At 41.1% G+C, this 207,636-nt stretch overlaps 3 protein-coding genes across 9 annotated transcripts; 1 reads left to right on the forward strand and 2 right to left on the reverse strand.

The window, feature by feature from the left end:
- Window positions 1–2,554: 2,554 nt before the first annotated feature.
- padi2 (peptidyl arginine deiminase, type II) lies at window positions 2,555–45,104 on the reverse strand. Of its 3 annotated transcripts, none has more exons than XM_060852176.1 (17): window positions 45,042–45,104; window positions 44,166–44,273; window positions 37,829–38,009; window positions 36,611–36,683; window positions 35,155–35,216; window positions 34,228–34,342; window positions 33,864–33,992; window positions 32,750–32,907; window positions 27,174–27,277; window positions 25,388–25,499; window positions 17,404–17,511; window positions 13,971–14,116; window positions 10,668–10,815; window positions 5,736–5,829; window positions 3,749–3,825; window positions 3,524–3,655; window positions 2,555–3,073 (listed from the first exon to the last, which is right to left on the reverse strand). In XM_060852176.1, the coding sequence occupies exons 2-17, from the start codon at window positions 44,255–44,257 to the stop codon at window positions 2,840–2,842; spliced, it is 1,965 nt and encodes a 654-aa protein (XP_060708159.1). In that variant the 5' UTR covers window positions 44,258–44,273; window positions 45,042–45,104; the 3' UTR covers window positions 2,555–2,839. The 3 variants fall into 3 exon arrangements, with proteins under 3 accessions (XP_060708159.1, XP_060708160.1, XP_060708158.1); XM_060852177.1 differs by lacking the exon at window positions 45,042–45,104 and adding an exon at window positions 44,813–44,980; XM_060852175.1 differs by lacking the exon at window positions 45,042–45,104 and adding an exon at window positions 44,802–44,980.
- Window positions 45,105–73,380: 28,276 nt separating this feature from the next.
- Window positions 73,381–88,674, forward strand: sdhb (succinate dehydrogenase complex, subunit B, iron sulfur (Ip)). Its single transcript, XM_060852335.1, has 8 exons — window positions 73,381–73,663; window positions 80,550–80,695; window positions 81,543–81,628; window positions 82,615–82,751; window positions 84,286–84,402; window positions 84,906–85,007; window positions 86,524–86,646; window positions 88,501–88,674. The coding sequence occupies exons 1-8, from the start codon at window positions 73,601–73,603 to the stop codon at window positions 88,576–88,578; spliced, it is 852 nt and encodes a 283-aa protein (XP_060708318.1). The 5' UTR covers window positions 73,381–73,600; the 3' UTR covers window positions 88,579–88,674.
- Window positions 88,675–89,278: 604 nt separating this feature from the next.
- Window positions 89,279–190,275, reverse strand: atp13a2 (ATPase cation transporting 13A2). Of its 5 annotated transcripts, none has more exons than XM_060852331.1 (29): window positions 190,202–190,275; window positions 155,951–156,024; window positions 154,667–154,834; window positions 149,092–149,150; window positions 147,849–147,957; window positions 146,132–146,211; window positions 143,577–143,654; window positions 142,169–142,238; window positions 137,880–138,014; window positions 134,623–134,689; window positions 133,970–134,101; window positions 131,159–131,317; window positions 123,278–123,388; window positions 121,199–121,245; window positions 119,260–119,448; window positions 118,944–119,147; window positions 117,543–117,647; window positions 117,086–117,242; window positions 113,342–113,462; window positions 111,443–111,567; window positions 108,601–108,764; window positions 107,273–107,377; window positions 106,508–106,587; window positions 102,646–102,798; window positions 102,241–102,337; window positions 101,282–101,505; window positions 98,121–98,266; window positions 94,395–94,567; window positions 89,279–91,287 (listed from the first exon to the last, which is right to left on the reverse strand). In XM_060852331.1, exons 1-29 carry the CDS (start codon window positions 190,209–190,211, stop codon window positions 91,117–91,119), a joined length of 3,513 nt encoding a protein of 1,170 aa, XP_060708314.1. In that variant the 5' UTR covers window positions 190,212–190,275; the 3' UTR covers window positions 89,279–91,116. The 5 variants fall into 5 exon arrangements, with proteins under 5 accessions (XP_060708314.1, XP_060708313.1, XP_060708315.1 ...); XM_060852330.1 differs by having other exon boundaries at window positions 108,589–108,764; XM_060852332.1 differs by lacking the exon at window positions 190,202–190,275 and adding an exon at window positions 189,685–190,006 and having other exon boundaries at window positions 108,589–108,764.
- Window positions 190,276–207,636: the final 17,361 nt, after the last annotated feature.

Below are 207,636 nucleotides of genomic sequence, written 5' to 3' on the forward strand. Positions count from 1 at the left end.
TCAAGAATTTATCAATCTCTGCCTTGAAGACATTTAGCGTCCCGGCCTCCACTGCACTCTGCGGCAATGAATTACATAGGCCCACCACTCTCTGGCTGAAGAAACGTCTCCGCATTTCTGTTCTGAATTTACCCCCTCTAATTCTAAGGCTGTGTCCAGGGGTCCTAGTCTCCTCACCTAACGGAAACAATTTCCTAACGTCTACCCTTTCCAAGCCATGTATTATCTTGTAAGTTTCTATTAGATCTCCCCTTAACCTTCTAAACTCCAATGAATACAATCCCAGGATCCTCAGCCGTTCCTCGTATGTTAGATCTACCATTCTAGGGATCATCCGTGTGAATCTCTGCTGGACATGCTCCAGTGCCAGTATGTCCTTCCTGAGGTGTGGGGACCAAAACTGGACACAGTACTCCAAATGGGGCCTAGCCAGAGCTTTATAAAGTCTCAGTAGCACAACCGTGCTTTTATATTTCAACCCTCTTGAGATAAAATGCAGTATAGGGAGAGAACTGAAGAATGAATTTGAGATAGAAGGAGCAGCCATGATCATGTTGAATGGACTGCTCCTATTTTCTATGTTTCTAAGTTCATTCTTAGCATGTGGTACTTGGAATGCACTTCAATAAAATTAGAAAAGTATCATGGCGAACTAAAACAAAATCATGGACTGGCAATACCATTAGGTATTTTTAAAAAACAAAATCAACCCACATGGACTAGCTGACTATTCAGAATAACAAACGTATTTCAGAAGGCAAAACACATCTATTCAATTAAGAAAACTGAGAGAGACGAAAATGATTCCTAATTGAATTCCTTGCTTGTGCTTGATTAACTGTTTTTGACTAAGGCAGCAGTTAAACATACTCAGGTTTCAGCAACAACTTCCAATTATTTAGTATCTTTAACGTAGTAAACTGTTCCAACTGTTCACATGAGTCAAGCAAAGTTGAACACCAAATTAGATAAGGAGCTGGTGGGCTAGCTGATGGGTCAAAGGAGTAAGGTGTTAAACATGTCTTAAAGACAAAAATCACACAATGGCGGGTTATAGTCCAACAGATTTATTTGAAACCGCAAGCTTTTGGAACCCCCACTCATTCCTCAGGCAGCGAGTGAAAGAGAATACTTCTGACACAGAATTTATAAGTAAAAGATCAAAGAGTCACACAACTTATGCAAATGTATTGAATAAACCTCGGTGGGTATTAAGTCTTTAAATCAGTTAGAATGGAGGTGCAGGTTTCAATGGATTAATATGAAAATCCCAGAATTTCTTTCAAGTCACTGCCCCAAAATAACTTCAGGTTTTATCAGGGTAAAGGTGACTCCTCTGCTCAGACAATGTATTTTAGGTGTGAGACCATGTTTCAAGTCTGTTTGTATCTGTCAGACTGGTTTTATTTCTAAAGTAGGAATAATAGAATGCCACATTGACCGACTATTTACAGATTATGTGCTTTTTGAACAAAATAGAATGTATCTGTAAATACAAATTCACCAACACACTCTCTCTCACACATGCGTGCGCACGCACACATACATACTTTCCCTCACACACATATAAATCTATGGGGTGAATTTGCATTTGCAGATACATTCTATTTTGTTCAAAAAGCATATAGTCTGTAGACAGTCAGGTCAATGTGGCATTCTATAATTTCTACTTTGAAAATAAAACCAGTCTGACAGATACAAACAGATTTGAAACATGGTCTCACACCTAAAATACATTGTCTGAGCAGATGTGTCACCTTTACCCTGATAAAACCTGAAGTTATTTTGGGGCAGTGACTTGAAAGAAATTCTGGGATTTTCATATTAATTCACTGAAACCTGCACCCTCCATTCTAACTGACTAAAGACTTAATACCCACCTAAATTTGTTCAATACATTCACATAAGTTGTATGACTCTTTGATCTTTTACTTATAAATTCTGTGTCTAAAGTATTTTCTCTCTGTAGCTGCCTGAGGAATGAGCATTGGTTTTGAATGCTTGTACTTCCAAATAAATCTGTTAGACTATAATCCAGTGCCGTGTGATTTTTGACTTTGTCCACCCCAGTCCAACACTGGCACATCCACGTCAAAGAGAGCGCGAGTGAAACAAAGTGGGAATTCCAGCACTTAGAGATCTGAAGGCACAGCCACCACTGGTCAAGTGGTTTAAAAACTCAAGTCTTCAAGAGGCCAGAGCCGAAGGAGCGCTGGAGTGTGGGGGAATGATGAGAATTAAGGAGAGGTGAGGCCTTGGAAGGATTTGCAAACAAGGATGAAGATTGTTAAACCAAAGTGGTGTCCACCTGGAAACTGTGTATAGGATGTGTGAGTTGAAACCAAGATCAGGTTCAGCCATGATGTCAAATTTTTTTTTTAAATACATTTTCAAGTCAAATTTTTAATTAACCATTCAAGCTTTCAAGATGGTGAAAGCAGTTGTCAATATCTAAGGAACACAAAGGAACTAGCTTGCAATCTGTGTCATTACAACTTTTTATTGTCGTAGTTCCAGTGAAATACTATTAAACAATACTAAATGTTACATTAATGCAAGTTTCTGTTATTACTTCGCCTGAATTAAAATTAATCTCATTTGCAAACAACACAAGTTGCAAAAACCCATAACTAAAAACAGAAGGCTCTACTTACCCTAAAAATTCAACTAATTCTTAAGAGAAACCAACTGAGCATAGATTTTGACATTCAATTACAGCACCTGAAGTCCTTCAATAGCATAATTTGAATGCCAATATCCAGGTAGCATTTTGTCAGCACAAAACAAATTCAAAAGGTAGAAAAAATGCATTGTTATTTTTAATAATTGTAAATGCCAATTACATCTCCATATTCCACCACTTAAAAGAAAATGGTTTCCGGCATACATTTGAACCACAGTGAACATCACCTTTATTCAGGTGATAGGGAGCAAAGTCATCAATAAAGTTACAATCCAGGCCAAGGGGTTCCAGTGCTGAGCGCACCGCAGATTCCAGTGGACATTTTCCATTGATCAGAGGCCCAAATGGTTTTGGAATGCCCAGGTATTTCCCGAGGATGATCATGTTCACCTAGAAAATCACAAAGTGAGCAAATGAGTTAATTAGTTGTGTCCAACTGTTGGAATGGTAAAAATAATTGTGAGGTAACAAAAAGGGTCAGAGAAAAAGAAAGTAAGTAGGAAGAGTAAGACAGAGTAAGTGAGGGGATAAAAGACTGAAAGACAAAGATGAGGATAAAGGTTAAGGAATTATGAAAAGAATAAATGATAAGTGGAAAATTAAATAAAATGGAGAAGCAGGAGGCAATAACGCAAATATCTATTCTGACAATTAGTGGAGATATAAAACATATCTTATTTTACATTTATGATTCATCTGACAAAGACTTGACTCATGCTAAGCTGCTTAGCAGAGACCATGCATCTCCGGTGGGGATGAATTCTAAAGGCTGCTCTTATGTGTCTCTCAGTTACCCTCAAGCAGATACAGGGCCATCCACCCTTGTCAGTTATAACTTACCATATCTGGAAAAAAAGCTGTTGCTTGGTTGAATTTCTTGTGTAGCAGAAACAACCCAGGAATATCAATAATATCTTGCTCATCCAGTCCCAATTCCTTCTTTAAGACATCTCGATTCCAATCAATACATTGCTGAGTGGAAGATGGAGAAAATTTGAAAAAGTTATGCAATCATTTTTGCACAAGAACACATTAATTGTTCACTGTTATATCATATTGACCCACCTGCACAAAAGCATTATAGTCCAATAGGTTTTGATTACCTAGGATTTCATTAATTTTGATTGGTTTTGTATCGAGATCTAGGAAAGAAATATAAAAACAATATTAAAATAAAACAAAGAACTGCAAGTACTAGAGATCTGAAACAAACATGAAGCAAAATTTGCAGGTTTGGAAGAAAGTAAAGCTAATGTTTCAAGTTCCAACAGTTTCTTTTTACTGTTGCTGCCAGCCCTGTGGAGTTTATCCAGCTATTTCTTGTATATGTTAAAGCCAACATCGCTGTTTCTTATTCAGCTGGTTCTTTGAATAACTCTTTATTAAATTACATTGAGGTTTGTGCAACTAAATGTTCCACCCATTAATGATTTGTTGTCTGTTTCTTATTCCTGACACCAATTTGTAGACATAGAGTTATACAGCATGGAAACAGACCTTTCAGTCCAACCAGGCTATGCTGAACATGATCCCAAACTAAACTAGGCCTAAGTGCCTGCGCTTGGCCCATATCCCTCCAAACTTATCTTATTCAGGTATCTAAATGTCTTTTATATGTTGTAATTGTACCTGTATCCACCACTTCCACAGGAAGTTCATTCCACACACAAACCATTATCTGTGTAAAAAAAAAAGGCCTCTCATGTCGTTTTTAAATCTCTCTCTTCTCACCTTAAAAATGCTCCTTAGTCTTGAAATCCCCCATCCGAAGGAATCGACACCTAACATTAACTCTCTCTATACCTCTCATTAATTTATTAGCTTCTGTTAGGCTGCCTCTCAACCTCGTATGCTTCAGTGAAAAAAGTCCCAGCCTATCCAGCCTTTCTTTATAACCCAAACCTTCCATACCCGGCAACATCTTGGTAAACCTCTTCTGAACCCTCTCCAGCTTAATGATATCCTTTCTGTAACTGGGTGACCAGAACCGGACACAGTACTCCAGAAGAGACCTCACCAATGTCCTGCATAACCTCAACATGACTTCCCATCTCTGTTTATTAGTTATATTAATGAAGGAAAATCTTAGCACACATTGGTTCATGACGGATGTTTGGAAAAGAAAGAGTCATCAACAGGAAAGCTCCTGGTCTCCACTCTGCATGACCTATATTTGATTAACATGAAGACCTGTCGGAAGGATGTTGTGAAACTTGGAAGGGTTCAGAAATGATTTACAAGGATGCTGCCAGGGTTGGAGGGTTTGAGCTATAGGGAGAGGCTGAATAAGCTGGGGCTGTTTTCCCTGGAACATTGGAAGTTGAGGGGTAACCTTACAGAGGTTTATGAAATCATGAGGGACATGGATAGGGTAAATAGACAAGGTATTTTCCCTGGGATGGGGAGTCCAGAACTAGAGTGCATACATTTAGGGTAAGAAAGGAAAAATTTAAAAGGGACCTAAGGGGCATGTTTTTTCAAGCAGAGGGTGGTACGTGTATGGAATGAGTTGCCAGATGAAATGGTGGTGGCTGGTGTACAATTACAACATTTAAGAGGAATCTGGATGGGTAAATGAAGAGGAAGGGTTTAGACAGATATGGGCCAAGTGCTGACAAATGGGACTATATTAGTTTAGGATATCTGGTCAGCATGTACAAGTTGGGCCGAAAGGGCCATTTCTGTGCTGTACATCTCTGTGACTCTATAACTTATCCAAGCAATCAAAGCTGCAAAGTCTCCTGGATTTCTTATTTTTGGGGTCTCCCTTTGTCAATGTTAAATGAATATGTATAAAAATGACAATCATTGCTTGTTATTTTTATAGTCATAGTGTCATTATGGCACAGGAAGGAGTCATTCATCTGATCAAGTCCATGCTGGATGTGATGTATTAAATAGGAACATATTCAGGGGTGAGCTAGATACATTTTACCTAGTCCTACGTCAGCAGCAAGCACCTTTGCAGGATAGGCAGTTTAGGCTCAGGGCAAAAGAGGGATTGGGTTGTATATGTTTACTTTTGAATTATTACAACGAGTTAGAAACTCACTTTCAAACATTTGAGTTTCACCATGCCCTTCCTTCTGGAGCTTCTTGAACAACTTACAGCAGTCATCAGGACTTACCAGGAGAAGGCGGAAGCCCTGTAGAAACATAGGCAAGATGTGGATATTCAAACACTGATGTGCTCTCAGCAGGGCATCCTGACTAACCTATCCCACTCTGTCTCTTTGTCTTTTTTCTCCCTAAAATACACATGAAGTAGTGGAGGAGTGTGCTGTTATAGTGGTCAACTTCCCTCCCAACCAAGGGTTGGTCACCATAATTGCTTCCTAATGACTTTGTCTTGACCACAGCCTTTATACAATTGAGTACAGCATTCCTCTTCAAAATTTGCCATTGTCCAACTTGCTGGGACTGCCTTGATTGTTTCCAATTTTATGTTTCCAACAGGATCCAGACCAAATCTACCAACAGTTTCTCTTCCAACCGCCTAGTTCAGGGATTTCCCAATAAATCTGAACGTGGTTTTGATGATCCAATGACCAACATGATTTGCATGATGATGTCACATGCCTCCAGCAATTTGCATCTATCCTCGAGCACTGTCCCTGTCCACTCGTGCTCCTTCCAAATGACCATTGGTGCTTCATCTACAGAAGAATCCACAAACTCAACAAACAGTTCTTCCTAGCCATATCAGAGATTAAAGACAGTAAGTACCAAAAACTTTCATGTACTTACCCCCACACTCGTGGCTCCTCAACTATTCCAGAATCTTCTATAGACCTGTCGGACGCCATTACACATGTGGCCTCCACAGCGCCCGCGGCACCAAAGGCCGCCGCCGACCGTAACGTCACTTCCGCCCCCACCGACCTCGGAGCCCCCGCGATCGCCGCCCCAACAACTGCCCCGGTGACCACCACACACACAACCGCTTCCACGATCGCCGACGGACCCGCGACCCACGCGGCCACCGGGAATGACCACCACTCCTCCGTCGCCGCAACCATTTCCGCCCCTCCGGTTGCCGTCGGCGCAGCCACTTCTGCCCCCACTGACATCACTAACCTGCAGGAGCACAAATCCTCAGGTTTCCCCGCCCCCACGCCGTCTTTCGTCACTACGCGTAACCCCGCCCCCACGCAAACCTTCGTCACCACACATAACCCCGCCCCCACGCCGTCTTTTGTCACTTCACGTAACCCCGCCCCCCACGCTTATTTCCATCACGACGCATGACCCCGCCCCCACATCGAGCAACGTCACCACGTCTAACTCCGCCCCTACTTCGATCTCTGTCCCCGCCCCTAACCCCGCCCCCAGCCCCAGCTCCAGTCCCACACCTAGCTCCCAGCCTTGCCAGATTTTCACCATCCCTCCAGATCTCCCCCTCTCTGAGGATAAAAGATCAGTCCTCAGCAGGGGCCTCACCTTCATTCCCCTACGCCCTCGGATTAATGAGTTCAACACGCGGCGAGATATTGAACAATTCTTCCGCCGCCTTCGCCTCCGTGCCTACTTTCACAACCAAGACTCCCGCCCACCCTCTGACGACCCCTTCTCCCGCCTCCTACACACCCCATCCACCTGGACACCCCGTGCTGGCCTCCTACCCGCCCTCGACCTCTTTATAGCCAACTGCCGCTGTGACATTAACCGACTCAACCTGTCCACCCCTCTCACTCACTCCAACCTCTCACCCTTAGAACGTGCAGCCCTCCACTCCCTCCGCTCCAATCCCAACCTCACCATCAAACCCGCAGACAAGGGAGGCGCGGTGGTAGTTTGGCGCACTGACCTGTATACCGCTGAAGCCAAACGCCAGCTCGCGGACGCCTCCTCTTATCGCCCCCTTGACCACGACCCCACCTCCCACCACCAAACCATCACCTCCCAGGCCATCCAGGACCTCATCACCTCAGGGGATCTCCCATCCACCGCCTCCAACCTCAAAGTCCCACAACCCCGCACCGCCCGTTTCTACCTCCTGCCCAAAATCCACAAACCTGCCTGCCCCGGCCGACCCATTGTCTCAGCATGCTCCTGCCCCACCGAACTCATCTCCCAATACCTCGACACGGTCCTGTCCCCTTTAGTCCAAGAACTCCCCACCTACGTTCGGGACACCACCCACGCCCTCCACCTCCTCCAGGATTTTCGCTTCCCCGGTCCCCAACGCCTTATTTTCACTATGGACATCCAGTCCCTGTACACCTCCATCCCCCATCACGAAGGACTCAAAGCCCTCCGCTTCTTCCTTTCCCGCCGCACCAACCAGTACCCTTCCACTGACACCCTCCTTCGACTGACTGAACTGGTCCTCACCCTGAATAACTTCTCTTTTCAATCCTCCCACTTCCTCCAAACTAAAGGAGTTGCCATCGGCACCCGCATGGGCCCCAGCTATGCCTGCCTCTTCGTAGGATATGTGGAACAGTCCATCTTCCGCAACTACACTGGCACCACCCCCCACCTTTTCCTCCGCTACATCGATGACTGTATCGGCGCTGCCTCGTGCTCCCACGAGGAGGTTGAACAGTTCATCAACTTTACTAACACCTTCCATCCCGACCTGAAATTCACCTGGACTGTCTCAGACTCCTCCCTCCCCTTCCTAGACCTTTCCATTTCTATCTCGGGCGACCGACTCAACACAGACATCTATTATAAACCGACTGACTCCCACAGCTACCTGGACTACACCTCCTCCCACCCTGCCCCCTGTAAAAACGCCATCCCATATTCCCAATTCCTTCGTCTCCGCCGCATCTGCTCCCAGGAGGACCAGTTCCAACACCGCACAGCCCAGATGGCCTCCTTCTTCAAGGACCGCAGATTCCCCCCAGACGTGATCGACGATGCCCTCCACCGCATCTCCTCCACTTCCCGCTCCTCCGCCCTTGAGCCCCGCTCCTCCAACCGCCACCAAGACAGAACCCCACTGGTTCTCACCTACCACCCCACCAACCTGCGCATACAACGTATCATCCGCCGCCATTTCCGCCACCTCCAAACGGACCCCACCACCAAGGATATATTTCCCTCCCCTCCCCTATCAGCGTTCCGCAAGGACCACTCCCTTCGTGACTCCCTCGTCAGATCCACACCCCCCACCAACCCAACCTCCACCCCCGGCACCTTCCCCTGCAACCGCAGGAAATGTAAAACTTGCGCCCACACCTCCACACTCACTTCCCTCCAAGGCCCCAAGGGATCCTTCCATATCTGCCACAAGTTCACCTGTACCTCCACACACATCATCTATTGCATCCGCTGCACCCGATGTGGCCTCCTCTATATTGGTGAGACAGGCCGCTTACTTGCGGAACGCTTCAGAGAACACCTCCGGGCCGCCCGAACCAACCAACCCAATCACCCCGTGGCTCAACACTTTAACTCTCCCTCCCACTCCACCGAGGACATGCAGGTCCTTGGACTCCTCCACCGGCAGAACACAACAACACGACGGCTGGAGGAGGAGCGCCTCATCTTCCGCCTGGGAACCCTCCAACCACAAGGTATGAATTCAGATTTCTCCAGTTTCCTCATTTCCCCTCCCCCCACCTTGTCTCAGTCGGTTCCCTCAACTCAGCACCACCCTCCTAACCTGCAATCCTCTTCCTGACCTCTCCGCCCCCACCCCACTCCGGCCTATCACCCTCACCTTGACCTCCTTCCACCTATCCCACCTCCATCGCCCCTCCCCCTAGTCCCTCCTCCCTACCTTTTATCTTAGCCTGCTTGGCTCTCTCTCTTATTCCTGATGAAGGGCTTATGCTCGAAACGTCGAATTCTCTATTCCTGAGATGCTGCCTGGCCTGCTGTGCTTTGACCAGCAACACATTTGCAGCCCATGCCATGACTCAACTTCCTTCCATAACAATAGAAGGAAATGCATTTCTCCAGGGAATGTACAGTACAAAATCGAAGAGAATGCAGTGAATGAGAAAGAGAATGCAAATAAGCAGACAAAGAAACCTGGGTTGAGAGAGGGAGATAAGCCTTCCATGTACATTTTGATTGATTTTGATTGGCAATCCTATAGGTAGGACCTTGAGACAGCACTTGGTTCTGATGCAGTTCCACTTTGCCTTAAATCAACTGTAAATTGGGAGGACAGAAGATAGAATCCAATGGAAATCCTTGCAGTCTACCTTACAATTGCTCTGTTGAACTCAGGTTGCTGTATCAAGTGGATCTGTTTATAATTGTTCACACATTGCCTGTGTGAGGAAAAGAATTGTAAACGTTCTTTCTGCAAAAATCACAAGGCTCAGTGTGGGCTATCAGGGGAGGTGGGTGTCGGTTAAGTAAGATATGCCTGTACAAACAGTTACAAGCATCTGTTTCCCAGTTCTGCAAAAACAAAAAATAAGACCACCAACAAGAGGTCATAAGGCTCAGTGTAAATAAAGAATAAAAGGAAATATTGCTTTGGCTAGCACGGAAACAGATGGCAGTGAAGAAGAATATATAACAATAAGACCACAGAGGGAGGTGGTCGAACGGCCTTGTGAGGCCAGAGATAAACAGTTTGTCACGGACAAGGCCGGATGAGTTCAGAGATAAACAGCCGGGTTTCGAGTAGTGACAGATGTAAATGGGAAGGAGCAATGGGAGAAGGGAAGAGAAATGAATTACATAAATATTGTGGACTCGTTAAACTCGGTGTGTATGTGCCTGCCTTGTAGACAGTAGACACCACACCCCTCTTGCAAGAGCGTAATCAACGGTACTACTGCTTCAGATCTTGTCTCGGACTGAAATTATTGAAGTGAGTGAGCTTTGTTTCTCACACCTGTCTGATTGTTAATTGCCTTACAATTTCACTCAATTGTCCAGCATACCCTTTAAGACTTGTGAAACTCTTGGGGAAATCACATAAGTGCTGTTTCCACATGTCTTGAGGCAAAGTTGACTAAAACAATCCCCTGTAAATCCCTCACTGTTCACTTGGTAGAACTAAAATGGTTACCTTTCTGTCAGGGGCTGGAACAAAGGTCATGAACTCATCCACATGACCTATGAACAACCAGTCGGAGAAGAGTTCAATCGGAGACTGTACCTTCTGAGCATACAGAAAGTCTCGAACAACCTTTGCCATGTTTCGCCCATCAGAAGTACTAGAAAAATAATTTTTAAAAATATAAATTCTACTTTTCTATATCAAGAACACCAGTTTTATGAATCCTTGATTGTTTCTATTTCGCATTTTGAGCCAAAAGATCTAGAAAAGAGCACAACTCTGGCTAGAGAATGTCAAACTTGCTAGAACTCTAATGATTGCTGTAATGGCTAATGGTCATCTATGTTCTTTACGAGTTTCCTATCAGATTCATAAACTTTGCCAGTCTTCTATTAGGACCTTTGATCTAACAGCAGATCCTCAGCAAATACCAGGGCAGATTTGAGGCACAAGTTAAAAGTGCCTGAGAGATCAATAATGTGAAAGGTACAGCACACGATCACAGTGTCACAGGTGTTACCCCTAGCTGGGCTAATCTCACTCTATAAAGCAATGTCAGCTTGCTTGCATAATTTATTGGTTTTGAGGATTTATTTCATGATATTTTAGGAATATCAGGTCACATTTTTGAGTGCCAGCAATAGTAAAGGACTGTTACCTGCACATTATAATGCTGAACACTTTCTTTATGTGTAGATCAAGGGCAAGATGGGCAGGTGTAGGAAGGCAGTGCAGAAGATTTGTGTGTCCTTTTCAAATCTGGGCACTTAGAATCATAGAGGTATACAGCACGGAAACAGATCCTTAGGACCAACTCATCCAAGCCGACCAGATATCCTAAATTAATCTAGTCCCAGATTCCTCTAAAGCCTTCCTATTCATATACCCATCCAGATGCCTCTTTAATGTGTTGTAATTGTACCAGCCTCCACCACTTCCACTGGTAGCTCATTCCATACACGCACCATCCTCTGCACAAAAATATTGCTCCTTAGGACCCTTTTAAATCTTACCCCTCTTACCTTAAACCTATACCCTCAAGTTTTGGGCTCCACCCCCACCACAAGGAAAAGACCCTTGCCCCTCATGATTTTATAAATCTCCATAAGGTCACCCCTCAGCCTCTGACACCAGGGAAAATAGCCCTCAGCCTCTTCCTGTACCTCAAACAGTTCAACCCTGGCAACAGCCTTGTAAATCTTTCTTGAACCCTTTCAAGTTTCACAACATCCTTCCTATAGCAGAGAGACCTGAACTGCACGCAGTATTCCAAAAGTGGCCTAACCATTGTCTGCGCAGCTGCAACAACCTCCCAACTCCTATACTCAATGCACTGGCCAATAAAGGAAAGCATACCAAACCACTATCCTATCTACCTGCAATTCCACTTTCAAGGAACTATGAACCTGCACTCCAAGATCTCCTTGTTCAGCAACACTCCCCAGGACCTTACTACAAGTCCTGCCCTGATTTGCCTTTCCAAAATGCAGCACCTCATATTTATCTAAATTATACTCCATCTGTCACTTCTTGGCCAAATTGACCCATCTGATCAAGATCCCCATTGTACACTGAGGTAACCTTCTTTGCTGTCCACTACACTTCCAATTTTGATGTCACCTGCAAACTTACTAACTATATCTCCTATGTTCACATCCAAACCATTTATATATATGATTGGACCCAGCACCAATCCTTTTGGCACACCAATAGTCACTGGCCTCCAGTCTGAAAAGCAACCCTCCATCACCACCCTCTGTCTTCTACCTTTGAGCCAATTCTGTTGGCGTCCAAATGGTTAGTTCTCCCTGTATTCCATGTGATCTAATCTTACTAACCAGTCTACCATGATAACCTTGTTGAACACCTTACTGAAGTCCACATAGATCACATCCACCATTCTGTCCACATCAATCCTCTTGGTTACTTCTTCAAAAAACCCAATCAAGTTAGTGAGACATGATTTCCCACGCTCAAAGCCATGTTGACTATACTAATCAGTCCTTGCCTATCCAAATACATGTAAATCCTGTCCCTCAGGGTTCAGTCCAACAATCTGCCCACCACCAATGTCAGGCTCACCCATTTCTCGTTTCCTGGCTTTTCCTTACCATCTTTCTTAAATAGTGGCACCATGTTATCCAACTCCTAGTCTTCCAGCACCTCACCTGTGGCTATTGATGATACAAATATCTCAGTACAGGGTTCAGCAATAATTCCCCGAGGTTTTCACTTAATTTGTTAATGGATTTTTCAAGTCTTCTACAGAACTCAGTGGGGGCCAAGCAAACTTCGGCCCAACAAGTCCACACCGACCCTCCGAAAAGTAACCCACCCAGACCCATTTCCCTCTGACTAATGCACCTAATACTATGACCAATTCACTTAACCTGCATGTCTTTGGGCTATAGGAGGAATTCGGTGCACCCGGAGGAAACCCACGCTGACACCGGGAGAATGTGCAATCCCCACACAGTCACCCAAGGCTGGAATTGAACCTGGGTCCTTGGCGCTGTGAGGCAGCAGTGCTAACCACTGAGCCACCATGCCGTATGTTTTTTTGGGGTTGTTTCCTCATTTCTAGTGAAGTTCAGTTCTACTGTCTACATCTTAATTCAAATAACAGGCAAGGAGAAGAACTCACTAAAGGTGAAAGTCCCCACTTTTGCACAGTTTAAACTTGGTATTTGAGTAGTGACTGGAAGATGTGTGGAGATATACAGTCCTCTGTGAAGTCACCTGGTTGGCTATAGGCTACATAAGTGTCTCGAACCACCAAAACATTGAACTTTTAAAGAACAATTAAATTAATAGCCATCCCCTGTATATTTCCAGAAAGTTCTGTTTTTATTCTGAGTGCTCAGACAGTGAATTAATAACCTTTAGGGTGAAAGACACTTATGCGTCAGTGTTGACCCAACTGCTGTCCATCACATTACAAAAGGCACTTTCTCAAAAACAATACAGTATGTATCACAGGAAAGGTGGTATCAATTTGAAAAATGTACATATTAAGAATTGGGATTCTATGTATGATTTAAAGGCTAATTGAACTTGAGGCTTGTCCAATTAAAAGTAAAATCAAATGTTTGATGTAAAATGCTTGATTTTAGAAAAGGACAGAATAGACAGAAATGGCTAACTCTTGAGCCAATCAATGAGTCAATGGTGTTTCACTAACTACACTTACAGAGGAAGCAGGGTTACTTGGTCAAGATATTGGAGAATGATTGTCACCTGCGCAATATACACAAGGGGCAAGAACTCTTCACCTTGGTTTCCCTTCCCCAAAAATCAATGAAATAACTTTACGTAGGAAAAGCACTTCCGATGATAATCCTTCCCATTGGATATTCTTTTCCATTCACTGTTACTGGAGGGCTGACCTCGAGATTCCCAAAGGAGTCCAGGCTGTTGATAAAATTAGATTGTCTGCTTACCTGTCCAAAATCCGGGCCCTAGACAAATACATAACCAGAGACAAGATGGAATTCAAATTTGTGTAAAAATAAGCTCACTTTTGTTAGAGTTTTATATCAGAATGAAGTTGATGGTTAAAGACTGGCAGTTGCTAAGAATGTTGCTTGCTGAACTATATGGCCATTGGCCTCAGTGCAGTCTATCCCTTAATCTGTCTGCACAAATGGTAAAGTTAAGAAACAGGTCATCAAATTTCAATGGACACAAAGATTCATCATTACTGGAGATACTGGAAACAATATTTTCCAATCTTTTTACACTTATTGACAGCAAACTCAAATTACATATGACACGGAGTACAAACACAGCAAAGCACTATTCCTTAGTTAGCATTTGCAAAATATAGTCAACATGGGTTCATTGCAGGGTGGATCTCTTCCCACTCTTCCATTAAACACTTTGGATGATTGTCCAGTGAAGCACTCTGGGCATTTGAAAATAAGATGGGAAGGCTCTGAACTATCAAGCAATTAATATAAATCTCCTTAAATCTGCTTCAGGAAATCCAGGAGCCCAACACTAGGGGTGTTAAATAAAACGCATAATTTCCAATTTCTTCAGATGTTTCCATTTATTAGTTTGAAAAATTACAGATCAAGAGAAACATGTTAATCAGTTAATTCAGAATCTGCTCACTTTCTAATCATGTTGCAAGAATAGATGTGTTAGGCACCAAAATGTAGAAGCACAGGGGCCGGAGCTTATGTGGTGAAACTTCAATAGTCTAGGGATGAACAATCTAACCATTTTATTACTTTTAGATAGCTTGTAGACTTTTATTATATCAAAGTAACAAAAAAAAACAACTTAAATCAATCCTAATCTTATCCTATTAAAGGAGGAGTCATTGGATTTCAGGCCTGCCATCAGATATCACATCCAGGCACTCTAAAGGTATCTGCCAGGTTTTGGCTTCAGTGGGGGCCAAGAACCACCAAATACTGTTATCAATGGGTGTACAAATGATAATAATTAGACACCAGCCACTACCTGGCAGGTAGTTGATGCCAGACAGATTCCAGCTCCAGCAAGATCACTCAATGATGGCAACTCTTTGGAGTTATATTTCCTAATTTTGCTCCCACTCACACCTCCAAACCAGTCTCTGCAGGATGCTACTTATTATGAGTGTCTGGGTGGCCATTGAACAACAACACAAAGATATTTAGTGCTGCAAACCATATTTGGAGTCTGATTTTCATGGCGGTGGTTGGAAAGTCAAGTTGACCCAGTAAGTATGCTTTCTTTAAAAAGGGTTGCTAGCCACCATATTTTCGTTCTGAAATACAGGGATGAAATGGTTGCAACAAGGTGGCAATGCTCAGATGGTAAGCCTGGCATGATATAATCCTGCCTCCATTTATTGGGACATCAGCTCAATTTAAATGATACATTTCAGGCCTTCAAACTTCTATCCCTCACTTCCATCATGCACTATCCCCGTGCACTTTTCCTGTTCTCTCTTATACCCCATTGCCCCTCAAAATGCTAATGCAGTACTCTCTGCCATGTGAGATAAGTGGTGCTATACACAGTCAAGCATTGACACTTAACTCAGTTATAATAAAACCTGAAAATTGTAAAAAATTAAGTCATTTGAAACTGAAAACCATAATTCTATTTTCTTCATGTAAGCTATTTCGGATATTCCGGTAAATCAAAACCACCCAAAAAAGTGGCAAGTGCATTTTTAATTTTGAAAAGGTCTCTGGCCATTTAACTCATCTCAGACTAGATATCCCAATCACTGCAGCAAAAACACACCCAGTTTATAATATAACGTAACTATTGAAGCTGAAAGAACATTTATTTGTGCATTTAAAATAATGTCATTAAATAATTCCAGGCGTGAGTGACTGGTGTTTTTTCAGTTCCTCATGTGTGATTGAGATGCCCCCATAGTTCACTTTCTCTGGAAGAAATACCTAATCAGCGAAGGGCCTGAATCCACTAAAATTGTAGGGTGGCAAGTGTGTTGTGTATGGGTTACCAGACCCTTATTCCATGTCCATAAAAATGGTCAGAAACAGCAATGGAGCTGGAACCTTGAAATTGGGCTCTGCCATTTTTTAAGGACCCCTAAATCATAGTCATAGAATCATAGAGACATACAGCATGGAAACAGGCCCTTCGGTACAACTCATCCATGCTGACCAGATATCCTAAACTAATTTACTCCCATTTGCCAGCACTTGGCCCATATCCTGCTAAACCTATTGAGAAATCCATCCAGATGCCTTTTAATTATACCAGCCTCCACCACTTCCTCTGGCAGCTCATTCCATACATGCACCACCCTGTATGTGAAAAAGTTGCCCCTTTGGTCACTTTTATGTCTTTCTCCTCTCATTCTAAACCTATGCCCTCTACTGCTGGACTCCCACACCCCAGGAAAAGACCATGGCCCTCATGATTTTATAAACTTCTATAAGGTCACCCCTCAGCCTCCGACACTTCAGGGAAAACAGCCCCAGCCTATTCAGCTTCTCCCTATAGCTCAAATCCTCCAACCCTGGCAACATCCTTGTAAATCATTTCTGAACCCTTTCAAGTTTCACAACATCCTTCCAATAGAAAGGAGATCAAATTGCATGCAATATTCCAAAAGTGGCCTAACCAATGTCCTGTACAGACACAACTTGACCTCCTAACTCCTATACACAATGCTCTGACCAATAAAGGGAAGCATACCAAATGCCTTGTTCACTATCCTATCTAAGTGCTACTGTACTTTCAAGGAACTATGAACCTGCATTCCAAGGTGTCTTTGTTCAGCAACACTCCCCAGGACCTTACCATTAAGTGTATAAATCCTCTCCTGATTTCCAAAATGCAGCACCTCACATTTATCTAAATTAAACTCCATCTGCCACTCCACAGCCCTTTGGCCCATCTGATCACAATCCTGTTGTAATCTGAGGTAACCTTCTTTGCTGTCCAGTACACCTCCAATTTTGGTGTCATCTACAAACTTACTAATTTGTGACCTCAACAAAGATCCTAGCTTTGGAATCTGATTCAAACTGTCTTACAACAGGAATACGTTCAGACTTGACAATCCTGTCAACTTAGTATTCAAACAGTTAAGTTTGTTCTAACCTTTTGCTGTATAGAGGTTTTTTTATTGTACACTGTCGAAGGTCACAAATGAGTACTTAGAATAAGGTAAGTTACAAAAGAAATACATGATCCCCAAAATACGTGAGTAAACTGAAGTGATTTTAAACATTCTAAAATTATACTCCAAAGAAACGTTGTGCCTTACCAGGAGTTTTTTGTACGGAAACATCATTAGACCAGCATTCCGAGGAGAATCCAACACAACAGGGAAGGATTTGTGAGGAGCTTGTGTGTAACCAAATTCAATTTCATCCTGGAAGAGAAAGATCAGCATGACAATCCCTCAGAAAGGCAAGGTGCAAAAAGACAAAAGAAACATAAATTTAGGCAAATAAAAGATCAATAGCACTGGAAAAGCCTGGGAGAGAGGAGAAAAAACAAAACGCACAGGCAGGGAGACTATGTCCAAAGATAGAACAGATAAAAATTAAGAGAAGGAGGCAGTTATTTGGTCCTTGAACCTATTCAGGCATTCACTGAGATCATGGCTGTTCTAATTAATCCACATTCCAAGCCTCACTTCAATAACCTTTCACTCGCTTGTTTCGAATTATCGAATCCCTGTAGTGTGGGAACAGGCCATTCAGCCCAACAAGTCCACACTGATCCTCCAAAGAGTAACCCACCCAGACTCATTCTCCTACCCTATTACTTTACATTTCCCATAACTAATGCATCTAACCTACACATCTCTGAACACTATGGGCAATTTAGACAATAGGTGCAGGAGTAGGCCATTCAGCCCTTCATGCCAGCACCATAGCTGATCATCCGCAATCAGTATCCTGTTCCTGTCTTAACCCCAGTGTCCCCATAACCCTTAATTCAACTATCTTTAAGAGCTCTATCCATCTCTTTCTTGAAAGTATCCAGAGACTTGGCCTCCATTTCATTCTGAGGCAGAGCATTCCATATATACACCACTCTCTGGGTGAAGGGGTTTCTCCTCAATTCTGTTCTAAATGGCCTACCCTTTATTTTTAAATTGTGTCCTCTGGTTCTGGACTCACCCATCAGCGGAAACATGCTTCCTGCCTCCAGAGTGTCCAATCCTTTAATAATCTTATATGTCTCAATCAGATCTCCTCTCATCCTTCTAAAGTCATGTATACAAGCCTGGTCGCTCCAATCTTTCAATGCATAATAGTCCCACCATTCTGGGAATTGACTTTGTGAACCTATGCTGTACTCCCTCAATAGCCAGCATGTCTTTCCTCAAATTTGGAGACCAAAACTGCACACAATACTCCAGCTGCAGTTTCACCAGGGCCCTGTACAGCTGTAGAAGGAACTCTGCTCCTTGATCAATTCCTCTTGTTATGAAGGCCAGTATGCCATTAGCTTTCTTCACTGCCTGCTGTACCTGCATGCTTGCTTTCATTGACTGATGTACAAGAACACCTAGATCTCGTTGTACTTTCCCTTTACCTAACTTGACTCCACTTAGAAAGTAATCTGCCTTCCTGTTCTTGCCATCAGAGTGGATAACCACACATTTATCCACATTAAACTGCATCTGTTATGCATCCGTCCACTCACCTAGCCTGTACAAGTCACCCCGTATTCTCCTCACATTTTAGCCTGCCACCCAGCTTTGTGTCATCAGCAAATTTGCTAATATTACTTTTAATACCTTCATCTACATCATTAATGTATATTGTAAACAACTGCAGTCCCAGCACCAAACCTTGTGGTACCTCAATGGTCACCTCCTGCCATTCCAAAAGGGACCCATTTATCAGCACTCTTTCCTTCCTGTCAGCCAGTCAATTTTCAGTCCAAGTCAGTATTTTGCCCCCAATACAATGTGCCCTAATTTTGCTCACTAATCTCCTATGTGGGACTTTCTGAAAGTCCAAGTACATAAAATCCATTGGCTGTCCCTTGTCCATCTTCATAGTTACATCCTCAAAAAATTCCAGAAGTTAGTCAAGTATGATTTCCTCTTCGTAAATCCATGCTGACTCTGACCTATCCTGTTACTGTTATCCAAATGAGTCTTAACTTCATCTTTTATAATTGACTTTAGCATCTTTCCCACCACTGATGTCAGGCTAACCTGTCTATAATTCCCTGCTTTCTCTCCCTCCGTTTTTGAAAAGTGGGACACATCAGCCACCCTCCAATCCGCAAGAACTGATCCTGAATCGACAGAACATTGGAAAATGATTACCAATGCATCCACGATTTCTAGAGTCACCTCCTTAAGTACCCTGGGATGCAGACCATCAGGGTCCAAGGACTTATCAGCCTCCAGACCTAACAGTTTTTCCAATACCATTTCCTGCCAAATATAAATTCCCTTCAATTCATCCATTACCCTATGTCCTTCAGCCACTATTACATCTGCTTGTGTCTTCCCCAGTGAACACAGATCCAAAGTACCTATTCAACTCTTCTGCCATTTCCTTGTTCCCCATAATAAATTCACCCGTTTCTGTTTCAAGGGCGGAATTTTAGTCTGAACCATTTTTTTTTCTTTTCACATACCTAAAAAAGCTTTTACTATCCTCCTTTAGTTTTTTGGCCAGTTTGTCTTTGTATCTCATTTTTTTCTCTGCGTATTGCCTTTTTAGTTATCCTCTGTTACTTTTTAAAAGTTTCCCAGTCCTCCAGCTTCCCACTCATCTTTGCTATGTTATACTTCTAATTATTCAGCATGGCCAATTCACCTAACCTGTACATCTTTGGACTGTGGGAGGAAACCCACGCAGACATGAGGAGAATGTGCAAACTCCACACAGGCGATCACCCAGGTCTGGAATCGAACCCGGGTCCCTGGCACCATGAGGTAGCGGTGCTAGCCACTGAGACACCATGTTTACTCAGAATCTATTTTTATCTTAAAAATATTCAAGCACTTACTTCCACGGTCTTTTGGAAAACAGAGTTCCAAAGACTCGTGGCATTCTCTGACAAAACGAATCCTCCGCATCTCTGCCTCATTATTTTAAAATGGTGACCCCGAGATCTATAATCTTCCACAAAATAATTTGCTTCTACATCCAAACTGTCAAAAGATTTCTGGATCTTATGTGATACAATCAAGTCACTGCTTTTATCCTAAACTCCCACAGATACAAGCTTAGCCTGCCCAACCTTTCCTCATAAGACAAGCCACACATTCTACATTAGTCTGGTAAATCTTCTATGTACTGCTTCCAGTGCATTTACATCCTTCCTTGAATAAGGAAACCAAAACTGTGCATTGTACAGCAAATGTGGTCTCACCAATGCCCTATATAACTGAAGTATAACCTTTGATTTCAATTACTTTTGCATAACTGATAACATTCTATTAATTTTCCTAATTACCTACATCATCTGCATGCTAAACTTTTCTTCATTTGTGCACAGTTCCATCTGCATCTCCGAGCTCTGCAATATTTTATTTAGTCACTATGCTTCTTTTATTTTCTTCCTGTCAAAATGAATCAGCTTACATTTTTTTCATATAACACTTCTGGATCTTTGCCACTGATGTGACATATCCATATTCCTTTGTAGCCCACTTATCTCCTCTTCACATCTCATTTTCTTATCCATCTTTGTGTCATCAGCTAATTTATATTTCGTCTGTCCACTTGGGGCACGCCTGCCATTTCGAAGCTGGTAGCTTGGGTAATCTCATGTTGGTCATGTGGATGACATGCCCAGCCCACCACAGCAAACAAGGGTGGTCAGTGCATCGATGCAGGGGATGTTGGCCTGGTTGTGGATGCTGGCGGTGGTGCACCTTTCTTCCCAGCACATTCATAGGATCTTTTGCAGATAGCATTGGTGGTACTGCTCCAGCACCTTGAGATATCTGCTTTAGACTATCCACATCTCAGAGCCATATAGGAGGGCAGGAACCACCACAGCTCTGTACACCATGAGCTTGGTGTTCAATCTGATGTTGTTGTGCTTGAACACCCTTTCCTTCAGGAGGCCAAAGGCTGTGCTAGCACACTGGAGGTGGTGCTGGATCTCTTCATAAATATATGCGTTGGTCAACAGGACACTCCTGTGGGTTTGGAGGGAGCCAATATTCTCTAAAGCCACCCCATTTCAATGCACCACAAGCAAATTCAATGTCACAATTGTTCTGTGACAAACATTCCTCTAATTGTTGCCAAAATAAAGATGTGCTAGTCCTCCTTATAAATTTGGTATTATTGGACTGTGCAGGTGAGAAAATAGTTTCACTGAACTTTGACCGACAGTGGCTGTTTGGCTGACTGGTTTTATGCAAAGACTGATTGCCTTTAGGCTAAATTTTATTAACACAAAACAAAATTGCTCTGCATTGATCAACTGACACCTAAACCCTTTCACTAATCACCCCTGTATTCACTGGCCAACATGACCTTCTAGATTGTTAGGCCTTGATCTTGAAAGAGAATATTCATATTTATATCCTTCCATATTTTTGTCCCTGACTACTTCTGTAACCTTGTCTGGCTCTCCAATTCTTCGAAATCTCAGTTTTCCAATTGTAATGCTATGTGCAATCCTAATCTTCTTCATTCCATTGTAAATGGAAGGTCGGGAAGTAGATCCCTAAACCTCTTCACCTCTCTCTAAGACATCCGCACAAGCTTTTGCTTATCTGTCTTCAATATCTATTTAGGCCCTATTTAGAATACTGTGTCCAGTTTTGGTCCCCACACCTCAGGAAGGACATACTGGTACTGGAACGTGTCCAGCGGAGATTCACACGGATGATCCCCGGAATGGTTGGTCTAACATACAAGGAACGGCTGAGGATCCTGGAATTGTATTCACTGGAGTTTCGAAGATTAAGGGGAGACTTAATAGAAACTTACAAGATAATACATGGCTTGGAAAGGGTAGACGCTAGGAAAGTTTTTCCGTTAGGCGAGGAGACTAGGACCCGTGGACACACAGCCTTAAAATTAGAGGGGGTCAATTCAGAACAGAAATGCGGAGACATTTCTTCAGCCAGAGAGTGGTGGGCCTGTGGAATTCATTGCCGCAGAGTGCAGTGGAGGCTGGGACGCTAAATGTCTTCAAGGCAGAGATTGATAGATTCTTGATGTCACGAGGAATTAAGGGCTACGGGGAGAATGCGGGTAAGTGGAATTGAAATGCCCATCAGCCATGATTGAATGGCGGAGTGGACTCGATGGGCCGAATGGCCTTACTTCCACTCCTATGTCTTATGGTCTTATGTGACTTGGTGTCAAACAACTAAATTTTACGATGTTGGTTGAGGAATGAATATTCATCAGGAATTTGGGGACAATATTCCTGGTCTTCTTTGAAATTGTGCTAATAATATTTTACACTAACCTGAGATGAGAAGACCTTGATATAAAAACTCGGGCAAGAGAGCACATTAGTCATAGATATATTGTCTCAGTACTGCATCTGGTTTGTTGTCCTACATTATGGGTTCAAATTTATTTTATTGCAAGGCAAATTGAAAATAAAAGTAGAGAAATTTTGCTACAGTTGTACAGGCTGTTAGCGAGACTTCATCTGAAGTAGTGTGTATACTTTTAATCATCTCACGTACAAAATTATTTAATTATATTAGAAGTAGTGCAGAAAAGATCCATTAGCTGTTTATAAGAACCAAAGAATTCAATATGCTAATTTTTCTTCTCTCTCCATTGATGCTGCCTGATCTGATGCATTTTCACCAATTTCTGTTTTTGTTTTAGAATACCAGCATCTGAAGTACTTGATTTATTCGCTTAACCGATTTCTGGGATGTTGGGAGGAAGGCCATTTATTGTAGGAGGATGGGTTACACAGATTGGGCTTTTATCCATTGGAGTTTAGAAAGTGTGATTATACTTCTGAAACATGTACAATCCTGAGGAGACAGGGCAGGGCAGATGATGATCGAATGTGGGACTGGAACTGAGTGACATGTTTCAACTCTAGCGGGTTCAAGAGACCACTGAGAGCATGCAATATTGGGTAAGAAAATCAAATTTTTATTGTGTACAAAACTAATACAGTTATCTAAGGATATTAAAGGTAGTGAGAGTGGAAGGTGCAAGTGCATTTCAGGCGTCTCTAGTCACAGGGGAGGTGCCAGAAGAAAGGAGATCATTCACTCGCTCTTAAAACGACAATTTTATATTGTACTATACAAACAAAACTGAATAACTGCTGATGCTAGAAACTAGGAACAAAAACACAAGTTGATGGGAAAATTCAGCAAGCCTGGCAGCATTTGTGAAGAGAAAGCAGAGTTAACATTTTGGATTCAGTGGCCCTTCTTCAGAACTGATTGTTGCTAGGTGATCCCTGTATCCATGGGTCTGATTTCCACAGTTTCAGTTACCCGTGGTTTACCATGGCTTGTACACATTATAGGGAACGTTCCAACACCAGGGACCAGGAAACTGCTGGGAAGGTAAGTTTCCCACTTAAATGAATGGGTTCGCCCCTATCCGCGGTTTCGGGCTTCTTCAGTAGGTCTTGGAATGTAACCTCGGTGGGAATGGAGGGACTACTGTATCTGAAGATAAGGCGGGGGAGGGAGGGACAGTTAAAAATGGAGCTGGAGCCGAAATAGCAAGAGTGAGAACAACAGTTAGGCAGACAAAGGAATGGGTATATGTCAACCTGAAATAATCAGTAGCTGCTAAGGGAGACCATTAGTAGCTGACAATTGAATAGTTGTGTTAGCAGCCCATGTGTTGACAAAACCTATGTTGGAGTAAGTACATGATAGAAGGTACTCAGGCCATAATATTATTGAGTTTGATTTGAGTATTGAAGGCTGCAGGGTCCATTTTGCAGAAAATGAAATGGTGTTCACAAGTGGCAAGCTAAAGTTTCTAAATGGGAAACATGTTTAACTAATCAGCTGGTGTTTTTTGACGAGGCAACAGGTATGAGAGAGGGTGTGCATGGGCGTGTGAGTATGTAGGTGTGTGTGTGAGAGAGTGGGTCACCTCATTGCTGAGTTATGTTGAGAATGTAATTTAAAATAAATTCTGGGATTTACATGTCAAAGAACAGAAACCAGCATATCCCATTCTAAAAAGATGAAAGATTTGATCTAAAATTGTTTAATTTATCACATCTCCATGACACTGGACTCCTTCAGCTATAAATTCTGTGATCATGATCCTATTCTCCACAATCACCTGAAGATGGAGCGGCACTCCAAAAGCTAGTGCTTCCAAATAAATCTGTTGGACTATAATCTGGTGTTGTGTGATTTTTAGCTAAATTAACTTCATAACTGCTTGATACAAGGCCAATTTTTAAGTGACTTGCACCATCTAAGACCCTAAAAAAATTCCCTTTTTGATTTACAATTCTTACAAATTTTAGTAAATATAGATATTAAGTAATATCATCAATATTCTTCTAGATAAAAGTTAAAAACAAGGGAATAGTGAGGACTGCAGATGTTGGAGAGTCAAGGTCAATAAAGTGTGGTACTGGAAAAAGCATAGCAGTCAGGCAGCATCCGAGAGCAGGAGAATCAACATTTCAAGCAGGGCCCCTTCATCAGGACTGACATAACAAGAGACCCATGTTTGTCTGTACTAGTTTTGTCGATTGTGTTAACATCCCAAATGTAAACTGCATTATCGATGTTTTCAATGTGCTTATGTATTTGTACTGTGAAAATTCAGCTTAAGATCTGGAATTACCAATATTACATTCTAATTTGAAAACATAAATTTCTAGCGAATTAGTACCATTAATTGCTTTTTTTATTTAATTAAAATATCAAACCATACAAACTATTTTTGCAATTTATTTGTTGAAGATCTGGGATATTCAACCCTTGATCAACAAAATTTGACAGCCAGGTGAAGCAAGTGAAGACAGTACTCTGCCCAGGTAGACTGAGATCTTGTCCAGTTAGTTAGCATTCTTTGATGTAAAAGAAGAGGAAGGAGATAGAGATTTGGCTGTATTTGAGCAAATTGAGGGGGGTATCAAGGAGCTCTTTTCTGCACCTATTGCAACTAAATTTCATTTAGAGATTCTATTACCCCAAAGATGTTTTCTGGTCTTCATGGCCTCATTGGAGACCATCTTTTAGTACTACACGTGCTGTTCCTGGATGTGAAGGTTACTGCAGCACTTACCTTTTACATGTGTTCACTCTTCCTGCAAACTGGAATTTTAGGAACTCAATATTTTACCTGTATCCAGCGATCATGGCGATTCATTTCTTCAGGACAAACTGTCAGCTTGCACTCTGCCTTCTCCACCAGAGCACTGAATTCCTTAAGGAATTTTGCATTATTGCTTACACTAGACAAAAAAGAAATAAGATTCTATTGAAGAGAACAGCTGGACTAGATCAACACTTAATTGTCCATACTCCTAGGTTAATTCTTTAAAATCTCTTTTCATAATTTAACCTTTTCAGCCCTGGAATGTATGCTTTATCCCCTCGAAAGTCACTATATCCTTCCTAGAACTCATTTTAGAAAAGTTTTATTTAATTGAAGCACAAAATTTCAACTATTTGCATTTAACTGTTAAGACTGAGACTAACAGTCCTTAAACCTTTTCAATGTTTTTACAACTTTCCAGTACCTTTCTGTGGTTTCTGTACACGGACCTCCAAAATCCTTGTTTCATAATTCCTACCCCTCTCCATTTCTTTGGTTCAAGGTGGAATACTGCATACTTCACCACATTGTCCACACATTGAATTCCACAGGTCACAGTTTTGCCCAATTTTCTTTTCTACTCCCATTTATGCTTACTCTGTCAGTTAAATTATGGTTGTTAGCAAATTTAACTTTAGATTACTTACAGTGTGGAAACAGGCCCTTCGGCCCAACAAGCCCACACCAACCCGCTGAAGCGCAACCCACCCATACCCCTACATTTGCCCCTTACCTAACACTACAGGCAATTTAGCATGGCCAATTCACCTGACCCACACATCTTTGTGACTGTGGGAGGAAACCGGAGCACCCGGAGGAAACCCACGCAGAAAATGTGCAAACTCCACACAGTCAATCGCCTGAGGCGGGAATCGAACCCGGATCTCTGGCACTGTGAGGCAGCAGTGGTAACCACCGTGCCGATCACATCTACTGCTCTGCCCTCATCAATCTTCTTTGTTACTCCCGCGCAGACACGGGGAGAACGTGCAAACAGTCAGTCGCCTGAGGCAGGAATTGAACCCGGGTCTCTGGCGCTGTGAGGCACCAGTGCTAACCACTGTGCCACCGTGCCGCCCACGGCTTGCTACTCCTTCTTTCAAGTCATTGATAAATATGTTGAAAACCTGACATCCAGATCAGATCCTTGAAGGGCGTCATTAGTCACTTCCAGCCGACTGGAGTACTTGCTATAGTTTGACTGTCTTCTACTTCCTGACCAATTCTATTGACATATGAATCAGTTCCCTTCAATTCCATGGACAACATTTTGCTAATAATTTTCTGTTTAGATCTATGTCTTCTGGAAAACCATATAAATAACACCTTTACACATTTCATGATTTAGCATGTTAAAACCCTCCTCTAACAATTCATTTAGTTTAGTTAGATGGAGGTTGACTAGTCTATTGTATTATGCAAATGATCACTCTCATTATTAACAGGTTATAATAATAACTCCATGACAGACATTAGTTTAAGAGGTCTATAGTTACAGAGAAAACTAGAAAAAGAAATAATCAGTTTGATAAACTTGCTGGAGAGTCAGTCATTATATTGAGATATTTGGTATATCAGGTCTCTCTGGTAAAGATTATACAAAATCACATATTGCTCCATAACTGCCCTAATGGCAATCCAAACTTAGCCAACTGAAAGCAAACTCAATGATTAAATTTGACCAAACTGCAGCTGGCAACTTCAGTGACTATTTACAAGGTTGATCTTGAGAACTATTGCATGTACTAAAGAAAGTTGATGCTCAATCCATGATGAAAACCAGTTGCTTCTTTATAAGACAGTCTCATACCTGCACACAAACACTTCCTGAGGAGCCAGAGTAATAGGCAACATTATCCATGGAGCTAAACGGAATATGACGTGTTCAGTGAAAATGGGAGCATGTCCTTCAATCTAGAAAAAAAAATGCATTCAAATATCATTCATTTACAGAAACTTGTGTTGACATTTCACTTTCCAGCAGTACATATTCCCCTTCACCTCATATAATGCAACTTCGTCAATTAAAACCTTATACTTCCTGGACTAAGTTTCCCGGCTTGTCTAATAACATGCGTAATCCTGCTTAGGAGCCAGTAGGAAGAGGCTCACCTTTGTAGTGAATTCATAACTGATGGATTTTCACTGCATTTTACTCTTACTTTTATCTCGAAATTCATATCAACTGGGGGAGTATTCTGTACATCCCCTTGCATCCAGTAAGAATTACTGGAGACACAAATGTAATTATTACCCTAATGTTTTAGTTACTATGACAAATCTGCATTAAATTTATAGTTTTAATCCCAAATAAAGTCCCACTAGCTGAGAATTAGCTTGAGCTCAGCTTTGTAAATGCTGCTGAATTTCTTTCCAGATCTTTAGAAAGGCCAGCAAGTAACAGAAAATTACAGTGACCCTTTCAATTCTCTAATGTCTCTACAGGAATGGCAAGGTGCCACCACAACTTTCCAATGGCCCAACACCCCTCACCCCCGAAATTATTTGGGAAATGTCAACCGCAGGCTAACACCCTAGAAAATTAATCCAAAACTAACCCAAAAAAGAGATACAGTTATCTAGTTCTTTAGATAATTAAGATTCCCACAGATGGAAAGATTTATTGACTGAATACACATGCCACTCAAAGCACCAAATGATAATGACCCCTACTTTCTCAATTTGATGAATAGCAAGGCTTTCATCATCATTAACTCACAACGAGCACTCACTGCCAATTTCCTTGTTTTTCATGTGAATGTCAAATACAAGGAAGCTGCCTTGATAAGGGCTGTCTACAGTGATGATTTCTCAATTAATTAAGGTTCTCCAAATAGAAGAATCTATACATTCATGATGCTTGCACTGTATGAACTGGAAATGCAGTGGAGGAGACAAATGAATATCTTTCAAGTCCACTCTAGTTTCCTGTATAAAACTCTGTTGTACAAGCCTGTGAGAGCTCAATGATTATTATAGCATGATGCATACATTACAATGTCCTGACAATGTGCAAGACTTTTGGAAGCTGAAAGACAATGATTATAAAGAATATGGAAGGACATTATTTCTCACAGCATAATGAAGTTGCAGAGGAAGGAGTGTGTGCAACAACATCCAGTGACAGGAGGATATAATGGTCAGCTCAGTCCCTTCAATAAAGAGCAGTTAAAGTCATTTCACACCTGCCTGTTATGGCCCCACACCATTACAATTCCCCACAATGTCAAAGAATTCTGCTAACTCCTTTTATAGGACAGAAGTTTATATTTCAATGTTATTGTTCAAAATCTTCAAAAGTTGCAAGAATGCACAAGAATGGAACTCCACATAGCAAGAAAGTACTTGCATCGATACAAGTGCCATTTACAATCCTGTGATGTCCTGCATCACCTTATAGCAAATTATGATCTTTTAAAAAAGTTGTAATGTAGATAAAAAGCATCCACTAATCTTTGCACAGTTCAGTCCTACAAAGACATGATTTGACCAAATTATTTCACCAAAGATCCTTTGGCAACACCTTTCAATCTCATGACCACTTCTACCTAGAAGGACTAGGGCAGCAGTCACATGGGAACACCACCACCTGCAAATTCCCTTCCATGTTACTCATCATTCTGACTTGGAAATACATCACTGTTGCTGGGTCTAAATCCTGGAATTCCCTCCCTACCTTTTGTGCATCTACCTACAGTACTGGACTTCAGCTGTTCAACAAAGCAGCTAACCACTATCTTCTCAAGAGCAAAGTGGCTTATGAGTACACAACATTGATTCCAGACCCTCTGAAGTCTCATGGCTTCAGGTTGAATATGGACAAGAAAACCTCCTGCTGATTACCATGAACTGTCTTCCCTCGATTGATAAATCAGTGCTCCACGTTGAACAAAACTTAGAGGAAGCACAGAAAATGGCAAGGGTACAAAATGTACTGTGGTTTGGGATTTCAACGTCCACCACCAAGAGGGGCTTGGCAGGAGCAATACTGATCCAGTTGGTCAAGTCCTCAAGAACATAGCTGCTAGACTGACTCTGAGACATGTGGTGAGGAAACCAAGAGAGATGGACTTACTTAATCTCATCTTTATCAAGCTGCCGGCAGCAGATGCATCTGTCTATGACAGTATTGAATAAGAATGACTACTACACAGTCCTTGGGTAGATAAAATCCCACCTTTACAATGAGAATACCCGATGTCAAGTCATGTGTCACTGTCATTATGCTAAATAGAACTGACAACGAACAGACCTAGCAACTCAAGACTGGGCATCTATATGGTGTTGTAGGGTAAAAAATGAGGTCTGCAGATGCTGGAGATCACAGCTGAAAATGTGTTGCTGATTAAAGCACAGCAGGTTAGGCAGCATCCAAGGAATAGGAAATTCGACGTTTCGGGCATAAGCCCTTCATCAGGAAGGGCTTATGCCCGAAACGTCGAATTTCCTATTCCTCGGATGCTGCCTAACCTGCTGTGCTTTAACCAGCAACACATTTTCAGCTCGTTCATGGTGTTGTAGGGCACCAACAGGAGCAGAATTGTACTCCAGCAAAATATGCAACCTCTTGGTTTAGCATATTCCTCACTCAACCATTAACATCAAGTCAGGGAATAAACCTTGGTTCAGCAGAGAGTATAGTTGCAACAAGGTCAGCCAGGTAGACCACACAGAACATGAATTCCCTGATTGGACCAAATTAATAGCCTCAATCAGGGAGCCCTGGCTGACAGATAAAAATAAGAGTGTCAGACATCCTGTTCACTCTGACAGTGGCTCCGAGGGAACTGGATCAGTGTCAAGGACTCTGTGTGTAAATAAAGTGTGATTTGATGTTGGGATAGTGGCCTCTGTTGTTATTTCAGAGAGTGCAGGAGGGCATGCTAGAAGCAGCATGAGATATACCTAAAAATGAGGTGTCTACCTGGTAAAGCTACCAAACAGGTAGCATAAGCAAGTTAGAGACAGCGCTAAATGATCCTACTATCAATAGATCAAATCAAAGCTCTGCAGTTCTGCCTTAACCAGCTGTGAACAGTGGTGGAGAATTAAACAACTCACTGGAAGGGAAGGTCCATGATATACCCATTCTCAACGATGGGGTAGCCCAGCACATCAGTGCAAAAGATAAGGCTGAAGCATTCACAGAGTGGATGATTCATCTCAGCCTGCTCCAGTGCTACCCAGCATCACAGATACCAGTCTTCAACCAATTCAATTCACTCCATATGATATCAAGAAACGGTTGGAGGCAATTGGTACTGCAAACGCTATGGACTCTGACAACAGACCTGCAACAGTACTGAAGATTTGTGTTTTAGAACTTGCCACTCTCTGAGCAAAGCTCTTTCAGAATATTTACAACCCTGGAGCCTACCCAACAAATGTGGAAAATTGTCCTGAATATCCTGTCCACAAAAAGCAGGACAAATCCAACCTGGCCAATCACTACCTCATTGGTCTACTCAAAATCATTAGCAAACTGATGGAAGGTGTCATCAACAGTGCTATCATGCAGCACATGCTCAGCTATAAACTGCTCTGTGACACCCAGTTTGGATTCCACAAGGGCCACACAGCTCCTGACCTCATTACAGCCTTGGTTCAAACATAGTGAAAAGAGCTGAATTTCAGAGATGAGGTAAGAGTGACAGTCCTTGATATTAAGCCACTGTGATATCAACGAACCAAAGCAAAACTGGAATCAGTGGGTAAAAACAAGGTAAAAACAAGGGCTGCAGATGCTGGAAACCAGATTCTAAATTAGAGCTCTATTCCTGATAACGGGTTTTTGCCCGAAACGTTGATTTTCCTGCTCCTCGGATGCTGCCTGAACTGCTGTGCTTTTTCAGCACCACTCCAATCTAGAATCTGGAATCAGTGGATATCGGGGGCAAATACCCCTCTGGTTTGAGTCATACCTGGCACGTAAGAAGATGGTTGTGCCTGATGGAAGTCAATCATCTCAATTCCAGTGCATTTCTGCAGGACTTCCTCAGGGTAGTGTCCTCGCCCCAATCATCTTCAGCTACTTCATCAATGACTTTCGGTCCATTATAAGGTCAGAAATGGGGTGCTCACTGATGCTTGCATAGTGTTCCACACAATTCTCAACTCCTCACATACTGAAGTAGTCCATGTTCAAATGCAACAAGATCTGGTCAATATCCAGGCCTGGGCTGCCATGTGGCTAGTAATATTCATGCTAGACAAATGGCAGGCAATGATCATCTTCAATAGGAGACCATCTAACCACTGCCCCTTAACATTCAATGGTGTTACCATCACTGAAGCCCCAATATCAACAAACATTTTTTGAGGTTATCATTGATCAGAAACTCACTGGACTAGCCACATAACACAATGGCTACAAGAAGGCAGGGACTAGCAATCCCCAAAGTCGGTCCACCATCTACAGGACACAAGTCAGGAGTGTGATGATATACTCAACACTTGTCTGGATGGGTACAGCTCCAAGAACATGCAAGAAACTTGACACTATCCAAGACCAAAGCAGCTTGCTTGAATGGCACCGCATTCACAAGCATCCACTTCCTTCACCACCTTGGAGTGCAGGTTCATAGCTCCTTGAAAGTGGAGTCGCAGGTAGATAGGTTAGTGAAGAAGGCATTTGGTATGCTTCCCTTTATTGGTCAGAGTATATTTACAGGAGTTGGGAGGTCATGTTGCGGCTGTATAGGACATTGGTTAGGCCACTGTTGGAATATTGCATGCAATTCTGGTCTCCTTCCTATCGGAAAGATGTTGCAAAACTTGAAAGGGTTCAGAAAAGACTTACAAGGATGTTGCCAGGGTTGGAGGATCTGAGCTACAGGGAGAGGCTGAACAGGCTGGGGCTGTTTTCCCTGGAGCATCGGAGGCTAAGGGGTGACCGTATAGAGGTTTACAAAATTATGAGGAGCATGGATAGGATAAATAGACAAAGTCTGTTCCCTGGGGTCGGGGAGTCCAGAACTAGAGGGCATAGGTTTAGGGTGAGAGGGGAAAGATATAAAAGAGACCTAAGGGGCAACTTTTTCACACAGAGGGTAGTACGTGTATGGAATGAGCTGCCAGAGGAAGTGGTGGAGGCTGGTACAATTACAACATTTAAAAGGCATTTGGATGGGTATATGAATAGGAAGGGTTTGGAGGGATATGGGCCGGGTGCTGGCAGGTGAGACTAGATTGGATTGGGATATCTGGTCGGCATGGATGGGTTGGACCAAAGGGTCTGTCTCCATGCTGTACATCTCTATGATTCTATGACTCTATGACAAAGAAGCTAGAATCTTACAGTCTGCATTGGATACAATGGCTTTAACCCACATATGCATCCAACCCCACCATTCACAGAATACACCGTAAACTGGGTACAAATTTTACCATTGGTTCAAGCAGGCTGAGGTTGAAGGTGACCAAGCTTCTAATCTTCTCATCTGGAAACATGAGCCCCTCGACAAAGAAATGATATTCATTGTTTCCTTTAGTATAATCCATAACAATGGACAGTTTCTTTCTACCCAGTACATTCGTCATTTTTGCTGTAGTGTGCAAAACAAAATACAAAAAACAATTGAACAAGGTCGTGCATTAGAACCTTTGTAAACCAGGGTGAGAACATGAAACATATGGAAAGTTGATAATAACATTCAAAGATTTCCTTGTTTTATTTTATTTGAGAAAATTGAAAAACCAGAATGTGTGCCCTAAGTCCACAATTCAGAGCTGCACTAAGCTTGTAAGCAAATAGTAGATTAAACAAATCAGGAGGCAAGAATGATGTGTTATAAAAATTGGGTATTTAAAACCTGGAAATTAATAGAGAGAGAAAGGTAATGGCATTCAAGAAAATCTAACATTCTAAAGAATATCAAACAAATAGCTTGGGATTTTCAATTGCTGGTAAGATTGGGTGGGTGTGTTGAAATCATTTGAAAAATTTTTCAACTGGATAGCATTGCATCTTGCAGAATGCAACACAATTTTTAAAAGGGAAGGTGGAGATTATGTAACAGGAACACGATCACCTCCAGTTAAAAGCTTTGAGGGACTACGAGCTCTGGAAGGGCAGTAGAGGCATTTACAATGTCCAACCCTCAACATTCAGGTGCACAGTAGTTGGGTACAAAATGGGCAGGAATTACATGTGCTCTAGTTCCTAAAAATGTCAGAAGCTGGGGGATCTTGCACTGAATCTTGCGCTTTATGTGCAATTTTGCCTTTGGCCACTTTTGTGCTCATTGAGGTTGCTGGCCCTCTGAGATGCTACCTATTGCCTTCTGCAGGGCAATGGCAGGGGCTATCATGGCTGCCTTTGGCATGCTTTACAGGCAATTCCATGGTTACACTTGGTGCCTCTAATCGAGCAGTTAGCTTGCCTCTTGCCCAGTTAGGGCATTCACATTTCAACAAGTGACAGTGTTGAAGCAAGGGATTAGGACCTGGAAATAACCCAGGAATCACAATCCCAGTGTGAAAATCACAGCCACCAACTCACATATATCATGACGAAAGACATGTACTTTATCTTTATCAGAAGCTGAAATGTACAGCTGAAGTTTATAGCCAGGCGGCAGAGAGTCAGGTCCTTCAGTTCTTAGGATCATATGAGACATATCTCCAAGGTCTGAAAGAAAAATCATCCAAATATGACAGTAAATAATGGGAGCAGTTACATTCTCAGGATGTTCAATGAGCAAACAGGCCAGAAATCTCTACATTTCTTGGTATATTTTTATCACCTCACCAGAAAGTGATCATTTATTACTTTTGCAGTTATATTTCAACCTTATGCACCCACAAAAATTCATTTCTGAGTGCACTTGACTCAGCCAGTGGTATGTCAACACATGTCCCATCACCTTCAAATACTGGCACTATATCATCATATCTGTCGGATCCAGCAGATCCAATCTCCTTGTCACAGTTCACAAGAAGAATTGCTCCATGTCCGTTAGGACCCCACTTCCAAGAACCCTGAGAAAGAGAAATCAGAAAAGCTTACATTTATATAGTGCCTTTAACATAGAAGAGAAATATCTTGAGTCTCTTCACAAAATCAAGCAGAAAACAAACATTAAGATAAAAGGAGGAGAAATTAGGAGAGGTAATCAAAAGCTTATTCAAAGTGATGCAGTTAAAAAATATCCTGAAGGATCCCTAAATAAAATGCAATGTAAGATAATGAGAGAGTGCCTCTCTCGCATTTTTGTTCGGGGGGGGGGCTGCTTATAAGTCTAACCTGAAGGTCACTATGCTTCAGGCAAGGGTGAAGTTGAGAACATGAGACCTTTTTGGCAACATCAGTTGGATTGGGAATTGAAACTGTGCAGTTAGCATCACTCTGCATCACAAAGAAACCATCCTGACAAGTGAGCTGACCACATACCTTTCTATTTTTGTTTCGTCACCCAGTCCTCCAAGGCTTCGATATCTCGATATTCCTCCAATTGTGGCTACATACACTTCACCAGAACCTTTCCTTCCGTTATTAACAACTGTGCCTTCAACTGTCCATGCTATAACTTCTCGAACCTTGCCTCCTTGACCAAGATTTTAGGCATATATCCTAATATCGCTTTGTATCTTAGTGTTACATTTTGACTGAGAATGTTGTGAACCCTGAGGGATGATTTACTACACTAAAAGGCAAAATGTACAAATTATTCTTCTTGTTTTCTGGTGTTCTCTAGTTCTTCCACCAACATTGCTGTAAACAAAGGGGAGACTTTTCATCTCTATGACTAAATACATTATGGAGCATAAAGTGCAGGTTTTTGTTCATTTACCTTATTGGGATTATTCTTCTCAACTTTGCCATCACGATCTGCATCCACATCCAGAGATATGACTATTAAAGAAGGGACACAGAGAATAATCACCAACTGGGGACAGTGGATTGATTGTCAAGGGAAAATTAAACTTGGAGGAATTGCTCTGTCAAAACGGAGGCAATTGTTCTCGTCTTGCGCATGTAAGTCATTGCAGTTAAGGGCTATGGGAAGTCATAAAGCAAAAGACAAAGTTAAAGACCACCAAAAAACGGGGTGCACTGTGAATGGTTATATATGTGAATACTACGCAAAGAGAAAAAAACTCAGTAAAAACATCAATATCTAGAAATGAAGGTATTGCTCACATTAATTCTCTGTTCTGAAGTAAACAGGATGTGTCAGACCAGTTATGTCTCATTCACCAGTTCGGTTTACTGGGTTTTTCCTTCTGGGTAGTGATCAGCGTGCCCAGCGCAGAAAAAGGAGAATGGCTGGTGTGTTATTCTGTCACTAGTCATTAAATGTTTTTTGCAGCTTTTGTCTGCAGGCTTTGGGGGAGAGGAGTTGACATTCAATTCCAGTAATAACTGCCTCCCAGTGGTTCAAAGATCATTTTGATAAAGACAATCAGTCAAAACTCTCTGCCTCCCTGGGGATACGCTGGCATAGCAGTTATGTTACCAGATTAGTAATGCTAAGACCCAAGATAATGACTCAGAGAACTGAATTCAAATCTCACTGTAGGAACTGAGGAATTTTAAAAATCAGTTTGAAATAAAAGCTGCAATAAAGGCCAAGAATGTCTCTTAAACAGCATCTGGAATGATGACAAACTACTGAATTGTTGTAATGACTTGGCAAGTTCACTCAAGTCCTTAAGGGAAGGAAATCTACTGTCTTTACCAGTTGGTCTACATGTGACTTCAAACATGCAGAAATATGATTAATCCTTAACTTTCCTCAAATATTTTCAATAGCAAATGGGGGTGAGTAATAAATACTGGTCGTGCCATCAATGTCTACACTCTAAGAACAACCAAATGAAAATTTGGAATTTTCAAACTGTGGAAAGTCCATCATCACCTTTGTGATATGTACCTGTCCCAACTTTGGCTTCTTCATTCTGGGTTACCCTGCATTCTTGCAACATGATCCAGTCTCAAAATATTCAGGTAATCTGGATGCCATTCATGTGACCACATGTATAGCTCTTTAGCTGCAAAGCTTTCAGCCAGAATTGGCTTTTTAAAAAGATTGTGCTGTAATTTTCATGCACCCCAGCTCAATATTCCTACAGCTAACTCAGGTTTACACAAATCACCATCCCACTTAACAATCCATCCCACAACATTTTGTGTAAATATCTCTGTAGCACCTCAGCAAAACAAAATTCATTCCCCATTGACATAAACAGTGCATCTCATATCTTGGAATTGCAAGACCTGTTTAGCTAAAGTGTTTAGTTACTTACAGATAGCTGTGAGCTCGAAAACTATCTTGTCAACTGGTTTATCCAACTTGTCTCCATAAAAGATAACAGTAACCTACAGGAAGAGTTCAGACATCAGATTGGGAATATTTTGGATCGGCCAGTCATTACACACTGTGCCCAAACTCCCTTGCTATTGATAATAAAAACAAAGAACTGTGGATGCTAGAAATCTGAAACAAAAAGCGAAGTGCTGGGGAAACTTGGCAGAACTGGAAGCATTTGTAGAGAGAATGCAGGGTCAACATTTCGAGTCCAGGGACTCTTCATCAGAACAGTTCTAAACATTGACTGTTTTTCTCTCTACTGATGCTGTCTGACCTGCTGAATTGCTTCAGCACGTTTTTGATTTTGTTCCCTTCCTACTGAAGTCAATTGAAGAATAGGGAACAATCATCAAATTATAAGTCAGTTAGTCTTACTGCTGTTGTGGCTGAACTTCCAGAACCATAAATTTAGATGAAATTAGTGAACATTTATAAGAATTGTTATGAAAATTAAAGCATAGACTAAAAGGAGTCCGGTTTAATGAGTCATGGTTAATGATATTTTCCAATTTCTCTGAAATGTAATGTTACGTTCCAGGAGAAGACAGTGAAGCAGTGGCAGGACTTACTGTCAGGCTGAGTAACAGTCTGATACGCTGCAGCGAATATGTTCCTTCAAGGCCATATCTAGCTTTTTACCTGCTACTAGTGTAATTAGCTCCAAACGATGGGCTTTAAGGGGCTCCCACACAGGATCAGGGTGGGGGTTGTAGAAGCATGGCAAGTGTGGGTGTCACTGCCATGACACCCCAAATCAATCCAAGTGGGAACATTCATGGGAGGTCTTCTTGTCCCTGTGCCAGTAGGGGCTCTTGGTAGATAATTAATCCCCATGTAAGGACCTCATTGATTGATATTCACTCACCAGTGCTGCATGAAAAGCCTATATAGCATATCATACTGGGTTAGATGGCTGTCACTAGTGTCAACCTGTACTTTTTTTTAAACTTCCAAACTGCTTCCTCAAATGACCTGGCTCAACCCTATCTGTCACATGTTCTGTGCAACGGAAATGTGTATAACTTCTCATTATGCTACCCATTGACAGGAAAGATAATGTACTTTTTAAAAATAAAGTATTTACATAGCATAATATTTCTATCTAAATTTTTGTTCTGCAGAAAGCACGCCTGGAGAGGTATAGCAATCTTACCTTGTTATCGTTGACATGTTTGCTTATTTTTTCCATTGTGATCACAAGCAAGGTTCCATTGTTGAGGGTCCACCTTGTCGCCTGATCAGCTGCAACAGTCACATTATGTACATCTAAAATGGAACACTTGACACCAGAACTGGAGTGCACTTCAAAGAACCGGGATCCTAGAGGTGCCGGCCTGGACAAAGATAACATTTAAGTCCAGATAGCTACTCATTTAATTCAAAACAAATGTTTTTTTTTCAAAACAGGGTTTAAACTGACAATGAGTCCACATACTAACTCAGTTCAAGGAATCTTTAATCTCTTCCTTGTGGGAATCATCCACATTTTACAAATATTCCAAATCACCACAAGATGGGCAACATTTTTGATTAGACACCTAAAGGGTAAATATTCACTGGCTATGTCTTAACTTATGGAAATACAACACTGGACTGAGTTCCTAGCCCAGACTACCCCTGCTCAGAGAATCTTACAGTCAGCAGCAATTGGAATTAAAACTCAGCTCCTCGAACATTACAGCTGATATGTAAAGGCGCTATATGATTGCTGTGGGTAACAACAATTTAGAATTGTACAGAAATTTCAATCTACTTAAAGCCAAGGGCATTACACAGGGATGTAATCAGACAAAAAAAGTTGACAACTCATCAAAAACCAGGCATCAGGACAGATGACCAAACTTTATTAAAAGGAACAGACTGTTCATAATCTTAAAAAGCAGAGAGATGCAAAGAAATTTGAGGAAGGCTTTCTGTACCTTAGGATGTAGATAGTGGTGCTAGGATCTAGGAGATAGACAGTAGTCACAGTTAAACGAATGCAGAATTCTTGAAGGATTGTAGGGTTGATTACAGAGATGGAGGGGGCAAGTCCACAAGATTTGAACATGGGATTTGCATATGGTACTGTGAAAGCACTGCATAGTTCTGTTAAGATGATGCATGAACATGCTTGCACACATCTCAAAGAGCTGTTGCGTTGTCTATTCCTGACTGCTGTATCTTCACAACTTAAGAGGATCATTGCACAGATGTGGAATGTAAAATCAAGCCACACAATAGGCTGGCGGCCAATGTTTGACATGCACGGGAGTGGGTTTTGTGCAAGTAGGATACAGCCAGCAGAGCTCTGAAGGAACTCAAATTTACAACAGCAGCACAACGTTTGTACTTTTTCCAGATGCTGCTTTCGGGTGCTTTAACAAACATGTATTAAGTAGCTGCCAGATCTGCTGCGTACTTCCAAAATTTTCTGTTTTTATTACCCGTCTCCCTGTTGAGCTCCATTCAGCACAGCTTTCACCACTCACTTAAGCTCTGAAATTTCCTGATAACACCTATGATTTCTTGCTAATATGGAGGAATCTACATACCTACATGCACAACTCAATTCCTTTATCTAAATCGCTGATTGTTATAGTGGCAAGTTGAGGCCAGAGCACAGATTCCTACGGAACATCATCTTTTCACACAGCCCTCTCATCAGACTACATTCCCTTAATTTCCATTCCCTATGTCACAACCAATTGCCAATGTATGCCAGAAGGTAACCCAATTTATGTATTTCCATTTGTAAGGTGTTTCTGATTTTCTCATCTAGATGGTTTCCATACATATCTTACTGCTTTTTTTTGTGCAGAAGTATTGCAGCATAATGTCTCAATTTTGCTATCACATATTATCTATCAAAAATTAAAAGGGCATGCACATGTACATGAATTAGGTACTTACACAGCTTACATTGAAAATGTCAACTTAACTCAAATGATGTTGCCAATTTAAATATTTCTATTTCTGCCTGTTAGGTGTTTTTTTCTGGTAATTAGGAAAAGGTGAGGACTGCAGATACTGGACAGTCAGAGTCAAAAGTGTGTTGCTGGAAAAAGCACACCGGTCAGGCAGCATCAAAGAAGCAGGAGAGTCGCCATTTCAGGCATAAGTTTTTCACCAGGAATTCCTTTTGGCTAATTTTTCTGGTAATGCCTATGATATTTTTAATTGGACTTGCCATTAAAATTCTTGAAATACAGAACAGCTGCGTGTTTGCATGCGGTTGCAAATTCTAACCACCAGGTGTCACCATATGGCATTTAGCTCCTAACCTCTGCACTTCTGGAGAATTACAGCCTCCTTTATATTATGATTTGGCGATGCCAGTGTTGGACTGGGGTGTACAAAGTTAAAAATCACACAACACCACGTTATGAAGGAGCAGCGCTCCGAAAGCTAGTATATTTCCGATTAAACCTGTTGGACTATAACCTGGTGTTATGTCCTTTATAGTAAACATTCTAAATTTATACAGTACATATTTTCATGTACAACAGGAGTTATATGCTGTAGCAATTGCAACAAGGTCAGCCAAGTAGACCGCATAACATGAATAAACTGACTGGAGCTGTTAATCTGGTCCAGTGGAGGGAGCCTGGCCAAGAGATACGACTGGGGTGTCAGACATTCTGTTCACTCTGAGACAAAAAGTGTGGCACTGGAAAAGCACAGCAGGTCAGGCAGCATCTGAGGAGCAGGAAAGTTAACATTTTGGGCATAAGTCCTTCATTAGGAATGTTCCTGCTCCTTGGATGTTGCCTGACCTGCTGTGCTTTCCTAGTGCCACAGTTTCCAACTCTGATCTCCAGCATCTGCAGTCCTCACTTTCTCCTGTTCATTCTGAGAGCTGGTTGTGAGGGAGCTGAGGTAAAAACAATGACTGCAGATGCTGGAAACCAGATTCTGGATCAGTGGTGCTAGAAGATCACAGCAGTTCAGGCAGCATCCAAAGTGCAGCAAAATTGATGTTTCGGGCAAAAGCCCTTCATCAGGAAAAGCATCAAGAACTCTCCAAGTATCATTTAAGGGTGTCTTGGTGACGGGATACTGACCTCTATGAAGTTATTTCACGTGCATTTATTTAATATTATTAATGTAGTAAAAAAGTGTCAAGACATCCAAAATGATAAACATCAAAGTGGGTTTTATGAAGCTAGCATTCTTGAGGAGAAGTATATAAATAAACTCATCTACAACCAGAGGTTCATAGTACTACCCTCTTAGAGAGTGAGAGTGTGTGCGTGTGAGAGAGGGAGAATGAGAGAGAGTCATAGAGAGGTACAGCATGGAAGCAGATCCTCCAGTCCAACTCATCCACGTGACCAGATATCCTAAATTAATCTAGTCCCATTTGTCAGCACTTGGCCGATATCCCTCTAAAACCTTCCCATTCATTTACCCATCCAGATGCCTTTTAAATGTCATAATTGCACCAACCATCACAACTTCCTCTGGCAGTTCATCCCATATACGGACCATCCTCTGCGTGAAAAAGTTGCCTCTTAGGTCCCTTTTAAATATTTCCCCTCTCACCTTAAACCTATGCTCTCTACGTTTGGACTCCCTACCTCTGAGTAAAAGATCTTGACTATTCACCCTACCCATGCCACTTGTGATTTTATAAGCTTCTGTAAGGTAACCTCTCAACCTCTAATGCTCTAGGGAAAAATAGCCCCAGCCTATTCAGCCTCTCCCTGTAGCTCAAACTCTCCCACCCTACTAACATCCTTGTAAATCTTTTCTGAACCTTTTCAAGTTTCACAAGATCTTTCCTATAACTGTAGATCAGATTGAATGCAGTATTCCTGTATGAGAATGAATGTGAGATTGAGAGAGAGGATTGGGGTTAAGGTCACCACACATCAGATGGAGGGGCGAGGTTGAGTTGGTGGGCCTTTCATGGAGGCCTCAGCTGATATGGGAATTTAAATTGAACTAAAGGTAGTCTGGAGAGGCTTGACCCCAGGAGGAGGAGATGAGGTTATGTTATAGAGACCAGTGCAGAAGTTTTTTTAAAGTTTAGATCAGAGTGGTGCTGGAAAAGTACAGCAGGTCAGGCAACATCTGAGGAGCAGGAAAATCGACATTTCGGGCAAAAGCCCTTCATCAGGAAACTGCCTTAATAATACTAAATAAATGCATGTGAAATAACTCCACAGAGGTCGGTATCCCGTCACTAAGACACCCTTTAGTGATACTTGGAGAGTCCTTGATGCTGATCCAGCTCCCTCACAGCCAGCTCTCAGAATGAACAGGAGAAAGTGAGGACTGCAGATGCTGGAGATCAGAGTCAAAAAGTGTGTTTTCCTGATGAAGGGCTCCTGCCCGAAACGTTGATTTTCCTGCTCCTCGGATGCCACCTGACCTGCTGAGCCTTTCCAGCACCACTCTGATCTAAACTCTGGTTTCCAGCATCTGCAGTCCTCACTTTTGTCTAGAGGTTTTTTAAAGCCTATTCAGTTAAATTACCCCAACAAAATTTAGCAGATCAGCTGTGTAGCATATTCTTCAGCAATCTGCATGCTGTCTTGTTCTGTATGTGCCTTTCATCTTGTTTGTTAAAACTTCTTATTCTCATCTCTTTGTTCTTTGGCTGTAGCGCTTTTTACAAATATGAGGCCAGATTTTTTTTGCCACTCTGATCCTATTTTTCTTTTTAAAAGAAAGAAGGAAGCTCCACATGTCTGAGAGGACATTTCACTCAGGACTCCCTTAAATGTGGAGTCGTACTTCCATTCCAATAGTTCTCTCATGGTACAGAACTGTCAGAGGAAGACAGACCACCCTCACAATAGGTCTTTAGAACTCTTTCTCAAAGGGCAGTTAAAGGAGAGCCTAAATAATTTTAAGGCAGAAGTAGGTAGATCCTTGTTTAAGTGATTGGGTGAGTGGTTATCAGGAATAGGCAGGAATGTGAAATAATCAGATCAGCTATGACCAAAGAGCTGGGTGCCCCACTAATTCACAAGTTCCTTATATATGTACCTCATTATTGTGCCAATCAGTGTGTATGAAGCTTTTTTAAATCATGCTAATTATAACAATTTATGCATGTGCATATGTAAATGTCTTTCGGACAAGTAAAGCAAGCATTTTGGATTGCAAAAAGAGGGAAATGACTTGTATTTTTTTCAGTGTTTTAATCTCAATATTTGTTAAGACAGATCTCAGAGTGCCAACCTGGCTTGTTAAATCCAAACTTTTTATTAAACTGTACAGGCCAATTGCTAAACACATTCACAAGAGGCTATCAGTGTACTTTCAAAACAAAGAATAAAAGGTTTATTAAACAAAAAGAAAATTATATCACACATCTCAAAAAGGAAGGGTGGAAAGTTTCATTACAAACATTGGAAAGAAAAGACTGCCTGATATTGCACTTATAACCCCAGCAAGATCCTGACAAACAGCCAGAACCTCAGTGACGAGTCACTGTGATTTCCCCCTAAAACCCTTTTCTCAGACTCAGTTTAGGACAGCTTCACTTGGTTTGCTCTGGGCAAATTTTCTCTGCAGTCACGAAAAGCGTTTTCCCTTTCATCTAGTATCTCTGTCTGGGACACTTAAAAACAAATTTCAAACTAAATTTGATATTAGTTTTAGCTTCAGAGTAAACTCACAAGTCCCTGAACTCAGCTGCCCAGTCTCCATTCTGAATGGCCATTTTCTGTGGCTGTAGACCTCTATGACTATTAAACTGCATTGCTGGTGTCACCTATGCAACTGAACTGAGAGATAGAGAGAAATTAAATATCAAGTAAGAAATTGAGGGAAGCAAGGTTACCAAATGTACTCTGCTTGGGTCAGTCAGTGCCAATTTCCAAGCAGCTGAAAGATACCTGTTGTATTTATGTCTCACAGGCAGTATATTTCGAGACATGTTCATTATACAATCATAGCACATGACCTTAAGGCATAAACATGCCATATTCCATCTTACCTCAGATTACTTGAAATAGGACACTCTACTGGAAAATGCTCCTCTGTTGCAAACCACTAGCTTGGTATTGTCAAGGCTTGTGGCTGAGAAATGTAACTTTGTACATAATAATTAGTTGTAATAAACATCTTGGATTCTCCAAAACCATAATATCCCAAAGCCAGTTCTTTGTGTTACAGGAGCTAACAGAAGCATTGTCACATCAGGTAAAACGTTGGAATAGTCATGTCTATTCATGAAGTAATGTTTCAGCAGTATATATAATGATATAATACTTTTACAAAATTAGCAAGAGACACCTGATCCCTGTGTTTCCACAATATTCAGCCTGCACTATGAATCATGTCATTGCAATTCAACCTCATAAGTAGCTGCTCAAAAGCATAGACAAACCAAGTGAAACAAGAAAATGAGACAGCAAGTATGGAGTGGTTACCCTTGCTCAAGTGGCTTAGAGTTCAGAATTCAGAAGCCCAGCATTTACACAATGACATTTGAGGAGAATGTCAAGGATAAATTAATGTAATAAAAGAAAAATCAAATGAGCCTTACAACTTACTTGTAAATGTCAATATTGAGCACAGTTCCCACCACATAAATGACCTGGTTGGGTTTCCCACATTCCAGGCGTACGGTCCTTTGCTTGGACATGATGAAGATTTAAGTTCTACAAAGAAAGAGTCACTATTTCAGCTCATATAGAAGCTTATCTATAGAAATTTCCATACTGTACATTTCTCTGACCCTACGCCTCTCAATCAATGCCCTGCTCACTTAACAGCCAGGTTCACTAATCTCTCTCTTAATCTGTCTTCTGGTGTGAGAAAACTCCATTATTTGAAATAAACAGTTGCTCTCCTCGTCTCCCATTTTTTATACTCATCTGCAAAATAAACAGTGTAGGATTTTATTCTTCAAACAAATCATTTTATCTGGTTATAAGAATAAAGAACACTGTTCCTATAATAGTTACACATCATTTAACCTCTTTGTAGAAAACCTTTTTAAATCATGTGAAAATAAACCAAATATTTCCTACTATTGAAATCCTCTATTAATCATTTAAACACATCAACAGTCAATCTGATTTAATAAAACTATTTCCAATTAAAGAACTTTCTTACAGCACACAGAGTTAGTGAAATTTTCTGATCCTTTTAGATTTTAGACGAAACTCAGTTTTTTAATCTCTTACTTGATACTCACGATGATTATCATTCCAAATTGTCCCAACTTGTTAAAATACAGAGCTGTAACCACTTGAATGAATTCTCACTTTAAAGCAGTTGATTTGAGACTGTTCTTGTGCTCACACTTAACTTTAAGTTCCCGTAATAGAGATTAAAATTCATTGTATCAATCATAGACTTTAACAAGATCCTGACGTTTGTGAATCTGTTGACTAAAATTGATTTAGAGAACAAAACAGATTTACCTCCGTGACTGTGCACAGCTGCGTGTCAGTAAGCATGAAGTTTGCAAATACGAACAAGTCTCAGTTACAAACACATAATTGGCTGACCAGGTATTTGCAGTCATTTCAGAAAAAAAGTTGCAGAACCAGCCCCTTTTTTTTCGAAAATTATTGAAATCACAGGTCAGAGGGCATCTCCGGATTGAACAGCGATGTGAACATTTCAGATGCACAGTCTTTCATCAGAACTTCGTATTTTATGATTTTTTTCGGATTTGCAGCTTTACACTATTTACTGTAATTTAATAGATTAGAAAGATTGTTCTTGGCCAGCACTGGCAAACAATTAAACTATTGAGAATTATTTATTAATTCATAGATGTGGGTGTGACTAGGTAGGTCAGCGCTTTATTGCTCACTTTTAATTGCCTTTGAGAAGGTGAGCAGACCTCATAAACCTGCCTTGCGGAGAATAAATATCCCAACTGTGCAGTCAGGGAGTAGTTCCAGGGCTTTGACCTGGTTACATTAAAAGAACAGCAATGGAATTCCAAATCAGAATAGTGCATGACTTGCAAGAAAAGTTGTAGATGATGGTTCTCCTAATTCACGTGTATGTATGTTACATGATTAATTCTTCTCACATTTAGTGTGAAAACCTGATTTTTTTTTCTGTTTTGATTGTGGACTGAATTGGGAAAAGGATGTTTTATAGCAAAGGACTGAGAAAAGAATTGCTGTACATTGTGGGTTTTAATAAAACACATTGTTACTTTGCAAGTAGTAAAGGAGGATGTAAGTGTAGATGGTATGACACCAGGGTTTATATAAAGTGAGATTCAGCCAGCACTAAGTTGATGATTGATTTATGACCCATTGTGAATGCCAGAGGTCATCAGCCTGACAATAATTCTGGGTTCTAGGTAGTGCAAATAAACTGAGTTTTATGGGATATAATATCATTTATTGTAAATTTAGGTTTCTGATTTTTGATTTTGTAACTTATGGATTTTCTGTGTGTCTGAAGTTAATAATTATAGACTCATACAGCATGAAAACAAACCCTTTAGTCCAACTCATTCATGCTGACCAAGGTTCCAAAATTAAAATAGTGCCATTTGCCTGCATTTGGCCCATATCCCTCATAACCTTTCTTATTCATGTACCAATCCAAATGTCTATTAAATGTTGTAACTGTAACTGCGTCTACCACACATGATCCACTCTGTGTGAAAAAGTTGTCTCTCAGGTCCCTTTTAAATCTTTCTTCTGTTGTCTTAAAAGTATGCCTCCTAGTTTTGAATTCCCCACTCTAAGGAAAGTACCTTTGCTATTCACCTTATCTATGCCTCTAATGATTTTTAAAATGTCTATAAGGTCACTCCTTATACTTCAGGGGAAAAAAGACACAGCATATCCATCCTCTCCAAATAACTCAAACCCTCCAGTACCATGTAAATCTTTTCCTATTTAATAACATCCCTACTGTAGCAGGGTGATCAGAACTGTATGCAGTACTCCAAAAGTGGCCTTGCCAACGTCCTGTACAGCCACAACATGACCTCCCAACTCCTATACTCAATGCTCTCTGTTTGACAACACTCCCCAAGGACCTACCGTTAACTGTATATGTCCTGCTTGGTCTGTCATACGGAAATGCAACACCATCTGCCATTCCTCAGCCCACTGGCAATAAACAAGGGTGCTGTTTTATTATAAGCACACATCTTGTAAATGATGTAAGAGAAAAAATAATTGAAGCTGATACTATGTGATAGGTAAAACAGAAGCAGTGGCTTGGAAAAATGCTGTATGAGTTTTATTATACATCATGAACATTCAAAAGAAGAATTGGTCGAAGACACTTGGATCAATTTTGGCTTGTAAGTAATCCACTGAATTGCACACAGCAGTTTATTTGCAGTGAGTTAGCTGACCACAACTGGGTTTTTAGTAGGGGCATCACAATTGCTCAGTAACTCTAGCTAATGGAGGAAAAGAAGCAGTTTACACAAATGTTTCATAGACATATGACAACAGAAGTAAGCGGACCAGCCAAAGTTGTGCAGTTTTATGCCCACATTCATGTGTGTTTGTTTTAAGACAGACTGATCCAGGAGAAAGAACAGTATTCAGGCTTGATCTTCCTTCTAACACAGTTTATAACATGTTAAGACTGAATATTACAATGGTACTTAGAGATTTACGAGGTTCTAATCTTACTGCTACATTATCAAAAAGCTATTCTATAAATAGGTGGCATGGTGGCTCAGTGGTTAGCACTACTGCCTCACAGTACCAGGGTCTGAGGTTCAATTCCAGCCTCAGGCAACTGTCTGTGCGGAGTTTGCATATTCTCCTCGTGTCTGTGTGGGTTTCCTCCCACAGTCCAAAGATGTGCAGGTCAGATAAATTGCCCATAGTGTTAGGTGCATTAGACAAATGGAAACATGTCTGGGTGGGTTATTCTTTGGAGGGTCGGTGTGGACTTGTTTGGCCAAAGGGCCTGTTTCCACACTGTAGGGAATCTAATCTAATTTTCAAAAAAATCTAAACTTTGCCAATTGTTCTGCTTCTCTGTACATATTTCTCTCCTTTTAACACTGCCCACATTCTGCCAGTGAGATGCATCTTCGTGACACCATTGTAAAGTTGCTCCAGGGTCCTAAAACCCTTACAGAATACATTATATGAAGATGGATTTAAATTCAAAATCACAGTTGCTGTTTTATCAAAATGTTAGCATTAAATTGGTAGTGAGGGGAGCTGGTAAAATAAAGATTAAGATAGGAAATAATCAATTTACAAAGTTTCATACTCCATTGTTATTTTTCATATTTTACATATTTCTTCATGGCAAACCAGTCCCACCGGTCACTAATACATGACAGCAGCCCAAGTCAGCTTATCTTCAGTACTCCTTTCATTTGGAGGACACTTTCGATTGTATCAGATTATACATTTTAATCTACAATCCTTATTGAAAATGAAAATGTTGTTTCCAGTGTTTATATCTCACATCCCAAGAAGCAAAGATGCGTTCATAACTGTATTATATATATTTGAAAGTAATGAATTGACCGTGAAGCATTTTGGGGCATCTTGTGACATGGAAACATTGAATAAATGCAAGTTCTTTCTATACTTGCAGAGCTGTCTTGCTCAAGGTTCTAGAAGTACAACAGCAATTTGTATTTAATTAGCATCTTTGATTAAAGGAGGGGAGAGCAATTTGAGGACACAGGAAGTGTTCTGTTGGGAAACAAAGGTGAATAAATCAATAAGAAAAGATAATTAACTCATGTACAGTAAAAGAGCTATTAACCATCTGAAATACACAGTTCCAAATGTAATTAGTTCAATGTTTTTAGATCGCTAGTTTATATAAAGCTTGACAAGGCCTCCTGGGGCTTCTGCACACCAATTGTGCCTTCCCATGAAACATCTACCATGTTTCTATCAATTGTACACCTGATAATGTATGGTCCAAGAGAAGAGTGATGAAGTTTTACGAATTTGTTTTTTGTTGCAAAATTAAATCCATTCCTAGGAGGAATGTTCTAAACATAGATATAGATTTAAACTAATTTTAATACTTGATTTGATTGTTACCAGTTACACATCACTATTTCAGTATTATTAGGCATTAGTCTTTTGTCAGAAAATGCATGTGGTCAAGGCTGCACACAAAAACAAATCAAAACAAAAGCAATGTTTTGTTACTTATAGAAATTGTAACTGGCAATTATTCCATCACTTAAAATTAAATAGTTTCTGATGTATATTATGACTGCAGTAAACTTTACCTTTGTTCAGGTGATGGGCAGTAAAATCAAAGATAAAGTTTACAAAGTTAAGCCTCACCTACTAAGTATATCCAGCATTTTGCATTATTAGTACCACTTTCAGCAGGCACAGTATTTTGCTTTTGTAACATAGTGAATCTCTGCTAACCAAATGTTCAATGATAACATTTCTTCAGCCATGAAAACAGGTGCTTCAGAGTGATGAAGAAGTTCCCTTCACTGAACTAAATATGATAAATTAGAGAAAGTCATGGCACTCTCAGGCATGTCAGACGATAAAACAAATAAGCACAGAGCCAGGGCTATCAGCCTCTCATTTATCCCAGATTCCAGGAATTATTTATTAGAGTTAACAGTGATGACACAAAGTGTGCCTGAGGCACTGACACTAGATTCATTGGATTCTTCTTGATTATGGTAATATTCTCAAAGGATGAAAGCTAATAAGTCAAACAGTCTCCTTCATTCATAATTCAATTCAGTTCAATATTCAACACACAAAATACTTATATAGTTTTCTTATGTTTCATGTTTTATTGTTACCATTTGACTTTTATACTATTTAACATGCACTGGATCTAACTGAATGAGGTGAAGTGCGTCATAAATGGAAGTAGCACCTTGAAATTAGAATTCTTGATCACGTTGGCTAAGTTAAAGATATTTGTAATGAATAATGAGTATTATTTAAAAGGATAAAAATTGCAGGAGGTTGCGACAGACATTCGAGGTGCACGAAACACAGAAAGGTAGTAAACAAGTGCAGCAGGTAATCAGGGAGCCTAATATAATGTTGGCCCTGGTTTCAAAGGGGCTGGTGTCATGAGTAGGGAAATTTTAATGCAACTGGACAAGGTGCTGGTGAGACCACATCTGGAATACTGTGAGCTGTTTTGGTCCTCTTATTTAAGGAAAGATATTATTTTATTGGAGGCAGTTCAGAAAGTTTTGTTAGGATGATCCCGATATGGAGGGATTGGCTTTTGATCAAAGATTAGACAGATAGGGACTCTACTCACTGGAAGTTAGAAGAATGAGGGATAATCTCATTGAGACATATAGGATTCCTAAGGGGCTTGGCAAGGTAAATGCTGAGAAGATACGTCCCCTCATGGGAGAGTCTAAGACCAGAGGGGATAATCTCGGGATAATCTCAGGATAATGAAACATCAATTTAAGACTGACATGAGGAGGAATTTCTTCTCTCAGAGAGCTGCGATCTTTCAAACTCATTGCACAAAGAACTATGAGGGCAAAGTCTTTGTGTGTATATAAGACTGAGATAGATGGAGTCATGGGGAATAAAGGGAATGGAAAAGGGCAAGGAAATGATCGTGAGGAACATCAAACTAGCTACGATCCAATTGAATGGTATAGCAAGCCCGAGGGGCTGAATGGCCTACTCTTGTTCCTATTTCTTGTTATCTTAATATGCAAGACAATCCAGCCTGTGTGCTCCAGTCTCTCCTGTTTGATGCTGTGGCAAAGCTTTTCAGTTTTTGAGGCTCCTGTACCTACAAACAGAATATTCTCAGCCCCAAAACAATCTGGACAATGGCGAGAAAGTTTGGGGAATCTTATGAAATTGATTCCGATAAGGGGATTCCAGCATTGAAAGCAAAAGTCCCATTTTTCAACCAAATGCTGAACAGCCAGATGAGATTCTCACTGGTGAGAAGAGAGACCTATTTGCATGCATCCTCAACATGACATAATCTTGCCTCATTGATATGCACTCTCTTGTTCACCCAGCTGCCAGATAGAAACAATTCCTGACATGAAATTCATAGAGTAACCGAGTGACTCTATCTCGCATTTGGTCCTTCTGACCTCTGTCTTTGACAACAGACATAAACGTCAGGGCATGCACAATGGACAGTGACTGCAATGCACTGCCACCATAACCTCCAGGGTGAGAATTTCCCTCTGTCTGAAAGGTGTTGGACAACTGAAATGAGTCAGACAGGGCAGCTGCTGACTCCCAGCACTTGATCAGATACACGGGTGGGCTTTAAAGATGGCATCAAGGCTAAGAATCCTGGGAGGTTTGGTAATGGCCAGTACTCCACCTGTGGTGAGTGAAAAAATACAATGAATGGGGAATACAATAAGTGAGGCACCAGAGGGGTGTGGTGCACAATGAGGTGAATTTGAAAATGTAGTGCAAGAGAGAAACCCTGCATTAAACTTGCAAAAAAAATTATGCTTAACTAAATGTTGGCAAAATTCAGTCCTGTATTTTTTTCATTCTGTCCCATCAAGTCCTGAAAGCTGTGATAAAAATTATGCCTAGCCAGTGGGTCTTTCAAGAGCAAGCACAGTGTCACCACAACGTAAACAATACAATGTGCACTTAGCAAGTTTAGTGGGTCAGTGTCAAGTTTCACCATGGTAAGTGAGATATTAAAGAGTTCATTTGCTCTACTGACCTACAAGGAATTGACTGCCCTGGGGGTAAGGTGGTGTGTGTTTGCCTTATAGGTGGAATGTGGGAGGTTTAATGGCCACTTACTTGCCATCAAGGGATGATTTACATTTTCATCCAGAAATCAATAAGAACATTACAGTTGGAATTTGACTACTCCCCTATAGTTACAAAAAATGATTTGCAACAGATTTGACCATTGAGGGATGATTTGCATAACATTGTTTCTGGAGGTGGGGTGGTCACTGCGTTGTATCTTGAGTAGCATGTGACTATGAGGGTTGTTTTGTGGGCATTACTACTGTGATGTAAAGATTTTTGTATAAAGGAAGGACTGTTTCCTTTGTTCAGAGAGAACTTTTGTCATGACCCCGTAAGCCCTGCGAGGTGTGTGTTAAAGGTTCCCCCAGAGAGATCCCTGGACATGACTTGCAAGCATGGCAAACAGTGTTCAGGGTTTCTCCAAAGCTATGCCTAATAGAATTTGGCTGCTTGTTCACAGAAATCGATGTGTTGCAGTTGCATCAAGTGTGCAAGAATCTCGAGAGTAAAAGAACTTAACATCAACATTTTTTTAAAAACAAGGTAATGGGCTATGTTAAGTTCTGGCAAGATCGGCATTTATTGTCCAATCATAAAGATAGTGGTTTACTTAACAAAATTCAAAAAACAAGAGTTGGCTGATGTAGGCAACAGTAACCAGACAATCTGATTCAGGAAATTAATCCAGTACCCATAAGGAAATCAATCCCAGCAACTTCCATGCAGACAAACATTTGCTGAGGAGCTAGGGTATTAGAAGTCATAATCCATGCAGTAATGAGGAATAGGACTGTCTATGAAAATAGAACTCAGTCCAACAGTGTGGAAGAGAACATGTTAAAGTTAATAAATCAAGGTAAAGTCACTATTTCTCATCAGGCCACAGAGCTTCCTCATTAGAGAGTGAGAGAGCCAACTTGACAGACATCCCTGGTGGTGCTTTAACCTCAGGGTCAACATGCCTCAGATGAGGGGAGAGATTAAGAAGGGGAATCCTTTAAGGTAATCACAGAGCCATGTTATATTGATACACAATTTCCACCAGCAATCTCCTTTGCTACATATATGTTACAACTTAATGTGATTAAATTGAAAGTGGGTCAGTACAATTTATATTAGTGGCATACAAAATAACAGTGCAGAAATAGACCTTTCAGTCCACTATGTTTGTGCGGACTCTCTAATAAACATATGAATTAGACGCATTATTTGTTTGCATCCAATTCCCTTTCAAGCAATAGTAAAATAATATTAGGCCAGATAAATGCATAAAGCAATCAAATCCAGGCTGTGCACCAAGGCAAAAAGTGATACAGTGTAAAATCAGTGGATTTAGTTTTTGATCAAACTGTAAAGCAGTTAGATACTATACTGGATTATGTATCCCGTCCTAGCAACAGCAAAATCCAGCATCGCTTTCAATTAGTTGCCTGAGCAACTAGATGTTGTTCAAGTACTTCGGTTGTATTTTAGAGATATTCTTTAGTGTCCATATTCCCTGAGGCCTCATGTAGTCATGAAATTGCTGAGAGTTGAAAAGTGTGGTGCTGGAAAAACACAGCAGGCCAGGCAGCATCCGAGGAGCAGGAGAATCAATATTTCGGGCATAAGCCCTTCTTCAGGAAATGAAATTGCCTAGACAGAATTTTAAAGAACACACCAAACTATCTATCTTTGTCTCAGTGCTAAGACAAATAAAGCTTTACGATTTTATTGTAACTGCCAATAGGAGGATTAGCACTAACAAAAGGGACATATTTCATTATAAGGACTGAGTATTGACGTAATGCACACCCAGCTCAAATGTTAGGTAACTCTTACAAGGAAACCTGCATTTTGTTGCAACGAAGTGTTTCCACCTCAGGGAGATCCTTTTGCTGCATATTATCATTTCCCATTAACCATCCACATGCCAACTGTTTAAAATGCCAAATTAGGGGCAGCAGGAATTGATTTAAGATTGCATATCTTGTGTCACATCTGGATCATATGGCTTGACAACAGAATAAACTTTAATCCCATTCAAAGGCAGGTCTAGTGGGTTAAACATTCAGTTGCAAGCCTAACCCTGTCACTTGTACAATTGTCTTACATACTATAACAAAGAATTATCAAGAATTTTACCATTGATTCTAGTAAGCTGAAGCTTAAGTTCATCTTATTGTAGAAATACCTGTCTGGAAACTTTAGTCTTTCATCAAAGCAATTATATTAATTGCTTCCTTTCATATAATCCATCACACATGACAATTTCTTTCTTCCCATTAAATGCATCATCTCTGCTGCAGAATTCAGATGAAAGAAATATTATGCAATGTTAAGTAGAGCCCTCCAATTAAATAAGATTTTGTAAAAATGAAGTGAGAGAAGGAGAGAAAGTATGAGAGAGACTTCTAAAAAAAGACAAGAGCAGAGACTTGAGATGCCACTACCCAAAACTAGCACAATATTTTTACTTTAAAAGACTTATTTTCAAGATCGGAGAAGGAGCATTTCTTCTCTTATTGGTCCACAAGAATGACAATAGACAATGATAGACAATAGACAATAGGTGTAGGAGTAGGCCATTCTGTCCTTCGAGCCATTCATTATGATCATGGCTGATCATCCTCAATCAGTATCCTGTTTCTGCCTTATCCCCATTATCCTTGATTCCACTATCCTTAAGAGCTCTATCCAACTCTTTCTTGAAAGTATCCAGAGACTTGGCCTCCACAGCCTTCTGAGGCAGAGCATTCCACACACTCACCACTCTCTGGGTAAAGAAGTTTCTCCTCAACTCTGTTCTAAGTGGCCTACCCCTTATTTTTAAACTGCGTCCTCTGGTTCAGGACTCACCCATCAGGGGAAACATGGTTCCTGCCTCCAGAGGGTCCAATCCTTTAATAATCTTATACGTCTCAATCAGATCCCCTCTCAGCCTTCTAAATTCAAGCGTATACAAGGCCACTCACTCCAATCTTTCAACGTAAGATAGTCCTGCCATTCCAGGAATTGACCTCGTGAACCTACGCTGCACTCCCTCAATAGCCAGAATGGCTTTCCTCAAAATTGGAGACCAAAACTGCGCATAATATTCCAGGTGCGGTCTCACCAGGGCCCTGTACAGCTGCAGAAGGACCTGTTTGCTTCTATACTCAATTCCTCTTGTTATGAAGGCCAGCATGCTATTAGCTTTCTTCACTGCCTGCTGTACCTGCATGCTTGCTGTCATTGACTGATGTACTACTAGAATACCTAGATCTCAGTGTACTTCCCCTTTACCTAACTTGACTCCATTTAGGTAGTAATCTGCCTTCCTGTTCCTGCCACCAAAGTGGATAACCACACATTTATCCACATTAAACTGCATCTGCCATTCATCCGTCCACTCACCTAGCCTGTCTAGGTATTCTGCTAAGATCCTCCTCACATCTTACCCTGCCACCCAGCTTTGTGCCTGTAAAAAAAAACTCTAATTTGCTGAAAACAGCAATTATTGCTTCGATTTTAATGCTGGGTTTCCCCAGCCCTGTTAAATGCAGACAGTGGATATTAAATTTAAATTAAGCCACAATTTCTCCATGTGAGCCCAATTTAAATATAGCATATCGCTTCCAGTTGTGCTGAAAAGAGGCATACCTGCTGTATTACAGTTGATTTTTAATTTTTACTTGCCATCACCCTTTTATGCTCTGAGGTTGTGCCAGCTTACTACACTGTATGAGCTTCTGCTCATGATGAAAATTGCTGCCACTATTGAATGTAACTGTACGAAATTGTTTGGTTTAATGTATTAAAGGAAAACCACTTTCTATCTAACCAGTAGAGTCTCTTCAAGTTAACAAGATATGGTTGATTGTATGTTAGAAAGGTTACAGATTATATTGACAGACATAGTTATAGAGACTTTGAAAAGAAGCAGATGTTAGGTCTCACTTTTTTGAAATCTTCAGCTCTTCTGCTCAAATTTCCATATGACATCATCAAAGTGGCGCTAATGGATTCCTTGGTATGAATCCTTTCAGACCCAGGTACATCTCCCATTCATTGTGGAGTGTGTATATGTATTGGGGAGTGACAGGGAGGGGTCCATATAAAGCTAAAACTGTGCTCTTATATTCAGCATTCATTAACTGTCAAAGAAACTCTGCTACAGTAGAGGAACATAAACATGCCTTGTACAGGAGTTTCTCCAGTCAAGGATTTTGTTTGTAAGTTCTGAAGTCTGGCTGAAAGAGTTAAGGCATATTTTTAAACATCTGAGTGTTATGGGGTGAAGGGAACAGCTGAAGTAAAATATATTCCCATGGTAGAGCCTTACACAAATTGAGAAACAGGATGGGAAAGTTTATGCTGAAAGGTCAGTGCTTTCTCACTGACAGAAATTAAAATGTAACACGGAAGTTTGCAGCCAAGTTGCAGAGATTTGGGATTTCAGTTTTACAAGTCAATTCAAGACAAGTCTGTCAGATCTGTAACAAGGAAGAAACATCCACAGTTCTGTACAATCAAGGAAATATTATAAAGATGTATTATTTAATATTAATTTATAAAACCATTTACTGGACACATATCTGAATATTTTTGGAAAGATCATTTAGTAAAGCAAAAGACATTGGTAGTATCACCGATAGCGTTCTACTTGCAAGGAACAAGCTGCTAGGTTGGAGACGTGAAATCTGCAACATTTTCAGATGTCATATGATCCAGTATATGGATGAAAACAACATCCTAGATTTGAGCACTGAGAGGCTAAGTTACCTTGGGAGCAACAACTTTGTTCTCTCTCTTACTCTGAAAACCCTCTCATCAAATTGTGTAAATTGAAAATCCATATCTCACATGGAGGACTCCGAAAGGAGAATTTGAAATTGACAACACAACGGAACAGGAATGCAACCAGTTATAACTGGTTCAGGAAAACACCCAGTACCAACAGCATGTACATCCCAAATGTCATTTTGCAACGTGTCAAGGTGTGCCATGACATCTCTGAACAGGTTGCTTTAAAAATAAAACTAATCCTTTTCTCTGATTTTAACTGTTACTCAGCCAAAGTATTCTTGAGAGAACAATCTGCAGGGCTTAATGTAGATATTAAGGATTGCAGATGCTGGAAATCAGAGTTGATTAAAAAATGGAGCTGAAAAGGCCCAGCAATTCAGGCAGCATTGAGGAGCAGGGTCCTGATGAAGGGAGCCGACCTGAAAGGTTGACTTTCCTGCTCCTTTGATGCCGCCTGACCTGCTTTGCCTTCCCACCTCCACTTTTTATTGACTCAGCAGGGCTTTAATATCTTTTTTCCATGGACGTGGAGGTTTTGTGTGTGGTTGACAGTTTTCAAGAAGGGTCATTGTATATATTTGCAGAGTTTAAATGTATTTATTGATATCCTTTATCCATTTACTCGAGTAAGGTTTGTCTGCAATAAGTGAGTTCTTTATTTGTTTTATAAGGAACCTAGCAGACTTGTTCTGATACTGAACATACTGATTTTATATAATCAGATGAAACTTAGGCTAATTAGTCCCTTAAATACTTATTCAAGCAAATGAGTTCCTGAAGTAACAGTTAAAGAACTTTTTTATTGCAGACAAAACTTATTCTATTTATATAATTAAAAGTTCTCTTGAGGGTGATTTTCTAAGCCCTGATCACTCGGTGAGCCAACAGAGCTGGAGACTGCAAAGGAAGAGCTACACCAGGGAAACTACCACTACAGCCCAAATGGACTATTCAGAGGGATGTACATGCTTGCTTTCCCCTTCTGATTTTTAATTTTCTCTATCTTGAAGCATCCTCTTAATATCCAAGCTGGTCAGAGGTGCTCATCTCTCCTGGTGGAGCTGTTGAAGTTGAAGAGCTGCCAATCTCCCAATTCAGCCAGCAGCTTTGAGGGCTCACCTACTCTTCTCAATTGATTAAGCAACTTGAAGACTGGCAATATGAATCCACTCCCTCACTGAGTCAGTCAAGTGGCAAGTGCAGGCATGGGACTCCGATTTAGTCCTGAAGCCCATGGTGACGGCCCACTCTCAGGTTGGAATGAAAATTAAAGTTTAAAATTTCACCCCGTGGAATTGAGTGTCAATATAGAGTCATAGAGATGTACAGCATGGAAACAAACCCTTCAGACCAACTCGTCCATGCCGACCAGATATCCCAACACAATCTAGTCCCACATGCCAGCACCTGGCCCATATCCTTCCAAACCCTTCCTATTCATTCACCCATCCAGATGCTTTTTGAATGTTGCAATTGTACCAGCCTTCACCACTTCCACTGGCAGCTCATTCCATACACATACCACCCTCTGTGTGAAAACGTTGCACCTTAGGTCTCTTTTATATCTTCCCCCTCTCACCCTAAACCTATGCCCTCTAATTCTGGACTCCCCCACCCCGGGGAAAAGACTTTGTCTGTTTATTCTATCCATGCCCCTCATAATTTTTTAAACCTCTAGAAGGTCACCCTCAGCCTCCGACGCTCCAGAGAAAACAGCCCTCTCCCTATAGCTCAAATCCTCCAACCCTAGCAACATCCTTGTAAATAATTTCTGAACCCTTTCAAGTTTCACAGCATCTTTCCGATAGGAAGAAGACCAGAATTGCACTCAATATTCTAATAGTGGCCTAACCAATGTCCTGTACAGCTGCAACATGACCTCCCAACTGCTGTATTCAATACTCTGACCAATAAAGAAAAGCATACCAAATTCCTTCTTCACTATCCTATCTACCTGTAACTCCACTTTCAAGAGCTATGAACCTGCACACCAAGGTCTCTTTGTTCAGCAATACTCCTGAGGACCTTACCATTACGTGCATAAGTCCTGAGATTTGCTTTCACAAAATGCAGCACCTCACATTTATCCAAATTAAACTCCATCTGCCACCTCTCAGCCCATCGGCCCGTCTGATCAAGATCCTGTTGTATATATTCAGTAAGTGAAAATTAAAGCATGAATCACATATGATGGAACATTTTAAATTAAAGGGTAATGATCATCCATTGTGCACACCTAATGCTGAATGTGCCAGCGAAGTCAACTGAAAATGCACCACCTTATTGCATTGTAGAAACATGTAGAAAAACTGCAGATACCGCCTCGGGCAACTGTCTGTATGGAGCTTGCACATTCTCCCCGTTTCTGCATGGGTTTCCTCCGAGTGCTCCGGTTTCCTCCCACAGTCTAAAAATGTGCAGGTTAGGTGAATTGGCCATGCTAAATTTCTCATAGTGTTAGGTGAAGGGGTAAATGTAGAGGAATGTGTCTGGGTGGGTTGCTCTTCAGAGGGTTAGTGTGGACTTGTCGGGTTGAAGGGCCTGTTTACACACTGTAAGTAATCTAATCTAAAATTACAGGAGGCATAGTTTTGGGAATTTGACCGGCACAATAATACAATCATAGAGCTATACAGCATGGAAACAGACCCTTCAGGTCCAGCTCATCCATGCTGACCAGATATCCTAACTAAATTTAATCCTATTCATCAGCATTTGGCTCATATCCGTCTAAACCCTTTTTATTCATATATCCATTCGGATACCTTTTAAATATTGTAATTGTACCAACCTCCACCACTTCCTCTGGCAACTCACTGCATATACACACCACCCTCTGCATTAAAAGGTTGCTCCTTAGGTGCGTTTTAAGTCCTTCCCCTCTCACTTTAACCCTATGGCCTCCAGTTTTGGACTTCCCCACCCTGGGAAAAAGTCCTTGCCTATTTATCCTATCCGTGCCCCCCATGATTTTATAAACTTCTATAAGGTCACCCCTCAGCCTCTGATGCTACTGGGAAAATAACCTCAATCTATTCAGCTCCTCCCTATAGCTCAAACCCTCCAACCCTGGCAACATGTTTGTAAATCTTTCTGAACCCTTTCAAGTTTCACAACATCCTATCTACTGTGGGGCGACCAGAATTGCATGCAGTATTCCAAACCAATGTCCTGTACAGCCGCAGTATGAACTCCCAACTCCTCTACTCAATGCACTGACCAATAAAGGCAAACATACCAAATACCTTCTTCATTATTCCATCTACCTGCGACTCCACTTTAAGGAATTATAATCCTGCACTCTAAGGTGTCCTTGTTACTGCTCCTCAGGTGTTGCCTGAACTGCTGTGCTCTTCCAGCACCACTAATCCAGAGTCTCATTTCCAGCATCTGCAGTCATTGTTTTAACCAGCAACACTGTTCAGGACCTTACCTTGAAGTGTATAAGTGCTGCCCTGATTTGCCTTCCCAAAATGCAACACCTCACATTTTTCTGAATTAAACTCCTTGGCCCAATGGCCTATCTGATCAAGATTCCATTGTACTCTGAGGTAACCTTCTTTGCTGTCCACTACATCTCCAATTTTGTGTTATCTGCAAACTTACCAAACATACCTCCTACGTTCACATGCAAATCATTTATATACATGACAAAAAGCAGTGGATCCAGCACTGATCCTTGTGGCACACTGCTGATCACAGGCCTCCAATCTGAAAAGCAACATTCCACCACCACCCTCTGTTTTCTACCTTCCAGCTAGTTCTGTATCCAAATATCTAGTTCTCCTATTAGTCCATGTGATCTAACCTTGCTAACATGAGGAACCTTGTCAAACACCTTACTGAAGTCCAAACAGATCACATCCACTGCACGACCCTCATGAATCCTCTTTGATATTACTTCAAAAAACGCAAGTTCATGAGACATGATTTCCTATGCACAAAGCCATCTTGACCATCCCTAATCAATCCTTGCCTTTCATATATAGTCTTTCAAAGTCAGGAACACCAGTCACCTCCCAATGTTGATTTAAACAATAGACTAACTTAGGAGAACATAACAAAGAAACCTTATATTCTCAATTCATTGCTGAAATCTTGCACAGGTTGCGCAAGCAATCCCCTGTCTTTAAAGAAGGCTGACATGAGATTCACTCATAATTCAATGGAACTGACAGGAAATAACTATCAGCAAAGATGAGTCAGCTTGTTCCGTCTTCTATAGAAAATAAGGTGCAAGCACTGGTGTTGGCCTGAGTTGGACAAGGTTAAAAGTTACACAACACCAGGTTATAATCCAACAGGTTTATTTGGAAGTACTAGCTTTCTCAGCACTGCTCCATCATCAGGTAGTTGTGGAGCAGGATCATAAGACACAGGATTTATAGCAAAAGATCACAATGTCATGCAGCTGAAACAACATGTTGAACAAACCTAGATTGCTGTTAAGTCTTCCATCTTTTAGAATGGGTTGCAGGTTTTGGTTTATTAATATGTAACTCCCAGAACTTCTTTTAAGTCACATTCTCGAGATAACTAAAGTTTTATAAAAAAAAAGTGACATCTCAGCTCAGAGAATGAATTAAAGGTGTGAGGTTAGAGTCTGTATATATCCCAGACTGGTTCTATTTCCAAAGTATGAATTTATAAAATGTTACATGGATTGACTGCTTGCAGATTGTATGCATTTTGAGCAAAATAGAATGTGTCTGCAAATACAATTCTGCAAATGCAAATTCATCCCATAGACTTAGATGTGTGTGCGTGCATGAGAGGGAGAGAGAGAGAGTGTGTGAGTGTGTGCATGTGAGTGTGAGTGCGCATGAGAGAGCGTGTGTTTGCGTGTGTGCATGCTTGGTAGAGTGTGTGTGCGAATGTGATGGGGTATAAGCCTATGAGAGGGTGTGTGTGTGGGTACGAGAGTATGTAAGAGGTGTGTGTGTGAGAATGAGTGAGTGTGTGTGTGTAAGAGAAAGAGAGAGAGAGAGAGAGAATAAGTGAGTGTAGCGGGGTCAATTTTAGTGTCATGGCAACCACTGCAAGAAGTGTCAGAGTGTTGACATTGATACCACCATTACATGTGATGACACCACCCACCACGTATGGGGCAGGTACTCATATGACTCGGCCATCATTGTCAATCTCATATGCTGCAGCCAGGGATGCCCTATGGCATGGTACATTGGCAAGACCAAGCAGACGCTACAATAACGGATGAATGGACACCGCGCAACAATCACCAAACAGCAATGTTCCCTCCCAGTACGGGAACACCTCAGCAGTCAGGGACATTTGGCCTCAAATCTAAGGGTGACCTTAAGTTATTTTGAGAATGTGACTTCAAAGAAGTTCTGGGATTTGCATATTAATGAACCAAAATCTGCAACCCATTCTAAAAGATGAAAGACTTAACATCAATCTATGTTTGTTCAATGTATTGAATTGAATTGATTTGAACTTATTGTCACACATACCGAGGCACAGTGAAAAGCTTTGTCTTGCAAGCAACACAGGTAGATCACAGAGTTCATAATAGGTAAACAGCTGCAAAACAAAAACACAGGTAAGAGTCTGTCAGTCCATTCAGTATTCTAACAACAGTAGGGTCGAAACTGTTTCAAAACCGGCTGGTGCGTGTGTTCAGGCTTCTGTACCTTCTCCCTGGTGGCAGAGGTTATAGAAAAACATTGCCAGGGTGAGATGGATCTTCGAGAATACTGGCAGCCTTTCTTTGACAGCAGGGTTGGTAGATGGATTCTATAGATGGAAGGTTGGCCTTTGTGATTGTCCGGGCTGAGTTCACTGCTCTCTGTAACCGACTCCGATCTTGAATGATAAAGTGGTATATGTTTCAGTTGCATGACACTGTAATCTTTTGCTATAAGTTCTGTGTCTTATGATCCTGCTCTACAGGTGAAGGAGCAGCACTCCAAAAATTAGAGGGATAGACATAGAGAAGATATTTCAAGTGTAGGAAAGACCAGAACCACAGGTTAAAAATATGAATCACTAATAAATTAACAGGAAGTTCAAGACAAGCTTCTGTACTTAACGAGTGGGTTGAATGAGAGGTTCAGTTATGACAGGGCAGAGCTGAAGAGAAATTAAATGTATTCAGATGAAAGTTAGATAAGCAGGAGAATATAAAGATTATTTTAATTCATTCATAGGATGTGGGCTTTGCTAGCTAGGACATTTATTGTCCATCTCTAGTTGCCCTTGAAAAGGTAGTGGTGAGCTGCCTTCTTAAAACAGTGCACTCCATGGAATGTAGGAACACTCAGTGATTTTAGGAATGAAGTTACAAAATTTTAACTCTGTGACTGAAGAAATAGCGATATATTGTAGTTCCAAGCAAAGATGATGTGTGGCTTGGAGGAGATCTTGTAAGTGGTGGCATTCCTATGAATCTGCTGCCTTATTTTTCTGGGAGTAAGAGGGCACAGGTTTGGTGCTGGCAAAGGAGGCTTAGAAAGTTCCTGCAATACATCTTATAAGTGGAGCTGAAAGCTGTCACTGTGTGTCAGTTGATAAGGGAGTACATTTTCAAAATGATGGATGGGGTGCCAAATAAGCATGATACTTTGTCTTGGTAATATTGAGAGTCTTGAGGTTTGTTTGAGTTGCACCTATCCATTCAAGTATTCTTTCACATTCTTGACTTGTGCCTCGATGGTGGTTAGTCAATGAGAGACAAGAGGTGAATTACCCACTGCTTTGAGGCCACGTATGGGTTCAGGAGACACAGAAGGCCTTGAAAATAGATTCCTGACACACACACAGGAAAACTAAGCTCTCTGTTTTTGTTATGCAATTTGCTATTTTCATTTCTACTCAGTACTGCTATATTCTTGTTGACATTGATCTTTGCAAATTCAACAATATTCTTACATTAAAATCAAGGTTTCACAACCACAACTGTTAAAGTCTATGTATCTCTCATGCTGTTATAGAACAATAATATTATTGTTTACTTTTGTATAGTTGTTGAAGTGCTTGAAATAGAATTTCTTTTGGATTTCCCACCATTCTGTATGTGTTGCTGGCATGGAGTTCACAGTGTCTCTGAAGTATTGCCACACTTGTACCCTACATTCACATTATTGGCACTTCTTGCTGCAGCAACGTTGCTATTACACAATTCACAAAGGACATGGAGCATCTGGCCAGTAAACTTGATTTCATTTATTGACTTACTGAACAATTTTAACTAAAAAAAGTATCCATAGAGTCACAGAGTCATACAGCACAGAAACAGACCCTTCGACCCAACCAATCCATGCTGACCATATTCCCAAACTAAACTAGTCCCACCTGCCTGCACTTGGCCAATATCTCTCCAAATCATTTCCATTCATAAACTTATGCAAATGTCTTTTAAACATTGAAACTGCACCTGCATCCACCATTTCTCACTACATAATGATATATTCACACATTAAATGAATTAAATAGTTCATTCACTTCTATAAAATATTAAAGATTCAGTGCCGTGTGTGCATTATATTTCATTCAGATAGTGGAGGTGAATTTTCAGAGATTGCAGGTTTGGAAACCAGCACTCCGTTAGAGTGTGCCATGATTTCAGGTTGTTCAAGAGGCATTTTGTGTAAGATGGCCCTTTTTTTGCCTACTATATATTTCATAGTCATTCCTGTGGTATAAAGGTAGGCTTGCCATTTTAAAAATCTTTAAGATGAATTAGCTCTGAAAATCCCTTCGCCATTAAGAGCAATTCCAGTGCAAATGGATTGGGAGTTCATTGGAGGGCACTGGATTTGGGCAGGATCTGAAAAGGTTTCCATCTTTGCTTTCAGTATCAAATACAGCCTGCAGCAAAAAGTATTTTTAATTACCCAGACTTTGTCCTGATGTCTGAGGCGGTGGGGCTGGGAGATGACTTACCCATGCCCAGATTTCCTTGGCTCATTTAGCCACCTGATCTTCTGAAAACTGGGAAAATAATTTAGTGTCCAGATAGCTTTAGGGGCAGCATTAGAATCCAATAGAATTTCCAAGCCATAACATGGTCTGAAAGGCCAGACATTTTGTCACCGTATTAGTTTAATTGGTTGTATTTCAAAGCAACCTGCTCAAGTGGCCATCCAGCATCGCAATATCCACCAGCAAATATTTGCCAGTTGAAGAAGGCAACTCACCACGACCTTTTCAAGAATAATTAGGTTTGTGTATAGGTTATGTACATCCTGTTGCACAGTGATAGTGCTGCTACCTTTGAGCCACCTGCTCAAGTGGTGTGTCATAATATCTCTGATCAGGTTGATTAGCCATGGTGTGGAGGAGCCGCTGTTGGACTGGGGTGGACAACATTAAAGATCACACAACACCAGGTTATAGTCCAACCGGTTTATTTGGAAGCAAAAGCTTTCTGAACACTGCATCTTTGTCAGGTAGCCTTAAAACAGGATCATAAGGCACAGAATTTATAGCAATCTTTAGCTATAAATTCTGTGTCTTATGGTCCTGCTCCACAGCTACCCAAAAGCTAGTGCTTTCAAATAAACCTGCTGGACTATAACATGGTGCTGTGTGATTTTTAACTTTATCCAGGCTGATTCAAAAGTTGTCCATAAGTATTTAGCAAAGATCAGCCACTAACAAATATACTGACACCTAGGGACTGAAAATCATATCACTTTCATCACAATTAATTAATTTTACAAAATAACATTTAGAAGCTTCCATACTCAGGCAAACTTGTTTCTAACTGATCTGCTCTGAAATACGTTTCATGTCAAATCACCAGGATCAATCATAGCCAGTGTTAATATTTCCATCAAGCTGCAATTTATGTCCTTTATTCTCTTCTCATGTCTAATGGTATGAGGCAGATAAAGTATGTACTTAAGCCTGCTTCCATACCTAGATTTTCTGGAACAGGCCACAAGCCTGTTGCCAGGGAGTATAACTTGAAAGGCACCATTCTGCATCAAGCATGTCTGACCATTAAGTTTAAGTAGGCTTACCATCGGCCATCCCAGAAGGAAAAAACAGTAGAACTGAAAAATGTAATGTATTGGCCCAGTTTGCCTATTATGCATCAAAATGGGGGCCCATTTCCAGATTTTACTGTTTATTCTCTCGGGGATCAATCACATTAGAAAGACACTTTCCATTTAATCCTAGGGTGGGACTTAAACCCAGTGTTTCTGATTCAGAGGCAGAGATGCTAACACTGTGCCACATGTCTTCCATGCAGCCCTATATTATAGATGCTAGAAATCCGAAATTAAAGAAAAATTGCTGGAAAAGGTCAGCAAGTCTGGCAGAACCTGTGGAGAGAGAAACAAGTTTGTTTCTTGACAGGGAATATGGTAGTAAATAAAAAAATAAGCAGCAGGTTAGCATGTGTGCAGGAGGGTTTAAGTTCAAGGCAGACTATGAAAGAAGCTAAAAGGAAGGATAACTCAGGAGATATTTTTAGAAATGTTGGAAATCATGAGGGTAAGAAAGTTGGCATAAAGGCACTTTACCTGAATGCTAGTAGCATTCGTAACAAGGTTGATGAGTTAACAGCACAAATCATCGTGAATGAATATGATTTGGTAGCCATTACAGAGACAGGGTTACAGGATGGTCATGGCTGAAAAAAAATGTTCAAGTTCTATGGTCCTTTTAGGGTCTGTTTCAAAATAAGAATAAAGCTGGACTTGTAAATAGTGTGCATATACATTTAATGATAAGGTCCTAGGGAGTGTTGCTGAACAAAGAGACCTTGGAGTGCAGGTTCATAGCTCCTTGAAAGTGAAGTCACAGGTTGATAGGATAGTGAAGAATGCGTTTGGTATGCTTTCCTTTATTGGTCAGAGTATTGAGTACAGGAGTTGGGAGGTCATGTTGCGGCTGTACAAACATTGGTTAGGCCACTGTTGGAATATTCCGTGCAATTCTGATCTCCTTCCTATCAGAAAGATGTTGTGAAACTTTCAGGGTTCAGAAAAGATTTACAAGGATGGTGTCAGGGTTGGAGGATGTTAGCTATAGGGAGAGGCTGAACAGACTGGGGCTGTGACCTTATAGAGGTTTACAAAATTATGAGGGGTATGGATACGATAAATAGATAAAGTCTTTTACCTGTGATCAGGTAGTCCAGAACTAGAGGGCATAGGTTTAGGGTGAGAGGGGAAAGGTATAAAAGAGACCTAAGAGGCAACTTTTTCACTCAGAGTGTGGTACGTGTATGGAATGAGCTGCCAGAGAAAGTGGTGGAGGCTGGTACAATTGCAACATTTAAGAGGCATTTGGATGGGTATATGAATAGGAAGGGTTTGCAGGGATAAGGGCCAGGTGCTGGCAGGTGGGATTAGATTGGATTGGGATATCTGGTCGGCATGGACAGGTTGGATCAAAGGGTCTGATTCCATGCTGTACATCTCTATGACTCTATCATATATCTGGCCAGTGGGTTGGTAAATATTGTATTGATTTTAAAGTTTGAATGTCATTTGAGTGTCATTTTGTGTAAAACAAAGTTGAATAATAAAAGAGGAATAGGATTAGGAATTCTAAACACAAATTACTGACCTAAAATATTGACCCCTTTTACCTTCTTTAAGTTTTGACCCTTTTGGTCATTTGACCTGTGGGATATAGGTAAAGTAGTGTTACTTCTGCAATTATAATTACTTATGCAAGATAAATGAACTCACACCAGTGTGTAATTGTTTCAACTAAGAGCTGAGTCAACTAGAATGCAAACTGTGGAGGAAATACATAATTGTTTTTGTATTAGCTAAAATTGTATGCAAGAATGAAACGTGACTGCAAAACAATGGTAGATGTTACAGACAAATAGATAAGGTGCTGTGAGGATGTAGGTTGAGCCAGATGTGCTTGCACAAGCAGTAGTTATAAGCATCTGTTTCCCACTTTTACAGAAACACAGGAACAAACCCCAATTAGAAGGTCATAAGGATCAGTCTGGTTGGGGAAAGCACAGATGGAGGGAGTAGAAAATACCTAACAATGGGCCACAGCAGGATGTGGTCAAACAGCCTGGTGAGGCCAGAAATAAGCATTTTGTCACAGACAAGGCCGGATAAGGCAAGAGATAAACAGGAGTAATGGGTGCCTGTCTTAGAGAGGTGGAAGATGTAAATGGGGAGGAGCAATGGGATAAAAAAAAGAATCAAATTACATAAGTATTCGTTGAATTCAGGGTGTGTGTGTCCCTGCCTTGTAGACAGTGGACATCGCACCCTCTTGCAAGGGTAAAATAAATGACACTACTGATTCAGGTCTTGTCTTGGACTGAAATTATTGAAGTGAGTGAGCTTTGTTTCTCACAATTGGGGGCTCGTCCGGGATGTTCGTCCATCGCCGGGGGGAGTGGCAGGCCCTGGACACTGGGAAGACGCGTTCCGTTTCCAATTGAGGAGCAGTCTCGTGTCCCAGTTTGGTCCACTCTCTTGGGCGACTGGTACAAATCCCACAAGAGAGACATCTGAATCAGACAGTGAAAGGTCGATAGAAAATATGGCAAAAAGGGGTCAGGCAACTCTGTGCACAGACCAGAGTAAGAAAATTGACGTTTAAGTACTGCCTTGGTGGCCGGGATTGAGTTTTAGTAGTTAATAAGGGACCAACGAAGGATCTCAATATGGGTTGTGCCGTGGGTAAGGAAAAAGCCTCCGGGAGAACAAAAGAAGAAAAAGGCAATGGAAATGGAGGCGGGGTCCCTTACAACATACCTCCAGAAATTCCGTTGGGCAGAATGTTGTGGAATTGGGAAAATAATACTCGTACAAGGGAAAAAGATGATTAAATATTGTTGCTCTGTATGGACTAAGGAATCCATTCTTCATCCTGCCATCTTCTGGCCAAAGTACAGGTCGGACGAAGACTGGGTTTGTAAATATTTGAATTTATATGTCAATGAAAAACAGCCTTACAGTCGGGAGGAATCAGATTATGCTTCAGGTTGAAGGGCTACTGAGGGTACACTTTGTAACTAAATCATGGCCAGACATCCAGAAAAATACTCAAAAGATAGAGGGCTGAAGCGAGGAGCACCCAGAGGTGTTGTTGCGAGAAGCTCAGAAAGTGTCAGTGAGATATGGTGTGTGTGAGAGAGAGAGAGAACGAAAAGAGCTGTACAGCTAGTAAAGTTTAACCTTTTGTGATTTGGTTTGAATGCACATTTGTTTATTGGTGATTGAATGTTTGCGCTTTATTCCCTGGAGCTTGAGTTCCAGGACTGTTTTGAATCTGATTTTTATTATGGAAACTTAACATGATTTCTTTTAAGGTTAAGGATTCTATCATGATTATGAAAAAAATGATAACTCCTGTTCTTTTTACAGGTCATGACTGCCTTACTATCAGTTTCTAACTAATCTCTTTTATCCTTAATAAAAGTGATTTATGGAGGACAGTTGAAGTTTCAGTTCAACATTAGATTGAAGTAAAAACAAAATCCTATAGTTAATATCTGTGACCTTGGATTCGGCCATTGTTCATACATTAGAAGTTTTGTTTTTAACTTGAATAGGCAAATTCTTTTAAGGCAGCTCTGATTATTTCATGACCTATAGCATTGTAATTGAGCAATGATTGGTCAGGACTACTTCAGAAAACTAATTTTGGATTTAAATTAAGGGACTAAAACTGAATAATTATAGTGGATTTCAAAGTTGGGAATTGTATGCATTTTACATTTTAAATATTAAATACTGAATAAATGAATGTAAATACATAAATATATTTACAAGTTAGGAACAGGCTTTAAAGTTAGTCAAGCATGAATTGATGAATTGGTATTTGAAGTTACAGGGAGCAAGAAATATTGCAATATTTCTTAAAAAAAAATTCTCAAGGTCTAAATAAAACACTGGGTGCCGAAGAACGGCCATTGGGTGGCCCTAAGACTGTTCAGTTGGTTAAATCGGGTCAGCAATTGATCTGGCAACATAACGTGAGAAGTGGAAACAAAAGGCAAAAATAATGATAGCCCACGGTTGATGAGATAATAAAGAAAAGGACAAAACTAAAAGGAGAAAGAAACCGGAATGGTCAGGGAGGAGATGTTAAGGAGTCTGGTGGACAGCAACAAGGATCGAAGTGGAAATCCCCACAGGCGGGATGTTATTACTGTGAAAGGATGGGTCACTTTTAGAGAGTGTCCAGATTTAAAAAGGAAGTAAGGACAGTACCATTTATGAACCTTGATGAAAAGTAGAGGTGTCAGGAGTTCTTGCCCCCGGGCACCCACCAGGAACCCTTGATAAATTTAAAGGTGGGACCTTACAAAGAGGACATAGTTTTCCTAGTCGTTACAGGGGCAGCAAGGTCATCCATAAAATTTAAGCCCAAGGTATGGGGAACGAAAGAGTTAATTGGATTATGGTGACAGTTTTGTGATGAGAGGCATGAAGAATCAGTTTTGTGCTCATGACAAAATACTACCACCAAATTGGGACTGAAGTAACTGCAAATGGTGCTATGAAATCTGTTGAGGTTCTTAAAAATGAATGTGCTCGAGCAAAACACTTACAGAAACAGAATGAGAAAGCACAAGTGACTGGTAAACAAATAGAACTGCACAATTACAATTTTAAAAATGTTTTGGTCATTTGTTGCGTTTCCACCCTGAATTACAGATAATGATTTTTATATTTATATAATATATAATTAATATTTACAATAAATCGATTGTGTTAGCCTGAATCAATATTAATTGACAGGATCCCTTCATGCAGTCTCAGTGACTTGTCATATTGATTCCTGATTAATTTAAAACATGACTGCATTAATTCATTGTTAATTAAAGAATGGAAAGCTAAATTACTGGCCGATGAGGTAACGAAAGAAGCAGCTCTGAATCCACAGGAAGCGGTGGTTTATTCCCTAATACCAGGTCCTCAGGAAGTTCCTATCTCTGGCCACTGCCAATCCCAGAAACTAAAGATTTGTTCTTAAAGAAGTATATACTGGGCTTGTCCTCCTCTTTGTCTTTCCTCAGGAAACAGGCTTTATTGGCACAGACTCCACCCCTTGAATTCGCTGTTCATCCGATTCGACCGGGAGATTGCGTCTTAATAAAATCATGGACAGGGACTAAATTGCAACCGGACTGGGAAGGGCCGTATCAGGCTCTTTTGACCACCGAAACGGCAATAAGGATGGCAGAAAAAGGTTGGACTCACTACACTCAGATCAAATGGCCAGTGGAATCTCCAGTTGAGGAAGAAGTCTGGACAGCCGAATCAACGCAAGAACCACTGAAACTCAGATTAAAGAGACTTTGAGTAACTGATTATACAGTGGCAACGCGAGCGCGGGATTATTTCTGTAGGATTGTATATTAAGTCTTTTTGTGCTTCAGCGTGATTTTTAGAATACTGGGAATGCTTAGAGTTATGATGCTAGCTCTCTTAGTATTAGGATTTTGTCAAATATTATTTTCATATGTATTATTAACGGTTCCTGAGTCTGATAATCTACAAGTAATAGATGCTGATGCATGCAGCTTAGTAAATTGTGGGGATGTAGATAATCAGAGACAGTACCGCAGCTCAGAGATACATCTTAAGTCCTATGGGGATGGCCTTGGGGATGGTACTTTATAATGGTCTCGTCACAGTACACCGGGCCCCCTTCCAACCAGCGATTGTCCCGATAAAAAGTGTAACCCAATACACCTAACGATAAAGAAAACCACATGGCATGAAGCAATTCTGGGGGGGCACCTATGAGATACAATTAGATGAAACATTTGGGATAGAAATGAAAGCAAACGGGAAGGATTTCTCGGGCTGTTGTTTTCAAATTAGTGTAGGACAGGGAAAACGGGTAGAACTACTGGATAATAAGGTACAACCTTTCACCCCTCCCGATGACCCTAAAGTATAAAAATTAAAGAGGTAAAGGACTTGAAACAGACCATCTAAATAGAAACTGGATACGGGGGTGCAAATGCCTGGGTTGAATGGGTAAAGTATACTGTAAAAAGTCTGAACAAGAGCAATTGCTATATATGTGCCTCCAGTAGGCCAGTGGTTCCCTTTCCGCTTGGGTGGAAGTGAGACAGGAAAGGCATGAAATGTATGATAGCCCTGTACCAGGATGAGACTGTGAAACTGCATGAATGATAGGAATTGTACCCCCCATCTCTGATTTTCCCTCCCTTGGAGAAGAAAGATTTAAAAGCCTCCCCCCCCACTACGTTTTCAGCCACAGTTGGAAATCACATGTCGTGTGTGCGTAGATGAGGTACAAATCGGTCTAGAGATTTGGGGGAGCTGAAATTGTGTACAGAGATTAAGAATGTCACCAAAATGGACAAGGGAGGGAACTACTCAGCACTAAAGGTTCCCCGAGCAGATCTGTGGTGGTACTGTGGAGGCAAAATATTGAGACCCACGCTACCTCCGGATTGGAGAGGGATATGTGCAATTGTACAATTGTCAATTCCATTTACCCTGGCATTTGAGAAGGAAAAGATAGTAGGGAAAAAGGGAAGGGGTAAAAGATTACTGTTAGACACTTCTTTCGATGACAGGATTTATCTTGACTCCATAGGAGTCCCGGGGGGGGGGGGGGGGGGGTGCTTGATGAGTTCAAGGCTCGCAACCAGATTGCAGCAGGCTTTGAGTCAGCTCTTTTCTAGTGGGTAACAATTAATAAAAATGTAGATTGGATAAATTACATTTTCTATAATCAACAGTGATTTATAAATTATACAAGAAATGTGATTAAAGGAATAACAGAACAGCTTGACGCAACATGTAGGATGGCCCTTGATATAATTTTAGCAGAAAAAGGGTGTGTGATGTTAGGAAGAAGCTGTTGTATTTGATTTCTAATAATACAGCACCTGATGGTTCAATTACTCGGGCCTTAAGGGGATTGACTACCTTAGCAGAGGAACTGGCTGAGAATTCAGGAGTAGACACATCTCTCACTGGATGCCTTGAATCATGGTTTGGAAAATGGAAGGGGGTGGTGGTTTCCATCCTTACTTCCCTGATAGTAGTAGTCGGGGTATTGGTGGCCATTGGCTGTTGTATCATACCCTGTATACAAGGGCTCACTCAAAGACTGACTGAGACAACCTTAATGAAACAGATGTCCCGAAAAGGGAATCAGGCAGAGGAACTTTATTGACTAAATAATGAGGGGATGAGTGAGACCAAGATGGATGAAATCTCTGGAATGATGCTTGCGAATTTTGGGAGCGATGCTTAAAAGAAAAATGCAGAAGGTAACAAATGGTAATTAAAGAAAAAGGGGAAATTGTGGGATATAGGTAGTGTTACTTCTGCAATTATAATTACTTATGCAAGGTAAATGAACTCACACCAGTGTGTAATTGTTTCAACTAAGAGCTGAGTCAACTAGAATGCAAACTATGTGGAGGAAATACATAATTGTTTTTGTATTAGCTAAAATTGTATGCAAGAATGAAACGTGACTGCAAAACAATGGTAGATGTAACAGACAAATAGATAAGGTGCTGTGAGAATGTAGGTTAAGCCAGATATGCTTGTACAAGCAGTAGTCATAAGCATCTGTTTCCCACTTTTACAGAAACACAGGAACAAACCCCAATTAGAAGGTCATAAGGATCAGTCTGGTTGGGGAAAGCACAGATGGAGGGAGTAGATAATACTTAACAATGGGCCACAGCAGGATGTCGTCAAACAGCCTTGTGAGGCCAGAAATATGCATTTTGTCACAGACAAGGCAAGAGATAAACAGGAGTATGGGTGCCGGTCCTTGAGAAGTGGAAGATGTAAATGGGGAGGAGCAATAGGATAAAGAAAAGGAACCAAATTACATAAATATCATGTGTTCGTTGAATTCAGGGTGTGTGTGTCCCTGCCTTGTAGACAGTGGACATCGCACCCTCTTGCAAGGGTAAAATAAATGACACTACTGATTCAGGTCTTGTCTCGGACTGAAATTATTGAAGTGAGTGAGCTTTGTTTCTCACAGACTCAATGTTCTTAAATGGCTTGACTATGTTTTGTAATGCTGAGAATCACCTTGGAAGTTTCATAATGTTAAGGATATACGCTAATTCTCCACCAGTGCTGACAGACTTGCTGAATATTTCTACCAATGTTTTGCTTATATCAGATTTCCAGCTTTTTCGCTGGGTCAAGGTTGATGATCTTGACAGATGACAATTAATACGGACGTGAATATATTCTAGCTTGCAAACCCGTCGAGATATTTTTATTCAGTCTGTTCAGAGATGTTATTATACATCTTTGGAGGAGATGGAACTTAAACCCGGGTCTCCTGGCTCAGAGTTAGGGACATTACCACCTCGCTTCATTTCTCCCTACAAATGCAGACACCCATGTGGTCACTGCCCCTTTAAGAGTTACGAAACGAAGTGGACGGCGCAGAGTTTTGAGCGTCATTCGGAGGATTTCTTTTATTGACACTCGCCGGCCGCCTTATTTACCGAGAGTGCTATTTTCGTCCTACGGATTGTCTGCTTTCGCCCCGGAGCCGGTTTTATTGCGTCGGCCATAACGAGTCTCTCTCGGGTCGGTCTATTCCCTGTGAAGATGGCGGCGATGTGCCTGAGGCGGAGCGGGGCCTGGGCTCAGTGGCGGGCTCTCCGTCTCCAGGTGAGGAAGGAGGGTGGCGGCGCGAGCGGTGTCCGTTGAGGGAGTGACATTTGACCTTGGTGTCGGGCCCTCGCGCCGTCCGCCCTGGGCCGGGGAGTGGACGGTGCAGCCGCTGTGTTAAGGTCATCGGCGCTGGCCAGCATCGATATCAGGGCAGTCCTGTCAAAGTTAGGGCAGCCGTGGCTGCATCAGTCGTCCCTGAGCCACTAACTCTTGGGTTCAGGTCCCATTCCATGGTCTAAGTACTTGAAACCCAAGGCTGACTCTCCAGTGCCATTTTTTTTGATGATAAGATCCTAGCTTCCTGTTCAAGGAGTCGTGAAAGGTTCCATGGCACTACTCCATGGGTCCAGTCAATCTCTGTTTCTCAATTTTCCTCACAATAATCAAAATATAACCTAGTTATGGGAGATGGAGGAGTAGAATGAGGCCATTCCGCATATCGATTCTGCTCTGCCATTCGATCAGGGCTGGTATGTTTCACAACCTGCCTTCTGCCCTTAACCCTTGATCACCTTATCAATCAAGAACCTATCTACCTATATCTTGAATATCCTCAATGACTTGCCCTCCATTACTCAGTGACCATGACTTTCATAAATTAATCACCCTCTGGTTGAACAAATTCCTCCTCATCTCAGTTCCACCCTTGGGTCGTACTCTCTCTGATTAATAGAAACATTTTCTCCATAACCACTTTATCCAAATCACTCAGTTTTCTGTAAGTTTCAATCAGATCACCCTGCCTCATCCTGCTAAACTTCGAGTACAGGCCCAGCGCCTCGTATGACAAGCCCTTCATCACTGGATCATTCTTGTAAATCTGATTGGACTCCATCTAATGCTTACACAGCCTTCCTTAGAAATATAGGCCCAAAGCTGATCAGAATAGTCGCTGAAAATGTGTTGCTGGTTAAAGCACAGCAGGTTAGGCAGTATCCAAGGAACTTTTTTTTATTTCAAAAATATACTTTATTCATAAAATATTCATAAAATAATTTGATACACTGTACATTTGGTAATGCCATACGTATGTCCACATTAACATACACAGTTTAGAATTTTCCTTTTTACATATAGGTCTGTGCATTTCTCGCTCCTACGCCCATGTATTGAGCTGGGGCATCAGCAGAGCCCAAATGACTGCATGGGCCCCCTGATCTACTTTAGACAGGCAGATGTTACACGGTGGTCTTTCCCCACTGCACCTTGGCGGCAGCTGCCCCAAGCTTCAGCGCGTCCCTCAACACGTAGTCCTAGACCTTGGAATGTGCCAGTCTGCAACACTCAGTCGGGGTCAACTCCTTCAGCTGGAAGATCAACAGGTTTCGGACCACCCAGAGAGCGTCCTTCACCGAGTTGATGATCCTCCAGGCGCAGTTGATATTCGTCTCGGTGTGCGTCCCGGGGAACAGGCCGTAGAGCACGGAGTCCCGCGTCACGGTGCTGCTCGGGACGAACCTCGACAAATACCACTGCATTCCTCTCCAGACTTCCTCTGCATAGGCACATTCCAGAAGGAGGTGTGTGACAGTCTCGTTCCCCCTGCAGCCGCTTCGAGGGCAGCGTGCGGTGCGGCAGAGAGTCCGGGCGTGCATAAATGATCTCACAGGTAGAGCCCTTCTCACCACCAGCCAAGCCATGTCTTGGTGCTTGTTGGAAAGTTCTGGCAATGAGGCATTCTGCCAAATTGCTTTGACAGTCTGCTCAGGGAACCACTCAACAGGATCCGCCCTCTCCTTCTCCCGAAGGGTCTCAAGGATGCTACGTGCTGACCACTTCCTGATGGACTTGTGGTCAAAGGTGTTTTTCTTCACGAAGGACAGGTGGTACAGAACGGTCCAATTACTTGGAGCGTTCCGTGGCAGCGAGGCCAGGCCCATCCTTCGCAACACCGGGGACAGGTAGAACCTCAGTACGTAGTGACACTTGGTGTTTGCTTACCAGGGATCCACGCACAGCTTGATGCAGCCACACACAAAGGTGGCCATCAGGGCGAGGGTGGCATTGGGAGTGTTTTTTCCCCCATTGCACCGGTCTTTGTACATGGTGTCTCTTCGGACCCGGTCCATCTTTGATCTCCACATGAAGTGGAAGATGGCCCAGGTGACTGCGGCAGCACAGGTTCTGGGGATAGGCCAGGCCTGTGCCACATACAACAATACTGAGAGTACCTCGGACCTGATGACCAGGTTTTTTCCAGCGATGGAGAGCAACCATTGCTCCCATCTGCCTAGTTTCTGTCTCATCTTCCTGATCCGCTCCTCCCAGGTCTTGGCGCACGCCCCAGCACCCCCGAACCAAATACCCAGCACCTTCAGGTGGTCAGTCCTGACAGTGAAGGGGATATATGATTGGTCGGCCCAGTTCCCGAAGAGCATGACCTCGCTCTTGCCTCGGTTTACCTTGGCCCCCAAGGCCCGTTCGAACTGGTCGCAGATGCACAGGAGTCTGTGCACGGACAGCGGATCAGATAAGAAAACGGCGACGTCATCCATGTACAGGGAGGCCTTAACCTGTAGGCCCCTGCTGCCAGGAATAGTCACCCCTCTCAGGCTCGCATCCTTCCTGATGGATTTGGCAAATGGCTCTATGCAACACACAAACAAGGCAGGAGAGAGTGGGCAGCCCTGCCTGACTCCAGATCTTACAGGGAAGCTATCTGATTCCCACCCATTGATTGAGACTGCACTGACAATGTTGGTGTAGAGCAGTCTGATCCAATTGCAGATTCCCTCCCCAAAGCCCATTTTGGAGAGGACATCCCTCATATATGTATGCGATATCCTGTCAAAGGCTTTCTCCTGGTCCAGGCTGATGAGGCAGGTGTCCACCCCCCTGTCCTGCACGTAGGCGATCGAACAGGAAATTCGACATTTCGGGCCAGAGCCCTTCATCAGGAATGAGGAGAGTGTGCCAGGCAGGCTAAGATAAAAGGTAGGGAGGAGGGACTTGGGGGAGGGGCGATGGAGATGTGATAGGTGGAAGGAGGTCAAGGTGAGGGTGATAGGCCGGAGTGGGGTGGGGGCGGAGAGGTCAGGAAGAAGATTGCAGGTTAGGAGGGCGGTGCTGAATTCAAGGGAATCGACTGAGACAAGGTGGGGGGAGGGGAAATGAGGAAACTGGAGAAATCTGAGTTCATCCCTTGTGGTTGGAGGGTTCCCAGGCGGAAGATGAGGCGCTGTTCCTCCAAACGTCGTGTTGTTACAGATTTCTGCAGTTTCCTCATTTCCCCTCCCCCCACCTTGTCTCAGTCGATTCCCTCGAACTCAGCACCGCCCTCCTAACCTGCAATCTTCTTCCTGACCTCTCCGCCCCCACCCCACTCCGGCCTATCACCCTCACCTTGACCTCCTTCCACCTATCACATCTCCATCGCCCCTCCCCCAAGTCCCTCCTCCCTACCTTTTATCTTAGCCTGCCTGGCACACTCTCCTCATTCCTGATGAAGGGCTCTGGCCCGAAACGTCACATTTCCTGTTCCTTGGATGTTGCCTAACCTGCTGTGCCTAACCAGCAACACATTTTCAGCTCTGATCTCCAGCATCTGCAGACCTCACTTTTTACTGATCAGAATAGTCCAAATGCTGCATGACCAGAGTCTTCTACAGGCTCAGCAGTATATATTTTTTTGTATTCTGTCTCTCGTGAAATGAATACTACTATTGCATTTGCCTTTCTAACTGCTTGGTGAATCTGCATGTTAATGTTAAGAGACTCCTGAACTAGGACTTTTAAGTTCCTTTGTGTCTCTGATTTTGGAAGCCTTTCCCCATTTTGAAAATAATCTGTGCCTTTATTCTTCCTGTCAAAGTCCATAACCTCACACTTTTGCACATTTGTATTTCATCTGCCACTTTTCTGACCACTTCCTAGTCTGTCCAAGACCTGCAGTCAAAGTGTGGCGCTGGAAAAGCACAGCAGTTCAGGCAGCATCCGAGGAGCAGGAGAATCGACTTTTCAGGCATAAGACCTTCATCAGAAATGTGTTGAGTCCTTCTGCAGCCACCCCATTTCCTTAACATTGCTTGTCTTTCCACTGGCACTGGATGGGGTACAGAGGATGTTCACTAATTGATTCTGGAATTGAGGGGGTTGGCTTAGGAGGAGACAATGAGTAAATTAGGATTATGTTCTTTGGAATTTAGAAGAATGAGGGGGAATCTTTATAGAAAGATATACAATTATGAAGGGAATAGATTAGTTAGAAGTAGTGAGGATGCTTCCACTGGTGGGTGAAACTCGGACAAGAGGGCACAGCCTGAAAATTTGGGGGAGCAGAATTAGGACCGAATTGAGAAGGAACTGCTTCACCCAGAGGGTCGTGAATCTGTGGAATTGCATGCCCAGTGAAATCGTTGAGGCTTCGTCGTTGAATGTTTTTAAAGTTAAAATAGATACTTTTCTGAACAGTAAAGGAATTAAGGGTTATGGTGAGAGGGCAGCTAAGTGGAGGTCAGGCCACAAAAAGATCAGCCATGATCATATTGAATGGTGGAACAGGCTCGAAGGGCCAAATGGCCTAATCCTGCTCCTAGTTCTTTTGTTCTTATCGTTGTGTCATCTGTAAATGTAACAACAATGTCTTCCTTTCCCTCATTCAGACTGTTAATGTATAGCATACTTTGTTTTAACTGGAATCTTATGGACAGACACACTCAATAAAACAGCAAAAATGATCAACTTGAAATATGGGGAGGTTTATTGAATTATGCCTGAATAGTCAGTTGAGGATGTGAGTGATAAAGCTGTCTGCTATTAAGTTTTATTTAAGGCAAAGTTACATTATTATTTAAGTGCTTTATGTTGTGAATAAAGAATAACAGTGGCGTGTATACCCCTTGCATGCAATTCTCTTACTTAGTGTGTGTTTTTATATAGATTTAGAAGAATGAGGGTGGATCTAGGGAATAGATAAGATAAACGTAGAGAGGATGTTTTCACTGGCAGGTGGAGGGAGCGGGTTTCGGACTGAATTGAGAAGGAACTTATATATCCAGAGGATTGTAAATCTAAGGAATTATTTGCCCAGTGAAGAAGCTGGCATTACTTCAGTAAACGCATTTAAAGCTAAGATTTTTGTTTTGAACAATGAAGGAATTAAGGGTTGTAGTGAGAGGGCAGGTGAGTGGAGCTGAGTCTATGGAAAGATCAACCATGATCTTATTGAATGGTGGAGCAGGCTTGAACGGCCAGATGGCCAACTCCTGCTCCTGGTTCTTATGGTCTTATCTCTTGATCAACTAGAATATTTGATCAACTGATGCCGGTTAATAAAAAGCTTGCTGAATAGCGTTGTGGTCCCAACAAGCTCCCTGTAGAACTCTGTTAGTCACCAGTTGACATTCTGAAAAAGACCACTTTATCTGAACTGTCTGCCTTCTGCCAGTCAGCCGGCACTCTGTTTATGTTAGCACCTTACCCCTAACACATGGACTCTTATCGTATTTAGCAGCCTTCTGTAGGGCACCTTATCAAAGGCTTCTGGAAATCCAAATAGATCCAATGGCTCTCTTGTCTAACTTGCTCATTACCACCTCAAAGAATTCTAACAGATTTGTCGGGCATGACCTCCCCTTGACAATGCTATGCTGACTCAACCCTATTTTCCCATGCACTTCCAAGTACTCTGCAATGTCTCCTTTAAAATGGACTCTCAAATCTTCCCAATGGCTGAGATCAGGCTAACCGCCTGTGGTTTCCTGTTGTTTGCCTCTCTTCTTAGAGGGGTAATACATTAGCCATTTTCCAGTCCTTTGGGACTCTCTCTAACTGCAGTGATACCTGAAAGATCTCCACGATCCACTCCACTATCTCCTTCAGAACTCTGGGCTGTAGTCCATCTGTTCAGGGTGATTTATCTACTTCAGACATTGCAGCTTCCCCAGCATTTTCTCCTTGGTGATGGCTACTACACTTACATCTCCCCTGACTCTTGAAGTTTTGGTATGCCACTGGTTTCTTCCCTGGTCAAAACTAATGCAAGGTATTTATTAATTTTCTCCGCCATTTCTTTGTTCCCCATTACTACTGCAGCCTTGTTTTCCAGCTCTCCAGTTTCCACTCTCGCCTCTCTTACTACTTATGTGTTTTAAAAAAAAACACTAACACAAAAGGGAATTGATGGTGTATATGTTGGGAGGATATTTCCCCTCGTGAGCTGGCTAGAACTGAGATTGACAGCCTCAGAGTAAGAAATTGGCTGTTTAGGACTGAGATTATAGAATAAATTATTCACTCCTGGAATGATTATTTTTAACTCTATACTGCAAAGACCTGTGGGTGGTCAGTCACTCTGTATTCAAGACAGACTGATTTATTTTTGGGTATTCTGGGACATGGATGGATAATGCTGGAGAGTAGAGCAAATGATCTTACTGAAGGTAGCACAGACCCCAGTGGCCTCTTGTAACTTACACTTATGTTCTTCAACCAAAAACAATACTTGTGCATCTCCGACCTTGTCTGGCTCCTTGGGCTGAATAGAAAGTGTAACAGACTTTCAGATTACTTTACTTTTGTAGTCTTGGGGTCACTATAGTTACTCTAAGCTATTGGATATACTATGTAATCAAAGTACATGCTACCCATAATAATGGGGTTTAAAAAGCAGCATCAATAAAATTCATTACTCTTACATAAACACGTAGTAGTCTGATACACAAACCACCAGAGATGGGGAGGATTTAATCAACTAGAATAATTTTTGTAGTCCTTGTTCCTGAGATACTAGCCATTGTCATATATGGATTACCCATCTAGAAACATCCTTTTGGATGCTTTTTTTTTGTGAACTTTGACTTGGTGTACACGATGAATTTAGCTGGTTGCGTATTGTTTGAAATCTGATTCATGGATTGATCATTGGCTTTATGTTCCCTTGCAGTGCTCTCGCAGTTCACAGACAGCGGCAGCTACTGCACCTGCAGCACAAGTAGCATCTCGAATTAAAAAGTTTGCAATTTATAGATGGAATCCAGATAAGCCTGGTGACAAGCCTCGGATGCAAACCTATGAAATTGATCTAAATGCGTAAGTGCTTTAGGGGGAAATTCATTTGATTGCACTGGACAGACTTTTACTGATTTATGTTTTATAACACTGTGTGCCCTTTTTATTATCGTATTACTTTCAATAGAGGGATTTTGATTGTCTTCTAGCAAGGTTTAAAATGGTGAAATGCAGTGATGAAATTGGAAAAGGCTTGCGGTCTTTGCCAGGCTGATGCCTCAGTAGTCCATATGCAAACTTTCCCAAGTGCATTTAATCTTGGGAGTAAGATGAATGACCAGAGCGAAAACTATTGAGAAATCTCCAAACTGTCTGGATCACCTGTGCCATTGAGAACATTGAGAAATGGGTCTAACATTGCAGTCTGTGTTCATTTCCTGATTACTTGTATTCTGTAATCTTGATCCTGTTCCAGTAACAAAGGAGTCGCTGTCTTCCTTGTAGTCATTATCTTTCACTTCTGTTTACCTAAGATGGAACAGGCATTTTCTGGAAATGTTTCCAATGTTTGAAACTTTCTCCAGTTCTTCAGCCCTCCACCTCTGGCTTTGTCACCTTCTACTTCCTTCACCAAACAACTGTTGAACATGTTTCTGGCCTTTTGGGATGTAAGTTTTCAAATTCCCCTCCTACAACGTTGTTGATTATGCACCTCTTGCTCCTTTATTTAAGTTGGACTTATCAATGCTTCAAAGAACCAAATTATGTTTTCCTAATGTTTTCTTTGACTCAGGTTTTGCTTTGGTCTATTTAAGCTCCTGTAAAATGGCTTGGGACTTTTTAACTACACGAAAGATCACTTACAAAAGCAAATTGTTTGAGAGAATTGAAACTGATATTTCAACCTGTTGTGACACTACATATGTAGATGTGGTCCGATGGTACTAGATGCTCTTATCAAGATCAAGAATGAAGTGGACTCCACACTGACCTTCCGAAGATCTTGCAGAGAAGGTGAGTGTGTATTGCATATCGGTGATGTGGTGACAGTGACAGATCAATATCTGCATTTCAGATGGAATCACTGTGGTTTTACATATGTGGATAGAAATCAGGCCTTAGGTAAGGTAAGAGTGTATACATCTAGATGTTTGTTAATGCCATTCTTAAAATAGCCGTCATTATAATTAAGTGTGGATAGGTGTGGAGAGTGACAAAACGTTTTCCATTACCTACTTGTAAATCTCAAGACATTTGCAATGCCACTCTAGTGTCATCAGCTGTTTCAGTGTTCCTTTTGAAGGTTGTGGTTTCTTCTTGAAAGTATCCAAGCATGATTTGGTATTTATGACTAGTTTTACTATCACTGCCTATTGTCTCAGGACATGGCTGCATCTGCAAGGCCTGCATGTCCAATGAGTCTTCAACCAAGAACTTATTTTGTAGATTCTTCACTATTAGCCTCTGCTTGGGATCATAATCACTGATTGTGCAACAGAGGGATCTGACCACTTGTAGAATTTGTAAGTAGTTGAGAATTTACAGCAAATATTTATTATAAGCAGAATTTCTGAAAAATTGTAATCTATCATCCAAAAAGATTGACAGTTAAAATCAGATCCAGGCAGCATCTGAGGAGCAGGAAAATGGATGTTTCAGGCCACAGCCCTTTATCAGGATTCCTGATGAAGGGCTTTAGCCCAAAACGTCTACTTTCCTGCTGCTAAAATTTGCTTTCCCAAAAATGCAGCACCTCACATTTATCGGAATTAAACTCCATCTGTCACTTCTCAGCATTATTATAATCTATTTTTCCATTTTCAGTTTCATAGTTTGATTTTCCTTAATGCAAATGCTGATAAACTTTTCTTTTTTTTTGGAGTAAATAGATTGACTGCCTTGTACGTTTATTTATTTTAAACTAAATACTGTGCAGATTAGGAGCTTTGGTGAAAATAATCAAAAAATATGATCAACTGTACATAGATTTCTGTTCTCAGGAATATGTGGTTCCTGTGCCATGAACATCAATGGCAGCAATACGTTGGCCTGCACCTGCAAAATCGATAGCAATCTTGGCAAAGTAACAAAGATCTACCCGCTACCTCACATGTACGTGGTGAAGGATCTTGTTCCAGTGAGTTCCCTCTTCCCCTTTTTTGTTTATTGTCTGTTTCTATGCAGGCTGCATTTGTTTTTTAGTAACAATGCAGGTTACAATTAGGAGCCCACTTTTTAAAAAAAAAGGCTTAAAACATACTGTTTGCCTTTCACAGCATCTGCAGCGTGCATTCAGTAACGTGTACAAGGACACGCAATATCATTATACTACCCCCTTTCCCAATCTGACTGCTGGCTTTTGCTACCAAAGTGGATCGCCTCTCGTTATCCACACTGCATCTGCTGTGTATTTACCCACTTATCAAATCACACCAAAGTTTCTCTGCATCCTCCTGACTGCATACCCACCCACCCAAATTTGTGTCAGCTGCAGATTGAGATATGTTTCCTCATCTAAATTATTAAAATATATTGTGGTTACCTGGGATCCTAGCACTGCTCACTTGAAAAAGTACCTTTTTATTCCTACTGTTTCCTGTCAGCCAACCAGTTTTCAATCCATTTCAGTACGTGATCGCCAATCCTGTCTGCTTTAATTAGGCAGGCTAATCTCTTATGTGGGACCTTTTATCAAATACCTTCTGTAAGCCTAGGTATACCACATCTACAATATCCCCCTTATCAACTCAATTAGTTACATTCTCACATTCCAGCAGCTGTATAAAGCCCGATTTCCCCTTTGTAAAAATCATGCTGTCTTATATTGTCACTATCTTCCAAGTATTTTGCTTTGCATTTCTTATAATAGACTCTAACATTTTTCCCTTACCAATGTCAAGTTAACTGGTCTATAATTCTTGTTCTCTTTGACTTCCTTCTTAAATAGTGTGGTTATATTAATTATCTTCCAATCCATAGGAACTGTTCCAGAGTCTATAGAAGTTTGGAAGAAAACAACCTCCTGCGTACTCTGCCTTTTAGTCCTGGTAGTTTCCTCAATGCCATTTCCCTAGTAACTTTTTTTCAATTTCTCCTTCCTATTTGCATCCTTCCATATTCTTGATGCTATTTTTGTCCTCCTTTGTGAAGACAGCACTGACACATGCCACCTCTTTGTTCCCCAATATACAGGCCTCAATTTAGTTCTGACATTCAGTAAGATCATGGTTGATCTGTAGCCTAACTCCATCTGTCTTTGGCCTATATCCCTGAATACCTTTGCAAACATTAAAAAAACTTAGAACCAGGGGAATTTATAATTTTAAATCTGACAGTTGAGACTGATTTGTCTTTTACTAATTTTTTTGCTTCACATACCAGTACTACTGCAAGCTGACTCTCTACTCTATTTTCCCCTCTTAGCCAATCTGTTTGTCTTCTTTGCTGGAATCTAAACTCTTTCCAATTTTCAGGTCTGCGGCTTTTTGTTTTTTTAACCAATTTGTATGCCTCTTCCTTGGATTTCATACTACGCCTGACTTCCCTTGATAGCCATAGTTTGACCACATTTCCTGCTTGTTTTTATGCAGACAGGGATGAATAACTAATCATAATTTGTCTGTAGTCTTTAAATGTTTGATTGGCTTTGACTATCTTACTTTTTACTGCAGGACCTGAGTAACTTCTACGCTCAGTATAAGTCAATTGAACCATACCTGAAGAGAAAGGATGAATCTCAAGGAGGCAAGGAGCAGTACCTGCAATCAATTGAGGACAGACAGAAACTGGTGAGGCTTGGGATGATTTTACATAAAGCAGTCTGTACAGCACTCTTCCAGAAAGTCGTAAGCTTAAACTGAGAACAGGGAATTTACCCTTCCTGATGGCCAATAAAATTGGCATTAATAGCAATATAGACTGTGAAAGGTTTTACTCTATATTTGGTATTTTTTAAGCATGTGTATGAACACTAATTATAACCTTCAAAGAACATGTTAGTAAAACACTCCATATTAATCTAACAGCATTAAGTTAATTAAATGGTCTTCAGTTTAACTGAGCTTAGTTTTTGACCTGTAATTTAGGAACATGTTTGTATGTTGCAGGTATTTTATGAATTTGCCCATGCTCCAAAAAAGGCTGCATTGCATTAAATGAGCTGCACTAAAATCCATGTTTCTGACTGTTGCATCTTTACTTATTTTTGCATTTTGATACACAAGAGAAAGATATGCAGGAGAATTTTGTTTGCTGGCATTGAATGAAATCTGCTTGATTTTTGTTTTGTCAGGATGGTCTCTATGAGTGCATCCTCTGTGCCTGTTGCAGTACCAGCTGTCCTAGTTACTGGTGGAATGGAGATAAATACTTGGGACCTGCTGTCCTGATGCAGGTAAATGCATTTTCTCTTATTAGAATTTGTACAATGCACGGGGAGTTACAACTGCTGGAGATTGGATGTGTCTGAAATCTAATCCTGCTGCCTGCGTCTTAACTCCCAGCAAGTCCCATGCCAGCAGCAATCTTATTAACATTGACTGACTGGAAGCCAATGTCTCAATTTTAAAACACTCATTCCTGTGGCCTTGCTCTTCCCCATCTCAATCTTTGCTAGCCTCTCTTGGTTTTCTTCATATCTGTGCTTCTTAAATGTGCTGATAATAGGTCTTTAGCTGCCTGGCTCTAATATGCTTACTCCATACCTTTTTCCCTTGAAGACACATTAAAATCTTTCTTCAACCAAGTTTTTAGTAAGCTGATATTTCTGTATGTGGCTTAATGTCATTGTTTAGCACTGCTTTTATGAAGTGCCTTGCAACATTCTACTAATAGTCATTTCTGCTGCACAGACCTCAAGGGGAAATTTAATAAAACCCTTAAATTCATAGTAGAGGTACTATGAATTTAAGGGTTTTATTAAACTTCCCTTTTCTGATCATTCAGCCCCTTACGTCTGCTTGGTTAATCCCACTGGCTCAAAGCCCTGTTTCAAATGGTTTTCACGATCTGTTAAAGTGAAATGTCTGTTTCAAGCACGGTTAATCCTATCACCAGTACTTCAGGTGCAGGAGTGGAACTCTGCCACAAAATTCTCCAAAGGTTTTAAAATCCAGCATGTTAGAAGATACAGTCAACATAAAACTGGAGGATGGTGAAAGAGCGAGACATGCAGCTGCTTTTTGTTTTACAAGTTGGAGGTCTATGAATGGAGAGAGAACAGCTGAACATGAATGAATTCAGGGATGAACACTATTCTGGCAAAAGGGGTTTATTAAGCCAAGTTAGGAAAATAAATTTGTAATGTGCTGAAATAGTTTGGCAATTTAAGAAAATATTCAGTAATGTAAATATTTGAAAAGATGTAACAATAATTTGGTACTTAAAGTATTTAACATAGGACCAGCCAGTTCAAAGTTTGCAAGTGCTGTCTGAAAACATAAGCAGATCTGATTGGTGCAACTCACAAATACTTCAAGTTGTTGAAGGAAGAATATGCTTTTATATAATTGTCTATCCACCTAAAGAAATGAGAACAAGAAGATGAGGCTTCAATCACCAGATGATTCCTGTCAATCCAGCACAAATGATAAATAAACACCTGTGGTTTAATGGAGTAATTAAGTTCTGGAATGTCGTCTTTAACCCCTAAACTTCTGAACTGAATAATACTTTTTCAGTTGATTACTTTATTAAATTATGGGACTGGTGAACTTTGGATCTAATCAGCCCTCAAATATTAACTTTTAAATGAAGTAATGAGCACTGGACACTTGCCAAGCTTAGGCAGACTCCATCTTTGATATTTATGTTTTGAGATTGTTTTACTTCTAGTTTAAGGTACTTAATTCTGTAAATATTTGAATCAAATCTACATTCAATTAGGTTCATCATCTTCCTCAAATTTACAGGCATATCGTTGGATGATTGACTCCAGAGATGAGTTCACAGAAGAGCGGTTAGCTCAACTTCAAGATCCTTTCTCTCTCTATCGCTGCCATACCATTATGAACTGCACAAGGACCTGTCCAAAGGTAAGTGTTTTTACAGCTAGCAGAAGCCTGATACTTTGTAATGCCCAAATTTCATTGCAGGTGAGAGAACTTACAGGAACAATTATTCTTATTCATTTTTAGAATTAGCATCCTGGAAAATGTGCTGAATTGTAAAGTAACTATTTGTACTTACATTTCACAACGTTATCAAAATAAGTTGACACAAGTTTATGCAATAAATTAAATGTAAAAGTGTTTAGAACATGGACAGATGAAGGTGGGGCTGCCAGATGTAGAGATAAAATTAGGAAGAGGCTAGAATTGGAGTGGTTTCATCTTAAGGTCAGGGTTACTGGAATGACAGTGGTTCAAGGAGGAATTTGAAAAAGAGAGCATTCTTAGGAGAGGCAATTCTCTCGGCCTGGAATTCAGTGTAGGTCAGCGAGAATAAGTGATTACAGGGGACAGAAAAATTTTGGATAAGCCCAACATTAAGAGCATTGGGTTTTCCTGGAGATCACTGGTTACCTCTAAACACAACTCATTCAATGCATGGATGAACTTTTCACTCCTTTAGAGTCAGCAATCATTAACCAAGTCGTATGCTTTCTCTACCTAGGAAATTTCATGTCAACTGGTCATGGGTTTTGTGGGCCCTTGCAAGGCTGAGCCAGATTCTACAGCCACATTGCAACTGGAAGTCTGTCAGGCATTTCCAGGAGTGAAAGCAGTCCCTGACCTGAACTGTTGGCATTCCATTTCTCTGATCCCTTTTTTGTATTTCCTCTTATCAATAGGTGCTGTTAAATTGTTCCTCTTTAGAGGGGTTTCCTCCAAATCAGTTCCTTCCGAACAGGGATTTCCCATTGACATGTTGACTTTCTAGAGGGAACCCTTCAGGCTATCAGAGTCCAACCACTCCACACTCTCATTCCCAAGCCCAATTAGTCCCACCTGCTTGCTCCTGGCATATCTCTCAAACTTTCCTATTTACGAACTTATCAGTGTTGTAACTGTACCTGCATCCGCATCCAAATCAATGTACTCTTCTCGTTTGAATCACCCCTTAAGTTGGATGAAGAAGCAGCAGAGTTAGTTTAGGATGATCATGACCTCTATTGGAGATATTAGCTGCTTCAAGCAATTGATGGAAGTATGCCTGTCCTCCCAGCTGATGCAGAGAATACATCTTAAACAGCATTTATAGTATTATCAAGCTCTTAAAGGATGGACTAGAACTTGACCTGGAACTCTGATCTCCAACATCTGCAGTCCTCACTTTCTCCTACTTGATTTTAACCTTGACCTGGTCACCTTGAAGTTGAGGCTGAAGCTAATTCTTTAGTATGTTTCCACAAAGGCATCAAGTAAGGCTTGAAGACTTCAGAGAGCAGAGATGACACTGTCATCTGCATACCAAAGTTCCACAAGCAAGGTCTATGTAGTTTCCTGTCCATACTACTGGAAAGCTTGTTCTTGACAAGAAAAAAGAATGGTGGTGATTTAAGATGAAGACAAGTGCCAGTAAGAGAGGTATGGAGGTCGGCTTGGAGTTGGAGAAATTGAGTCAGAATACCTATCCAACCTTGACAATATTCAGAAATAGTGTTTGTGGTATCCTGAAGGAGAGAGCAAGCCTGCAGAGAAGAGTCTTTATTAGAAATTGATCTCTAATCTGAGATGGAAAAGACAAGATCTGAAAATAATGAATACTAATTTTAAGGAAAGGTTATCTCTTTATTGTGTTTCTGTTCAATTTTGAGGTCTCCAATTTGTGCAAAGCTTTAATTCCAATTTAATCTGTTGTTGCCAATGCAGAACTACCTGTGAAACAACTTTTGTTAGATATGCAGTGTTTACTTGAGTCAAGTGACTGGTTCTCTTGCCTTACAGGGTCTAAATCCAGGTCTAGCAATTGCTGAGATTAAGAAGATGATGGCAACATATAAAGCCAAGGCTGCAACTGCATAGTCAAACATATCTGAATTTATCTATTGTAAAAGTATTGTAAAACCTTGCAGTTTGTTCCAGGTATGGAATACAATAAATCATTTTTTTGCTGTGTAATTCAGACTTATTAAAAAATATGAATAACTCTTCATTGAATGCTATTTCAATCAAGGAAAATATCCTACACTACATGTTGCACATCTATTTTTCTCTTTACACTAAGTGTTACATTAGGGTGAGTGATCAAAAGCTTGATCAAAGATTTATTATGTGAAGGAGGGAAGAATGAAGGCTAGATTGCTAGTTGAAATTTAGTTGAGGTAAGGCTAAAACCACAAATTTGCAGGGCGGCTCAGTGGTTAGCACTGCTGCCTCACAGCACCAAAGGTCCTAGGTTCGATTGCCTTGAGTGAGCGTCTGCGTGGGTTTCCTCCAGGTGCTCCAGTTTCCTCTCTCAGTCCAAAGATGTGCAAGTCAAGTGGATTGGCCATGCTAAATTGCCCATAGTGTTAGGTGCATTAGTCAGTCAGTCAGAGGGAAAATGGGTCTTTCTGGGTGGGTTACTCTTCGGAGGGTTGGTGTGGACTAGTTGAGCTGAAGAGCCTGTTTCCACATTGTAGGGAATCTAACCTAGGTCATGTTAACAAAGATGTGATTTATAACAAGTATAAGAAACATAATGGAAGTGGCCAGATACTATATACCAGCAAGAGGATTTTCAATGACATAGGTGAGGCACAGAAATAAAATCTTTATGTATAATCATGTACAGTTTGACAAAGCATTTACATGGCAAGCATGCTCTTTGTAAAATGTAAGAGCACTTATAAAAATCCTGTAAACTGTACATAATCTCCACCTTGTTTTAAAAAACTAATACAAAATAGTTTTTTGTACAAGTCAAAAAATATTCTACATGTATACACTGGTCAGATGCAGCAGAGTGTGGATCAGGATCATTCCCAAAGTGAAGTACAAAACCTGAAAGAGGAATACCATTTACACACAAGCAGCCAAAGAAGATTAGGCCTTACCTGTTGCAAAACCAGCCCCCAAGTAACAACTACATTGCATATATAGCTAGTGTCAATAATAGCTCTTTGACAGGTAAAATATTCCAGCAGAAAGCCACATTCAATATCTGTGGAGTATGGTTCGCTTTTAAAGTGAAACATTGTTTTTGGAAATCATTAGTTTTCAGGTTTTCTCTTGTGCGCCAGTTAGTGCTGCCAATGGTGATGATCACTTTCCCATTGTGAATGTAACAGACTACAGTGAAAAATGAAGCCTGTGATGCTGCTCACTGCCAAATGAGCCTCATCTAATCAATGTGCTTGAACGTATTCCAGTCCATAACACTATGAATAAAGTTAAATGAATTACAACTTGTTTTCTAGAGCAATGATTACATTTTTGTTGATCATCTTTGCTATGGTGTTTTGCAAAAAGCAGCATTTTAAATCCAGAATTAGAGATCCATTTTTTAAAAATTGGGTATTTCTGTTCAAACCTAATTAAACTACTATGCTATAAATGGGAGCACTTAATTTACATCATAATGCAGTAATCAATGGTTTTAAAAACATAATTTGAGTTGGTATTTATCATCTATTTTACAGTTGAATTCATTCAGCAAGAACCTAGGTGTCTCTACAGTCAGCATACATTATTCACCTAAAAGCTCAAAAAATAAATAATTACTTGGCCCAGGTTTAATCTTTGGTCTGATGTTAGGAAACTAATCAGCCTTAACATCCTGGGCTACAGGAAGTGGGTAAAATCAAGCATTCCAACTGCTTTAAGAATTCTTGGGTAATGGTAGGATCAAGAGAAGAAACATATCCAACCCCCCCCCCCCCCTCTCAGGATACCAAAAAGAAAAAATGTGAAATAGTTACTAATTAAGTGCGAGAAGGCTACAAGCACCTATGGAACAATACTTTTGATGAGACTTCATTTGCAAGATGAAAGGAGAGGAAATATAGATTGGAGATTTTTTTTAAAAGCTTGGAAAACACTCCAAGATTAGCTTCAATCATTCATCCACAAGTTTATGAAGTAATACCCAGATGGATGAGGTTAACCCATCTGGAATTACAATACAACTTTCCAACCAGGCCTTCAGACATTTACCTACCCACCCATACACTACATGTTGGATCCCAAGCTTTATTTTCCCCACCACTTTTTTGGTTAAAAATACTTTTAAAGCATAATATAAATAAATAATGCAATAATTTACTAGAGGCAATTTGAAGAACTGTTTCCCACAATCTGAGGAAACTAGATGCTTTTAAAAAAAAGTCTTTGGGTGTCAAGAAACAGCTGATTTTTCCTGGAGTTGGTACAGTTCCCTATGTCATATAGGGGTATGGTATTCAAAAGGGGAAATTCTGGCTTGGTCCATTCAAAATCTACCATACATTTTTCCTCCCAAGGAATATGGAAAAGGCTATAAAATTTCAGACTTGTTTCCAGATGCATAAATTCATAGCTTTAGTGACTTCTTTTTCTGTTAGAAACTGGCCTTTTTCCCTTTGTCTACGTCTGTAGAATGTGTTATTTAATGTATTCGACTCTTCCTGATTCAGCATATATAACTTCATTGAGAGGAGGCCATGCAGAATTTTGGCAAAGTTCTTTCTCGAGTCTCTTGTATAGTTTTCTGGAGGATTTTTTCTTGCACAACGGCCGTAAGCACTGGTTTAGTAAACCGCTGTCTATAACTCTCTGAAATAAGAAGAAAATTGTTAAATGCTGTTAATCGTTGATTAAATTCACAAACTGATCCATAGTCAAGATTGTGATTTAGCTTTGGTTTCTGATCTGCATCAGTCCAGTAAATAAATCCGAAGGGCATCCTGTGGAACGTGTGGTGGCCAAACTCATAGATGCTGTGCCATAATACCAAAAGAATTAGTTAATTTCATCCCCGATTCTTTTCATTATTGCCTACCCCGAAGCACCCTGGAGGAAGTGATGGTAGACTGCCTTCCTGAACTACTGCAGTCATTGGAATGTAGGGACACTTATAATTTTTGGGAAGGGAGTTCTAGCATTTTGACACATTGACAATTAAGGAAAAACAATTTAGTTCAACATAAAGAATAATGACAGACTTCAAGGTAATTTGCAGGTGGTAATATTCTCATGCATCTGCAGCTTCTGTCCTTCTAGGTAGCACAGATCATAGGTATGGAATGTGCTATCCAAGGAGTCTTATATTGTAGTGCGTCTTGTACACACTGCTACCACTGCATTCACTGCATTGCAGTGAAGGGAATTAATGAAGGAAAAAAACTCGTGACTTTTTAAAACAAATATTCACAATTATTTACAAGTGGATTTCGCAGGACTGCAGAGCTTAGATCCAATCCATTGTTTGTGGGGTCACTTAGCTCTTTCACCTGTTGCTTTGGAGATGAGGATCACATATAGGGTGTCAAAGTTTGTGGAAGACACTAAGATGAGTGGTAGTGCAAAGTGTACAGAGGACTGTGAAACTTTGCAGAGGAACATAAATACTTTGAGTGGGCAAAGGTCTGGTAGATGGAATACAATATTAATAAATGTTAATTCATCCATTTTGGCAGGAATAACAGTGAAAAGGACCATCATTTAAATGGTAAAAAAATTGCAGCATGCTCTATACACAGGAACCTGGGTATACTTGAGCATGAATCACAAAAAGTTGGCCCGCAGGTGCAACAGGTAATTAAAACAGCAAGTGGAATTTTGTCCTTCATTGCTGAAGAGATTTAGTTTAAAAGCAGGGAGGTTATTTTGCAGCTGTACACGGTGCTGGTGAGGCCACACCTGGAGTATGTGTGCAATTTTGGTCTCCTTACTCGAGAAAGGTGTACTGGCACTGGAGGGGGTGTAGAGGATGTTCACTAGATTGATTCCAGAGTTGAGGGAGTTGGCGTAGGAGGAGACGCTGAGTAGACTGGGATTATATTCATTGGAATTTAGAAGAATGAGGGGTATCTTCTAGAAACAAAATTATGAAGGGAATAGTTAAGATGGAAGTAGTGAGGATGTTTCCACTGGCGGGTGAAACTAGGACAAGAGGGCATAGCCTGAAAATTGGAGAGAGCAGATTTAGGACTGATTTGAGAAGGAACTTCTTCACCTAGAGGGTTGTGAATCTGTGGAATTCCCTGCCCAGTGACGTTGTTGAGGCTTCATCATTGAATGGTTTTAAAGCTGTGATAGTTACTTTTTTGAACAGTAAAGGAATTAAGGGTTATGGTGATTGGGTGGGTAAGTGGACCTGAAACCACAAAAAGATCACCCATGATCATATTGAATGGTGGAGCAGGCTCGAAGGGCCAGATGGCTACTCCTGCTCCTAGTTCTTCTACCGTTTGTGTTAGTTGTCATGTGCTGTACCTTCATAGAGTTGACACTCATTTTTATGAATGCTTGTGGTGCCCCTTGCATGCCCTTCTGCACTCTTCATTGAGCCAGAGTTGATTTCCCAGCTTTACGTTAATGTTAGAATCAGGGATATGCTGGGTGATTAGGTGACAAATTGTCAAATATAATTCTATGTTTGGTCTACAGAGCTCGTGGATGCCCAGTTATGAATTGCTAGGTCTGCACCATTTAGCACGCTAACAGTCTCACACAACCAGATGATACTAAGGGACAATAGTGAATTGTGAGGATGACCCAAGTGAATTAGAGGGACATTGATAAGTTGGCCAAATGGGCAAACACCTGACAAATTAGTTTCAATGCAGAGAAAATGAGAGGTAATGTATTTTAGAAGAAGAAACATGGAGAAACAATACACACTCAATGGCATAACTTTGAGGAAAGTATAGGAGCAGACGGGTCTTGGGGTTCAAGTACGTAATTCTCTGAAGATGGTCAGGCAAGTTGAAACAGTTAAGGTGGCTTATAGAATCCTTGGGTTTATAAATAAAGGCATAGAATATATAAACAAGGAAGTATGCTACACTTCTACAAATCATTGGTCAGACCTCATTTGGAATCCTGTGTTCAATTTTGGGCATCTTATTTAAGAAAGAACCTTAAAAACCTCTGGAGAAGGTGCAAAGGAGTTTTATTGAATGATATCAGGAATGAGGAATTTTAGATACAGGCCATTTTGCTGTAATGTGACAATTGTATTCTTCTTTAATATTGTACTATAGAAGATCGTGCTATGGAAAACTCACTATACCCATTCAGCAGAAATTTCGCCTCATGCGAACAACATCCACAATTCAATTACGTTATAGTCAATTCATACTGATTAAGCACACGTTATAGAAGAACTACCTGTAGAATGAAAAGGCTTATTCTCCTTGGAGCATAGAAGATGAGAGGTGACCCTATACAGGTGATCAAAAATATGAATAATTTTGACAGGGTACATAAAGATATTCTATTTCCACTAGTTGGTATGTCAAGATTGTCAGCAATAGATCTGGGAGTGAGATGAGGACAAACTTCATTACTCAAGACCTGTTAAGATTTGGAATGTGCTGCTTAGGAGAGTGATGAAGGCAGATTCTATAGGAAAATTCAAAAGAGAGCCGGATGTACATTTAAAAGTGATTAATTTAGAGGGCTATGGAGATAGGACTAGAGAATGGGACAAATTGGATAACTTTTTTGGGAGCCAGTACTGACACTGGGCATAATGGCCTCCCAAGTACTGTAAAATTCAACATTTCTAATACGATGGAGGCATCTTCAGTGTGAAAACACGACTTTGTCTCCACCATGACTGAGCAGTGGTCACTTCTACAATGTCTTCGTGGAGAGAGGCGGTTAGTTGAGTAGCATAAGGTTTAAAATACTCTAGCTTTAGAGCCGTTTCTTACCTCAAATAGAAGAGAAGTGACAAAGTGTAATGCTGCAAATCCCAACAGCAAAAATTTAAATTTCACATCAGTGATAAGCATCAGCTGCAAAATCTGGCGGATGAATTGGAGTGGATAAAGTGTCAGAAACACCATCAGAGCATAGAGCAGAATCAAAGAAAGCAGGAACAACACTGAAAGAAAATTGCAGAGTGGTGTCAGGCATTTCAGTACAGCACACAATACAACTTGGATTTACACATTACAATAGTAAAACTTCTTAAAAATTACTTATACAACACATTAAAACAAAACTTTACATTTAGTGAATTGATCTACATGGATACAGTATCAGGGAATTAATTTATTCTGAGATGAGAGTGTGTTTTGATTATTCTTGAAACAATAGAAACTAGCCATCCTTTTGAACGTTTGGTAAATCCACATTGCTGTTCCGAAGGGAGTTCAATGATTTTGACTCAGCAACAGCACAGCAATTACTATGTGGTTTACATGACATGATACTCCCATTCATCTGCTGCCCTTGTTCCAGATAATATGGGTCTTGGGTTTGGGAGATTAAATTGAAGGAGACTTGACGAGTTGCTGCAGTGCATCTTGTATGTGGACCACATTGCAGCCACTGTGCATTGGTAGAGGGAATGAATCTTTACAGAGTTAGATATGGTGCTTCTCAGCAGGCTGCTTTGTGTTGAATAGTGCTGAGTGTTATTGGAGCTTCTTATCACACTCCTGACTTAGCCCTTGTAGATGGTAGACAGGCTTTGGGGATAAGGTAGTGAGCTACTGCAGAATTCTGAGACCATGACCTGCTCTTATAGCCAAAGTACGTGTGTGACTGGTCCAGATAAGAGAATACATCCATTGTAATGCAGCTGGTTTACGTAGAACACTTGGATTTAAATATCACATTGAGGCAGGCAATAAGAAAACACTAATGCCTGTAAAAATGGTACAGCAATTATCATAGGGGATTTTAATTTACATGGCAATTGGACAAACCAGGTTGGTCAGGGTAGCCTTGAAGAGGAGTTCATCGAATGTATCCACAATAGTTTTCTTGAACAGTATGTAATAGAACTGACAAGGGAGCAAGCTATCCTAGATCTGGCCTTGTGTAATAAGACAGAAATAATCAATGATCTCGTAGTTTGGGATCCTCTTGGAAGGAGTGATCACAGCATGGTCAAATTTAAAATAAAGATGGAAAGTGAGAGATAAAATCCAATACTAGGGTTCTATGCTTAAACAAAAGAGACTACAATAGGATGAGGGAGGACTTGGCCAAAGTAGACTGAAAGCAAAGGCTTTATGGTGGGACAGTTGACAAACACTTTCAAAGCAGATTTTCAAATGAAAAGCAAGGAATGTAGGAAAAGGGGCAATCTGCCGTGGATGTCTCAGGAAACAAAGGAAGCTATCAAACTGAAACAGAAGGCGTACAAAGTGGCCAAAATAAGCATGAAATTAGAAGATTGGAAAAACTTAAAGGTTAACAGAAAGCCACAAAAAAGCTATAAAGAAAAGAAAGATAGATTATGACAGTAAACCAGCTCAGAATATAAAGACAGACAGGAAAAGTTTGTATAAATATATAAAATGAAAAAACGAGTGGCTACAGTTAGCTTTGGTCATTTGCAGGATAAGAAGGGGGATTCAGTAATGGGATATGAGGAAATGACCAAAGCATTGAACAGGTATTATGTGTCGGTCTTCACAGTGGAGGACACAAGTAAAATGCCAGTCATTGACAAGGAGATGAAGGTAGGTGAGGACGTGGTAACAATCATCATCATGAAACTTGGGCAAGCTCATGAAGCTAAAAGGTAGACAAATCTCCTAATGGAGTGGATCCCATGATATTAAAAGAGATAGTGGGAGAAATTGCAAATGCAATTTTCCAGAATTTGCTAGACTCTGGGGCAGTCCCAGCAGATTGGGAAACAGCAAAGACACCTCTGTTTAAAACAAGGAGATAGTTAAAAGATGAGGAATTATAGACCAGTTAGCTTAACTTCTGTAGTAGGGAAATGTTTGAAATCTAATATCAAGGAAGAAATAGCAAGACATCTAGATAGAAATTGTCTCATTGGGCAGATGCAGCAAAAAAGGCAAGTCATGCTTAACTAATCTACTGGAATTCTGTGAAGACGTTATAGCATGATGGACAATGGGGACCCAGTAGATGTGGTGTATCTAGATTTCCAAAAGGCATTCAACAAGGTGCCGCACAAAAGGTTGCTGCATAAGAAAAAGATGCATGCCAGTATAGGTAATGCATCAGCATGGATGGAAAATTGGTTAATTAACAGGAAGCAAAGAATGAGGGTAAACGAATGCTTTTCTGGTTGGTGATCAGTAACTAGTGATGTACCTCAAGGATCAATGTTCACAATGTACATAGATGATTTGGAGTTGGGGACCATGTGTGATGTGCCAAAGTTTGCGGATGAACTAAAATGAATAGCAAAATGTGCAGAGGACTGCGAAACTTTGCAGAGGGACATTGATACTTTAAGTGAGTGGGCAAAGGTCTGGCAGATGGAATACAATATTAATAAACATGAATTCATCATTTTGGTAGGAATTACAGTAAAAAGGACTATTATTTTAATGGTAAAAAATTGCAGCATGCTGCTAAGCAAAGGGAGCTGGGGTGTTCATGTGCATGAATCACAGGAGGTTGATCTGCAGGTGCAACAGATAATTAAGAAGGCAAATGGAATTTTGTCCTTCGTTGCTAAAGGGATTGAATTTAAAAGCAGGGAGGTTATACAGCAGCTGTATGGGGTGCTGGTGAGGCCACACCTGGAGTATGTGTGCAGTTTTGGTCTCCTTACTTGAGAAAGGGTGTACTGGCACTGGATGGGGTACAGAGGATGTTCACTAAGTTGATTCTGGAATTGAGGGGGTTGGCTTAGGAGGAGACAATGAGTAAATTGGGATTATATTCTTTGGAATTTAGAACAATGGGGGGGATCTTAGAGAAAGATATAAAATTATGAAGGGAATAGATTAGTTAGAAGTAGTGAGGATGCTTCCACTGGTGGGTGAAACTCGGACAAGAGGGCACAGCCTGAAAATTAGGGGGAGCAGAATTAGGACCGAATTGAGAAGGAACTGCTTCACCCAGAGGGTCGTGAATCTGTGGAATTGCATGCCCAGTGAAATCGTTGAGGCTTCGTCATTTAATGTTTTTAAAAGTTAAAATAGATACTTTTCTGAACGGTAAAGGAATTAAGGGTTATGGTGAGAGGGCAGCTAAGTGGAGGTCAGGCCACAAAAAGATCATATTGAATGGTGGAACAGGCTCGAAGGGCCAAATGGCCTACTCCTGCTCCTAGTTCTTATGTTCTTATTTATGTGGACATACCTCACCATTTTTCTATATTGTCAGCTGATGCTAGTGTACCAGCTGTATGAAAACAGCTTTTGCTAAAGTTTATTCCTCTTACAAATTCCTAAACATCAGATTGTCAGTCAGTGGCCAGGCATCATGGAAAGTGGCAGCTTCAATCTGGTCTTGCATATTTTATGGCAGGAAGTGCTATCAGACAAGGGAACCAAACAATTACCTGGACTTTTACTCAATATTATGGTATATATGCAGAAAATATTAAAAACTCTCAAGGTGTAGAATTTACAATGCTTTTAAAATCATAATTTTTACAACCCTATGGGATATAAACTATTTGTAGCTTCAACACTTAGTAAAGAGGCAAGTACCATTAGAATAGAGAGGTTTGCGGAAGGGATGACCCTTGGAAAGTACCGTTGCCAGGATGAGGTACTGGAACCCAGACACACAGAATAAAGCAGTGTTTTCGTAGTTTGGGAGTTTGTTAGAAGTACTGCCATTTACAGGAACAAACCTTAAGAAACAAAAAAAAACAAATCCATGTAACATCATTTGGACAAAGCAATGCAATCTGCTACACTGCAAGGTTTTAGGTGGAATTAGGAATGTGGACCCATGGATCTAACTCTACTTTCACCACTTATGCCAAGACAAGAAATGAATACAAATACCAGAAAACACAGGAATGCCAACAGCTGTTTTTAATAATGTTATTGTACCTCATCTCCAAATGCACTTGTTGATTCTAATCACCACTGAATACTAACCAACTACTCTTACACACAGATTCTAGAGTAACAGAAAAAGACCTTCAAGTCTGTACTGGTCAAAACAAGCACCTAACTATTCTAATCCCATTCCCAGCATTTGGCCCAGTGCACATTTAAACATTTAAGTAGAATTTTGAGGGTTTCTGCTTTTACCATCCTTGCAGGCAGTGAATTCCGAATTCCCACCACCTTCTGGATGAAAGATTTCCTTACATCCCCTCTAAACTTCCTGCTCCTTAACTTAAACCTATGCTGATCATTGATTCTTGCACCAAGAAAGTTACTTCTTGTCTACCTTAACTATGCTCTTCATCATTTTATACATCTCAATCATGTCCCCTTTCAGTCTCCTGTGCCCCAAGTTAAACACTCCAGTCTATCCAATCTCTCTTCATAACTAAAACATGCGAGTAAATCTCTTGTGCACCCTCTTCAGTGTAATCGCATCACTCCTGTAATGTGGATCCCAGTACTGTACACTACACTCAAGCTGTGGCCTAATTAATGTTTTATACAATTTTAGCATATCCTTCCTACACATCAACCATGGCTCAGCTAATAAAGGCACATATACCAAATGCTTTCTTAGCCACTTCATCTACCTGCCCTCCTACCTTATGGGACTGGTGGATATACAAATCAAGGTTCCTCTGAGCTTTCAGGATCCTACCATTCATGAATTTCTTTACCTTGTTAGTTTTGCTCAAGTCCATCACCTCACACTATAGACTGAATTCCATTTGTCTATGACCAGCCCATCTCTATCCTGTAATCTAAGGCTATTCTCCTCAATATTTGTCACCCCACCATTGTTTTTGTCTGTACCTGCTACTCTGGCCTTCCTACATTCATCTAAATCATTCATATATAAAAAGGGACCCAACATTAATCCCTGTGGACATAGGCTTCCAGTCAAAAAAAGTTAGAGTTGATCTGCATTTAATGTGTTTCTTTAAATCATCTTAGAACAGAATTAGAACTTTTAAAATTAATATAATAGCCACAATTGAAACCAAATGATTGAAGAAACTGAACCCCTCTCTTAAAGGAAGAAAAGCTTAAAAACTATGATCGGTGGTCTTTGCTGCACGCTCATCTTGTAGGTCTGGTGTTGCTATATTAACCTTCCTACATTCATCTTAAAGCATTCATATATAAAAAGGGACCCAACATTAATCCCTGTGGCCACAGGCTTCCAATCACAAAAAACCCCTTGACCATCAACTTCTAGTTCCTACTTCTCAGCCAATCCCTGGATCCAGTGAGCCAAATTCTCTTAGATCCACGGGCTCCTTAATATTGGTCCCGCATGCAGGACCATCGCTGAAATCCAAGATGACATCACCTGCATTTTCTGCATCAAAATTCTCACTTCATCAAAAATGTCAATCAAGTTGGTCAGACATAATATCCCTTAACAAAATCAAGTTGACTGTTCTTGATTAATCTCTTTCTATCCATGTGCAGATTAATTTGACCCTCAGCCTGGCTTCCAATAGTCCACCATGGCTCAGTTTAGACTGATTAACCCGCAGTTTCCTGGTTATCCCTTCTTCCCTTATTGAATAACTACTACGTGGCTGTCCTTCAGTTCTCTAGCATCTCTCATGAGGCCAAAGAGGAACTGAAAATTACTGCCAGTGCACCTGCTAATTCCTCTCTTGCCTCACTCAACTGACTGAGTGATATTTTATCCAGCCCTGGAGATTTGTCTACTTTTAAGCTTGCTAGACAACTCAGAACCTCCCCCCCATGTTGATTTCTTCAACTGTATCACCATCCTCTTCTCCCATTTCAATTCTCTCATCATCCTGCTCAGTTGTGAACACCAACATAATTTATGTATTTCACACCCTACTTCCTCTGCTCCTCACACTATCATTGCACTCCTTAAATGGGCCCAACTTTCCCTAATTATTCTTTTACCCTTAAATGTACTTGTAAAACAACTTAGGATTTTCCTGTACCTGTCATTATCCTTTCATGCCCTTATGCTTTCCTAATTTACTTTTTAAGTTCCCCTTGCACATTCTATATTTCCTTTAATGCTGTTTTGAGACCTCAGTACCTACCATAAGCCTCCCTTTTTCTTTTCACTCAATCCTGTATGGCCCTTGATATAGGAGGTTTGCTGGATTTATTTGTTTCACCCTTCACATTTATTGGAACAAATTGGCTTTGTACTCTCTATTTCTTTTTTCAATGTAGATGATGCAGACTTGCCTAAAATGTAACAGTAAGTGCTGGAGAAACTTAGCAAGTCTGGCAGCATATGCAGAGAAGAAAAAAAAAGTTAACTTTTCCAAATCCAGCATGTTGAGGATTTTGCACCTCTATTTATCCTATAGCGCACAAACTTTCAGACTGAAACAATAAGGTTTCTCCCAGTGTTGTTGACCTTGCTAAAGTAAATCAGTGGCACCAGCTACCCTCTGGTATCTCTGAAATCTAACAGTGAAATTATGCCATATCTGGAAAAGTCACAGGACAACTTGTCCTTGCCCTACTTGAAAATTCATACACACCTCCAAAGCAAATACCCAGAAGTGAAAATTTCAGATAAATTCCCCCCCACCAACCTCCTCATTAACCCTGGGATGCCACTGGATCTGTCATTTAAGTGAGTCCCAAACAGAGAAACACAAAACTTTGGAATATTCTTTATGGCTTACTATTTCATTGTGTCAATTTAGTACATTTTAAATGCAATATCTTCAAGAGAATAGCTATAGATCAGGAATTAAAAGTGACAGACTTACCAGCTCTGAGCAGTAGTGACTGTGTAGGTGAGGACCTGAATCAGTATGACCAACAAGGTCTGTAAGAGCAGGCTGCCAAGGATTGAAACATTGATCAGACTTCCCACAGGCCTTTGTGCCACAAGCTCTTTCGCAGGCCCCGTTCGACCCATAAGGACAGCCACAGTTGTAGTGATAACCAGGTCAAAGTACAGGTACTGCCAATCACCCAAGTTAGAGTTGATCTGCATTTAAATTTTTTCTTTAAATCACTTTTGAACAGAATTAGAACTTTTAAAAAAAAGTATAATAGTCACAATTGAAACCAAATGATTGAGGAGACTGAACACCATTATTAAAGAAAGAAAATCTTAAAAACTATGATCAGTATGATTGGTCTTTGCTGCATGCTCATCTTGTAGGTCAGGAGTTGCCACATTGACTGTATGTGGTCAGATGTGGTAAATGTCAGAGCAGAAAATGATCAGACCTGGGAGAATAGTCAACTAGGCAAGGCACTGGGAGACACACCTGACAAACATGAAAGAGAATGAACCAATGTCTTCAGAAACAGACAGGTAAAGCAATTTAGAGGGAACTGTTCCTTGTTTTTAACCTATCTTCTATGGAGTCTCTCCACATCAAATAATTCTTACTAGACTAAACAACGAGTTGTCTGTAGTTTCAAGTTTTCGCTGTTCCATAACTATGTGCAGGTATAAAGGAGTTGTCTGATTTCCTGTTCCCTGGTGTAATGTGTGCACCATCTTCTCACAGTGAAACAGCCATGAGCAGGTGGGCAGTCTTGGGAATAAATCCCATCCCCTCCAACGTACAGGGCCCAGTACTAATCAACCACCTGTACCACCTAGCTTCTTTCTAATTCTCACTGTGGACAATTTGTTCACAAGGAAATAAGCTAAGCAAACCTCTCAGTGTACAGTATACATAAATCCACTATACAGTATTTGTATACTTACTGTGTATAATATTAACACAGAAACAAACTGGATCATGCTGTACATGGCCATGTATTTGAAAACTCCAAAAGATGTGACAAGAGAGGCTCGTCCTTCCCTGAAAAGGATGAAGCAAGCTTGTTTTACACTGGAACTGGAAGAAGGGCATCGTACTTTGAATAGGCAAATATAAAATGATTCAATGTGTGAAGATACGGACAGCTAAGGTCCCAAGAACAGACAGTAACAGTTATTGTGCAGTGACTCCAGGATTGACACAAGCAGTATGGTAACAGTAGTTAGCAGCACTAGTTAGTGCCCTGGCCTATGTTTTGCTCGCACATACTCTTTCAAGATTGGTGATAATTGCAAGCAGAGTGGCACCTCACAATAAATTCCATTAGAGTAAACTATCAAGAAACTCACTGAATGACCATTGGGACACACTCAATGTTATCTATTTTTGAAGTGAACGGGGATGCCACTGAAGCCTCAGCTTCTGAGAGCGAAATTCCTGCATCTGCAGCTTTTAAAGCCCCACAATCATTGGCTCCATCTCCACACATTCCTACATTGTATCTGGAGAAACAGAATGAACATAAAATCAGGAATTTACGATGTTACAAAGAAATACACATAACTGTTTAAGAATCAAACCACAAAGTACAAGATGACATATCTAGAATTTTATAACCAGCTACTTGAACTTCAATCTTCATGAAACCACGTTACAATGTTAACAATTAGTGGTAACATGCTTCATAGATTCTACTGTGGGCCACTACAGTTATACAACACAAAATGAAGCAGTCAAGGAATCGGTTTGGAAATCCCACTGCAACAGTCATTCTCCCCAGAATTTCAAGATGAGAATACTTATTCATCCCACAGCTGCAAACTGTTTCAGAATGGAAAGTTCACAGGATGATCCTCTGGCATGAACAAAGAATACAGCACAGGGGAACAGGCCCTTCAGTCCTCCAAGCCTGCATCGACAGTTTGCTCTTCCATACTAAAACTGTTTTCACTGACAGGATCTATATCCCTCTATTCCCTTCCTATTCATGTAGTTGTCCAAGTGTTTCTTGAATGTTGCTTCCACCATCTCCTCTGGCAGTGGGTTCCAGGCACTCATCACCTTTATGGTGAAAACCTTGCCTCACACATCTTTTAAACTCCGCCTCCACCCCCACCCCCAATTCATAATCTAATAAACTTCTATTAGGTCACTCCTCAACCTCCTGCGTTCCAGTGAAAACAAACCCAGTCTAGCCAACCTTTTCTCACAGCTAAAACCTCCCATACCAGGGAACATTGTGGTAAATCTTTTCTGTATCCTCTCCAAAGCATCCACATCCTTCTAGCAGTGTGGTGACTAGAACTGTAAAACTGCAGGATGTCTTGTTTATCCTTATACGACCCTTTCCAAATAAAGTAAAAGATGCTTACAGCATGCTTACCATCTTATCTACCTGCGCTATCACCTTCAGTGATCTATGGATTTGCACACCCAGATCCCTCTGCATATCAACATTCCTAAGGTTTCTACCATTCACTGTATAATTTCCACCTGTACTTGACCTTCCAAAATGCATCACCTCACATTTGTCTGGATTAACTACATCTAACATTTTTCAGCCTATGCCTCCAACTAGTCTGTATTCCGCTGTATCCTCTAACAATCCTCCTCACTATCCGCAACTCCACCAATTTTTGTATCATCCACAAACTTATTAAATTAGACTAGCTACATTTTCCTCCAAATCATCTATGTAGATCACAGCACTGATCCTCATGGAATATCTCTAGTCACAGATCTCCTTTGTGAAAAGCATCCTTCTAATGCTACCCTCTGTTGCCTGTGACTAAGCCAGTTCTGTATTCATCTTGCCAGCTCACTCTGATACCATGTGACTTCACCTTTTCTATCAGTCTGCCATGAGGGACTTTGTCAAAGGCTTTACTCAAGTCAATATAAATAACATCAATTACTTTTCCCTGGTCAATCATAGTCGTCACCTCCTCAAAAAACTCAATCAAGTTAGAGAGGCACGACCTTCCCCACATAAACCACGCGGTTTATCACTAGTAAGTCCATTTGCTTCTAAATGCAAATAGATCTTGTCCATGAGAATCTTTTCCAATAATTTCCTTACCACCAACATGAGATTCACAGGCCTGTAACTTCCAGGATTATCTCAGCTACACTTCTTAAACAATGGGGCTACACTGGCTATTCTCAAGGCCTCCGGGACCTCACCTGTGACCAAAGAGGATACAAAGGTGTCTGCCAATGCTCCAGCAACTTGTACTCTTGTCACAAAGCTAGTCCCTTTTTTCTCTAGAAGCTGTTCCTTGGCTCAAGAAGACCCTGTCCTTGATTTTGTTCAGACGGGCAGTAAACCAGGCCGGACTCCAATCAGTCTGGTTTGGTACAGAGATGATAAGGATTTTGAGTGGCCTTTTGTTTACATGTAAACAGATGAGACTTCAAGCCAAAGTGGTCATGCTTTAGAAGTGACCTGTATAAAGAGAGGGGAGTGGTCAGCTCTCCAGCTGATCTGAGCAGTTTTAGTTCAGTCTGAACTCAGAAGTTCAACAGGGAGCTTTGTGGAAATACTCTCTTTTCTGCTTTCAACTTCACCTGTAAGCATGTGTTCCATTTATACTGGTTTTTAAAGGGAGTTTGCTTATTGGGACTTGTGTGTATTCAGAACAGCATAATTAAGTCGAGCTGGAGAGGAGTTCTTTATTATGTTCTTTGTGCTTCATTGTGTAATTTTGTGAATAAATTTTTTGTCTGTTCTAAAATCTAGTAGTCAACTTAGCTATCTTACTCCGGGTAATTTTTACCATACACTTAACAAAACAAATTGCAAAGTTAGGCCTAGGGCTGCCTGCTTAAGAATGTTTTGAGTGGTTTGGCCTAATCCATAACACTCTTGCCTCCCTCAGTATTCTGGGATAGATTCCATCAGGAGCAGGGACTTATCCAACTCAACACTTTTTAAGATAACCAAGATCATAGCATCCCTGGTCATCCAAGGTTCATGCAACTTGCCATACCTATCCTTCATTCTCACAAGAGAATGTGCTGCTTCTGAACTCTTATCAACTGCTGGTTGAAATACTCCCACATGTCTGATGTGGATTTACCCTTAAACAGCCACCTCCAATCAAAATTCTCCAGCTCCTGCTGAATATTGCTGTTGCCTTCCTCCAATTTAACACCTTCACCAGAGGATTGCTGTTATCCCTATCCAGGAGTACAGGTAGTTCTCCTATAACACCGTAGGTGCTTTCCAGTGAAACTTTGCTCAATAGAAAATCTCTTAATAGAATTCATGGGGCCTATGGGAAAAGTGGGGTTAGGGGAAGACCAGCAAATAAAATCACTCATGATTGTTAGGCTTTTGGGTGATTTTTGAACAAAGTATAGCACGGCCTGAAAGAAGGTTGAAATCATATTTATTAAGGAAACAAAAGTAAATTAACACATTACATTTAAAAAATATTGTTAATACAAGGACAGAGGATCATCATCACTACCTTCAGGTGCAGTTGTGGTTGCTGAAATGGGTGGCTGCGGTTCATAATTTACAGTATTTTTTTGTTTAAAAACCTCTTCTGCTTAATTTAGATTCAAATCACAGCATTTGAAAACTAGGAGTGACTGAATTTACATCAGTAACTAGCCATTATCTTTTGCTGACTTTGAATGACTCATCAATAACTGAGCTCACAGAATAGCAACACCCATGGTTCCATCTCTGATTTGCGCAATGGCAAGTATGTACACAACTGAAGTCAATCTCAGGTAAGAAGAGGCAAAATTAGCTACAGCCCCTGACTCTTTTCCATACTGGAAAGTGAATTTGTATGAAGATGACATGGTTTGCATAATAACTGTTAAAAATAACTGGCACACAAACACAGGAGATATTCAGCAGGATGCCTGTGGAACTGTACCCCAGGACATCATAACATTTAGAAAGGAGGGATAAAATGTGCTACAAAAGGTATTTTTCCAGGTCCCTGCATTATCTTTAGTAAAAAGATCAGGTGGGTGTCCTGGTTCTTGGAATTTACCATTAATCCTTTCATCAGCTACTCATGGGCAGGAAGACAGTGCACTTGGCACGACCCTCAACTTTAAAACATCTCAAACCACAGCAGTTCAGAATATTAAGTACAGAATATATGCATTACAATCCGCGCTCACCACAAGCACTGGAGTAACCAATACATCTCTTCTACATTTATTATAACCATTCAATTATTAACTTACTCCAACTTCTGTAAACTCTCCACTAGCTGTGTCTTCTGATTAGGGGCCATTCGAGCATACACAGTCCCTCGAATCAGGATCTGGGAACAAGCATTATGAAACAAAACAGACTAAAAGTTCCAACATTAATCCATTATTAAATAGACGCTGCCTTATATTCCAGCTTGTGCTCTAAATACTGGTTTTAAATAGACTGAGCCTTATTATTAAATATATTGCATTGTATTCAACACAGAACTGTTACTAGTTCCCATTAGATGTATATTCCTCAGCTTCACACAGACTGTAATAATAAAAGGTACTTTGCCTAAACTGACAAGTGTCAGAAATATTGCATGTTCCCATTTAAACAGCACTGTCGCCTATTTAAACCCGTTGTATTTTTTAAAATAACATGACTGCTCCTTGATAAATTGTATTTGTTAAGAACATTTACGAAAACACAATGTATGCACATATGCATGGAAAAGAGCAAGCAGGCTAGAGAGAGGCCACAGATTCAATACTGAAGCAGCCTGGTTTTCTAAAGTTAACACTAAGATTCAGAAACTGAAATCCTGGAGTCAGAATTTAATTTAAACTCATTATTACCAAGATCTGTGCCAATCCTTCCCAATAATAGTGTTCTCCTCAGTATTACAAGACTCCGAGCATTTCCTGTTATCATTATTACAACTTAACCTTAGAGCCAGAGAAATAAATAACATGCAATTCTCCTCCCGATTTGCAGTAAATAGATAGTGAAAATCAGGGTCAAATTCTAACCTTTTGTAGCAGATTTGGAAAATAGTCATGAACTACTGCAAAAGACTTTCCATTTAGTGCAAAATGATAGCAATACTGCTCCAAAGAGTGGTTCCCAGGCTGTTCCTGTTAGAACAAAACAAAGATTACTGAAAAAAACCCACCAGTACAGGGAAAGTCAGACCAGAACAGAGGCCATGTACAAATACATGGCAGACATATGGAAAGCCAACCACACCATCTCCACCTGCTTCCTTACCCAGTCAAATTTCAGTATGTTCTTAAATGTATGAGGATATTAGCAACAATAAGGCCAAAAGACAGCAAATGATGAAAATCTGAAGTGTAACATGAAAATGCTGAAAATATTCAACCGGTCTGGTAGAATGTATGGAGAGAAACAGATTTCAACATTTCAAACTGGTGACCTGTAGGCAGACCAGCGGCACCACTTCTAATATCTCTGCTCTCACCATAATACCGCCTTTAAGTTGTCAATATACTGTACTGAATGTTCTTCCTCCTCAGTGCCTCTTGCACCAAGAGTCAACACTGGGATTTCTACTTTTTAAATCAGGATCTCAAAAAAATAGGTAAACCTCATTTTCCATAGGAAGTCATTCAGAGAAGATTCTCCAGGCTGAAGGCACTGTCTTATGACATAGTTGAGCAAGTTAGGCTTTACCTTTTGAAGTTTAAAAGTATGACAAATGATCTTATTAAAACATAAAAGATTTCAGAGAGCTCAGCAGAAAGGTGCTGGGAAGATGTTTCCCTTTGTGGGGAAATCTAGATCTAGGGGCAAGTTTCAAGTGAGTGCTGTTCCATACGACAGAGGTGAGAAGGTATATTTTCTTCTCAGAAGTTCATTGGTCTTTGGAATTCTTCTCTGTGAAAGCATTGGTAAGCAACTTTTTAAATATTTTCAGGCCTATGTTTCGCCTGATTTTTGAATTGCTAGGGAGTGAGCAGCTAAGACAGTGGAATTTAACGCCATAATCAGATCAACCAGTATCTTGTTGAATGGTGGAGCAGGCTCAAAACGGCCAAATGACCTATTCCTGCTTTAACTTCTTATGATTCATAGTTGACTATCATTGTTATCCACATAACACTCTTAAAGCTAATGCCATTTTATCAATCTAACTGGTCTCCTCTCAAGTTTTTCAGCTGGTTTGTTCTTAGATACATATGAAAGGACTGACTCATTTCAACAAGTAATGCTTTAGACAAAGTTCATAGTGACCTCTCACTAGCACTGCCATTATCGATCTATAACATTGTTAATAATTTGCACAATTTTATAACCCAGAGGATAGTGTTTCCTGAAGTTCTACCTGAATACCTACATCCCCTCCATTCTGCTGGCCTGGTGCTGGTTCTGACAGCAGGAATTTCACACAAGCAGGTTTATCACGAATGGGCGGGGAGGCATTGGCAAAAATGACTCTATCGTTCAAACCCACCATCCCACAATTCCTGGCAACATTGAGAGCTGTTAACATGTTGTCTCCTGGAAGAAAAAAAGATTCAACAAAATTACTGATAGCAAGGACCCCAGGGTCAACAATTAGATCCAGAGCACTCAAATGGTCAAAATATTGGTCCTATAAAGGCAAGATGTTGATCCTTCCTAGTTAGCCAAAGCCAATGAATCCCCAGATCTGAAATGATGCATAATAGGGTGAAGAAGTTGAATGATGTTTTTCTTCAACAAATTGAGCTTAGGGATGTGTAAAGAATATACTTTTTGTTGTAATTTGAGTTTTAACTTGGCAGAAATAAAACTGGGATTTTGGAAGGAAAAACTGCCAACTCTAATGTCAATTCTGCAAAGGCAAAAATTGCACGTGATTCTGAAAGATTCTGTGGTTATTTTTAAAGCTATTTTGCTTTGTCACAATCTGTGCTATTTTTGCCCATGTTGGAATTGAAGGGTGGGTTAGAGTTGATGGTCAGAACCCCTTACCCCTCCCCCAATGAGTTGAAATGTCTAAAACTAGGCGGCATGCATTTAAGGTGGGTGGATGAGAGTGAGAGAGAGAAAGTTCAAAAGGAGATGTGAGGGACAATTGTTTTTCACAGTGTGGTAGGAGTGTGGATGTGCTGCCAGGGGCGGTGGTGGAGGCATACAGTAGGAGCATTTAAGATTTCTAGACAAGCACATGAATATGCAACGATTGGAGGGGTATGGACCAAGAACAGCCAGAAGAGATTTGTTTAATTTGGCATCATGTTAAGCCCATTCCTATGCTGTATAGTTCTATGTTCTATGTGGAGAGTACCTCTGTTCCACAGAGGAAATGGTGAATTAACACTTCCATGAACCTATAGGTTTCACATCAAACCAAAATAATACTGCCCATATTGAAATAGCTCCCACCTCATCCAACAGCAGTGTTGTGTCTATTATGTAGGTAAATGTGGCATTAAATCATGCTATAACATCAACATTACCATTAGAGGCAAGATAAATGTCCAGCCAATCAATTTCAGTGACTTTGGAAGGGTATTTAATAACTGGGACTACCTACATTATAAACCAACATAGCTCCAACCACCATGGATTTTATTTACTGTCATGTGTATTTTTTTCATAAAATACAGCAAGTAGAGCTGTCTAGTATCACCACTAGCCATCTTAAAGCATAGAAAAAATAAACCGAAACATAGAATGAAGTGGCAGAAAAATGAAAAAAAAAGTGTTCAACTTTACAGTCGTTCTATTCAGAGTGAGTGCCCGCTGTCACCACTGGATTGAAGTTGTCACTTTTCAACACCATCTTGCCTCAATCAACGCCCTTGCTGAATGACGCCAATGCAGACATCATCGACGCTGCCAGATACTGCACCAGCCTAAACTCAACTCTACCACAACGAGTCGCTTCAGGCCCATCTCATCAATGCAGCTGCTGCTTATGCTGGCAGATCTCATACGGAGCCCAAACTTGCCTCTGCCTCCATGAAGCCGTGCTGGACACAGATGTCATTGCAAATCCAAGCTCACTTCTGCTGCAGCAACCATGAGACAGCTTATTGATGGAGGCACCACCAGGAACTCAAACATGCATAACTCAGCTTTTCAATGAAACAACTCACATCCTCAAACCAAACCTGAAAAGGTGAGCAGCAAGAGCCAATCACACCAGAGTTTGTGAAACTGGGACCAGTTGAGGAAAAGGCTGGTTGGTTGCAGTGCTGAAAAAGAGATGTGCAACAGAAGACTCTTGCTTCTATGTACTGACTCCAGCAGGGGCTGGTAATATCACCGAGTCATGACGTAATTTAAGTTTTCATTTTTAAAAATCTGAAATTCAAAGCCAGTCCCAATAATAGTGACCATGAAACTACCATCAATTGTTGTAAAAACTCATCTCAATCATTCATCCTTTAGAGAAGGTAATCTTACAGCCTCACTTGGTGTGACTCCAGATTTGCAGCTAAGCATTGGACTTTTAAACACATTAGGACGATTAGAAATAGATAACCAATGTCGGCATTTGCCAGAGACTCCCATGAGAATAAAAAGTAAAGTTGCAGAGTTGAGGATTCCCTTGCACAAAACACTACTTCATAACTGTAACCTGGAAGTTGATTCAAAGATAGGATTTGAAGTTTAGTCTTACAAGACATGAGGTTTCCAAGTTCATGATTTAGTCTGGATTCATTTGGATGCTCTCTTCCAGTAGCAATAGTTTTAAAAAAATCAGAGTTAACGGCTTTTCTGGACTAGCAGGGACGTTGGCAAAAACAAAAACTCTATCATTCTGATAATTTTCCAAGGGCTTTTGCAGAGATGGTGATGTCAACTGAGTACAAGTGATGGCCTCTATGATGAAATGTCTGAATTGCACCATTCAGACCGTTAGACACACAACTGCTACCCGGATGAGATACCAAAGAGCTGTTGCCACTTGTGGAACAGTAATCCAATAAGAAATCAACATCTCTGGATATGGTAGAAAATCAAGAGGATGTGCAGCAAAAGACTGAAAATCATAGAGGTAAAATAGAAACAAAATGCAGATCCTGATGACTGCACAGGGAAGTATTAACAACAGAAACCAATAGAGGGCATTCTATGATCAATCAATATAAATATCAGCAAAAGGTAATGCAATACCTGTGGCCTGAAATGTTTGTGCAACTTCGTTACAGCAATATCATCCCACATGACCCCAAGTCCCCTACCTGTCACCATTACAGTACGAAAATTAGCTCGATTCAAGCATTCAATTGTGGGTTTCGTTTCTGGCTTCAAGATATTTCGCATAATGAGGAATCCTAGGAATGTCATTTCACTGTCCACAAAATTCCTGGTAAAGAAAACACAATAATTATTGAAAACTGCAATTCAGCCAGACACCGCAGCTTGCTGTGCAATAGTGTGTAATCTATCGTTTTAGAGGTTACACCCTAGTTTCAATTTATTGAAATGCTGAAATTAGAGAGGGCAGAGCAGTTAAGCTTTTGCATAAATGTTGTATTGTTAGTAAGCAAGAATTGCCCAGACTCATGTTACAGGACGGGAACAGAGTAGTGATTAGTTGAGGCCACATGTGTGACATGGGAAGGAAAAACAAATTTAAACTAAGAGAACTCTGAGGTCCTATGAAAGAAAGAGTAGGAGACAGTGTCCTTAGTTTTAATACAGGTGGAATGAGAGAATTAAGAGTTTGTTAAACTGAGTCTTTAATTTTAAGGAGTGACAAGGACTGAGGAGTGGCAGACGGAAGTTTAGTTTAAGTGTGAGGTGTTACATTTTAGAAAGACAAATCAGGGCAGGACTTGTACACTTAATGGTAAGGTCCTGGGAAATATTGCTGAACAAAAAGAACTTGGAGTGCAGATTCATAGTTCCTTGAAAGTGGAGTCTCCGGTAGACAGGATAGTGAAGAAGGCATTTTGTATGCTTGCCTTTATTGGTCAGCGCACTGAATCTAGGACCAAAGGAGAAAATGCGCAAAAATCTTAGCAAGTCCGGCAGCATCTGTAAGGAGAGAAAACAGCTGACATTTCGAGTCCAACTGACCCTTTGCCAAAGCTTTAAAAAAAAGGGAGAAATAGGGAGGCATTTATGCTGGGCTGAGAAAAGGTGAATCATGGTTCCAGAAGCAAAGGTAGCAATAAAGAGGTGATAATGACAGTGCATAGAGAGATTATAGGGAGATTAGGAGCTGTGAATGACCAAGGCTGAAGCCAGTGCTATGTGACAAAATATGGGGGGGGGGGGGGGGGGGGGGAGAGAATGGGGAGCAAGAGAAAGAGAGACAGAGACAATCAAGAAATGAGGTACAGAACAGTGTAAAAAAATTTTAAAAGGGGTAAATAAAATAAATGCAAAAAATTACGAGGGTCAGTTAGACTCGAAACGCCAGCTCTTTTCTCTCCTTAAAGATGCTGCCAGACATGCTGAGATTTTGCAACATTTTCTCTTTGGTTTCAGATTCCAGCATTCGCAGTAATTTGCTTTTATCCACTGAATCTAGAAGTTGGGAGGTCATGGTACGGCTGTACAGGACATTCATTAGGGTCATTTGGAATACTGCATGCAATTCTGGTCTCCCTGCTATTGAAAGGATGTAGTGAAACTTGAAAAGGTTCAGAAAAGATGGATGTTGCCAGGGCTGGAGGTTTGAGCATGGGGAGAAGCTGAATAGGCAGAGGCTGTTTTTCTTGGAATGCTGGAGGCTGAGGGGTGTCCTCATAGAGACTTATAAAATAATGAGGGGCATGGATAGGGTAAATAGAGGATGCCTTTTCCCTGGGGTTGGGGAGTCCAAGACCAGAGGGCATAGATTTAAAGGTGAGAGGGCAAGTATTTAAAAGGGACCCAAGAGATAACTTTTTCATGCAGAGTGATGAGTGTTATGAAATGAGCTGCCAGAGGAAGTGGTGATACCGAGTACTGTGACAACATTTAAAGAGATATCTGAATAGGGAAGGTTCAGAGGGACATAGGCCAAATGCTGGCAAATGGGACTAGATTAATTTAAGATATTTGGTCGGCATGGAAAAGTTGCTGTAAACCTCTATGACTCTAAGACAGGAAAGCTCAGAACAGTGATGACTATAACAGTAGTTACGCACCTTTCTAGCTTATGTACTGCCTCAAAAGTAATGTCTTGACTTAATATTTTGTATGCAAGCGCCAAAACTCTGTACCCGTCTCTGGCGTAGTACCTTAACATTTCCGAGAAGTCAGCAGGAACTGTAAGGAAAAACAAACAAGTATATAATTAGAAATGGATGGCCTACGTTTGCACCTACGTCATATGGACTTACAGGTTGCAAATATCAGCATCTCCACAGAAGTCTGCTTCTCATTTCAAGTAAAGCATAGGATCCCATGGACCAAACCCCTGCTCATTCCACTGATCTTTATCACAAACCCATTTTGTTAATTTGTTTTTCCACCCAGTTGATGTTGGGCAGCTGGAACTTACTGCCTGAAGGGTGATGGGGCCAGAAGCTCTCATCACATTTACTACACTTGGATATGAACGTGAAGTGCTTTAACCTACAAAGCTACAGATCAAGAGCTGGAAGATGGGATAATATTGGATAGCTGGCACAGAAACAACAGGCCTGATGTCCTTTATCATAATACACCTATTAACTACCAAACATACGATTATGATGCTTCTCCTTGTCCATTGTTTCTTCAAGTTTCTCCATCATATTACATACCAGAGCTACATACCATGTTCTCCTTGGTCCTCAGCTCTGTATCTCCCTACAATATATAGACAGGGCCTTCTGTCCTGTCTATATATTTTCCTTACTTCTGCTCTCATTTCGCCTACAACTAGTTTCCTTTGGCTTCAGCGTAAACCCTAATCAGCCTGAACTGATCACCTGCCACTTCTGTTATCTCAAATACATTCTCTTCCCTCTTCACTTCACTTTTTGATGTGACCATTTCCCCTCGTACATGCAGGTTCACTCTTCTGCCACTCTTGCCAGCTGCTTCTCCAGCAGATGCAGAAGATACAATATGCATTCTGCCCCATCATTGCCCAGGGCCACCAAACATTCCCTTTGAATGAGAAAACTAATTTACTTGCATTTTCTAAAATCTAATATTATTTTATCTGCTATTTCCTAAACATTTAAGAGACCAAATAGGAGTCATTTTGCCAAACCAACTTCAATTCTCAATCCCACTTATGCTGTGCCCTATCCAACTCTGGCTGTCAACATTATTTGAATGGAGCAAGAAATACCTTTCCACTGGGCAATTTATGGTCTCCCTGCATTCAAGAATTCCAACCTCAGTGACAACTGTGTTGTGTGTTAACAGGGAATGCACGTAATGTTAATCACAGCTTTGCTAGGAGCAGGTTGTTGCTTGCAGAGTCTTCTCATTGGCTCACCAAGCTGACAGCGTAGAGTTGGTACGCATTCTTGCGGTTAACTCTTTTAAACAATTAAGCTATTGAGACACTTAAGCTGGTTCAGCTTCCCTTTCTATCTGCCTTCTACCAACTCATTCTGAACACCTCAGCTACTCACAAACTGTCTTGCAAAAGTCTCCAATATCTCTTGTTGCACAGCTACTTATTCTCATTCCAGCCATCAGCCAGGTTCTGCCTTAAGCACTTTACATTCTGCTTCTTCACTGACATCTGTGTATAGGTTCAAGCTTTATTTAATACTATTTCAGACCCAGATCTAACAAAGGATTGACACAAATACCTTGGGTAGCATTTCTATCTCTGATCCAGAAGTTCAGGATGAGATGGCCAATGAAAATGCTTTCACCACCCTGCCAAACAGTTTGGGTGGCCTCCAATGCATTTTCAACAATTCACACTTCCCATTATCACCTATTTCGCATTGAGGTAAAAACAATGACTGCAGATGCTGGAAACCAGATTCTGGATCAGTAGTGCTAGAAGAGCACAGTTTCTGAGAGAGTGTGGCCCTCAGCTGAGGCAGGGCTGACTGTAGATTTCTGAGAGAGTGTGCTCTTCCAGCACCACTGATCCAGAACCTATTTAGCATTTACTACTTCCATTAGCAATCCCTTTGTTTATTTCCCTTTGTTCACCTCTCTGGACACCATTTCCATCTATCCATCTCATTCCTCCAGACTGTCCCCTCCCCCACCCTTCATCATCAGCATAAATACCACCTTTTCAATTCAGTCAGAGGGGCACCAAACTTGAAACATTCATTTTCTTTGCCCCAAAGCGCTGCCAAACCAGCTGACTTTCTCAAGCAACAAAAACAGAAGTTGCCCGAAAAGCTCAGCAGGTCTGGCAGCATCTGTAAAGAAAATCAGAGTTAACATCTTGGGTCTGTTGACCCTTCCCAAAATTGATGGTAGCTAGATAAACGTTAATTTATATGCTGACGGTAGGGTGTGTGGTGGAAGTATGGAATAAACAATAGGTGGGGATAGAGCCCAAAGAGGAACAGAATAGTTGGATAGACAAATGAGTTGATAACGATCTGGCTCGGAGGGTGAATAGCTGTTAATGAGGACTGTTAGTGACTAACAATAGGCAGTGTGTCATGTGATAAAGCCTGGTGTGTAGGGTAGGCAGCTAGGACATGGGAAAAGCTCTAAAGTTATTGAATGCGATATTGAGTCCAGAGGGCTGCAAGGACCCCGAGTGGAAACTGAGGTGTTGTTCTTCCAGTTTGCACTGAGCTTTGCTGGAACACTGCAGCAAGCCTGAGACAGATGTTGGTCAGGGAACAGACTGGTGTGTTAAAGTGGCAGGCAACTGGAAACTCAGCAACTTTTTTTGCAGGCAGAATGTAGATGTTCTGTGAAGCAGTCACCCAGATTATTCTAGCACTTTGATTCTGTTTGAGTATCAACCTGAATGTCCTTCAATGACAAATGGTTACACTGAGAGATTCATGGTCAGTCATGTAATGGTGAGAAAATTGGATTCCTTACCATTAGTAATTACTATCACTCTGGACTACAACATGCATCCAGTCACAGCACTCATCTCAGAGGTTCAGTTGGATGGACAGCTAGAGTGAATTAGGTTAGGGCAAACAGCAAGGATAGGACTACCATTTGAGCGAGAATTTATTCAGAACCTGATCCCCAGCCCTGCTAGTGTGCAGGTTGTGGGGTGAGAGTCAGACCTGTCTTCAGGCAGAGAACTCAGTGAAAAATCATTGTTCATTTTGTAACACCATAATGTCTTACATTAGTAACTAACCTGGAAACCTCAGCACTTGTTCATAAGTGGAAGAATTCTTGCCAAAATACACCAAGTCTGAACTGGCCCTGATTTTAAGTGTCAGATCATATTATTTATTTGAAAAAATTGTGGTGTATTTATTTTAATAATCTGGCTAATTAGGAATGATACATTCATAGCCTGTACCACGTTTAAGACTGGAAGAGTTCTTCGCTGTCTGAAAGATTAGGGCTTCCTCATTCAGTTCCATGGGATGACTTCCACCATTTTGTTCTTTACACTCACCCATTTGAGGTACTTGTACAATTTATCCAGCCAACCAAATAGCTTATTTTCCCGATTCATCTTGTGAGGGTCTTTACATACACAGACCACAGTGAAGTAGATTTCTTCACCACCAAATTATTGTGTCCCTTCTGCCACTTTCGGCTGTATTGATCATATTGTCCCTCCATCCCTAAAGCATGGAAGATCATGAAAACCAAAGTATCTAACAATTCTGGAAAAATCACTTTAACATCTAAACTTTGACTACAGCCTAAGTTGTTGAATAGTAAATCAAAGCTTAAAATGCTAAACATAATAGATTCCAAACATTATTAAATTACTTCATACTCTTGGGATATACAATATTGATCCCAAGTTGAGAGTTTTAGTCAGTTACCGGTTTCCTTTACACAAAGACTCGCAACCATCTCAGGTGCTCCCTTCAAGTATGCTTCTATTGGCAAATTTCCTGGTTTCTTTACGATCACACTCATTCTTTGAAGCGATGAAGCAAAGGGAAAACGACGAAGAATCCCCAAACTCATCTCTTGCTTCTGTTGGAATGGAGAAAACACAAATATGCAGCAAGTTTGTAGATTGGATCTTCTTACTTTTCAGGAGTTTTGCCTTCATTCTGTCTCACCATATTCAGGAAAACAGGACAACCTATTGGTTGACTACCCCACAGCACATTGTTGCTTTGAAGCAGCTAACTTACATATGAAACAAAGCTACAACAATACGTTCAAGTTTGTGTAGATGGAATTTAAATGTGGGGGGGGGGGTTGTGACTTGAGATTGGAACATTTTGGAATACTGTCATAGCAGCTATTAAGTTATTAAGCAATACTTACACTGCCATGAGACTGTTCTTCCAACATTGGAGGCTTCACGATGGCAACAACCTTCATTCCAAATTTTGAAACAATATCTGACTTTGTAATCTCATCTGACAGAATCTGAAAGAATAGACTTTCAATGTAAAGGGAAGTCATTTAGAGAATAACTCAATATAGAGAACACAGCTTACATATACTGTCAGCCAAACAAAGCAAGAAAAACTGCACCAAAATGAACAGATGACATGAACAACTCTGGGTCCAACTCAAAGCTATGACAGTTTTCCTAGTTATATTCTAGTGTTGATACTCCAGGAATCATGCCATAGTGGAACAGGACATGGGCTTTGTCACATGTCGATATCCATCAAGTCGGCATCGGTGTTTATCAATATTGTGGATTGTGGGAAGCTGGGGTGTTTGGATGCAGTGTAACTATCAGTGTGTAACTGAATACCTTTTATCAGGTGACTTCAACTTTGCCATCCTCGAGTGACTGCACAGCACAAAGTGACCTTGGCAAAGAATGAGTGGGGAAAGATGAAATGACAAAAAAAAAGTTTGAAATGATTAACTTTATTTTGCCATCTGCTCTTTTGTTCTGTTAGTTCAGATTAGACCGAGTCAGATCCTGCTTCAGATTTTTCTTTAAGCCACTGTTATAACTGCCTGACTTCATTTTAATTAATGTAAAAAATTTCATGACGTTATTCAAATAAAACAAAAGGCAACTCACTCGGTGGTGCTACCCAATATTACCCTTCAATTACCAATTTTTAAAAAAAACTGATCGCTTGCTCATTCATCTTTCTGCTGCCATTTCTGAGACATCACTGGTACAAAAAAGCTGCAGCTATGTTCCACATAACATTAACTGTACCACAATGCGGAGTTTGCTGTGTAACACTACTATCATAGGGCAAGCCAGACAGAGAACAGCCAGGGAATTCCTAGAGGCATGGCATTCATCCACAAATTCCATCAACAGACACATCGACCTGGACCCAATATACCAATCACTACAGCAGACAGCTGAAACTGACACCTGGAAGCGGCAAGGACAGACCACTATAAATGCCGGAAGCAACATCAAAGAAGCGCTTCGCAGGAGGCTCCACAGCACTGATGATGTCTCCTAGCCAGGGGACGAAACGTTTGCAACTAAAACTTCTAGTTCGGCGAACAGAACCACTACAAATATTTCCATTTGAGAAACTGTTGTGCAATTCCAAACATAATTAGCTCAAACATTTGGGAAACTAAATTTTAATTTTGGGTAACAACCTTGCCTAACGTGGCTCTTGTAAGGGAAGTTGTATTTTATTGAATAACAGAAAGGGTGTACCAACTAATTGAAAACTTCTCCTCCCATCAGAACATAGCACATTTGAAAATCTGGTCTCCCAATCAACCTACCCAACCAGTTGATTCAATCATCTTGAGGTCAAGTGGGTCACCAATTGGCTGATTGTTCAAAAGGGTGACACTATGACAGGTGGCTAGAGCATGGAGCATTGGACCGCTAAAATGCCGGATGTTATGAATAATTGGCTCAAAAGTCTTGTCCACCACAGGTACAACTCCCCAAACATCCAGGCCTTCTTCTGTAAGTGTTCCAGTCTGAGGGAAGGAAAAGTTAATTTTAAGAATGAACTGCTATAGCATTTTAAACGATAATGCATCAGTACTTTCTGAATTCCAATTAATCATTGGCATAAATTATCTACCTTACCTTATCAAAGCAGATGACTTTTAGTTTGCCACAGATATTGATGCGTGGTGGACTAATGCAGAATATCCCATATTTTTTCAATCTGTTCTGGGCATAGATTGTCCCAACAGTCATTGCAGCAGGCAGGGCAGGTGGAACAATAATAGTGATCAGATCTAGGACACGATTCACCAATCGCCCTACTGACACCTGCAGTAAGCAGATTAAGCAGAAAACACTTTAATGAAAACCAAAAGGATGATTTAAAAAAAGTATTTAACAGCTAATTTCGCAAATGCATTCCTGTGCTCAGACTACTGAACACTGGGGTTGGTATGTCATGCTGAGGTCACTTTTAGAGAGTAGTGAGAGTTATAAAGGAGAGGCTGGACAGGTTAAGACTGTTTCCACTGGACACAGAAGGCTGAGGGTGGCCTTATGAAGGTTTACAAATCATGAAGGGCACAGATAAAGTGAATACCCCATTTTCCCTGGGGTAGGGGAATTCAAAACTGGAGGGCATATTTTTAAGGTGAGAGAGGAGAAAGATTTAAAAAGGGACCAAAGGGGCAACTTTTTCTCACAGAGTGATTCATATGTGGAAGAGCTTCCAGAGAAAGTGTTGGATGCAGGTACAGTTACAACATTTAAAAGCCATTTGGACAGGTACATGAAAAGGTTTAAAGGGAAATAGACCAAATGCAAGCAAGCAGAAATAGTTTAGTTTGGGATAATTGGTCAGTATGGAGGCATTGGACCAAAGGATCTAATTCCATACAATATGACACCATATGAAATCGCACCACTTGCAATACAAATTGGAAGGCATTACATAATCACTAGAATTCCTCATTATACAGTCCGTGAAGGGAAGATCCAAGCTGGCAATAAGCATCGAAAAAGAACTGACCATGCCAGTTTCCAATGCAATAACCAGTCCCCTAAAAATATAAATAGTGAATCTTTTCTGTTGGAAACTTGGCAATAAGAGACAACTGATTTTCTCAATGAAATCACAACCTGAACCACTCACTGCAAAAATTCACTTGTAAATGACCACTGAAGTTCAATTTTTAAACTACTCTTAAAGCATACTTGCTCAACTAATGACAGTCAGTAGTTATTACTAAAGTGCTGCAAATCACCATGGAGATACCCTTAGAAGTAATTACCATATTTGCAAAAAAAAAAATCTATCTAGTCTGCTTTAGATGTCATCCACACCAGTGGAAATCCATCCCTGAAGCTCTCCCTATGCATCTGTCATAGCAATCATCATTTTGAAAAATTTCACATGTAGATTACTGACACAGCCCACCATGGAAATTAAGATCCATCATTTGAGTTACTGTTTAAGAATAATTGAGAGATGATATTCTAGAGCCTTGTCTTCCTTTAAACATAAGGTTCTCCCAATGCCACAGGAAATTAACAGTTGGAGGCAGCAGGTGGAAACTGAGTTTCTCAAGACAATCCGAATAATGAAGGCAGGCTGCCATGCTCTAACTATTGCTCTAGATTGCACCTCTTCACTTTAGAATTTTTGCTGAAAAGAAACTAAGGTTGGAGGGTCAAACAAACTCATTTGGAAATTCCATAACAATTTGCAATCTGCTCCCCGCTTCTATGTCCTGAAAATACTTAAGTACTGTAGCTCCTCTTTATTTATTGAGGAGAGCCTGATCTCCATGTAATGAGATCCAACACAGGACAACCAAGACAGTTCTGTACATGGGGTATCATGGGTATGAAGCTCCCATTCTATCATTCCACACCATGGAATTTTGTGGCTAATTGTACACCATAATCTTGAAGATTTGAAGAACTGTACTTGAAGAATTGCAATGTGCACCATGCCAATTATGATTTTGAGGAAGTGTCATTGGCTTATAAGCAAATGTACCATCTCAAGGCCTGCAAATATAACTGGCAGTAATAATGAGGAACTCAGAACACTCACCTTCTGCTTCTCTAAAATCACAATGCTGTATATGTCCCCAATCAAAGCTAGAAAAAAAACCCACAACTGTTAGTCTTGAATTATGCGTGATCACATAAAACCATCTCTCAAACCAAATGCTCCAATCTCTTGAATAAGAATAGAATGGTACAGTGGTGTCCAGCTTCTTCAACATGCCTCTCCCATTCCAAAGGCATCAAGTTATGCTAGTGTCCAATTCCCCAAATACATCTCTCTATTTTGTCAAAGAGACACCTTTTATGGGTTAACCTAGTTAGTACTGGAAGGCCATTTGACTGGAAATGGCATCACAACCAAACGTGATTTGGTCCTAAATCATTATTTAAAAAAAAAACATTTTTTAATATTGAAACAGTCTGGAAGAACAGCACTCATGCATAATATCCATAACTTTAACCTATCCAAATTTGGTACATCGTTCATAAAAAATAAAAACTGTCAGTTCAATTATCAGGATATGGGTGTTATTTTTAGTAATGAAATCTATTGGATAGCAGCTTCGTATAGTCTAATTTAGTGAATACTATAGTAAAGTGGCTTTGAAATTTAGCTATATATTATCAGAGATCAAACCCATTTAATTAGAACGAATTACAAACATCATATATCCTAATAATTAGAACATTAGTATGCAGATTATTGCATACTTGATAGCACTGTTGGTCACCCCTTCCATCATTTTACTGATAATTAGCCAAGTTGCATTTGTTCTGCACTGTTAATACAGGACATATCTGGCCAATTTTCCATATTGTTGAAATAAGGGTTGAATCCCTAGCTTGATGGTAATAGTAGAATGGGGATATGCTGGGCCATGAAGTTACACAATATCAGAGTACAGTTTTGTTGCTAATTGCCCAAGTCTCATGGATGTCCAGTCCTGAGCAGTTAGATCTGTTCAAAGTCTATTCCATTTATCACTGTGATAATGCCACAAAACACAATAGAGGTATCCCTCTATGTGAAGATATAACAACTTTATCTCCATGCAGTGATCACTCCTACAGATATAGTCATGGGTAGATGCATCTGCAGCAGGCACACTGGCAGGAATGAGGCCAAGTAAGGATTCCCCTCTTGTTGGTTCCCTCATCATCTGCTGAAGACCAAAGCACGCAGTTATGTCCTTCAGGATTCAACCATCTTGATTAGTCGCGATGCTGCCAAGCCACTCTTGATGATCACTGAAGTTCTAGATCCAGAGTAGATTCTGCAGCCTTGCTACCCTCAGTGCTTTCTCCACATGTCTTCAACAAAAATATAGATTCATTAGCTGAGGGACAGGGGTACATGGTGATCAGCAGGAAGTCTCCTTGTCCAAATTTGACCTGAAGCCATGAGACCCTACTGATAATGTTAAGGATGCTCAGACAATCCCTCCCAACTACACACCTTTGTGCCACCGCTTCTGCTGGGGCTGTTTTTGTAGTGGGACAGAGCATACCCAAGAGCAGTGATGTTGTTTTCTGGAAAATTACCCTAATACCTCTCACCATCCTGATTTGGAAATATATTGCCGTTCATTCTGTGTTGCTGGGTCAAAATCCTGGACCATCCTCCCTAGCAGGACTATGGTTCCATCCACAGGACATGGACTGCAATAACTCATGGCAGCTACTCACCACCACATTATCAAGGGCAACCACAGATGGACAATAAATTCTAGCTCCATTAGCAATGCCCACATCCCATGAATTTATAAAAATAAATTAAGAACCAATCACACTGCTGTGGGTCTGGAGTTGCATGTAGGCCAGACTAGGCAAAGACAGCAGTTTTCCTTCCTGAATAGGACATTAGTGAATCAGATGGGTTTTTACAACAATGGTTTCATGGCCATTTTAATTTTAGGTTTTTCTTTTAATTGAATTAACGTTGAATGTGCCCTGGTGGAATTTGAATCCAGGTCCCCAGAACATTGACAGGCCTCTGGTTTACAAGTCCAGCAACAAACCACTTGGCCATCAACCCTTCCCTAAAACAGGGAGGGAGGTTCCATCACTTGTACACATCAATAGCACATCTGCACTTTGCAGTATAAACCAAAACACAGCTTACCGAGTATCGCAAGGAAGATAACAAATTTTACAGCATCTTTGTAGAACTTAAATCCCAGAGGTTTTGGATACAGAATGGAACTGATCAGTTCTCCTTTAGCAGTACAAAAGCCTGCAGAAAATAAAAAGAGACAGAATAATTGTCACTAATTGGAAAAGGTTTAAACAAAAGATGCACAAAACTGACTATGAAGTAGAATGCCATTACATTTGACTACAACATGTTGGTGTGCAACACATGCCAATTCCAGTAGCAGAGCTGAAAAATAACTTGTTCCACCTTTGTTCACTTTCAAGATAAACTTAAATTTTATTCAGAATCATTTTTGAACTGTAATTTTGAAGGACAGTAGTTTAATATAATGGCCCAACACCATCCATTTTCTACACCTCCTATGCATGAAAATAAAATACAACTAACCAATTAAAGTTAACATGAGACGACAATCAGGTCAGATGCACCAAGCAGAAAAGAACACCTTGCATAGAGAAGGTTGCTCTCCTTTACCAGGGGATCTTTTAATTCAGAATACTAGTAAAACTTTGTTTCTGCTACCAATGAGAGCAAAGTTTTTTTTGGAAATTATATTGGAGAATACATATATATGAAGAATCCTGTCGAAAAGTATATAATCCTACAATCCATATTTGTACCTTAACACAATATTGGTTTTTACAATAAGTCATGCAATATTTCAAAATTAAAGGCTTTCACTGTAACTCAAGTAACACTTTCCCAGTATCATATTTCATTTCTGATTGAAAGAGGTTTAAAAAAACTCATCCTCAAATCTTTACCTTGCATCATTACCCCTTTCCATTAATTGCCTTCCAACTCTACTGAACTTCCTCTTTTGATCTGTCCTCTTCTCCACACCAAGAAATACCCCCATCCCACCTCTTCCCCGGGTCTAATTGCTTCACAAACTATTAAATTTGACTTCTTCCAGTTCAGAGGACAGGCCTGCGAATGGACGCGTTAACTTGGCTTCTCTCCTCAATGATGCTGCCTGATCACGAGTATTTCCTGCTTTTTCTGTTTTAAATTCTGCCTTTAAGATCTGGAAATTAGGTGTTTTTCACAACATATCCTCCACCTTCAGATCAGCAACCTTCAGTGGTGACACTTAGAGAAATGAAGCTCTATACTATCAAATTTCAGATCATGCCCTGGGTCCTCAGATTAAGGTTTGAGATCAGCCAACAAGAATTCAAAAATCAATAACATACAGCCAAGCTCATAGGATTCATTGTGGTTTACATGCAGAACCTACAATCAGTCTATCAATATATCTATTCCTAGGTATGTCCTGAATTAAAGCTGCCATTAATAACACATAAGAAATAGAAGCAAGGTAGGTCTTTTTTTTTTGTAGATATTTTTATTGAAATTTAACATTTTTGCAAATTTACAAAAATAAACAAAACTCTCAAATACAAACATTGATGTACAATTAAATCATATATACAATAGTCATAATTTAACAAAGAAAAGAGAAAGAAAGAAAACAAAAAAAGAAAAAAAAAGAAACGAAAAAAGAAAAAAAAAACTCAACTTTCTACTAATCTAATCTATAACTAACCAGAGTGTATACCTAAGTCTCTTACATGCTCGGAATGTATAAACATCAAATATAATAAAACCCGTATTCGCGCAGGATTCCTCTCCCAAGGGGACCCGGAGCAGCCCGGTCTGAAATCTTCACTAAATAAAAGCCCTTGTTAGGATGGCCGAAATATCTGCATTTATATAATTCAAAAAGGGCTGCCATATTTTATAAAATAATTCAGTCTTTCGGTGCACCATATTTGTGAGGAAGTCAAGGGGGATATATTCCATAATTAATCTGTGCCAATTTGAAAGTCCAGGGGGGCCCTCAGCCACCCAGTTCACCAAAATATTTTTCCTTGCACAGAAAGAGAGAATAGAAAATAGTCTCTTCCCATGCATATCCAGAGATGAGAGGTTCGAAAAGCCCAAAAGGAGAGATACAGGGTCCACCCTAATTTCCGTTCCTAAAATTTCTGTCAGGGTATTTGCCACTTTAGTCCAGTATCTGCGGATTTTCTGACAAGTCCACAGACAATGTACAAGAGTACCCACCTCTATTTTGCATTTAGGACACATTGGAGATGCTCCTGCCTTAAATTTTGCCAGTCGAGCCGGAGCTATATGGGCCCTATGAAGTATCTTTAGTTGGATAGCCTGAGTTCTGTTACAGATAGCAATTCTTCTAGCATTTTCCCAAATGTCATTCCACATATCCTCAGAGATTTCTAGCCCCAAGTCCTGCTCCCATGTTTTAAGCAGGTCATCCATGTCTCCTGAGACTCCATCATGTAGCAAATGGTATATAGTACTAATGGAGGATGCCCCCGCTGGTCGTAAGACATTACGTTCTCTGTCTGATTTATAAAGACTATCTATTAATGTAGTCTTCCTCTGTATATAATCTCGAACTTGGAAGTATCGAAAGAGATCCCCATTAGGTATTCCGAATTTCAGACGCAGCTGCTCAAAGGACATCAGGATCCCATCTTTAAATAAGTCCCCTAAGCATGAGATGCCCCTGGATCTCCAGAGTTTAAAGGTAGCATCTGTAATCCCCGGTTGGAATCCCCATGCGCCTACTATTGGTGTATGGGGGGATGTTTTATGTGAGTTACCCTCATTTTGTCGCATTATATTCCAGGCCTTAATTGTGTTTAATATTATGGGATTTTTACAGTGGTCTGTAATGATTTTCCTCTTATCTGAAAATAAAAGGTTAATAAGTGGGTATTTTACTTGGGAAGCTTCGATATCCAGCCAAATTGATTGTGGATCAGATGAAACCCAATCAGCTATGTAACTTAGTAGGGAGCTTAACTGATATTTCCTAAAGTCTGGGAAGTCCAGTCCTCCCCTTGCCTGTGGAAGCTGTAGCTTCTTCAGCTTAATAAGGGGCCGTCTATGGTTCCAAATAAAGGAGCCCAACCAGCCATATAATTTACGTAGGGCTAACCTTGGCAGCATCAGCGGGAGCATTCTCATAGGATATAAGAGACGGGGCAGAACATTCATTTTAATTAATGCTATTCTCCCTAGCCAGGAAGTCGGAAGGTCTCTCCATCGCTGGATGTCCTGCCTTATCCTTTCCATTAATTGTACAAAATTAGCCCTATACAGCTGATCAAATACTGGCGTGATAAAAATACCTAAATATAAGAAGCCCTCCAGGGACCAACGGAAGGGAAAAGGGGATCCGTCCATTAAGTGGGGTATCATAGCCAGACCACCCATTGGCATGGCTTCCGATTTTGAAAAATTAATTTTATAGCCTGAGAATGCACTAAATGTATTAATAACTTGAATTAGACGAGGCACTGACATTAAAGGATTACTGAGGAATAAGAGAACGTCATCTGCATAGAGGGTAATTTTGTGTTTACCTGTACCAATCCTCGGGGCCGTTATATTAGGATCAGTCCGGATGGCTTCTGCTAATGGTTCGATTATCAGCGTAAACAACAATGGTGAGAGAGGACATCCTTGACGGCAGCCCCTACCCACACTGAAGCCATCCGATCTTAACCCATTAGTAATAACAGCTGCTTTGGGATCACTATACAATGTTGAGACACATTTGGTAAACACCTGTCCAACGCCAAACCTTTCCAATGTGTAAAATAAATATGACCATTCAACCCTATCGAATGCCTTTTCCGCATCTAATGAAATTACTACTCCTGGTATCTTTCCCTGATGACAGGCTTGGATCATATTCAAGACCCTTCTGATATTATTGGATGATCTGCGGCCCTTAATAAATCCCGTCTGGTCCTCCTTTATAATATATGGCAGTACCCTTTCTAGTCTTAGTGCTAACATTTTTGAGAGAATTTTAAAGTCTACATTTAGTAAGGATATTGGTCTGTAAGATGCACAATCTTCTGGGTCTTTTCCTTTTTTGAGGATAAGAGAAATATTTGCTTCTTTCAGCGTGGGCGGGAGACAGACCTGACTATGCGCAAAATTATACATATCCATAAGTGGGTCAACCAATATTCCTGTAAATTCTTTATAGAATTCAGCTTGAAAACCATCCGGGCCCGGTGCTTTTCCGCTCTGAAGTTGCCTAATTGCCTCAGGTATTTCTTGGACTGTTAAAGGGGTATTTAGGGCCGACACCTGTTCCGGAGTCAGGCCCGGGAAGGTCAAATTTTTTAAAAATGACTGTATCCTCCTAATCCTATCTTCACAATCCTGCGATCTATATAGTTCAGAATAAAATTCTTTAAAGGTCGCATTGATCTTTTTATGATCATGAGTCAGGGTACCTGTACTTTCCTTGATGGTCGGAATAGTTTGAGGGGCTTTCTTTTTCTTTGCAAGAAATGCTAAGTATCTACCCGGTTTGTCGCCATATTCATATAATCTTTGTTTCGCAAATAATATTTACCTTTTAGCCGTTTGAGTAAGCGCGGTGTTTAAAGCTGTCCTAAGAGCTGTAATCCTCTGCAATTTTGTGATAGAAGGTCTATCAGCGTATGCTGTTTCGGCTGCTTTTAGGCGAGCTTCGAGCAGACGCTGTTGCTCTCCCTTCATTTTCCTCTGGGTCGCTGAATAGGAGATGATCAAACCTCGTGCATAAGCTTTGATGGTCTCCCACATCATTGACGGATTGCTAGCCGTACCAGTATTAATTTCTAAAAAAGTTTTAAGTTCTTGGGAGAAGTACTTTAAAAATTTGCTATCTTTTATCAGGAAGGGGTCCATACGCCAATGCCGAGCAGATGTCCCATTGTTCTTTACCTTAGTTTCCATGGTCAGAGATTGCTATAGTACCTATTTTACAGGTTGCTATAGAGTTTAGAAAAATCGATGGGGCAAAAAACATATCAATTCTTGTGTGACATTTATGTGGATTAGAGTAGAAAGAAAAATCTCTACCCTGTGGATGGAGACATCTCCATACATCTACCAATCCTAATTCTTTATTCAGGTCCGCCAGTTGTCTAGATCTGGGAGATACTCCAGCGGCACTCTTGGGAATCCTGTCTATTTCCGGATCCATAATACAATTAAAGTCTCCCCCTATAATTGTATGACGGGCACCAAAGGCCATCAGTTTTGAAAAAGCTTCCGTTATGAATTTAAAGGGGTGTGCCGGGGGGCAGTATACATTTAAGATCCCATATTCCTCTCCATTTATGAGGGCTTTAATCAAAATATATCGTCTAGATTCGTCTTTTATCTGATTTAGAATTTTCAAAGGGAAGTTCTTCCGGACAAGGATAACGACTCCCCTGCTTTTTGAATTAAAAGAGGAAAAAAAGGCCTGATCAAATCCGCCCTGTCGTAATTTTAAGTGTTCTTTATCCGACAGGTGTGTCTCCTGTAGGAGAGCTATATCAACTCTCTCCTTCTTAAGATTTGATAATATTTTCTTCCTTTTAACTGGCGAATTACTCCCCCTGACATTCCAGGTGCACCACTTAACCGACTGTTCAGCCATAATCATCTGGACAGATCCGAGACCCCTCGGGAGGGGAAACCCTATCTAGAACATCCCAAGCATGGAGCATACAAGATTTACAAAAGTAAAGACTCTCTGATACACAAAACAATATAACAAAAAACTCTTTCTAAGTATAAAAAATATAAAACATTCCGAATTGGAGATTTTCTCCCTTGTTCCCAGGGAGCGTCACTTCCTCTCCCACAGTCCATCTTACCCTCTTCCAACCAGTGCCCCACCCTTGACCCAGGTGTTCCTCAATAAAATGAGGAGAATTCAAATATAATATAAAGCTAGAGTTAACAGTGAACACCCCACCCCCACCCACACCCACATCTAAATATATTTGGGAATATTAATACCATATATAACTATAAGATTACAATCTCAACATGTAATACTTAAATATAATACCACAAAATAACAGGGGAAAGAAAAACAACCCCGCTCCTAAAAACAGAAGTAAAATAGAATAAGGTAACCACCTCTCCCCATCAACATTAACCAAACGCCCCAATATATATACACACACACACACACACACACACACATAGGGGGAAAGATAAGAAAAGATGAAGGGATGTAAACCAAAATAATGGGAAAGGCAGACCAGCGTCCACAATCTCTTACAGTTTATTTAAGAGAGTCCAAGAATTCCTTAGCCTTCTCCGGTGATCCGAAGTTATATATGGATCCTTCGTGGCTAAGGCGTAGCGTCGCTGGATATCGTAAGGAGTACTGGATATTTAAGTCCCTTAAACGCTTCTTCGCCTCATCGAATGCCTTCCTCTTTCGGACCAAAGCTGGGGAGGAGTCCTGGAACAGCATGATCCTGGATCCTTTGTGGGTCATAGCTTGGGGATCTTTTCCCAGATTTCTTGAGGCTTCCAGGAGCATCTGCCTCTCCCTATAGCTCTGCAGCTGGAACAGGACCGGGCGTGGGCGCTGGGTTGAGCCGGGCCCACGTACTGTGACCCGGTAGGCCCATTCTACCCTTACCTGGCCTGATCCATTATGCAGATTTAAAAGTTGTGGCAGCCAATGCTCTAAGAATGCTGTCAGCTGACCTTCCTCTTCCTGCTCGGGCAGGCCCAACAACCGAATATTTTTTCTACGACATCGATTTTCGAGGTCATCAATGTGGTTTTCTAGGTTCTGGACTCGATTCTCGAGAAAACGGATGTGGTCGGCTGTTGATTTTATCCCAGTCTATGAGGCTGCGGCCTTCGACTCCACCTCTCTGACTCGGCACTCCAATTCCTGAATGTCTCTGCCCTGCTTCTGCAGCTCGGCTGATAGTGCTTCTCTGCTCTGCCGAGACTCATCGATAAAAGCATCAATCTTCGCCTCCCACCTGGCAAACATCTCCTCAAAGCTCATCTTCATTGGTAAATCTCCTGGAGTAGCTGAAGACACCTTTGTTGCAGCTGAAGAGGGAGAGGGTGGGGGAGGGGGTCCCTGCTTTCTTAGAGCTGCCTGTTCCCTTCCCTTTACTCATTTTCCAGCTAGTATTAGACTATTTAAATGTACTAATAGGTAACTATTTAAGGTTAACAACTATTATAAATGGTTTAGTGAGTGTGGTGGAGGTGGATAGCCCACTTTTCCCAAGTTTTGGGTAGAGCACTGTGGACTCAGTCTTGCTGGGTCGCCGCCATCTTGGATCCCCCCAAGGTAGGTCATTTAACAAAATCGTGACTAATCTGCCTCAGGCCTCAAATTCTGAGTTTATTACAGCTCTGAACCTCTCAATGTTTCGAAATCTATTTCCTTTTTAAATACTCTCAGTGATCTAGCTTCCACAACTCTCAAGTAGGGAATTTTAGACATTTGCTACCCTCTGGGAGAATAAATTGCAAAATGGTGTTAGGTGAAATGAATGTCCTCTTATTCTGTACCTATGTCCCTAGTACGAGATTCCTTAACCAGAGGAAACTTCAACTCCTACTCTTTTTGTGCTTCTTCAGAATCTTGTGTGTTTCAATAATAGTGCCCCTTATTTATCTATGCTTTAATAAATCAAAGCCTAAACTGCTTAACTTTATTTGATAAGTTAACCTCTTAATTCCAGAATCAGCTGAAGGAATCTCTTTTGAACTGCCTTCAATGCCAGGATATCCTTTCTTAAATATGGGAAATACAACTGTACGCAGAACTTCAAGCACGGCCACACCCTATACAGATATAACAAGACTTGTCTATGTTTAAAATCCAACCCCTTAACAAATCAAGCCAAAATATCATCTGCCTTCTTAATTACTTGCTGCACAAGCAAGCTAACCTTTTGTGTTCCATGTGTTGCACTTCTGGAGTCTCTAATTAAATTATAGTTTGCATTCCTTCTCTACATTTACCTGACCCCAGAATTACCCATTCAGTACCTGTTCTCACCACTACAGCCACCACCTGCTGATCCACGTTGTAGGACTTTGACTGGAGGACCTCAGTTCCACAGAAGAGTGTGTGCCGCTTATGTTCTTCAGGTGAATAGTCCATGTCCTGATCAGGTAGTGGGGTCTTCATCACTGGTATACTCTCACCTGCCAAAATACCAAAGCAGCATTGAATCATTTTCACTGCAATAAAAACATGAAAATTGCTTTCAGCAAAGTCTTCCACATATTAACAAAATTAATAGTTAAAGCACAGCAGGTTAGGCAGCATCCAAGGAACAGGAAATTCGACGTTTCGGGCCAGAGCCCTTCATTAACAATATAACTCAAATTTAGTAACACATAACTCAAGAATTACTGAAGGGGACACTTTGTCAAAGCTTTATGTCTTGCACATACGCAAAGTGGCTCAGTGGTTAACACTGCTGCCTCACAGCATCAGAGTCCCAGGTTCGATTCCAGCCTCGGGAGTTTGCACATTCCCCCCGCGTCTGCGTGGGTTTCCTCCCACAGTCCAAAGATGTGCAGGTCAGGGGAACTGGCCACGGTAAATTGCCATAGTGTTAGGTGCATTAGTTAGAGGGAAATGGGTCTGGGTGGGTTTCTTTTCAGAGGTCCATTGTGGACTGGTTGGGCCAAAGGGCCTGTTTCCATACTGCAGGGAATCTAATCTAAAAAGAACAACAAAACAAAAAAAAAAGGGCAGCACAGTGGTTAGCACTGATGCCTCACAGCACCAGGATTCTGGGTTCAATTCCAGCCTGTCTGTGTGGAGTTTGCACATTCGCCGTGTCTGCGTGGGTTTCCTCCGGTGCTCCGGTTTTCTCCCACAATCCAAAGATGTGCAGGTCTGGTGAACTGGCCATGCTAAATTGCCCACAATGTTAGGTGTGTTAGTCAGGGGTAAATATAGGGTAGGGGAACGGGGTTGGGTGGGTTTCTCTTCAGAGGGGCGGTGTGGACTTGTTGGGCCGAAGGGCCTATTTCCACACTTTAAGAGAATCTAATCTAATCATATCAGGGCAATCAGCAAGAATACCAAGTCAAGGGGAAAACAATATTTATCTTGTTAGGAGAGGAGCGCAAATTGGTTGGTATGTAGACCCTAGTAGCAGTGTTGTCATGGAGAACACAACAATAATGACAATTAGCAGTTAACTGCCAGGCTTTGTTTAAACTTTAAACCAGACAGATTGACCCTTATTGGTCAGGTAAAAAGTGAGGTCTGCAGATGCTGGAGATCAGAGCTGAAAATGTGTTGCTGGTTAAAGCACAGCAGGTCAGGCAGCATCCAAGGAACAGGAAATTCGACGTTTCGGGCCAGAGCCCTTCATCAGGAGGACTGTGGGAGGAAACCAGAGAACCCGGAGGAAACCCACGCAGACGCGGGGGGAATGTGCAAACTCCCGAGGCTGGAATCGAACCTGGGACTCTGATGCTGTGAGGCAGCAGTGTTAACCACTGAGCCACTTTGCGTATGTGCAAGACATAAAGCTTTGACAAAGTGTCCCCTTCAGTAATTCTTGAGTTATGTGTTACTAAATTTATGAATTATATTGTTAATGAAGGGCTCTGGCCCGAAACGTCGAATTTCCTGTTCCTTGGATGCTGCCTAACCTGCTGTGCTTTAACCAGCAACACATTTTCAGCCCTTATTGGTCAGGGCATTGCCCAAGAAAGAACCAGTGAATGGCTGTACCTATTTTGCTGAATTGAAATTTCAGTCTGGAGGAGAAAGTGAGGACTGCAGATGCTGGAGATCAGAGCTGAAAAATGTGTTGCTGGAAAAGGGCTTATACTCGAAACGTTGATTCTCCTGCTCCTTGGATGCTGCTTGACCTGCTGCGCTTTTCCAGCAACACATTTTTCAGCTGAAATTTCAGTCAGCAAACATTTAACATTGCCCTGTCTAATACATGTAACTTTCAGTTCTTGCAAGTGCACCACACTAAATGCGACTGACAATATAAATTGGTTGTTAGTGTAATTCTTTGCATATGCAATTATCTAGAAAAGGTTGTCCATTTGCAAAATCACTTTGAACATTGGACAGTATGGAAAATGTTACCTAGTTGGATACAGTTAGTACCTTACTTATTGCAAACAGCTGAAAGGATATGCTGTTTCACTTGATCTGTCAGTCTTTGGAACATACCACATACATTCTTGGCATCATACAACTGCTGAAATTCACGTACCATATGACGCATTTATTTGACAGGCAGAACAGCAACAGCCTGTTAGCCTAAGACACCACTCATGTTGTCGTTTCTATTAGCTTAAAATATGCTGTTCACCTGTTGCTCAAATTTAATTTTCCAGAGTAATGAGAGATAGACTGTGTGCTTTTCAGAATGAAAAGTGACAGCTTTAGGGCTATTCGTGAGTCTGTACAATATGCGTAGAGAAATAATATATTCAGCATAGACATGATCATGCAGGATGGCTTTGATGGGCCTACTTCAGCATTAAGCTTGCACGGTGAACAAATACCTTGAGTCTTATTTACTCATTCATGAATTTCACCTCTCCTGGAAAATACATTTGTGTTGACTTTAAATGGGTATAGAAAAGAGCTTTGAAGCTTTTAAAAGTGTATCTTTTAGGCTTACACACGAAAAATCACTTAGATAAGATTCTGAAAAGGTAGCTGACGGCTGTGCTTTTCCAGCACCACTCTAATGTAGTCTCTGGTTTCCAGCATCTGCAGTCATTGTTTTTACCCATCTGTGAAAGCATACAACAGTCAGACCTTCAGGAAAACAAACAGGTTAAAAAAAACATGAATTTGTTTCTCACCTGTAAGGGTGCTCTCATTAACCATGCACTCTCCAGTTAGGAGTGCTGCATCACATGGGACGTGAATCCCATCTTCAGGAATCACAATGCAGTCACCAGGTACTAAATCCTGAGAATTCACCATTTCCTCTTCTGTAAAACAAACCAGTATATCAATAATCAATGCAGTACAGAAGACAAGCTGGTAAGGAATTACAGAATCACTCAAGGCCAAGGTTACAGGCTAGACCATTAAGGAAAATCACAACCTAAAATACAATGGTGAGCTTGCAAAACATGACTAGTTTCACAAAATATGCATATAAAATGCTACAGGATACAATTGGTTCTGCATAAACCTCATGCAAACGTTTAACTGTCCTAATGACTTTTTGTGCTATTCGAGTTGTAACAGCACAGGACAGAATTCTTGTTTCAATATTCCTAGTGACAAACTGAAATCAGTTAACAATACAGTTTAGGGGGACTGAACTGAAGACCTTTAACCATAGAATTTAGTCTTTGAATGGCTAGTCCACTCTCAATAACCAGGATCAAAAACATTCTTGTTGTTTTAAGCACCATCTCCACGCTGCTTGCCACTGTGAAATGTCCCTTACACAGGGAATCCAGCATAACATTCAGTTTAAATAGAAACAGCATAAATCACATACCTCCAGTTTCCCTGCGGATCCGCAAGTTGACAGTAAGTTTCACCATATCCCGTAATATTACACTTTGCTGCACACAAAGGAAATTATTTCAATCAGTGACTATGTCACAAAACTTTAACAGAGATAATAATTAGAAATATGTTGAATTGCACTTTGATTATTAGATGATAGCGGGTAACACTACAGTGGGGCATACAATTTCACCATTCCTATTCATACTGCATGATGTGCATTTTAATGATTTTGCTTTCACTTTCAACAAATGTTGCAGTTTCATGTTTATTTAAGCACAGAGTGCTTTACTTTCTCGGTCAGTGAACGGTGGTTTAGTGTTTAAGAAGATATACCCACGTGACATACATATCCTTTCATCGTGAGTTGAAGACATCTCCTACTAAAATTAATCTAGATGGCTAAAAAAAAAATGTTGCAGGTATTCTGCAATTTTCTATTCCAGCCATATAAACCTGACTCATGCTCTTTCAATTCAGACAATTTGCATGTTCCAATTTTGTTGTCCGTTTGTTGTCACCTTACCTCCAGATCAAGGACTACACTCTGATATTCCTTCATTAAACACTCTGCCTCTCCATTTCTTTCCTTCTTTAAAGCACTCCTTAAAACCTACCTCTAAAATCCAGTAACCTGCCCTAATTCCTGATGTGTCTCTGACAAATTTTGCTTGATGATACTGTGATGAAGCATCTTAGGGCATTTTATCATATTAAATGCATTACATAAATGCAAGTTTGGAAGCAATGTAGGTAATTGCAAATATCAAATAACAAAATGTATGGGTTGGTAATCAATAAAATTGAGAAAACAAGCCACAAAACTAGTGGGTAAGGGCATTTCTAAAAAAATCCCCTTCCAGAATGCAGATTCTCAATGGAGTGCATTACACCATGGATAGGGCAAGTCCTGTTGCACTTTGTTCAAGTTGTCATTTTTCCTTTAAGAATAAGTCATCCTAACTCTGACACAAGTGTCCTTCAAATTCACACACTCAAATCCAAGACATATCAGTTGTACCAGTGTTCATGTCTCTTCTTAACCTTACTCCCCCAGTTTGACTTTTGTGGATTTAGAGCTTCGCAAAGACCTACGTATAACATTCTTGGATAACATTAATAATTAAACCCCAATCAGAACAGCAAGGGGTAATGTATATCAGCAAATTGAAACTGCTGCAACTTTATGGAAGCAAGTACTTAAGCTTTGTGCGAGACCAAGGGTTCCACAGAACTCCTTTAAGCAGCATATAAAGACCAAATCTTTGATAACCTTGATATTAACAGTGACAGCTTGGCCGTTAAATCATGAAGGGCATCACCGTCAAACTTGATCCTCCCTCAACTGATTGAGGCATTTCCCAGTGATCACTAAAAAGGAGTGCCTTGGTAGATGCACCCATTCCCTAAATCTGAGGCACTGCACCCTGGCTAAGATCAGCTAGAGACTGGAAATTTGACCCAGATCTGCAAATTGCAAATATCAAATAACAAAATGTATGGGTTGGTAATCAATAAAATTGAGAAAACAAGCCACAAAACTAGTGGGTAAGGGCATTTCTAAAAAAATCCCCTTCCAGAATGCAGATTCTCAATGGAGTGCATTACACCATGGATAGGGCAAGTCCTGTTGCACTTTGTTCAAGTTGTCATTTTTCCTTTAAGAATAAGTCATCCTAACTCTGACACAAGTGTCCTTCAAATTCACACACTCAAATCCAAGACATATCAGTTGTACCAGTGTTCATGTCTCTTCTTAACCTTACTCCCCCAGTTTGACTTTTGTGGATTTAGAGCTTCGCAAAGACCTACGTATAACATTCTTGGATAACATTAATAATTAAACCCCAATCAGAACAGCAAGGGGTAATGTATATCAGCAAATTGAAACTGCTGCAACTTTATGGAAGCAAGTACTTAAGCTTTGTGCGAGACCAAGGGTTCCACAGAACTCCTTTAAGCAGCATATAAAGACCAAATCTTTGATAACCTTGATATTAACAGTGACAGCTTGGCCGTTAAATCATGAAGGGCATCACCGTCAAACTTGATCCTCCCTCAACTGATTGAGGCATTTCCCAGTGATCACTAAAAAGGAGTGCCTTGGTAGATGCACCCATTCCCTAAATCTGAGGCACTGCACCCTGGCTAAGATCAGCTAGAGACTGGAAATTTGACCCAGATCTGCAAGTTTAAGTATCATCTCATTGGGTGCATTTGCATTGGCAATGTAATTGTAATGATGATCTAAACCAAAATATTCTGGAGATGCAGTCTTTAATCTCATTTCCCAATAGTTCAAAAACTTTATTGCCTTGGTTCATGGTGCAACATTAAGCACTTCATTTGCTTTACAGCCACGTAACCTTGTTATTTTTATTTGTGGAAATTGCAAAAAAAATTGCAAAATACTAGAAATATGCAGGTACACCACATGATATAGAGGTTGTTCCTTGCTGAGTTTACACTCCAATCAGTATATAATATGCACCAAAAAGCATCTTTTACCTGCATCATTGTTTCGTTCATGATTTCTTTTCTGTGTAAATGTGAAGGACATTAATTTCAGCAGGGACAGGGATGAAAGAGAAATAAAATCAACATCCCATTCCCTATTTCTAATATTTGGTCTGCATTATAACATGAGACTCTATGGATAGGCAGATGATTTATACTCTCAGCTGAAATCCATCTCTCTCCATTTGTCAAACTTTCCCCATTAATTAAAAACCACTACATAACAGTCTCAAAAACTCTGTTTACAAAGGACACAACTAGTAAAATACAGATAGCAGTCCTACTCTCCAAGTCGAGGTTATTGAAGACACTGAGCCTGAGCAGCTGGTGTATTTCTATCGCTCCTGATATGTATGTTACCCAAATCGCTGACATACAAGAAACTTTCAAAACTTACAGCTAATATTTGCTGCAAATGACTATCAATTAGAATGAAAAGCCTACCCTTTGCACATAACTCTGAAGACAAAATAAAATGCCAAGAAATCCAAATATATTGGTGGTGCACAGCATCCAAGTTAACACTTAAATATCTATGTATTAGTTGAAATTGTCAAATGACTGCTTCCCTGTTAGCACACAATATTCATTGACATTTTATACGTATGAAACCCAACTTTATGTCATTTAAAATGATATCAAAGCACCAAGATAATTTTGGTTCCAGTAACAGATCTGCAGAACCATCATATGAAAGCCAACTCAGTGGACTGTCCCTTCATGTTGTACCTTGCGTGTCTGGTACAGGGATACACCAATAGATATTACGGAGATGAGCAGAATGCACCCAGCATAGTAGTAATATTGTTCTGTGATCCAAAGTATAATACTGAAGATCTGGAAAATGTAGAAAGGATTCAGCACCTGAAACAAAAATAAAAATTTTTAAAACTGCAGTGCACAGCAGAACTTGTGCAAACAGAAAACATCAAGGAACAGAGGGCACTCTAAAGATCAACAGGGCTGCTATTCACCTTTGCCATAATGCGTCTTTTTCTTGACCCATTGTTAAACACGCCAAACTACAGCAAGATTCCAAAATATCAGGAGGGAGACGAGGAGTGCACACAATATTCCAAGTGGTCTAACTAATGTCCTGTACAATCGCAGCATGACCTCTCAACTCCTATACTCAAGATAATCTCTACACTAGATAATGCCCTTACCATCAGTATCCATATGTACATGCATATGTACAAGTGCGTGCATAGGGGAAATTGTCAATGGGCATTAATTAACTACAGAAACGAACATTTCCCTTTCTCTAGCTCAGACACATCAAAACATCAATTAATGCCCTATTACCACACGGTCAAGATCAGCTAACTCAACAAAAACAGGGGTTAAAAAGGTTTTCATCAAATAAATGGTGCTACAGGGCAAAAATCTTAAAATTCTATCCAAAATTAATGAACAAAATTATGACTTGTTTTGGCAAAAAAAGAAAAAAAAATCATTGTTTCTGAACACAATCTGCAATCAAAAAGTTAAATCATTCAATCGAGTGAAACGTGACTGGTAAGAACAAACAGGTCAATTGGCATCCTCTTTGTACTCAGAATCACACCTTGTGATTTACTTGTTAAGGGTACTTGTACTTAAACATTTGATCAAGCTGATAGGTGATTGAGACCCAGCCTTCACTGATAAATACAATGAGATCAATTATTGGAAATGCAAGTATGAATTACTTTAGATCCCCACTAAATTAGAGATTTAATACCTGACCTCTATTCCCCACCCTCCATTTATAGAGAAAGGAGTAAAGAAGGATCAATAGTAAAAGGCAAACTAATTAAGTGACTATAAGTAATGCAGGAAGAGGGATCCTGAATTTAATTTTGCCTCAATGTTTGATCACACCCTTGTTTCCTGTGTGAATGAGGAAAAGGAGTGTTCGGAAGATGGGTAAACTGATCACTGCACTGTGGCACAAGAGGTCATTCAAGTGAGGGGAGCAAAAAGTGGTAGTGATAGGGGACTCCTATAACTAAGGGCAAGATTGCAAACATTACAAGCTGGATCAAGAGTACCACATTTTGTGTTGCCTGTCTGGTGCCAAGGTAAAAGACATCTCAAACTGGGCTAAAAGGATATAGGTGTGGAAGGGGAAAGATCCTGTTGTTGTGAACCATTTTTGGACCAACACAAAAGAGTACACAAGGAAATCCTTTCAGAGTACATCAGTAACTTGGAACAAAATTAAAGAACAGGACCTCAAGGGTTATAATGTCTGGATTATTAGCTAAACCACGTGTAAATTGGTTTTGAAATGAGAAAATTAGGACAGTACACACTCGGTTAAACACTGTGGGAACATGAAGTTCCATTTCCAGGGGGACAGGAACTCTACCATTGGCCAGGCACCACTTGAACCAATCTGGGACCAGGATTGTAGCAGAAAGGTTAAATGGATAGTCACAAGTATTTTAAACTAGTTAAAAGGATGGGAGGGGGCTCAGGAGAGGTTGTTAACTTTTCCAGAAAAAGTAATAGGAAAGAGAGTATGGAAAGGGTCAGGAATCTAACTTCAAGCACAGCAGATAAAGGGGACAACTATGAGAAAGGGTGCAAAGGACTAAGGGTGTTGTTTTGTAATTTGCTTGCATTTAAATACTGGGTAAGTGACCTTGTAACACAGATTGAGATTAGAAGATATGATGTGGTTAACACAGATGTGACTGTAGATCTATTAGAGCCGGGAACTAAATATTCGAGAATACACATCCGATCAAAAGGAGAGGCAAAGAAGGTGAGATTGCCTTGCTACTAAGCAATTAAATTTAATCAATAGCAAAATGCAATGTAAAGTCAGAAGGTGTAGAACCTGTGTAGGTAGAGTTGAGAACTGCAAAGGAAAAAGATCCTAAAGGGAAGTTATGTTCAGGTCCTCTGCCCCACCCGGCCATGAACAGCTTAAGTCAAAAGGAAGAGTATGCAATGTGGTGAAGATTAGTGGGAAGCCTTTAAAAACTGAAAGAGGACAACAGGAAAAAACAAACAATAAAGGGGAAGAAGAAGAAATAAAAGAGTAAGCTAACTCATAATACAAAAGAAGACTGCAAGAGTTTGGTTAGACATGTATATAAAGAAAAGAAAGACGGATAAAAGTGGACATTAGACGGCTGGAAAAGTACACCATACTAAAAATGATGAACAAAGAAATGAAGAAGGAATTGAATAGGTACTTTGCATCAGTCTTCATGGTGGAAGATATCAATTGCATACCAGAACTTTAAGAGACTCAGAGGACAGAAGTGACTGCAGTGGCCAATACTACAGAGGTGGTGCTGGGAAGTTGGAAGGTCTACAAGTGGATAAATTGCTTGGATTAGTCAGGCAATACTCCAGGGTTCCGAAGGAGACAGTTGTAATTGTACAGGCATTGGTGGGGATCTTTCAGGAATCACTGGAGTCAGGGAAGGTCCCATGGACCGGAAAATGTATAACATACTACCCCTGTTTAATGAGGGAGGCCTGCAGAAAACAGGAAATTACAGGTCAGTTGTCTGACTTTGGTCAGACTTGAGAGTCCATTATTAAGGATGAGATTGCAGAGTAAGGTAATGAGAAGCTGGACAGAAGGAAACCAGTGGATGTAATCTATTTGAACTTCCAGAAGGCCTTTGACAAGACACCGTACAGGAGGCTGCTAAATAAGGTAAGAGCTCACAATGTTCAGGACAATGCACTGACATGGCTAGAGGATTGGCTGACTGGTAGAAGACAGAGTATGGAGATAAAGAATAAAAGCAAATTACTGCGGATGCTTGACAAAGGGTCAGTCTGACTCGAAACATCAACTCTTTTCTCTCTTTACAGATGTGCCAGACCTGAGATTTTCCAGCATTTTCTCTGTTGGTTATGGAGATAAAGGAGTCATTTTCAGAATGGCAGCTGGTGGCTAGTGGATTCCACATAGGTCAGTGTTAAGACAACTAGTCGCGTTATACATTAATGACCTAGACAAAGAATATAGTGCACTGTTGTTAAACTTGTAGATGACAAAAATAGGTAGAAGGACAGTGTTAAGGGAGCAGGGAGGCTGCAGGAGGACTTGTAAAGGCTGGAAGAAAGGGCAAAGAAGTGGCAGATGAAATACAATGTTGGGAAGAAAAGTGTAAATTTATGCACATTGATGGGAAAAATAGAAGCACAAATTATTTTTTTGAAACAAAGACTTCAGAAATCTGAGGCATAAAGGGACTCAGGAGTCCTAGATCAGCACTCTTAGGGTTAACGTGAAGGTTCGATCGGCAGTTAGGAAGGCAAATGCAACATTAGCATTCATTTTGAGAGGGCTAGTAATGTGCCACTGAAGCTATGTCAGGCTCTAGTCAGAGCGCCTTTAGAAAATTGTGGGCAGTTTTGGGCCCTGATTCAAACTTACAGAATACTTAGAGGGCTGGATGGAGTGGACAGGGAGAAGGTGGTTCCACTAGTAATAGTCCCTAGGGCCTGAGGGCATAGCCTCAAAGTGAAGGGCAACCTTTTATAACTGAGATGAGGAGGAATTTCTTCAGCTAGAAGGTGGTGAATCTGTGGAACTCATGGCTCCAGAAGGCTATGAGGGCCAAACCATTGAGTGTATTTAAGACAGTGTGATAGGCTCTTGATAGGTAAGGGGATCCAGGGCACCAGGGAGAAAGCAGGAGAATAGAATTGGGAAATATATCCGCTATATCAATTGGCGAAGCAGAGTTTATGGGCTGTTAGGGTCTAATTCTGCTCCTACATAATTTGGTCTTACTCTCCTTGGTTAACAGCTATGTGGCACGCTGCTGCTTCTTCCTTCCTTGTGAAGGAGTGACAAGTTCTCATTTCCACCTGGGCACAACAGCATGATTGAGATCATGTGAATGCTCTGGTGACAACTTGTCTCTAACCAAGCACAAAAGATATTGAGGCTCTCAAATTTTGCCAACATACCACAGCAAATTGAGCAACATAATCATTATACAATCCACCTGACTCCAAAAAGCTCGGTTGCTCTTATGAAAAGACAGACTTTAACTCACCTCCTCTATTAAAAGCCTAAAGTATGACTTTACAGGCACATCAATCACATTTGGTCCATACAACCGTCTTCTGCAAGAGGGAAAAAGGAACTTGTAACATGATTGGCATAGATTCCCAACACAATTATTTGCACTATTAACTTACTTTGTGCAAGAATGGGGTTCAAATACAAGCATTTTAAGTACATAAATATTGTATACTTTAGTGATATTTGTAGTTATGTTCCCATCTCTGCTTCTACTATAGTTTTAAGCACTAACTGTATAAAACTCATTTCTACATTAGGCAGCATCTGAGGAGAGTCAACGTTTCGGACATAAGCTCTTCATGCCCAAAACGCTGATTTTTCCTGCTCCTCAGATGCTGCCTGACCTGCTGTGCTTTTCCAGCACCACACACTCAACTCTGATCTCCAGCACCTGCAGTCCTCACTTTCTCCTCAGTTCTATATTATTTCCCCATCTCCTGAAGAGACTTAATCTTGTTACACCTTATCTCCATGTGTACAAATAGCACTCTCACATTTTGCCCAAGTGCTAATCTAGACAATGAATGTCAGCAATCCAGAGCATATCATAGCCAAGTCTGATCCTATTCTCACCCATTGCCTGTGTAAATTCAATTTCCAGTCAGGGTCATTAAGCAGTGATTAGGTCCTCATGCCTTGATTTTAAATTGCCACTATTGCTCAGCAATTCTGGAAGCAACTGTAGTATTGCAACTAAATCAAATAAAATATTCATGACTGAGACTAAGCTCAAGTAAGGGTATCATGAGGAATGGAGGAAAGGCAAGTACATGGAGTTGAAGCACAGATCAGGCAGAAGTCAACAGAGTAGTGAAATTGGCTGAGGAGGTTAAATAGAAACAAAAGAAAAAACTGCAGATGCTGGAATCCAAGGACAAGGAGGACTGAAAAAGGCTTTCACCTGAAATGTTGACCTCCCTACCTCCTGATGCGGTCTGGCTTGCTGAGTTCTTCCAGCCTACTGCTTGTCTACCTTAAGAAATTGAATGTTTTTCTCTTGCTCCCATGTTCTAACAACCACTGCAGCAGACAACAGTTAACTCAACACTAGTCAGCGACTGAGCATGTACTTTCTGGAGATGCACCTCCTTCCTTTTGCTTTTGTATTCAACTACAAAGTGGAGATTCCAGTTTTCCCTGATGTGTATGGCTCAGTACGAAATTCCTTAAAATAGTAATCATTCTAGAAAATTAGTTCTCCACTTAATTGGATGCAATTGGCTTTCTAACAAACAGTCATTCATTTAACTGTCAAAGTCTGACAGTTCCAGGCATGCTATTCTGTCGAGTTTTACCAACTGCTGATTGTCAGAGATATTTCAGCAATACATTCCATCTGTTTAAATACAAATAATATTGAGAATGTACTGAGTACTCACTTTGAATTTTGGTTATGTTTGCTAAGTCCCCTCTGTTGCCTGTGAATGTCTCTACACGTCAGTGTTTCTTCAAGAACACTGCAAATGAACAAAAATATGATTCGCCTGGAAGCACACATTCTAAACAGCCCTACACTTTTTCTTTTTAGAATACATCCCGAAATGAGACACACAGATGAGAAAGGGGAGTTGATCAATGATTATTCCTTGGGGGACACCAATGGTAATCGTGTAAAAGTAGGAGGGATAACCACTCTTGGGAAGATTTTAACTACAATTTGATAAATTGAAGTAAAGCCAAATAAATTCATGTTGTGGCAAAGTTGTAAAATGAATTCACAGCCAATCATATAGAGACGAATGTACAAACAAAAGGTTATATCCCACTACCAAGCTTGTTCATCTACAGACCATGTACGTATTCTTTGTCAAGTACTCTTCCCAATCCTGTTAAATGCACAATAACTACATATAAAACCTCTAAGGGAGGGGTTGGGACATAAATGATAATGTCACTGGATGAGTAACCTGTCATCCTGACCTGGTCTGACAAACACTGGACTCCTCACAATGGGTTGACTCTTCACTGCCTTGTGGCAAATTAGGGATTGACAATAGTTACTTGTGTAAGCAGTGATGCCCACATTCCATGGGCAAATAAAAAAATAAAAGAAATGAAACTCAAATGTCACAAAAGTAATCATGTAAAATTATCAAGCCAAGCCAATCCAATTCAACAATGACCAATTATATTCCACAAACATCTATAAACCAGACCTGATCATTTCATTACTAACACTAATCGAAATCTTTCCAAATTTCACACAAGATTCAGAGAGTCAGGAATGAGGCACACCACTCAATCACCAAAACTAAGCTGGAAATAAAAGCCTGAAACCACAAAATTGTGGAATTCTTTCACTCCTTCAATTTTCTTCCTCTTTATAGATTCCCAAAACCCAGGCTTGACATCATCTAATCAGTGCTTCTTGATTTAGCTCATTGCTATTTATCCTTTAAAGCCTCAATGACATCCTGCACTAGGAATCATCTGTTTATTTTTCCTTTCAGAAGCATGTGAAGAAGCAGAAAAGCTCAAAACCAGAAATACCAACATCCAAACCTGTTGAAGCTACATGGGCACTGGTGCCATTAGACTCCAGACCTAAGCACTTAGCCAATTCCCAGGCTCAGGTGATCTCAGTCACCTTGCTGATACTTGACTGAATGCAACAATGTGCACCATGACTAGAACCCTCCACTCAACACCTCTCCCAGGCCTCCATCCTTGCAAACATTACTCCCTCACATATCAAATATCACCTATCAAAGACCCAAAACTTACTTGAAAACATCTGTGCTGTATCTCATTTACTACACCATAACAGTCAGAGAACTACAACACAGAAAAGTGCCCTTCGGTCCATCGTGTTCATGTTGGTAAAAAAAAACTACAATTATTCTAAACTAATTTTCAAGCATTTGGCCCAAACCGTGTAGTCCTTGGTATCTCAAGTGCATACCTAAATAAAATATTTAGAGGATTTCTGCCTCTATTCACCACCACCCTCTGGGTGAAAAATGTCTTTCCTCACATCTCCTCTAAACCTTCTGCCTCTACTGTAAATCTATGCCCCCAGTCATTGATCCCTCCATCTAGTGGAAAAGTTTCTTCCTGTCTACCCTATCTTTACCTATAATGACATGTTTGATCTACCCTCTTGGTGCCCCAAATGAGGCAACATTCCTGAGCAGGATCCACCAAAAGACATCCGTAGATCAAGAAATGGGGAATATCGGAAGTCACCAGCAAGTCATTTGTGACAAACCCATCTAACAAACAGCAAGCTTTTAACTATCACAGTGAGAGTGGCCTTTGCTAAACATGTACAGGACAACCCAGAACACCTACACAGCCAACCTATACTTCTGATGCCCAGGACAAACTTATGGAGGGACACATACAATGCTGCACACACAATCAAGTGGCAGGCTAAGCCCTTAAAGTCGGAGAATGAGAAAGTGATTACTTTGCTCCAGGGATTTAATTTGCTAAACAAATAACTAAAATCATCTTGTTCTTTTGAACTCAAACTTAAATACATGATAATTTAATTCTTGTGGCAAAAGTAACATGTCACACTCTACTTTTACCAACATCTACTCAACTTATCCACTACTGCTTCTTTGGGTGTGGTAACGAAAGACAACAATTGGAATACTTCTCACCTGGTGCAATGTTTGTTAATCAGTACTTGTGCTTTCTACTGTATAATGGAGACAAACGTCAGAATAGTGAAGACTGGAATACCATAAAAATGCTCCATTCATACAAATAGGGTATGTACATCACAGTTCATATTCATCCTCCTTTATTTCCAGGTTAAATAAATTACAAAGTTAACCACCACTCTGTCAAAGTTTGATAGAAACAAGGAGAAAATGCACTCAAAGACAAGAGCAAACCAGAGAATCTATTCCGAACTGAGAGTACAATTCCATAGAAAGGAGCAGATGAGTCTGAGTACCCCAAAAATTTATGTAAGTTTATGTACCTGAGTTTGCAGAAACATTGTCTCTTCTCAATCCAAATGTAGCGTAAACCCTCAAACATATAATAACGAATCACATTTTTCTTTTGAAGAAAAAAAAGCACTGTTATAAAAAGTTTAGAATATGAACTTGCTGCAAACAAAGAGCACTGAATATAGCAACATGGCGGTAGCTTAGTTAACTATTTAAAGTTGAAAGAGCGATGATACTGAACAAGAAACACTAGCCCTTGACTTTAAAGACCTCCCTAATCGTTTGATTTTGAAATATGTTGAAACATAATACACCTTTTTTTAAATTTTCTAAACAACTTGTTTAGAAAACAAGATGTCATTACTCACATCTAGAGTAGGTAGGACTTGAACTGACATTCTGGCTCAGAGATGGGACACCACCACTGCACCACAAGAGCCCCTAAAATACAATATTCTTCAAAAAATGAATTAATTGCTTTCAGGATTTCAGAAACAGCCACCTTTTGACCTCATTCACATTCAGCACATAATGAGACAATGGTCATCGAATCTCTCTAACAAAACTTCCTTTCAGTTTTGTGTGGCTCAGACAGGAAGGAAAGGGAGTATTCTCGTTTGAACCTTTGTTTTTGAATCACATCCACACTTCCATTTTTTTTATTCATTACATAAAAACATACCATTGTTTTTGCTGTACAAAGAGCAAATGAAGTAGTCAGATTTGGTTCTATTAATTAATAGAAAATAGACTGTGCTGCAATCTGCACATTACTTATTTTATTCCAGGGAATGGAATATTTTCTCTTGTAAGCACAGAATGCCACACCAAACATTAGCAGGCAGGGAACAGAGCAAGGATCCCTCTATTCTTCTCCTGCATGCAGGTGCAGGATCTTCCCTCTCACCTTCCTGAGGGTTAATATTAAACTAAGAACTTAACTGACCAGCCACGTGAATACTGTGGCTGTAAGAACAGATTGGAGACTATGTATTCCGCAGTGAGTGATTCACCTACTAACTGCCTAAAACTTTTCCACCAACTCAAAGATACGGGGCAGGAATATAATGGAATATTCTTTTACTGCCTGGATGGGTGCAATCTAACGACATTCAAACTGCTCAATGCACTTAAGAGTGAAGTAAGTCTGATTGTTGGGACTCTAGACTACTTTAAACACTCACTTCCTCCACCACTGTGTCTGCAACAGGTTTCAGTTACACGCGCCAACACTTCAACAGAAACTGCCAAATTAAAAACCTCTACCATAAAAGACAAAGACAGAAGACCTAATGTAACACCACCTCTAAATTTCCATCCCAGTCACTAATCAATCTGATATAAAAATATTATTTCTCACTGGTGTTGGGTCAAAATTCTGGAACCTATCTAACTGCGTTGCAGGAGGACCTCTGCCACGTGGACTGCAATGTTTCACAAAGACAGGTCATCATCACTATTTGTCAAAACAAGGGTTAGGCAACCTCCACATGTATTGAATTTCTGTTTTAAAATGCTTCCCTCTCACTTTCAGAAGTTTTTTCATTCTTACACAAGTGCAACATTTCCCCATTTCCCATCTTTCTCCAAAAGATGCTGCCAATTAAACACTTCATAATTTGGATATTCATTGATAAGAATTTGGCCGATCACCATGTTGTTATCAAATAGGAACTTTACCTGTTATACACAAGCTTATACAATGACTGACTGAACACATGGGTGATATGGTATCCAATCTCTTACCTCCTCCTGTTTGTGAAGTTGAATAGTGTCCTTCCAATCATTTTCAAGCACTCCTATGGCTAAATTAATTCGGTTCTCATCATCACTAGGCTCAACTGGTTGAGGAAAACTGTGTGGAGAAGTAAGAACATTAGATGGAGAAGCAGTCAATATGCCATATTTTCTGATAATCTGCAACTTATTGAAGCATGGACATAGACAGCTCTAATTCCAAGTTTTTGTAGTAGGTCAATGCTCAAAATATAGCAGTTCTCTGTCCCTTAGACATTCACACACCATCCTTTTTCCAGCATTGACTTCCTTACTGTTGACTCCAATGCAATGTGACATAGGCATGACTGAGACTTGTGCAATGACAGCCAGTTTTAGCTAGCCACATTGGCTTATGAAGGCAACCTGGCAAAGCTTAATAAACATCACACTTTTGCTCAAAAATAAAACAAAAAATTGGAGGAGCAGAAATCTGAAACAAAAACAGAAACTGGAGAAACTCAGCAGATCTGACAGCATCTGCAGAGAAAAAGCAAACCTAACTTTTCTCATCCAGTGACTCTTTTTCAGAACTTTTAGCTCTCCTGATTGTTTTTTGCATTAACCACAGGTCAGGGTGGTTCAATTAAGATAGGATGAAGATGCTACAATTACAATATGCATCAACTTGGGGAAAATCAACTAAACTTCTTGCTGAAAAATAAACACAGGATGAGAACTGTATTTTGTTCAACCTCGATAATATTTAGCAATCAAAGAATCATACATCCTATAATTTTTCACAGCCATCTCCACATGGAAGGAAATCACAGGACACATAGTTCCCTTATTCTTGTTCTAGTGGGGTTTCACAGTTGCCAGCTGACCCTACAGGTCAGCTTCACCACTTCACTACTCCTTCATTTCGAAGCCTAATGAGTGAAGGTGAATGGACTTTCACTATGGATAGCACCAAAACACATCCTGATGATTCTAAACTCAGTTGTCAAGTGTATTTTCAAAGGAAGCATCAAGAACTAGCAAGTCAATAGCAGAAACCCTCTCCACATCCTAGCACAGATGCATATTGGAAAACTCCTAGTGCCAGCTACTGATTACATATCTGTATTTACTACCTCTAGATCATTGAGTAGCAATGTCAATAACCCATAAACACTGGATTAATGCAGTTTTGTTCAGGACAGTTTCATTGTCATCTGAGATTTTAGACACTCCACGCACACAGTAATTCTGACCAAAACAGAAGACTAACCAGTCATCCTCGACCTCTTCTGTCCAAACTTTGGCTACGAATTGCTGGTTAAATGAATCCTGCAAGAAATCAGTTTAAATAATAGCTCCAGTGAATCCAATCTTTGCATTTTTTTAAGCATTAAATTAAACCTATTCACACCAATAATTAAATCAACCAAAGAAATACTTCAGAATAAATGTTTAAAAGGTATTTTATCAATTAAAACATATGCCCCATTAGGGTAAACAACACAAGGACCTTAAAAGGACAAACCGTCTATACGGTAGTCCCCCATCCCCGTACCCACCGGGGGTATACTTTCCAAGACCTCCCTCTCCCCTTCTCAGGATTCCGGGTAATCCAAGATGGAGGACAGGAAAAATTTCTGGATATAAGAGCTGCTCCTTTTTTTTTGAGGTATTTTAGGTGCTGGAGGTGATTTCCTTGAATTTCAGGAGCAGCAATTACTGTTTTATATGCTGTTGCATTGTTTTGGAACTTTGGGGAAAAAAGTCAAAACAACAGCAGTTTTAAAAGGGAGAAGAACAGACAAAGGAAGCACATGGTGAGGACAGTGCAGGAGAGAGAGAGAGAGAGAGAGAGAGAGAGAGAGAGCGAACCTGCACAGTTACTGACTTTGCTGTTTTTGAATTCATGTGTCGCTGGACATCGGAGTGCATCTGGGACAATTAACAAACAGTGAATTTCACAACTGATCTTGGAGGAACCGATTTGGGTGAAGTTCACAACACAGAATCAGATAAGTTAATTGCTGTTTTAAGTCTGTCCAAGAGAAAGGCTGTATTAGTGAGTACAGTGGGTTCTTTCTTGATTATATGTATTTGGAGAGAAGTCTCTTGATTAAACTTAAAATATAAGCCATAGCTATTAATTTAACCTGGTGCAGTGTTTTGTAGAGGAATAAGACGGTGTTATTTTCTGGGTCTGTAGATTGTGAAGGAGCAAAAATGGCCTTTGCAATGATATGTACTTCTTGTCAGATGTGGGAGTCTAAAGACAGTTTAAGGGTAACTAAGGTGGGGGGGGGGGGGGGGGGGGGAAGTCTCAGATACAGTCACATAGATGGGTTAACTCCAGGAGGAAGTAAGAGAGGTGGGCACCTAGGGCAGGAGTCTTTTGTGGATACACCCATTTCAAACAGGTATGCTGTTTTGGAAAATGTAGGAGGTGATGGATTCCCAGGGGAACGTAGCATGAACAGCCAAGTGTCTGACATTGAGACAAGCTCTAATGCAACGAGGGGTACGTTGGCTTCCAAGAGATCAATTGTGTTAGGGGATTCTGTAGTCCAAGGTACAGACAGATGTTTCTGTGGCCAGCAGAGAAAAAGCAGAATGGTGTGTTGTTTCCCTGGTGCCAGGATCAAGGATGTCTCAGAGAGGGTGCAGAATGTTCTCACGGGGGAGAGGGGCCAGCAGGAGGCCATTGTCCACATTGGAACCAACGATATAGGAAGGGAAAAGGTTGAGATTCTGAAGGGAGATTACAGAGAGTCAGGCAGAAATTTAAAAAGGAGGTCCTCAAGGGTAGTAATATCTGGATTACTCCCAATGCTACGAGCTAGTGAGGGCAGGAATAGGAGGATAGAGCAGATGAATGCATGGCTGAGGAGCTGGTATATGGGAGAAGGATTCACATTTTTGGATCATTGGAATCTCTTTTGGGGTAGAAATGACCTGTACAAGAAGGACAGATTGCACCTAAATTGCAAGGGGACTAATATACTGGCAGGGAAATTTACTAGAACTGTTTGAGAGGATTTAAACTAGTAAATGGTGGTGGTGGGGCGGGGGGACCCAGGGAGATAGTGAGGAAAGAAATTGATCTGAGACTGGTACAGCTGAGAACAGAAGTGAGTCAAACAGTCAGGGCAGGCAGGGACAAGGTAGGACTAATAAATTAAATTTATTTCAATGCAAGGGGCCTAACAGGGAAGGCAGATGAACTCAGGGCATGGTTAGGAACATGGGACTGAGATATCATAGCAAGCACAGAAACATGGCTCAGGGATGGGCAGGACCGGCAGCTTAATGTTCCACGATACAAATGCTACAGGAAGGATAGAAAGGGAGGCAAGAGAGGAGGGGGTGTGGCATTTTTGATTAGGGATAGCATTACAGTTGTGCTGAGGGAGGATATTCCCGAAAATACATCCAGGGACATTATTTGGGTGGAACTGAGAAATAAGAAAGGGATGATCACCTTATTGGGATTGTATTATAGACCCCCTCAATAGTCAGAGGGAAATTGAGAAACAAACCTGTAAGGAGGTCTCAACTATCGGTAAGAATAATAGGGTAGTTATGGTAGGGGATTTTAACTTTCCAAACATCGACTGGGACTGCCATAGTGTTGGGGGTTTAGATGGAGAGGCATTTCTTATGTGCGTACAAAACAATTTTCTGATTCAGTATGTGGATGTACCTATTAGAGAAGGAGCAAAACTTGACCTACTCTTGGGAAATAAGGCAGGACAGGTGACTGAGGTGTCAGTGGGAGAGCACTTTGGGGACAGTGACCATAATTCTATTTGTTTTAAAATAGTGATGAAAAAGGATAGACCAGATCTAAAAGTTGAAGTTCCAAATTGGAGAAAAGCCAATTTTGAAGCTATTAGGCAAGAACTTTCAAAAGCTGATTGGAGGCAGATGTTCGCAGGTAAAGGGACGGCTGGAAAATGGGAAGCCTTCACAAATGAGATAACAAGAATCCAGAGAAAGTATATTCCTGTCAGGGTGAAAGGAAAGGCTGGTAGGTATAGGGAATGCTGGATGACAAAAGAAATTGAGGGTTTGGTTAAGAAAAAGAAGGAAGCATATGTCAGGTATGGACAGGATAGATCGAGTGAATCCTTAGAAGAGTATAAAGAAAGTAGGAGTATAGTAAAGAGGGAAATCAGGGGGGCAAAATGAGGACATGAGATAGCTTTGGCAAATAGAATTAAGGAGAATCCAAAGGGTTTTTACAAATATATTAAGGACAAAAGGATAACTAGGGAGAGAATAGGGCCCCTCAAAGATCAGCAAGACGGCCTTAGTGTGGAGCCACAGAAAATGGGGGAGATATTATTTTGCATCAGTATTTACTGTGGAAAAGGATATGGAAGATATAGACTGTAGGGAAATAGATGGTGACATCTTGCAAAATGTCCAGATTACAGATGAGGAAGTGCTGGATCTCTCAAAACGGTTAAAGTTGGATAAATCCCCAGGACCTGATCGGTGTACCCGAGAACTCTGTGGGAAGCTAGAGAAGTGATTGCTGGGCCTCTTGCTGAGATATCTGTATCATCGGTAGTCACATGTGAGGTGCTAGAAGACTGGAGGTTGGCAAGCGTGGTGCCACTGTTTAAGAAGGGCGGTAAAGATAAGCCAGGGAACTATAGACTGGTGAGCCTGACCTCGGTGGTGGGCAAGTTGTTGGAGGGAATCCTGAGGGACAGGATGTACATGTATTTGGAAAGGCAAGGACTGATTAGGGATAGTCAACGTGGCTTTGTGTGTGGGAAATCATGTCTCTCAAACTTGATTGTGGTTTTTGAAGAAGTAACAAAGAAGATTGATGAGGGCAGAGCAGTAGATGTGATCTATATGGGCTTCAGTAAGGCGTTCGACAAGATTCCCCATGGGAGACTGATTAGCAAGGTTAGATCTCATGTAATACAGAGAGAACTAGCCATTTGGATACAGAACTGGCTCAAAGGTAGAAGATAGAGGGTGGTGGTGGAGAGTTGTTTTTCAGACTGGAGGCCTGTGACCAGTGGAGTGCCCCAAGGATCAGTGCTGGGTTCTCTACTTTTTGTCATTTGCATTAATGATTTGGATGCGAGCACAAGAGGTAAGGTTAGTAAATTTGCAGATGACACCAAAATTGGAGGTGTAGTGGACAGCGAAGAGAGGGTTACCTCAGATTGGAGTTTAATTCAGATAAATGTGAGGTGCTGCATTTTTTGGGAAAGCAAATCTTAGCAGGACTTATACACTAAATGGTAAGGTCCTAGGGAGTATTGCTGAACAAGGAGACTTTGGACTGCAGGTTCATAGCTCCTTAAAAGTAAAGTTGCAGGTAGATAGGATAGTGAAGGTGGCTTCTGGTATGCTTTCCTTTATTGGTCAGAGTATGGAGTATAGTAGGGAGGTCATGTTGTGGCTGTACAGGACATTGGTTAGGCCACTGTTGGAATATTGCATGCAATTCTGGTCTCCTTCCTATTGGAAAGATGTTGTGAAACTTGAAAGGGTTCAGAAAAGATTTACAAGATGTTGCCAGGGTTGAGGATCTGAGCTACAGGGAGAGGCTGAACAGGCTGGAGCTGTTTCCCTGGAGCGTCGGAGGCTGAGGGGTGACATTATAGAGGTTTACAAAATTATGAGGGGCATGGATAGGATAACTAGTCAACGTCTTTCCCTGGGGTCGGGGAGTCCAGAACCAGAGGGCATAGGTTTAGGGTGAGAGGGGAAAGATATAAAAGAGACCTAAGGGGCAACCTTTTCATGCAGAGGGTGGTACGTGTATGAAATGAGCTGCCAGAGGATGTGGTGGAGGCTAGTACAATTGCAACATTTAAGAGGCATTTGGATGGGTAACTGAATAGAAAGGGTTTGGAGGGATATGGGGCAGGTGCTGGCAGGTGGGACTAGATTGGGTTGGGATATCTAGTCAGCATAGACAGGTTGGACCAAAGGGTCTGTTTCCATGCTGTACATCTCCAGTACTCTATGACCTACTGTGGAAGCTCGAAACCACGGACAGGAGCGAACCCATTCATTTAAATGGGCAACGTACCTTCCATCAGCCTCCTTGTCTTTGGTTTTGAAACGTTCCCTTTTATATGTTCGGGCTGCGGTTAACCGCATGTAACTGATTCCGCGGTAAGCAGACCCACGGATACAGGAGTCGCCTTGTACTGGCTACTTGCTAATTAATCTTTAAAATGTGCAATATCTTACCAAGTTAAAGGAAAATCAGACCAATCTGACTCACCTTTAAAATGGAGCACCACTTCAAAATTAAACAAAACACTCGTTCAAGTCAGCAAAGCTACGTGTACAACTATTTACTTATGACTCATCATAAAGTAAGTTATATGTGCATTGTTAAACATGAGGTCACAACATAACTCGTTAACAGAAAGCAATAAAAGGGGGAGGTCTAGAGATTTACCAGATTGCTTTCACTATCCTCTCTCCACCATAACCCACTAAAAATTAGGCTTGTAAGAAGATAACTATGTTTTCACCAGTGTAGCAATAGGTCAATCATTTTTACCAGACTGAAATACATACAAGGATAGAAAGGAAAACGTGTTTTGTATTGAAAAGGCAATCACCGACAACCTCATTGAAGGCACAATAATAACAAGGAACTTTTAATTAACACATTCATGGGACATCACTGTCCAAGCCAATAGTTATTGTCCTTCCCTCACTACCCAGAGCACAGCTGCAAACAATTACCTCTCAGTTTACTTTCTGCTAAAACTTACAATAGTAACCTCACTGCTCCAGACTATTAACTGTTTCTCAAGTTTCAGTGTCAGCTAAATTCCACATTCAAGCTTGTTTTCTCTTACCTTGATTATGACCCAGTCAGACTGGCTCAGATGGCAGGGATGGCACTTAACAAGTACTTCCAGAACTGGCTTCCAGTGAAAGATGACCCACAATATTCCCACTGTCAGCACAGTAAGAATATTGCAGAGAATTACTCTCCATTGCACTCGCTGGTATCCAGTCACCTCCTGCATAGAAAATGTATTTAGTTTTTGGTACTACAAAGATATATATATTAGGTTATTCACTTGACTGAAAAAAATTCCAGAATCTTTGTTAATAACTTAGTACAATGGAGGTAACACACAAAAACTTAATACAATTGGAAAAATCTGGCACATCTAAAATTGAAAACCTTAAATTCTTGGATTCTGGAATTAAGTGTTGCCTGGATCTATCAAATTCTAAGACTGTTTTGCTTCAAAAGAAAATAAACCTGGGAGTAGTTTTCTGTCCACTACATGCCTCAGTTCTGTTATTTTACCACCTCAAAATTAATCACTGATCTTGCTAACTCAATAAGAACCATTACTGGAAGTCTTAAAGCCTCCCCATCCCCAACCAATAAAGTAATAAGTGAAAGAATGAATGAATGCAAATATTATTTCATTGAATGAATGAATTAATCAATTGATTAATGAGTGAATGTATCCAATGTCTGATGCATTGAATGAGCGAACGAACAAACAAATTCAAAGTTTGATTCATTGAATGAAGGAATTAAGTCATGAAAGTAAAGGTTGATTCATTCAATGAATGAAGGAATAAATCAATCGTTGCTTTCATTACTTAATTCATTGACTGCTGGAATGGGTGATTAGAGGAAGATATGGGGATATGTCAGAAATAGGTTCTTTACTACCACCACTGGTAGTGTATTCCATGCACCCACCACTTTCTGCATAGAGTCAATGACATTATAGACATTTAAGCGACTGCTGAACAAGCACAAATTGCAGTAAATTGAGGGGTGTGTATGTTAGGTTGATCTTAGATCAAGATACTCGGCACAACATTGTGAGCCAAAGGACCTGTACAGTGCTTTAATGTTCTAAAGTATAGGTTGGGTTGGTGTGCAGATGTCTCCCCAAACCTTCTGGGCAAATTAATAGCTACCCAGATGGCACTGCAGAGCAGACTACAACTGCCATTGCCGGCTAAAAGATGAAGTTGCAATCGGAAAGGTTGAAGAGTTAAGGCACTTCATAGAAGAGAATGAAATATACTTGCAAAATTTTAAAATAAGTAATATTGATGACCAAACACCCAATGTAAGTCTTCTTAGCTTCTCTGTAATACATTACCATGGCGACGATGGCCCCAGTGTGCCGGACTGTACCATAACCGGATGGCTGATCCTTCAGCAGCTGGCTGCTATCTGTAAAAGAACAGACAACTACTTCAGTGGACAGTTTACCTTGGTATTTACCTATCAGTGTCACTACTAACAACTTCAAAGAGTTCACAATAAACTTCCAATCTCCAACTGATATATTCTTCAATGCCAACATTTTTATTCCACTGTTATGGTCACTCAGATTCCAGTAAAGTCTTAGATGCCCTCTGTTTACTGGAGTATCAACAACAGTTGATTCCCTAGGGACAACACAGTGGCTCAGCAGTTAGCATTGCTGCCTCACAGCACCCAGGACCTGGGTTCAATTCCAGCCCTGGTTAATGTGCTAAGTTTGCACATTCTCCTAGAGTTTGTGTGGGTTTCTTCCAGATGCTGCAGTTTTCTCCCGTAGTCTAAAGATGTGCAGGTTGGGCAATTGGCCCATGCTAAAATGCCTGTAGTGTCTATGGATGTGTAAATTAGGTGGATTAACCATGCAAAATGCAGGGTTACAGTGGGTGGGGTGCTTTTTGGAGGGTTCGTATGGACTCAATGCACCACTGCAGGGATTCTATGATTCCATTCTTGCAAACCTGATTTAGGACACTGGACTTATAAACTGGGGTAGGTCATTTGGACCATCAAGCCTGCTTGGTCATCCAGCGATCTGGCCCTAGTCTCAACTTCACTTGTTTGTTAGTCCCCTATTGACTCAATAGTTTGTCAAAATTCTACAGTATTTAATTCAGCCTCAAATAATGAGTTTTGAGAAGATTTGTACATCAAGAGCCTCAAATATATTAGATGACCCAGTCTCTGTTACGTTCTAGGGAAGGGAATTTCACAGACTAGGAACCCTCAGACAAAAATTTCTACTCAAATCAAGATCTACAAAGCGCGACATTTTAAACGCTGTTCCCTGGTCTTAGTTTTGTTTCATTTTTAAAAAATCACTTGTAGGACGGTGTTGCTGACTGGCCAGCATTTATTGTCCACCCCAAGCTGCCTTTGAACTGACTGACTATCCACCATCAGTAGGCCAATCAATTGCCATCCTCCAAGGGGAGGCATCCTCTCTGAATCAATCCTGTCAAGTCTCCTCTGAATCTTACATATTTCAATAAGATCACTTCTCATTATTCTAAACTCCAAATGGTAAAAGGTGCAATCTGCTCAAATGTGAACTGCCTGGGACTAAGTTAAGTGAATTTTCACTGTTCAAATTTCTGTAACTCGTGGTGCTAATTATTTATGGCAATGTAAAAATATGAATGAGTTTCATAGAAAAAAATGGAGTTTGTCTGTTAAGTGTGTCAAAAGTAATTTTAAAGCCAGTCAATGGTGACAGGGAATGGAGGATTTCACTTATAAAAATAGGCGGGGACTTTTTTTTCACTGGAGCGTAGGACGTTGAGGGGTGCAAGTTTTGCATTTCTTGCGGTTGCAGGGGAAGGTGCCGGGAGTGGAGGTTGGGTTGGTGGGGGGTGTGGACCTGACGAGGGAGTCACGGAGGGAGTGGTCTTTTCGGAACGCTGATAGGGGAGGGGAGGAAAATATATCCCTGGTGGTGGGGTCCGTTTGGAGGTGGCGGAAATGACGGCGGATGATACGCTGTATACGGAGGTTGGTGGGGTGGTAGGTGAGAACCAGTGGGGTTCTGTCCTGGTGGCGGTTGGAGGGGCGGGGCTCAAGGGCGGAGGAGCAGGAAGTGGAGGAGATGCAGTGGAGGACATCGTCGATCACATCTGGGGGAATCTGCGGTCCTTGAAGAAGGAGGCCATTTGGGCTGTACGGTATTGGAACTGGTCCTCCTGGGAGCAGATGCGGTGGAGACAAAGGAATTGGGAATATGGGATGGCGTTTTTACAGGGGGCAGGGTGGGAAGAGGTGTAGTCTAGGTAGCTGTGGGAGTCAGTCGGTTTATAGTAGATGTCTGTGTTGATTCGGTCGCCCGAGATAGAAATGGAAAGGTCTAGGAAGGGGAGGGAGGAGTCTCAGACGGTCCAGGTGAATTTGAGGTCGGGGTGGAAGGTGTTGGTAAAGTGGATGAACTGTTCAACCTCCTCATGGGAGCACGAGGCAGCGCCGATACAGTCATCGATGTAGCGGAGGAAAAGGTGCGGGGTGGTGCCAGTGTAGTTGCGGAAGATGGATTGTTCCACATATCCTACGAAGAGACAGGCATAGCTGGGGCCCATGCGGGTGCCCATGGCAATTCCTTTAATTTGGAGGAAGTGGGAGGATTGGAAAGAGAAGTTGTTCAGGGTGAGGACCAGTTCAGTCAGTCGAAGGAGGGTGTCGGTGGAAGGGTACTGATTGGTATGGCAGGAAAGGAAGAAGCAGAGGGCTTTGAATCCTTCGTGATGGGGGATGGAGGTGTATAGGGACTGGATGTCCATCGTGAAGATAAGGCATTGGGGACCGGGGAAGCGAAAATCATGGAGGAGGTGGAGGGCATGGGTGGTGTCCCAAACATAGGTGGGGAGTTCTTGGACTAAGGGGGACAGAACCGTGTCACGGTATGCAGAGATGAGTTCGGTGGGGCAGGAGCAGGCTGAGACAATGGGTCGGCCGGGGCAGTCAGGTTTGTGGATTTTGGGCAGGAGGTAGAAACGGGCGGTGCGGGGCTGTGGGACTATGAGGTTGGAGGAGGTGGATTGGAGATCCCCTGAGGTGATGAGGTTATGGATGGTCTGGGAGATGATGGTTTGGTGGTGGGAGGTGGGGTCATGGTCAAGGGGGCAGTAGGAGGTGGTGTCTGCGAGCTGGCGTTTGGCCTCAGCGGTACAAAGATCGGTGCGCCAAACTACTACCGCGCCTCCCTTGTCTGCCGGTTTGATGGTGAGGTTGGGGTTGGAGCGGAGGGAGTGGAGGGCTGCACGTTCCGAGGGTGAGAGGTTGGAGTGGGTAAGAGAGGGTGGAGAGGTTGAGTCGGTTAATGTCATAGCGGCAGTTGGCTATAAAGAAATCGAGGGTGGGTAAGAGGCCAGCACGGGGTGTCCAGGTGGATGGGGTGTGTTGGAGACGGGAGAAGGGGGTCGTCAGAGGGTGGGCGAGAGTCTTGGTTGAAAAAGTAGGCACGGAGGCGAAGGCAACGGAAGAATTGTTCAATGTCTCGCCGCGTGTTGAACCCATTAATCCGAGGGCGTAGGGGAATGAAGGTGAGGCCTCTGCTGAGGACTGATCTTTCATCATCAGAGAGGGGGAGGTCTGGAGGGAGGGTGAAGACACGGCAGGGCTGGGAGCTAGGACCTGCTGTGGGACTGGAGCTGAGAGTGGGGGTGGGATTAGGCGCAGGGGCGGGGACGGAGATTGGTGTGGGGGCGGGGTGAAAGGTTTAGATTAGATTAGATTAGACTTACAGTGTGGAAACAGGCCCTTCGGCCCAACAAGTCCACACCGACCCGCCGAAGCGCAACCCACCCATACCCCTACATTTACCCCTTACCTAACACTATGGGCAATTTAGCTTGGCCAATTCACCTGACCCGCACATCTTTGTGACTGTGGGAGGAAACCGGAGCACCCGGAGGAAACCCACGCAGACACGGGGAGAACGTGCAAACTCCACACAGTCAGTCGCCTGAGTCGGGAATTGAACCCGGGTCTACAGGCGCTGTGAGGCAGCAGTGCTAACCACTGTGCCACCATGCCGGTTTGGAGGTATATGGGCCAAACCCAGGGAAGTGGGACTAGTTTTATTTGGGAACATGTTTGGCATGGTTTGATTGGACCAAAGGTCGGTTTCAATGCTGTATGACTCTATGACAGGATTATTTTTATGGTAACACACAACGCTGGGGCTCTTCTTAATGGCTGTTGGTGGCAGAGCAAGTGCCTTCTTTCCATATTTGGCATTATCTATCTACTGTTACACAGCCACTCAAGGCTACATTGAATATTTGATAATGATATTGATTTTTCAATTTTTCCCCTCTGAGAACCACGATCTTCAGTAAAGATGGATCGACAACAATTGATAAACTTCTGGTCACGTATCCATGGCACGAATTCTTCTTGAGTACAGACAAAGTTAGAAGACTATTTGACCAAAGGATTACACACAAATTTTTTGACCAGCAAAAAAGGAAAAACAAACACCAGCAGCTCTGACAACTGCTCCAGACAGGCAGATTAACATTTCAGGTTGAGTGAGCGAGTCAATTTGATCTCTATTCATTCACGGGGTGAGGGCTTTGCTGGCTAGGGAGTATTTGGTATGCATCCCTAAAAGCCCAGAGGGCAGTTGAGAGTCAACCACATTGCTGTGGGTCTGGAGTACATGTAGACCAGAGCAGTTAAAGATAAGTTTCCTTCCCTAAAGGACACTATCAAACCAGAGAGGTTTTTCCAACAATTGACAATGGATTTACAGTCATCATTAGACTCTTAACTCCAGATATTTACTGAATTCATATTCTAACATCTGCCTTGGCAGGATTCGAACCAGAGTCCCCAGAACATTACTTGTGTCTCTGGTTCAACAGTCCAGCAAGGTCACTGCCTCCCCCCAACCCCCAAATGTTATTTCACATTCTTACCATATCTGTTGTTTAGTTCTTAGAGAATTTTTTGTTTTTATTTCAAATTTCTGGCATCTACGGTACTATGCTTTTGGACTAAAATAAGGATTTCCAGTTAAGCTAAATATAGGGAATCCAGGGTCACAAAGGAAGCCACTTAAATCAGAAAAGCATTGTCTGTGGGGCCATCTATTTCTGACAAGGATGTTTGAGGAATTATATCATCAGAATTCAGTGCTTAGAACATTGCTGTTACTCTTAAAACAAATAACAAACAGCGCAACTAAACAAATAGTTTCAAACTTGCAGGCAACTAAGATAAAGGGGTGCTGAAGATCTCCAGAACAGAAGAAGATATAACTATGCCAAGTAGTGACAACTGAAAGATAATACTGAAATTGTTAGATACCAGATCAAAAACTGAGCAACATCAATAACAATAGAGAAATCGGTGCAGGAGACAAGACAAGAGACCTGGGGATAAGAAACATCACTAAACAATAAAAACCTAACGAAAGCTACAAAGAAGGCATTCAGCCCATTGTGTCTTCGCTAGAGCAAACAAAAAAATGTTTCCCGACTTCTCTCTCTGCCCAGAGCCCTACATGAACTGCTTCAAAACAAAAGCAGCCTGAACCAGCACATAACAAGGCAAAGGTCCAGATTTGGGCCAATAAGGGACAGGAAGATTCTGCACAAATTAAGTGTCAGATAATTACTAACTTGAATGAGAAAAAGCAAGTCAGTACTTCAAAATACTTTTAAAATGTTTCAGAATCCCAGGATTTTCACCCCAATAGTTCAAATGTAATAAAAATTGTACTCTTACTTACAAGAAAGCATGAGAAAAAGCAGCAAAAATGATTATGAATGTATGAACTATGTCACAGACAAGTATGTGAAATTTGAGGGAGGACATCATAAGTTCAACACACACAAATGGAGCATCATAGCTAAAAGCAATTTAATCAAATTCTTAATATTGTACTTGCAGACATTATGAGCTCATGCCTTTGCAACCCCCCTCCCCCATTATTTTTATTTATAGTCTTACTGTCCATTTCCTTCCACTGGAATTGGAACTTATAATTTAGTTAAACTACTGCATGAGCAACCTTCACGGTAAGTTTAGAACTGAACTTTATGGGTTAGCAGAAAATGACATAGAAGATGTTGATGTTGAATCGTTATAAAGTAACTAAAGAAAATTGCCATCACATTCAGTTGGGTCAATACGATCCAAAGGCCATTTTCTTAATATTTTCAATGCAATTACAGGTTGGAAATACGTAAGTGCAAATCTTAAAAAAACTGATTTAATCTGATTTCAATTTCTGAGGAGTCACATTTAAATCATGCGTGAGATCTTGGCTCAAGTACAGTGCACGTAGATTCCTCACCTGTACACAAGCTGCAGCTGAACCCACCAGATGTCCATTCCTAACTTTTCCATGTCACTGCAGCTTCAGCACAAGAACAACTCCATTTTTATGTTACTTTTTCTACATTGATACTGCAATTCACATGATCCCTCACCACCTAGTTCTTAGTTTCGTTTTACATAATATGAATTGCATTAAAATTCTTTTAGTTCTTCTTCAAAGTACAATTCTTTGAGATAATCCAGTCTCTGACTGATGTGCATGAATAATATAAAATGGCATATTAATATCATGCCAAATATTCCACAACTTCTAAAAATAGACGAGAAGGAAAACAACTTGGTTATTAACTACCTGTGAATGTCTAGTTTTCTAAGAGTCACTTCAATTAGAATTACATATCATTCCAAAACATTTGACAATTTGTGAATAAATTATACAGCTGAGAATAACAGAAAGAAGTCTCAATCTTAAGAGGCAAGAATGAATTCATCAGCAGCTGTTGATTAATTATCCAACAAAACGACTTACCTAACAACTGATGCCGGGCAGAAGCTGAAAAGCATACCAGTTTCAGGTTAAGCAATTTCAAGATACAGATCTGAATAAATTTAATATACAAAACAAATTAAAACAGATTGTGACAGTGAAGAATATTTAATAGGTAAATGATTAGATTGTTGCATTTCCTTACTTCCTTTTCGGATTCTGTTCATGAACCAGCTCAATTCCAATTAGAACCACTCCCTATGATCAAGAGTTTACCCTTTCACCACCACACCCGCACTGCAATTTCATCTTGCAACTGCTTGCTTTTATACAGTATCTTTAGGTATAAAAACAATTGAAGTGGCTTCAGAGGCATGGACTCTAATACCTTTTTGCACAATTGAGGGCCTTAAATATAATTTACGCAGAGTACACTAAAACAATGGTACATGAGCAGAATAAGATGGTGAGAAATTGTGGACAGAGTCTGTGGGTTTGGGGGGGGGGGGGAAGAAGAGGAGGCACTTTGAACTATTGTCCCATTTTTTTCTTGTAGCAATCACTCCATGTGAAGGGATTTCTATATTTTGTCAACATTGGGTATTGCTGACCCATGACACTTGAAAATTTTCTATTCTATTTTACCTGTTTCAGGTCTGTTCACCAGATTCTACACTATCCATTGATTAACTTTATCCATCTACTCCTGTTTTCATTTTTGCCTCTTAGAAATTCCTCAATCAAAGATTCCCCATAAATGTTAATCATAAGTGACAATCTATAACGTTCAGGCCAATATTTACATGTTGGGGAGCCCCTCACTTACCCCTCCTTATATTGTCAAATTACTTGCTGTGAATTTTCAATCCAAGCAGTGACTTAGCCTGCCTACGTCTAATGGAGTCAGCCATCATTGGAGACAGCTTAAAACAAAGCACAGTTCTATTAAGTGAGGATAATGCTGGGCTTTATCTGTAAATATAGCCATTTCCATATTCTTGATTTTCCAGCATGCCTGGAAAAATATGAAATGCCGATGTCTGCCAAACAAAGATTTTCATTGATTATTTACAAATGTCTTTTAGAATCAGGAGTTAAATATGGGGAGGTGTGAACCCAAAAGCTGGAATGTCGTAAGGCAGGAATTTAAGTGAATATTGTTTGAATGATTAACCGGTCAGGATATGTATAACTGTGGTTATACTAATCACTTAGTAATCCAGTTGCATCAGCTAATGAAATAGAGACAAGTCCAAATCCTGTCAGTCGTGGCAGCTGGTGAATTCAAATTTAAATAGAACTTAGAATAACAATATACCAATCATTGCAAAAATGAAACTATAGCTTGTCACAAAATCTATCTGATTCACTATTGTACTTTAGGGGAAAGAAATCGGTGATGCTTACCATCTGGCTTGCAACTCCAAACTCTCAAATATCCTTCAAAATGGTGCAAACTACTCAGTTGTACTCAAGAAAGTAGTGCCCCACCTTCTTCAAAGAATTTGTTAGAGTTGGGCAATAAATGTTGGCCTTGCCAACAACACATGAAAAATATACTTTTTTTTAATTAAAAAAAAGTACTGACTGTGACGAACTTGCACATACAAATAAATATTTGATCTCACAGTGGAACCAAAAACATTAAGTACAAGAAGCAATTGGATGGTGTAATAGAGGGTTTGTATTTATTTTCCTGCACTTTCCAATTTGAGAAAAATGTCCTTTGTATTGCCTCCCAACATTAAATCTCAAAACATATTCTCTTGTTTCTCTCAGTTATGGTATTAACTACATGCTTGAAGACAAAATATTCACAAGGTTGTAGGGAAAGTGTAGGGGATTGAAATTAATTTGATATCACTTATAGAAGAGCAATAAATGGTATCCCGGGCAAAGGGAGACAACTCTGTCAGAAAGTTCAGGTGCAACTCCTACCAGTCCTGGTGGTATGCCATAACATGCACAAACAGGTTGATTCAGAATAATTATAGTGGGGGGCCCAACCAGCACTTTATAGGTCTTTGAGGCCTTTAGAACCATTGTGATTAAACCCAATTATCAATGAGCTAGACAAGAATGACTTGAATTGACTTAGGTTAGGTGGGAATGCTGACTTGAGGTTATAATCAGATCAGTTCTGATCTTATTGAATGACAGAGGGACTGAATAGCCTATACCTGCTCCTGTTCTTTTCCCGAGGTTTCACACACAAGATGTAATTCGCGTACACAAATGACTGCAAGCAGTTAGTTTATTAAAGCCTGAACAAGCTAGGTGACCTCTTTGACCCTTTTGCAGGCATGCTAAGTTGAGTCAAAGAGGCTCCGAACAAAGGAAAACACATCCCCTTTATACAGGTCAGTTGTAATGCTTACAAGTACTCAGGCCACTCACCCAACATAACCAAATGCCACTCAAGACAACCCCCAGCCACTCCCTCACAGTCACATGTTATCATAAGGTACAATGATAGGATGAGGTCATCCTCAGAGATAATGTAAATGTAAATTCCCCAATTCTGGGGAATCGTTATGTAAACAATTTCCTGACTTGGGGATTCCAAGACAATGTAGGTATGGTATGTCCTAGCTTCAGGAGGATGGCTATGAAAGCATTTCTGAATCGAAGGCACTGAATGATAGTTTGATTTGATAATAGTAGGGTAGTAGTAGCAAATGACTGTCCAAATGGAGTGACAGTCATCCACATTCCTGCATGAATGTCGTCTCCACCCGTTTCCAGAATGCTCAGTCAGTGCAGTTTAACACTTTCATATTACACTAAATTTGAATATCTCTGGACATTAATCTTTTAACATTACACTCCTACTTCTTCTGCTCATATGTACAGACTTGACCAGACTGGAGGAGGGTTTTCACTTACGTGCTAAAGGATTCCTTCACATTTGTGATGGCCACAGAAGACTTGCATATTGATAATATGTGGTGTCTATGTTCATCTGACATTAATAGCCTATTCACCAATATATTACTCAAAGAAGCCATAAACATCTGCAATATAGCATTACATCATGACAATCTAGACACTCTGACGAACAGTTATTGACATTATGAACTCAGCAACTTGGATAATGAATCAATTTTTAAACTATATCATGAATGCACAAACAGATCGTGCTGCAATGGGATCTCTGCTAGGCTCAGATTTATCAAATATCTTTGTTGGGTTCCATGAGAAACAGGCTTTCAATGCAATGACACCTAACCTCCAAATTCTTACATACTTCCAATGCGTTAATAACATGTTTGTTATATTTTAATCCACAGCTGCATTAAAGAATTTCCTAATGGGCTCCATCTTGCACTCAAATTCATATTTGAAATGAGCTCCCTTTCATCAATGTCCTATTTGGAAAATCATCCAGAGGTTTCTGGACAACAGTCCACCGCAAACCAACATTAAGAGATGGATTTACACACACATGGTGATTCCTACAGTACCACATGCTGTAAGGTTGCCCTCATTACCACTCATAGACCTGAGTCATTTCCTCAGCATGCAAATTTGATACTTAAAATGGGACACATTAGGTAGAATAACAGATACACCAATCAGGTCATTTCTCATTGTATATCATACAGACTCATCTTTTAGCAGGCCCTCAGGCACGTCTGTCAAATGCCCACTTTACTCTTCCAGGGCGATATACCTCAAAATGCTCAAGCAACAGGTGGAGCTTGCAAAGGTGTATGCTACCAACCAAGTTAGGACTGTCAATTGGGCTCACACAATGGCATAATTACGTGTAGATGAAAGCTACATGTATTAATATATGGACCACGCTTTTTGCCCTGATGAATCAGAGGCAACTTACTAAGTTTTACATTTATATAAAGTCTGACTTTTAACTGTCAATCATTGTTAGAGAGCATTCTCCATGGCAACACCTGTTTCAGAGTCCATATGCAAACCAATATGCACTCAACTCACGCAGTATAATTGCTGCTTTTCCCCTTGATTTGGCAAACTAGCAAATTATAAAATCAATCACCACAGTTTTTCAGCATACAGAGTAATTTGAAGAAATTATACTTGTATTTTTTTATTAAAGTTTAGTTGAAAAATTGTTGATACCTCTTTGATACTGCATTTGTTAGTCATGCACAAAACCCAAAGCCCAAACTTTTTATCCAAACCATTACATCAGTACACAAAAAAACAAAATTGCTTTTATATGGAGAAGACTATCACAAGAAAACATATCAAGACACTGCACAGTAAGATTATCAAAATGTGGCATTGAGCCACATTAGAATAAATAACTACAATTTTGTTTAAATTGCTTCTTAAAGTCAGAGGGGTAAAGGTAGAAATATCTGGGAAGGAAATTCCATAGATGAGGATAAAGGAGCTAAAGCCATGGCAACCAAAGATTGTGTATTTAAAATCAGGGATGCTCAAATAGACCAGTATTGGTAACCAGAAATCACAATATACTAAAGGGTAAAACAACAAGCAAAGTATATCAGGGAGCAATTAATTGTAAATGCTCAGATTTTTATTTTAAAACATTACTGTGAATGCTGTCCAGCAATTCATCTTTGAGGAGTTGATAGTTCCTGCAATGTCAGTAGGAGAGTGAAGACAATCAGTGGCTGTCATGTCTTCATTTATTTTCCAGAAAGTTGTTTGGAAACAAACAGATAGGCTCTGCCAGAATTCTGAAATAAGAAAGGGTTGATGAACTTTGCACTTCTAAAGAACTTCAGAAAGCTTAATGAGTCACTAGATTGAGAAAATACACACTCTTTCAAGACTAAGACCCAAGTGATTAAAAGGCGACGGATCAGCAGTTACACCTTCTCTCACCATGCCGTCACTGAAAAGGAACTGCAAAGCTAAGGAATGTGGAGAGAGCATGTAAGCATCTTCACAGACATTTTTAAAAAATTAATTCAGGAATATGAACTTCACTGGCTGGACCAGCATTTATTGCCCATCCCTAATGGCCATCAAGAGGATGGCTTTAAGGGAACTCATGTTTAGCTAACTTGCTGGAGTTCCTAGCAGAGGTAACAGAGAGGATCAATGATGGTAATGCCATTAATATGGTGTACATGGACTTTCAAAAGTTGCTTGATACACTGCGACTTAATACTTGAGAGGAAAGCTACAGGTCATTGAATAAAAAGGTCAGTGGCAACAGTTGGGAGTGCAACATGGATATAAAATAATCGGCGTAACAGGAAACAGAATGAGTAATGGTCAACTTTTGGCTGGAGGAAGGTTTTAGGTGGACTTCCCGAGGGCCAGTAGTGGGGATCCTTGCTGTTCCAGATATATAATAATGATCTAGATCTTGAATTTAGGGACAATTTCAAAGTGTGCAGCTGACAAATTTGAAGGATTCCCGACTGCAATAAAGACATGGAACTCTAGAAGGACATAGACATGTTGGAAGAATGGGTAGATAGATGGCAGATGAGCTTCAATACAGAAGAAAGAGCTGATGCATTTTGGTAGGAAGAACATTGAAAGACAATATAAACAAGGAGAATAATTCTAAGGCAGGTGGGGGAGTTGGGGGATTCAGGACGAGAGTGACCTGGTGCATATGGGCACAGTTCATTAAAATTAGGAGGATAGGTAGGGAGAGCAGTAAGTAAAGCATGCTTTGTTAATAAGAGCATAAGTTTAAGAGCAAGGAAGTGATGTTGAACTTGTATAAGACAGTTGTTAGATCTCAGCTGCAGTATTGTATTGTACATTGATTACTGTATATTCCAAGTGCCACATTACAGGAAGAATGTGAACGAATTGGAGAGAGAGTGTAAAAACAGTTTATAAGAATGGTTCCTGGGATGAGGAATTCAGTTACGAGGAGAGATTGAGGCTGGGATTGTTCTCTGAGAGAAGAAGTCTAAAAGGAGATCAGATAAAGGTTATCAAAAGCATGTGCAGGCTGAATAGAGTAGATAGAGTGAAGTTGTTCCCACTCAAAAGTCACAAAAACAAGTAGCACAGATTTCATTGATTGAAAGTGAGCTGCAAAAACAGCAAGGATGAGTAAGAAAAAGTTTTTTCACACAGCAAGTAGTTACAGCATGCAATTCAGGCATTCAAGAGATCATTGGATAATTATTTGGATAAAAATATATGCAAGGGTATGGAGAAAAGGCAGGAGTTTAGCAGCAGGTAATGCTCATTTAACTTGTCACAACATGGCGAAGTCCTTTAAAGTAGAGTCGCAGGTAGAGAGGATAGTGAAGGTGGCGTTTGGAATGCTTTCCTTTATTGGTCAGAGTATTGAGTCCAGGAGTTGGGAGGTCATGTTATGGCTATACAGGACTTTGGTTAGGCCATTGTTGGAATATTGCATGCAATTCTGGTGTTCTTCTGATCAGAAGGGTATTGTGAAACTTGTAAATCTTTTCTGAATCCTTTCAAGGAAATAGTCGGGATCGAAGGATTTGAGCTATAGGGAGAGGTTGAATAAACTGGGGCTGTTTTCCCTGGATTGTTGGAGGCTGAGGGGTGACCTTATAGGAGGTTTATAAAATCATGAAGGGCATGGATAGGATAAGTAGACAAAGTCTTTTCACTGGGTGGGGGAGTCCAGAACTAGAGGGCGTAGGTTTAGGGTGAGAGGGGAAAGATATAAAAGAGACCTAAGGGGCAACGTTTTCATGCAGAGCTTTGACAAAGGGTCAGTTAGACTCGAAACGTCAGCTCTTTTCTCTCCTCACAGATGCTGCCAGACCTGCTGAGATTTTCCAGCATTTTCTCTTCTGGTTTTTCACGTAGAGGGTGGTGCGTGTATGGAATGAGCTGTCAGAGGAAGTGGTGGAGGCTGGTAGAATTGCAACATGTAAAAGGCATCTGGATGGGTATATAAATAGGAAGGGTTTAAGAGGGATATGGGCCAAGTGCTGGCAAATGGGACTAGATTAGGTTCGGATATCTGGTCGGCATGGACATGTTGGACCGAAGGGTGTGTTTCCGTGTGGTACATCTCTATGACTCTATGACAAACATCAGCAGGATTTCCTGCAGCGTCCAAAAGTTGTAACTGTAGGTGGACAACGCAAAGCAAAAGGAACCTGACCTGGGGCAACGGACTCCTGCTTTTAGGTATGGGAAAATAAGGGAATCTCTTGTTTGGCAGATTTATTCAAGTGGGAGGTCTTGATGTCGTTTAGTCAACCAAGTCAGAAGTATAGATTGGCTAATAGAGACCTTTTCAGGTACTTTCAGATAAGGGATTATAGACAGAGGAGGACCATGCTTCTGGCTCAGCCTTACAAGTCAGACAGGGAGAAAAAGAGTGCTCCGATGCATGGACATTCTTTCTGTTAGTACTCTGTATCATTTAGAGAAAAGACATGCCTTATAAGACATGGAGAGACTCTGTGAAACTTGGAATCAAAAACTAGCAGAGGATATTTTATTGGATACATGGGAAGATATATGGAAAAACAAAGAAAATCTCAATATGTAACAAAGCACTGGCCATGCAATTCAAGATTTTACACAGGGCCCATATGGCGCCAGAGAGGCTAGCTAAGTTCAAGAGAGGAGCATCTCCAGGATGCCCCAAATGCAAAATTAGTACAGGCACTTTTACACACTGCTTTTGGTCATGTTGCAAGATCTGGAGATACTGGAGTGCCATTGTAAGGGGGCTGAAGGAAATCGTGGGAATTGAAGTCAAGGTGCATCCGTTATTTCTCCTTCTGGGGTTGCCAAACTTGCCGTCTCTGGGGAAACACAGGAAGAGACTGTGTAACATTCTTACGCACTGTGCAAGGAAGAACATTTTAATGAATTGGATGTTGGAAAAACCTCCAGATCTTATGGGAAGGCACAAGCTGGAGATTCAGCATCTACCCCAAACCTACCTTACAAATATGGTGCACCATATATAGACGTGGCAGCCCTTTCTAAATTATACAGACGCAGACTTATCGGCAATATTGATCAGGGCCACGGTATAGCTGTAGGACTCAGTTTGGGTGGCCTGTGGGGCCCTGGGAGGGGGGAGACTGGAAAGAAATATGGGTACAATGACTGGCGCTTCCAGCGGTGGGAGTTTCAGTGGAGGTGTGGTGAGTGAAATAGAATAAAGTAAAGTAATGTGATGTAATTTAATTTAAGTTAATTTGAATTTAGCTTAATTTAACTTTTATTCAATTTGATTGTGGTTTAGTTTAAGTAGATACGTTTGTTCTGGTAGAATAGTAGGTAGTTTATTAATAATAGTATTGCGATATAACACTGTTGTACGACCTCTACCTTTTTGTATTTTTTTTTAAATATATAGTTGCTTTCATAAAAGAGTTGAAATAAAAGTTAATAAAATATTTATTAAAAAACTGGAATCTGAAAAGCTGATTTGTGTAAGAAATGGTTTTCTAATAACAATAAGACTTTTTGCATAAATGCAAAGATTCTGAAAAAGAATTAATGTGGAAATGTTCTGAGGAAGTAAAATAACTGGACATGGTGTTTAATCCTACCTCACCAAGGCAAAAATCATTTTCTTCATACACAGTCCCCTGGCTAGTTTGGAACATAGATTCACTAGCCTCCATGCAGTATAAATGTAGGATTGCTCCTTTAAGTGATATTCTGATGAAATGAACTGATTAGTGTAATATGAAAAGCTTTGACAAAATGTGCCCTTTTTTAGCAATACTTACGTTCAATACATGAGTACTTTGGTTGCACTCAATACAACCAAACAACTATTTACATCCGATTGTTCATCTTCAGGATTAGGGTAAAAAGGTGGTCTTTACCCTTTCCTTCAAAGAATAAATGGCTATCTGGCCCCAACAATGTGCAGAATGAACATAAGTTGGAAATAAGGCTCTGGCATGCCTCCCAGTAATATAAGCAAGCAAAATTCTACCAAATTGTAAAAATCAACTCTCAGCTTTTCAGTATGCAGTGTGATGGAAAGATATTGTGCTCATTCAAGTTTGGTTGAAATGCCATCAAAGTCTCTTTGGCTGCTGCTTTCATCAGTCATGCACAAAACCCAAAGCCTACATTTTTTATCGAGACCAACAATACAGTGGACAGCAATAACAACAAACTCTATTAACATAGAGACTTTTACCACAAGAAAACATGCCAAGACCTTTCACAGGAAGATTGTCAAATAAAATCAAGCTACATTAGGACAAATTTTCTACATATAGATATCCTGAAGGGCACATGAATCTAAATGGCACTGTGATTATGATAATGAAGTTTGCAAGATAGGTTGCAGTCTGTTATTCAATTCTCAAATAGAGTTAAATACTGACTTTAAAAACAACATTTCATTGGCGTGGCATCAGTATTTACTGTGGAACAAAACCGAGACAATTTCTAAAATAGAGGTATGACAACACATGGGACTGGCAACTGAAGAAGGATGAAAATAGACATTAAACTAAATGGTATTTGTACACTTGGAAATACTTCTAAACATTGAATTTCATATGCTTGGGTTGAATATATAAACCACTTGCTTCAAAAACCCATTTGGCGTTGCATTGCCATTTTTAACACTCATCAACTGCTTTAGCAATTAGTATTGTTCAAGAAAGGATCAAGACAAAAGATGGAAAATTATACGCCAATTAGTCTAACCTCGGTTGTTGATAAAATTCTAGAATCCATCATTAAGGATGAGGTTTCTAAATTCTTGGAAGAGCAGAGTCTGATTAGAACAAGTCAACATGGATTTAGTAAGGGGAGGTCATGCCTGACAAACCTGCTGGAATTCTTTGAAGAGGTGACAAGTAGGTTAGACCAGGGAAACCCAGTGGATGTGGTCTATCTAGACTTCCAAAAGGTCTTTGATAGGGTGCCACACGGGAGGCTGCTGAGCAAGGTGAGGACCCATGGTATTCGAGGTGAGCTACTGATATGGATTGAGGATTGGCTGTCTGACAGTAGGCAGAGAGTTGGAATAAAAGGTTCTTTTTCGGAATGGCAGCCGGTGACAAGTGGTGTCCCGCAGGGTTCAGTGTTGGGGCCACAGCTGTTCACATTATATATTAATGATCTGGGTGAAGGGACTGGGGGCATTCTAGCGAAGTTTGCCGATGATACGAAGTTAGGTGGACAGGCAGGTAGTACTGAGGAAGTGGGGAGGCTGCAGAAGGGTCTAGACAGTTTGGGAGAGAGGTCCAGGAAATGGCTGATGGAATTCAACGTGAACAAATGCGAGGTCTTGCACTTTGGAAAAAAGAATAACAGGGTAGACTACTTTCTAAATGGTGAGAAAATTTGTAAAGCCAAAGAACAAAGGGATCTGGGAGTGCTAGTCGAGGATTCTCTAAAGGTAAACATGCAGGTTGAGTCCGTGATTAAGAAAGCGAATGCAATATTGTCACTTATCTCAAGAGGGTTGGAATATAAAAGCACCGTTGTGCTACTGAGACTTTATAAAACTCTGGTTAGGCCCCATTTGGAGTACTGTGTCCAGTTTTGGTCCCCTCACCTCAGCAAGGACATACTGGCACTGGAACATGTCCAGCGGAGATTCACACGGATGATCCCTGGACTGGTAGGTCTAACATAGGAGGAACGGCTGAGGATCCTGGGATTGTATTCAATGGAGTTTAGAAGATTAAGGGGAGACTTAATAGAAACTTACAAGATAATACATGGCTTGGAAAGGTGGACGCTAGGAAATTGTTTCCTTAGGCGAGGAGACTAGGACCCGTGGACACAGCCTTAGAATTAGAGGGGGTCAATTCAGAACAGAAATGCGGAGACATTTCTTCAACCAGAGAGTGGTGGGCCTGTGGAATTCATTGCCGCAGAGTGCAGTGGAGGCCGGGACGCTAAATGTCTTCAAGGCAGAGATTGATAGATTCTTGATATCACGAGGAATTAAGGGCTATGGGGAGAATGCGGGTAAGTGGAGTTGAAATACCCATCAGCCATGATTGAATGGTTGAGTGGACTCGATGGGCCAAATGGCCTAACTTCCACTCCTACGTCTTATGGTCTTATTTATTCACTTACAATGTAAAATTTAGTCCATCTTGAGTCTAGTGCTCCATTGGAATCATATTTCCATTTTGATCAGATTTGACTCATTCCCAACTTGAGAATATTTCTATACTCTCTTCCAATGAAAGCAAAGGATTCAGTGGGTTGGAATCCACATGTAAAAGACCACAAGTGAACTTGTGCAGCAAGTCCACACTATCCATAGTGGAAGTCATCATTACCAAGCTGATCCTGTTCTAAATCAATATCATTTTGCAGAGTTTCCGATACAATTACTGAAATGCAATCAGTTGCATAAACAACAGGTGAACTTTCCCCTCCCCAGCTCAGGAGGTACTGAGGCCTAATGTATTGTCTAATACAATGCTTCCCCAATAGGCAGCAATGGCCTTGTGGTATTATCGCTGGACTGTTAACTCAGATACCCAGGTAATGTTCTGGGGACCCAGGTTCAAATTCCAAATTCAGGAATTAACAGTCAAATGATGACCATGAGTCAATTGTCAGAAAAACCCATCTGGTTCTCTAGTGTCCCTTAGGGAAAAAAACTACAATCTTTACCTAGTCTGGCCTACATGTGACTCCTCTGGGAAAGTAGGGATGGGCAATAAATGCTGGCCTCACCAGCAATGCCCACATCCCATGAACAAATGAATGCTAACTTTTCTGACAGAACAAACTCCGAGCTGACGAGGGGTGAAAGCCAGAAAAGTAGCTTTTCTTTGGCTCAATGGCACACCAGGTAATGTATCAAGAGTGGAACTGGGTTTTATATGAAAGATACAAGAACTATATGCAACACCTTCAAAGCAGTAGAGTATCCTGTTGCAAGTTGCACGACCAAGACAAAGCTAGCGATTAGACCAATTGTGTCATTGCAATTTAACTCAGTTACTACTTCCATACAAAATGGCCTTACAACCTTTTAGTCTTCATAAAACTCTTCTTTGCTTATCCATTCCCAATTAAAAGAAATGCAAATTTAGAAATGGCTTATATACAGTCCAACTTCCTCTAACTGCTAGTGATGCACTTGAAATGCGTTCAGTGTCTCAATCCAAGTTCAAGATAATCAGAATGCTTGATACACAAAAATCTATTTCAGTGATAGCTCTAAATGTAGTTACAATAATGGTTGATCTGAGGAACAGAGTTGTTGCCACAGTACAGTTGGCAGTGGGGTGGGATGCCAAGAAATCACTGCTCAGCATTCTCCAGGGAAAATGCTAAACTTCAAATTTCATGCCAGTGCCACGGGTCTCTTTCGTCTCAAAAAGAAAGCACTGTCATCATCACTTACAGGCAAACTTCTCAACTACCCTGACAAAACTGCAAAAAAAATGAGAAAACAGAAGCGAGACTTCATCAAAATGCTCAGCATATGACCCTCTGTGCGCTGAGGAAGCAGCCACAAGAACTGCTCAGACAGTACTTAGCCATAAACATCCTGCACTGCTTCCTAAACATTTTCATAGGCAGTTCCCAGTTTTACTTAAAGTCTTTCCTATTATCGATTTCTTCACAAACAAATTCAGCTCATGATGCATACCCGTATCACATGGCATCATTAACCCACAGGACAAGATCCCAGGACCACAAAACTGTGGTCACTGCTGTTCTATCATACTGATTTATCAAGTAAACCTTAAAGCAATTAAATAATTGTTCTAAGTTTCCTACCCACGACCTCCATGGTCTCTGTTGTGAAGTGGAGCGCAACACTAATGTACAGTCCGTCAGTGGGATTCACATTGAATATTTTACAATGAGCGAAGAGTCAGGTCCGGTCTCCGTTAGGAAATAACACACTCACAATATGACTAGTTCTTTAGAAGCACACTCAGGCTTGGTTGCTAGGAGACATTTATATTCTTATTGCGATAGAGTCAGCTTATCACAGAAATCAATCTTTGTAAACTGTCCTCATTTGTTTTTAGTAATTCCCATTTGTCTCATCTTTTCACAAAAACTTAAGAGTTCAGATTCTTTTTCCAGCTGTAAAGCAGACAGGATAACAGCTGGCCCTGAATGTTTTTGACCTCAACTTTAGTCACTTTGAAAAATACCATAAAAACTCTAATATACGAACAGAATTGTTCAGCGTCCAAATTATGATTTTGGTCACTCTAAGGCTGAAAATCCCCCTGCCAAATTCTAGTCAGATTTTCCCTAAGTCTCATGATTACATCTCTGGGGTCACCTTGTCCCTCACATTCGCACATTACATTTTCACTTCACAGCTCTCATTCTGCTGATGTGGATTTAAAGCAGAGGTTAATACCATGCACTAGCATTTGCTGGCAGCAAGACAAAATGCACAAGCAGAGAGATATTCTGAGCTCCAGGAGGGCAAGGTGTTGTGCAAAAAAGAGATTAATAAAATTAGGAATATGAATCCCTGCCTGGTAAAGTAGAGATAGGAGGCACAGGAGAAAATGGCAACCTGGATTTTACATTGAGAAAAAGAAATAAGGATACCAAATGCTCACTGTTTTTATGAAATCAGAGTCATTGAGAGGTGCAGCAAGAAAACAGACCCTTTGGTCCAATTCATCCATGCTGACCAGATAGCCTAAGTACATTGGTCAACATTTGGCCTATTTCCCTCTAAACCATACCTATTCACATACCCATCTAGATGCCTTTTAAATGCTGTGGTTGTACCAGCCTCCACCACTTCCTCTAGCAGCTCATTCCATATCTGCGCCATTCTCTGTGTGAAAAAGTTGTTCCTTAGGTCCTTTTTAAATATTTCCCCTCTTGCCTTATCCCTAAGGCCCTCTACTTTTGAGCTTCCCTACCCTGGGAAAAAGACCTTGGCTGTTCACCATATCCATGCCCTTTGTGATTTTATAAACTTCTATAAGGTGACCCCTCAGCCACCAATGCTCCAAGGAAAATAGCCCCAACCTATTCAGTCTCTCCCTATAGTTCAAACCCTCAAACACTGACAACATCCTAGTAAATCTTTTCTGAATCTTTTTGAGTTTAATAACATCTTCACTGGAGTATTTCAAAAGTGGCCAAACCAACATTCTGTACAGCCACAACATGACCTCCCAATACCTTTACCTATACTCAGTGCACTGACCATTAAAAACAAGGGTATCAAATGCCTTTTTCATTATGCGGTCTACCTGCAACTCCATTTTCAAGGAACTCGGAACCTGCACTCCAAGGTCTCTTTGTTCAGCAACACTGCCCCGGACCTTATCACTATGTGACAAGTCCTGCCCTGATTTGCCTTACCAAAATGCAATACCTCACATTTATCCAGATTAAATGCCATCTGCCATCAGCCCATTGGTCCAATCAAGATCCCATTGTACTCTGAGAAAAGTCTCTTCACAAATCAGTGAATTTGAAGTCCATTAATATAAGTGAAACACAGATGCAGCATTTGCCACCCAAATGTGGCTTTCCCACAAAAGCTTCAACCCCATGCCTTGTAAATAAATCTGCAATTAAAGTCCATGGAAGATGTTAGTTTGCAACAGTTGCACACTAGCTATTCTAGGCACAAGCCAGAAATGTTTGGAGCTACTGCATTCAGATGTAATCTTATTTTTAATGGTACAATCAGCTTTAATTACTTTCAGACAACCTTTCTGGCATCAAACTTTTGATTTTTCAAATATGGAGTCTCATTTCTTCAGAATTTAGTTCATACTGGATAGTTAAGTTTTTAAAAAAATTTGTCTCAGTCAATCACATTTTTCGCTATATTGCATTCTGCAAATAATTTCACAAGGTATTATTATGCTCATTCTAATTTAGGTATGCATCTCTCTAAGGATTCTCCAATCAGGTTAATTAAAGAGCTTTGTTGCTGCTTGTTCAGCTCACAAATTGACAGACCAACACATTGGAAATTATCTGAAAATCTTAAAAGCCTGTCTGCTAAACAATCTGTGTCTGTCACTGCTAGTGGAAAATACAGTCCAATATGAGAATGTGATCTATGCAAAGTTCAGTATCCCTTTTTTAATGCCTTTTAACTCAAAGATTTCGGTATCAATTTCATCCCATAGGAAAAATCTCAAGAGCCCCTGGATGGAGATAGTGATTGCACAGGACTAACATGAAGATCCAGTACTCTGCCTATCCAACAATGTTTTTAATGGGGAATTAAAACCAGGATTGGATTAAACTTCAAAAAAAAAGAGCTGCCAATCTGCAACAGCCTAAACTTTTTTCATCCAGGAATTTGCCTTTTTTGATCCAGTTCAGCTGCTTTCTGGACAGGTTTACTGAACCAGAATTCTGAAGTGATTACTGTTGTTCAAGAGCTAATGTCTGTGACCAAATTGTGGTGGATTTGGGTCCAACATAATTCACCCAATCTCAGAGCTGTCAAATGATCTGCTATATATTTTCCAGCATTTTCTAGTACATTTACTAAGCATTGCATAAATTTTAAGTTCACAGCACTGTCTCATGAGGAGAGGATGTGTAGGTTGGGCCTGAACCTATTGGAATTTCGACAAATGTGAGGCAACCTTAATGACCTTTACAAGATTGCTAGAGGCCTTGACAGTGTAGATGAAGGTTGTTTCCCCCCAAGGGAAAGTCTAGGATAAGAAACTATAATTTCAGAATAAGGTGTCACACATTTAAGACAAGGCTTAGTTTCTTCTCTCCAAGGATAGTGAATCTGTGGAATTCTGTATTGGAAGGAATAGCTAAGGTTTGATTGTTGAGGACATTCAAGGTTGAGTCAGATCTTTAACTAGTAAGGGAATCAAGTGTTATGGAGAAAAGGTAGGAAAGTGGAATGGAGGATTATCAGATCAGCCATGATCTCACCGAATGGCAGAGCAGACCTGATGGGCTGAATGGCCTACTTCTGTTCTTATAGTCACTGCACCTTGGACTACAGTATTGTTCTGTTAAAATGCTTAAGGGTCTCAAGATTGCAAAGGTACATGACACCTTGAATAACAAGATACCAGCACCATCAATTCCAGATGGAATCTGTAACCAACTTCCTGTATTCAATTCCTAAATAAATAAATTAATTGGAGTTTCCCAGAAATCATTAATTCCAGCAGAATATTAAGCAAATCGTTGAATGAAATGTGAATTTGATTTCCACCTTTCTGAAAAGAGACTGAAAGAACTGAAATATTGTAATGTTGGGAAGAAACAAATAGATTTATAACTATAGTCAACGTTCCTGTTCCTGTCTTTATTTTATTGAATCCTTTATTGAAATGTCAACGCATGTGCAAGAAGTTGGTTTAATTCTGCACACAGTTGGATTAATCACAGAAATTAAAAGCTCAACTTGAAGCATTTCTGTTTGCAATTTGTAAAAATGTCAGGAAAGGGAAAACAATGTGATCCCAATTCAAAGAGGTAAAACTCTTTCATTTCAATTTCTTTCTTCTATTCCTTCCCTCTCCCAATCTCCTTTTTGGGGTACAGTTCCATACATTCACATCTGCCTTGACCATATGGGGCATCACCACACTCACCCAACTCTACAGAACTGATCACTCTTGCTCCACATAAGTCCTGCTTTCCTATTGCCACATGTTTACCCTGGTTTAAGCATGCTCATCCATTAAATTACCTCAATTCATAACAGAGATGCAAAATGTCTCAAAACCATAGAGTAGCAAGGGAAAAGAAAATTGATATAAAACCACCAACAGTACAAACCATCCTGCAGAATATCCCTAAACAACGTGTTTAGGCCACATACTTCCCAATGTCTATTTTTCTCCACTGACCCTTAAAAATTAGTAATTTTTTTTACAATCTGAGCTCCTGCTCCACATCAGTTAAGATTAAATTGTGAAATAGGAAGAAACTTTGGAAATAATGAGGAGATTTGACAGCACCTTTGACAAAACATTGACTTTTTGTCTGAAGTTATCAATTCAGATGCAAAAGTAAAAGACATGAAAACATTAATTACCCTTCTCTTTCAACTGATGCTGTCAGATCTGTTGAGTATTTCCAGCATTATTGGGTTTTAAATTTAAGATTTTCAATATCAGCCGTATTTTGCATTTATGTCACAAACACTTTGTAACCTGGATAAGTAATCACATGAGCCACATAAAGAGGAAAACAAATTGTCTTTCACAACCTCAGAATGTGAAGGTGGTCATAGCCAAATACTTTTAAAACAGTGTGCTTCATATAGGAAACACAGCAACAAACTTGCACTCCGAAGGGTCCCACAATCGCCTAGATTTTTAGGCTCAATCCTAGGGTGTGGAATTTAGTCCCATGGCCTTCTGATCCCAACCAAGCTACAGCTAACAATACAAAAATAAAGAAACATTAATTAATAGTAACCCTGTTTTCTATTAAAAGGATAGAATAAGTGGTGCAAAATGTCAACTCCCCATATAACTTAAAAGGGTGAATTTGTTAATTCTAGTCTTTATTCTGCCAAAACAAAAACTTAAAATAGCACGTCTTAAATATCGCCTTTAAATCAAAATATGATTCAAGGGCATTTGCTGACATACAAGTTGAGCTTGGTGACAGATTATTGTTGCATAATTCTCCATAAAAAGTTTTTGCAATGTGCATAATTTGCAGCAATCTACATTATGGATTATAGCCCAGGTCCCAAACCAAACTCAGCTAATTTACAAGCACAAAGTGTGTTAGTCAAAATGAGAGATGCTTAGTATTTAGTAAAGGAACACCTTCCATTTCCAACAAGTGTCGCCATCAAGCAGGTAAAATCAGGCGCATATTAAATGTTCCTTCTATTCTGTATCAAACCCAACTATCAAAAACTTCATTTTGAAGTTCATTTATGGAATGTGAGCATCATTGCCCATTCCCAATTCCCTTGACATCTTGAACCACTGCAATCCAGGTAGAGTAGCTGGACCCACACTGGTATTAGGGAGAGAGTTCCCCAACTTGATCCAGTGCTTTTAATGTCTGAAAATATCCCAAGACACTTCACAGGAGTGTTGTCAAAAACTTAAGATACTATGGATACGCTCAGTCACAAATGTAGGTTTGGGGAAAGGAGGCAAAACATAGGAGAGGCTTTAGGAGGGAACTCCAAAGCTTTGGGTCTTTACAGCTGAAGACAATAGTAGAACGTAGGGAAGTAGATGGTGACATCTTGAAAATGTCCATATTACAGAGGTGGTGGTGCTGGATGTTGTAGAATGCATAAAAGTGGATAAATCCCCAAGACCTGATCAGGTGTATCCTAGAACTCTGTGGGAAGCGATTGCTGGGGCCTTTGCTGAGACAGTTGCATTATCAATAGTCACAGGTGAGGTGCCAGAAGACTGGAGGTTGGCTAACATGGTGCCACTATTTAAGAAAGGTGGTAAGGAAAAGCCAGGGAACTATAGACCAGTGAGTCTGACATCAGTGGTGGGCAAGTTATTGGAGAGAATCCTGACGGACTGGAATTACAAGTATTTGGAAAGGCAAGGACTGATTAGGGGTAGTCAACATGGCTTTGTATATGAGAAATCATGTCTCATGAACTTGATAGAATATCCTTGAAGAAGTAACGTAGAGGAATGATGAGGGCAGAGTGGTGGATGTCATCTATATAGACTTCAGTAAGGTGTGCGACAAGGTTCCCCATGGGAGACTGGTTAGCAAGATTAAATCTCATGGAATACAGGGAGAATGAGCCATTTGGAGACAGAACTGGCTCAAAGGGAGAAGACAGAGGGTGGTAGTGGAAGGCTGCTTTGCAGACTGGAGGCCCGTGACCAGTGGTGTGCCACAAGGATCAGTGCTGGGTTCACAAATTTTCATCATTTATATGAAAGATTTGGATATGGAAATAGGAGGTATAGTTAGTAAATTTGCAGATGACACCAAAATTGGAGGTGTAGTAGACAGCGAAGAAGGTTACCTCATAGTCCAACTAAATCTTGATCAGATGGGCCAATGGGCTGAGGAGTGGCAGATGGAGTTTAATTTAGATAAATGCATTTTGGAAAAGCAAATCTTAGCAGGACTTATACACTTAATGGTAAGGTCTTAGGGAGTGTTGCTGTCGAGAGAGACCTTGGAATGCTGGTTCATAGCTGCTCGAAAGTAGAGTCGCAGGTAGATTGGATAGTGAAGGTGGCATTTGGTAAGTTCTCCTTTATTGATTAGGCCACTTTTGGAATATTGCTTGCAATTCTGGTCTCCTTCCTATTGGACAGATGCTGTGAAACTTGAAACAGTTCTGAAAAGATTTACAAGGATGTTGCCAGGGTGGAGGATCTGAACTATAGGGAGAGGTGGAATAGGGTAGGGCCGTTTTCCCTGGAGCGGAGGATGAGGGGTGACTTTATAAAAGGTTTATAAAATCATAAGGGACATGGATAGGGGAAATAGACAAAGTCTCTTCCCTGTGGTGGAAGAGTCCAGAACTAGAGGGCATAGTTTAGAGTGAGAAGGGGAAAATATAAAAGGGACCAAAGGGGTGCTTTTTTCATGCAAAGGGTCATGCATGTATACAATGAGCTACCAAATGATGTGGTGGAGGCTAGTACCATTACTGTATTTAAAAGGCAGCTAGATGGTTATAAGAATAGGAAGAGTTGAGAGAGATATGGGCCAAGTGCTGGGACTAGATTAGGTCAGGACATCTGGTCTGCATGGATGAGTTGGACTGAAGGGTCTGTGTCCATGCTGTACATCTTTATGACTCTTTGACAACGTCGAAGTAATTAGAGGATGCTCAATGGACCAGGATTGGAAGCTGAAAATGTGTTGCTGGAAAAGCGCAGCAGGTCAGGCAGCATCCAAGGAACAGGAGATTCGACGTTTCGGGCATAAGCCATTCTTCAGGAAGAGCAGGTATCTATCAGAGAATTAGGAGCTAGAAGAGATTACAATCCACAGGAAAGTAGATGCATCCGCAGAGCTGTTTCAGAAGGGAATTTTACAAAATTGACCCAGGTAAGAGTAGAGTATTCCATCATATCCAGACTTGTGCCTTGAGCAAAGTGGACAGGCATTGAAGAGTCAGGAAGTTACCCAGCACAGAATTTCAAGCCTTGGAGATGCTCTTGAAGCCACAGTACTTAATCAGCTAGACCGGTTCAGTTCCAGGTCAATGATAATATTCAAGATAAAGGAAGGAATTTGACAAGAGACAGAAATTTTAAAACTGAAATACTCCATAATGGTAGACTACGGAGGCCAGCAACTATAGGCTGAGTGAAGGAGACTTGATGTTAATAAACTCATGGCCAACAGAATTTGGAATGAACCAAGCTGTAATGCTTCTATCGGGAAAAAAGTGAGGACTGCAGATGCTGGAGATCAGAGCTGAAAAGGTGTTGCTGAAAAAGCGCAGCAGGTCAGACAGCATCCAAGGAGCAGGAGAATCGACATTTCGGGCATGAGCCCTTCTTCAAGAATGAGGAGAGTGTTCTTGGACTAAGGGGGAAAGGACCGTTTCGAGGTATGCAGAGATGAGTTCTGTGGGGCAGGAGCAGGCTGAGACAATGGGTTGGCCGGGACAGTCAGGTTTGTGGATTTTGGGCAGGAGGTAGAAACGGGCGGTGCGGGGCTGTGGGACTATGAGGTTGGAGGCGGTGGATGGGAGATCCCCTGAGGTGATGAGGTTATGGATGGTCTGGGAGATGATGGTTTGGTGGTGGGAGGTAGGGTCATGGTCAAGGGGGCAGTAGGAGGAGGTGTCTGCGAGCTGGCGTTTAGCCTCAGCGGTGTAATGGTCGGTGCGCCAAACTACAACCGCGCCTCCCTTGTCTGCCGGTTTGATAGTGAAGTTGGGGTTGGAACGGAGGGAGTGGAGGGCTGCACGTTCCGAGGGTGAGAGGTTAGAGTGGGTGAGAGAGGTGGAGAGGTTGAGGTGGTTAATGTCGTGGCGGCAGTTGGCTACGAAGAGAGAGGGCAGGTAAGAGACCAGCACAGGGTGTCCAGGTGGATGGGGTGTGTTGGAGGCGGGAGAAGGGGTCGTCAGAGGGTGGGAGAGAATCCTGGTTGAAGAAGTAGGCGCGGAGGCGAAAAAATTGTTTGATGTCTCCCCGCGTGTTGAACTCGTTAATCCGAGAGCCTAGGAGAATGAAGGCGAGGCCTCTGCCGAGGACTAATCTTTCATCCTCAGAGAGGGGGAGGTCTGGAGAGGTGGTGAAAACACGGCAGGGCTGGGAGCTAGGACCTGGTGTGGGGCTAGGCGTGGGGACGGAGACACATACGGCGTGGTTTTTGTGCAAGTGTGTGATGTTACTGGGGCGGATGTGGCTATGCGATGGCAACCCCGGGGGAGGAAGTGGCTGTGGCGACGGCAGAAACGGTGTTGTTCCCGATAACCATGGACCCCGTGGAGGCCACGAATCTATCGGTGTGGTCTTCCTGGCGATCGCGGTGGCCGCGAATCTGTCAGCGATGGTCTTCCTGTCGATCGTGGAGGCGGTTGTCTGGACGGCGATAGCAGAGGCTGCAAGGTCAGTGGGGGCTGAAGTGACGTCATGGTTCGCAGCGGTGGTTGCTGCCACGGGCGCAGCAGCGGCCTGGTGGTTTATGGTGCCAGAGTGATTTCGGAGGCCGATGGAAGAATCTGGAACAGTTGAGGAATCCAGAGTGTGGGGGGTAAGTACATGAAAGTTTTTGGTACTTACTGTCTTTAATTTCCGATATGGCTGGGAAGAACTGTTTGTTTAGTGTATGGATTCTTCTGTGGATGAAGAATAGTAGAGGTCCTTTACAGGTCTGTGAGAGTGTTATCCTGAGTTGGGCTAGGGCTAATTGCAGGGAATGTAGGTAGCGGCGCATGGCTGCAAGCGTGAAACGGAGGATCCGGAGGGAGGTCTGTTGCTGGAAGCTTCGGATTTGTTGTAGTTACTGGTTGTCCTGGTTGGGTCCAAATTTTGTTGGTCTGAATGTAGTCCAGAGTCCATGCGGGGTCAGTCGGTTCTGTTGGCAGGTGCTGAGGAAGGAGATGTGGCTGTGGTAGCGAGTCTGTTTGAGGACGTGGCTGAAGAGCTTCAGGGTAGAGGATATGACCTGGGATGTGCAGTGAGAGAGGGACTCACTGAAATCCTTTTGTTGACTCTCCTCATTCCTAAAGAAGGGCTCATGCCCAAAACATCGTTTCTCCTGCTCCTTGGATGCTGCCTGACCTGCTGCGCTTTTCCAGCAACACATTTTCAGCTCTGATCTCCAGCATCTACAGTCCTCACTTTCTCCTAGAAGATTTTAACCTACTGCAAATCCTCTTACAAGGATGCCTTCCTTGAAGAAGCTCTCTTCCTCCCTCTACAAGGATTTCAGTGAATCCCTCTCTCACTGCACACCCCAGGTCATCTCCTCTGCCCTGAAGCTCTTCAGCCACGTTCTCGAACAGACTCGCTACCACAGCCACATGTCCTTCCTCAGCACCTGCCTACGGAACCGACTGACCCCGAACGGACTCCGGACTATGTTCAGACCAACAAAATTTGGACCCAACCAGGACAACCAGTAACTACAACAAATCCGAAGCCTCCAGCAACAGACCTCCCTCCACGCTTGCAGCCATGCGCCGCTACCTACATTCCCTGCAATTAGCCCTAGCCCAGCTCAGGATAACACTCCCACAGACCTGCAAAGGACCTCTACTGTTCTTCATCCACAGAAGAATCCATACACTAAACATCTTCCCAGCCATATCGGAAATTAAAGACAGTAAGTACCAAAAACTTTCATGTACTTACCCCCACACTCTGGGTTCCTCAACTGTTCCAGAATCTTCTATCGGCCTCCGAAATCACTCTGGCGCCATAAACCACCAGGCCGCTGCAGCGCCCGTGGCAGCAACCGCCGCCGCAAACCATGACATCACTTCCGCCCCCACCGACCTTGCAGCCTCTGCGCTCACCGCCCAGACAACCGCCACCACGATCGCCAGGAGGACCATCGCCGACAGATCCGCAGCCTCCGTGGGTCCATGGCTATCGGGAACAACACAGTTTCTGCCGTCGCCACAGCCACTTCCGCCCCTAGTGACATCATTCACCTGCACAACGACCACGTCACATGCGTCTCCGCCCACACGCCAATGTCCGTCACCACGCCTAACCCCACGCCAATCTGTCACCATGCCGAACCCCACCCCTGCCCCGATTCCCGCCCCCACACTTAACCCTGCCCCCACTCCCAGCTCCAGCCCCACACCAGGTCCTAGCTCCCACCCCTGCTGTGTTTTCACCATCCCTCCAGAACTACCCCTCTCTGGGGATGAAAGATCAGTCCTCGGCAGAGGCCTCACCTTCATTCCCGTGCGCTCTTGGATTAACGAGTTCAACACGCGGCGAGACATTGAACAATTCTTCCGCCGCCTTCACCTCCGCGCTTACTTCTTCAACCAGGATTCTCTCCCACCCTCTGACGATCCCTTCTCCCGCCTCCAATACACCCCATCCTGGCCTCTTACCTGCCCTCGATCTCTTCATAGCCAACTGCCGCCGTGACATTAACCACCTCAACCTCTCCACCTCTCTCACCCACTCCAACCTCTCACCCTCGGAACGTGCAGCCCTCCACTCCCTCCATTCCAACCCAACCTCACTATCAAACCGGCAGACAAGGGAGGCGCGGTAGTAGTTTGGAGCACCGACTATTACACCGCTGAGGCTAAACGCCAGTTCATGGACACCTCCTCCTACTGCCCCCTTGACCATGACCCCACCTCCCACTACCAAACCATCATTTCCCAGACCATCCATAACCTCATCACCTCAGGGGATCTCCCATCCACCATCTCCACCCTCACAGTCCCACAACCCCGCACCACCCGTTTCTACCTCCTGCCCAAAATCCACAAACCTGACTGTCCCGGCCAACCCATTGTCTCAGCCTGCTCCTGCCCCACCAAACTCATCTCTGCATACCTCGACACGGTCCTGTCCCCCTCAGTCCAAGAACACTCTCCTCATTCCTGAAGAAGGGCTCATGCCCGAAACGTCGATTCTCCTGCTCCTTGGATGCTGTCTGACCTGCTGTGCTTTTCCAGCAACACATTTTCAGTTGTAATGCTTCTATCGTCCGGGCTTTGGGAACACTCAGTTCAATTCTTATATTGTTACAACACAGACACTTTCCTCAAGTACAAGTGTCCCCGAAATATGGTTCAGTAATCTAGTGTCCAATTTCAGAACAGTTTTGCATTGAGTCCTCTACATTCTGTAAAATATAGCTGAGTAATCAAGAACAGCAGCTCAGTTTCAATTGACACTCAACACAGCCCAGGCAGTAAAGGAATAAAAAATGTCTTTCACCTATAACCAAACAAATCTCTGGATCAATAATAACAAATTTGTTTTACTATTCCTCTGTTCATTCATGGGATGAGGGCATCACTGGCTAGGCAGCATTTATTACCCATCCCTAATTGCCCAGAAGCCAGTTAAGTATCAACCGCCAGAGTCACGTGTAGGTCAGACTAGGTAAGGATGGCAGCTTCCTTCCCTGAAGGACATTAGTGATCCAGACGGGACAATGGATTCATGGTCATCATGAGACTCTTAATTACAGACGTTTTCTTTATTGAATTCAAATTCCAATGTCTGCCACGGCAGGAGTCGAACCGAAGTCCCTACAACATTATCCGGTTTTCCGGATTAACAGTCTAGCGATACCACTAGGCCATTGTCTCCCCCTAAGATCAGTATTACAGAACATTATATATTGAAACCATCATTCCTGCATTCTATTTTCTGTGTTTACAGAAATATAACAGCCCTCAACAGTGTGGTTACCAGACTTAAGAATATGGGTACTGGGACATTAATCAGAGAAAAAAAAACAGACTTTCCTCAAGTACAAGTGTCCCTGAAATATGGTGTAGTAATCGAGTGTCCAATTTCAGAGCAGTTTTACACTGAGTCCTCTATAATCTGCAAAATATGTTACCATGTTGTGCGACATCCTAAATTTGTTGTTGAAAAATTGTTCAAATCATCAATAACAAACATATAAACAACAGTATAAGCAGAGCAACAGGGTCTTCATTTTAAAAAATAATTTGCTACTCATGAAACATTGGGGATGAAACACTGCTGCAGATTAGCAAGTAGAGGCATGTTGAGAAAGAAGCTGAAAACACAACATGCAAACATTGTGCCCTTGCAATAACACTAGCGTACAGCAAGATTTCCCTGGGGTGAGGGAGTCCAGAACTAGAGGGCATAGGTTTAGGGTGAGAGGGGACAGATATAAAAGAGTCCTGATGAAGGGCTTTTGCCCGAAACGTCAATTTTCCTACTCCTTGGATGCTGCCTGACCTGCTGTGCTTTTCCAGCACCACTCTAACCTAGATAGAAAAGAGACCTAAGGGTCAATTTTTTCCACACAGAGGGTTGTACGTGTATGGAATGAGCTGCCAGAGTTGCTGGTGGACGCTGATACAATTGCAACATTTGAAAGGCATCTGGATGGATATATGAATAGCAAGGGTCAGAGGGACATGGGCCAAGCGCTGGCAAACAGGACTAGATTAGGTTGGGATATCTGGTCATCATGGACAAGTTGGACCGAAGGGTCTGTTTCCATACTGTACATCTCTATGACTATGTTAGATAAAGAAGGCTCCCTCATTTTACCCAGCTCCAAATGCTCTTTAAAAGTACAACCTAAATGATAAGGAACAAAACTGCTAACTCTACACCATTTATCAATAGACACAGCATACGTCCTTGCTGTTATTCTCAAGATCTCAGGACAACCACTGTTCCCAACAGTCACAATCAATCCTTGATTGAAGTGTAACATTCCAATCATCCTACTTATTTGACAGAAAGACAAAATGCAACTATTTTCATGGATGAGAATGGAATTAGCAAGGTCAGCATTTATCACCTCTCCCAATTGTTCCCAGTAGATGGCAATGAGTTAACTGGATCAGTTTGTGTGGTGTAGTCACTGTGTTGACAGGGCAAGATTCCAGACTTTAGACAATGATTCTACAAATTTCCAAATAACAATCGACTGACCCAGGTATATATCAGATCTGCAGACAGATGCAGGCACAGCAGTTTTGGATAACATTCAACGATTCACTGCTCCACCTTGACAAATAATTGAAAGTCATAATTTTCCAGATCAATTAAAATGTTCTACTAGTAATAAGTTTTAACATAAATAAACATCCCATGTTGCTTCACACAAGGGAGTCAACTAAAAGCTCATTCAAAAAAGACTTAGCAGAAGCTCTTTGATGCAAAAAGGCTAGCAAAGCAGCATTTCAGAAAGGTTTTTTTATTCAAATGGGTATCATAGACAAATGCAAACAACTGTTGCCCACTCAAATAGAATGGAGTAGCTTGCTAAACTAGTTCAGATTAAAAGGCAACTACATCATTGTTGGTCTGGAGTCTGACCAAATTGAGTAAGGACACCAAACTTTCATCCCTGAAGATAATAATGAACCAGATGCACTTTTAACCACAATCTGGTAATTTCCTGGTGCCATTTTGATTTTTTCCAAACTTTATTCATTACTGAACTTAGATTTGCTAGCCGTCATAATAGGATTTGAACACACATCTCTGGATCATTAAACCAGCATTTAGTGTACTAGTTTAGAAACATATCCACTATGTTTCAAATACCCCTCACACCCCCAGAGACCTAATGCAATTTTCCACAAGGAAAGAAGGAATTAGAGAATGCCAAGAGATTTCCAAATTGGAAAATGTAGAAAACAGGCTTAAAATAAGATTGAACAAATTGGAGGAACTTGCAAAGCAATAGTGGAAAGAGGAAGTTAAGACTTAAAGGCAAGGATATTGAATTCAGTGCAATGCAGGAAAGGATGCAAGTAGAAATTGGCAAGGGCTGCAATACAGTCAAATTTAATGCAAGATGAAATGTGGATTTTTCATTCACTCAAACAGATTAATTTAAACCTCTGTTAATGGATAACACACTCCAAAAGATAAAAATTATGTTGCTAAATTTATGATAAATACTGTGGAAGAAAGCAACTAAGATAGTATCACACAGTGTCATGCACAGATAAATAGCTCTGATCTCTAATAGTCTTGTACAAGCTTATCTACTCTTGATACCCTTGAATTGGAAAAACAATTCCATAGAATACAGACAGTCCACATTACAATAAGTATAATTACAGACTTCTGTTCAGTTGTCTAGTACCAATGTTCAGACACAACTTAATCAGCATTGCAAAAACAATGGATAGACTAGAAAGTTGACTTCAAAAGTTACAAGTTCAGTATTCATCAGTGAATAGCACCAAACATGGATTCAGCAAAAGATCCAAACCACACATATACTTAACAGAGCATAATTATTCATCTTAGTTGTCACACATTATCACTTAGATCAAAACAAAATAAACTTCAAAGCAAGAACTGAATCAGTACCTTGTCAAGAATTACCTCTTCAACACACATCTCAGTCACATTCCCAAATTCCTCTCTCGCTCAATCCCATCCCTTCTCATTCAGATCCTTTTGGATATTTAAAGATAATTAAAAGATGCTGTATAATACCGACTTGCTCCAGCCCGTGAGGCACGGGTTCCAGATAACTAACGAATGGACTGACTGTTACATCCCTGCCAGCGAACCTGACAGGAGCAATTCGGCGACAACAAACACCCATCAGTGCACCCGTTTTGCTGACAGGGTGGTGGTGGTGGTCGCCTGCTGCAGTGTGGGCTGGTTTCAATCCATCACTGCAGCTTCTCCCCTGTGTGTTCCTCAGGAGGCTCCGGGGCGGGGAGCTGGTGATGGGGAACCAAACAAGATGCCGGACCATTCACTGAAGCAGCATCGCCGGCCCCTACTGATAGCCCTGAGGCCTCCACGCTGCGCTCTGTCCCTTGTTGCCCCTGTCCCACCGCCTCACCTGGGAACGTATCCACCCCCGCTCTCTCACCTGAACTCATCTTACACCGGCCGCCTCCACCGCCCTCTCATCGCGCTCGCCCAAAGCCGCGCCGTGCCTCACGTCATCACGCAAACGCGCGTCGCCGGGCAGACTGCGCATGGACGCCCTTTGCAAAGGCCGCTGGGACTTGTAGTCTTCCCTGTAGAATTCGGCGAGAGTGTAGAATTGAGAGTGTGGTGCTGGAAAAGCAGCGTCCGAGGAGCCGGAAAACTGGCGTTTCGTGCAAAAGCCCTTCATCAGGAATTGTAGAATTGTCCACTCAAACCAGGAGCAGAAAAATGGCGTCTAGCTTTTCCATAGAATCCCTATTGTGGTGAATGAGGCCATTTGGCCCATTCAAAAAGCATTCCACCCCACTAACCCTGCATTTTCTATGGCTAATGCACCTAGACTGCACAGTACACAAAATTTAGCATAGCCTATGCACCTAACCAACATCTTTAGACTGTGTGAGGACTGCTGCTTCACTGTACCAGGAACCCAGGTTTAACCAGAGCATCCAGCACATATCCACATAGACACAGGGAGAATGTGCAAAGTCCACACAGTTTCCTGAGGCTGGAATTGAACCTGGGTGCTTGGTACAGTGAAGTAGCAGTGTTAACCACTGAGAGACTATGCTAATTGTGGCAGATCCTTTATCTCAATACCACACTCCCAGTTTCTTTCCATAACCTTTGATGCCTTTAAAATCGAGGAATGTATCTGTATCTTCCTTAAATTCAATGTAGTAAGCAAAATTCCACATGCTCTATCTCTGGCAGGTTGTATATATATTTTTAACCAAACATTTTGGCACACCTCTGGATCAAGTGGAACTTGAACTCAGGCCTCCCAACTCAGAGTTAGGACCACTGCTATTGCACAACAAAAGCCATTCATGAAAGACTATTTATCAATAATGTCTCCCCAACACTTCAACTCCAGTACATAATTTCAGCACTACTATTTCTCAACTGAGGGGCAACGTTTTCATGCAAAGGATGGTACGTGTATGGAATGAGCTGCCAGAGGAAGTTGTGGAGGCTAGTACAATTGCAACATTTAAAAGGCATCTAGATTGGTATACGAATAGGAAGGGTTTGGAGGGAAATGGGCCAGGTGCTGGCAGCTGGGACGAGATTGGGTTGGGATATCTGGTGGGCATGGACAAGTTGGATCGAAGGGTCTGTTTCCATGCTGTACATCTTTATGACTCTGTGATCATCACATTGAATTGTCAGTAACTCATTCACACAGAACTGTAATCCTCAAAAACAACACATGCAGCAACAGACAACGTTTTGTCAGACTGTTTCAAAATAATTTACAGCACCTGTAGTATTTTTGAGGAGTATCAGCTAATATAGGGAACACATCAGCCAATTTATGTCCAATGACCAACAACTTGCACTTTATTATAATTAAAAATGTCAAGAAATGTCATAGCATTATGAAAGAAAATAGGTGTCTGACCCATAGGTGGCCATAAGTCTACTCTCACACATTAGAGGAATCCAACTGGTGACTTGGAAACCCAGGCAAAGGAAAAGATTAAGAAGGATATTCATACAACACTAAAATATCCTTTGATGATGTTGTCAAAGGACAACATTCAGCTAAGAGCAAAAGATATAAGACAAAAGTAGGCCATTCATCTTAGTGAGTCAGCCCTGCCATTTGATGAGATCATGGCTGATCTGATAATCCACATTTCCACTTTCCTGCCTTTTTCTCCCGACTTGATCCTTTTACTGATTAAAAAGCTGTATTTTTCAAACTTGGCTATGCTTAACTGTTCGGCTTTCATCAGGGCAGTGCTGAGAGATGATATAGGTTCTATGGAGCATGAGGTTGAATCTATTTGGGTGGAAATTAGGCATTCCAAGAAGAAGTCATTGTCAGATGTAGTGTCTAGGCCACCAAATAATAACATCACATTGGGTTGGGCAATAAACAAGGAAATAACTAATGCCTGCAAAAATGGTACAACTATTATCAAAGGGGATTTAAACTGCATGTAGATTGGTCAAACCAGCTTGGTCAGAACCAGCCTTGAGGAGGAATTCGTTGAGTGGATCTAAGATAGTTTTCTTGAATAGCATGTGATGGAACCGATTAGGGAGGAATGATTTGGAGGTGCCGGTGTTGGACTGGGGTGTACAAAGTTAAAAATCACACCAAACCAGGTTATAGTCCAACAGGTTTTATTGGAAGCACTAGCTTTTGGAGCGCCGCTCCTTCATCAGGTGGTTGTGGAGGACACAACTCTAAGACACAGAATTTATAGCAAAAATTTACAGTGTGATATAACTGAAATTATACATTGAAAAGTACCTTGATTGTTTGTTGAGTCTTTCATCTGTTCGAATACCATGATAGTCTCACTTCGTTCATATGCAAATCACAAAACCTTTTTTAAAAAGTTACATTCTCAGGTTGACTGTAACAACTGGAGTCAGCCAGATAATATGTTGAAGGTGTTAGCCCTCTGTGTTCCCTGCCTGTACCAGTCAGTTTAAACTGATTCTAATCTAAAAAGTGAGTTAACAGAGTCTTACATGGATTCATGCAGTTTTTGAACAAAGTACAATGTAACTCTGCAAGTACAAATTCATCCCACAAATGTATATGTAAATGTGTGCATGTGAGTTTGTATGTGTGTCTGTCTGTCTGTGGTGGGGGGTTGTGAGTGTGAGAGACAGTGTATGTGTGTGTGTGTGAGTATAAAGTGTCTAAGTCTGTGAGAGGGTGCATGTGTGAGTATGTGTGTCTGTAGAAGTGCGAGTGTGTGTGTGTCTGAGGTGGAGGGTTGTGAGTGTCTGAGAGGGAGAGTGTATATGTGTGTATGAGTGTAAAGTGGTCTGAGTCTGTGAGAAGATGCATTGTGTGAGTGTGGGAGTGTGTGTCTGTGTGCGTATCTGCATATACGTGTGTGTGTGTGTGTGTGTGTATATGGTGGTCACCTGTAGTGTGACATGAACCCAAGGTCCCAGTTGAGGACCTCCCTACGGGTACGGAGCTTAGCTATCAGCCTCTGCTCGGCCACTTTTCGCTGCTGCCTGTCCCGAAGTCCGCCTTGGAGGATGGTCACCCAAGGTATGAGATTGAATGTCCTGGACCGCTGAAGTGCTCCCCAGCTGGGAGGGAACACTCCTGTCTGTTGATTGTTGTGCCGTGCCCATTCATCTGTTGCCATAGACTTTGTTCGGTTTCCCCAATGTACCATGCCTCAGGACATCCTTGCCTGCAGCGTATAAGACAGACAACGTTGGCTGAGTCACATGAGTACCTGCCACATACATGGTGGGAGGTGTCCCCACATGTAATGGTGGTATCTATGTCCACATTCTGACACGTCTTGTAGTGCCTACCGTGACAGGGTTGAATGGAGTTGTCCTGAAAGCCAGGCAGTTTGCTACAAACAATGATGTGTTTGAGGTTTGGTGGTTATTTAAAGGCGAGCAGTGGAAGTGTGGGGAAGGTCTTGGTGAGGTGCTCATCCTCATTGATAATGTGTTGCAGGTCACGAAGAACATGGCGTAGTTTTTCAGCTCCTGGGAAGTACTGGGTACTGGACAATGAAGGGTACCTTGTCGGTTGCAGCACGTGGCTGTCTCCTGAGGAGGTCATTACGGTTCCTTGCTGTGGCACGTCAGAACTGGCGGTCGATGAGTTGAGCATCGTACCCCGTTCTTGTGAGGGAATCCCTGAGTACTTCCAGGTTCCCGCCACGTTCCTCCTCATCTGAACAGATCTAGTGTACGCGTAGGGCTTGTCCATGGGAGATGGCTGCTTTAATATGTTTTGGGTGGAAGCCGGAGAAGTGTAGCATTGTGAGGTTGTCTGTGGTTTTGCAGTAGCGTGTAGTGCTGAGGTGTCCATCCATGATAGAGATGCATGTGTTCAAGAATGAGACAGGTGAGTTTGATGGTGGGATGAAACTTGTTGATATCACTGTATAGTTTTATCAGTGACTCCTCGCCACGGGTCCAGAGGAAGAAAATGTCATCAATGTACTTGGTGTATAATGTTGATTGGAGGTCCTGTGTAGAGAAGAAGTCTTGTTCGAACCTGTGCATGAAGATGTTGGCATATTGGAGTGCAAATTTGGTCCCTTTGGCTGTTCCATGTGTCTGCATGAAGAACTGGTTATCAAAAATGAAGACTTTGTGATCAAGGATAAAGCGGATGAGTTGTAGACGGTGTTTGGAGATTGGCAGTTGTTGGTGTTGAGTACTGAGGCTGTTGCTATGATATCATCATTGTGGGGATGATGGTGTAGAGTGCTGAAACGTCCATTGTGATGAGGAATGTTCCCAGTTCAACTGGTCCATGGATGCTGAGTTTCTGTACGAAATCTGTAGTGTCGCGATAGAAGCTTGGGGGATCCCCTGTACAATGGGTTTCAAGATGCCTTCAAAATAGCCGGAGAGATTCTCACACAGAGTCCCATTGCCTGATACGATGGGACATCCTGGTGTATTGGCTTTGTGTATCTTTGGAAGGCAGTAGAAATTGCCTACACGAGAAGTACGTGGGATGAGGGCGCGTAGGGAACTCTGAAGGACTGGATCCAAAGTCCTTATCAATGTGTTTAATTCACGGGTATGTTCTTTGGTTGGATCCGCTGGTAGTTGCCTGTAGTGTTCCTGGTTGTTCAGTTGTCGATATACTTCCTTGCAGTAATCTGTTCTTTTCTGAATGACAATGACTCCTCCTTTATCTGCTGGTTTGATGACAATGTTGTGATTGGTTTTGAGAGCCTGTATGGCATTGCGCTGTGAACGGGTGATGTTTTGCTCTACATTGTGGGTATGGCTGATGAATCTGGCATTTCTATATTTCCTGACAGTTTAAGCATACATGTTGAGCCCAGGGCAGCAGCCCTCCGGTGAGGTCCAAGTTGACACCTTCTTTGGTTGCTCCTCTACAGATCCCTGTGATGACTGTTCCAGTTCATCAGTGGGCTTGTTGGAATCACTGCTGGCACCTTGAAAGAATTCCTGGAGTCTCATTCGTCTGACGAACTCCTCTGTGTCTGCTGCAAGAACCAAGGGGTCCATTTTGGTAGTGGGGCAGAAGTTGAGACCTCTGCTTAGGCTGTCAATGTTTTCCGGTCAAAGGGTGTGGTCCGATAAGTTGATAATCGACTTCCCCTCAGTGATAATGTTATCCGCTGTAGTGCCACGGTGGCCTTTGCTACTACTGGTGAGAATGCCAAGTTTCTCCAGTTTTTTGTTCTCGGTGTGCATGTACGTGGTGTAGTTTTGTCGGCCTTGTCTGTTTGGCAATGTCGCGTAATTGTACTGCTGTATCCTAAGCGCAGGATGAGAGTGTGGACTCCATCTGAATTTCAAGGTTGTGGCACCTGCTTTGGAGTTGATGCACGAGATGATTGAGGAGTTTGTGAGAGGTGTAGTGGCAAAGTTTCTCTGTGTAGTCTGTGTTGTAGGTCGACTTGAGTGGGTTCATGATCCGTAATCCTTTTGGGATCTTTCCTGCTTGCCTGCATTTCTGTAGAAACTTGATGCCTGTGTTGATATGTGCAATCTTTTTGGAGATCCTCTCCACTTTAAGCCAGCAGTTAGAGGTGTTGATAGTAGTCATGATTTGGAGGTGCCAGTGTTGGACTGGGGTATATAAAGTTAAAAATCACACAACACCAGATTATAGTCCAACAGGAAGGAAGCTCTCCTAGATCTGCTCCCAAATCATCAGACAGGAATAATTAATGACCTCATAGTCAGGGATCCTCTTGGAAGGAGTTAAATCACAAGCTTTCAGGGCACAGCCCCTTCATTAGGTGACTCCGAAAGTTTGTGATTTCAAATAAACCTGTTGGACTATAATCTGGTGTCGTGTGACTTCTGACTTTGACACATTTGACTAGTAATGTCCAGCATGTGTTCTGTGTGAATGCCTCATATTCAAAACTTCCAATGGCATTATGATAAGTCACATTGTGAGCAACATGGATAAATAGATCAAATTACGAATTACAAAGATAGATTGTGGCAGACAATGTCTGGAATGAGAGTAAGGTGGAGGCAGGTTCAATCGAGACAAATGGAAATTAAATTGCTACTTGAAAGGGAAACGATGTGCGGGGTTAACAGGGAGAAATTGGGAGAATGGCACTAAATGAATTGTTCGGTTAGAAAACCAATGCAGTCATTCTGTCATGTGACAATTCTGTGGTTCTGTTTCCGTCTCCATAGATGCTTCCAGGTCTACTGGGCTTTTCCAGCATTTTCTGTTTTTGTGTCAGATTTCCAGTATCTGAAAGTCTATTGTTTTTAATAAAAAGTGACTACTCAAAAATACCAATCAGAATTTTGAAACATAAAGTTCTCTGAAAATATTTGCATTTTAACATTAAAATCAAATTAATTTTAAATATAATTATGTATAATTAATATATTCTGAATCAAAGTAAAGGAAAACTGAAATCACGTGTCAATTTTAAACAGACTTCCCAGAATTAACACTCCACATTAAACATTTCCATTCCAAATTAGGGAAATGTATCCTCTGACTCTCGTGATAATGCAACAGCTCACACATATATTGTGTCTTTAATGTAAAAAATGGATACAGACAGTTTACTATAGAGTTATCAAATAAAATTTGATACTGAGCCAGCTAAGGAAGTGGTCAACTATCTATACTTCCATAGTTGTCAGTGTTTAGGTTCACAAAACCCTTTCTTTATGTTTGTAGTTCGGAATTGCTGAATAGAGTTAACCCATCTACCTTCGTGTTCCTGCCAGGCATAAATCATCCACCACACCCTAGTTTGTACACCCACATAGACACACACTTTCAGTGAAGCAGAGCAGCAGTTAGAGTGGAGAAAGGTCAGAATGAATTTCAAAATGAACTCACAAATTACTGGTTGTCAGAGGCACGCAATGAAACTTGTCAGGACTCTGACAACAACGTAACACCATTTCTGAAATAAAAAAAAGGAGAAAGACTAAGACAGGTTAGCTGAGTACATACTCACACACATGGGGCTACAGTTTCAAAGCCACTAAAGTGAGTCTGAGGTGTCTGTTAATTACAGAATATTCAAATGTCTATCTTCAGATCAAAAGTAAGTTTGAAATTCGGAATGGGTTTGAATGTTTGGCTGCTGAACATTCAACTGTTTATAAATAATTCAAAACATTTCTAAAGAGTTCCACAGTTTTTGGCTTATGTTGTCTTTACTGACTCTTTGTTACAGCAAAGAGTCAGTTACTATCCAATTCTAACTCCACAGCCCTCTATTCTGTTCAAATGTGTATCATTTTTCTTTTAAAATATGCAATTTTCTCTGTCTCAACCACTCCCTATAGAAATGTTCCGTATTCCGACAACATTCTATATAAAGAAATTTCTCCGACTCTCCTGCCTGTTTTATGATAATATTTTTTACCCTCACAACAATAACAGCAACTTATATTTGTATAATACATTTAACTCTCGAGATTAAGACCAGACAGCAACACCAAAAATCACAGCATGACTCACATAGGGAATCTTCAAGCGGTCAGAATTAGAGGGAGGCAGATCCATTGGATGGTTGTGGGGGTGGAGAGAATTACAGTGGGTAGGGATGAATCATAGAATCCATACAGTGAGAAAGCAGGCCGTTTGGCCCATCAAGTCCCCATAAAGAGCTTCCCACCCACACCTGGACCCTACCTTATCCCTGTAACCCTGCATTTGCCATGGCTAATCCTGCTGAGGTAGGGGATGTAAGTGGTTGGATTCACAGATGTGATCAGTGGGAGATAATGATTGACAATAGAACAGTGAGGAGTGGGAGTCAGGACTGGAGGTTGAGGTATTTGAGATGTGAGTCAGGGGCGACTATGACAGTGCATAATCCATAGTTTTAAGATAAGTAACTCTACAAATTGCCTACATTTAAAGTTTGAAGAATCTCGAAGCAGGTCTCACAAGAGACAATATCTCCCGCAATAGCAGATTACCCATAATTGCAGTTGATTTAACCTTTATTTAAATAGTATGTTTCCAAAACTAAAAATAGGCACATCAACATTTAAACTGAAAAGTCTAGATGAATTTGGATAGTGCAGATTAAATGTTTGAGATGAAAATGACCACATAGAAATCATAGGTTTAAGTGCATGGTCCAGCAGTCTTTATTATTTTTATAAAGAGAATTGTAATATTCTAAGAGTATTTCTATTGGAGCAGCAAAGACTAAGAAGAAATTTGACTGAAGTTTTGAAATATAGTTAAGGGGTTTAAATAAGTAAATAGTACTTTGTCTGTCTGGTTGAATAGCTAACGAAAAGTAATTCTCAGCCCCCAATGTCCTTGTAAACTACTGCTACAACCTTCCTTCCTGTATTTTAAAAATCACGTTATCTCTCAAATTCATTTTAAAATACGTTTAATTTTTTAAAAATCATTCATAGGATGTGGGTGGATATCACTACCCAGGCCAGAATTTATTGCCCTACCTAAAGGCCCATAGGCCAGTTAAAAGTCAACCATATTATTGTGGATCTGGAGACACATGTTGGCCAGACCAGGTAAGGATGGCAATTTGGAGGAAGTGAGGACTGCAGATGCTGGAGTTCAGAATCCAAGAGTGTGGTGCTGGAAAAGCACAGCCGGTCAGGCAGCATCCGAAGAGAAGGAGAATCAACGTTTCAAGAATAAGCCCTTCCTCTGGAGGCAATTTGCCTCCTACAGTCATCATAAGACCCTTAATTCCAATTTTTATTTTAATTCAAATTTCATCATCTGCTATGGTGAGATTTGAACCTGGGGCCCTGAAACATTCTGGAAACTCTATGCTCACATCCCTCAAACCAGGCTTCTGTCCTGTTGACACTGATGTCACCCAGCTCTACCCCATCGTCAACTCTTTTGAATCTTCCTCATTGCAGAAATATCAGACTGCTTACTTGAAGAGCAGAAATCCTCTTTGATTATTAGAAAAATTCAGCCGTTGTTTATCATCCTTACACCAAATTGCAGTCCCTAGCTATGGTCTCTATCCATCTCTTGCTGGCTGAGAATATTCACAATATCATATTTCACCCTGAGATTTTCCACCACCTTTCTGTTCCATCACGAAAACTGCCTTCAGGATTTCAATGAACTTTCCTCCTTTCTCAGTTCCTCATCCATGCTTTTCTTATTTGCTGATTCTACTATTACAGCCAACTTCTGTCTATCCTAGCACGTTTTATCTTCCATAAACGTGAGCTCATCTGAAATATTGCTGGGACTGGCTGAGTTCTACATTGTAATTCTAGATGTTTTCTGATTAGCCTGTTCAGAGTTGCTATTACACACCTCTAGAGCAGTAGGACCTCAACCTGGGATTCCTAGTTCTGAGATAGTGTCCCTATCACAGGACCACAAAAGCCCTTTCAGGGTTGAGCTGGGGACCTTTATATCTTCATTCGAATACATTCCCAAATTAGCTTTATCAGTTGATTGTGTTGTAATTCTATGGTAACTCCACAAGGATAGAGTGATTAGATTCCCTATAGTATGGAAACAGGTCCTTTAGCCCAACAAGTCCACGCCGAGCCTCCGAAGAGTAACCCGCCCAAACCCATTGCCCTACCCTATTTTTACCTCTGACTAATGCACCTAACACTTTGAGCAATCTAACATGGCCAATTCACCTGACCTGTACATCTTTGGATTGCAGGAGGAAACCAGAACACGCGGAGGAAACCCACGCAGACATGGAGAGAATGTGCAAACTCCACACAGACAGTTGCCCAAAGTGGGAATCAAAGCCAGGTCTCTGGCATGGTGAGGCAGCAGTACTAACCACTGAGCCAACATGCTTGGTGGCATGGTGTAAAGGTAACAATCTCTCCCTCAATGTCAGCAAAACTAAAGAGCTGATTATTGACTTCAGAAAGTAAGGAGGGCACAACTGGAACTTAGATGGAAATGGTCGAGAACATCAGGATCCTAGGAATAATGATCACCAACAATCTGTTCTGGATCACCCATGTTGATGTAATGTTCAAGAAGGCACAACAATGCCTCTTCTTCCTCAGGATGCTAAGAAAATGTCCATAAGGATCCTCATCAACTTTTACAGATACACCAGAGAAAGTATTCTATCCAGATACATCACGGCTTGGTACTGTAATTGCTTTGCCTAGGACCACAAGAAACTACAGAGAGTTGATAAGACAGGCCAGACCATTATGCATCCATTGAGTCCATTTATACAGTTGCTGCCTCGGAAAGGCCGCCAATATCATCAACGGCCCTTCCCACCCCAGTTATACTCTTCCAACCTCTTCCATCAGGCAGAAAGTACAAAAGCTTAAACACACATACCAACAAGTTTAAGAACAGCTTCTTCCATGTTGTTATTAGACGTCTGAATGGACCTCTCAAATTTCAAATCTAATGTTGATCTTGATTTTAATGCACCTTCTTTGCAGCCATAACTGTAAAAAAGCCTCACTCTTTTTAATCACCCTCTGATTCTTGTATGTTATGATCTCCCATTGCTGCACACAAAACAGAACTTTTCACTGTACCTAGATACGTGTGACAATAATGTATCAAATCAAATTAAATCAAGACTCTTGCGCACCCTCTGCTGGTTCAGTATGATATTTTGTATGCTCTTTGCTCGCTGACCTTTCAGAGAATTTTCTGAGAATCATCAAACAATGTACAGGATGTCATTGTATTCAGGCTGGTGCCAGATTTTCGAAAGGACCTATCTTTCCAATTGAAACTATCTATTCTAATCCAATTTCCTCCTCTTTCCTGATAGTTATATTTTTAAAACATGTATGCAATTAAATTTAGATTAAATTAGATTACTTACAGTGTGGAAACAGGCCCTTTGGCCCAACAAGTCCACACCAACCCGCCGAAGCGCAACCCACTCATACCCCTACATTTACCCCTTACCTAACACTATGGGCAATTTAGCATGGCCAATTCACCTACCCCACACATCTTTGGACTGTGGGAGGAAACCCATGCAGACACAGGGAGAACGTGCAAACTCCACACAGTCAGTCGCCTGAGTCGGGAATTGAACCCGGGTCTCAGGCGCTGTGAGGCAACAGTGCTAACCACTGTGCCACCGTGCCGCCCACAAAGCTATGGTAAAATATATTTTTGCTCAATAATTACTACTTTGAAGGCATTCCAAACTCAAGCACCACCTGAAGCTTCTAGGCCCCTATTTCCCATGTGTTCACAGGAATTGGCCAGCTCTGTGGAGTTCTTGAAGTCCGGATCAGGTTCAGTCAGTAGCTTCCTTCGGGTCGCAATTTTATTAATTCCTACAAGCTTCATTTTAAAAAATTCATTCACGGGATGAGGGCACCACTGGCCAGGCAGCATTTATAGCCTCTTCCTAACTGCCCATAGGGCAACTAAGAGTCAACCACATTGCTTTGGGTCTGGAGTCAGATGTAGACCAGACCAGGTAAGGATGGCAGTTCCTTTACAAAAGAATATTAGTGAACCAGATGGGTTTTTCCAACAACAGATTCATGGTTATCATCAGATTCTTAATTCCAGATTTTTTTATTGAATTCAAATTCCACCACAGATTTGATTTGAACCCAGGTCCGCACAACATTATTTGGGTCAACAGTCCAGTGATAATACCGCTAGGCCATCACCTCCCCTTAAGCATCTGTTAATATTTCCCAAAGTGCTGAACTGTACTCAGTGTTCTGCCAACTTCTTCAGTAAAATTCAGGAACTGCTTCCCCAGGAAGTTTATTAATCTGTTAAACCTGTAACATTGCAACATGACAGATGGTTTGGTGTCATAGTGGTCCACTACCATATCTCAGTTTGTCAAAAGATATTGACGCAAGAGTTGCTGGGTAGGATAACTCTTCCTGATGCTGAAAGTCAGGATCCCACAAGTGGTCAGGGGAATGACTTTTTCTCTTGATCCCCTTCTCTCCCATTTGCCTGAAAAATGTATTTCATCCTTTCAGTGTAGTTGGTCCAATCCTCCACACCCAAATCATTAGGTTCCAGTTTCCCAAACAGCTGCATTTTCCAATAACTCCTCATCACAGTCTTACAGGGTTTGTTGAAAGTCAAGACTGTTCTAAATGTTTCTTTACCCTTGTCACCAATATACTAACTCAGGAGTCCCGACTGGAAGGGAACATTGTTTATTCTTTGGTATATTGTCTATACCAAAATAGACCCACTACTCATGGTGTATGTAGGATGGTTCCTGCAGCTGAACATTAAGAAAAGGAGACAGTAAGGCAAAGAGGGGATGTGAGATAGCATTGGCAGACAATGTTAAGGATAAGTTAAAGAGATTCTGCAAAGATATTATGAGCAAGAGGGTAACTAGAGAGAGGGTATGGTCTCTTCAAGATAAAGGAAGTTGTCTTTCTGTTGAACCCCAGGAGATGGGAGAAATACTAAATGGTTATTTTGCGCCGATTTTTCCGTGAACAAAGAAACGGAGTCTAGAGAATGCAGAGAAACTTTGATGTTTTAAAAAACAGTTCACATTACAGAAGAGAAGGTTGGGGAGGTCTTAGAGAATATAAAGGTGGATAAATCTCCGGGACCTGATCTAATGTATCCCAGAACATTTTGGGAAGTAAGGGAGGAAATTGTGAGACCTCTTGCAGAAATATGTACATCATCTATAACTCCAGGTGAGGTGCCTGCTAACTGGCGTATGAAATAATTTTTTTATAGATTTCCTGAAGCCCATCACTATTCCATTCTTGTCCATATTCCTACCCAATGACCATTTAAATGCCCTTTAAACTTGGCGAGTCTACTACTGTTGCAGGCAGTGCATTCCACACCCCTACTACTCGCTGAGTAAAGAAACTATCTCTGACATCTGTCCTATATCTATCACCCCTTAATTTAAAGCTATGTCTCCTCGTGCTAGCCATCGCCATCCGAGGAAAAAGGTTCCCACTGTCCACCCTACCTAACCATCTGATTATCATATATGTCTCAATTAAGTCACCTCTCAACCTAGTTTCTAACAAACACAGCCTCAGGTCCCTCAGCCTTTCCTTGTAAGACCTTCCCTCCATACCAGGCATTCTCCTATAACTCTCCTTTCCAAAGCATCCACATCCTTCCTAAAATGCAGTGACGAGAACTATACTATGTGGCTGCACCAGAGTTTTGTACAGCTGCAGCATGATCTTATGGTTCTGAAACTCAAACCCTCTACCAATAAAAGCTAACACATCTTATGCCTTCTTAACAATCCTATCAACCTGGGTGGCAACTTACTGGGATCTATGTACCTGGACACTGAGATCTCTTTGCTCATGTACACTATCATTAACAAATGCTTAAGGGGAGGTGGTGGCCTAGTGTATTATCACTGGACTGTTGACCCAAATAATGTTGTGCGGACCTGGATTCAAATCACATCTGTGGTGGAATTTAAATTCAATAAAAAATCTGGAATTAAGAATCTGATGATAATCTTACCATTAGACTAGTACTCTGCAATTCCTGTTACTCCTTCCAAAGTGAAACACCTCACTCTTTTCCACATTAAACTCCATTTGCCACCTCTCAGCCCAGCTCTGCTGCTTATCTATGTCTCTCTGTAACCTACAACATCCTTCGTCACTATTCACAACTCTACCGACCTTAGTGTCATCCACAAATTTACTAACTCATCCTTCTATGCCCTAATCCAAGTCATTGATATAAATGACAAACAGCAGTGGCTGCAAAACAGATCCTTGTGGCATACCACTAGTAACTGAACTCCAGGATGAATATTTCCCATCAACGACCATCCTCTGTCTTCGTAGAGTTAGCCTATTTCTGATTCAAACCACTAAATCACCTTCAATCCAATGCCTCCATATTTTGTCCAATAGCCTACCATGGTGAACCTTATCAAACACCTTACTGAAATCCATACACACCACATCAGCAACTTTACCCTCACCCACCTGTTTGGTCTCCTTCACAAAGACCACAATAAGGTTTGTGAGGCTTAACCTACCCTTCACAAAACAGTGTGACTATCCCTAATCAAATTATTCCTTTCTAGATGGTTGTAAATCCTCTCTCTTATAACCTTTTCCAACACATTACCCACAAATGAAGAAAGGCTCACAGATCTATAATTTCCAGGGTTGTCTCTACTCCCCTTCTTGAACATGGGAACAACATTCCAACCTACTGGCACTATTCCTGTCGACAATGATGACATAAAGATCAAAGCAAAGGCTTGGCAATCTCCTCCCTACCGTCCCAGAGAATCCTAGGATAAATCCCATCTGGCCCAAGGAACATCTATATTTACACTTTCCAGAATTGCTAACACCTCCTCTTTATGCTCCTCAATCCCATCTAGTCTAGTAGCCTGTATCTCAGTATTCTCCTCCACCACATTGTCTTTTTCTAATGTGAATACTGATGAAAAGTATTCACTTAGTGCTTCCCCATCTTCTCTGACTCCATGCATAACTTGCCACTACTATCCTTAATTGGCCCCAATCTTATCTAGTCATTCTCTTATTCCTGATATACCTAAAGAAAGCATTAAGTCTTTCCTTGATCCTATCCACTAATGACTTCCCATGTCCCCTCCTGGCTCTTCTTAGCTTTCCCATTAGGTCTCTCCTGGCTCACCTGTAACTCTCAAGCGCCCTAACTGAGCCATCATGTCTCATCCTAATATAAGCCTTCTTCTTCCTGTTGACAAGAGATTCAACTTCCTTAGTAAACCACAGCTCCCGTGCCCGACAGCTTCCTCCTTATCTAACCGGTACATACTTATCAAGGACCCGCAGTAACTGGTCATTGTATCAGCTCCACATTTCAATTGTGCCCATCGCCTGCAGTTTCTTTCCCCAGCCCAAATCTTGCCTTTTTGCATTGTAATTGTCCTTCCTCCAGCTATAACTCTTGCCCTGCAGAATATACCTATCCGTTTCTATCACGAAAGTAAACATGACCGAATTGTGGTCACTATCACCAAAAGTGCTCACCAACTCCAAATCTAACACCTGGAATAAGAAAGGTTTAGAGGGATATGGACCTAGAACAGGCAGGTGGAACTGGTTTAGTTTAGGATTATGTTCAGCATGGACTGTTTGGACCAAAGGGTCTGTTTGTGTGCTATATGTCTCTATAACTTGATAAGAACAAGCCATTATCTTGTTTCCTCCACTTTAAACTTTCTAACCTCATCACTGACCTCCATCTCTTATCCTCTCTAATTAAGGCTGAACCAAAATGTTTGCAATTTTTATAGTAATGTTCAACCCTGAACTAAGCTCCTGACCCTATACCTATCTCATAAAGACTGCCAATTTCCACTTAGAGTCATAGAGTCATAGAGATGTACAGCATGGAAACAGACCCTTCGGTCCAACCTGTCCATGCCGAACAGACATCCCAACCCAATCTAGTCCCACCTGCCAGCATCATCAACATCATTCTCTTTCATCTGTATCTCAGTTCATATTCTATTGTAACATTTGTCTGGTCACTCCATGCAAGACCATCAATCCACTTCTGACTGTTTCCTGTCCACCATCCTCTGTAAATGTGACCTGAACCAAGATTCAACCATCTTAGTAACCATCCAATAAATGACGATCAAAGGATCACCCTATGGCCTTGCTCCCTGAGGATGTAACCTTCTCCATTGCTGCAAGTCCAACTCCAACATCTTAGTAACAACTTACACTTTCTCTGTTGGATTGAAATGCAGTTACATACAAATGTTCATCCTGACCTGCTATAGTCATGACACCTTTCCCATGAGACACACACAGGTACTGCAAGCTGCCTTCGCACAAGAACTTCAGAAAAGACACATTACAGGCTAGACTGTTGCCTTGTGAATTCAGAACACATTCACTCATCATGTCTTCTGTCACCAGGCTCCACACTCCAGGATTTATTCATGAAGTCCATCTACTTCTCTCTCCTCCAACATGATCCAGCCTGAACCAATCTCTTTGGCAAAGCTTTCAATTCGGCCCTAATATTCCCTTTTTTTGGTTGTATCCATTTGATTCATGTTCTGTGAAGTACATTGGAGTGTTTTATAGCATTAATGGTATTGTATAATTTAAGGTGACAATAATTGTTCTAGATCAGTTAAAGGACAACAGGAAAGTTATTCTACTTCTGATTTATTTATTTTTGACTTAATTGGCTATTCACTGGTTCCTATCATCCTCACTAATTGTAATGTTGTTGAAAACTAGAAAAATCAGATCCAACCACCTGTCATAGGTCAATAAGCTACGTGGTATAAACAATGACTGCAGATACGGGAAACCAGATTCTGGATCAGTGGTGCTGGAAGAGCACAGCAGTTCAGGCAGCATACGAGGAGCAGTAAAATTGACATTTTGGGCAAAAGCCCTTCATCAGGAATATGAAGGGCTTTTGCCAGAAACATCGATTTTACCGCTCCTCAGATGCTGCCTGAACTGCTGTGCTCTTCCAGCACCACTAATCCACAATAAGCTACTTGGCCATTTCTATTCCATTTCCTTCGTGGACCTCTGGTTATCCTTGCACTCTCCTACACAGTAAGTCATAAAACTCACGTTTACACAGTGCCTTTCACAAACACGTCTCATTGTATTTGAAATATTTTGAGATGTTTTCAAGTGATTCAGTCACAGAATCATAGTGTTGCAGCACAAAAACAGACCACCCTTCCCAACAAATCTCTATTCTTTTTCATATTCCACAGCTATTCCCACTCTCCTGCTTATCTCCTATCTCCTTTAATAATTATCTTCGAGTTAAGATCCCTTTGAAGGAATTTCGTAACTTTGCACAATGAATGTGTTTTGAAATGCAATAAGCATTGTTCTATCATTCCACCAAATGACTGAGGTATCAAGTTCTTCTTCCTTCTGTTATTATTATGTCTCCCTTCAACTCAACCCATTCACAGATTGAACCTACATTCAGCACTAGAACAGAGTTAACAATCAGGCTACATCCAGTTTCTCATAACTAAAATCCACAGATCTTTAAAAAAACACTGGGTTTAGTGTGTTTTTGTGACATTACTGCAATGTTTTGGAAGTGCTGGTGTTGGACTGGGATGGACAAAGATAAAAATCGCACAACATCAGGTTATAATCCAACAGCTTTATTTGGAAACACAAGCTTTTGAAGCGCTGCTCCTTCATCAGGTGGTTGAGGAGTATAAGATCATAAGACACAGAAGTTACGTTTTTCCTACAAATTATGTGTCTTATGATCTTATACTCCACAACCCATCTGATGAAGAAGCAGCGCTTTAAAAGCTAGTGTTTCCAAATAAACCTGTTGGATTATAACCTGGTGTTGTGTGATTTTTAACTTACTGTAATGTGACATTATCACCACAAGATGGTGTGTTACACTGAAACTCAAGGATTATGGAGATTCCAATTGACTGTTTCATGCTTCAGAATTAATGTGATCCC

The sequence above is a fragment of the Hemiscyllium ocellatum genome, chromosome 37 (genome assembly GCF_020745735.1).
Source record: "Hemiscyllium ocellatum isolate sHemOce1 chromosome 37, sHemOce1.pat.X.cur, whole genome shotgun sequence".
In the NCBI taxonomy this organism is placed as follows: domain Eukaryota; kingdom Metazoa; phylum Chordata; class Chondrichthyes; order Orectolobiformes; family Hemiscylliidae; genus Hemiscyllium; species Hemiscyllium ocellatum.

What these genes read in the sequence shown, in the direction of transcription:
- atp13a2 (XM_060852330.1), bottom strand. An exon ending in CTGGGGCCATCGTCGCCATG is followed by an intron (nt 154,835 to 155,950) that starts GTAATGTATTAC and finishes TTTTCTATGCAG; the next exon opens with GAGGTGACTGGATACCAGCG. An exon ending in TCACTTCTCTTCTATTTGAG is followed by an intron (nt 91,288 to 94,394) that starts GTAAGAAACGGC and finishes TTCTTATTTCAG; the next exon opens with AGAGTTATAGACAGCGGTTT.
- sdhb (XM_060852335.1), top strand. Translation starts at nt 73,601, where the DNA reads ATGGCGGCGATGTGCCTGAGGCGGAGCGGGGCCTGGGCTCAGTGGCGG. An exon ending in TATGAAATTGATCTAAATGC is followed by an intron (nt 80,696 to 81,542) that starts GTAAGTGCTTTA and finishes CTACATATGTAG; the next exon opens with ATGTGGTCCGATGGTACTAG. An exon ending in GACCTGCTGTCCTGATGCAG is followed by an intron (nt 85,008 to 86,523) that starts GTAAATGCATTT and finishes TCAAATTTACAG; the next exon opens with GCATATCGTTGGATGATTGA.
- padi2 (XM_060852176.1), bottom strand. Translation starts at nt 44,257, where the DNA reads ATGTCCAAGCAAAGGACCGTACGCCTGGAATGTGGGAAACCCAACCAG. An exon ending in TGTCTTTCGTCATGATATAT is followed by an intron (nt 32,908 to 33,863) that starts GTGAGTTGGTGG and finishes TGCACACTACAG; the next exon opens with CAAAAATGACGAATGTACTG. An exon ending in TGAAACTCAAATGTTTGAAA is followed by an intron (nt 3,826 to 5,735) that starts GTGAGTTTCTAA and finishes TTTCTTTCCTAG; the next exon opens with ATCTCGATACAAAACCAATC.